The sequence below is a fragment of the Phocoena phocoena genome, chromosome 2 (genome assembly GCF_963924675.1).
Source record: "Phocoena phocoena chromosome 2, mPhoPho1.1, whole genome shotgun sequence".
Lineage (NCBI taxonomy): Eukaryota > Metazoa > Chordata > Mammalia > Artiodactyla > Phocoenidae > Phocoena > Phocoena phocoena.
The window spans coordinates 107,215,662-107,482,812 of record NC_089220.1 but is presented as its reverse complement, the minus strand read 5'-3'; the positions used below and the strand labels follow the sequence as shown (position 1 = coordinate 107,482,812).

The 267,151-nt window shown below is 41.5% G+C and overlaps 2 protein-coding genes across 2 annotated transcripts; one reads left to right on the top strand and one right to left on the bottom strand.

The window, feature by feature from the left end:
* Nucleotides 1-21,355: 21,355 nt before the first annotated feature.
* Nucleotides 21,356-34,087, top strand: OAZ2 (ornithine decarboxylase antizyme 2). The gene is given in 6 exon segments (XM_065901179.1): nt 21,356-21,375; nt 31,267-31,342; nt 31,344-31,424; nt 32,685-32,860; nt 33,631-33,716; nt 33,957-34,087. Coding segments are annotated over 6 exon segments (570 nt in total).
* Nucleotides 34,088-41,401: 7,314 nt separating this feature from the next.
* On the bottom strand, nt 41,402-263,929 carry ZNF609 (zinc finger protein 609). The gene is made up of 9 exons (XM_065872148.1): nt 263,850-263,929; nt 235,054-235,927; nt 100,622-100,847; nt 48,774-48,861; nt 45,730-48,070; nt 44,132-44,498; nt 42,414-42,589; nt 41,949-42,165; nt 41,402-41,475 (listed from the first exon to the last, which is right to left on the bottom strand). Exons 2-9 carry the CDS (start codon nt 235,798-235,800, stop codon nt 41,402-41,404), a joined length of 4,236 nt encoding a protein of 1,411 aa, XP_065728220.1. The 5' UTR covers nt 235,801-235,927; nt 263,850-263,929.
* Between the last annotated feature and the right edge of the window lie 3,222 nt (nt 263,930-267,151).

Genomic DNA, 267,151 nt, shown 5'->3' with positions numbered 1-267,151 from the left:
TATCTGTTGCCCTTTTTCTCCCGGATGCTGTCCTATTGCCTTCCCCTGCGTGAGTCCAGGCCCTACTGTGGGCCTGTGTTGTTGTGGTTCTGTGCTTGGCTTCTCAGAACAGCTATGTGGGCGGCTTAAGAGGTGAGCAGGAGATGCCCCATTTCTCACCCCCAGGGCACTCCTCAGCTTCCAGAGCAGGACATTCAGATGCAGGCCCCTGGAGAAGACAGGCTCTCACAATAGAGGCTTCTCAGCTGTGCCTGCTTCTCCAGACCCAGGTTCTGATTCCTGGAACCAACAAGAGTGTGTCCTGGAAACTAGCTCAGAAGAGATGCAGGGAGAAGCACCATAGAAGGGGAACAAGGAGCAACAGCCCCCAGAGCAATGATTTCCACTAGGATTTTCCCCGAAGACCATACTCCCAAATATTTCTTTGCTTATACTTTCCATGGACATATATATATTTAAATCTCTCTTGTCTGTAGACTGATGAACCGGATGAACCGTGCCAAAACACACTTTCACGGTTTCAAAGAGCTTTCTTTCATGGTTCTCTAGAGCCTATGGGCTGATGGCCAGAGTCAGGCATTCAGGACCCACCCCAGCCTGCCTTTGGGCCCCTTCTTCCCTGTGCATTCAAGTCAGGACATGTGCTGACCACTGCACAGGCTCTGAGATACTAACAGGGAGAGGTTTTTCCCTATGAAATTGAGCACTGCATGCATCCTCAAGCGGGGGGCCTCATTGTGACCTCACCCCAGGTCTAGACATTCTCTATGACCCCAGCAAGTCCCTTTTTCTCTCTTTGGCCCCTCGCCGGTCCTGCCTCCCCTGCATCCTCCATTGCTCTTTTGTCCTATGTCCTCCTGTTTTTACATCTCAGGCTTCTCATCTTGGCCCAGTGGTACCCAAGGGGAGGCTTCTGCTCCCTGAAGACAACCCTACACAGTTAGTTGGCCCCTGATGGGGCCTCTCTCTTCCCAGGTGCTATGTGGGTGGAGTGAGGCTCCGGCGCCCTCTTGTGGTCAAAAATGCTCACAAGCATCGCACAGATATTTTCCTCTTTTGGTCTTCCAGGGGGAACTGCCTGGCAGAGTTCTCTAGGGTCCATTTGCTCTGGGCTGTCTGGGAGCCTCTGTTCTGACCAGTGCTCTCAGAGGCAAGAGTCAGCAGTCAGTCACAGACATGTATGGAGCACCTACTCCATTCGTACCTAGTTTATATTCTAGATAGCCAGTCCCTGCACTGGCACTGGGGATAGAAAGTGAGTATGAGGTCCGAAGAAATTGGATTCACCCCCCACTTAGTTCACGGATGGAGAAACCTCAGCACTCAGAGGCAAAGCGATGTGCCCAAGTTCATTCAGTTATGCAGACCTGACATAAAACTCAGGTGTCCTGACTCAGTTTCATAGACGATACAGTCAGTTACCTGCATGCATCCCTTTCCATCTCACTGATTAAAATCCCAATATGTCCATAGTAATAAGCCAGGAGTGGCACAGAGTTTAATAACCACAGTTGATATTTTCAGAACTTTTGTATCTGAGACACTTTTTACCCACTGGAATGGCAGGGCTAGACCTCCCTGGGAGTTCTGATTTAGATGGTTTCCTTTCAGTGCGCTCTTCCCAGATGTTGCTCTATCAGTACTGCCAGGCGTTGATCTCATCTGTGTGGACCTTGCTGGTCCTTGCCCAGATGGGCTGTTTCTGTAGGGCCTAGGTCATGCCGCCTTCACTCACCAGCATAGTCTAGGGCACCTGGTGGTACCTAACACAAGCCTGCTAACTGGCTCCTTCACTTTTGGGACACATAGCAGGCAAGTCTCTTCTCTCTGGACATGTGTCCTCATGGGAATGCAGCCTCAACAAAGGTTCCCACCCTGTGAAAGCAGTCAGAGCTCTCTGAAGGTGCTGTGCGCTGCCATATACAACAGGTGATGACTTTCTTGTCTCCAAAGGTCTTTAGGCATATGCTTGCTGGTGGGGATGTTCCGGAGGCGAGTCAAGCACTGGATGGCTGGTTGGCCCACGTCCTGATATTTTTTGACTTTGTTCTCCATCGTGACGTGCCCACCTTAGGAGCTTCCAGCAGGGGGTGATGGGACTGAGGGAGGCAGCCTGGATGACTGGGTGGCCGGAGAGCTCACGCCCCACTGAAAGGGGCCGGGGCTTCCCTTCAGCTCCAGTCAGCTTCTGGTCAGCAGGATGGGGACCCCATGTGGCTTGATGTTTTGATTTTTCAAGAGAAACTGGATATTAAGACTTTAATGTGAAAATTCATGATTCTGGATGTTGGCAACTAACCAAAATTTAAAACTGTTGCATAGGCTAAACCATGGTCCATGTGCTGTCGGGTTGCAAGTCAAAGACCTTCTATACAATTGTTTTCGCTTTGCGAAGTGAGTCTAGGGACAAAAACAGCCCCCAGGTTCGCGGTTACCCATGTGTTTGGCCCCCTCCTCTCTCTCCCTTGTTCTCTTCTTTTACTACAGAAGCAGCTTTGGGCATCTTTCCCTGTACAACATCAATCCGGAATCTCCCTGTGGGGAACTAGAATTCAGCTTTGTTGTGACACTGTATCGGCAGTGCCTCCAGAGGCCACCAGGGGGCAGGGACAGGGTGCAGAAAATGATTTGTTTTGGCGGGCGAGTGAGGATTGTGATCACATTCTGCCAAGGTTGCAGGTCTGTCTTGAATCCAGGTTTGGGTGTTCAGGAAGGTATCTGGGGTCGTTCCCTGGGGATGCAGGGTAGCTCGCCATTCCCTGCCTCACCTCCCAGTGGGTGCTCTAGCCTCACCTGTGTATCATTGGAGAAATGTTCTACCTGGGCTTCCTGCCCTCAGCTCCCTGCCCAAGCTGCTTCCTGCCTCACCTCCCAGTGGGTACTATGGCCTCACCTGTGTATCATTGGAGAAATGTTCTACCTGCACCTCCTGCCCTTAGCTCTCTGCCCAAGCTGCTTCCCATGTACCACAATCCCCCCAACAATCACTGGTGTCAGATTGATGTGCCTAAACCCACTTTGCACAGGTTTTCTCAAGAGCCCTCAATGGCTCATCATCATATACAGCTTTTCAGATGTGCAGTGTCAAGATGCGGATCCTTGTTAAGTAAAGGAGAGTGGAAGGAGCTTTCCTGTCATCTTAATTGTAATCATAAGGGCAAGCCTTGGAATTCCAGTTTCACAGATGAGGAGATTGAAGCACACAGAGAAAGTGACCAATTCAGCCATCAAGCAGAACTCATATTTTCTGACCATCCTTGCTAGGTAGTATAAGGGATTAAAAACTTGAAGATATGGTCCCCATCTTCAAAGAGACTACAGCTTGTTAGGAAAACATGATACACATGTACAAAAGGTAACTCATTCTCAGAAGCTTCCAAATGGATAGTACAGGCGATAATAACAGCAAGAGCTCAGAGAGAGGTCCCTGCACCTAAAAGGTGGGAAGGCTTTGCAAAGGCAGCAGTGATCTTCACGCTTGGGCATGTGTACACCTAGAGATACAAAAAGGCTTTTCTAAGGATAGGTGGCGGGATTGTGTTGAAGGGAATCCATTTCCAGAAACACATCGTCAAGCAGTACTGTTCCACACCTGAGAATGCCTCTCCCCGTTTCCTTTTCCCGATGTCTTGCCTCCCACTTCACAGAAGAAAGGTGTGATCGTTGTGCTGTTCACCCACTTTCCCTGTTTTCCTCCTTCCGGGCCCTTTCCCACCTTTTAGAAGTTGGTTGTGGCCATGTGACTTGCTTCGGCCAGTGAAATAGGAGCAAAAGTGAGTCTCTTCTGGGTGGAAGCGTTTAAGAGCCAGTGTGTGATTCTTCTCCTTACTTTCTCTCTGCCGTGGTGACCGATGACATTTCAGATGGTGGAGTCTGGATCCCTGAGGGATGATGGCATAGATCAGAACCTCCAGCTGACCTGCAATGGACATGTATCGTGAGTTGGGGGTTGGGGTGGAGGAGAAGAGAGCCTTTATTGGTTTAAGGAACTGAGATTTTGAGGTTTGCTTAGCATAACTTCGCCTACACTACGTAAAGGACTTATCTCCCGCCCATCCTAAATCTTATTTTGGTATGTTGCCTCGGTGCGTAAAATTCTCTGAGGCTCCAAAATTTAAAATAGTGATTTCAGGACTTCCCTGGTGGTCCAGTGGTTAAGACTCTGTGCTTGCATTGCAGGGGCGTGGGTTTGATCCCTGGTCGGGGAAGTTCCACATGCCACACAGTTCAGGCAAAAAAATAAATAAAATTTAAAAATAAATAAATAACTAAATAAATAAGTGATTTCAATATTGAGAAGGTAAATGACTCAAAATGACTGGGCAATAAATCCTTTTGCAAATCAAAGATGTTGCAATATTTTGCTTTTAACAGTTGAAGGAGGTGAAACAAATTCAGTTGTCACCTGCTGGATGATTAGGTGCTATTGAGTGGCTCGGCTGGAACTTCTCCCACTCCCACGTACTTATTTATGTGAACAAGATTTCTCAGCATTTACATCTATAAAAATGAAATGTGGAAATAAAATTGGTGCTGATCACTGTCTCATCCCAGCATGTATACATCTATCTCAATATGAGTTGTATTTCCTATAAAATTCTACTTCTAATGTTTAATAATTCCCCATCAACATTTGCAATATATATTTGTTGTTTTGACAGTGAACTAATGATCATTATAATGATAAGTCAATCCAGAAGAAAACTTTAAAATCTAGAGCCTTATGGTCACAAAAAATAAGAAAAGGATACAAAATTTAATTTTTTAAGCTCTTAAAACATCATTTATTGAGGTAAAATTCACATAACTAAAAGTAACCATTTTAAAGTGAACAATTCAGTGGCATTTAGTATATTCACAGTGTTGTGCAATCACTGCTTCTATCTAGTTCCAAAGCATTTCCATCACTCCAAAGAAAAACCTCATACCCATTAAACAGTCACCCCCATTCCTTCTTCTGCTCAACTCCTGGCAACCAATAATCTGTGCTCTGTCTCTAGATTTATCTCTTCTGAACATTTCCTATAGATGGAATCATACAATAATGTGACCTTTTGTGCTTGGATTCTTACACTTAGCATAATGTTTTTGAGATTCATCCAGTCGGTATAATGTTTATAGCATGTATCAGTACTTCACTCTTTTTTATGGCTGAAAAATATACCATTGGATGTATATACCACAGTTTATTCATTCATTACAGTTTTATATTATATATATATTTATTTATGGTAGCGAAGTGTGGTTTGATGATCAATAAGAGATTTTCAAACATAAACTATATATTACATTAGGATAGCATTATATGGGGGGGAATGGAAAGAAAATATGAATTCAAGGAGAAAAATCAATGATGTAAATTTTCCTTTGTTAAAGAAGAGCTTGCTTATGTATTTTGCAAATGCTTGATGATGGGTATCAAACCACTGTGATTCCACTGGATACATTTAATACAAGTTTTATTTTTAAATGTTAATATTTCCAATATACCAGAAATCACATCCTTTGCAACTATTTAAACCCGGTTGGAAAAAAACATTTTTTTTCTTATTTAAAAATTTCAAGAGAATACACAGTTTTTTAAAAAAACATCTTTATTGTGGGGGTACATCATTTAAAATTTTGTTTAGAGTGTACGTGAGCTAAATTATTGAAAGACTACTGTCTTGAAGGATGGGCTGGATTTGGCTTCGTAGAGCAGGAGGAGGAGGAAGAGAAAGGCATTGTGGGTAGGAAGAAGAGAGAAAAGGTACACAAGCAGAAAGAGGGTGTGTTCAGGGAACTGTGACTGGAGGAGAGTAATCTGAGATAAGCTGGGAAGGTAAACTGAGGTCAGACTAACAGTTACTAGGCTAAGGCATTTCTATTTCTATTTTTTTTTTGCGGTACGTGGACCTCTCACTGTCGTGGCCTCTCCCGTTGCGGAGCACAGGCTCTGGACGCGCAGGCTCAGCGGCCATGGCTCACGGGCCCAGCCGTTCCACGGCACGTGGGATCTTCCCGGACCGGGGCACAAACCCGTGTCCCCTGCATCGGCAGGCGGACTCTCAACCACTGCGCCACCAGGGAAGCCCCATTTCTATTTCTTGTTCATTTTAATTATGCAAGTTTTGTATGATTATAATTTCCTTATACAAAAGTAAAACTTTATGGTCAGACTTGGGGCCATCTCTTCCATTTCTGGTCCCCTCCCTACCTCCCCAGAGGTGACCTTTAGCTTTCAATTTGGTGTTGGCTTTCTCAGCTGTGTTTCCATGGATTTGCACTCACATGTGGCAAGTCTCTTCATGAGACAACACCTAGACTGGGGTGTTTCATTCAGCTTTGTCATGGGATCAGCAGCAGCTGCTGTCTCGGGAGACTGTGGCTTCAATTTTCTTTTTCAAAAGGCCAGAAATGGAGGTTTTTTGGTGAAATCTCTCAGTATTGGCTCAAAACCTTCTTAAGCGCTGGGCTTACCAAACAAGGCATGTGTCTGCAGGATGCACTTGGCTTGTGGGCTGCTAGTTTGTGATCTCTGCTTTACGGCGTCTTGCTGGAAGGCAGAGCACTGGCCTGTCATATAATCTCTTAGCGTGCCACTTGGCACTAAGATCTAAGTGGTCATGAAGGGTTCTGGGCTTCTTAGGGGGATGCTGTGGGAATGGTTGACCTCACTCTCCATGTCCAGTTCCCACCCCCTTTCCAACATCCAGCTAGTAACAGAGCCCTGCCAGGAAGCTGGGAGCTTAGCAGAAGCTTCCAGAAACATCCTTGTAAATCCAGGAAGTCAGCCAATCTAGACTCACTAGAAGCCAAGACTCCTCCGGGGAGTTGGACCTAAGGCCTCCAGTGTCCTTCTCTCAGGCGCTGGGGCAGGTTCTTACACCTCTCCCAAGACACAGCCCAGTGGGAATGTAGACTGGTGACTGTTTCTCAAAGGGCTTTGTCCTGTGACTAAAGCCAAGCAAGGCAGTCAGACAAAAATGAAAACACACACACACACACACACACACACACACATGCGCACGCACACACACACTGTCCCCAGCACTTCCAAGACCTTTTCCCACGCAGCTCCAGGGCAGCCGGAAGGGCAGCTGGTCATGGGAATGGACCCGCAGTCCCCTCCCCCAGTGGAAGCTCCATCCTGCTCCATTCACTCCCGCCATGCAAGCCCCGGCCCCCTCCACCCGCTTACTACTTCCTGGGAAGGAAATAGCTGAACAATGCGGCAGATCAGAGAATGGGCACCGGGCCCAGCGCCCAGGACTGGTCCTTGGCAGGCTGTGGACTCCCACCCCTGGCTGCCCTTCTCCACCTCACACCCTGCCCCCTCAGCTGGTTTCCCTGAAGGCTGGCCTTCTGCAGACCTTTCTCCCCACCTTCTCCCCATCCCCATGGAACTTCAGGTGGCTGACAACTCTTTCTCTTCTTCCCCACTGTGTGGTAGCCACTGGTTGTCACCCTCCCACTTGGGTATAATTCCTAGTATGAGGGGCTGAAGCCAAGCTTTGAGAGAGATTTTGGCCAGCGGGGGTGGGTGGGAAGAAAAGGTCATTTTTTTTCTCAAGTTTTTCTCCAGACATGGAAGCAAGTCCTGCAAATGGAGACTGTACTGGAACCGTGCGCCCTGAGGTCTCATTCTCCCCTCCAGACAGAGCCATCTCTGCTGGGTGGAAGAGGGTGGAAGTGTTCGCAGGCCTGTGGATCGCTAGTGATTTCCAGTTTCCAGGGGCTGGGAAGTTGGTGGGAACCACGACTTTTTTTTTTCCTGTTGGTCTAAAATAATGTTCTGCCTGGGCCCGAAACCCCACGCCCCAGGCAGCCCTGCTCCTTGCTGCCTGGCTCCTGTCCTAGTGCTTTCAACTGCCTCGCCTTCCGCCAGGCATTTCCTGGCCTGGGAGCCAAGGGGAAGGGTTCCTCACAAATCTTTTGCTGCGTCTGAAAGTCAGTCTCCCCTCTCTTCCCTGGATCCTGACTCCGGGAGTGGGATGGAAGCAGCTACTGGGTAGGTGACAATAGGCTGATCTCCTGCCACACCCAGTGTGGTTCCAGAACATGGTGAGATGAGCCCTGAATCCCAGTGGCTTTCCCTTGACAGTTGGTTTCACCCTGTAAAGTGATTTCTGCCCCTGTGGAGCTCACCCAGCTACACGTGTTCTCTTGGAAACCTAAAATGTCTTGAGAGCAGGAGAGAGCCCTCAAGAGCCCACTCCCAGCCTTGAATGTTAGGTGAGAAATGGAGCCACAAAGAGCACGGGTGCCCTGCCCAAGGTCAACAACCAGCTAAAGGTGGGGATTGGGGTCCTCAGGTTTTCTGACTCTTAGGCAAAGTCTCTCTGCAAAATCTCTATGACTTTCTAAGGCAGTTTTGGCATAACCCTGGGAGGGGACGGAAGAGAAATGCCAGTCTCTCGGTATCCTGATCGTCTTGCTTGGGCTTTTCCGACCCTTTCTTTTGGTTGCATTTTTCAGTGCCTCAGGCTCTATTTCCACCTTGAAAAAGTGGTATGTGAATTGTCTTTGTTCTTAGCAGAGAACCTGATGTGAATTCTTCTGCACTCCTGCACTCACAAGCTGGGTAACTCACTCTTTTTTTTTTTTTTTATTTGCGGTACGTGGGCCTCTCACTGTTGTGGCCTCTCCCGTTGCGGAGCATAGGCTCCGGACGCGCAGGCTCAGCGGCCATGGCTCACAGGCCCAGCCGCTCTGCGGCATGTGGGATCTTCCCGGACCGGGGCACGAACCCACGTCCGCTGCATCGGCAGGCGGACTCTCAACCACTGCGCCACCAGGGAAGCCCTCACTTTTGCATTGATTATGCTGTCTGCATTTGCTTCCTAATTGTTTCATACTTATAAACCGTGTCTCTCCAATCAGACTGTAAGCTTTTGTGCTTCACAAAAAGATTCATGGAATTCTACCATGATAAAAGAAATTCATTGAGTGCCTACTATGGCCCAGGCTCCTTGCTTCTCACCCTTATGGAGTTTTCAGTTGAAAGGACACAAGACACTTTGCACAAGGAAACAACTGACTAAATGATTACAGATGTGATAGTTGCTGTGAAGGAAATGCCCAGGGTACAGTGATGCTCCCAAGGGCTCTCTGAGGAGGTTGTTTTTCAGGTGCGGTCTCAAGGTTGGGGAGCCAGCCTGGTGGAGATCTGGGGGGAGTGTGGTCCAGGCCAAGGGAGTAGTAGGAATAAATGGCCTGAGCCAAAAAGCAGTATGCCATGTTTAAGACCTTGAAAAAGAGCCAGAGTCACTCCAGGAGGGAGAGGGCATGGGATGCAGTTGGAGGGCACGAGGGCTCAGATCCTGAACGGTCTCCTGTGTAGGAGAGGTGAGGAATTTGGATTTTTATTACAAGTGAGATAGGAAGCCATTGGAGGGTTTAAAGTACAGTAGTGACACAATCTATATTTTTTATTAAGTTTTTAATTTTACAAACGATTTTTTATTATTTATTTTTGGCTGCATCGGGTTTTAGTTGCAGCACGAGGGATCTTCGCTGAGGCATGCGGGATCTTTCATTATGGCATGTGGGCTCTTCGTTGTGGTGAGCAGGCTTTTCTCTAGTTGTGGCATGCGGGTTTTCTCTAGTTGTCGTGCATGGGTTCCAGAGCACGTGGGCTCTGTAGTTTGCAACACGTGGGCTCTAGCTGAGGTGCGTGAGCTCAGTAGTTGTGGCATGCGGGCTTAGTTGCCCCACAGCATGTGGGATCTTAGTTCCCTGACCAGGGATCAAACCCACGTCCCCTGCATTGTAAGGCAGATTCTCTACCACTGGACCACCAGGGAAGTCCCTATAATTTTTAAATACTTAAAATATTAATTACGCTGGCTGTTTTGAGGGGAATGGATTGGAAGATGGCAAGAAAGGAGACAACGAGACTTTTAGGGGGCTGCAGTAATCTGCGCAAAAGATGGTGGTGAATTGGCTCAGGGTTGAAGAGATGGAGGATACATATACTCCTTTTGGAGGCAGAAATGACAGGACTTGATTTTTAAATGTTTTATTTATTTATTTTTGGCTGTGTTGGGTCTTTGTTGCTGCGCACAAGCTTTCTTCTAGTTGCGGCGAGCAGGGGCTGCTCTTCTTTGCGGTGTGTGGGCTTCTCATTGCAGTGGCTTCTCTTGTTGCGGAGCACGGACTCTAGGCGTGCGGGCTTCAGTAGTTGTGGCATGTGGGCTCAGTAGTTGTGGCTTGCAGGCTCAGTAGTTGTGGCTCATGGGCTTAGTTGCTCCCATGGGCATGTGGGATCTTCCCGGACGAGGGCTCGAACCAGTGTCCCTTGCAGTGGCAGGTGGATTCTTAACCACTGTGCCACCAGGGAAGCCTGACAGGACTTGTTATGATGAGTTGGATGACAAGAGGGGGCCAGTGAGGAAAAGAGAGGAATTGTAACAACACCTTGGTACCTGCCTGAGTAATTGGATGGTAGTGGGGTCATTTAAGGAGATGGAAATGAGGCTTCCCTGGTGGTCTGGTGGTTAAGACTCCACGCTTCCACTGCAGGGGGTGCGGGTTCAATCCCTGGTCAGGGAACTATGATCCCACATGCCGTGCTGTATGGCCAAAAAAAAAAAAAGTAGATGGAAAAGATGGGGAAGCCCTGGGAAGGACCAGGTTTGAGGTGGCAGGTAGAATTAAGGGTTTGGGTATGTAAGGTTAAAGCCATTTAAAAGAGATGTCAGGCTAGTCTTGTCATGTCATGTCATATGACCTATATGTCTGTAACTTAAAGGATGATTGTAGGCTGGAGACACGGATTTGGGAGCCAGCAGACTAGGATGATATTGAAATCCATGGGAATGAATGAGATTACCTAGGGATATAGGGAAGAGGGTCCAGAACTGGATCCTCGGGAAATTTAACCTTTAGAGGACAGGTAGAGTTGGTGAAACTGAAAAGGACATTTAGACGAATCAGCCAGAGAGCCACTTGGGAGAGTGTCATGGAAGAGAGGAGAGTGTCCCAGGAGGGAAGGAGAAGTCAACTCTTAAGCATTCCTGAAGTCCACAGGACAGAAAGCCAACTCTGGATTTGGCCTCTTAGAGATCAGAGGGGACCTACACATGAGCAGTCTTTGCGGAGTGGTGGGGTGGATGTCAGATTGGTGTGGTTTGAGATTTATTGTTGTTGTTGCTATTATTATTATTTGTTTTGTTTTTTAATTTTTTCTCAATTTTTTTTTTTTTTTTGCAGTACGCGGGCCTCTCACTGTTGTGGTCTCTCCCGTTGCGGAGCACAGGCTCTGGATGCGCAGGCTCAGTGGCCATGGCTCACAGGCCCAGCCGCTCCACGGCATGTGGGATCCTCCCAGACCGGGGCACGAACCCATGTCCCCTGCATCGGCAGGCGGACTCCCAACCACTGCACCACCGGGGAAGCCCCCAATTATTTATTTATTTATTTTTTGGCCGCACCATGCGACAATCTTAGTTCCCCGACCAGTGATTGAACCTGGGCCCTGGCAGTGAAAGCTCGGAGTCCTAACCACTGGACCACCAGGGTATTCCCCCCCTGTTTTGCTTTTTAAATTAAAAAAAAATTTATTATGGAAAATGGCAAACATTCACGTTAAAAGCATGATTCCGCAGTTACCAGGTCGTAGCTATTGGTTAGCTATGACTTGATAACTATCATAGCTATCCTCTCCCCTCATATTCTTTTGAAGCTAATCTCAGGCATATCATTTCATCCATAAATATATCAGTGTATTTCACTAAAAGACCCAGATTCTTTTAAAAATAATACAATTGGGACTTCCCTGGTGGTCCAGTGGTTAAAATTCTGTGCTTCCACTGCAGAGGGCGTGGGTTCGATTCCTTGTCGGGGAACTAAGATCCCACATGCCGCACAGCATGACCAAAAATTTTTTTTTAAAAAAAGAAGAAAGAAAAAAGAAAAATAATATGATTATCAGATCCAAAAAATATCTAATAATTATCTTTTTAATCGAGACATAATTGACATAAAATATTGTATTAGTTTTAGGTGTACAACATAATGATTTGATATATGTATATACTGGGAAATGATTATCAGAATAAGTTAACATCTATCACCACACATAGTTAAAAATGTTTTTCTTGTGATGAGAACTCTCTTAGCAACTTTCAAATATACAATACAGTATTGTTAACTGTAGTCATCGTTGCTGCTGACTGAAGAAAAAATACAACCTAAAAGTTGTGAGTTATGTTTTATTTGGGAGCCTACTGAGGACTATAGCCTGGGAGCCAGCCTCTGAGATGGCTCTGAAAAACTGTTCCAAAGGGGTGAGGGAGGAGCCAGGATATATAGGAGTTTTGCTGGCGGTCGGGGGGCAGGGAGGGACAAAAAACCAAAAACCCATGTAGGGACTTCCCTGGTGGCGCAGTGATTAAGAATCCTCCTGCCAGTGCAGGGGACATGGGTTCAAGCCCTGGTCCGGGAAGATCCCACATGCTGTGGAGCAACTAAGCCTGCGAGCTACAACTACTGAAGCCCGCGTGCCTAGAGCCCATGCTCTGCAACAAGAGAAGCCACCGCAACGAGAAGCCCATGCACCGCAACTAAGAGTGAAGAGTAGCCCCCGCTCGCCGCAACTGGAGAAAGCCTGTGCACAGCAACAAAGACCCAACGCAGCCAAACATAAATTAATTAATTAAAAAAAAACAACCCTGAACCATGTTGTTGAATGTCAAAGGATTACTGCTAATCATTTAAAAAAAAAAAAAGGGTGTCTCAAGTTAATTATTTTAATATTTTTCTGCATATGGGAAGATGTAATAGTCTGGGCTCATTGAAATTATTCTTTAGATAACGCATCTCAACTATCTAGGGCCAGTATCCTGTTTTTCGCATTCCTGAATTCCCCGCAGGGTGCACTGTCAGGGGTGTGTGTGTGTGTATGTATGTATATTTTATTTTCACTATTTTATATATTCTTTTTTTAACATATATTTAAAAAATTTTTATTTATTATTTTTGGCTGCATTGGGTCTTCATTTTTGAGCGTAGGCTTTCTCTAGTTGCAGCGAATGGGGGCTACTCTTCATTGCAGTGCATGGGCTTCTTATTGTGGTGGCTTGTTTCGTTGCAGAGCAGGGCCTCTAGGCGCATGGGCTCAGTAGTCGTGGCTCGCGGGCTCTAGAGGGCAGGCTCAGTAGTTGTGGCGTGTGGGCTTAGTTGCTCCGCAGCATGTGGGATCTTCCCGGACTAGGATCGAACCCGTGTCCCCTGCATTGGCAGGTGGCTTCTTAACCAGTGTACCACCAGGGAAGTCCCTGTATGTATATTCTAAACAGTTGGTTTGTTTGAATCACTATCTAAAAAGGGCCACTGGTTACATTTGGTGGTAAGTCTCTTCAATCTATTTTAATCTACAGGTTTCTCCTCTTTATTTTTTGGTGAAGAAATAGAGATTTCTGTCCTTTAGAAATTTCCAGCATTTGGGATTTTGCTGATTGCATTGAACATTCTTGTGATGCCATCCTTTGTCTCCTTTTACAGAACTGTAAACTGTAGTTAGATATAAAGTCTTGCTCTGATTCAGGTTCAAGTTCTTTTTCAAAAATACTTCATAGGTCTGATGTATCCTTTCATCAGGAGGCACATAACCTTTTTCATATTAACAGCTATTGGTGATCATGATCTCATTAAGGGTTTGCAAAATGGTGATGTTCTATTATTCCTTCTTCATTTATTACCTAATTGGTTGTCTTGAGGCATGTTTGTAAAGAAAATCAGATTGAATGCTTGTTTCTTACTCTTGCCAGTTTTCAGAATCATCTCCCATCAATAATTTTGTTAACCTGAAATATAGTTCAGATAAGAAAGGCAAGTTAAATGCTTGACTTGAATTCTCTCCCTTTATTTACCAGTTTTCAGAAAATGAGTTGGTTCCTTTGAATTCTCTAAAGGTGGTCGATGATGGGTTTTCTTCCTTTAACTTCTCCTTTTTCTCTCTTTCTCTTTCCTTTTGAGCATCAATAAGCACTCATGAATCTTATCATTATAAATTAGTTTTTTTGTTTGTTTGTTTGTTTTTTGCGGTACGCGGGCCTCTCACTGTTGTGGCCTCTCCTGCTGCGGAGCACAGGCTCCTGACGTGCAGGCTCAGTGGCCATGGCTCACAGGCCCAGCCGCTCTGCGGCATATGGGATCCTCCCGGATCAGGGCACGAACCCGTGTCCCCTGCATCGGCAGGCAGACTCTCAACCACTGCGCCACCAGGGAAGCCCCCTTCTGGAGAGTTTTTAAAAAAATATTTATTTATTTGGTTGTGCTGGGTCTTATTTCTGGCAGGCAGGATCCTTAGTTGTGGCTCATGGGCTCCTTAGTTGTGGCATGTGAACTCTTAGTTGTGGCATGCGTGTGGGATCTAGTTCCATAGCCAGGGATAGAACTTGGGCTCCCTGCATTGGGAGCACAGAGTCTTAACCACTGCGCCACCAGGGAATTCCCTCTGCAGAGATGTTTATTCAGAGGGAGGTAGGACTGAATTTACACTTATGGAACAACTTCTACACGCTGGGCTAGTTATTTCCACATACACTATTTTATTTAATCCCATGGTAGTCTTGGAGGGCAAGTGCCATGACCCTGTTTTTCACTGAGGAGGAGGTGGGCCTTAGTAGCCATGTGACTTGTCCAAAGTCATATTGCCAGGCAGTGGCCAAGCTCAGATTTGTCTGAGCCACATGGCATATAGCTTTCTTTCTTTAAAATTTTATTGGAGTATAATTGATTTACAATGTTGTGTTAATTTCTGCTGTACAGAAAAGTGATTCTTTTCCATATTTTCCATTATGGTTTATCACAGGATATCAAGTATAGTTCTCTGTGCTATACAGTAGGACCTTGTTGTTTATCTGCTAATCCCAAACTCCTATACTTCCCTCCCCCCACCCCTCCTCCCCCTTGGCAACCACAAGTCTCTTCTCTGTATCTGTGAGTCTGTTTCTGTTTCGTAGATATGTTCATTTGTGTCGTATTTTTAGATTCCACATATAAGTGATATCAACCATATAGCTTTCTTGAATGAGATCCTACAGACACTAAGGTCCACTGATCACCCCTCTAGCCTCCTTCTTACCTCTTGTCCTGTATTCTCCTTACTTACCTGTTTTTGTTCCCTTGAGTTTGTCACTGTCATACTTGCAGGAGCAGTTCCTAGGGACTAGAATACTCTGTCCTGTAACCTAGTTCATAGCTTTTGTTGTTCTTATTAAATACATTTTTGTTATATTTACATATATGATTTTACCTGAGTGCAAACTTATCACATTATACATATATAATATATATAGTATAATTATATATATTATTATATTATATATTAATATTATATATAATATTATATATAATATAATTTTAAAAAATTTGATCAGATAATTGTAGAGTCACATGCACTTGTAAGAAATAATATACACTGATACACTTTGTCCAGTTTGTCCCAATGGCAATATTTCGCAAAACTAACTATAGTGTAACCTCATAATCAGGATATCAACATTCATGCAATCCACCTATCTCATGCAGGTTATCCCAGTTTTTCTTGTACTCATTTGCATGTGCCTGTGTGTGTTTAGTTCTATACAATTGTAGCACCTGAGTAGGTTCATGTTTCCACCACCACTGTCAGATACTGAACAGTTCCATCACCACCAGGATCCCCCAGTGTTGTCCTTGTGTAATCACACCCACTCCCTCCCCGCCTTCCTCCACCCCATCCCAAACCCCTGGCAACCACTCATCTGTCTTCTATTTCTAAAATTTTTGTCATTTCAAGATGTTATATAAATGGAATAGTACAGTATGTGACCTTTTTAAAATCAGCCTAATTCCCAGGAGAGTCATCCTGGTTGTTACATGTATCAATCAATCGTTCAGTCCTTTTTATTGCTGAATTATATTCCACAGTTTGGATGTACCAGTTTGTTTAACTATTCACCTGCTGAAGGACATATGGGCTGATTCCAGTTTTGGGCTATTATGAATGAAGCTGCTAGGAACATACATGTACAAGTTTTTATGTGAACATGAGTTTTCATGTCTCCAGAATAAATGCCCAGGAGTGCAATTCCTGGGTCATCTGATAGTTGCATGGCTAGTTTTCTAAGAAACTGCCAAACTGTTTTCCAGAACGGCTGTGTTGTTATTTTTTAAGGATTGGAGAGCATGTTTGTGTGCTGAAGGCCGAGATTAGATTGCTTGAGCCAGGTCTTTGAAAAGGGGAGGGCTTCCCTTGTGGCGCAGTGGTTAAGAATCCGCCTGCCAATGCAGGAGACATGGGTTTGAGCCCTAGTCTGGGAAGATGCTGCAGAGCAACTAAGCCCCTGTGCCACAACTACTGAGCCTGCGCTCTAGAGCCCACAAGCCACAACTACTGAAGCCCGCATGCCTAGGGCTTGTGCTCCCCAACAAGAGAAGCCACGGCAATGAGAAGGCCGTGCACTGCAACAAAGAGTAGCCCCCGCTCGCCACAACTAGAGAAAGCCCGTGCGCAGCAACGAAGACCCAACGCAGCCAAAAATAAAATAAATAAATGAATGAATAAATAAATAGATAAATTTATTTTTTAAAACAGGGGGAGAGAGGGTGGGCTCCGTGTCTCCTGTGGAGGGGTTGTGTCTGGTCTTTTGTAAGGGAGGGGACACTTCTCAGAGTACCAGAAGGGGATACAGGTGGGTGGAGAGGCAGATTGTTTTGCAGGTTGTATCAGGAGTGAGAGGGAGTTCCTCTTTGCTTCTATTTCCTCAGTAACATGAGAGGTTAAGGGGACTTCCCTGGTGGTCCAGTGGTAAAGAATCTGCCTTCCAAAGCAGGGGAGGTGGGTTTGATCCCCGGTCGGGGAACTAAGATCCCACATGCCTCCAGGCAACTAAGCTCGCACGCCACAACTACTGAGCTTGCATGCTTCTACTGGAGAGCCACGTACCGCAAACTATGGAGCCCACATGCTCTGGAACCCACGTGCCACAACTAGAGAAGAGAAAACCCGCACGCTACAACTAGAGAGAAGCCCGTGTGCTGCTGCGAAGAGCCCACATGCCTCAGTGAAAATCCTGCATGCCGCAACTAAGACCCAACACAGACAAAAAAAATAAAAATAAAAATATTAAAAAATAAAGAGGTTAAGGAGATGTGTGTGTGTGTGTGTGTGTGTGTGTATATATATATATATATATATATATATATATAAAATACACATGTATGGTGTTATTTATTTTTGGCCATGCTGCATGGCATGTGGGATCGCCAACCAGGGATCGAACCCAAGCCCCCTGCATTAGAAGCACGGAATCTTAACCACTGGACCGTCAGGGAAGTCCCTATGTATGTATTTATACATATTCAATCACCATGTTGTACACCTAAAACTAATATAATGTTATATGTCCATTATAGCTCAACAAAACTGGGGAAAAATACCTAAGAGGCTAGTCATCAGCTAAGATGAGAGGCGTAGAGGTTTTGTAGAGAGAGAATAGGTATAAAATCCATCTTAGAGAATGGAAAAATTGGGGAAATATAGTAGGAAGTCCCAGGCAGTGTTGAGAACCATTTGAGGTTAGGATTTGTGAACAGAAGATAATCTGCCTGGCAGTGTGATTTTGCTCCAGCAAAAGCACTGAGAAGGCAAATGGTGGATTGATCCAGAGTAGGGGTTTTGCCAGCAAGCACCAAAGGAGACAGGGCGAGAGAGTGGTTATCATGATGATGGAAACAGAGCTAGAAAAGAAGGAATGTGGAAACTGGGGCTCATGAATAGTGAGAAGTTAGTGAGGTCAAGGGATCAGAGCTCATGAATTGTTGAGGAAGGCTTAAGGAAAATGTGGTCAGAGGGTCTGTATTTTGCAAGTGGTATGAGGTTTGGTGAAAAAGTTGAGGGTGTGACTGCAGGAGTGGGCAGCTGCTGTGGAGTGTGGGAAATAGTGCTGGAGATGAGGAGGTCAGGATGTTGGAGGGGCCATCACATGGACGCTGAGCTCACCAAATATAACAAAATTGAGCGGGGGAGAGAGGCAGCGAGCTAAGAGCTAAGTGAGGGGCATCGACCGGGAGGTTGATTGATGACATCAACCAAAATGGTATGTCCAGATGGTGAAGCTTCCAAGGAACAGGGGTTTTGTAGGAGGGAGGGGTTTAGAAATAGCATTGGGGGTGGAAGAGGAATAGACTTACTTCCTGACCCTGAGGTACACAAGACTGAGAAGAAAATAGCATTCATCTAAGAGGGCTGCTAAAGAAGCAGTGTCTTCAGGGGAGAGCCAGGTTTCAGGTAAGGCAAGGAGGTGAAGGCAGCATCTTGAGAAAAGCTGATGTGGAAGAATTGCTGATCACAGGTTGCCGAAGGCACGGGGGGAAAGATATGGCTGGGGGCAGGAAGCTGGGAGCCAGTATGAGGACAAGGATAGAGGTGATAATGGATGAGAGGGAGCTAGAACCTGTGGTGGTGACTGTGGTAAATAGGGATAGGGGAATGATGGGATACAGCGCTCTCTGGAACTTTCTGTGTGGATGGAAAACCTGCACTGTGCAGTACTGTAAGCGCTAGCCATATGTGGCTGTGAAGCACATGAAATGTGGCTAATGGGACTGAGGAACTGAATTTGTAACTTTATGTCTTTTTTTTTGGCTGCGTCTGGGTCTTTGTTGCTGTGCGCGGGCTTTCTCTCGTGGCGAGCGGGGGCTACTCTTTGTTGCAGTGCATGGGCTTCTCATTGCAGTGGCTTCCCTTGTTGTGGAACACGGGCTCTAGGCACGCGGGCTTCAGTAGTTGCAGCATGCCGGCTCAGTAGTTGCGGCACACCGGCCCTAGAGCGTACGGGCTTCAGTAGTTATGGTGCGTGGGCTCAGTAGTTGTGGCTCGCCAGCTCTAGAGCGCGGGCTCAATAGTTGTGGCACACGGGCTTAGTTGCTCCGTGGCATGTGGGATCTTCCCGGACCAGGGATCGAACCCATGTCCCCTGCGTTGGCAGGTGGCTTCTTAACCACTGTGCCACAAGAGAAGTCCCTAACTTTATTTCATTTTAATTAATCTAAGTTTAAATAGCCACTAGTGGCTAGTGGCTGACATATCAGACAGTACAGATTAGAGGAAGGTGGCTCCCCGTTTTTGTGAATTTTTCACTTGCTGGTCAGGCAGCCATCAGGGTGGTCACTCCTTCAAGCAGCAAGTTGTGCGAGACCCCTCCTCACTCCTCCACCACGTGAATACAGACCAAGCACAGGATCAGGCAACTCTGGGCCCAAATTCTAACGCTACCACTTACTAGCTTCAGATTAGAGCAAATAAATTAACTTGCCTGCTTTATATGAGTCCTCAAAAATATTAGCTGGCAAAAGCTCCCTGAGGTTCTCAATTCATTTCATCTGTAAAACAGGAGTGGAGAGCTGTTGTAAAAATTAGCACTTTAGCATGATGCTCAATAAATGGTGGCTATTATTGACATAGTGAGTTAATATCTGCTGGTTGTTCAAAAACTATCCTTTAGGCCAAGGGATTGATTGTCTGGCAGAAATGAACCACCCCAGCTCCCTTTGGGGAGCAGGAGGATTGCCCAGGTCTCTGGGACTATGACATGATGTAGATCAGGGGTGGGTTTAATTGTTCAATTCTGCTGTGCACTAAGGTCAGAACATACCTGGCTTGAACTTGGAAAAGCAGGTAGGCATAGTCATGGAGACAAGGTAGAGATCTAAAGTGAGCCAGAGTATGGGACCAGTCGTGCTTAATATCTAATGATAATCTGGGCAGTTCTGGTATCGTTTACCACTTCAACTTCTGCTGAAAAAGCCTTAGTTTGGCAGCTCCACGCTTTCTTCCATCCCTGAATTCCCATCATCTAAAAACCATAAGCATGTTTGTGGAGTTATAGTGTCCTGGATGGCTTTAATATGGGACATTTGTGACTTGTGGCTATTATCAACTGGGGGTCATAGTGACCTTTGATCTGGAGTGATTGTGATCATCCTTTCTGTGAAACCATCTCTAATTCCCTAGTTACTTTCTCTGTGGCCTCCCTCAGATTGAGCACTTACCTCATATTATGATGGCCTGTCTGTGTCCCTCCCTCTGATCAGAGTGTGACATCCAAGGCAGGAACTTTGCCTAGTTGATCCTTGAGTATTCCTGGACTTTTGCACATGCCTGGAGCACGGAGTAAGTAGCTGCTCAATAATTATTTGTTGAATAAATGAATGAATGGGATTTGAGGTGACAGCTACCCATTGTACTCTGAGATAACATGACCCCTCTTCTTTGCAGTCTGGGTTGACCATGAACACGGTCAGAGCTCTGACGATTGTGTTGAAGTGCCTGTCATCTGAGGGGTCTGTGCATCAGTGATTGTGACCTGTTGACACTGATCTGTGATAAGAACCAGCAGGGATAGTGACTGTTAACTAGTAACCTTGCATGATTGTGATCTGAAGCGCTTGTAAACAAGTCAGCGTTGATGCAGTCCACCACTGCTGTCAGGTGACTGTGATCCTCACTCACAGCCATTTGGCTTCAGATGACCCCAGCCAGTAGCAGGCCTTGACTGTTGCCCTGAGATATGTCTATAAGGTGCAGAGATTGTTGATCTCAGCTGATAGCTGAGGTTATTGATCTGCATATTAGCTAAGGTAACAGATCTGTTGGCCCGGGCTTAGTCTCGAGTGGCGCTAATATAATATGTATAGTACTTCTTTTTTTTTTTTTAAATATGTGTAGTACGTCTAGATTTTACGAATTTGTTTAATAAAATATCCTCCCAGGGCCTACAAATGACACAGCCCTACTCGGCCCCATGCAAACAAGGGCTAGAGACCAGGACTGTCAGGTCAATGCTCAGTAAACGGTACCTGAAAGTCAACGCATCGTTCGGGCCGCTAGGCTGCCGCCACGGCCACGACATCACCAGGGCCACGACCACGACCACCCCCACATGCCGCTTTTTATCTGGACCTCCGCCCGGCCCCCTCCCCTACGGCCCCTCGCCCCTACCGCCCCTACCGCCCCTACCGCCCCTACCGCCCCTACCGCCCCTACGGCCCCTACCGCCCCTGGTGCGCCTGCGCGGCGGTGGGGCGGTGCTTTGCCCTTTGTTGTGGGCCCCAGTTTCCCAGGACACCGCGCGGCGCTGGGGTGGGGCTATGCAGATAAGGCACTCGGGGGCGGGGCGGTTGCAGCGGCGTCGGCGGCGGCCGGGGAGGGTCAGTTGGAGGCAGGCGCTCGCTGAGGCAGGAGGAGGGCTCTGGGCCCGCTGCCTGACAGGGACTTAGCCCGCAGAGCTCGGCCCCGCGCGCGCGCGCGACCCCACACCCGCCCACTCATCCACCTACCCACTCCCTGCGCCGCCTCTTCCCACCCTGAGCAGAGCCGCCGAGGATGATAAACACCCAGGACAGGTAACGGCCCGGTTTAGGCTCCCCGCCCCCATCCTCCCCTCCTCTGCTCCAGAGGGCCTCCTCCCCACCCCCCAGCCGGTTCTCGCCCCTCCTAAGGGGCCCCATCCGGCCCCCACTGGGTCCCTTCCCTACTTCAGCCACCCCAGTCCGAGCCTCAGCCCCGCAGCTGGGCCTCCCTCCGTCCTTTAGCGCCCCTTCCTCCAGCCTGGCCCATCCCCCTCGTCCGAGCGTGCAGCCCGGTGAAGCCCCCAAAGACCGGGACCCAGTCTTCCAATCCAGTCCCCAGTTCCTTTCAGCCCCGCCGAACGGTGGCCCCTTCCCGAAACTGTGCTTTCGCTCTCATCCAGATTCCCCAAATTGTTTCCCGTCTTCCCCTAATCTTTCTTCCTGCTCGTTTAAGTCACTTAAAATTCTTCCCTTTGAATCCCTCCTCTAATTTAAACTGCACCTTCCAACCAGACGCTTCTTTTATCACTTCCCATCCCCCCCGCCCCAGGTCAGACTCCGTCCTTCAGTTCTCAACTGGACCCATTACCCCCACCTGTCACCCTCGCCCCCTCCCAGTCAGGCCTAATAGTCTTTGCCGTGACGCTCAGTGCTCCCCTTGGTCCCTCACTCCAGCTTCATCTTTCCCCTCCCGTTCCCCCCACCCCCGGCACCCCTTTCCCAATTAGGCCCCATTTTCCCGGTCTGCCAACATCATCCTTCTTATTTCTCACTTTGGGCTTGATTCCTGTCCTCCATGATGTTCCCCCCAACGCACTTCTAAACATTCCTACCCCTTTAAACACTTTCTCTCATCTATACTCTACTCCTCCCATCTTAACTGAGCCCCATCTCTAGACTATTGGATCACAGAGTTCAGCCCACTTTGCTTCTGTTGAAGACCTACCCTCTTTCCCTGCACCTCCAGTGCTTTCAAATTAGTCCCCATACTCGGCTTACCGGGCCTTTGCAAGTGTCCTTCCTCAAAACCTGAACCCAGCTTTCCCCCATTGATTGGAGAGAAAAGCTGCACATCTTTCTGAAACTGAGCACCAGTAGTTTTCTAAACTTGCTTCATATATACTTCCCCGCTGCCCAAACTAGGCAGAATTCATGATTCAATTTTCCTCTCTCCACTTCTCCTCGTTTTCTCTGAGGCAGTCCTTGTCATGCATCTTTCCCTCCAACATATCCCATATTTCTGCCCCAAACTCTTCTGTGAAACTGTTTCCTAATTTCCTGATTCCCCATAATTTTTAACCCCAGCTGCTGCTTATACATCAGAATGGCTTTTATTTAGAATTTGGGTTCTAATTCTCTTCCTCATTGTTTCCCAAGACTTGTTGCTGCTCCCTCCAAAATGAGTCTGAAGCTCATTAGTTCCCCACACCAGATCCTTTGTCTCCAGATTTGGCCTTATGGCCTCTGCCTCTCACTTGGGCTACATTGTTTTGCAAGCAGATCCATTCCCTGAAAATCCTCCTTAAATTGTGCCATGGCCTATCCAAAACTGGGTTTTGGTTCCTCTTACAAACATAGCCCTCCTAATTGCTTTTCTTCACACAGAGCTCTGAGTACCACTCAAGGTTCCTCTCAAACTTGGGCTCCCTTCTCACAAAAATGGTTTCTAACTTGCCATTTCCCATTCCTTTAACAGCACCATTCTTAAATATTCCAGCTGGGTTTTCAGCTTTTCTTGCTCAGCTTTTCTTGTTTCTCAACCCTAGGTACACATGTGAAAAATCAATCACCTGGGCCCCCCTTCACAGATCTGGTGTAATTAGCCTAGGGTAGGGCCGGTTATTAGTATACATTTTCGAAGCTCTCTCTAATGGGCAACCAGGGTTGAGAAACACTGCCTCCCCTCCCTTCCTGCCAGAAGACCCTTCCCATCATATTCCTTTAGTGGGTGTCAGCCCTTTTTCTGCGGAAAAGGGTGTTGTCTTAGTCTTTCCCAGGAACGATCCAGAAATACCCAAAATACCTGCAACAGCCTCTTCAGTTCTCCTACCTCAAGTAACTCTGTTCTCAGCCATTAACCATTTTCTTCCCTTATTTCTTAAGACTCTTATCTAGCTCCCACACCTGTTTCTTCTTTACATGCAGAAAGAAAATTCACTCCTCATTTCCTGGTTTGTTATAGTCCTGTTTGACCCGTTAACCCCACCTCCCAAGCCCTCTTTACCTGCAGCCGTATTCTGCTGCTCTCTTTTCCTTTTCCAAGACTCTCCATGTCCATCCCCCTTTGCAGTCCCCACTTATTTCATCTTCTCTAAACCAGTCCCTCTGGAGCTGAGGAGGTGGAAGTGGCTAGATACTTGGATGGTACTGGATGCAAAAGGTGTTACTTGGGGTAAAGAAGGCTGTGTGTGCTGAGGATAGAGTGCAGGTATGAGGGGGGCATAATGAAGTGCAGGGGTGGAGGGAAGCAGAGGAACCTACAGGAAATCCCAGGGCATTGTGAGAAGGATTTTTCTTTTCTAGTCTTATGTTTTTGTCTCTGCAGTGGGGTTTGGAAAGTGGTGTGGTCTCAGCAGGCCTTCTCTGGAGTCCTCCAGACTGAACTGGTCTAGGTGCCAAGTCATTTGCAGGCCGAGCCCTGAGAGTTGAGCACTTAGGACCAACACGTAAGGGTCTTTTCACCGACTGTGAGTGTGAGACCTGAATTCTAGTTCTGGCCTTGCCAGTTTGCTTACATGTGAAAAAGGGAGAGTTGGGTTCGCTTAACTATGAAGATTCCTTCCAGATTCCTAAGTGGCAAAACAGGCTTGCTTGTCTCCAGAGCCCTTGCTTTTTTTTTTTTTTTTTTTTTTCTTTCTGCTTAGGTTGTTGGTAATTTGAGGGGCTTGGCTGTATGAAAGGCAGGTGAAGGGAGGAGCCAGCTGACCTGCCAGGGCCTGGGCAGGAGCAAGGCCTGGGATCAGGCTCCTCCACTTTGGCCTGGGGGTGGGGTGGGGTGTGCAGGGTGTCTGGTTTCTTTGAGTTATGGCAATCTTGTTTCCATAGCATGTTTCCGAGCCTCCTCAGGCCTGCACCTAACTTTCTAAAAGGAATCCTGGTAGGGCCCTAACTAAGGATTTCGATTAAGAGCCGGATGTTCTTCCCAGTCAGTGTTCTTGATGTTTTGTATCCACAGAGGGGTGAGCTGGCTGGGAGTTTAGGGCCCATTCGGTGGGGGATGGGCTTTCCAGCTTCCCTGGCTCCAGTGAAATACTCAAGAGGTGGAAGCTTGGTTTCCTGGAAGAAATAGTTGCAGAGGAGCCTGCAGTATGTTTTGAAAACAAGGGTCTTCCTTTCCAGTTTTGTTCTGATTAGTACTTGCAAAATGTCAAAATTACTAATGGTGGGGGAGGGAAGAAGACACAGTACCAGAACTTTTATTATGGTTTTTGAACAACAGGTTTAAATCCAAGTAAATCAAGCTTCATGCCTTTTCTCTCCCTGGATTTGTAGGGTCAGGAAGATAGTCTCTGTCTAGGGCTTGCTTAGTACCTTGTGACAGTACAGTATGTGGAGAAGAGTTTGCTCTGGCTTGATACCCTTAATTATAATTAGTCTGTGTCTGATGGGCTTTGAGGAGAAGTATTTGGTTCCACAGGTGGTTTTCCCGGGCACAATGGCACATCATAGCTGCTCTGAGCATCTTCACTGAATGGTTCCCTGGGTAATGGAATTTCTGTCTCTCCCTCTAAGAATTTGGTTTTGGTTATTCCTTATTTACTGGCACTATGGTTTGTCGTTGTGGAGTGGTAGGGAGAACAGATTTTCCTTTGATGTGCCTTCAAGGCCATCCCATAGAGAGAGACACTCCTAGCATAGTCAGGAATCCCCCCAAATTGGAGGTATGCTTCAGAAAGCTGTGTGGACTAATAATAGTAATTCCTCACTGGCAGGAAATCCAAATTTAGCCCCAGAGCAGCTTAGAAATATAAAAAAAGGAGACTGACGAGTGGGGTAGAGGGATGTTATGTATGTTTATTTCTAGGGAAAAAAAAAGTAATTCATCCCTTTTTTGAATGGGATACACAACAATACACAGTGTTGATTCAAGTTGGCGCCATGATTTGGAAGGCTGTGAAGCCTAATTGAAATCTATAGACCAGAAACGGCCAGGTAGGTGAGCAAGAATTTTGTTACTTGAAGTGAACAAAACAAGGTAGTTTCTGGTTAGCAGCAGCATAGTAAAATGCTTTGTATAAGATAAGCCTTAAGAAAATTTTCTAGGTCTTTGATATTGTATAAACAATGAGGTAATTCTGTCCTGGGAAGAGAGGCTGGAACTGGGTGATGAGAGTACTATACAAACTAGATTGAGGTACTAGAAATGAAAAATTAAGGTCCTATTTTATTTTATTTTTTAATTAATTTATTTATGGCTGTGTTGGGTCCTCGTCGCCGCATGCGGGCTCTCTCCAGTTGCAGCGAGCGAGGGCCACTCCTCACCGCGGTGCACGGGCCTCTCATTGCAGTGGCCTGTCCTGTTGTGGAGCGTGGACTACAGGCACGTGGGCCTCAGCGGTTGTGGCTCGTGGGATCTAGAGCGCAGGCTCAGTAGTTGTGACGCACGGGCATAGCTGCTTCGCGGCATGTGGGATCCGCCCAGACCAGGGATCGAACCCGTGTCCCCTGCATTGGCAGGCAGACTCTCAACCACTGCGCCACCAGGGAAGTCCCAAGGTCCTATTTTAAAGCATGATCACCTAGGTATCTACCCATCTCTGATAGCATATGTGATTGTGCCTACCTTTGGCTGAAGATCTACCAATATCAGCTGTGTAACAAGATAAGCAAATCTCAGGGGCACAGATATTCTATCTAGCTGCCACCATGAGTGTGTTTCTTGTGGAAAATCAACCAAAACCCAATTTCGCTTTCAGTCTGTGATTCAGAGTGGTGATGTCATTTTATAATTTTACAATCATAATTTTATAATCGTGTTTAGCAAGTAGACACCCTTTGGCACACCAAACAGCCCTAGTGAAATGACTTATGCCTGGCATCTGACCAAGGCCCCCTTCTCATATGGAAGGGGAATTGGCAGCTGGAGATCAGCCTGTATGCTCACACTAGACTGAAGGTGGCCATTCACCTCCCACCTTTCTTCCTATTTCTTTTTAGCTAATTGCAATGGCAGCCCTGGATTGGTCCCTCTTTGCTGCGTAGGGATTAGTCATCAGAGACCTTCCTAGTCTCAGAGTAAAAGCAGCCCGTGTGAGGGAAGTCAGGGCACCCTAGAAAGTGTTCTGTGAGGGAGGGCTGAGACAGGAATGGGTCAGAAGAGGTTGAAAGAAGGGAATGAATATAGAATGCTTGGGAATGTGGTTTTTATGTCTTTTCACTTGATACCACAAGGTAGGTAATACTAAGGCCGCCTGATCCTCCTCTAACAGGTAATGGAAACCAGAGAGAAAGGGTGTAGGCTTGAATAATGAGCTCAGGCCACTTATTCAAGTGAAACATGATCAAAAGTATATCAAGGAGAATATGAATTCAAGTATTTGTTGAATGTAGCTGAATGGAAGTTAGCCACAGAATTACTTTTATATTAAATCTGTGTAGCAGGCTGTACTCTGCTTTGAGCAAACTAAATATAAAAATCAAAACTGACATAAAGTCAACTGGAAGTGCTTCTTTAACAGGAGATCTTTTATTTTCTCAAGAGATTTTAGGTTACCTTCTTTAAATAGTAAGCACCTAGAGATTTAAAAATGGGATTTGAATTATAAAAATATGATTTACCAGCAATGTTCCCCAGGAATACATCTGTGGCATACGCTGCCTGTCTGTAGCCAGCGTATGAAATTATAACCTGCTAAGGACATTCCAGACAGCAGTTTCACAGAACACTTTAAATTAGAGGCAGCAGGATGTGGTAAGTTGGTAGCATTCGTATGTATCCTGAGGAGTGTTTCCAAGGGCATGTCTGATAGCAACTGAGAAAATAAAAGGCACTAACACGTCGGCTCTAATCTCCCATCTATCTTCCGAATTGACTTGGATACCTGACACCCTCATTTCCAGCATGGTATTTTTTTCTTCTTCTCCAGAAGCAAGGCCAGCCCAGCTGGATGTTTGAGTTTAGTCTGATAACATTTGATTCTCCTTAATCAGCCTGATCTTTTCAGCATCCAGACTGAGCTTCTTAAATCATCCTTTGGTGGTAGAGATTAAACCATGCCTGCCCCGCAGTGAACAGGATATGAGGGAGGAATGGAAGAAGCTGGGCATTGGAGCCAGTAGAAACATGACTGAACTGAATATGAAACCTAACCTGACTTGGATCTTGTGACAGGGAGACTTGTGTTTAAAAGCCACTTTCTCTTGTGCTTAAGTTCCTCCAGGATTCACGATTCCTATTGAGGTTGGTGGCGTATTTTGCCACAATACCATTTTGAACACTAAAGCTGATACGAGAAGGCCGTTGCTGGTCAATTATATGCCCCTGAATTACTTTAACCACCACATATGTACCCATATCCCTTCCCTTTTCATGTCAGAAATGACAGCCAGGATTTTTTGAAAGAGAGCAATTTGCCATTCGCATAGCAAGTAACTAAAAACAGATTTATTATGATGGATGATTAAAGTAACTATTGATTGTGATCTACTGTCTACTAAGCTTATCCCAAACACCAGCTGTTTCTCTTGGGGAACTGGAACTGGATGCCAGGTTGGGGACCTGAAACACCCTTCCACCCCCCTCTCTCTCTCTCACACACACACACACGCACACAAATACACACACACTTGCTTTCTGTGCAGACTTTGTGGGGGAGGAAAGAGTTTCCAGGATCCTTGTGTGAGTGGGGAAGTAAATAATTTGTTACCGTGGGATAGACTACTTGCATTTTTATTTGAAGGAGGAGTGAGATCATGACATCAGAAATATCACGACCTCATAGATTAGTGCTGGACACCGGGCAGGCCCTAGGGATTATTTCTAGGAAGACAAAGGGGATTCTGGATCAAAAAGAAAAAAAAACCCCACCTCATTCTGATCTTTTCAGTGGGTTGGCCCCATTGCTTCTGCTATTTGCAAGTGAAAATTAGTTCAGAATCAAGATGGTGGTTGGAATGCAGGTCAGGAGTTGAATGTAGCTCTCCCATCTAGAGACCATTGAGGAGTAATTTCTTTGGAAGTGAGTTAGCACCAGAATTTTAGAACTGCTAGGGCCTTGGTGATCTGGTTGTTTTGTGAACCCATGCAATTCTCCTGGTATACAAGGCTACATCTCATCTATCTACCCCAGAGGTTTGCCCAGTCCTTGGGTAGCTCCACTGACCAATACAAGCAAGGCAGCTTTCTCCAGCAGTGTAGCCTTCCTGGTGCTCCTGCAGCAACCTCAACAGAGGCCTGAAGGTGGTCACTAGGGAATGGGAAGGGAACTGTCCCATGTGGGGTGTGTGTGGGTGCCTTTACTTGGGGAAACTCCCACTTTCGTTTTCCTTTTTTTCTGGCCTGGACAGTCTTATTATTCTGTCCCTTAGCACACTGGAAGGGGGGGATTTTTTTTTTTAATTTTTTAATCTTTATTTTTGGCTGTGTTGGGTCTTCATTGCTGCACGTGGGCTTTCTCTAGTTGCGGTGAGCGGGGGCTCTCTTCATTGCGGTGCTCGGGCTTCTCATTGCGGTGGCTTCTCTTGTGGAGCACGGGCTCTAGGCGTGCAGGTTTCAGTAGTTGTGGCTCGCGGGCTCTAGAGCGCAGGCTCAGTAGTTGTGGTGCACAGGCTTAGATGCTCCGTGGCCTGTGCGATCTTCCCGGACCAGGGATCGAACCCGTGTCCCCTGCATTGGCAGGCGGATTCTTATCCACTGCGCCACCAGGAAAGCCCTTCTTCTTCTTTTTTTTTTTAATTTTTTATTGGAGTATGGTTGCTTTACAATGTGTTAATAACCTCCAGTGCACAACAAAATGAATCAGCCATATACATATCCCTTCCCTTTTGGGCTTCCCCTCCCATTTAGGTTACCAGAGTACATTAGGTAGAGTTCCCTGTGTTATACAGTATGTTCCCATCAGTTGTCTGTTTTATACCTAGTATCAATAATGTGTCAATCCCAGTCTCCCAGTTCCTCCCACCCCACCCCTTGGAAGGGGTTAACAGCTCATTGCCCCCAGCAGAAAATAAGTCCTGTTCTTAAGAACAGTCTGTAGTACAGTCCTCTCTCATGCTCCTTCTGCTCTAGCTGTCGGTGAGGCGAGGCCGAGTAGGGGAGATGGGATGCCCTGAGGCTTTCCAGAGGAGGCCCAAGGCCGGGCACATGGTTAATCCCCAGGTGCTGGTGCTTCTCCGGGCCCACTGACACTGCCTGGGAATTCCATCTCCAAGTGAAATTTCCAAGTGTGATTTCAGGCCCCTGGTTGAAGTCCTTGAGAGAACAGAGGAGCTGAGCTATAGCAGTGATGGGTTTGGACTTCCTGTCTCAGGTGGAATGCTCATGTAGGTCTCTTAGTATGGAGGGTCTCAGTGGGCTGCGCCTCTGGTTACTGTACCATTGCCACATTAGGTGTGAGTTTAGTTCTGTTGTTCTGAGCCTAAGCGAAAAATCCAAATCTGGCACGCCATGCAACGTAAAGCAAAGGACAGTGTGCAGAATGGTGCCTCTCAACATTTTACAAAGGGTTTTCAGGGAAAAAAGGTCTTGATTTATAGCATTTGCTGTTTTCTGTGGTTTAAATATTCCCCCTATGGCTGGCTCAAGCTAACCAACATGCCATCACTAAATGCAACTATAGCTGGGAAGAGATGTGAACAATTAGGTGAGCTGGCCCCAGCACCCCACTGCAGCACCTTCCCATGTATGTTACCCACTACATTCCATCTGCCCTGAGGCTGGTGTGCTGGGGCCAGGCCTTGCTGCTGAGTCATGGTGTTAAATGCAGTTTTTCTCTTTCCTTGCTTCACTTGCTCTTCGCCTGTGGAGTGAGCTACATCTCAGCCTAAAGAGCCAGTAAATTGGATTCAGAGAAGGAGTGGAGTAGATTTGGAGCCCTGTTTGGTCCACCTGAAAATCCTGGTGGCCAGTAAAGGGGACACACCTGAAGGTGACAGGGAGCTCCTTTAGGAGCCTTTCACCCTCTGTGATCCATCTGATAACTGGCTTCCTTACTCAGGTCCTGGCATGTATACTTCCTCCTAGCAACCACCATGCTGGCAATATATCCATGTTGAGTGTCCATTCTAATCGCATCAGGATTACCTGAACTCCCATGCCCAGGTCAGATTCCAGCAAAGAAGGGCAACCCTGTGTCTGGTGGCACACCAGGGACTAACTCAGATGCCATCATAATACTCTGTACTATAGTGCATCTCCTCTCCAGGAGCCAAATCCCTGGATTTGATTCAGTTCTTGACCCTAGAGGTATTTGGGTAAGTGATTTCTTGTTTAGTTCCATTGTTCAGATCAGGGAGGCCATCATTGGAAAAGTGGCCTTGGGAGTTCCTCAGGGACTCCGTATCCAGCCCATGTGACTTCCTGAGGCCCATATGCCTCTCCAGCCCGAAGTGATTGTGTAGGCTTTGTGATTCTTCCACAGAGGTTGTTGAGACATTGTTAGGGTAAGGAAAGGGGCTGGTGGGGGTCTGGGCCTCTAGGCCTACTAGGCAAGCCAGCATCTGGTTCTTCCCAAGGTCTGCCGGTACCACAGAGATTTGTTTGATGTTTGACAGGGGCTCCTTTGGTCAGACCTATCCCCTTGACCCTGAGCCCTTCTGGGACTCTGTGCCTCTGTAGGATGGGTTCCTGCCTTTTGAGAGAGAAGTAGTTCTGAGAGCTGTAGCTGGAAGGACTGGGGCAGTTGTTGAGGGAGTACTTGTTTAGGGAGAGCCAGGGCAGGGGTGGGGCAGGATGCTGAGTTAAATCTTCAAGACTTTGTGTTTACTGTCTCACTTTATCTCTTGCAGTAGTATTTTGCCTTTGAGTAACTGTCCCCAGCTCCAGTGCTGCAGGCACATTGTTCCGGGGCCTCTGTGGTGCTCCTGATGCCCCTCACCCACTGTCGAAGATCCCCGGTGGGCGAGGGGGCGGCAGGGATCCTTCTCTCTCAGCTCTAATATATAAGGTAAGGACTGTGGGGTGGAAGGCTTGGAGCAGCGCTTCTCAGACACTGCTGAGCATCTGCTTAAGGGCAGTGATCACTCTCCTTAGTCTTCTGAGTCTTAGGCCAGGCCAGTAGGGGGACTGGGGAGGACTTTTTCAACTGAGGCTGCTATGAGGCTTTTGGGGAGTACCAGGAGGATATCAGCACCAAGCAAACACCCTGCCATCTTCTCAGCTTAGGTCAGCACTTTAGTGCTCGTTCTGGGCCCTGAGTGGGAGGCGGAAGAAAAGGGGGCCGGGGGGAACAGTGAGTGGAAGAATGCAAGAGCTCTCGCCTGGTGCTGCTCCTCAGTTTTCTCCTGAGAAGTACCAAGGGCCAGGAGGAGTCTTCCCATTGGCCTCGACTCCCGGGCATTCTGACTTCTGTCCCTTACCAGTCTGGGGGGCATGGGGCAGGGCAGTGGCAGGGGTGGGTGGTAAGGAGAGGGCACCTTGCATCTCAGTCATCCATCACCCTGGCAGCATAGGGCACAGCACAGGAGCTATAGAGAACCCTGGGAGTCTGTCCCGAGAGTGATCTGGGCTGGGGCAGCTAGCCCTTTGCTGCCTTTTAATCTCCTGTGAGGCCAGAAGTGGTTTAACTTCTAAGACTGGCATTGAAGGGTAGCAGGGCAGCTGAGTCCTGGTCTCTTGAGACTGTGGCAGGGGAGACATCATGGACTCTGCAGCCACCTGGAAGCCAGCTTGGGTTGACCTGTGCTCCAGCTAAGCCCTAATGAACATCCTCATTTGTTTCTAATGTTTCTCTTTCAGAGAAGGAAGGGAAAGAACGTGGTGTTGGCGGGATAAGCATGGGCTTTTAGTCAGGGAGACCTGATTTGAATCTCAGCTCTCCCATTTACTCGCTGTGGTGCCTTGAGTCAGTTGCTTGATTGTTCTGGGCCCCCAGTATCTTACGTTTAAAGTGGGGATACTGATGCCTACCTCAAGTGCTTGTTGTGGTGATTGAAAAATGGGAAAGTACTTTGTACAGGACTTGGCATCTGGTGGATGCTCGGTAAATATTCCCTTCCCATCATGCTGGCTTTTAGCTGACACCAAGTGGTCTCAGTGCCCGATGGCTCCATTTAGCCAGCATGCTGCTCTACATTTTCAGCGTGCCCTCTATCCCGTGCTACCCTGAGGTTGGCCCAAGAGGACTCCTTACACCACCTAGGTTAGGGAGCCTCTGATGTGGCCAGAAGCAGTAGTGACCTGGTCCTCTGACCTGATCTCCTCCCAGGACGAGAAGCTCACTGTGACCCAGGACCTCCCTGTGAACGATGGAAAACCTCACATCGTCCACTTCCAGTATGAGGTCACCAAGGTGAAGGTCTCTTCCTGGGATGCAGTCCTGTCCAGCCAGAGCCTGTTTGTAGAAATCCCAGATGGATTATTAGCTGATGGGAGCAAAGAAGGGTAAGGAGCAAGTGCTGGGGAAGGGCAGGAAGCCTGCTCTAGAGAAGGGCGTATGCTTACTAGAGACAACAGATGGCTAGCCTTCCCCCTAGCTCTCGGCTGCCCAAGCAGATACCATTTTGTAACAGGTTAGTTTCAGCCAGTAAAACAGGCCTGTTATAATGAAAGCGGATCATTATCACATTAACCAAATTCCTGTCATTTAATCACCCCAGTGGACATCAAATTCCCCTTGAGCCATCGTATAATGGTACAGTTCAAAGGCCAGGAGCTCAGAGATACAGTGGGATTTCACTGGATTGGGCACACCCAGCTGTGGAAGAAACAGTCCTGAGAATGGAGTTCCCTTGAGTGGCTCCGGCCTCTTGAGCAAATCCTCTTAGGAAGTGTTAGGGCCCAAAGTCCCTCTCAGCAGCAGGTGGTCACCATTATACTTGGCAACTTTGGAGGACCTCTGAGAAACTGGGTTCTCTTCCTAGGTCCCATACTTTCTTGTGAACTGCATTAGTTAAGTTGGTTAGTGTTAATTTCAGATGAAGAAACTTTATTCCAGGAAGAGAGAATTCAGTGACATTTTTCTTAGGGATTGTGGTTTATTTTTTTCTGAACTCAGGGCTCCTGAGGTCTTGAAATAGAAACCTTCTTCCTGAAGCTTCCCTATTTACAGTGCTGGCTGTAAGCCTCAGGAAAGCCTTGGGTGGGGTGTAGAGGGGTGAGGCTGAAGTTTAGAGGGGGCAGTGGGCCTGAGTTGTTTTCCTTGCTTCTTGCAGATTGTTAGCACTGCTAGAGTTTGCTGAAGAGAAGATGAAAGTGAACTACGTCTTCATCTGCTTCAGGAAGGGCCGGGAAGACAGAGGTGACGGGGCAGAGCAGCTTGAGACCTACTGCCCAGGCTGGGGAGGGGAAAAGGGGGCTCTTAGTAAGGTGGGGCTCCTGAGTTTGACATACAAACCCTGGGAGATCATGGGATTGAGAGTGTCCAAATTTAGGAAAGGCCTAGTGCTTACTTATTCCATCTTTGTTCTGGGTTTTCCCTTGATTTGAGCCTACCCTTGTTGTTTCTTACCAGAATCCTTTTTTACACTCTTTTCTGCAGCTCCACTCCTGAAGACCTTCAGCTTCTTGGGCTTTGAGATTGTGCGTCCAGGCCATCCCTGTGTCCCCTCTCGACCAGATGTGATGTTCATGGTTTACCCCCTGGACCAGAACTTGTCCGATGAGGACTAATGGTCATAGAGGATGCTTTGCCCAAGAGCCACAGTGGGGGAAGAGGGGAAGTTAGGCAGCCCTGGGACAGAGGAGGGGGCTTCTTGCTGTCTAGGGAAGGACGCTGAGGCGCTCAGGGTGAGGGTTGCCTATTGTGCTCTCAGCGTTGACTCGTTGAAATTGTTTTCCATAAAGAACAGTATAAACATATTATTCACATGTAATCACCAATAGTAAATGAAGATGTTTATGAACTGGCATTAGAAGCTTTTTAAACCGCGCTGTGTGATGTGCTCTATCTAGCCTAGGGGAGGACATTGCCTAGAGGGGGAGGGACCGTCTGGGTCCAGGGGCAAGGCCTGGAGAGCTGGTGGACAGCACTGTCAGGCTGAGGTTCCCCTGCCGTTGGGCTTTCTTTTTTGGTTTTTAAGACCGGTGTATTTTCTTTCCTTGCTTCCTGTCACCCTGGGGACTCCGGAGTATAGGCTTTTCAGCCCTTGGGCAGTGTCCTTCAGTTGTTTTTGACACTCCACCTGGGCTTCTCTCTGTGCATTTGTGTCTGGCCTGGAGAAAGCAGGTCTGACCCCCTCCTTTACAGCTTCGTGTTATTCTGGCATTTGGTTAAGCTGGCTTAATCTGTTTCATGTTCTCAGTGCATTTAAAATAGGGGCATTGAAGTTCACTCCCACCACCAGGGCTTTTTTTGGGGTGCCTGGGCCTTAAAAAACACTAGCCAAACTCCAATTCTCAGATTACGGCCAGGAGTTCTCCCTCTTGGCCGCAGGCCCAAGGTGTGTCCTTCCTAGGGTCACAGACAGCAGAGGGCAAGAGGAAGAGCAGCTCAGGGCCTGGGGGTTGTGGGAGAATCTGCTCCGAGAGACGGGACGCCTCTGCCTGGCTAAGTCTAGTGCTAACGGCGCCCCTCTCTGGCAGGTTCTGAGTAGTGCCTGAGACCCTGCTCCCCAGGGCTTGGCAGTGGCACTGAGGGTGTAGAAGTGGCCTGCCCTTTTCTGTTTTCACTGAACAGCTTGTTCTAAGGGGGGAGGAAGGGGGAGAGGTCTAGACTGGGCGAGGGGGTGGGGGTGTCAGGGAGGCAAGTGTGTTGTGTTACTGTGTCAATAAACTGATTTAAAGTTGTGGTTGGTCTGTCCTTTATTCCTGTACCAGGGCCAGCTTCCTCTACTGCTGTCTTTTGAGTCTAGAGCCCAGCCCAGCAGGGGTGTGATACATGCTTCTCAGGAAAAAAGCAGCAGTGCATCAGGACAGATGAACGGCTGAGGTCTCTGGGGCCACGTTACAACGCAAAACTCGGGGTTGCTAGGAGTCTGGGACAGAATGCTGGAGCCCCCTAGAGACAGGTATGTACACAGAGCTTCATCCAGAATAGGGGCTATACATACCAGGATCCAAGCCCTTCTTAGTTTTTGTGTAGAAGGCTGGGTCCTGAAACTGGGTTTTGGCTTTCACATGGAGCTGCCTGACATTCCCATTCCTGGGGGGTGTCTGAAGGAAGCGGAACACACCTTCCCTAGGAAGATAGTTTTCTCCTTTTGGAGCCCAGTGCCGTAAGGCATGGCTGCCCTTCCCCTGTACCACCAGCCTGATGGATAAGCTCTCAGTGGCATTGGAGGGGGCTAGAATCCTCTTCACCTATGTTTTGTTTTTTAATTTCTCGCCAGTATTTTTATTCCCTTTTGCTTTTCTGTTTTCCCAAATGAAGTGCTGGGCATGTTTTTCCACCTCCTACAGCTTTAGAACTGTATACTTACTTTTGAGCTGTGGCTGTCTTTACATCCTGAGTCTTTGGCCTATTTTCACATTGTTCTGTGTGGAGCTTACTTGTGTTTTCACCCTGGACAAGTCATTAATCTTGGACTCTACCTAATACTCATGAAAAGGAGTTCAGCACCTCTACCCCACACGGTATTAGTAGAAAGTCTGGGCCTAGGGACGTCCCCGACGGTCCAGTGGTTAGGAATCAAGCCATGCTCCACTGCGGGTGGCACAGGTTCGATCTCTGGTCGGAGATCTGATCCCACATGCCATGCATTGCGGCCAAAAAAAAAAAAAAAAAAAAAAAACTCTGGGCCTAGAGATGATTCAACTGAAATATGAAGGGCTTTGAAGATGTCTTCCACTGAGCACATAATCCTTAGAGGTATTATAAAGTCCGTGACTGAAAAGTGGTCATTACAGTGAGATATTTACAACAGAGGTCCACACGAATGCTGACAATGGCCAAGTTAATGTAGGCAGTTTAGGATTCTGATGTTAAATTCAAACCCAAGGAATCTATAAGGCAGGGAGGGATAAGGAACCAAGAAAAACAGTTCTCATCTGCAAAGCTAGCGAGTGGACAGCAAACATGCCTGAGACTTTGCTGCCATCTGCTGGTGGCTCCTCTTTAACACAGCCAGAGTTAGAAAGGCTGAATTGGAAACCCAGGCACTCAGCTAAGATTTCTCTTTCAAAAAGAAAAAACTTCTGCTAGGGTAAGACCACTGTCTGTCAGGAAAGAAATATGGTACCCAAAATCTGCAATTAAAAAAGCAACTTAGAAGGGGAAATATTTTGGGAGTGGGAGGGTGGGGTAGGATAGGGGAGATATGTGAAAGGCAAACTAAGTCTAAATTTAAGAACAGGGACATTAAAAACTTTATTCAATAAATACAACAAATAATTTAAAAATATACTTCAAGTCCAAAGCCAATTAAGAAAAGGAAGTAGAGAGATAGATAGGGGGAAAAAAGGGGGGAGGAGGAAGTCAGAGGAAAAGGAGAAAGTTCAAGAGGTGGAACAATGGTTTTGGTTGGGCTGTGTTTCCGAATGTACCACCCTTTGAAATTTGATCAAATGCTCTTGACCCATAAGCCCTTAGCCCTTGTTCTGATGGGGTAGCCACAGGAGTTCAGCGGCCAGGAATGATTCTCTGGGCTGTGGATCAGAGCAACTCTGGAGGCTGGCATCTGGGGGAGTGTTAGAGGCTAGTTTCCCACTCAGTTCTAAAAACCCTCTGATCTAACGCCCAGGCAGGTTTAAGAAGTAGTGCAAACTCTTAGGCAGAGAGCTCCCAGCTGCATAGTTTCACAGGTGAGTGTCCAAAGCCAGGGCCTCTGGGAGACAGGTCCCAGAGTACCCAGGGGTCCAAAGCCACTTTGGTGAATGGGATCTATGGGAGAAGACAGGAGAGGCCAGGGCACAGGATAAAGCTCCTGGGTAAGCCCGCGGCCAAGCTGGAAAATACTGCTGGGCAGGAAGGGGCTGCAGGGCAGGTAGTCTGGACACTGATTCAACAGCTTGCCATCAGCCAGGGAAGGTGGAGCTGAGGATGCATATGGAGCAGGAGCAGGACCAGGAAGATCGGGAAAGCTGAGGGAGAAAAGTGAGGAGGAAAGAGGAGGCAGCTCAGCAGCAAACTCCAGGAGAAATAACCAGCAGCCCTCACAGATTTGTGATTGTCTCTTAAAAAGATTTATTTTCTCTTCTTGCCTGAATGTACAAAGGCAAAAAGAGTACAGTTTGTATGTATATATATATATTTATATATATATATATAAAAAAACAAGGAACTTGGTAATGTACACTTTACAGAAGGGAAGAATCAGGAAGACTAAAATTAAATCCAACAGAGCAATGCCAGTGGAACAAAAGCTATGAACAGCAACACTGCCCCTCCAGCCCGGGCCTCCAGCTCGCCCCAACCTGCTCCCAATGGGGGGCTGAGCACCAAGGCAAGCGGGTGGGCTGGGGCAGGAGGGGCTGGGGACGGGGCCTGGGAGGGGCTTGATCCCAGGAGGGGCCCATGGCAGAGGATCATCGGAAAGCATCCTGGGATGCCCTAATAATAAAACAGATAACAAAGGCCCAGAATTATGGGGCCAGCTAGCTGCCCAGTTGAATCTTGGGGGCATCAGAGTAGACACTGAGATGGTGGTAGGGTACATGGGATAATAAGTGGCGTGGGTGACCTCAAAGCCCGTATACAGTTAACACTCTAGCCCTTCTGTAGTCTTACCCTCCCACTCCCGAGACCAAGCCCTTCCACCCCCACCTTGGAGCCTGGAGAGAAGAGGTTCAAGAAGCATCATTTCACTTCATGGGGTGCCGTCTTAACCCTTCTGCATGTGGTCCTTTGACCTTGAGATGTGTGGAGAGGGTGAGGTAAGAGAAGGAAATACACATGTATACATACATGTACAGGCAGGGAAAGGGGATGAGGGGAACTGGCACAGCTTAAATGAGGAAGAAGCAGATGTGAATCCTAAAGAGCAGCTCTCCAGGCCATGGCTGTCCTACCTGGGGACAAGGCTTCTTCCCTCCAGCTTCTCTGTGGGGCCTGGAGGAACAATGTCTGTCAAAAGAACTGGGCAGGGGTAGCTCAGAGAGAGCCTTGGCCTGGTGGTCTCGGCCCTTAGCAGCCAACACTTCCAGCCTTTGCTGGGGTAAGGTGGGTGGGAATCCTTGAGTGTCTCATCCCTATGACCAGGTCATGGGTGCCACAGGTTCCCCCTCTGTGTTCTTTCTCCCCATGGAGAGAGGTTAGGGGCGGACAGCAAACCCTTCACTCAGTACTCGTTAAGGGTCTCTATTTCATCCATCAGTGCTGCTGTTCTGTGTTACTTCAGGGAGGGAAGACTGGGCCTGGCAAGGATCGGGGACCAGGAGGATCAGGGATCAGGCGAAGGCAGTGCCATTCTGCCACTGCGCCTTTTACCTGCTTTTCTGGGCAGCTCAGCTCCTGCCTTTCAAGGGAGACTTGGATATAAGGATCAAAGAGCCAAATGTTTTTTAAGGAAAAAAAAGAAAAAACTGTTCCCTTCTGCAGAACCCAAGGATGCCCTGCTAATACAGAAGCTCTTCTTCTCTGTTACAGAACAAAGTGGAAAGGGGCCATGCCTGCCCAACAGGAAAGAAAATGACTCCAAACCGTTTCTTCACAATATGTACAGAGCACGCTGTAAAAGCCAGCGCCAGATACAAAACACACAACAATATTTAAAAACAAACAGGAACAGAGATGGGCCTTGGCTCCACCCGACAGAGTCTGGGAGGGCAAAATCAGGCTGAAATTCAGGTGGGATGAAGGTGTCCACACCAACGACCTCCATGGGTAAAAGGGAAGTCACTGCTCAGAGCACTGCCTGCTGGGGCATCAGGAGGCAGAAGGACTGAATGGGGAAGGGAGGCTGCCTGGGGCCTGTTAAGAGGTCTAAATCAGTGGGGTTTTGGGGAGGGCTCAGAACCCAACTTGAACAAAAACAAGGACATGGAAACCTAGAGGAAAGGTCTATAGGTCAGAGGGGCTCCTCTTGGGCAAAAGACCCTAAGCCTCTCTAGAACAGGGCTCTGGGGATCTTGGAACGCAGCCTCCACTGGGCATTGTGCTTACTGTCTTTCATCTCCATGCCCCAAACTGTCAGAGCCAAGTCCCTGCTCTTAAATGGTCATTTTTGGCACTCTGGTCACAAACACCCATCTCTAACCTAGGTTGGTGTCTGTCAGTCTTCATCTCTCTCTCAATCCACAAGGTCAACGAAAGACAGGAGAGGAAGAAGACAAAGGGATGACACGTCAAAAACTAAGAGCTAAAGCTCCCCACACCTTGGGGAAGAAGTGACTCCAATAAAGCTACCAAATCACTGTCACTTTCCCAGTGACACAGCATAGAGCCTGGACTGGGACTGCATTTCTAAGGAGAGCAGAGAAATGTCTCTGCCTCAAAGCACAGCTCCACTGACTACACTCTGTAGCTCCAAGGAATAATGGCTTGCATGTGTTATCCCAGGGTGTAAGGAATAGATAATCTCCCATGGTCAGTAGCCCCTAAAACAAAAAAGTGTGTTACAAAAAAACACGGCTTATATTGGCACACATGGGGTTACAGGTTGAGCTACATAAAGTCTTGTAGTTGTGTACAGAGAAATTGGGCTGTATAGACTTGTGGCCCTAGATGAGGAGGATACTCAGATGGCCGCTTGGACAGGACATCTAGAAGGGCTGGGTGCTCCCAGGGCCTGCCTCCTGGCTTGTGCTCAGGTGACCTGGCAGACTCCAAAGCTCCCCACGCTGGGGGAGACTATTTTACCTGCCTGAGCCTTAAGAGCCAAGCAGTGGAAAAGAAGAGGAGAGATCAGTGTGGGGATCCCCCTGGGAAAGGCACCAAGGGGTCGGGAGGGAGGTGAGAAAAGGGCAAGGAGTGGGGGCTAAGCAGCAGCAGGGCTTAGTGGGGTTGCAGCTTCTAGTTCACAGACTCCAATTCGTGCTCCAGCTCAAGCTCTCGCCCGGAATCCCCGGTGAGCTCTGTGCTGGTGTTGGGACCCCTGGCCCTCTGCCTGACAGGCAGCCCAAGGCCACGGTGGGGCAAATGCCTTGGTCTCCCTTTCCAGGCTGGGCTCTGAGCGTTTACATGTGCTCATGTGAGACGGGAGAAGTCTTCATGTTTGAAGACCTTGTTTTCACAACTGCAGAGAAAACAGCCCCCAATTTCTTTCCTGAGATTCTAATCCCTCCATGTGCTGCCAGTTCCCAGGGCCCAAACCACTGGGGAGATGCAGGGTCTGGTGATGGTGGTAATGATGGTGAGAGGGGTATGGCTGCTGTGCTGTCTTCAGACCTTACCCAGTGCTCGGGGGTCCCTCCCTGGGGGGCTTGGTACTGCTCCGGCAGCTGACCAGGGGCTTGGGGAACAGACCAGTGACTTCTCTGGGCTTAGGCCCTGTTCCCCTGGTTGCTCCCCGTGCCTTCACCTCCACAGAGGCCACAACAGTCACTACTGTGGCCAAGAGAATAAATATTTTTGCTAAGTACCGGCTCTCCAGCTCCTGAGGAAGAGGGAGGGTCAGGGAGTCCGGGGGTCTGGTGGAGGCGAGATAACCAAGGGTCTGCCTTCAGTCATGGTGGGAACGGCAAACAGGATGATCAATACCATTTAACTGATGTCTAAATGGCACCTCCAGCACCTCCTTGGGTGAGCCAGTCTGGGCCCGTGAAGCTGACTTTATCCGGGCACTTGGTGTTCTTTCTGCAAGGGAAACATGGACAGATAACCAGGTATTCAGCCCGCTGGTAAAAAGAACCACAGGGTGGTGCTCCAAGAAAATGAACTGTAGAGGAGGCCAGTCCTGGTCGCTAGGGAAGACGTGTTCCACAGCTCCTCTCAGAGACAGATGGCTTCATGGGAGACTTATACAAGAGGCTTGCCCAGGGTTCCGCCATTTCCAGACCACAGCCCACAGAGCTATCCTTCACCGTGGCTCTGCAGGGATTCTGTGATCCAGGTATCACCTATCCCTGCTCTCTAGGTGTTGCCCCAAATTAAAAAGTTACTTACCATTCTCACCTCCGGGGGGGTGGGTAGAGTGAAGGAGTGGAGCCTTGCTGGCTGGCAACAATGGCTGTAGAAGAAAGCCCTGAGTGAGAAGGAGGATGTGTTAGTGTGGCACTCCCAGACCCTCCCCTTAAGCACTCTCCCTTTTTGCCAGCTGAGTGGGTATTGGGAAGAGCTTCGCCTTAAATTCCTAGCTCCACTGAGTTCCGGGGTGCTGACAGAAGAAAATCTGATACTTGGATAGATACAGCGGCTCGGGATAGATAGTCAGGCTCTGTTTTTCAGTTGCTTGTTACTCTTTGGCTGTGGGAACACCTGCTCCTTATTCTGAATATCAAAGCCAATTTTCCGGAGGAGTTTGAGAATCCCCAAGCTCCAAGGGATGAAACAAATGTCATGATTTTATTGATTGTCTGCAGGAGGCTAGGACTATGGACAGATGAGACGCTCAAGGGGAAAAAGGGGGGGGGGGCGGTTCTTGCCAGGGGCCCCCTGCTGTGGGCAGTGCTACTGGGATGGAGTAGAAAGGATAGGAAGTGGGGAAGTGAGGCTTACCTGCTGCATAGGGTAAGTTGTACTGTGCTGGGAGCAATGAGTACCCCAAGTGGTGGTGGTGGTGGTGTGTGGACATCAGGCGCTGAGAAGGGGAGGTTCGGGGCCGGTCAACACTCCTTTCACCCCCGCCTGCTCCCCCGACGCTGCTACAGCTGCCACCACCCCCAACCGCCCCACAGCCTCCCCGATCTCTCTCCTGAGAAGTTTTATCACTTATCTGGAAAGGAAAGCAGACACAAAAGCTCTACTGTGAGACACATACATGAAAGCAAGATGCCCAGAGCCCACATTACAACTCCTTAAAGATGCAGGTCACCTAAGAATCAAGGAGGTGCCTGGCAGAGCTATTGTCAAGTCAGCCAAACCACACTGTGGTTAGGACTTGAACTAGTCCATCTTCTCCCAGACCCTGGATCTGGCCTTATTTGTCTCTGACAACAGTCAGTGTCACTGCACTTCCCTCACCGTGGGAGACTTGCTCTTGTAATGACTGGCATGCTGCTGCAAGAGGTCCAGGGCTTTGGACTCTGAGCTGGATTTACAACTGACACTGGGGCTGGCTCGTGCCTTGTCAGCATCTTCACCCCCTGAGACCTTGCTGCCATACGGGGAGAAAGAGTAGCTGGAAGGCAGGTAGGAACCTGGGGAAGAGAAATAAAGCAGTCAAAGAAATGGGAGAGGGAGAAGAAACTCTGCTTCAGTGAGCCTGGTGAGGCTCAGGCTGAGATATATTTTCTACCGCAGTGTCTTCAGGCTGAGACTCAGTGTGTACTTCCTTTACTGAGCTCTAGAGGCAAACAGCTAAGGGATATTAGGAACATGGCCCTCAGTTTCTGGGGAACCAACTTCCTTAGAGCCCCAATCTCAGATTCATCTTGGAGAGGTGATACAGTCATAGGATTTGAAAGATATTGGATATGGAGATGTCCTTGGGCTCAAATCCTTCCTCTACTTACCAGTTAGGTAACCCTGAACAAAATTAACAAATTAATTAGCTCAAATTAACCTTCTGAGCTTCAGTTTCTTGACCATCAAAATGAAGATACCAATACTTATTTCATAGGATGACAGAGAAGATTAAATAAGATAATGTACATAAATCACCTAGTCCAGTGCCTGGCACAGAGCAGGTACTCATCAAATAGAACAACTGTTTTTATATAGAAGGATTGGGGTAACAGGAGAAGGGAATACTACAGGATGAGACAATTTCCTATCTCAGTTTGAAAAGCTTAAGTGTCCTATTTAGTATTTGCCTTATAATGTCAATATCAAGCCTATTTCAGCTGCTCTCCTATAGGGAGGTGGGAGCTCCAAGAAGTGAAAGAGTCTTCCACCCCAGAAGCACCCCACATGGCTCTTCAGGCAACAGAGATCAGTGAGTAAAGTGAGCCTTTTCTTCTAACAAGTTAAAAAACACTTTAACTCCTACCTTGTGCCTCCCTCCCCAAGAACTCATGGATGGCAGTATAAAGAGTTTATCTTTCCCAGACTGAATCTTTCTAGCTGGACTTACCCCCAGTATGACTTCAAACTGCTCTTCCCGTCACCAACTGCCTCCTGACCTTACAGCTAAACACAATTTTGCAAATGAATACAGGCACTCTCCTGGGTTGAATTTTATTTGTTCCACGTTTCTCTCCTGCTACAATTAAGTTGTAAGCTCCTTGAGGGGATTGAGCTAGTCTTCCGCTATTTCTTTTGTATTCCCCACAGTGCCTAGAGCACATTGCAAAAGTAGAGAGTATGTGTTTTTGTTTGTTTGTTTCTCTGGCCATGCCCCGAGGCATGTGGGATCTTAGTTCCCTGACCAACGATTGAACCTGTACCCGCTGGGACCACCAGGGGAGTCCCTAGAGTATGTGTTTAGAAAATCCCAGCTGAGGGAAGACGGCTCTGGTAGAGAGGGGGTTTTGCCTTTAGTTACCCATAAAAATTGACTGTAGAGTCAACCCTCTAGCTAGTGCAAGGGAGGGAGAAGTGGTCCCACAGACTGTAAGTAGGGGTCATTCAAGGAGCTCAGGATTAGTGCCCACTTCACACAAGGCCACATTCAAATCAGAGCTGTCATCTACCTGAGCCTCAGTAAGCCTTAGAGCTGAGCAAGAAAACTCTGGATTCGAAATCGGTGCCTCATTTACCTTCCCATTGAATGGAACAGCAGCTGGAATTCGGTGCCGTACCTGGGTAGTTCTGCATCATCACGGCAGGCATACCCCGGTAGCTGGGGTGGTTGGGGTCATAGGACTGGCTGTAGGAGTAGCCGTGCATGTAGGGGATGTAGGACTGGTGCTGGGTTAGGGGAGAGGACACAGGCACGTGGACACCTGGTCGGGGCTCCTTGCTCCCGAGGCGGGATTCCTCAGACGTGGGCAGCTTGCAGTCACTACTTGTGCTTTCCTTCCCATCCTCCTTGGGCACAGAGTCCTTACTCCGACTCCTTTCCTCCTTCAGTTTGCGGTCCCGCTCCTCCTTCCACCGCTCATCCTCTGACTTGATGTCTGAGTACTTAGCAGGATAAACATATGTCCACATCCGGGGCTCTGCTTCCTACAACAATCACAGAATGAGCTCTGAGCGTTTTACAGATTTCAAGCCCAATGTCCCCGTAGAAACACCAGAGCAGATAATACTAGACATCTGGGGCACAGCAGGATCTTGGCCTCTACTGACCTTTGTTTAAAATCACCTCTGGTCCCTCCTGCTTAAATGCCTGTCTCCTCCCCCCATAAAAGGAAATAAGATGTGGTGAAAGAAAGAGAAAATCCACCAGTGGGTCTTCTCTAGGCGAGAACAAGCATTCTGGGGAAAGGACTCCTTGACTAGAAGAAGCCGTTCCCTTTCCAACGATATTTAGGTGGTTTCCCTTCTTCAGAGCAAACTCAGGGGCAGAGAGCTACAGGTGCTGCCCCGCTCAGAGGAGGGTGGTCTAACTGTGGCACAAAGAGGGAAGGGGAGACTTTCTAAGTCTGAGGAACAGAGCAAAATGTAAGACCAAGTTCTTAGTTCTAACTCTGCCTAGAAAACCTTTTTGAGAGTAACTCACTGTGAGTTGTGTACTTCTGGCCTACTTTAAAAAATGGAGAGACCACCATTAACTCATTCCATAGGAACCACACAGTGGAAGAAACACTGGACTAGGAATCACTAGATACCTGGGTTCCAGTTCTGGCTCTGCCAGTTAAGTCTCAAGTAATTCCAGACAAATCAAGCTAACTTGCCTGGGCCTCTCTTGTCAAATGCGAAAAACACCTTTTACTGGTGTAAAAAGTGCTTTTTTTAAAAAAAAATGTTAGGGCTTCCCTGGTGGCGCAGTGGTTAAGAATCCGCCTGCCAACACAGAGGACACAGGTTCGAGCCCTGGTCCGGGAAGATCCCACATGCCATGAAGCAACTAAGCCCGTGTGCCACAACTACTGAGCCTGCGCTCTACAGGCCACGTGCCACAACTACTGAAGCCCGCGCACCTAGAGCCCGTGCTCCGCAACAAGAGAAGCCACCGCAATGAGAAGCCCGCGCACTGCAACGAAGAGTAGACCCCGCTCGATGCAACTAGAGAAAGCCCGCGTGCAGCAACAGAGACCCAACGCAGCCAAAGATAAATAAGAAACAAACAAACAAAAAAAGTTAAAATGATTTACCAAAGTAAAGAATCCGTAAAATTATAGATTTATTCTGCAAATCTGTATTCTGTTGATTCCCTACAAAAGGACAGCCCTGATTTGTGAGGAAGACAGAAAAACTATCAAACGGTATTTCTATTTCCTTCCAGAACAGTTACCTGTCGGTACCAGAGTATTGGATCCACCTCTGCCTGTCGGCCACACTCGGCACCTGTCTTCGCCTCAGAGGCCTCCTTGCCTAGGTGGCTGGCCTCACTCAGCTTTACTTTAAGTCCTTCCGGGGCCTGGCTGGGGAGCTTGGAAGAGTCATCCAACTTGGGAATAATGACTGATTTGGCAGGGTCAGCCCCTTGCTCCTTGGCCTTCCCGGGTCCTGACTTCACCAGGTCTGTCAGGCTGGGGGCCTTGGTGAGACTTGGTGGAACTGACGGCTTTTGCTTCCATTCTTCCTTGAGTGCTGCCTCCCGCTCCTTCAGGCCCATCTCTGCCTTCTTATCCAGTCCCCGCTGCTGCTGCTCCAAGCTCTGCCGTTTCTGCTGTTCTTCATACTGCTGCCGGTAGGCTGTGTTAGTGCTCAGGAGGTGGGTGTGGTAGCTCTGGTCGCTGTAGCCATAGGGGGGCACATAGGCATACTGGTTGTAGTACAGGGACTGCATGTACATGTTGGGACGTTGCTGGATGACGGAGGGCTGCTGACTGGAACTGCTCAGCTCTGGTTTCTTTTCCTCACAGGCATCGTTCTTCACTTTTCCCTCTATGCTCTCAGGCTCCTCATCCTTTTTTGTCTTCAGGGCCTGGCTCTCCACTCCTGCCTGGCTGCTGGGGTTCAGAGCCCCTGGGCTGGATTGTGTGTAACTTGGAGAGTAGTAACTCTCAAAGCCTTGGTAATATGGTGAGTCTTTGCTCTGTGGCTGAGGGGGGAAAAGGGTTTTCTTGGCCCCGTCCTTAACCAACTGTTCAGGGTCCTTTGATTTGACGCTTTCCACTTTGCCCTCCCCATCCTCCCCCGCATCAGAGATGTCGGAGTATGCAGGGCTGTTGGTTTTGACTGAGCTGGCTTCAGCCCCGTTCTGGGTCACTACATGTAAGGGGGTCATGGGCTGGGTAGGGGTAGTGCTATCTAGGCGGCTACAGCCTCCAATTGAAGGGCTGGGAGCATTGTCCGTGAAGCTGTAGATCTTGTCAGCTTCCGCCTTGATGCTAGCCAGTCGGCTCTGGTGGGGGTCTGAGGAGCCATTTAGGAGCACCTCCATCTTCATCCCATCTCCTGATGATTCCCTGAATGGGCTTTTGCCTTCTTCTGCTCGACACACCTTCCCAGGGGTCAGAGGACTTTCAAGTTCCTTTGAAGATTCCTTCTTTTTTTTGTCTTTCTTTTTCTTGTCCTTGGCTGGAGTCAAGGCAGGGTTGACTGTGAAAGGTTCTCCCATCACAGTGGGCTTGGGCTGAATGGGCTTCAGCTGGGGGCTGTTGGGCATGGCCTGGACCACTGTGGTGGTCAAGCCTGAGGAGGAGCCTGGGCTTGCTGCTGTGAAGGTGGCTGTCTGGAAGGTGTAAATCTGCTGTGGGGGGATGGCAGGGGCAATGGGCCGGGCTGACTTTAAACTTTTGGAAGGAATCTTTTCAGGTTTCAAACTAGAGGGCTTTTTACATTTTTCTTTTTCCATACATTTCCTTTCCAAAGACTCAAAGGCGTCATTGCTTGTTTCATCCATTACTGAGGGTCCATCATCAGAGCCATCGTTGGATAAGGCCCCGAGATCTGGGTCCCCTTCCCCACTCAACTTTTTCTTACAGAGGCCTTTTGTGCTGAATTTGCTTGAAGGAGAAGGGCTGTGGGGCTCTGTGAGCCGAACTTTGGGGGTAGCGGAGCGGGCAGGGGACAAGGAACCTTTCTGTGACACAGATGCACCATTGCAGCTCCCGAGGTCTGCATGCAGGGGGGGCTCCTCTCCGTACTCACTGTCTCCATCTGCTTCTGGCTTGCTGTCGTCATCTGTATGGGCATGAGCTTGGTGGTACTTAAGTCCATTGATGTGCTTGTACTTTTTGTTGCAGTTTGGGTGGGGACAGTCAATCAGGACTGGGGAAGGACAATTTCTGTCTAGAACAGTGGGTTCCACTTTGGTCCCAGGGAGGGGGCCAGTGGCTGAGCCCATGGAATTAGTACGGACACGCTTGCTCCCTTTGGAGTCCTCTGAGCTAGAATTCAGCTCCATGTCTGAAAGGGGTTTGTTTTTCCGCTTAGTAGCTGAGGAAGGGCTGGCCTTGACATCCTCAGAGGTGCTGCTGGCAGCTGGGCGATGTTCCGAAGAATTCTGGCTGCCCCGACGGCCTTTGCTATTGGCTCCTGCTCGGGTTTTGCTGCTACTGCTGGTCCCTTTGCTGTCAGAGGCTGTGGCTGTCTCATTGACAGGTGTGTTACTGTTGGGACGCATGCGTTTGCCTCTACCCCGACCATTGCGCATTTCCAAGTCACTGGTGGGAGAGTCACAGAACCTTGGCAAATGACAAACACAACAGGATATTATTAAGAAAAAAAGCTATCTTCAAACCAGTGTAGCTGCAGCCTCCAGAAGAACTGTCCATATGGTAACTATCATTTTCAGTGAATATGATTTGTTAAAGGAACTTCTGAAAGCATGGTAACTGCATTAAATGGTGAGCTCCTAGAATGTTATCTACATACTAACTATAAATTATTCCCCAAGATTTGGGTTCCCCTAACCCTGACAAACTGGAAATTAATATTAGGAACAAGCCGTAAAGTGCTATTCACTGAAATATCAGTCTTACGGCCAACTGCAACTTGAAAAGGTCCTTGTGAAACCCAGACTGTCTAGTGGAGTTTATGAAACTGAAGATGTTTTCGAGTTTAAACTTCTGAGAGATAGCTGCTGTCAAAAAACATCATCAATGAATGCTTATTCACCTGTAGTCAGATTCTGGCCTTGGTCTCAAGGTGACTGTAGGTAGAAGCCAGAATTCAGTCATTCCAGATAAAGGCTTAAATAGGATCTTCTCACCATTCCTACCCACTGATTTATTCTTCTTGAATGCCAGATGAATATAATGCCTTCCCTTGTTTCTATAACGTAACTGTCCTTTAAAAGCTGTCCAATTCTAACAGGATAAAGGTATAAGGGATCACTGATGAGGGTGGTTCAGATTAACATAAGCTAAAAAGCTGTAGAGTGCTTACCTGGGGGGTGCCCAGTCATGTCGTGTGCAGTCAAGAAGTGTACCTACGTAAGTCTTGTTCCTCCATGTTACGTTCACCACCAACATCCCTGAAAGACAAGAAGACTCAGATCTATATCTGAGAAGAGAAATGCTGTTGGCCACCGAGAAGAGTATTTTCCATCTGAGTAGCATTCTGGCTCCAGTAGGAGGGTTTAGGGGGTGCTCTAGGTCCCAGTGGGCCTAACAGCATTAGGCTGGAATAGTTCCACAGGAACTGCCTACAACACTAACAGGGCCCCTTAGGATGGGCAATGGTTGCAAAGATTCCATGGTCCAGTTAAGGCACATTTTCCTAACTTTTAAAAAATTACACAGTATTTCAAATACACTAAAAAAATACAAAGGATAACTAAACAAAAACTCATGTACCCACCACCCAGCTCAATGGATTTATAAAATTTTGTGCTATACTTGCAACAGATTTATTTTTTAAAGAATAAAACATCATAGTTGAAAACCACTGTTTACTATATTTTCAAACTTGCCATTGATAGGATCATGCTGGGTATATAACTTACCTTTCTCACTTAACATTACAAATTTGAGATTTATCAATGTTGACATGAAGAGCTTAACCCATTTATTTTAATGGTGCTCAAGTATGTCACTGCATGATTTGACCACAATTTATACATACTGTTGATGGAAATTTAGATGTTTCTTGCACATTTTCACTCTTAAATGACATCACAGTGAACATTCCTGACATGTTCATTTTATTTAAAAATGGTTTTGAATAGATACCATAGTCACACTCCAAAATTTAAAAGGTAGCAAAAAAAAAAAAAAAAAAAAAATGCAGACAAACCCCAACATAAAATGAAGTGTCCCTCCTGTCACTGTTCTTCAGCTTTGCAGGTCCCATACTCAGAAACACCCATGGATATCTCCATGTACTCCTCCAGAGGTATTTTATATATTTATAAGCAAATATGTTTATACATTCTTCCTCAAATGGTAGCAATGTACACCAATGTTCCGCACATTTTCCACATAACCATATATTTTGGATCATTCCACGAGTAAACATAGAACTACTTCATTCTTTTCAATGGCTGCATATGAATGATTTCAAACCGTACCAACATTTATTTATCCAGTCCCCTGTTGATGAACATTTAGGTTGCTTCATTCTTCTGCTGTTACAAATAACGCTGAATAAATAACCTAGTACAAATGTCTTATCTTACATATCACAGAATATATCTGTAAGATAAATTCCTATAAGTAAAACTGCTAATCACAGAGCATTTGTATTTGGATTTTTCATAAATACTGCCAATTTGCCCTCAGAGAGGATGTACTAATTTATAAACCCACCAGTAGTTCATGAGAACACCTGTTGTCCCTTCCCTGTGGCAACATAGTATTCTCAAACTTTCTGGTTTTGCCAATCTGACTGGAGAAAAATGGTGTTTTATGTAGTTTTAATGTCATGTTTCTTATTATGAGTTTGTATAGCATTTCATTACAAGATACCATTATGAGACATTTGTATTTACCTTCTAATGAACTGTCTGTTCATATCCTTTTCTCATTTTTCTACTGAATTATAGTCTTTTTCTTATTTGTGACTGTTTATATACCACAGTAAGCCTTTTGACTGTACTACAAATCAGATATTTCCCTCAGTTTGTCATTTGCAACGGTGGTTAATGCTATGCAGAAATTACTTTTAGGTTGTTACATTTATCAATCTTTTATGGCTTCAGAATTTTTATCATATTTCAAAAGGCTTTCCCCATTCCATCACTTTATTAATAGTTTTTTCTCTTATGGTTTCTTCTAGTATTTTTATGGCTTGATTTTTTAATATTTTAATCTTTGATCCACCTGGAATTTAATATGGTATAAAATGTCTGACATAGACTTTTTTTTTTTTTTTTTGGAGGCGCCGCACAGCTTGTGGGATCTTAATTCCCCGACTAGAGATTGAATCTGGCCCTAGGCAGTGAGAGCACAGAGTCCTAACCACTGGAACTCCAGGGAATTCCCTGACATGGACTTTTTTTTTTTTTTTTTTTTTTTGCGGTACGCGGGCCTCTCACTGTTGTGGCCCCTCCCGTTGTGGAGCACAGGCTCCGGACGCGCAGGCTCAGCGGCCATGGCTCACGGGCCCAGCCGCTCCGCGGCATGTGGGATCTTCCCAGACCGAGGCACGAACCCGTGTCCCCTGCATCGGCAGGCGGACTCTCAACCACTGCGCCACCAGGGAAGCCCCATGGACTTTTTAATTTTTTTTTTTTTTGCCTTAATTCTAAATTATTTTTGGTTAGTTTTACATTGAATGAAGTCAAATATATTAAGCTTTTCCTTTATTTATTTTTTTTGCGGTACGCGGGCCTCTCACTGTTGTGGCCTCTCCTGTTTCGGAGCACAGGCTCTGGACGCACAGGCTCAGCGGCCATGGCTCATGGGCCCAGCCGCTCCGTGGCATGTGGGATCTTCCCGGACCGGGGCACGAAGCCGTGTCCCCTGCATCGGCAGGCGGACTTTCAACCACTGCGCCACCAGGGAAGCCCAGCTTTTCCTTTATTGTTTGTGCTTTTTATGTCTAATCACAAGGTCATAAACATTCTACCATGAAATATTTTATAAATATCTTTAACAAGCTAAGAATGATTTTTACATTTTTAGTGGTAGAAAAAAATGAAAAGGAGAATAATATTTTGTCATGTGAAATTATATGAAATTCAAATACTGCTCAGAAATAAAGTTTTATTGGAATATAGCCACATTTATTCATTTGCCCATTGCCTATGCCCAATTTCACGCCTCAAGGCAGACAGAGTTGAGTATGTGTAATAGAGGCTATATGGCCCTCAAAGCCTAAAATATTTACTATTTGGCCCTTTACAGAAAAGGTTCACCAACCCCTGTTTTAGATCTTTTTTTCTAATATAAGCATTTAAAGTATAAATTTCCCTCATAGCCCACTTTAGTTGCAGTCCACAAGTTTTGATATGTTTTCATTATCATTCAGGTCAAAACATTTAGTTTCCCTGGCTTTTTTCTGATTCTGGATTTATTTAGAAGAGTGTTGTCAAATTTTCAAATACCTGGGGATTTTCCAACTATCTTTTTGTTCCTGATTTCTAATATAATTCTATTGTGATTAGAAAACATACTATATATGATTTCAATTCTTTTAAATTTATTGAGAATTAATTTATGGTATAAAATATGGTCTATCTTGAAGAACATCCCATGTGCACCTGAAAAGAATATTTCAAAATGTATACTCTGCAGTTGTTGGGTAGTCTATAAATGATAGATCAAGTTGATTGATGTTTTTCAAATCTTCTATATCCTTATTAATTTTCTATCTTCTTATCAATTATACTTGCCACTTGTGCTTGCTTAATGGAACTCCTATTTGGACCTTCTAGACTAATCCTCTTATCTTTCTAGCCTATTTCCCATTTCTTTGTCTTCTGGTTGAATATTTAAGGGATTTCCTTCATCTTCTAGGCTACATACTGAAATTGTCATTTTTACCATTTTTAATTAAAAAAAGTATCCTTGTTTCATGGGATACAGTATTTTATCTCTGAAGATATTTCATTATATATTTTTTTCTCTCAATAGTCTTTTGCTCTCTCAGTAGTTTTTTCCCTCTAACTCCTTTTTTTGTTTGTTTTGTCCTACATTCTCTTGTTTTTCAGGTTTTCCTCAAAAAGTCTGGTGATCTTTGGATCTTGTTCATATTTAAATGAAAAGTAATAAAAATTGGACTGGAAGCACTATGTGTGGACCTTTCCATTAAGCCATGAATACTGCTAGAGATTTTTCCTCCTTTCCAGGACTTGTCAGATTCCCCCAGAGAAGAACTCTTTAATTTCTTACCTGCTTGCCAGTTTCTCTATGTTATATGGATTTTCACTTGGTCCTTGGTACAGCACCCTGCCTTCCTCTATGCCCAGTGTCCCTGCTCTGGTTGAAACTCTCCGAAGAGTGAACATCAGTTTTCTGTAATGGCAGAGGGGCTGTGTAGGATGGGGATAATAATGCACAGCCTTTGCTTCTTCTCTAGACCTTCAGCCAGTCTTCTGTTTTCAGCTTCACCCCATATTCCCTGTGTTCAAAGGTACTGATATTTCCAATTTCTGAATATTTCTAGAAATCTGTGGTGCAAACTCCTTATTCTTGGCTCTCCTTCCTCCCAACCTCAGGTAAACAAAGAAACAACCAAGCTTCTGTTTTTTCAGGTCTCTTAAATCAGCATTGTACATCTGCTTTCTAGTGTCCCAAGTTTTACTGATTTATACCTGTCTGTCTTCTTTACCTTGTGAGTTTATATATCTTAAAAACAAAATCCCTTTACTGACATTTGAATGGGTTTTAGGGGGAAGGTAGGAGGTAAACATGTACTTTCAACCTACCATATTTAACCAGAATACTGAATTTACTCTTTTTTTAAAAAATAAATAAATTATTTATTTTTGGCTGTGTTGGGTCTTCGTTGCTGCATGAGGGCTTTCTCTAGTTGCGATGAGTGGGGGCTGCTCTTCGTTGCAGGCTTCTTATTGCAGTGGCTTCTCTTGTTGAGGAGCACGGGCTCTAGGCGTGCGGGCTTCAGTAGTTGTGGCTCGTGGGCTCTAAAGCGCAGGCTCAGTAGTTGTGGCGCACGGGCTTAGTTGCTCCGCGGCACGTGGGATGTTCCTGGACCAGAGGTGGAACCCGTGTCCCCTGCATTGCCAAGCGGATTCTTAACCACTGTGCCACCGGGGAAGTCTCCCTGAATTTACTTTTATTTATCTGTTTGGTATACAGTACTTGGAGTGTACAACCTACCTAGTTAAGTTTCTAATTAGAATTTCTCTAATTCAGGAAAGTCATTACCTGTTGTATATTAATTTACTGTCTTTCTGCCATTCTTTTTTTTTTCTAGGACTCACGTTGATCTCTCATATATTTTTTCTTTGTGCTTGATTCTTCCAATTTATAATCTTTTCTTTGACTACATGCAGCCTAGAATTTATCCAATGTATTGAGGTTTTTTTTTTTTTTTTGCGGTACGCGGGCCTCTCACTGATGTGACCTCTCCCGTTGCGGAGCGTAGGCTCCGGACGCACAGGCTCAGCGGCCATGGCTCACAGGCCTAGGTGCTCTGCGGCATGTGGGATCCTCCTGGACCGGGACACGAACCCGTGTCCCCTGCATCGGCAGGCGGACTCTCAACCACTGTGCCACCAGGGAAGCCCTGTATTGAGGTTTTTAAAAAATTTCAATGACTATAATATATAATTATATTTAAATGACTTTTTCTCATTTCCAAAATTTTAAACTGGTTAATTTTTCATATCTACATGACATTATTTAATTACTGGCTGTTTGGTTCACAGTTTTATTTTTTTCATAGTTTTATTTTTTTCATAGTTTATTTTTCTGTTTCTCTTTAAGAATTCTAAACGTACTTATTACAGTCTTTGTACCATATGTTAATTTCATTAGGTGTGCATTCAATTCCTGATGGTTAAATTTTTAAAACTAATTTAAAATTTTTGAGATAATTATAGATTCACATACAGTTGTAAGAAATAATGAAGAGATCTCACATGCCCTTTCATGGTAACATTTTGCAACAAAACTATAGTATAATATCCCAACTGAGATTCTGCCATTGATATAATGAAGACACAAAATATTTCCATCAACACAAGGGTACCTCATGTTGTCCTTTCCTAGCTACACTCATTTCCCTCCCATCCCCACCCCTCCTCAATTCCTGGCAACTAGTAATCTATTTCTCATTTCTATAATTTTGTTATTTCAAAAATATTATATAAATGGAATCATATAGTATATAACCTTCTGGGACTGTTTTTTTTTTTTCTACCAGCATATAGTTCTCTGGAGATTTATCCAGGTTGTTGTATGTATCAATAGTTTAGTCCTGGGCTTCCCTGGTGGCGCGGTGGTTGAGAGTCCGCCTGCCGATGCAGGGGACACAGGTTCGTGCCCCGGTCTATAAACTATAAAAAAAGTTTATAATAGTCCTTTTTATTGGTGGTTTGGTATGGAGATACCATAGTTTGTCCTACCACTCACCTGCTGAAGGACATCTGGGTTGTTTCCAGTATTTGGCTATTATGAATAAGCTGCTATACACATTTGTGTACAGGTTTTTGTGTGAACTTAAGTTCTTTTGTTTTTTAAAAATAAATTTGTTTATTTATTGGTTTTGTTTTGGCTGTGTTGCACAGCATGGCATGTGGGATCTTAGTTCCCTGATCAGGGATCAAACCTCCACCCCCTGCAGTGGAAGCGTGAAGTCTTCACCAGTGGACCACAAAGGAAGTCCCCTGAACTTAAGTTTTTCATCTCTCCCAAATAAATACCCAAGAATGCATTTACTGGTTCATATTGTAGCTGCATTTAGTTTTTTTTTTTTTTAACTTTTAAAAAAATATTTATTTATTTTTGGCTGTGCTGGGTCTTTGTTGCTGCACGCGGGCTTTCTCTAGTTGTAGTGAGTGGGGGCTAGTCTTCGTTGCGGTGAGCGGGCTTCTCATTTTGTGGCTTCTCTTGTTGCGGAGCACGGGCTCTAGGTGGATGGGCTCAATAGTTGTGGCTCATGGGCTTAGTTGCTCCGCCGCAATATGGGATCTTCCCAGACCACAGATCGAACCCATGTCCCCTGCATTGGCAGGCGGATTCTTAACCACTGCACCACCAAGGAAGTCCCCTCTCTCTCTTTTAAATCTTAGCCATTCTAATAGTTGTATAGTAATATCTCATATTGTGATTTTTAATTTGCATTTCCCTCATGCTAATGATGTTAAACATCTTTTTCATGTGCTTATCTGCCATCTGTATATCCTCTTTGGTGAAATATCTGTTCATATTTTAGCTCATTTTCTGACTGGATTGTTTTCTACTGTTGAGCTTTGAGAGTTCTTTATGTATTCAGATACTAGTCCTCTGTTGGATATTTCTATATTTTTTATATATATATATATATATATATATATATATATGTATATAATGTAAAGGTGTTTTAGTTGTATTTGGTGGGAGAAATCAGGAAAGGTATGTCTATTCCATCTTCCTGAAAATGGAAGTCCTGGTTAATTTTTGGTGGTTATCTTTCTTAGCATTAGATTTCTATTATATATAATTTTGGTTTGCAGTCTCTTTTTTGAAAGAGATGTTTTTGTTACTAATTTCCCCCCTTCTCTGTTTAATAGTTTTGCAATTTCTTCCATCTAGCCCCCTAAGGACCTAGTCTGAAGAGGTCTTCTAATGGCCTGAGCCATTAGAAGATATCACAGTTCTAATCATTGAACCAGAAGGCAGCTTCTTCACAACTCCTTAGGCTTCCCTCCTCCTACACTCAATTAACTTTTTTTCTTTTTTAAGTAACAAATTCTTTATCAAGGGCAATTTTTTTTAAAGCTCCAACAACAGGTAGGTTCTATTATAATCAAACCTAATACAGTAGATTGATTTCATTAGTTGCTCCAATTCTTCACCTTTGTCTGAATCTACACAATTTGCCATGCAACTAACTTGCCACTTGTCACTCTGTTGTGAAGCCCTATACCTATATACCCTTTAAAAAAATCTGCTTTATAGTTATAATTTATATACAATAATATCCATTCATTTTAAAATATATAATTTGATGAGTGTGATTAATATTTACAGTTGTATAATTACTACCATGATCAATTTATAGAACATTTCCATTAGTCAAAAAGTACTCAGCCCTTGTGCAATCAATCTCATTTCACCATCCCCAGCCCCAGACAATGACTAATCTGGTTTATATTCCTATAGCTTTGCCTTTTCCAGAATTTCATATAAAATGAATCAGACAGCTTGTAGTCTTCCACATCTGGCTTCTTTCACTTACTTAACATAATGCTTTTGAGATTCACCATGTTGTTGCATGTATCAGTAAGTAGTTCATTTCTTTTTGTTGCTAAGTTCAATTAACTTTTTAAAAGTCTCCTTCCACGAGACTGGTTGGGGGGGTGGCATCCTACTCCCCTGGCCTCAAGTTCTCTCTATTTATGAACTATCTCTATAGATGTTTTCAGTACCAGGAACTCACCTCTCAGGCACCGTTCACCTGGAGGCCAGCAGGCCCACAGTTTCAGCCTCACTCAGTGACTTGCATCTCTTCTGTTTTTGGTCCATGGATAAGATTATTTTGTTTGTGAGCCCAAACATGTTCTCTGATTTTCACTTTATATATTTTACTTCTTGCTATGTGTTCAGAACAAAAGGGATGTGTTGAAAGTTTGAATACAGTAATTTAATGTGCCCAAAGGCACATTTTCTATGTAATGTATCTAGAGAATAAGACTCTAGAATTTGGACTTCCCTGGTGGCGACGTGGTTAAGAATCTGCCTGCCAATGCAAGGGACACGGGTTCGAGCCCTGGTCTGGGTGGATCCCACATGCCGCAGAGCAACTAGGCCTCTGTGCCACAACTGCTGAGCCTGCGAGCCAAAACTACTGAAGCCCACGCGCCTACAGCCCATGCTCCGCAACGAGAGAAACCACTGCAATGAGAAACCCATGCACCACAATGAAGAGTGGCCCCTTCCTGCCACAACTGGAGAAAGCCCGTGTGCAGCAACGAAGACCCAACACAGCCAAAAATAAAATATGAAAAAAAAAAAAAAAAAAAAGAACTGAGCAGAAAAGAAAAAAAAAAACAACTTAAAAGGTTCCAGAATTAGTCTTTTGTTTGTCTTTGGTCATAGACTAATAAAATACTATTTGATTAAGCACTCCCAGGGCCTATCTGTAATAACTCAACTATATTCTTCTTTGATGTAGAATGCTGTCTAAAGATCACTGAACTTGCAGTCAGAAAACCTTAGTCCAAATCCTTGCTCTGGGACTTCCCTGGTGGTCCAGTGGTTAAGCCTTAGCGCTCGCAATGCAGGGGGCCCAGGTTCGATCCCTGGTCAGGGAACTGGATCCTGCATGCCACAAACTAAGAGCCTGCATGCCACAACTAAGACCCAATGCAGCCAAAAATAAATAAATAAACACATTTTTTAAAAAAAGCTACTTTGTAAATAAGGAAATGGAAGCCCAGAGAGGTTAAGTAATTCACTCATTACTCATTATTGATGAGTGGTCAGATCTTCAAGGCATTACACAGCTATCTCTTAATGGGTTCTGATTCTTTTTACACAACTTCCTTAATATGTCCCCTTATCTTCATCTTACATAAAAGATACATAAAGGACTGTAGGGAGGCATCCAGGGGGAAAGAGGACAGGACTTCTATCCCTTTCTAGAGCCCTGGCATCTTAAGGGAAATGACAAACCTCCTAAGAAAGCAATTGGGCTAAATTCTCTCTGGCTGTTAGCAAAGTGAATTCACATGGATGTCTCCTCCCAGTGATGGGCTGCTCTGATTACTGTATAACCAATTTGAATAGGAACAGGGTACATTTATTTCTAGACAAGGTAAGACTTAGAAGTAGGCACCTCATTTACAAGGGCAGATGAGCATAGCTGTATATAGACAGCAGGTATACAATTCGAAGAGGAATGTTATTCCTACTCTTGAAACAGCTGGGTAGGAACACGTGTTTATAAATCTGTCTCCCTCCTCTGGTATAATCTGCAAACGTTAACAATAATGAATGAGCTGAAAAGATGACAGTTCAGAGTGCTGGAAATGGGAGAGGGGAAGAGGAAAAATTCTAATATGGAAAAACAAAATGGAGGCTTGTTTAAATGTCAAAGCAAACAGTTTTCTGAAGTATAACTCTCTTCCTACAAGGTTCTGAGTTGAGACAGCTGGGAGATTAAGAAGACAGGAAGGAAAAAGCAGAAAATAACACTTAACAGACCTAGTTTCTCTATTAAGGGCTAGCTTTAAGGCAGCAAGTAGGCTGAAGAGAAAGAGAAAAGTTAGTTTTCATTTTAGAAAGCTTTCTATTTTGAATAAGTGTTCACAAAATAAGGAAAGGGTTGGCATGTTTGAAGATAATAAAAATAATAACATGCTAAAAGTAGTAGTAAAAGTAGTGCTTTGTGTTTCTCTAGGTGGTTATTTTCATATTTACCAAGGGCATCACAGACATAATCTCATTAAACATTACTAAATTTTAGAGTGCTGAGTTAAGTATTCTCCCTTCTTAAAGGCGATCAACACCAGAACACGGTAAAGGGGAAATGACTTAGGTATGAGGCAGCAATCAGGTTCCTCCAGGTAACAGGAGGAGTGCAGTGTTAAGACAAAACCCAATCCCAAAGCAGCACTGCTTTGTTTCAAGGACAATTCAAAACAGTTGTGCAGGGACTTCCCTGGTGGTCCAGTGGTAAGAATCTGCCTTCCAATGCAGGGGACGCGAGTTTGACCCCTGGATGGGGAACTAAGATCCCACGTGCAGTGGGGCAGCTAAGCCCACGCACCACAACTATTGAGCCCACGTGCTCTACAGCCTGTGGGCCACAACTAAGAGAGCCCGCATGCTGCAACTACTAAGCCCATGCACTCTGCTGCCACAATGAGAAGCCCACGTGCTGCAACGAAGAACCTGCGTACCCATATATGTGGAACCTAGAAAATGGTACAGATGAACCGATTTGCAGAGGAGAAATTGAGACACAGAAGTAGAGAACAAACGTATGGACACCAAGGCGGGAAAGCGGCTGGGGGTGGGGGTGGGGGTGTGATGAATTGGGCGATTGGGATTGACATGTATACACTGATGTGTATAAAATGGATGACTAATAAGAAAATAAATAAACATTAAAAAAATAAAAAAGAACCTGCGTGCCGTGACTAAGACCCGATGCAGCCAAATAAATAAATATTGAAAAAAAAAACAGTCATGCAGTCAAGACTGATACAAGCACAATAGTGGAAAGAGTAAATTTAACCTCCAGAGCCCTCATTTTTACCATTTCCACTTAGTACATGCTTTCTCTCAGGGATCTAATAAACTAATGCTCAGTTGACCACTTTCCTTCTTGTATGCCATGTGCTTCCTTGCTTCCGAGCTTCCACTTTCCTTCTTGAAAACACTTCCTTCATTTGGCTTCCAGGACAAGGACACCACACAGGCCTGATTTTCTTCTCATTGTTCTGCTCGCTCCTTCTCAGCACCTTTTGCTGTTACTTCTTCATCTCTAACTAATGACTCAAACTTCTACCTCCAGCACCTACCTTTTCCCTGAACTCCAGATTCATATATCTAATTGCAAATTTGACATTTCCATTTGATGTCTCAAAAGAGATTTCAAACTTAACATGACCCAAACTGAGCTCCTGATACCCACCTGTCCCTTGACCACTCCCTTGCCCCCTGCTCCCAATAACAACTTGGCTCTGAGTTTTCCCTATTTCAGGTAATGGCATTTCCATCCTTTCAGGTGTTCAGGTCAAAAACCTTGGGAGTTCTGCTTGACTCCTCTCTTACTCTCACACCACCCCACATCCGACAGTCAGCAAATCTTGTTGGCTCAACCTTCAAAATATATCCAGATTTTGATCATATCTCACTATCTCCACTTCTCTGGCTCCAGGTACTCCTCTAATTATTGCAACAGCCATCCTATCCCTCTCTGACCCATTCTCAACACAGGAGCCAGAGAGATCCTGTTAAAATCCAAGTCATATCTTATCATTCCTCTACTCAAAACCTTCCAAAGGCTTCTTTCCATTTCACCCAGATTAAAGGGCAAAATTCTTATTGTGATCTTAAAGGATTCATGTGATCTCGGCCCTCATTACCTCTCTGATCAATATCATCTACTACTCTGCCCCTCACACTCTGTTCTGGCATGTGAGCTACTTGTTCCTTGAACACAAGAGGCATGTTCTCATCTTAGGGCCTTGAACTTGCCATTCCATCTATCAGTAACATCCCTTCCCCCCATCCCCCATATTCTCAAAGGTACTTTCCCTTCATTTCTTTCAAATATTTTCTCAAAAGTCATCTCAGTGAGGCCATCCCTCATTCGCACTCCCCACTTATATACTTTCTAGTTCCCTTTCCTACCTTCCTCCCCATAATATTTATCAGTATGTAACATAGCAGAAATTTTATTTATTCATCTTGCTTATTGTCTGTTAAGTCCTATTAGAATGTAAGCTCTATGAAGAGCAAGATTTTTGTCAGTTTTTTTGGACTGCTGTATCTATAAGAACTAGAAACATTTTTGGCATATAGTAGATGCTCAATAAATATATGTTGAATGAATGAATGCTCCTTGTTTCTCTCCAGAAACTCTGTTCAAGTAAGGTATAAAAAACTGATAAACAGACACCTCAATTAAATAGTGTTGAGGGACCACAAGAAGGAGCTCTCATGCCCTGTGATGGTAGCAGAGCCCAAACAGGAGGAAGAAAGACTCCTCTTCCTTCCTGGCAAGGACTCAGCCAATGAGAAGCTATGGACTCTGTTTACTATAGTGTTCCCAATTTCCCTTTCCCCTCTATAAAAGTGTTCTTCCCTTGCTGTGCAGGAACTTGCATGTGGCTCACCATGGTTGCAGACGCTGAAATGCAATTCTCTGCTGATCTCAAATAAGCCCATCTTTGCTGGAGAAATGTCTGGTCATCTATTTGATTTAGGTCAACATTTTGGTGGCCCATACGGGGACCAGAAGAGACCCCTGAAGACTCCAGGACTGGTGAGCAAACAGGTGAGGTACCCATAATTGAGCCCACTGCTTTTCTTGCTGACCGTGGAATTTGGAGGGTCTTTCTCCTGGATCCAAGCTCATGCCCTCTTTGTGTATGAAGAAATGGCTGGTGTTAGCTTGCAGGCTGTTTGAATTGAGCTGTTCGAACTGTAAGTTTTTCGAGCTGTTTGGAAATTGTTCTTTTACTCTAGAGGAAAGCCTCTGAGAAATGGGATCCCAGTTATCTGTGGCCCCCACACCCTGGGACTTTGGCCAATTTTATGTTTAAAAGCTGTGGTCCTTCCTCACGCACATTTCTAACTAAATGGACCAACCTGTCCAAAGGCAATTTAGAATATCAATGGCCTTTTTTTTTTTTTTTTTTGCGGTACGCGGGCCTCTCACTGTTGTGGCCTCTCCCGTCGTGGAGCACAGGCTCCGGACGCGCAGGCTCAGCGGCCATGGCTCACGGGCCCAGCCGCTCCGCGGCATGTGGGATCTTCCCGGACCGGGGCACGAACTCGTGTCCCCTGCATCGGCAGGCGGGCTCTCAACCACTGCGCCACCAGGGAAGCCCTCAATGGCCATTTTGGGGAACTTTTAAAATCCCCAAACTTAATTTCCTTAAAACTGAACTGGACTACAATAGCTCAGAAATAGAGCTGAATGGTATGCCTATTTCAACTGGCATTTTAAGGCTTCCAAACATTATCAGGAACCTAAAACTGCTTCTTTGCAAAATAAGATTTTAAGATTAACTGAGGCAAATAAATGATTAAAGAAAGATAAAATGGCTCCTGAAGTCTCAGGCTCTTCTTCTTGGCTTCTTTGTCTCAGGCTCCACCTCTGGCACCACCTTTCTCTCCCTTGGCTTCTTGTGGCCAGACTCTGCCTCCAGCACCATTTCAATCCTTCCTTCTATACTGCCTATGCCTCCTCTTTACCCTCAATTCCCTCATACAAATTCTCTCCCAGAACTTACTCCCTCTCTGAAACTCTCCCAGCTCCCTTTTCCTCTCAACTTGTTAGAACCTGTCCCTTAAAAATTAAGCCTTCTGGGCTTCCCTGGTGGCACAGTAGTTAAGAATCCGCTGGCCAATGCAGGGGTTCGAGCCCTGGTCTGGGAAGATCCCACATGCCACGGAGCAACTAAGCCTGTGTGCCACAACTACTGAGCCTGTGCTCTAGAGCCTGCGAGCCACAACTACTGAGCCCGTGAGTCACAACTACTGAGCCTGCGTGCTACAACTACTGAAGCACACGCACCTAGAGCCCATGCTCCACAAGAGAAGACACTGCAATGAGAAGCCTGTGCACCGCAACCAAGAGTAACCCCCGCTCGCCACAACTAGAGAAAGCCTGCGTGCAACGATGAAGAGCCAATGCAGCCAAAAAAAAACCTAAAAAAAATCCTAAAAAAAAAAAAAATTAAGCTTTCTGAGGATCCAGAGGTTAAACCCTTAATTTCTTATATTCCCTTATATTGAACTGTGAGCCATTGTCAAATATTTTCCCAAAGTAACTGAAGATCCTCACAGATTTTCTGAGGTATTTATTTGTTAAACTTTTATTGATTAATGGATTGATTGATTGATTTTTACTTGGTTGCACCAGGTCTCAGTTGTGGCTCGTGGGCTCTTCTTTTTTAATATCTTTATTGGAGTATAATTGCTTTACAATGTTGTGTTAGTTTCTGTTGTACAACAAAGTGAATCAGATATAAGTATACATATATCCCCACATCCCCTCCCTCTTGAGCCTCCCTCCCACCCTCCCTATCCCACCCTCATGGGCTCCTTAGTTGCTACATGTGAACTCTTAGTCGTGGCATGCGTGTGGGATCTAGTTCCGTGAAGGCCAGGCACAGCATTTGATGAAAACTGCTAATTGGGAAAATCCTGAAATGTCTCTAGAATTACAACTGGGAGACCAGCCCACTAACTTACTACATGATCAGGTTAGAGATATGGCTAAGCAACTTCATCAAGCAATTTTCCAAAGCCTGTTGATTGGAACAAACTTCAGGCTTGCATACAAAAATCTGATGAAACTGTTCATAACTATTATAATCGACTTCAGATTAAAAAAAAAATTCTGGTCTTCCTTCATGTGCTGATTCTACCTGGTAGTTTTTAACTCTATTTTTATTAATGGGCTGAACTGGGATCTTTCCCTTCTAGTAAAAAAGACCAGGATGGAATGGGAAACTATGTCCATCCCAGACTTAATTAATCTGACAAACCAGCTCTCTTGCACTCTAGATGAGTCACTTAAATGGGAGACCACCAAAATTCTTAATCTTCAAATCCAGCAAATGAAGGCTCCTAAACAAAACCCAAAGCCTCCTAGTTTCTGCTATTATTGCAAAGAGCCAGGACATTGGAAAAGAGACTGCTACAAATTTAAGTCCTTTAGGCATCTCCAGCTCTCTAACCAGCCTTTCCAACATCCTCCCAACTCCCAATTATGGGGCTCTGAGGAGCTACCAGGGACTTTCCCAATTCTCCCTCTTAATCAACTTGGAGAAACATTTCTCCAGATTGGGAATGGATCTCTTCGAGTCCTAAATGATGCTGGAGCTAAACTCTCAGTGCTCAACCCAACTAATATAAAGCAGCCCCTGCCTGGGAATATTAAAACATTCCAGGACTGCCCTGGCAGTCCAGTGGTTAAGACTCCACGCTTCCAATGCAGGGGGCTCGGGTTCGATCCCTGGTCAGGGAACTAAGATCCCACATGCCACGAGACGTGGCCAAAAAAACCTCCAAAATACCCCAGTTCAAATAGTGGGGATCTCTAATGAACCTCAAAAGGTTCCTATCTCTGACCAATTCCCTTTTGTTTAGGCCCTTTCAGATACATACACCCTTTTCTCCTTAGTTTCTCTGTCCCTACCCATTTATTAGGTCGAGACTTCTTAGAGAATTATCACGCCAAAATTTCTTTCTCCCAAAAGGAGGAGTTAATTCTAGAATTTGACAGTAGTCATCAAAGTAACCAGCCAGGTGAATTAAATGATCCTTTGATATCTTTTTTTTTGTTCTAGAGCTGATTCTGGAAACACTGATCATTTGCCCCTATTGAATCAGCTACCACCTTCCTTATGGGCAAAATCTCCAACTGATATTGGCAAAATTAATACTGCATCTCCCATCAAGTTTCACATAGATTCCTCAAAACCTCTTCCCGGAATTAATCAATATCATATAAAGTAAAGCAGCCCTTCAAGGCACAAAGCCCATAATAGAAGATTACAAGGCTTGAGGCCTCTTTAGAACCCCTTGTACTAGCCCTGTAACACTTCCATTTTCCCAGTGAGAAAACCTAAGGGCCAAGGGTGGAGGCCCAGGACCTCTGAGCAAAAAAACAACACTGTTGGGAGTTCCCTGGTGGTCCAGTGGTTAGGATTTGGCACTTTCACTGTTGTGGCCCAAGTTCAATCCCTGGCTGGGGAAGTAAGATCCCGTAAGCTGCGTGGCACGGCCAAAAACAAACAAACAAAAACATTGTTATCCCTCAATATCTTGTTGTTCCTAACTCTCATAGGTTACTAACATCTATTCCTATCAGAAGTAAATTCTTTACTGTAACTGATTTATGAGCTCACTCTTTAGTATTCCAGTTGATGAAGCTAGCCAACACCTGTTTGCCTTCATTTGGGAAGAAAAACAATTCACCAGGACAGTAATGTCTCAAGGGCTTTATTGAGAGCCCTTCATTTCTCACCAACCCTGAAGGCTGATCTGGATGATATAAAGTTCAGGGGTTCTACTTTGTTGCAGTATGTAGATGATTTGCTTCTTTGCTCTCCTTTTCTCTTCACAGGAAGACAGCAACCACTTGCTAAAACTTTCAGGTTTAAAACTATTATATATAGGATGGATAAACAACAAGGTCCTACTGTATAGCACAGGGAACTATATTCAATATCCTGTGAAAAACCACAATGGAAAAGAATATATATATGCATAACTGAGTCACTTTGTTGTACAACAGAAATTAAAGACAACACCGTAAATCAACTATACTTCAATAAAATTAAAAAACAAACAACATTTAGGCTTAAAGGGACACAAGATCACCAAAGAAAAACTGCAGTTTGCCCAAACCTAGTTTCAATATTTAGAGCATCTGATCTCAAAATAAGGGCTACAATCAGATCCAGATAGACTTCATGTTGTCCTAAGTTTCCCCAAACCCAAAACTAGGTGCTGAGAGGTATTCTTGAGCTACTGGTTATTGCTTAAATTGGATTCTAAATTTCTCTCTATGGCCAAACCTCTGTATGTCTTACTCAACAGTAACAATCCTGACCCAAGTTTATGGGAAGAACTGGACAACACGGCCTTTAAGGCCTTAAAGGGGAGTTTTATGAATCCACCTGCTCTTGGGCATCACAATTATCAAACTCCCCTTTTCCTTCTTTGTTTATGAAAAGGAAGGGAATGCCCTTGGGGTACTTACCCAAAAACAAGGGACCACCAACAACCCATAGGATATTATAGCCAGTAACTGGACTCTGTGGCATGGGAACACCTCCCGTCCTTGCCTTAGAGCCATTACAGCCGCTGCCATTTTAGTTAAAGCAACCAAGAAAATCACTATGGGATGCCCTTTAGCCATTTTTATACTTGACGCAGTAGAAGTTCTCCTGAATTCTCATCACACTCAACGCCAAACGAAAGCAGCCAAATCTCTGTCATGGCTCAAAGGGATATTTCCCCAAATGATGACTTAGAGAAACCGGCTAGAGAAGCCCAACAGTTGGCCTCAGAAAAGGAAAAGCAAGGTTGGAAATTCAACCATTTTTGGTTTGATAAAAAGAGAAAGCTCTGGTTTGGACCAAATAACAACCCAGTCTTACAGAGGACTCTAAAATTCCCACTCCCCACCACTGTCCATGCATTAAACTACTGGTGTACTGACAAAATGATAGCATTCATGAATCAATATGAGTGGGGAAACATTAAGAAAGCTACAAAAAGTGACTACCTCACTTGTCCCACTTGTCCAAAGTACAACCCAGAGAAGCCTGTTTGTACTGCTCCTGGACATTTTAAACTGCTTAATTTGGGACTTCCCTGGCGGTCCGGTGGTAGAGAATCTGCCTTCCAATGCAGGGGACACTGGTTCAATCCCTGGTTGGGGAACTAAGATCCCACATGCCGCAGGGCAACAAAGCCCACGTGCCACAACTACTGAGCCTGCATACCACAACTACAGAGCCCACGCACTACAACTACAGAGCCCAAGCGCTCTGGAGCCCATGCCGCAACTAGAGAAGAGAAAACCTGCATGCCACAACTAGATCCCGCATGCCGCAACGAAGACCCGATGCAGCCAAATAAATAAATAAAATTTAAAAAATGCTACTAAACTGATTAATTTGAGGTTTGGCAAATGGATGTCATACAACTCCCTCCATCTCATGGATGTGAATATATTTTAGTCACGGTCTGTATGTTTTTACAATGAAATGAAGCCTTCTCTTGCAGACAGGCTACTGCCTCTTCTGTGGCTAAGGTCTTTTTGGAAAAGATTAACCCTACCTGGGGAACTCCTCTCAAACTTTACAGTGATCGAGGAACCCATTTTACTGGCCAGGTACTTCAACGAGTCTGTGCTGTTTATCCAGTTTTACAAGTTTCACTGTGCTTACCACCCTCAATCCCCTGGTTTCCTTGTGGAACACACCAGCCGTGTTTTTAAGACTGAATTGGCAAAACTGGTAGAGGCCCTCCAAATACCTTGGCCAAAAGCATTGCTGTTGGTCCTTCCAAATCTCAGATCCACTCCTTTTAGAACTCATAAACTCTCCCCTTTGAGATAGTCATAAGATGTCCAATGCACTTGGCTTCTGCTTCTTTTGACCCACAAGTGATAAAAGGAGAGATACTCTAATACTGCAAAGGCCTAACTGCTTCTATTAAAAATAACCATGCTTTCAGCCACTATGGAGAACAGTACGGAAGTTCCTTGAAAAACTAAAAACAGAACTACCATATGACCCAGCAATCCCACTATTGGGCATATACCTTGAGAAAACCATAATTCAAGAAGAGTCATGTACCACAATGTTCATTGCAGCACTATTTACAATAGCCAGGACATGGAAGCACCTAAGTGTCCATCAGGAGATGAATGGATAAAGAAGATGTGGCACATATATACAATGGAATATTACTCAGCCATAAAAAGAAATGAAATTGAGTTGTTCGTAGTGAGGTAGATGGACCTAGAGTCTGTCATACAGAGTGAAGTAAGTCAGGAAGAGAAAAACAAATACTGTACACTAATAAATATATATGGAATCTAAAAAAAAAAAAAAGGTTCTGATTAACCTAGGGGAAGGACAGGAATAAAGACACAGACGTAGAAAATGGACTTGAGGACAAGGGGAGGGGGAAGGGTAAGCTGGGACGAAGTGAGAGAGTAGCATTGACATATATACGCTACCAAATGTAAAATAGATAGCTAGTGGGAAGCAGCCGCATAGCACAGGGAGATCAGCTCGGTGCTTTGCGACCACCTAGAGGGGTGAGATAAGGAGGGTGGGAGGGAGACGCAGAGGGAGGGGATATGGGGATATACGTATGCATATAGCTGATTCACTTTGTTATACAGCAGAAACTAACAACACTGTAAAGCAGTTATACTCCAAAAAAGATGTTAAAAAAAAAATAATCATGCTTTGGTAAAGCAGTCTTTTCACAGTATACCCTTGGGAGACGAAGACCTTAAGCATCACACCTTGTAACCTGGAGATTTCATCTATTGGGAAAGAATTCTCTTATACCCCACTGGAAAGGCCCCTATCGGGTACTGCTAGCCAACCCTTGCACCACCAAACTCCAAGAAACAGATTCTTGGCGAGTCATGTGATACAAATAACGAAAGCACCAAACCCTGACTGGACCTGCACATTATCTGGGTTACCTGAAAGTGAAGATTTCCCAGAAGAGAAGCAGCAACATCTGATGAGACACCTTTCCGAACATATCTAGACCAGCCCTGTTGGAAGTTTGTTGCCAAACCTCTGATGATGATATAACACTTCAGATGATCACAAATGTTTATGATCTTGATAACATACGGACTTCAGATAAAAAGTGCTTGAGAATTCTGCCTTCTACCCTCCCTTTTCACTCGAACGTGACCTCAATAGGTTTCCAAACTGTGCACTTTTCCTCTGCCTTGAGACATTACACCTAGGAAAGGTCCTTCCTGGCACTGAGGGACAAAAACCTGCTGAAACTAGAAAAACTAACTTTTGGTCAGTGACGTTTTCAGAGAAAGATCTTGATTAAAAGGGGGAAATGTAAAAAATAAATAAACAGAAACCTTAATTAAATAGAGCTGGGAGACCAGAAGAAGGAGCTCTCATGCCCTGTGATAACAGCAGAGCCCAACAGGAAGAAGAATGACTCCTCTTCTTTCCTGGCAAGGACTCAACCGTGGTTTCTTTGTTTATACTTTAGCACTCCCAGCTTCCCCTTCCCATCTATAAAAGTGTTTTCCTTCCCTTGCCATGTAGGGACTTGCATGTGGCTTACCATGGTTGCAGACCCCAAATTGCAATTCTCTGCCTATCCTGAATAAACCCATCTCTGCTGGAGAAATATTTGGCAGTTTTATTTGTTTTAAGTCAATTAAAGAAAAATTTCCAAGTAGTTCCATTCTTATACATAATGGGGCTTATACATAATGGGACTCTTACTAGTGTTTGAATACAGTAATATAGTTTATTTTGTGAGTTGAATAGGCATCTACTTTGCCCAACTGAGTCAGTAACCTGCTGTATGATTCTGGGCAAGCTACTTTATCCTCCTTTGTTGGACTAGACCTCTAGAATTCTGTGATTCTATGAAAGGCCATGAAACTCAAGCACTTAAAAGTATAAGTGACTAATAAAATGCTATTTCCCATGGAGTTTTAACAATGATCAAAGACTTAAGTTAAACAACATACAAGGCATGAAATATAAGGCATGTCATTTCAGATATTGTTTACCTGGTAGAAAAAATTTTTATCTGAGTGGGAGTATAAACTGGTAAAAGCACTCTGGAAAACTATTTTGTTTCTACCAAACTCACGTATTTCTAAGCAGATCTTCTAAAGCTAAACATACATCTACCCTATGACCCAGCAATTCTCAGAAACAAGAACTTACATCCAACAAAAGACATGTAAAAGAATGTTTATAGCAGCTTCACTCATAATAGTCCCAAACCAGAAACAACTCAAATGTCTGTAAAAAGTAGAATGGATAAATTGTGGTATATTCATAATGTAATATTATAATGCTCTGAAGAATGAACTACCGCTATACATTACAAAACGGATGAATCTCACAGACATAATGTTAAGTGAAAGAAGCCAAACAAGAGTACATACCATGTGATCACATTTCAAGGTAGGAAAACTCATCTATAATGATACAAATCAGAACAGTGGTTACCTTTTGGGGTGGTATTGACTGCAGAGGGCATGAGAGAATCTTCTAGGGGTACTGGTAATGTTCTAGTTCTGGATGTAGGTAGTAGTCACACAGTTATATACATATATAAAAATTCATCAAACCATGTACTTAGTATTTGTTCATTTTATTTATGTTATACTTCAATAAAACATTAAAGCAGGGACTTCCCTGGTGGCACAGTGGTTGAGAATCCACCTGCCAATGCAGGGGACACGGGTTCGACCCCTGGTCCAGGAAGATCCCACATGCCGTGGAGCAACTAAGCCCGTGTGCCACAACTACTGAGCCTGTGCTCTAGAGCCCGTGAGCCACAACTACTGAGCCCTCGTGCCACAACTGCTGAAGCCTGTGCACCTAGAGCCTGCACTCCACAACAAGAGAAGCCACTGCAATGAGAAGCCCGAGCACCGCAACAAAGAGTAGCCCCTGCTCGCCACAACTAGAGAAAGCCCGCACGCAGCCAACGAAGACCCAACACAGCCAAAAATAAATGAATAAATTTAAAAAAATAATAAAACATTAAAGCAATCTACAGCAGGCAGTAGGTTCTCTCTCAGTAGCATTCTACTCTATCAAAGAGTTAAAAAACTCTCTGGAATATAGTGACCAACTCAGTAAACTTCCACAGAGAAAGTCTATCTCCCCTGAGGTTAACCAACAATTTTTTAACACCAGAAACTAACACAACATTGCAAATCAACTATACTTCAGTTAAAAAAACCCCAAAAACAAACAAACAAAAATGAACAACTTTTTGGTATCAACATGTATCAGGGGACTGTGTTGGGCATAAAGTGTAAAATACATATAATAATTCTTTATTTACTGGCAACACTTCTAAGTGTTTCTACTGCTACTATGCCTAGAGAGGGCACAGGAAATTCATATATTGCTGGTGGGTGTATAAAGCTGGTCCAACCTCTGGTGGCAATCGGGCATTATCTTTCAAAAAGCACATTCTCTTTGACCCAACAAATCCACTTGAAGGTATTTATCCACAAATATTCTCAGTGTACAAAATGAACAAGGTACCTACTACAGCAGTGTTTATTATAGAAAAAGATGGGAAACTAACTAAATGTCCTTCAATGAAGAAGCAATCAAATACATTTCTGCATATCCACACGATGGAATACTATGCAGCTGTTAAAAAAACAACTATAAATAAACTGATATGGAACAAGTTCTGAGATATACAGGCAAATGGAAAAAAAGCACAAGGTACAGAACAGTAATTACAGTATGCTACCATCTGTGTAAATATAACCTTATAAGTATCTATTTATAAGTGCACAGAAGGTCTCTGAAAGGATAAATAAACTAGTATTAGTGGTCTTCCCTAGGGAGGGAAACTGGGTGGCTGCAATTCAGTGGAAGGAAACTTGTTTTTCATTGTATATTCATTTTACTGTTGAATTTTTACACCATATACATGTGTTACCTATTCAAAAAAAAAAAGGTAAAAATAGTAGTTAATTTTGGTAGGACAAAATGCTAATTTTTTTTTCTTTTAGGAAAGGAAAATATTATAATTGAAGAGGGCAAATAAGTGGCAGGATGAATACCATCTCTGAAACCCTGTCTCACTTCTTGTAAATGGGTAATTTCTCTTTATTCAGTTCAGAGTATCAAGGTGATTGCGGCAGTTTTAAAATATGTCCACAGATTCTTCGATATTCTTCCCTCAAAATGGAGAGGCCTAATTCCCCTCACCCTGACTGTGGGTTACAATTAGCAACTTGGTTCTAATAAACAGAATGTGGTGAAAGTAGCCTTCTCAGACTAGGTGATAAAAGGCAACATGGGTTCCTCCTAGTTTTTCCTCTTGGATTACTTCTCTTGGGGAAGTTAGCTGCTGTGTTATGAGGACACTGAAGTAGCCTACCCTATGGAGAGGTGCATGAGGCCAGAGACTGAGGCCTCCTGCTAACAAACACGTAAGTGAGCCAACTTGGAAGTGATCCTCAAATAAGCTTTCAGATGATAGCAGCCCAGTTGACATTTTGACTGCAACTTCATGAGCAATCTTGAGACAGAATCAGCTACTTAAGCCACTCTTGAATTGCTGACCCCCAGAAACTGTAAGTTTTAGAATGCTATATTTTGGGAATAATTTGTTATACAACAACAGATAACCTAGAATAGCGTTTTATCCTAAGCCGACAAAGAATTCATTCAACTTATTCCTTCCTGGAGCAAATATTTACTGAGCCTCTATTATTTGTCAGGCATTATGGTAAGTATTGAAGTTATAAAAAACAACTAAGAAGATACCAAGGTCCATTTCTGGGCTGGGAGCAAATATTTATTAAGAGCCTACGCTGGACTAGGTACTGGAGAACAAAGATAAACAAGGCCAGCTGCTTGCTCTCAACATACGGGACTGAAAAATAGGTTAGGGGCAAGAGGTCACATGTGGCTGAATATGCCAGTAGCTTTGAGTTTTCAAATGGAAACATCAGTATTTACCTATACGCTGCTTTTAAATCTTGTTTCAGTCCCAACTGCCAATCCTGGTTGATGCTGACAACTACCCCCGAATAAAGGGCAGGTTAGCATGCAAGTCTCCCTTTCCCTCTTTCCCTCCCTCCCTCCATCATACCTTTCTCCCTCCCTCCCTCCCTTCAACAAATGAATACCTACTTTGGCTCAGAGTATCTGGGATATAGCAATGCACAAAATTGACAGCTCCTGCTCTTATACAACTTATATTCAAGTGGTGGGAGACAGACAAGTAAATATATGTCAGACAGTGGTAAGCCCTATGGAGACAAACGAAGCAGGAGCAAATGAATAAAGAATGTGAGGGATGGGATGTTGCTATTTCATAAAGGGCAGTCAAGAGAAGCCTTATTGAGCAGGTGACATTTAAGCAGAGAAACCTGTGTGAGCCATGAGGAAATTAGAAGGAAGAATTTTTTTTTTTTTTTTGCGGTACGCGGGCCTCTCACTGTTGTGGCCTCTCCCGTTGCGGAGCACAGGCTCCGGACGTGCAGGCCCAGCGGCCATGGCTCACGGGCCCAGCCGCTCCACGGCACGTGGGATCCTCCCGGACTGGGGCACGAACCCGTGTCCCCTGCATTGGCAGGCAGACTCTCAACCACTGCGCCACCAGGGAAGCCCAGAAGGAAGAATATTTGAGGCAGAGGAAAAACCAGGTACAAAGGCGCTGTAGTGGGAATGTGCTTGGCATGTTCTCAGGAAACGCAAAGCGGAGTGAGACTATGGTGGAGTAAGTGAGAGGAAGCGTAGGAAGAGATGAGGTCAGAGATGAGGGCAGCCCAGATCATGCAGACCAGGGGTTTACACACTTTTAACGTAAGGAACCCACTGTAAATATTTTAGCCTTTGCAGGCCACACAATCTCTGTGGTAACTTCTCAACCCTTGTAGCACAAAGAGTCACAGACAATACATAAATGAATGGGTTATGGCTGTGTTCCAATGAAATTACAAAAACAGGCAGTGGACTGGATTTGGTACTTTGACTGTAATTTGCAGGCCCCTGATATCAACAGTGTAGCACCTTATAAGACAAATAATGGAGGCCAGAGGGGAACAGTATATGTATGCCCAGGCTTTGGCCTCAGAATGTATCCTTCACTGAAACAAAGCTATAAATGAGAGTTAACTGAAACACTTCTATTGACATTAAGCACTCAAAGGTTGTTTGTTGAATAGATAAACTGAAAAAGCAGATTGTCTGCAACCCAAAATAACAATTATTTATCTGTTTCTATAAACAAATGTGTTTCTTTTTATTTTTTTTTATTTATTTTTGGCTGCGTTGGGTCTTTTTGCTGTGGGCGGGCTTTCTCTAGTTGTGGCGAGCGGAGGCTACTCTTCGTTGCGGTGCGTGGGCTTCTCATCGCAGTGGCTTCTCTTGTCGCAGAGCACGGGCTCTAGGCGCTCGGGCTTCAGTAGCTGTGGCTCGTGGGCTCTAGGCACTAGGGCTCAGTAGGTGTGGCACATGGGCTTAGTTGCTCCACGGAACGTGGGATCTTCTCGGACCAGGGCTTGAACCCGTGTTCCCTGAGTTGGCAGGCGGATTCTTAACCACTGTGCCACCAGGGAAGCCCAATAAATGTTTCAAAAATAAAATTAACTTTGGAACACAAGCCATTCATAAATTGAGGACTCAATATACAGAGGATATTTTAATTTTTCTTCATGACTCAGGGGCATTACTCTAGATATGATTCTCCTGTGGTGTGGTAAACGAATGTCCTTTCAAAGGTTACCGAGGCCTTAAGGGTTAATGACTCTATTAACTGTGATCAGACTTCTCTGTTGAGCTTTTGTGTTTTGCTTTTCAGTCTCCTACCTGGTTGTCAGCAGTCAATTTTTGTCATTAACATGTCTACCTTTTGCAGTAGTAGTCATTTCCATATTCCCAACCTCTGTATCACATCCAACTTGCTTCTTATAAATCTACTTTAGATGAGGAAATCAGGGAGTCAATACTAACGTAGGTCTATCATCAGGCCCTATAGGTCCTCTTATCTGACTTCACGGCCATATACATTCCACGTGCATCAATTCCACGATTCTCTTAAGAGTCTGTTATATTTGGAATACAAAGTCCATGGGGAAAAATTCTATAGGTATTAGCCAAAGGAATCAGTTAGTCAGGCAAAACCATTTTTGGTAACTCCCTACAACTAATTTGTCAGTGAGCTTTGAATGCAGTGTGGGGTGTATGTGATCAATGTCCAATAAACAAATTTTTAAAAATTGAAGACTTGTTTTTATTCCTCTTTTAAGTGTGTTATTTCTACCAACAGGTAATGAGGGTCTCAGTATAGGTGCCAAGAACGCTTAGACGTGGCAATAAAATGAAACATACATCTTTAAGACTCTCTTAGACAGAGAAACTAAAAAACATTGCTTAAGGCAGTGATTCTCAAAGTATGGTTCAGGGATGTCTGGCAGTCCCAAAGACAGTTTCAAGGGGTTTTGCAAAGTCAAAACTGTTTTCATAATAATACTAAGACAAATTTGGCTTTTTATTTTCATTCTCTCATGAGTGTACATAAGAGTTTTCCAGAGGCATGACGTGATATTTCGACAAATTGGATACAGAAGTACACATGAGAATCCAGTGTCTCCTATTAAGCCGAACACTAAAAAGATTTGTAAAAATGTAAAATAATGCTACTCTTCTTACTAAATATTTTTGTTTTAGAAACTGTAGTTATTTTCATAAATATGGTAACATGTAAAACGTTTATTATTATTTTTAAATAGATTAATAAATATATGTATTTTTTAAACATCTTTATTGGAGTATAATTGCTTTACAATGTTGTGTTAGTTTCTGCTGTATAAGAAAGTGAATCAGCTATACGTATACATATATCCCCATGTTCCCTCCCTCTTGCGTCTCCCTCCCTCCCACCCTCCCTATCCCACCGTTCTAGGTGGTCACAAAGCACCAAGCTGATCTCCCTGTGCTATGCAGCTGCTTCCCACTAGCTATCTATTTTACATTTGGTAGTGTATATATGTCCATGCCACTCTCTCACTTCGTCCCAGCTTACCCTTCCCCCTCTCCATGTCCTCAAGTCTATTCTATTTTTAATAGGTTCTCAGTTATAATTTCTGTTAGGGCAAATATCAATAACTATAATATCAATAGATATAAACAAAAGCTCTTAGAGGTCCTTAATAATTTTTAAGGATGGAAAGGAGTCCTGAGTTTAAAAAGTTTTAAAACTGCTGACTTAAGGGATACAACCCAAGCATTATTTTACTTCTGCCCTTTTATAAAGATGTTAACTAAGCTGCTCCTATCTTCATTCTGGAAGACAGAAAGTTGGGGACCAGCCAGTTCTACCACTGCTGTCAGTTCTGCCTTGTGGGGATCCACTTGCCCAGTTGGAATTCTCCTAAGTTATGAGAATTTGGGACCCTGAAGAGAGGCAACTGATGATCTCTAAAGGAAACAGGGAATTTGGGGCATAACGAAAAGGGATCATGGGCTGAAAAAGGAGGAAGCAGAGCTGGCTTTCTGTGGCATCTGGATACGAGCCAGTCACCACGGCCTGTACATTCTGCCTTTGAACTCTCTCTGAATAATATCTTCTTCCCCATCCCCAACCACAACCATCAGAATCCAGGTCCTCGTTAACTCACCTCTAGATTATTCTAACAGACTTTGAATTATGCTCCTAACTCCAATCTTTAATTCTTTCTGTCAATCCAGCCAGTAAACTACTGTCAGATTAATGTACCTCAAACAGTGCTTTCATGCAATGAGCCAGCAAATATATCTTACTTATTATACTCCATCACTGTGCCAAGTGCTAGTAGAGATTCAAAACTTTCACTTAACTGAAAATCTTATTCTATTTGGGGGGAGGGAAATGAATATGTATCAAATCATTACTAAAAAAATATGCTACACATACTGTGGTATAGACATGCAGTGTGACAGATCAGAGAAAGAATAGGATTTTGGTAACTCTTAAGAGGATCTGGGATGAGCTTGGTACACATAAGGAAGAGTGAAACCATGTGATAATGAGCTGAGACTACGTGTTGGAGAGCAGGAATAAGATCTGAAGAAGATAGTCTAATACTTCATGCTAAAAAAAATACTTGTTAATTACTGATTGGTACACTAATGCATTAAAATAAATTATAGGGCTTCCCTGGTGGCATAGTGGTTAAGAATCCACCTGCCAATGCAGGGGACACGGGTTCAAGCCCTGGTCTGGGAAGATCCCACATCCTGCGGAGCAACTAAGCCTGAGAGCCACAACTACTGAGCCTGCGCTCTAGAGCCTGAGAGCCACAACTACTGTGCCCGCGTGCTGCAACTACTGACTCCCGCATGCCTAGAGCCCGTGCTCCACAATAAAAGAAGCCACTGCAATGAGAAGCCCGTGCACTGCAATGAAGAGTAGCCCCTGCTCGCTGCAACTAGAGAAAGCCTGTGCGCAGCAATGAAGACCCAATGAGCCCCCGCAAAAAACAAAAATTAATTAATTAATTAATTAAATTATAGATAGAAAACAAGATAAAAACTTTTGATTGGTGTGCTGGGTGGCTTAATTTGCCTTCCCCCAACAGCTGCTGCTCACCACTCTGTTTTCTAAATATGGTTAAGAATGAAGGTTATGGTTTTCAGGTTTTTTTAAATAAATTTATTTATTTATTTACTGGGTCTTGGTTGCTGTGCACAGGCTTTCCCTAGTTGCGGCGAGCGGGGTTACTCTTTGTTAGAGATACTACAAGTTACTACAAGCAACTCTATGCCAATAAAATGGACAACCTGGAAGAAATGGACACATTCTTAGAAATGCACAACCTGCCAAGACTGGATCAGGAAGAAATAGAAAATATGAACAGACCAATCACAAGCACTGAAATTGAAACTGTGACTAAAAATCTTCCAACAAACAAAAGCCCAGGACCAGATGGCTTCACAGGTGAATTCTATCAAACATTTAGAGAAGAGCTAACACCTATCCTTCTCAAACTCTTCCAAAATATAGCAGAGGGAGGAACACTCCCAAACTCATTCTACGAGGCCACCATCACCCTGATACCAAAACCAGACAAAGATGTCACAAAGAAAGAAAACTACAGGCCAATATCACTGATGAACATAGATGCAAAAATCCTCAACAAAATACTAGCAAACAGAATCCAACAGCACATTAAAAGGATCATACACCATGGTCAAGGGGGGGTTATTCCAGGAATGCAAGGATTCTTCAATATATGCAAATCAATGAACGTGATACACCATATTAACAAATTGAAGGAGAAAAACCATATGATCATCTCAATAGATGCAGAGAAAGCTTTTGACTAAATTCAACACCCACTTATGATAAAAACCCTGCAGAAAGTAGGCATAGAGGGAACTTTCCTCAACATAATAAAGGCCATATATGACAAACCCACAGCCAACATCGTCCTCAATGGTGAAAAACTGAAAGCATTTCCACTAAGATCAGGAACAAGACAAGGTTGTCCACTCTCACCACTCTTATTCAACATAGTTTTGGAAGTTTTAGCCACAGCAATCAGAGAAGAAAAGGAAATAAAAGGAATCCAAATCGGAAAAGAAGAAGTAAAGCTGTCACTGTTTGCAGATGACATGTTACTATACATAGAGAATCCTAAAGATGCTACCAGAAAACTACTAGAGCTAATCAATGAATTTGGTAAAGTAGCAGGACACAAAATTAATGCACAGAAATCTCTGGCATTCCTATACACTAATGATGAAAAATCTGAAAGTGAAATCAAGAAAACACTCCCATCTACCATTGCAACAAAAAGAATAAAATATCTAGGAATAAACCAACCTAAGGAGACAAAAGACCTGTATGCAGAAAATTATAATACACTGATGAAAGAAAGTAAAGATGATACAAATAGATGGAGAGATATACCATGTTCTTGGATTGTAAGAATCAACATTGTGAAAATGACTCTACTACCCAAAGCAATCTACAGATTCAATGTAATCCCTATCAAACTACCACTGGCATTTTTCACAGAACTAGAACAAAAAATTTCACAATTTGTATGGAAACACAAAAGACCCCGAATAGCCAAAGCAATCTTGAGAACGAAAAACGGAGCTGGAGGAATCAGGCTCCCTGACTTCAGACTATACTACAAAGCTACAGTAATCAAGACAGTATGGTACTGGCACAAAAACAGAAAGATAGATCAATGCAACAGGATAGAAAGCCCAGAGATAAACCCACACACCTATGGTCACCTTGTATTTGATAAAGGAGGTAGGAATGTACAGTGGAGAAAGGACAGCCTCTTCAATAAGTGGTGCTGGGAAAACTGGACAGGTACATGTAAAAGTGTGAGATTAGATCACTCCCTAACACCATACACAAAAATAAGCTCAAAATGGATTAAAGACCTAAATGTAAGGCCAGAAACTATCAAACTCTTAGAGGGAAACATAGGCAGAACACTGTATGACATAAATCACAGCAAGATCCTTTTTGACCCACCTCCTAGAGAAATGGAAATAAAAACAAAAATAAACAAATGGGACCTAATGAAACTTCAAAGCTTTTGCACAGCAAAGGAAACCATAAACAAGACCAAAAGACAACCCTCAGAATGGGAGAAAATATTTGCAAATGAAGCAACTGACAAAGGATTAATTTCCAAAATTTACAAGCAGCTCAATAACAAAAAAACAAACAACCCAATCCAACAATGGGCAGAAGACCTAAATAGACATTTCTCCAAAGAAGATATACAGACTGCCAACAAACACATGAAAGAATGCTCAACATCATTAATCATTAGAGAAATGCAAATCAAAACTACAATGAAATATCATCTCACACCAGTCAGAATGGCCATCATCAAAAAATCTAGAAACAATAAATGCTGGAGAAGGTGTGGAGAAAAGGGAACACTCTTGCACTGCTGGTGGGAATGTAGAATTGGTACAGCCACTATGGAGAACAGTATGGAGGTTCCTTAAACAACTAAAAATAGAACTACCATATGACCCAGCAATCCCACTACTGGGCACATACCCTGAGAAAACCATAATTCAAAAAGAGTCATGTACCAAAATGTTCATTGCAGCTCTATTTACAATAGCCCGGAGATGGAAACAACCTAAGTGTCCATCATCGGATGAATGGATAAAGAAGATGTGGCACATATATGCAATGGAATATTACTCAGCCATAAAAAGAAACGAAATTGAGCTATTTGTAGTGAGGTGGATGGACGTAGAGTCTGTCATACAGAGTGAAGTAAGTCAGAAAGAGAAAGGCAAATACTGTATGCTAGCACATATATATGGAATTTAAGAAAAAAAAATGTCATGAAGAACCTAGGGGTAAGACAGGAATAAAGACACAGACCTACTAGAGAATGGACTTGAGGATATGGGGAGGGGGAAGGCTAAGCTGTGACAAAGCGAGAGAGTGGCATGGACATGTATACACTACCAGACGTAAAATAGATAGCTAGTGGGAAGCAGCCGCATAGCACAGGGAGATCAGCTCTTGTGACCACCTAGAGGGGTGGGATAGGGAAGGTGGGAGGGAGGGAGACTCAAGAGGGAAGAGATATGGGAACATGTGTGTGTGTATGGCTGATTCACTTTGTTATAAAGCAGAAACTGGCACACCATTGTAGAGCAATTATACTCCAATAAAGATGTAAAAAAAAAAAAAAGAATCATCTATATTTTGCTATACTGTATCTAACCCATAAGGTTATTTGTAATATCCATACCTATCATTTGATAATCAATATTTAATGAGTTCTTATCAGTAGTTAGGAACTATGGAAATATACAGAAATAAAAGCCATGGTCCCTATCCTATCTTACCAATCCAGGTGGAACAGATAAACACACATAAAGATAACAGGCAGCAGCTGATAAAGACAGAATGAAGTTTGGTTGAATGGCCAAATGAACTATATCTTACTATATATTTAGTGAAAATATGACATATTTAGTGAAAAAGGAGAGATAGGAAGGATGTGGTATTTGGATTTAAATGAACTGATATGGTGCAGTTGTAAAATGTTGTTAATCATTTTTATGCTTTCCTCTAGATGGTGCTAGAACAACCACATTGTCTTTTATAACTCAAGTTTCCTTTAACATTATAAAGAGTAAGAGGTAATTTATGACTCATTAACAACTTGATGGCTCCTCTACTAATTTTACTGCCTTTTGGCTTACATCTTGGATAGTGGGAAATCCTGGACAATGCTAAGAAATTTAAATCACAGACAACTTAAACCCCAATGGTTTCTCATCCAATCTACAAAGAACTATTAATTCAAAGCAATGTACTATTTGTGTGTGTTTGGGGTGGAGAAGTAGGGTTGAATAATTTTCAGCCTCTGCTTCCAGAAAACTTATAATTTAGAATGAAGGGACAGAATTCCTAATATAAAGCAGAAGACATTATCACCAGCAATGTTTACCACTACTAATCTAAAAGATCACAGAAATAACAAGTGTAGGTAATGAATATTCTAACTTGCCTAAGGAAATAATGGGTTCTTTAAAGATTAGTAATAAGTTTTTAAAAATTGGCTTAAAATAAAGTTATTGTTGGATATACATATCGTAGCTCCCCAAAACTGTTACATCAGGCATCTGATATATCCAGATCGAAGCCCTGTCTAGGAACAGCCATAGTGTGCATTCCGTACAGACTTTCAGTATCTCATGTAATATGGGCTATAATGATAGAGAGATGTGAACTGAGCTCTAAGATTTCATGTTATAAGGACTTTTTGTTTGTTTTTAAAAATTTTTTTGAATAACCGTACTTCTAGTATACAGAGAGCTTGGGATGGTGGTGATGGCAGTGGTTAATCAGAGAGTAAGGTGAGAAAGCTAATATGTAACATGTGAATAGAAGTGGTTGAACAGTTTCTACTTCCTCCTTGTGAGGGCAGCATCTGTACAAAACTACAGTGTTGGTGTCTGGAGAACACTTGTGACAAACTTCTAACCAGGCCCTCTCTATCAGTTATCACTGCCAAAGCAGCTCACAAACCTTTAGGTCATCTTATATCCTTGATGTGTCAATGATGCTTTCTCCTCATATAGTCCAAGATTAAAAGCTCCTGTTACATTCTTTCCTCTCCAATGTTAGTGATTAACTGGCTGGGCACCCCCTCCCCCAAACTGAAAAGAAGCTGAGCAACGGCTCACTGCTCCTAACTAATCCTTCATAATAACAGGCACCTATTGTAGTTACCTGGTCTCCTAGTTACAAATAAGTAGGCTGAAGAAGAGCTGCTGTGGTCTGCAGAACTCTCAGTACATGCTATTTGGTGGGCTAGTTATTTGCATATTATTTATTTGAAGATACTTCAGCTACAAGATTTCCTGAAAACGAGCTGCCATATACAAAGCAAATGTGAAAAAACAACTCCACAAATTTAAGAACCAAAGCTGTCTTTTTGGCATTATATGGCAAAAATGTGTCAAGGTATAAATTTCTTTTCATTCCAGCCCATTGAAAGTAAACAGGACTAGCGTTAGGCCAAGTTGTTTAAGATGTTCTTTGACTTAGTGAAGGTTTACATTTCTGAAGTAACCAAAATCCATCAATCTTCTTTGTGATTTCTTCCATTACTTTTATGCTAAGCCTTTTTATCTAGAAATTTGGATATTTACTTATGTATTATTTTAACTGAATGGCTTTACAAAAATTTTTAAAAAACCACATACCTAAGAATCCTGAATATATGTGTGTGTGTATTTATGTACACACATATATAAAAACTTATTTTTTTCTACTTTGGAAATTATTTATTTTTAAATTCTTTTTTTAATTAACATATAATTGACAAATAAAACTGTCAGATATTTAAAGTTTACAACTTGATGATTCAAGATATGTATAGTTTTATATAAATTTATGTTAGATAGTGTAAGATGGGTCTGTAAATCAACTTTTTTCCCTCACATAGGGTTTCGCCAATAGCTATTACTAAAAAATCCTTTCCATTTCCCTTAGTTTGATTATAAATTAGGGCCTGTTTCTGGACTGTCAAATTGGTTCTACTGAGCCACTATATATGCATGTAAAAAACGAAAAGTAACCCGTGTTCCCCCCCCCCAAACCCCAATGATGCTGTGTTAGAAGAGCTAATAACATCTACATCTTTTCCTTTTCCCTACATAAATACTTAGCAGGTACTTGGTAACTACTGAACAGAATAAATAACCCCAATACTGGTTCAACCCATCAAGGCAGGGTTTGGATAGGCATCAGATCTCACCTCTGGCTGATGAGATGACAGCAGAATAGGAACTCCTCAACTACTTACTTAAACATTTCACTTCCTGATTATCTACCCAGTGTGGTTCACCAAATTTCCAGCAGCATGGGTACATGTGCATGCACATGCAGGTTAGAGTTCAGGGAAGGAGTGTTGGGAAGCCTAAGTGACAACATCCTATATAGCAATAATGAGTTTATGGTATTAAAATGTAAAGATTTAGATTTTTTTGGAACAAATACAACAAAAGGGGGTCTTATATTTCTGATGCTTCATTTCAAGTTAAAATTCTACTTTTTCAAAATCATCTAAGGGTTAAACATTGACTGTAAAAATCTGACACGTTTTATTACATTGGGCTCATATTTAGGAGCAAATATCTGAATTTGTCCAACCAAAGCTGCAGTCAGTTCAAACTCTTGCCTTTTATGTCCTGCTGTCAGACAAAATTTGTTGTAGGTTTTGCAATAAGTAACCATCTTCCCCTTCCACGTATGAGATGAACCATCAGCAGCACCCTAGACCTTAACCATCATGACACACTGAATACGCCCAGACTCCAATATAATCTCACTAAAGTTGTTGAAGAGGTTTCCCAAATCCTAATGATACAAAAAGATGCTTAGTCCCACACACAATGGGTTAAGTCCTTTGTTGCTTTCTCTGATATATTTTTCTTTTGGTTGGGGGAGTGGGGTGTACATTATTTCGGTGAAGCCTTGACGGCTTTTAAGATAATAGTTTCCATTTACTGTGTTTAAGAGTCTTCCATATATTATTTCATATTTAATCCTCTGAACAACCCCCAAAGTATTATCATTCCCATTGTACAGATGAAGAAATGGAAACTTAGAGCAATTTGTTCCAATGTTACATAGCTAAATAAGATGCAAAGCCAGGATCTGAATCCAAATCAGTCTGGCTCTAAACTAAAGCCTGTATTTTTAACTATGCTGTCTCGCAAGATGAGGATACACTTTCTTGGTTCTCAGCAGCTCACATTTCCAGGTGTAAAACACTAAATAGTCCATGTACTGTACTTGAGAATAAAATTGTGGACTAGAGTGAAAGATATCAACACCTGTAGGTTTATTTTTGGCTGAGAAGCAGGTTATTGATTTTATGTTTGCCCTCTCTCTACCAGAGAGGAAACAGAAGCAGCAATAAAACTGCATGCTGGTGGCAAAGGGGAAAATATATGGAGCAGAAGAGGCAAGAAGCAAAAAGAAAATGTCAAAGTAAGCAAAAGGCACCAAGAGGATAGAAACAGAGCAAGAGTAGGGGACGGAAACTCAAAAGTCCAAAGCTTCAAGGCTATTATGAAACACATACAGTCATCCCTCAGTATCTTCAGGGGATTGGTTCTAAAACACATCCCCACCTACCGCCCGCCCAATACTAAAATCCAAGGATGCTCAAGTTCCTTTCATAAAATGGCATAGTATTTGCATATAACCTATGTACATCCTTCCACACACCTTAAATCACCCCTAGATTACTTATAATACCTAATACAATGTAAAAGCTACATAAATAGTTGTAAATAAAATGTTCACAGTTGCCAGTGAGTGGCAAATTCAAGTTTTGCTTTTTGGAATTTTCTGGAATTTATTTTCCTGAATAGTTTTGTTCCACGCTTGGTTGAATCTGTGGATTCAGAACCCATGGATATGGAGGGCCATCTGTAACGTGTTTCCTTTGTGAGTATTTTGTTGATGATATGAGAAACAAAGCTTGGTTCTTAAAGAGCTGCAAAATTTCATAAGTATCTTTTTATAAGCCATTAAAAAAAAGAATGTAACTTAACCTAAGTCAATCATGATACATCCTTAACATAGAATAATGTGTAGTTATTTAAAATGTTATAGGAGACCATTTAATGTCATGGTAGAATGTTCATGGTATTTTCCTCTATAAACAGAGAAGATTACAAATATACAGAGACAGGTACCAATTTGTTAAAAAAAAGAAAAAGTGGGGCTTCCCTGGTGGCGCAGTGGTTGGGGGTCCGCCTGCCGATGCGGGGGACGTGGGTTCGTGCCCCGGTTCAGGAGGATCCTGCGTGCCGTGGAGCGGCTGGGCCCGTGAGCCATGGCCGCTGGGCCTGCGTGTCCGGAGCCTATGCTCCGCGGTGGAAGCAGCCGCAGCAGTGAGAGGCCCGCGTACCGGGGAAAAAAAAAAAAGAAAAAGTGTATGTATAACATAACGAAATCACAATAGGAGTTTTATCTCTGGGTGATTTATGATTTTCTTCTTTGTGATTTAGGATTTCTCCTTTTTATTCTATTCCCAAATTTCCAACAATAAAAAGCTATTACTTTTTTGGGGAACCATCACTACTGTTTCCAAAACTTTTTCATCACCTGAAACAGAAACTCTCTAACTATTCCCTCTGCCCCATAGCACCTAGTAACTCTATTCTCTCCTTTCAGTTTCTATAAATTTGTCTATTCTAGATAGCTTGATATAAATGAAATCATACAATATTTGTTCTTTTGTGTCTGGCTTATTTCACTTAGCAAAATATTTTCAAGGTTCATCCACATTGTAGCATGTATCAGAATTTCATTCCTTTCTATTGCTATTCCATTGTAAGTATATACCACATTTTGTTTATGCATTCATCTGTTGATGGACACTGGGTTGTTTCCATCTTTTGGCTATTGTGAATAATGCTGCTATGAATATTCGTGTACAAGTTTTGTTTAAACACTTGTTTTCAACTCTTTTGGGTACATACCTAGGAGCAGAATTGCTAGATCGTTTGTTAATTCTATGTTTAACTTTCTGATGAGCCACCAAACTGTTTTCCACAATGGCTGCAACATTTTACGTTCCCACCTGCAGTCCACAAAGGTTCCAATTTCTCCACACCCTCTCCAACACTTATTTCTCCATTTTTAAAATAAGGTCACCCTAGTGGGGTGTGAAGTGGTATCTCATTGTGTTTTGTTTTTTTTTTTAACATCTTTATTGGCATATAATTGCTTTACAATGTTGTGTTAGTTTCTGCTGTATAACAAAGTGAATCAGCTATACGTATACATATATTCCCATATCCCCTCCCTCTTGTGTCTCTCTCCCACCCTCCCTATCTCACCCCTCTAGGTGGTCACAAAGCACTGAGCTGATCTCCCTGTGCTATGCGGCTGTTTCCCACTAGCCATCTATTTTACATTTGGTAGTGTATATATGTCAATGTTGCTCTCTCACTTTGTCCCATCTTACACTTCCCCCTGCCCATGTCCTCAAGTCCATTCTCTACATCTATGTCTTTATTCCTGTCCTGCGCCTATGTTCATCAGAACCATTTTTTTTTAGATTCCGTATATATGTGTTAGCATACGATATTTGTTTTTCTCTTTCTGACTTACTTAACTCTGTATGACAGACTCTAGGTCCACCCACCTCACTACAAATAATTTCATTTCTTTTTATTGCTGAGTAATTGTATATATGTGCCACGTCTTCTTCTCATTGTGGTTTTGATTTGCATTTCTCTTATGATTAATGATGCTGAGCATCTTTTCATGTGCTTATTGGTCATCTGTATATCTTCTCTGGCAAAACATCTATTCAAGTCCTTTGCTCAGTTTTGAATTGGGTCGTTCTGTTTTTTTGTTGTTGAGCGGTAGGAGTTCTTTATATATTCTGGATATTAATTCACTATCGGATATATGATTTGCAAATATTTTTTCCCATTCTGTGAGTTGTCTTTTTCATTCTCTTGATACTGTCTTTTTGATGAACAAAATGTTGAATTTTAATGGAATCCAATTTATTTTTTCTTTTGTTGCCTATGCTTTTGGTGTCATATCCAAGGAACGAAGCATTACTTTTTAAATCAGTTTAAAAAAAATGTAATTTTTAAAAAACATCAGGGGGAAAAAGTAGTTGCTAGTAGTGGGGTAGAAAATGTAGGAGGTGGTATAGTTTATTGCCTCTCATTCTGAATACAAAGCACATTATAATACAGCTTAAAACAAAGATTGTTTTAAGTGTCCAAATTCCTCCTCTTACTAGAATATGACCTGGTAGAGGAGCTCTTGGTCCAAAGGTATGTATAAAAGCTTCGCTACATCATAAATCAACTATACCTGAATAAATAAAAATAATTCAAATCAACATTAAAATATGTTCTGGGGAATACTATGAAAATCACCATAAGAAGGATTACTTATGATTTTGTAAAAAAGATTACTAAAAACAGATTAAGATCATCAAGAATATAATTAATCTGTTTAACGAAAAGTTGTAGAAACAAGAATAAATCTATATGCTGTTTCTTAAAGAAAAGGCTTCTTTACTTCAAACTTTCAACTTACCAACTTTCATAATGAAAACAAAGCTACCCACTGGATAAAGAGCTCATCATTTTGGCTCACCAACTACAGATGGCATGTCAGTGTACAGTGTCTGCTTTGGATTTAAAAACTAGTACACTTGGCAACAGCCCTTTGGTATTAAATAGTTTTATACATTTTATGCAATTTACAATCGATCCCTAAGACTCACATCTTAAGAGAAGCTCTGGTAAAGAGATTTATTCCTGGGTGTGTAAACACCAGTTCTACCATCTGTTATTTTAAAAAGACCCCTGTTTCTATTCTTTGTTATTCTCTCTCTTTTTTAAAAAACTTTATTTATTCATTTATTTTTGGCTGTGTTGGGTCTTCGTTGCTGCTCATGGGCTTTCTCTTGTTGCAGCGAGCCGGGGCTACTCTTTGTTGCAGTGTGTGGGCTTCTCATTGCGGTGGCTTCTCTTGTTGTGGAGCACAGGCTCTAGGCGCATGGGCTTCAGCAGTTGTGGCACGTGGGCTCTAGAGCGCAGGCTCGGTAGTTGTGGCACACGAGCTTAGCTGCTCCATGGCATGTGGGATCTTCCCGGACCAGGGCTCGAACCTGTGTCCCCTGCACTGGCAGGCGGATTCTTAACCACTGCACCACCAGGGAAGCCCTCTCTTCTTTTTTAAAAAGCTTGTCACCTTAGAAAAAGAGCTAAGCCTAATGTCCAGTGCTAATGGGAGTGGTTAAGAATAAACACTAATGGTTGTTGCTGACACTTTTTACACTGGTGCCTAATTGTTGCTCAATTTAGTCCTGTTCTATAGAAGCTGAATATACCTTCAGCCGTGCTCTTTTCTTTGTTTTCCTGGTAGAGTCCTCTTTACTCTTCCCAAGCCTCTTTACAGGCCAAAGGTCCTTTCAGCCACCACTAAATGATCAAGAGCCTGCTAGTGGGATCTGTGTAGTTTCAAGTTCTTTCTAAAGGAGAAAGACAGACATGCTTGTTTACTGATGTTAGGGGTGAGGGCAAGAAGGAGGAGGATGCATCTGCAACGAATCTCAGCTCCCAGTCAATACTAGTTTCAGGTTTTCTAGTCCTCTCTAGAGATAGGGGTAGAGGAAGAGATCATAAGAAAATAAATAAGTCACAGTTTCTGGAAACCTGTAAGCATAGCTACAGCTTGGCCTGCAGCAATACAGTGCAGGAAACTGGCTAGGACTGAGAGAGGAGGGAGTTATAAAAGGATGTCTGTGAGGAAAGCTGGTTTGGAACTGTGGGTACTACTACCTCTGTGGAAGCCCCACCTAGGGGAATGCAGGAATTGCTCACTTCCCATAGCTGATCTCTGGTATGTTATTGTCTAATATTTAATCTTGCCAAGTGATTAGAGATTATGCAAATTTCTGAGCACTGTTTCTTCCAGGACAAAAGTTCAAATCACAGATACAGGGAGAGGGTGAACATAATCAGAAATTCACAAGAGTGGGTAGCATTCAGAGATTTTGAAAAGACTGGGGAAAATTAGGACCATCTGTGGTTCATCTACCAACTAAGATTTTTTTCCCTAAATTGGATGTTATCTGAAAACTATTTTTTTATGGGTCTGCCACGTAGTAATATCAGGAACTTTGGTAAAGAGTGCCATATTTCAAGGAAAACTCTAGTCCCAAATCTGCCTACTTCAGTGACAATTATTAGAGAGAATGTTTTGCTATGCTATAAATTCTTATGTTTTAACAAACCTCATGCAGGCAGAACCTAAAATCGGCTTAACAGCAACATTTCCAGGTTTTTATCTCACTTACCCTGGCAATCCATTCATCTACAAGTCATGGATTTGACTGTAGGGAAGGATGAAATCATGCATGGACCTTTCAAAACCAGAAACCCAAAGGCAGAAATGTAATTATTATTCCTTTAGAGAGAATACTTCCAAAGAGAATCTTAGTAAAGGGCTCCTGGTAAAGGGCTTCCCAGGAGCCCTTTACTAACATTCTAAGTAGAAATCTGTGAGGTTATCCAATAAATCAATTTGGGATAAAGTTCTCTCCAGAAATGTTTGAAACCTACGGAGCAGGGGTTCCCAACTTGCTGCACACTGGATGCACCTGGAGATCTTTAAAAACTACTGACACCTGGCTCCCACCTACAGCCACTCCGATTTCGTTTAGCTAGGTGAGACCTGAGCATCATGGCTTTTTAAATCCCCGCCCCACTTTCTAATGTGCAGCAAAAATGTTCTGGGAATGACAGGAAACAAAAATCCTAAACCCTTCTTTCTGGGATCTTTTGGGGCAGAATGAGCCAAAGAAAGCACAAAGGCAACACCCATCATCCTGGAGCCATTTTCTCATGACTATCGTCTTCTCTCTCCACAGATATTCAGGTACAAATATAATAGACGTCAGCTGAAGCCATTATTAGGCAAGTACCAATTTGGGGAGTAGGTTAGGTAGATCTGATGCTGCTAAAACTCTAAGCAGGAAAAGAAGACTATATCCTAGTACAGGTTAGAGATGTAAGGCCAAAGTGGAACGCCCACCAAATGTAAACCACTCCACCCCCAGACTGCGGGGACCAGGAGGCTGGGGAGGAAAGCTAAAGATATGATATAGCTCCTCCTCCCACCTACAAGTTCTCACACCATGGAAACTGTGTAAGTGTAACAAAGGCTGGTTTACCACACCCTGAAATCTCACATCCTCCCTTTCCTCTTGGTAAGGTAACCACACAGTGTGTACCCATAGTGAGACACAGTGGCTCAGCAGAGGCCATCATGCCTTCGCCTGTCCAGCTACAGTCCTTGTCTGAAAACCAGGAGTAAGAAGGAAGGTATCATCTCAACGGGACAGCTCTGAGGAAATACTTGCCTGGGGCTGAGATGGAATCACACTTGTCCACAGTTTTACTGCTTTATGACCTAGCAGGAAGAATCAGGATAAGAATATAGCTAGGGGCTAGCCTACAACAGGTACTTTCCCTTTCAGCCTTCTTCAGCTAGAAGCTGAGAGACGTAGGTAAATGCTGAAGCTTCTTTTTCTTTCCGGTAATCTCCACTTGGCGTTTTCAGGGTTTGTTAACAGAGTAGAACTGAACCACACTGAGGCTCTCAGTGCCAAGGAGATGGGAAATAGTAATATAGGAGAGGACCAGCTGGGATCAGAGGGTGGATCCTCTTCTGCCCAGACTGGCTTGGGAAGCAATGCCTCTCTTTATTTTGTGCAGTTCTTGATTTCCTTCCTTTCTCTAACTTGTGACAATAAGTATTCTAAAATTTTTGATGGCCTCTGTTACGGGTTGAATTGTGTCCCTCCCCAAAAAGATATATTGAAGTCCAAACTTCCAGTACTTCAGAATGCGATCTTACTTTGAAATAGGGTCCTTACAGAGACAGTCAAGTTAAAATGAGGTCATTTAAGTGGGCTCTAATCCAATATGACTGGTGTCATAATAAAAAGGATAAATTTGAACACAGTGACAGACTCACTCAGAGAGAAGAAAATGTGAAGGCACACAGGAAAAAGAAAGTCATGTGACTGGAGTGATGGCACCTACAAGCCAAGGGACACCAAGGGCTGCTGGCAAACACCAGATGCTAGAAGAGGCAAGGAAGAATTCTTCCCTCAAACCATCAGAGAGAACACAGCTCTGCCAACACCTTGATTTCTGACTTCTAGCCTGCAGAGCCATGAGACAATAAATTTGTTGTTTTAAGCCATCCAATTTTTGGTACTTTGTTATGGCGGCCCACTAATACAGCCTCAAAAGCAGACTGGTAATGATTAAACAAGTCAGATTTTACTTCAGCCTCAGTGAACTACTGCCACTAGCCAAGGAGATTACAGTCTAGGTCACTGTTTCACCAGTAGGGTGGGTGGAGAACAGTGGTGATGGAAGCAAATCATAAATCTTGGGGAGCTATTTCACAATAAACATGCCCAAGCTCCATCCTGAACCTGATGATTCAGAATATGAGTGTGGGATAGCTAACATGTATTTTAAACAAGCTCCTCAAGTGATATCACTGACTTGCTCTGATTTTGTACCACCCCACAACTGAGTAATCCTAAGCTTAAATAAAAGGATAAAACTTCAGGTCTTTCCCATATTGATCTGTAGACTCAATGTAATCAAAATCTCAGCAGGTTTTTCTTTTTTCCCCAAGTAAAAATTTACAAGCTGATCCTAAAATCTATATGGAAATGCACAAGGTCAAGAATAGCCAACGCAATCTTGAAGAAGTATGATAAAGTTGGAGGACTTCCACTATGAGATATGAAGACGTATAAAGCTATAGTTATTAAGACAGTATAGAACTGACACAAGACTAGACGGATGGATGACTGGAACAGAAGAGAGAGCCCAGAAATAAACCCATTCATATGTCACTTGATTTATGACTTATGTGACACTGAACTTCAGTGGGGGAAAGGATGGTCTTTTCAATAAAGTGCTGGGTCAATTATGTATCCATATGAAAAAAATAGAATCTTGACTCTAAATTCACATCCTAAAAAAAATCAAATTCAGATACACTACAGATCTAAATATGAAATGAAAAACAATAAAGTTCTCAGAAAAAAATATAGGAGAATATCGTCATTATTTTGCGAAAGGCAAAGTTTTCTTAAACAGGACACAAAAAAGCACTAACTATAAAAGAATAAAATGATAAACCAGACTTTATAAAAACAAAGAACTTCCATTCATGAAAAAGTAGGAAACAGAAGATATTTATGATACATATATCTGACAAAGGACTCTTAACCATACTATATAAAGAACTCCTAACAAATCAGTAAGAAGAAAACATACAACCCAATCCAAAAATAGGTAAAAGATTTGAACATGTACTTATAAAATGAGATTTCCAAATGTCCAAAAAGTACATGAAAAGATGCTTAATTTCATGACTTATCATGGAAATGCAAACTAACACCACAATGAGATACCACTACACACCAACCAGAAAGGCTAAAACGAAAAAGACATAAGGTCAAGTGTTGACAAGGATGCAGAGCAACCAGGAATCTAATTGGAAGTAGGAGTATAAATTGGTTCAGATACTTTGGGAAACTGGCAACATCTATTAAAGCTGATCATATACCTACCTTATGATCTAGGAATTCCATTCCTAAGTATACACAGAATAGAAATATATTTATATTTCTATAATAGAAATACACAGAAAAGAATATATTTCCCCAAAAGATGTGTACAAAAATTTTCACGGAGGGACTTCCCTGGTGGCGCAGTGGTTAAGAATCTGCCTGCCAATGCAGGGGACACGGGTTCGAGCCCTGGTCCAGGAAGATCCCACATGCTGCAGAGCAACTAAGCCCGTGTGCCACAACTACTGAGCCTGCGCTCTAGAGCCTGTGAGGCACAACTACTGAAGCCCGTGGGCCTAGAGCCCGTGCTCCGCAGCAAGAGGAGCCGCTGCAATGAGAAGCCCGTGCACCGCAATGAAGAGTACCCCCTGCTCCCTGCAACTAGAGAAAGCCCATGCGCAGCAATGAAGACCCAATGCAGCCAAAAGTAAATAAATAAATAATAATAATAAAATTTTTTTTCACAGCGACATTTTTCACAACAGCCCCAAACTAAAAACAACCCAAATGTCCATCAACAACTGAAAGTAAGTAGTGTTATATTCACATTATATCCATGAAATACTGTAAAATAATGAGAATAAACAAAGTACAACTACATGCAACAACACGGATGATTTTCACTGGCCTAATGTTGAATAGCTACAAGGGTACACAAACACGTGAGCAAGTACATACACTATTTTTGTTCAAAATGTGTAACACTACGCTTGAAAATTCAAGGACCTGTATGCCTACCATTTGTGCACATACTTATATTTATATTATTGTTAAATAAGACCTATTAACGAAAAACAAAAAGAAAAACTCTGGGTTTGTGACTCCTGTAGATCAGTGCCAGGAGCAGCTGAAATGCAGACTAGTTCTATACTTTAGGCAGTCTGTGCAACCTCCAGGGTGGCAGACCAGTCTAATATCTAATGCAACAGCATCTGGGGGTGGCGGGGGGGCGTTCCTACTTTCTTCATCCATTCTTTCTCCATACTGATACTCAATTCTGGGAGATTTTTAAAATGTAACAATTCTAAGGAGCAGGGTGAAAACTAAAAAGCAGAGGGGAGATTGCTTAATGGGAAGATGCACTGTATCTCAAGTGTACTGACTGATATGGGAAATTTTTCAAAAGATGGGGATAATCAGAGTCAAATAAGAAGAAAGCAGGTTGTTCACTAAATTAGTTAAGGGTTAAAAGTTTCATTTGATTATGAGTTCAATGGGGGTAGAAAATTATTTGATAGCAGTATTTCAGGCTTTTTTTAGACATCCTAAAAAGAAAATAGAGTACAATTTGTGGGAGGGGAGCTACTCAATTTCTCCCCGCAGCCTTTTTGTCATAGACCTTGTTGCTATGGAGAAGGCCATGAAGGCAAGCAACTAAGGGAAATAAAGGCTCTGGCAGGAGTAAGCATAGGGACAGTGGTTTAAACAAAAATTCCTTATGTAATTAGCAAGTAACAGGGCCTATATATCACCCACTTTCCATTTTTCCCTAACCCCTAACCCTCTAAAAGTACATGGGCCTGGTTTGCCACTATAATTTAACTCAAATACAGAGAAGCCTAAATGGGCCTAACAAAGCCTAAGGCTGGCAGACAAAACACAAGGCCATTTAGCACTGCTGCCTCATGCCAGGGGGAATCAGCTACCTACCCATCCTATCCTGGAGAAATTATCTCCAGCTGCCTAAATTATAAAGTTGATGCCCTATGATTTCTTTGTTCTGTAAAGCCTAAGGGAGATGGGATAATGAAGTAGCAGAAGAGGTAGAGAACAGCCTCTCATTTCACAGAATAGTCAGAGACACAGAGGGGGTGTGGAGAGAAAGAGAAAGAGAAAGAGAGAGAGAGAGAGAGACAGCACGCGCGAGAGAAAATCTCACTGGTATCAAGAGGCAGCAGCAGCGACCTGCAAGCAAAGCTCTCTCTGCCTGTTACTCCTGCTGTGGGAGAAAAAGGCTAGTTGCCAAGTTTGTTAACAGCTTCTGCCCATCATTGTTATAGCAGCTTTATCCATCAGGGCAGGGCCAGGACCTGTTTTCTTTTTTTAATAAATAAATTTATTTATGGCTGCGTTGGGTTTTGGTTGCTGCGCGCGGGCTTTCTCTAGTTGTGGCGAGCGGAGGCTACTCTTCTTTGCAGTGCGCAGGCTTCTCATTGCGGTGGCTTCTCTTGTGGAGCATGGGCTCTAGGTGTGCCAGCTTCAGTAGTTGTGGCACGCGGGCTCAGCAGTTGTGGCTCGCGGGCTCAAGGGCACAGGCTCAGTAGTTGTGGCGCACGGGCTTAGTTGCTCCACCGCATGTGGGATCTTCCCGTACCAGGGCTCGAACCCGTGTCCCCTGCATTGGCAGGCGGATTCTTAACCACTGTGCCACCGGGGAAGCCCCAGGACCTGTTCTTAGCAGTGTAAGCACTGAAATGGGAGGGTACAACATCTTCCAGCAGATCTCGCCACAACCAATGATTAACAAAGACAGTTCCCTCTTCTGTCCCACACAAATGATCACAGAATCACAAACATCAGAGCTGGAAGGACCACAGAGATATGCAGTCCAATCTCCTCATTTTACAAATGAGCAAACTAAATATCAGACCAGTTAAATAACCTTATTGACAGGTCAAGAAAACTCGAAGGTCTCTAATGGAGCCTTTTCCCCTTGGAATCATGTGCCAAAGCTCAATCAGCCGGGGCTAGTGATTAGATCCAGTTTATACCAGAACTATATTTATTGCCTAGGTATCACTTCCGGGGTTTATACATGAGTATCAGGAACTAAATTATTCGTTAGAGGATGGCATTAATAACAACATAGGTCTGTCTTTGAGCCCACCTGAGAGGGTTTTGTTACTGAAATACCAAAAGAATCTCATTTGAAACATCCCTTACCTATCTGGCAAGCCTGCAGCCTGGCCAACTTAACTGCCGGACAGTCCTTTGCTGGCAGGCAGGAAGGAGGTGGGTAAGAGTGCACAGAAGAATCTCTTAGTTTATTTTGCAATTTGCAAAATGAAACTCAAAAAAGGCTGTAACTGAAATTTTTCTTTAGGGCTTCGGGATTTAAATCTATGACAGTGGACAGGTAACGTAATCCACAGGGGTGTTCAGACACGTAACTGCCCTAAAGCACCCCCTGGGAGTAAACTGCTAGGTGGAAAGAATGTGTTGGCTGTTGTTCTGTGTAGAGGAGGGGCTAGGAGAAAGTAAGTGTTGATTTCCCCAATGTTTCCTTTGTGTGGCTGCCGTTGCCATGTGGTGGTCTGTTGCTATGAGATTTGTGGTGCCAGACAATGGCTGCTGGCTCTCTATGACTGTGCTATTAGGTTGAGCTGTTTCTGCAGGAGTCAGACTAGTAAGCAATTGGCTACGCAGTGGAGAAACCCTGGTCACTGTGCACCATCCCTCTCCAGGTAAGTGCTGCCTGAGGCAAGACTGAAGGTGAAGGAGTGTTAATTATAGCCAAGGAAAAAGAAAAATCAGTAGCTGAGAACCATCTTAGCTTTCCAGTACAAATACCTAAAATTAGATATTTCATAGTTCACACAAGTACTTTCCTACATCAGAACCACACAGAATAAACCAAGGGTAACTATCAAGGTTACCATTTCCATGAAAGACTAATGGATAGCCTCTTCCTGTTAGTGAGAAGGACAAAGACACCCACAGTTGGGATCTGTAATCAGATGAGGATGAAGAACCGCTGAGGCAGGTTCTCGCGGAGCTACCACAGGCTAACTAACTTCCTGCTAAGCAAAACCACTGCCTATTACTCTCATAATGAGAAAACTTTGTCCCACAGACCAAAGTACAGGGCTCAACCACAGAGTCTGAAGCAGGGCCAACTGTTCTGCTAGGTAACAGGGGCCAGAGTACACAGAAGTCACCCTGGCTCTGTGTGGATGTCAGCTATTTACCACCCTCATCCTTCTCCCATAGATTACTCTTTCCATCTCAGAGCAAATATACACTTTTAGAGTATATGTAATTTCAACTCCACCTAGCCCCTATGATATTCAATATGGTAAACCACTAGCTATATATAAATATTTAAATTTAATAAAATTTAAAATTCAGTCCCTCAGTTCCACGTGCCACATTTCAGGTGCTCAATATCATGCGTCACTAGACTATCATTTTGGAGAGTATATTTCCACCACCAAACCATCTACTGGATAGGACAGATCTAACCCAAGCCCCCATAAATTAGAAATCTAAGGCCAGGAGAAGTTTAGAGACTTATCCAAGATCACATGGGTAGCTAAATGCACAATCTGTTCTGGAATTCAACTCTCCAGACTCTAGTTCAGAGATATTTGTTCTGTATTACTATGGCTTTAGGGCACTATTATTCCTTAAAACAATTCATCTTAAACAGCTGCAGACACTCCTAGTTGTTGGACTAAAAATGTATACCCTGATGTGGAGATGGGGACGCATAGCCTTTCCATGTTTTTTTGTGCACATATATGACAAAACCTTTACCAAGTGCAAAAACTGAAAACTTTCTCCTCCTCACCAAATCATTAAACTAGAATTCAGCTGTGGAGGACAAGGCCAAGCTTATCACAGAGCTTTTCATACCCTCTGGAATACAACGTAGTTGCACTCATTTCAGCTTCAAAAATGTGGTCTTATAGCGCTACAACTTCTGTCTTTCTAATATTTTGGTAAAGAAGACCGGAGAAAAAGAATTTTAGAGATGTTGTAAGAGGGATTTCTACATGGAGTGGGATGGTGAACCTAGATAAATGATTATCAAAGCTTTTTTTTTTTTAACAGCAGAATCCTCTTCAAATATAGTTTTACAAAGGAGCTTAACATATAAATCACCCAAAAGTAGAAATGCTCTGGGTTGCATCTGGTTGGGTAGCAGAGATGCAGGCTTCAGTAGCTGTGGCACATGGGCTCAGTAGTTGTGGCTTGTGAGCTCTAGAGCTCAGGCTCAGTAGTTGTGGTGCACGGGCTTAGTTTCTCCATGGCATGTGGGATCTTCCCGGACCAGGGCTCGAACCCGTGTCCCCTGCACTGGCAGGCGGATTCTTAACCACTGCACCACCAGGGAAGCTCTGAAACGATTCATTTTCAAGATGCCATAGTCAGCTAGTATTGGATCCACGCTGACTCCAAGGTTTAAGCCATAGATTCTAATAACTTAAAAGCTGGGTATGTCCTTATTGGTCATCTAGTTCAACTATACTTAAGAGATGAGGTAACTACAGTCCAAAAAAAGTTAAGGAATTTGCCCAAGGTTACACAACAATAGTGGCAGAGATATAGAGGTCTCCTGATTTTCACTTTAGGGCTCTTTCCACTATACCACAAATTCTGTCTAGAAAGCACATTTGCTGAAGTAAAATATATCACTAGTGATGGCCTTCGACTTAGTGCTGTAGTCTAGAAAGGAGAACCTGTAGCATTTCCTGGAATTCTTATCTAATAAGTCAGCTTTGCCTTTCTTTAAAATGCCGTAGAAGCCAGTAAGCAATTTTGCCTCAACAAAAGTATGTGTTTCCAGGACCATGGGTTAAGGTAAGATCTGTGAACCAGAAATAGACTTGGAACCTGTTATTTTGATTTGAAGTGAGGTGGGACAAAGTGAAATCGGGGGAATCAGACCTCTGCATAAATGCTAAGAATATGTCTTAAAAAAGCCAAGGAAGACACTCCAGGTTATACTTGGGTCTTCTTAATAGTCCTAAGGTTGAGCCTAGTTAAGGAGGATCTTTGTAGTGCTGGCATCACAAACAGCCTAAAAAGGAGATGGGATCTGCAGGACTTTCAAAATGCCTCCAAGGCAAGGTTTACAGTGAGAGATAGGAAAGAAAGCAACGATGCAGGACAGGTAAGCAAAGAAATCAGGAAGAACTGAGGTCATGACCCCTACACCTGTTCTCAGCAAGGTGGCTCAGTTCTATAGGAACCGCAGGATCCTCCATTCCCCTCAGAGGCCAAGCATTCATAGCTTCTTTCTAAGCGGTAAGGGTTTTACAGTTTGAAGACAGTAGTTTGCCAGGCAAAGAGACAGAAAGTATAAAAAGTTGGGGTAGCAGACAAAAAAACCTACAAGGCTGGAAGGATTTTTTTAAAAAGTATCTGTATATAGTTCTTATCATTAACTTGAAAACTGGCTCAGTACACTAGATCTTATAGATCTGCAGAGGATGATCTTTGCAGGAAATCTCTGTTTAAAGATGAAAAGGAATGTGAACCAGTTCTGATCCTAATTCAGACCTTTGCCCACAGACAGTTCAGGTGAAGGCCCTCTGGGACGGCCAGAAAGCAAAGTAGAGTATATCATTGCAGAACAGTTCTCTTTCCCTTGGGATGAAAGAAAAAGAAAAGAGAGGTAATAAGCCCTGAAATACAACATGATAAGTGGGAAAAAATATGGTATTAAACGTAGAAGACTAACATCTTACAGGTTTAAATAAGTTAGAGTGATCTTAAACTTGGTGAAAGTAATATTTATTCTGAGTTTCAGAGAAGGTATAGAATTCTGGAAAGTATCTGATTTTATACTATCTATTAGATATATATTAACATAGATCCAGAAATGACAATGAGATGGTGTAAGCATCCATTCATTCAAATAAATATTTGTGAGGGCCTACTATAGATGCCAAACATTAAGTACTGGGGATATAATGGTGAGCAAAACACAGTCTCTGAGCTCATAGAACTTTTGGAACAATGGAAGAGATAGACATTAACAGAAAAATACAATTATATACAAAATTGCAAATTGTGATAAGTGCTGTGAAATAAAGTACACGGTGCATTGAAAATGTGTAACAGGGGAACTTGGTGATAGGCCGCCAGTGACAACCAGAGCAGTCTTTCAGAGCAAACGATGAAAAAAAAAAAAATCTGTGCGAACATCCCCCTGGCAGGGAGGGAGAACAGGAATCCTCAGATAAAAAGGTAACCATTGTTCTCAGGAGAGTGAAAGGGTTATTAGCCTCACTCTCAGAGTTTTTATCAGGTTCACATACGTAAAAAGCATACTGCCCTTGGAGAGAGTCACTACCATAAAGATGGGAAGAATACAGTCAATTGGCAGAAAATTGATGTTTTCTATCTTCAATATATTGAAGCAAGAGGCCCTGAAGTTTGCTTGGTGGCACAGAGCTGTGATCTGGATATGTTTGTCATTCCAACAGACTCTGGCTGTTTAGATATTTGGCCATAGGCAGATGACATTTTAAAAATCAGAGATAGCCACTTGGGATTTCCAGATTGTATATTGTACACACACATACAGAGTCAACCTCTAGGTCAACCTGTCTCTTCACTGCCTCTGCATCAGTTTCTAACACAATAGGATTGTTTTCTTTTTCTTTTTGCATTATGGTCTCAGGCACACAATAAAACCTTATCAGCAGTGTTATTCTGAAGGCTGAAACTTTACTATATTGCTAACAAGGAGAGAGCCAAGAACACAGAGTTCTTAACCTGTATCACATCAGCACCTACTGCATGGAAAACCTTAAATAAATACTGGATCACAGCAAAATATTCAGAGAGGCAGACTAGTTTTTATTGAAATGACTAGAATGAAATGCCTGAATTTCCACAGGCAGACTGATAAGATTGCTTATGATCATCAGAGATAATTAGCTGTGCTCCTCTGGGCCTCTAAACTCCTCAGAGTGGGGATGCTTTGAAAGCCTGGTCACTAATGCAGAGACATGATGCGACTCTGAGGGCCAGCCTCTCTAACCACACATTCTTTCACAAGGACTTGGATTCTTTATAAAAAGAAGGTATACTGAAATCAAATTTCCGCAGATGGTACCAAGGGATCTGAAATACCTGGTTAAGTCCCTTTGCACCCCTTATTTTTCAGGTTTACAAACTTTCAAAGCAGAAGAGATTCTGTTTTCAGGGGCAAGTAGAACATACAAGAAGTCTGGATGGTAGCCTTGGGCAGCAGCACCCTACAGTGAGCCAACTGCTTAGTGGATGCCTGAAAGCAAGACCATGTAAACAGTTCCCTGTTGCCTAGGCCTATAAAATCTGTACTCAGTGACAGATGCGTAAAGTGGCGTGGGTGGCTGGGCAATGAGGCAACCAGTGGGAAGGAGCTGGCTGCACCTCCAGGTGCTAAAAAAGGCAAGAGTTGCATATCCAATGAGCCAACACTAAGTCAACTTAGGGGTGACTGTTTTCCATTTCCTTGACTCCCACGGCTGCCCTGTTATTACTTTTTCTCTTCAAGCCTGACCCAAAAGTTCATATTCTCCCATATAAAATGAAAGGGAAATGGAGAGTATAGACACAGTCTGAATTACTGCATGGCCAGCACCTATCAAATGACTGCTTAAGTACCAGGGCCGACACCATTGAATAGCTATGAAGGGGAGATAATTAATTGAAAAAACTGGCAATCTCTAGAAGCTAGGCAATTTTACAGACAAGTTTGCTGTAATCCTCTGGGTAGGTATCACCAGCAAACTATGGTCATTTGAGACTCCTAATAAATACTAGGTATTATTTATAACAATAAGCCCCCTGTTGACAGAAGCAGGTTGAGAAGGGATGGGAAAGCCACACATAGCACTTACCATCTTCTGTTTCCTGCCACACGATGCCCTCAAGGTTGACGCTTGTCCCAGGTTCGCAGGGGCCCAGGCACTCGGGCTCTGTGGCCAGAGCCACATCACATGTGTTGACCCCAACTGATCGGGTACGAACCATGATTTGCTCACAGGGGGATGCGATGTCATTATTGACCACTGGCACCAAAAGGTGCAGTGGCAGCACTGCTGGTGTGGAGACAGGGGACTCCATCTGTGGGGGAAGAGAAAGTAGTAGCTGAGTTACAAGGAGGATATTTATAGGAAATAACTTCTCTGTATTTAATCTAGTCCTACATCCTTTCCTGCCAGAGTGCAGAGGGCTTTAAATATAAGACTTTGGTCCTCACTTCCAAGTTCTAGCTCATGACACCATTACAAATCTAAGTGGTTTAGATGAGTGCACCCTGGACTAGGAGAAGCTCTATTTCTTATTAACAACCCTCCTCATAAACTGTGCTTGGCTAAAAGTGTATTAAAAAACTTGTCTCATTTAAAAATCTCTAGTGAAAGGGAATCAGGGCCAGACTTCAACAGCAAGGGAGCACACAGATTGATGAGAAAGAAAAGGCTCAGCTTCTGAGGCATGTTCTATTGCTACCACTTTGCTTCCCTCCCATCTATCATTCAACAAATAATACATTAATCAGGTATAAAATCCAAGAATACAGGTGGGATTAAAGAAAGGGAGAAATATCCAGATCCTAGGAATGCCACTTCAGGAAGCCTGGAGCTTTAATCCATCTTTGGGTAGAAGGAAATCTACTTAAAAGTTACAGGAGGGCTGGGAGCAACCTGTCAGGGGTTTCTAACCCACAGAGACTATAACAGCGATTGGTTAATGAGAATGGCCTTTCGGAGTGTGAATCTAACATCAAGTGTACATGTAAGAAACGGGAGGTACTGTTACTATCCAGAAACCAATCTATAGCAGTCTATCATCAAACACAAGAACCAGCAATCTACCTCAAAAACTAGACCCTCCCACAAGAATGCAATTACTTAGATGCCAAGAAGAAAGCAACGCATCTAGAGTTAAAAGAAAAATTGTAATAAAAAGCAATAATCCCTTAATTCTTTAAACCCTAGCATTTATCAGGTTGACAAAGTACCAACCCTGAGTCAATACTGCCTACACCCTAACTAAACAGTGTCTGGAATATGCAAAGGCACTCAATACACACACTGACTGATCTTCCCTAAAGATTAAGTATGATACCAATCGGAAGACCTAGAAAATAAGAGTCAAGGATTGGGACCCTCTTTCCCTTGTGAAAGACCAGGTTGAACGTACTCCTTCAACAGACCCACACTGAAAGCAAGGCACACACGCACCCATAATCCAAGCTGCTGGACAGCTCTGCAACAGAACTCTGGTTCTGAAATAGTTTACTGCATGACCACCACTCTATCTATAATCCATCTCCCTCCTTTTAAACACATACACATGCGCGCACGCGCGCACACACACACACACACACCCCTACACCTTCCTGGCCTCGAACACTACCCTGGAAGCTGAGATCTGGCTACTGCATCCATTCTCTACAGGGAGCTCTCTGACTTCTTGGCTTACAAGTCAAGTGATGGTATTTGCAGACCCTCACTATCAGAGTTCACAGAGTGCTAGAACACTGATTCTGATCAATTCTGGTCCCTGAAAAGCTGCCAAAACCTTATCCTTATCTGTTTGTTGTTACACACATCCACCCTGTACTTCCCTAACTCCATCCTTTTCATAAAATGGAAGTGGCAGCCTGTCTAATGAATCTTCTGCATAATGGCAAATGCCAAAAGGCATTTTTGGTCTTTTGTACTCTTGAAAATCAGGCATTTATAATCCAATTTGGCAAACTTCTTGGGATGTGGTAGATGCCTGAAAAACTCTTTAAAATTTCTAAGCACAGATATGAAGGTGAAAACAACAGAAAAAATAAACTGGATTTCCTACTACTCCTGTGTAGTGCTGGACTCTGGCTCTATCATTAAGCCCTCTCAGGAATGCTATAAGAAGGTGGTTCATTAACTCTTTGGAAAGAAAGTTTCCTGGAGATTTTACCCGTGAGAGTTACTAGAAAGGGGAAATCAGAGACAGAGTATACAGACCATCTTTACTCTTAGCCTCACCTCTGTTTCTTGGTTCTTTCTCTTGGGGAAGAACTAAGACAGAAGCAACTTCACAGTTAGTATGTGCATTTCCTTTGCTTAAGAGTTTGTTCCCTTTTCTATACCTTTCTTCTACTAGCAAGAGAAATTCCTGCCAAGTCCTCTTTCTTGGACAAAGAAATTGGCCTGAACCTTTTAGGTCACTCCTGTGAACCTTCTGATTGCCTCGCTTGAGCAAGTCCTATTGCCAACCTGTCCTATCGTTGAGCCAGCAATCCTAATCAGAGAAGGTGGTAAGTCCCCAGGGAGTCACCTACACACTCTGCCATCAAAGACAGCCCTTTTCTGTAAGTGGTTTCATTTCCTGTTAGGTTATTCAGTGCTGCTGGGAGGCCAGGGAAAAGATAAGCTACTAACATCCAGACAAAGCTAAGCTCCCAATTCTATACTAGCAGACCCAGAAAACAACATCTAAGATATAAGTACAAAACACCACTGTTGCATTCAAGCAGCTTGCCAAATTAAACCCCGCAGTAAAACATCTGAAGAGAAGAAACTTAGCTGAACTGATCACTAAGAATAACAGAACTAATACACATGAGGAGCTGATTAATGTGTGTATGCATCAAACCACACTTACTGATCAGAGTTAAGTTACTAAGTAGAGTTCAGGATCTCTGTTTGTGTGAGGATGACTTTATTTAACTATCTGATTAGTTAAACGAGATTTCTGAGGGTGAGGAGAAGTGAGGAAATCCACCTATGGATGTGGAACTACTGTTCAGTTTCCTTCTACTTTGCAAAAGAAATCTAAGGAGCAGCACAGTAATGTTTAATTACAGACCTAGCTCTGCTAATTACTGTTAGGTCACATCTATCATCTACATTAAGCCACAGTGCATAATAAACAGCTCTGTGATATTCATCTAATAACCTAGGTGGCGGCTTTGTGGGATTTCAAATTCTACTATTCATCGGAACAAACATAGCTTCATTTAACACTCTCCAGGAGAGGAAAAAAATAAAAAAAGGACTCATTTTGCCATCTTTCCTGTATGCCTAGGATATAAGAGAAGGGATTGTCAAGAGACTGATGCCAGCAGGGAAAATAAGGAATAGAAATATGGAAAGTTACGGTCATTAAATACCTTAACAACTATGACAATGAAAAAAGCTGGGCCAATTCTCAGATTCTGAAATGCTAAGAAGTGCCACCATGGCTCCTGGGGCTCACTGAAATGGGAAGGTAAACAACAAAACAAAACAAAACCTGAAAAGAGACAGAGAATTTAAAGATGGAGATCTCTGAAGTTTCCCAATATTTCATGTCCTTTATTTTTTTTAATGATACTTCTTTTCAATTCACCTTTAGATATTAGTCTAATAGCACTCCCACACTTGAGAGGCACTAATGGAGGAAAAAAATTTCAAGGCGGCAACATAATTTTAGGGGTAGAAAATATAGCAAAGAAATATTTGGGACAGACTCTCCCCTTCACAAATATGAGTCTGACATCTTTACCTTCACAGTCAAAAGGCAGAAAAGGAGCTGGTTCGACTGATAACTGCAGTAGCTCTAAGAAACTCCCTTTTTTTTTTAGAAACTCCCTTTTATTCAAGAGTGAAAGATTACTGGGGATCATGGTTAGATGAATGTTCACATTTATCAGGAAAGACTGTGCAGAAAGTAGAATGTCATCAAATATACTAAATACTATATTAATAAGAAGTTCTCTTTCTTCAATAATTCCAGAGACCCTTCAAGATTTTATAGTGACTCGGCATCAGCAACACTAACAGTAATATACGATCTTGATTGATGGACAAAATATAAGTACTCACCCTGATGTATTATAGTAAACTTGATTTGCTCACAAAGTTTTTATTGCGGGTTATTTAAAAAAAAGGTAATTTAAAAAATCCCATTTATCAGTTTATTGTGTTATTTATATTTCTCTCAAATTAAAACACAGGGGCTAAAACCCTCAATTGTTTGAACTGCCTTCTGTTGATTGGCAATTTGAGACAAAATAAGTTCACTGTATTCTTTTTTAATAATTTAGGATTATTTTTGCTTATTCTGAAAGATCTTTATTATGAGAGGCTGGAGGGTGGAAATCATGGGATAACTGAAGATGGAGGCAGGAATCTGAATTCTTCCTCTCCATGAAGCTCTTGTCAGAAAGCAACAGAATATTCCGAGTAAATCCCCAAAGAGCTTAACATTTAGCTACTAGTGAAGGAGGAAATGAGTCTCTTTTCAAACACTAAGTACCTTTCCAAGTGCCTCTCCAAGAAACAAGGAAGGAAGGGAGGGAGGGAGGGAGGAAGGAAAGAAGGAGAGGGGAGAGGAGGAGAGAGGGGGAAAACGAGGCTTGCCGGTTTCCTGAGCTTCCAGATTTCACTTGGGCTGCTTTGAAGAAGAATTTGGTTGTAACTCTGGTTAATTTCCCAGACATTTTGTAGTAGAAGACAAGGAGGTAAAAGAGAAAAAGAAAGATGTGGTAGCTGGCACCACAGCCAAACATGAAACAGTTCTTAAAAGCTACATATTCTAGTATTCAAAGAAGATTTACTTTACCATTCAATTTTAACCAATCATCACCTGGTCAAGGTCAGCAGTGAAGGCTGTTCCAGCGTGTACTAGAAAATGCAAGTGCAGTGAACACATAATTTAAAGACTACAGATTAGCCACAGGGAGTTCTCCGAGATGATCCCTGTAGAGTCTCAGGCTCAGACCCTAAAGACTCTTCTGGTAAAGAGAAGGAGATGGCAGATCATACGATCCTAATATTCAAGCCTGTCTAAAACTCCCAATGTGTGGCACTGAGTAAATTATGCTGGAAATTGAACAAAGGAAAAAATCTCATAAGCAAAATCAATGCATAACATAAATCACATGGCAGTGTCCAATACTGTGCAAAGGTTTTTGCTGAATGAAACATCTCTTTTGCTCTTCCAAATCTTCTCACTCTACAGTCTCCTGCCTGCTTGAAATGCACCACATTTTCCTTCAGCAAAACTATTAACTTTGTAGCTGATGAGTAACCATAGGGACCTAAGTACTACCTACCTCTGAAACTGACTACATTTTTTTTCCACACAAGGTTGATGATCCCTCCTCCCATTCCTACATTCTTCCAAAGGAAGCACTAGAATTAGCTCTCAAGAATAAAGAATTTGGGAAAAATTCATTCTTTGGCTGCAACTACTTCCTCTCCTGAACACGCTTCTTACCTCCTTTTACATACTCATTTCCTAAAAACATCACGGCTGGAACGTGTCTTCTCTACTCCATCCTCTTTCCCCTTAAGGAAAGTAAACACAACCGAAAGCTAAAGCCTTTCTCTGAATCATTCAGAATCACAGATGTCAAAAGAAAAGTCTCAACGTATCCTCCAACATGGATGACTAACTGTACTTAAGAACCTAATCATCACTTATATTGATGGTCCTATGAGAAAACACAAGCATTGTAATTGTGACATCACAAACCACATCTTGCTCTGCAGCAGCTTGGGAAGGAGAAATGGGAATGATTCTCCCTGCTTTAAGCCAGCTGTTCTTCACCTTCCAGGTCTTGGGAAACCTTTACAGATTTAAAAATTGAGAACCTTACACAGCTTTTATTTATGTAGGCTATATTTGTTGATATTTACTGTGTTAGAATTAAAACTGAAAGATTTTAGTATGTACTAATTAATTTAAAACAACTAACAATTTTGAAGTGACAAAATTAGAGACACAGAGAACAGACTAGCAGTGGCCAGGGATAAGGGTTGGTGGGAGGAGGAAGGAAGGTGGGTGTAGTGAGGAAAGGGCAACACAGGGATCCCTGCAGTGATTGAACTGTATCTTGACTATGTGGTAGATACCCAGACTAGACATGTGATAACATTGATAACGAAGACCCAACGCAGCCAAAAAATAAATAAATTTAAAGAAAAGAAAAAAAAAAAAGAAAGCTGGTCTCACACAGATATGTATGTCCTTTTCAGATAATTGTGGATATTCTCCTTTGATGTGACCCCAAAATGCAAAGAGTAATAGTTCTTTTTATTTTTTAATATTTATTTTATTTACTTGGCTGCATGGGGTCTTAGTTGTGGCACGCGGGATCGTCGTTGTGGCATGTGGGATCTTTTAGTTGTGGCACACAGGATCTTTTAGTTGCGGGATGTGGGATCTAGTTCTCTGACCAGGGATCGAACCCAGGGCCCCTGCACTGGGAAGCACGGAGTCTTAGCCACTGGACCACCAGGGAAGTCCCAATGAGTGATAGTTCGTAAAGGTTACTGACAATGTGGAATCTGAAACTTTTTGTACTCTGTTAGATTACAATCCATTGGTCTAGCTTGCACTTGGAATGTTTCTTTAAGTGCATGATTTTTTTTTTTTTTAACATCATGCATTAGTCATTTGGAAAATACTGGTTCACTGAGTTAGACAGCTCTTTCAAATGTTGACATAGTCCATTAATATTGAAAAGTGTTATTTGTTAATATTGTCTCTGAGCTTATCAGAAAAGTCTTTAAAATACTGGTAAGGTGTCAAACTCATAGGGGGGTAGATACAAATTTTCCAAAATTGTAATGTTAGCTTGAAAGCTCAAATTTTATCATTAACAACAAATAACTGTCAGTTGTTGTCCTTGGAATAATAGGCTTGTTACCAACCAGGGTTCTTGGCCTTCTCTGATCAGTAGAAATTGATAAGATGCAAGACAAGGAATTCAGGCAAGGCTTCACTGGGGCTCCTGCTGCAGCAGGAAAGAGCAAAAAAAAGTAGCAAGTTCCCTGGCTTGCTCACTGAGGCAGGGTGAGCTGGTTCTTTATATGGGGTAACGGTAGGGGTGGGTCCGGGGGTTGGGCCAGAGGGGTAGTTTAGGTGGTTTGTCCACCACTTTGGTGGTGTTGTATGCAGGGGGCATGCACAATATCTTGCTTTTGCTCCTGGTACCCTGTTTTTTTCCTCTTGGCTCTTCAGAAGTGGCAGTTGAGTTTTTGGTCTTTTTGTATCTTGTTGTCCATAATTTGCCCCAACTGGGCATGCACGAAGCTATTTTTAGTCCCATATAGTTTCTTGGTATTTTGTTGCTGGAGGAGACAGGTGCAAGCACTGCAGCAAAGGGTCCCTGGTCCCAGCCTGTCTCAGGCTTATTTCATTCATTTTCAAGAAAATGTCTGCTAAATACCCAAGTCTGAATAACTGTAATTTGTTAGTTGTTCTCTCAAGTAAAAATGGCATTTCATGAAAAAACTGGCTAGTTCAGCTTGCAGCTCAATTGCACAAGTGCTGTTCCTAGAGACAAACAGGATGCAGAAGAAGTGCTTTATATGTACTTCCATTTTGCTACATAGAATATAAAATGACATGTACTCAAAGGTCAAGATTTAATAAGCTAATAATGTTACTGCTTTATTAAAGATATTTTAAAGTGAAACTAGCTATATAAAAATGTTTACCTTTTACTGTGAGGGCACAGCAGTTAAGAATGTTATTACTAGTACAATTTGGAGCCACTGATTTGACTCCTGCCAAGACGTCAGCCATTTTACCTACCATTGCTTTTGCACCATCAGTGCAAATGTCAACAGAGTGAAAAAGGCAAGTAATGCCTTAGTATTATTATGAAAATAGTTTTGACGTGGCAGGACCTCTGAAAAGGTCTGAGAGATACTTAGGGGTCTGAGTGCTATATTTTGAGAATTAATCAAGTTTCATGTTCTGGGATTGGGTAAGTGATCAGCTTCTCCAGAAGCATATGCCATCTGATTCCTATAACAAAACTGGGATTCTGGTAGCAAGGAAGTTGAGGGAGGCTGCCTGTTCAGTAGGCAAACAACAATGTCTGCCACAACAGGGCAGTTTGGAAAGACAGCGAAGGAAAAAGAGACACAAAGGCAGGGAAAATTATTAGCAAGAGTGGAGTAGGTAAGACAGCTCCTAAGATCCAGACTAAGGATTTTTTAAGTAAGGGATGTTCATAAGTTAGGTATTAATAAACTTCAGCAATTGAGTAATGAGTATTTTAAAAATATGGGAGAATAAAGCACTCAGTTAACTGTTTCTAGAACGGACAAAAGAATGATGGTCATTAACTACTAATAAAATTGATCCTTACCCTTGTGGGCAGAGGGGGAATCACTCCCCTAGTGCCTATTTGTTCTCAAATTGCTAAGTATAAGACTTCTCTGAAATTGTAATTTAGTAGTTCAGAAATTAAACATGGCTTATCTAAAAGAAATTTTAAAATGGGTCCCTTAATTAACCAGAAGCCATCATTTCCTACAGAAGTCTTCCTTGTCTTTGCTACTTAAGCTAAAGGTATAGAGATAAAACTTCAAAGTGGTATGAAGGGTGTTGTACAGTCTGAGTTAACTCCTGATTATGGACACCTTAGCACTACTGAACCAAGTGGGAAATGGCCATCTGCTTAGATATGCTTCAATGCCCAAGTGTCTCCTAGGTGACTTTGTGTTCTATAATATAAGGTCACAGAATATCAACTGATTCTCTATAACTTCCACATAAGACCTACAGATTTGACAGGAAACAATGGGTGATTCCAATGAGAGGTCATTCTGTCTAAACAAAGCACCTTAAGCAGCAAAGCTACTTGGGTTCCTAGAGAGCATGTGCAAGACAAAATTATAAAATCGCATCATAGCGTGGAAAAACCTTCAAGATCATCTAACTAACCTAACCACTCAAGGGTGAAATCTTTTCTATAATAGGTAGTCATAAAACCCCTATTTGGGGACTTTCCTGGTGGCACAGTGGTTAAGACTCTGCGCTCCCAATGCAGGGGGCCAGGGTTTGATCCCTGGTCAGGGAACTAGATCCCACATGCATGCTGCAACTAAGAGTTCACAACTAAGGAGCCCGCCTGCCACAACTAAGACCCAGCACAACCAAATAAACAAATAAATAAATATTTTTAAAAATAAATTAAAAATAGGGCTTCCTTGGTGGCACAGTGGTTAAGAATCTGCCTGCTAGTGCAGGAGACACGGGTTCGAGCCCTGGTCCAGGAGGATCTCACATGCCACGGAGCAACTAAGCCCGTGCGCCACAACTACTGAGCCTGCGCTTACAGCCTGTGGGCCACAACAACTGAGCCCGCGTGCCACAACTTCTGAAGCCCGTGCACCTGGAGGCCATGCTCTGCAACGAGAAGTCATGCTCTGCAACAAGAGAAGCCACCGCAATGAGAAGCCTGTGCACCACAATGAAGCGTAGTCCCCACTTGCCACAAGTAGAGAAAAGCTTGCGCAAGCAACGAAGACCCAATGCAACCAAAAATAAATAAATAAATACATAAGTTTTAAAAAAATAATACAATAAAAATGAAACCCCTATCTGAACTTTATCCACCCCGCCCCAACCCTGTGGTGAGAAAATAACCCTTACTTTACTGGATGGCTTAAAAGATTAAATTCTTTAACGTATGTCAAGGGCCTAGCAATATGTCTACAGTATTCTGGCAATCTCAAATGGTAGCCATTATTAGTTATTCTAAGAGTCAAGTCACTCTTGAAAGCTCATACTGAATTTCACAGCCATTAAAACTCCCTAGATCTTTTCTACCCAAACTTTGAAAACATTCTCTTCCACCTCTGACCCCCACCCACCACCACCAGTTTCCTTTCCCAGAAGCAATCAACCCAATGCATATGTATTTGCTTGTTTATATGTACCTTCCCTTCATTCTTTTTACATAAATGACAGTGTACTACATACGCTGTTCTGTACCTTATTTCTTCATGTAATGAAAATGGAGGTAACTGTTTTAAACTTTAAATGCTCATCATCCTAAAAGACAGACTGGATGAAATCCCAGCTCTGTAAAAACATCAGGGGTACCTATATTTCATACGGTCATTGTAGCAATTAACTGAATATGAAGTGCTTAGTGCATAGTGCCCAAGACACAGTAAAAGTTCAATAAATATTAGCCAGTAACAATAATGACGATAATAATAGTAATAACAACAATATCTTACAATTTAATTCTATCTTTCAGTCTTTTATGACATTGTCAATTTCTATTCAGACATTCAGTACTTGAACTGTCCATCTGCAGTGGTTCATTCTAGTATAGTTTTGACTTCATTATGTCTTCCCTTCTTCTGGTAGAGGAATTTCTCTTTCCTGTGGGAAATCCATTCCCCCAACTTCATTCCACTATAGGAGTGGGCCCAACTCTACTCAGACTACATGGAATAGGTTCTCCACAGGCTATAGAGATTCTTTCTTCCCCTGGTCCCTTAAGCTGGAAGGACTAACTAAACCTGGAACTGCTAGTGGTCATTTTCTCTAACACTTGAGAAGGCTTGTCTAAGAAAAAAGCCAATTCAGGGGAAAGTAGAATAGAAATGAGCAAAGATAGAATCCCAAAGACATTATTTGAGCCCCCGCCGGAAACTAATAGACTCCACTGGTGAGAACCTACAAATTCCTTGTTTGCTTAAACTAACTTGAGCCAGGTTTCCATCACAACTGAAAAAGTCCTGACCACTATATATCACCCACAAATTTATATGCATACTTTCTATTTAGTCACAAGTTATAATGAAAATGTTGAACAGGACTGGATCAATGGCAGAGACTTGTGGTATACTAACCTAGCTAACATCTAGTGATCAACACTCTTTAAATACAGTTCTTCAGCCAACTATAAAGTCACCCAACTGTATCACCATCCAGTCCACACTTCACTGACATGTCATCAAGAATATCATAAAAGGCTTTTTCAAATATCTTGAAGAGATCAAGGCACTCCAATCTACCCACCCAAAAACTCTATTGGGAAGAGAGAGAAAGTTTAGAGTGTCATGTTTTAGAACTTAATTTGGTTTCTAATAAGCATTATTTTTCCGGATTCCTTTCTTCATTCAGAAACATTAAATACTTACTATAATCTAAGCACTGTACTATGGCAAGTGATGAATCTTAATATGATCCCTGTCCCTAGGTCTGGGCAGGTAGACAAATGTGAACAAGTAATTAAAGAAATATCATAAAGGATGTAAAAGAAGTACAAAGGTGGCAAAATCACTTGTGTACACCTGGGAGAGAGGCAGCTGACGTTTCAGCTGAGTCTTAGAAGTAAGTTCAACAGGAAGATAAGGAAAATTAGGTTATTTTAGTCAGATGTAACACCAAATACATGGCCTGAGAGGGAACCACAATAGTCTGGCATGGAGGGAATGGTCAAGTGGTGGGAGATTACATGTCATACTAAAGAAGGTCACTGTGGAGTTTTAAGCAGGAAAGTGATATGATCCAATAAGGTTTTTAAATGATAGAAGCAAACTTCAATTACTGCTTACTGTGTGTGTGTGTGTGTGTCAAGCACTTTTCAAAGCATTTCATATGTATTCCTCAAAATGACCCTCTGAGGTAATTAACATTGTATCTCCTTTTAAAGATGAATATACTAAAACTATACGGGCTAGGTAAGTTGGCCAAGGTCATATAGCTACCAAGTGATAAAACTGGGATTCAAACTCAGGCAATTTGGCTCTAGAACCCATGCAATAATAAAGAAGTGAGAACCCAAACTAAATGGTGTCACAAGAAGTCAAGGGAAAATGAAGTTTCAAGAAGAAAATGGGCTGCCGTTGTGCAAGTTGAAATTGCAGGAAAGGGTAAGGCACAGAAGCTAAATTACACTGGGTAAGGGAAAGCATCAAGAGGTGAAGGAAAGATAATCAGAAGTTATTGTGTGTCTACTGTGCACCAGTTATCTTAGTAAATCTCCTACACTCCTGTGAAGGAGATGATGCTTTGTTTGACAGAAAATAAACAAAGCCCCATGAAGGTTAATTGATTTGTCCATAATGACCAGTTACTAAGTGGCAGGGCCAGGATTTGAACCAAGGTATGCCTAACTCTAAAGCTTGTGCTCTTTCCCATTATACATGCTACTCCGAAAAACCTTCGGCATGACCAGGAAGAAGATTGCAAGTACTTCACAAACTATCTGTTTAACATTTTGTTCTAGGACTTCGCTAAAGTTCAATGTTATGTTTGATGGTCTACAATTTTGAAAATTTGGACATTTGCCTGTCTGCAGTCTTATGGTTCTCTCCCATCTACCAGGATTCCCTAGATGAAAGGATCTCTGACTACATGTGCAAACTCTTTCAATATTTTCCAATGTGATTAATTTGGATTTAGACACGGAACTCTGTCAAAAATTGGGATGCTTTGTGAAAGAGGAAAGGAGGTGGTTGCTATTTAGAATTTGGTAAAGCAAACTCATCTTTTATAAAGAGAACAAAGGTTGTTCAAGAGTTTTTACTCTTTTTTAGATCTGAATTTGCACATTTGTTTTGGTAAATCCTTGGTTTCATACAATGATTTTTTTGCTTCAAGTGGCATCATAATATGGTTCTGATTTTCCAGTACAAATATCCCTTGAAGTGGAACTGAAACACCTATCATAATGCAGTTAAGCCTTGCTAAACTATGTTTCACTTTTCAACAATTCCTTAGCTTAGCTCTTCTAATATAGACCAACAAAAGTGAAAATACCAAATAACAACACTATATGAAATTTAGAATTTTGTACAACATACTTAACATACAGGGCTCACAAAATCTTACAGAAATTGAGAAGGGCACTTCATCTTTCAAGGGCCAGTAAAGTTAAGCTTCCAAAATAGAGTAACTTAGAAAGGCATCAGAGCATTCAATACTGGAAAAAACTCTGGCCTTAAAAATCTCTCACCAAGGTAGAGCAGTAGGCAAACCCAACAATGTAAATAAGAGTTGCTATATTCTAGGTAACAGATTTTTACAGCCTTCATTACTGAACATGGTCCTTATTGTAATACTCACAAATCCATTCAACAGTGTAATAAAATGAAGAACTCTATAAGGCTCAGAAAAAACACATATCCTGTATTTGTAGAGTCAACACAAAGTTTATATCCTAGCTTGCAAAACTTCATTTTATATTAGGAGACAACGGTTAAACAAATAATCATAACAGAGGTGAACAGAGGGCTGCAAGTACCCTGCCCAGGGAGTGACTGCCAAGAGGCAACAGGGAAGACTTCATAGTAGAGTGGACCTAAAGGAGTTCCCCAAGAAAAGAATAGAAAGCATACTCCATTTGCACAGCAAAGGAAACCATACACAAAAGGAAAAGACAATCTACAGACTGGGGGAAAAGATTTGCAAATGATGTGATGACAAGGGCTTAACTTCCAAAATATATAAATAGCTCATACAATTCAGAAACCAAACCACCCAATCAAAATATGGGCAGAAGACCTAAACAAACATTTCTCCAAAGAAGACGCACAGATGGCCAATAGGCACATGAAAAGTTGCTCAAAATCGCTAATTATTAGAGAAATGCAAATCAAAACTACAAGGTACCACCCACACTGGTCAGAATGGCCATCATTAAAAACTTTACAAATAACAAAGGCTGGACAGGGTGTGGAGAAAAGGGAACCCTCCTACACTGTTGGTGGGAATGTAAATTCGTGCAGCCACTATGGAGAACAGTATGGAGGTTCCTCAAAAACCTAAAAATAGAGTTGCCATATGATCCAGCAATCCCATTCCTGGGCATATATCCAGACAAAACTATAATTTGAAAATATACATGCACTCCTATGTTCATAGAAGCACTACTTACAATAGCCAAGACTTGGAAACAACCTAAATGTCCATCAACAGATGAATGGATGAAGAAGATGTGGTACACATATACAATGAAATATTACTCGCCCATAAAAAAGAATGAAATAATGCCATTTGCAGTGTCATGGATGGACCTAGAGATTATCATACCAAGTGAAATAAGTCAGAAAGAGAAAGACAAATACCATATGATATCACTTACATGTGGAATCTAAAATATGACACAAATGAACTTATGTATGAAACAGAAACAGACTCACAGACATAGAGAACAGACTTGTGGTTGTCAAGGGGTTGGGGAGTGGGAGAGAGTTGAATTGGGGGGTTAGGACTAGCAGATACAAACTATTATATATAGAATGGATAAACAGCAAGATCTTATTGTACAGCAACAGACAACTATATTCAATATCCTGTAACAAACCATAATAGAAAAGAATATGAAAAAGAATATCTATCTATATATATATATCTGAATCACTTTGCCACATACCAGAAAACAACACAACACTGTAAATCAACTATACTTCAATTTTTAAAAAATGAAAAGGAAAAAGAAAGCATACTCTAAGCAGAAGGAACAGCCTGTTCAAAGGTGCACAGGCATGAACAAACACAATTAGTATATTCAAAGAACCACAGGTCATTTGGTTTGGTTGGAGGAGAGAGTAGTACAGGGAGAGTAAAATTTGGACTTAACTTTGCAGGTATTAAGAAACTTCTGAGGAATTAAAGCAAAGGAGTGATATCAGGTTTGTATAATTAAAAGTAAAATTAATGGAAGAGGGCAGACTAAAAGAGACTGAAAAGGAGGGCACCTAGCTAGATGCCTGTTGCAACAAACCCAGTAAGTAAGAAGTAGGAGAAGGCCTCAAGAGACATTCAGGACATACAAGCAGTTTGACTTCACGACATATGAGACATGTAGGTAATCAGTACAGGAGTCAGGTATGACTAGAATTTCTAATTCAGATGGTTAGGAGATGATTCATTCCACAAATATTTAATAAGCACCTAATATATGCCGGGCACTATTCTAAGTGCAGAGGATATGCAATGAACAAAACAGATCAAAATCCCAGTCTCTGGAGCTTAAATCCAAGTGGAATGGTATTCTATTACTGAAAGAAAAAGAAAGAAAAAAGAGGAGGAACAGGTTTCAGTTTTGATTTGGGGAGACCGGAGAAAGAGAAGTGAGATTAGTTTTATATTGCTTTTACTTTGCTTAATTGCCAGCATTCCACGAAAAGAAGACTGGAAGTGTGTTACAAGGAAGAGGTGGGTCATCAGTGCACAATCTGGAGGGGTCTTCTGAGTATTTTTTAAGGACTTCAGAATAATACATAAATACAAATGAAAACACAATATAATTTTTCACCTATCTGACTGGTAAAGATGAAACAGTTGAACGATATCCAATCTGTCAAGAATATGGAAAAAAAACAGACACTGTTACGCAGTATTAGTTGGTGGGAATGTGAATTGGTAGAAACTCTGGAGAGGGCGATTTGGCAATAGGTATTAAGATGTAAAATGTACATGCTCTTTTGTCCAAAAATTCCACTTTTAGAATTTATATTAAGAAGATAAAAGGACAAGTGCACAAAAATGTATCACGTACAGTTTGCTTCAGTATTAGTTTTTAATAGTCAAACAAAAACCCAGAAACAATCTGAATGTCCATTATAGCATAGATCTATAACTACCATCAAGTACAGAGATCCACAGCATATTTTTGAGTGAAAAAAAGTTTACAATACAGTATGTATTAATTAGCCCATTAATGTTAAACTGATCTTTATGTAACTATATACAATTTTTTTTTTTTTTTGGCTGCACCGTGTGTCACGTGGGATGGAAGCTCAGAGTCTTAACCACTAGACTGCCAGGGAAGTCCCTATGTACAATTCTTATACACTATGCAGATCAGAAGTGAGAAACAGAAGTTGAGATTTAGAAGGATGTTCTTGCAATCATCTTTGGGTAGTGAGACTCTGGATGATATTTAGTTTCTCTTTTATATTTTCCAGTATTTGATTTCTTCATTATATTTTTAAAAATTTAGTTTTTAAAAAAGCTACTTTTAATGGAAAAGGGAGCGATGTTTACATATGTGAAGGTTTACGTTTATTGTAAGAAAAGGGACCTAGGTTAATGAGGAAATAGGCAGGCAGGTGAAAAGAGTTAAGAATACTGGGGCACATAAGTAGAAGGGGGGGAGGCAGAAGGGTAATGACAGTCAATACTTCCATTGCATAGGTCACTGGGACAACAGGCCATAGGAATGGCCCCTAACAGCTGGGTGGTACCTAAGAGCTGGGGATATGGGCAGTACTACACGAACATTTCTGAGATCTTCGTAAGGCAGATATTCATAAACCAGCCACTGCCCACATTCATTTGATTCTAATTGCCAAGAACTGAGTGGCATCTTCCATGCATGTGCAAATATGCAAACTCTTTGTTAAGAAATAAACAACAATCCCAAACCCCTCTCTGTGGCGACCAGAATCCTACCTGGAACAGGGCCAGAAAAAGCCATGTCTCCAGCACTTCTGAGAAAACTGTGGCTGCTGCTTATCAAATTAAAATGCAAAGCAGCTCATTCCAGTGTCACTGGGAAGTGTCAGAAAAGGATTATGGTGCCCACTCCAAGGATGCAGGTCAGCTAGACAATACCCATCTTCTTGTGCTGAGAAGGAGGGAGGAGGAGGAGAAAGATTAGGCCTGTTTCCAAATAGCAGTCTGGCCTGCTTGTTACTGTGGTAACCTCCCTTCCCTGAGCTGCTCTCATTTGTCTTTCTCTGTCTGACCTTTATGTTGTTCTGACAGTAACTGAGGAGGAAAAGGTGCCCGCCTGCCAGCTAAGCACTCAAGTTGAGGGCACTGAACAAGAAAAAGAGGCACTCAAAGTCCTCCTCATTCTAGACTCTAAACGGTGACCTTAGAGCAATTAGAGTCCTGAAAGAGATTTCTCGTGGCCCTCATCATTCCATCCTTCCTCCCCTGCTCTCAGGGCCACCTCACTTCTCTGATACTCCCTTTCAGTGTGAGGAATCTGAGTCAGAGTCAAGTGGGTAGGTGAGAAGTCACAGAGAAGAGAAAAAACATGGCACGAGAAGCTGAAGAACAGAGGCAATAAAATATTAACTCAAAAATGCCTGAGACAATTATCAGTACAGTGGTTAAGTACAGCTTTTAGTTTCCTCTCTATTCAGGATTCGTGCCATATGCTCAGTCAGTGGAGGTATGAGGGCAATTAAGGTACTTGGGACAGGGCTGGGGAAGGGCCCAAATACTTAGTGCTTTTTATTGTTTTTCCTTAAGCCCTGAATACCTTTAAAATTCAATCACTTAACAAATAATTATTGAGTACCCCTATGTGTAGGTCTTGTCCTAGACACTGGGTATGCAGTGGGAAATGAAAGAGACTGGTAAATAACTATAATAGAAACCTACTAAGGCACAAATAGGGCAAGTGGTAAGAGGTTCTTGGACAATGTGAGCTATCTCCGGTATAGTTGGGGATGGCCTCTTCTGAAGAGGATGGATTTAAGCTGATCCTAAAAGATGAGAAGACATGAAGAACCTAGGAATGAGCAATCAGGCAGAGGGAACAGCATATGTAAATCCCTAAGGCAGGAAAGAGCTTGGTATATATTTGAGGTCCATATTTCATTTTGTATTACTACTCAAGCCCATGGAAAAATGTTTGAGTCTGCTTATTCTAGAAGCTTAAGGAGGCCCAGGAAATGGGCAACATGAGAACAGTCAGCTGAATATTATCCACTAAGTTCACAGATGAATGAGTCATTAAGTTATCAGTCATGAAATGCTATGGTGTACAGACAGAACTCTTATCTAATAGTTTGAAAAAGTAAGAGCTACAATACTGGAGTCAGTTCTCTGCCAATAGCAGTCACTGTCATTCCAAAAGACACACTGTGTAGGGCTAATTTAGTTTTATCTTAAATGGCATCCTCAAACCCATCAAAGACTTCGCCCCAAACCTACTTAAACTGATTTATGTTGGAGTAATGAGCTTACAAAGGAGGCAGCAGGGCCAGGTTTCAGTCTCAGTTTTCCACCACTTAGCTGTATAACCTTAGACAAGTCATTTCACTTCTCCAAACTTTGACCTTATGAAATGAAGTAGTTGGACTTTATGATCTCTAAGGAGACTGTATTAGGACTTTTTCAGTTACAAGTGACAGAAGAGCACACCAGACTGGCTTAAACAAAAAGTCCAAAGTAGGCTATCATATAACTTAAAAAGTCCAAATTAGGCATGGCCTGATATAAAGGCTCACATGATGTCATGGAGGCCTAGTTTCTATCCCTTCCTCCCTTGGTGGTGTCTTTTCAGTTCTGCTTCATTTTCAGACAGGCTCTCCTCCTAGGTGGCAAGGTAGCTGAGGCAGTTCAAGCTTTACAAGCTCTTAATTCCAGGCTCAGTGGGCAGACAGGTTCTTTTCTAGCCACCTAACAAAAATCCTGAAGTTCCTTCTGATTGGACCAGCTTCTGGAATTTAAGAGTTGATGTCCCTTACAATTTTTATAATCTTTATATTTTGTAAATATTTAAGCATATTCCATCCAAGTCTCTACCTTTTCAAGTTTTAATTTTTAAAACCACAGTGTATATGTAGTTTCTGTCTGCCCAGCATCCATCTTTCATAGAAAACTGTCCCTTCCCCAGTCCTTGTGCTCTAGTAAGATAGGCAATCACAGTGTCTCTCCAGTCGCCTGTCTCTGGAGTGGGTTCGGCATCAATCTATTTATTTCTTCTAAAATAATCTGTTGATGGAATATTTATTTCATGTTTTTTAGAAGGTAGAGTCATGCTTCATCCTTAATATGCCTGTTTAAGATATAAAACCCTTCGAATCTCTCCTGCTCTTAAAAGCGTTAAATTTCTGCAACTGCCTCAAACAAAACACTTGAATGATAGTCGAGGCATTTCATCAGAAAAGTATTAATATGGCCAGACGGCAAACATCAATCCTTCTTATCCACTCAATTATACTACAGAAATGAGTTATAGTTGGATTATCAGAACATTCTGAATTATTATTAAATATGGGAACTTTCTTGAAGACCAAATGGAATTTTCAGATTGCAAAAACCATTTTATCAGAATTTCACTGTACCACAAACATTTTTGTGTCGATTAATTTAAAACATAATTTTAAACGTTTGAATAGAATCTTTTTGAACAAATAAAGCATAATTTATTTGACCAATTTACTACAGGTGGATATTTAGGTTGTCCCAATTTTCACTTGTATAAACAAGGCCGAGAGGAGTATCTTAATGGCTACATATCTTGTACCTGTTTTACGATTTTCACAGGCTAACAACCTATATATGAGATTAGTGAATAAAAGGCTATGCATATTTTACAGTTTTTTGATACACACTATTCCATCAACTTTCAGGCTCTCTAGAGCTTAAAAAAAAAAGTCTATAGTACTGCTTACATTTCCAGGGTAATTTATTTACCCTTCTCAGGACCTTCCTTAGGTATTACCAAGACTATACAAAGTATTCTACTTTTAAACTTATTTGTTGTTATTCCCAAAGGATTATAACATTTTCTGTTTGTTTTTAATGTCTTCCTGACTATAACCCTGTAAACTGACATTTATAGCCACTGTTCTTGCTTTCACTTAAGGAGGTCTACACTAATTCTTGACTCCTTTCCTAGGTTACAAATGACTACCCAAAACCCAGATGTATTTAAAATATAACACAAAACATACAACATACAATATGCATTATATATCTATCTATATATACATATCTATATCTATCTCCATTTATCTCATGCCCCCTCCTATATACATGATGTTATATTTATACATAGGCAATATTCAAACAGTTCAGGCCCAAGAGCTTGAACACTGGGCAGAGTCTGAGTCCCTCTTAAGCCAGGACAATAAAAGGCTAGATTTCGTAGAGTACAGGTTGGGGGTTGAAATTTCTAATTGGCAAGTAGCTGGCAGACAGGAAAGACTTAAGTTCATAAACGAAATGGGGGCCATGAGTAGCACATGTTTCTTCTTCCTCTCTCCAACTTCTTCTGGCAGCTCTTCAACTTTCTAGTAAACTAGGATAATGTTTTTGCTTTTACCATTACCAGTAGGATCAACCATACCATCTAATATTTTACCAGCATCTATCAGTCTCAGTTTTCTGTCACTTATCTGTGAATACAACTGAGAGCTTTTTAAAAGGATAGAGTTTTTCTTGAGAGGTCTCCATAATGCACAAACCTCTTAAGTTTCTGGGTCTGTTTCCAACATGTAAAATTTCTTAACCGCTTTATTTATTGGGTTGGCCAAAAGATTCGTTCGGTTTTTTCTGTAAGACGGCTCTAGTAGTGCTTAGCTGTCTTTAACTTCATTTGAAACAATTTTGTTAGATTGTATTGTGACAGCTTTCATATTAGCGTGCATTTAAAAAAACCTTATCAAAATTGGTGAATTTTTGTGTAGCCATTTTAATATTGAAGATGGAAGAAAAAGAGCAACATTTTTGGCATATGATGCTTCATTATTTCAAGAAAGGTAAAAATGTAACTAAAACGCAAAAAAAGATTTTTGCAGTGTATGGAGAAAGTGTTGTGACTGATCGAACGTGTCAAAAGTGGTTTGCGGACTTCCCTGGTGGCGCAGTGGTTAAGAATCCACCTGCCAATGAATGGGAGATGGGTTCAAGCCCTTGTCCGGGAAGATCCTACATGCCGCGGAGCAACTAAGCCCATGCACCACAATTACTGAATCTGCTCTCTAGAACCCGCAAGCCACAACTACTGAAGCCTGCGTGCTTAGAGCTCATACCCCGCAACAAGAGAAGCCACCACAATGAGAAGCCCGCGCACCACAACGAAGAGTAGCCCCTGCTCACCGCAACTACAGAAAGCCCACACGCAGTGGCAAAGACCCAACGCAGCCTAAACAAACAAGCAAACAAACAAATAAATAAAAAGTGGTCTGCGGAGTTTCGTTCTGGAGATGCTTCACAGGCGGGTAGACCAGTTGAACCTGATAGCGATCAAATCGAGACACTGAGAACAATCAATGTTATACCACGCATGAGACAGCCAGCATACTCAAAAGATCCAAAGCAAGCGATGAAAATCATTTGCACCAGCTTGGTCATGTTAGTTGCTTTGATGTTTAGGTTCCACATAAATTAAGTGGAAAAAAACCTTCTCGACCGTATTTCCAAATGCTATTCTCTAATTTAGCGTAACGAAAACGTTCTGTTTTTAAAACAAATTGTGACGGGTGATGAAAAGTGGATACTGTACAATAATGTGGAACAAAAGAGATTGTGGGGCAAGTGAAATGAACCACTAGCAACCACACCAAAGGCCAGTCTTCATCCAAAGAAGGTGATGTTGTGTATATGGTGGGATTGGAAGGGAGTCCTCTATTATGAGCTCCTTCCGGAAACCCAAACGATTAATTCTAACAAGTACTGCTCCCAATTAGACCAACTGAAAGCAGCACTTGATGAAAAGCGTCTGGAATTAGTCAACAGAAAACGCATAATCTTCCATCAGGATAACGCAAGACCACGTTTCTTTGACGACCAGGCAAAAACTGTTAGAGCCTGGCTGGGAAGTTCTGATTCATCTGGCATAGTCACCAGACATTGCACCTTCAGATTTCCATTTATTTCAGTCTTTACAAAATTCTCTTAATGGAAAAAATTTCAATTCCCTGGAAGACTGTAAAAGGCACCTGGAACAGTTATTTGCTCAAAAAGATAAAAAGTTTCGGGAAGATGGAATTATGAAGTTACCTGAAAAATGGCAGAACGTAGTGGAACAAAATGGTGAATACGTTGTTCAATAGAGTTCTTGGTGAAAATGAAAAATGTCTTTTATTTTTACTTAAAAACCGAAGGAACTTTTTGGCCAAACTAATATAATCTGTACCTTGTAGAATATTCTAAAAGAATATCCCTGAAAAATTACATAGATATGGCCTATGTTAGAAAGTAGTAGAGGAGGATTCTGGTTTAAGAATGAATGTGATAAGGGTTTGAAAGACTTCTTCAAACAGGAGAAAAGGGTGAAGATAAGTAAAAAGAGATGATTAAGAGAAATGGACTTTGAAGATAGTCAACTTGGGTTCAAACAGATCCTCCACTATTGGCTGTGCAACGTTAGGCAAGTCATCTAACCTTTTTTAGCCAGCTTTCCCATTAATAAAATGGAAATCATAGTAATACATGTCTCACAGAACTACAGCGAGAGTTAAATGAAATATCATATAAAAAGCATTCAGCCTTGTTGCCTGGCACATACTCTGATAAATGTTAAAAGCTGCTGCTGCAGTTTCTGTTATTATTAAATGTGTCCTAGGGATCCTCCAAAGGGGCATCATCCACTGACCTTTACTACAGAATAAAGGTTAGAAGGCTCACAAGTCAAATAGCAGCATTCTCTTTTCAGGCTAAAAGCAGGTCAGGAGCTGGCTACTAAATCAGCAATTTAAAAAATCAAATGAGCTTTTCTTTTTTTTAGCTTTTCAAGCTCATTCTTTTTTTTTTTTTTTAATTTTATTTATTTATTTTTGCTGCATTGGGTCTTTTTTGCTGCGTGCGGGCTTTCTGTAGTTGTGGCGAGCGGGGGCTACTCTTCATTGTGGTGCACAGGCTTCTCATTGTGGTGTCTACTCTTGCTGTGGAGCACGGGCTCTAGAGCGCAGGCTAAGTAGTTGTGGCACACGGGCTTAGTTGCTCCGTGGCATGTGGGATCTTCCCAGACCAGGGCTCGAACCCACGTCCCCTGCATTGGCAGGCGGATTCTTAACCACTGCGCCACCAGGGAAGCCCCAAGCTCATTCTTATTTCAGGTTGGAAGATGTGTACATAAGGTGAGTACCTCTTCCATAATTCTTGTACTACTCTACACTGGGCTCCATCAGAAGAGTTAAAATGGAACTCACTAGTATCCATCTGAGCAACCCAGGAACAAACCCAGGAGAGAAAGTCCCAAAATGACATTCTGATGTGTAGTTAAACGATTTGCCTTATATGGGTAGCTGAAACATCGTCCTTGTTGTACCACGAAGACTGAGAAAGAGGTTGCCATAATCTCCAGTAGTCTGTACATCTGTCTCCTTCTTGTAGAAGAAACTGTATAACCTACCAGCACACAGTCTCCCCAAGCAGATAAAACTGGTCAGCAGGTGACAAATGGTAATAATCTTCTAATTCTCTAAGGAGTTAGAGAGAAAGCACTTAATCTTCACTTCAATGAGGCATTTGGCTAATCACTTGCTGGAGAAGGAACCTTTGGAAAAACAAATGAGTAGGTCATCTTCTAATAAGGGAAAAATGCCTACAGCACAAATGCTTTAGCTGTCTTTACAAAGGTCAGAGAGGCCCTCCCTCATCTGCTCCTCCGAGTCCTTTATAACAAGCAGGCCTTAATTTTGCAAAGGAAGCTTTCTTGGCTTCTAGTACTGTTTTCTAGCACCCTCAAGATTTCTACAACCTAAATATCCAATATCAGATGAATGGATAAAGAAGATGCGGTAGTATATACAATGGAATATTACTCAGCCATAAAAAGGAACGAAATTGGGTCATCTGTAGAGATGTGGATGGACCTAGAGTCTGTCATACAGAGTGAAGTAAGCCAGAAAGAGAAAAACAAATATCATATACTAACGTATATATGTGGAATCTAGAAAAATGGTACAGATGAACCTATTTGCAGGGCAGGAATAGAGATGCAGACGTAGAGAATGGACATGTGGACACAGGGGGTGAAGGGAAGGGTGGGACGAATTGGGAGATTAGGATTGACATGTATACACTACCATGCGTAAAATAAGACAGGTAGCGGGAACATGCTATAGAGCACAGGAAGCTCAGCTCCTCAGCTCAGTGCTCTGTGATGACCTAGATGGGTGGGATGTGAGATGGGTGGGAGGGAGGTCCAAGAGGGAAGGGATATAGGTATACATATAGCTGATTCACTTCATTGTACAGCAGAAGCTCACACAACACTGTAAAGCAGTAATAATCCAATTAAAAAAAAAAGATTTCTAGGTAATAGCTGTGGTCATTTAAGCTTGCTTGGCCTCAGTTTCCTTATGAGATTAAAAAAAAAAAAGCTAGGATTTTATTCTCCTAAATTCTAATCTTGCTTAAATTCCAAACTGGTGTTAACTGTCAGATGGAGCTATCCTTAATACCACTGCTATTAACTTCAGCTTTCTTACAAGGGTATTCATCAAAATGAAGACCTCTACATTCAGACACACATTTTCAGTACAAAAATAAAACACTGCCAACCAGGAACCTCTTCAAAATGATATAAATGAGATAAAGGCAGCACCTAAACCACAGTGGCTTTGGACTAACATCAGGCTTAGGGTCCAAGCATGACAGGTGTTGGAAGAAACACAATTTTACAGCTCCATACAGATATGTGTATTTCAAATATAATAAACGATGAAAAAGTTGAGATGCATTTATCTCTCAGGCAATATTTTCTTTCAATCTATAAAATATTAAAATGGCCTACTTTGGTATGTTTTTCACACCTCTAGTATTCTACAGTCTAGTTCTAAACATATTTTACTTTTTTTCCTTTATAGGTTTTGCTTGGGTTGCTAGAAGAGATTCTATGGATTTCTAGCCTCAAAGCTGGGCTGATCTGATCAAGTAAAAGATTAGAGTGAGCAAGCAGGCACACACACACAAGAATTATCAAGAAATGAAATAAACCAAGTCACAACTGCCAGAAGGGAGGAAGGGAGCAGTACAGAAGAGATATATTGCATTTATATGTCTAACAAATGCACGTGGCAGAAACACACGCTTTTTAACTTTACTGTTGTTTACCTCACGTCCTTAATCAGCATCCAATTAATTCCACTGGTCTAAAGAGAAACTCCTAGTAAAATTTCACAATGGGCACCATCCTGTGCCTTAGTAGTATCACACCAACAGACCCAAAGCAGGTCTTTCTGTTCTCCCTCACACTAAGGTTTTGCCTAATAGTATACCAAAAAATTTCTAATCTCCTGGAGAAATAGGAAAAAAAGTAAAAATCAAGTCACATTCCAAGAAGCTCTCATTTCATATACAGCATATTCCAAGCCATGTGGCAAAGTACCAAGTTATTTCAATACCAACCTAGTAAGAGTCGGATGAGGAAGACAAGTAAGAATTCCATTCAGAGGGAAAGTCTATAGACACATATATTTAGAAGGATGTTATCTTAGTACATTGGCCTTGTTTCACAGCACTCAGAGGAAGCAAGACTTTTCCCCTATAAATCTAAGGGTATGCCCTGAGAATTTTAAAATTTCTCCCGCTGTATCCCTCTTTGTTTCCTTCAAAGAATGAGATTAAGGGAAAGAAAAGACAGACTTTAGTACACAACATACTGATAGATGCTCACATTGTCCTTAATCACTTACTGGCCATATTTAAAACAGTATTAGGCATCCACCGTTCTGGCAAAAAAAAAAAAAAAAATTTTTTTTTTAAAATTTATTTTTTGGCTGTGCTGGGTCTTCGCTGCTGTGTGTGGGCTTCTCATTGAGGTGGCTTCTTTTGTTGCGGAGCACAGGCTCTAGGCACGTGGCTCAAGGGATCTAGAGCACAGGCTCAGTAGCTGTGGGGCATGGACTTAGTTGCTCCACAGCATGTGGGATCTTCACAGACCAGGGCTCGAACCCGTGTCCCCTGCATTGGCAGGCGGATTCTTAACCACTGCGCCACCAGAGAAGCCCTGGCAAGAATTTTTAAAGTTGACAGTACCAAGTACTGATTAAGCAAAACTGGTGGAGGCATAAACTACTGGTACAACCACTTTCATAAACTGGCCTTACCTAGTGAGGTAGAACATGTGCACATCCAACTACCTAGCAACTCCACCCTTAGGTGTGTACACTAGAGAAACCTTGGCACTTGTGCCCCAGAGACATAACAATGTTCAAAGCAGCAGTGTTGGTAATAGCAAAAATACTGGAAAGAGCCTAAGTGCCCATCAACAGATGGATGATATATTTTCATATACTCATACAGTGGCACGCTAAAAGCAGTAAAAATAAACTAACGACACTGCATATATCAACAGAGACAAGGAAAAAGCAAGTCACAGAAAAAGGCATGACACTGTGATTCTACTTAAATCAAGAAAAGAATCAGGGACTTCCCTGGTGGCACAGTGGTTAAGAATCTGCCTGCCAGGGCTTCCCTGGTGGCGCAGTGGTTGAGAGTCCACCTGCCGATGCAGGGGACACGGGTTCTTGCCCCGGTCTGGGAAGATCCCACATGCCGCAGAGCGGCTGGGCCCATGAGCCATGGCCGCTGAGCCTGCGCGTCCAGAGCCTGTGCTCCGCAACAGGAGAGGCCACAACAGTGAGAGGCCCGCGTACCGCAAAAAAAAAAAAAGAATCGGCCTGCCAATGCAGGAGAAATGGGTTCGAGTCCTGGTCCGGGAAGATCTTACATGCCGCAGAGGAACTAAGCCGGTGCGCCACAACTACTGAGCCTGCATTCTAGAGCCCGCAAGCCACAACTACTGAAGCACGTGCGCCTAGAGCCCATGCTCTGCAATAAGAGAAGCCACCGCAATGAGAACACCGTGCACCGCAACGAAGAGTAGCCCTCACTAGACGCAACTAGAGAAAGACTGCGTGCAGCAACAAAGACCCAATTCAGCCAAAAATCAATCAATTAATTTAAAAGAATCCGGTAGGGCTTCCCTGGTGGCACAGTAGTTGAGAGTCCGCCTGCTGATGCAGGGGACACGCGTTCGTGCCCTGGTCCGGGAAGATCCCGCACGCCGCGGAGTGGCTGGGCCCGTGAGCCATGGCCACTGAGCCTGCGCTCTGCAAAGGGAGAGGCCACAACAGTGAGAGGCCTGCGTACGGCGGAAAAAAAAAAAAAAAGAATCCGGTAAAACTAAGAAGGATAGCTTAGTGATACAGACAAATGGAAAAACATAAAAGATAAGCAGGTGACTAACATAAAATGCTACATAGAGGGAAGTAAAGAGGAAGGAGAGGGTACAATGAGGAAAGGGTCACACAGAAGGTTCTAAACCTAAAGCGTTGTCATGCTTTACTTCTTAAGATGGGTAACATGTACATGTGTTCTTTTTATTGTTATTCTTTGAAACTTACAGGATATATTTCACAGTTTAAAACCAACAAAAGAAAACAAATTATACTAAGCTATTCCTTATTATCTAGTGTCTACCCTACACATTGCTACAATGAAGAAATATGACAAGCCTTCCAAAAGATGACCTTTTTAGGTAGTAAAGAGATTCGACTAACCACGTTAGTTTTCAGAAAAATTAAGCTAGAGAGTCCACTTCCATAGTACCTCAGAGGTATGTTTCCTTTGTAGCACAGTTATCGCATGCAAATTCACTTTTTATAATGCCTCCCTTCCACAATAAACTGGAAATTCCATGAAGGAAGGCCTTCCCTCCTTCAACACTCTATCCAGAGTCGAGCACTGTGCATGATCATGGGAAGTACTCAATAAAAGTTTCTGAAAGAATGAATAAACGAATGATCTTGAGAATCTAATTAGGCTGGGATAATTTACTAGTCTCTCCACAAATGTAGGAAAACACACCACAGTTTTTCAGAAACTTGATGTTTCATCCCTGTCATTCGGCTCTCTGAACCACTGTCCCAGAATTTATTAGTTATTTCAGCATTTACACAACAAAATTTACTAAGGTCCTACTATAAGTGGGCACTGTGCTAGGTGCTAAAAATATGGCACTGACAGGATGGAATAGTCTCATTTATCTATATAACAGCCACTCCATGGCATAAAGGAGATGGCAGGATAGGATTTTTCCCCTCTGACCTCTTAGGACACTGAAATGTATACAAAGGCAAGCCTGAGGTTTCACAAAGGATGTGTGACAAGATCCACTTTGGAAAACAATGGGCTGCTATTTCCTTCAGCTGCTCTGAACAAAGAACTAATTCCTTTAGTCTCTGCCATCCTTGTTGAGTTAAATTATATCATTCTTTGTTCTGCAGAGTAGCCTCTCCTAAAGTACTGAATAAACAGCAAAGGACGGGCCTTCCGGAACCTCTTCTAGAAAGCAACAGGCAGAGACATCACTCATAGGAAGAAAAGCTATAAAGGAAAGAAATTATTATCTTGAAGACAAACATCTCTATTCTGGAGATAAAAGAGAAGAGCCATAGGTTGCCACATTACAGCTGCCCCTCTGCCTGCGATTTATAGGAAAGGTTAAAATTAGAGACAACTAATGAAAAACCATCAAATGGTGGTTGTAATAAGCTTGAGAACTACTTTGTTTCACTAAACTCAAAACTTTGCTGCCTTTCATTCTGTTTCAATACAGTCATCATTCTACCCAGCATTCCTTTAAAGGCCACAGTAGAAAATGTTGCTGACACCTATTATCATCAGGTCCAGTTATTCCTGACTCCCTTCTCCTTCCTTAAGCCAACCTAAAAGTTAAGAAATGAAAGTTGGTGACAAGTAGTGTAATTAAGTAGGACATGAAGGGGACAACCAGCAGCACCCCTCAAAACGGACTGTGTTTCTATTTTCTTTTAGGCAATTAACTTCCTCCTGAAAATTTAACAAAGTCACCGCTAATTTGACTTTGCAAAGCATATTTCCCTTTTTTTTTTTTTTTTTTTTTTTTGCGGTACGCGGGCCTCTCACTGTTGTGGCCTCTCCCGTTCCGGAGCACAGGCTCCGGACACGCAGGCTCAGCGGCCACGGCTCACGGGCTCAGCCGCTCCGCGGCATGTGGGATCTTCCCGGACCGGGGCACGAACCTGTGTCCCCTGCATCGGCAGGCGGAATCTCAACCACTGCGCCGCCAGGGAAGCCCGGCATATTTCCTTTTGTACATTACTTCAATTAAAAGTATGAATTTCAAAATATCTTACATTCAGTTTTCATCTCTGTCAATCACTGTTTATGGAACAAGAATTTAGCACTCAGAATGTTGAAGTAATTCATTCATGCCTCAATCTACTTAGAATGGTTGGCACATGAGTCAATGAGGCCAAAGGCAAATGAGCATTAACTAAGGATACTGAACACTGAATTAGGTGCTAGGTAGCTGCATTGGAAACTAGTCAAGAAAATTTACAAATTGGGACTTCCCTGGCGGTCCAGTGGTTAAAATTCCGAGCTTCCACTGCAGGGGGCATGGGTTCGATCCCTGGTCGGGGAACTAACATCCCATATGCTGGGCTACGTAGCCAAAAAAAAAAAAAAAGAAAGAAAGAAAATTTATTTATTACTATATTCAAAGGGAATACATAGGGATATTTACCAAAAAACTGGGTAACTTGCTGTAGAAGTGAAAAAATAAAGCAGAACTGTATGTCAGATTCAGATTACCTAAAGACAAGAGCAACAAATAAAACACCCAGGGCTACCAACAGCATAAGACCTTTGTGAATTAGAGAGAAGCTGCCTTCAAGATATTGACCAGGTTCAAGATACTGTGAGCCAAGCTCAGGCTGGATTTCAACTCTTTATTCAACCCCTCTCAGGAGGGGACCCTCCTGAAGGGCACACCCTGTACAACTGAGGGTGAATGCCCTATATATGTGTTTTTCTTCTTCCTCTTCCAAAACCTAATTAAAATGAAAACATGTCAACAGAAGAAGAGGCACAAATCTCTGAGGACTACGAGAGCAAGAGAGAAGAGAAGAGCAGGCATGAGATATCAAAAACATTTAAGAAACTAGAAAACAGATGGACAAATGTTAACCTAGCAGACCAAAGGAAGCTGAAACATAAGCCTGTGAGAGACCTCAGCCTGTAAAGTGGAAGTGAAGGAACTATACTAGCAAACATTCAAAACCCAGGAAAAGCTCAGTGGCCTCAGGTACTTCTGAAAAGAGGACAGGGCTAAAAGCAGGAAGATCAGTTCCAAATCTTTAAAAGATACATCAGAACTCTAGACCATCTTCATCAACAATGCAGCTTTCCCATCTCCCCACCCCCTACCCCTCACAATTCTATAGAAGTCTGAAGGTTTATTCTCTGGATATGTTGAACAGACAGGCTCCATACTCACCCACGCCAAGCACAACTGAGAACAGAGATAAAGTACAACACTGACAGCAACAGTGAAACACAAAACTCCTTTCCCTTCGCTGGGCTCTGTGAAAGCAGGCAAAAGATTGGTTCATTCCTCTAAGGGAAAAATGACTTGCCTAAGTCAAAAGACCGGATGCTGGCAACTGGGTGACCCTCACCTAAATAGTCAATCACCACTAGAGTAAAGCCCACCAATTGACAAGCTCCACCAACGAAAACACAGCGTCTAAAAAAGGACTGTACTGTTTTGCTTTTAAATACAAGTGGATAATCAAGAATGGCAAGACATTTGATTTAAAAACACTCCAATATGAGTCTAAACTAAACAATGAATGAACTTGTAGCAAGTAGAGATAATGTAGGGGGCAGAAATAAACAAAATGAAAAAATTATCATATCATACATAAGACACTGCATCCATGGAACAAGAACAAGAGATTATGAAAAAGCATTCAGAGTATAAGAAGGATATTGTAGAAATTAAAAAAATATATATATATATTTATAAAGTAGGAAGTTGGAGGATAAAGTTGAAGAAATCTCCTAGAAAAAACACAAAGAGATGAAAAATTGTGAAAAAATAAAAAATTGAGACGAGCAGTATAGTAGGGCTGAAATGCAACTAGTAGAGTTGTAGAAAGAATAAGGAAGGGAAAGAAAATTTATTTAAAAGAAAAAAAGAAAAGAAACCAAAAGATGTCCACACATAAATTTCTAGATTGAAATGGCTATCTAGAACTTAGCTACTAGTAGTAGAGATGAAATGAAACCCAAACCAAAGCACATCAGGTAAAATTATTAGGTTAAACACATCAAAGTACCATTTTTGTATGCCAAAAATTATTAACTAACAGCAGTTTCTCATAGTTCAACCTAATATTTCAAATCTTGAATTTAATACTTAGACAAACTTTTTGGGCTTGTAAGGTCTTAAAATATTTACCTCCCATACTCCTTTTCTCAGAAAGCTACTCCTGAAGGATATGCTCCATCATCATAAGGAAATAGAAAGAGGAAGATGTGGCATCCAGAAAGGCAAGGATCCAACACAGAAGGAAATTCCAAGGACAAAAGCTATTGAGCTGGGCTAGAAAGCCACCAGTTCACAGTTAGAGAAAGAGCACTGAAGGAGTAATGTCTCTAAGGGGAAAAAAAAACCTAAAAAAAAAAAAAAAAATCAAATATGTTTATAACATATCAAGAAAAGATTTTCAGTTCTATTGAAGAGTTTGGAGATGACTTTTTTTTTTCTTTAATTTTTTGGCTACACTGTGTGGCATGTGGGATCTTAGTTTCCTGACCAGGCACTGAACCCAGGCCCCCTGTATTGGAAGTACAGAGCCTTAACCACTGGACTGCCAGGGAAGTCCCTGGACATGAATTATTGATGGATACATAAAACTATCAGCAAACAAACAAAAAACAAATCCAAGGAAGACAAAAGGCTGTGCAAGAAAGGAAGCATAAGAGAGGTAGTGTGCACGCAGTGAGGTGGGAAGGGTAAGAGAATTAAATTTCATCCTTCATCATAGTAAGTTAATAGATAATTTAATAAATTTGAAATATTAAAATAAATAGCAGAATAAGCATATTTTTTGAACTATGGAAGTTAATACCAGAAGAAACAAATAAAAGACTTGAAAGTGTTGCCTCTGAGGAACAAGAACCTATAGTGTGGAGAGATAGGGCATGGGACTGTTCTATTATACGCCAAGTTGCATTTTTAACTTATTTTTTTTGCGGTACGCAGGGCTCTCACGGTTGTGGCCTCTCCCGTTGTGGAGCACAGGCCATGGCTCACGGGCCCAGCCGCTCTGCGGCATGTGGGATCTTCCTGGACCGTGGCATGAACCCGTGTCCCCTGCATCGGCAGGCGGACTCTCAACCACTGTGCCACCAGGGAAGCCCTGCACTTTTAACTTTTAAAACTATATACAGGGCTTCCCTGGTGGGGTGATGGTTAAGAATCCGCCTGCCATTGCAGGGGACACGGGTTCAAGCCCTGGTCCAGGAAGATCCCACATGCTGTGGAGCAACTAAGCCGGTGTGCCACAACTACTGAGCCTGTGCTCTAGAGCCTGCAAGCCACAACTACTGAGCCCACGTGCCACAAGCCCACGTGCCTAGAGCCCGTGCTCAGCAACGAGAGAAGCCACCTCAATGAGAAGCCTGCGCACCACAACAAAGAGTAGCCCCTGCTCACCGCAACTAGAGAAAGCCAGTGGGTAGCAACGAAGACCCAATGCAGCCAAAAATAAATAAATAAAACAAATAAATTAAAAAAAGAAAAGATTTAAAAAAACTATATACAGATACTACTTTAATAACTAGATAGCTCAAGGCAGTATGCCAAATTAAATATAATCTCATTAAATAACCTGCATATAAAGCCCTTAGTTACAATAAACGAATCCTTTTAGAAAGCCATCTAAATTAATCACTTCAAAATTACACATCAAGGGCTTCCCTGGTGGCGCAGTGGTTGGGAGTCTGACTCCCGATGCAGGGGATCCCGATGCAGGGGACGCAGGTTCGTGCCCCAGTGCGGGAAGATCCCACATGCTGCGGAGCGGCTGGGCCCGTGAGCCATGGCCGCTGAGCCTGTGTGTCCGGAGCCTGTGCTCCGCAACGGGAGAGGCCACAACAGTGACAGGCCCGCGTAACACACACACACACAAATTACACATCAAGAGATTCCATATAAAACACGAATCAAATTAATTTGCATGACCTACAGAAATACACATAAGAGTATGGATGTCAAAAATTTGATGGGGTTTTTCCTTAGATGAATTTGATATGCCTAGCTGATGAGTCCATGACAAAATGCACTTTGCTGAGCCGATTTCTGGAACTATAGTATTTTATTCCCAATTCTGGGGTGTTGGGGTTTTTTTGTTTGTTTTTGAGGTGGGGGTAGACAAAGACAAAAACTAAATACCACTAGAGAATACAAAATTAAATACCGTAGCTGAATCTTTTCTTGGGAAATAGTCCCACCTAAGAATCAACTATAAAGTTGATCACCATTCAAATTAGAAAGGATTTTACATTCTGAAAACAATGTGCTTATAGGTATGCAAGGTCTTTGATAAGACTCTCTTCCTAAAAATCAACCACTTCTTCTGGGCAGTTTATGAAGCTGTAGAGTTTCTTTCTGTCCAAGAATGAAAAAAATCTCCCTTCCCACAAGGTACCTTACAGATTCTTCCAAACCATATTAGAGCCAGTATTTATTTTTAAATTTTTACTTAAAAATTTAAGGTTATATTTGCATAATAAATCCTGTTTGTGGCAAAAAATATTTTAAAATACAGGAAGGTATAAAGAAAGTAAAAGCTTCATTTCCAAAGAAAATCATTATAAATATTTTAATACTTATCTTAAAAAAAAAAAGCTGGGCATACCCAGTATACTTATTTTTAAGCATTTTTTTCACTTTCACGGGAATATTTGCCTATGCCATTGAGAATATAGTTTTTGATGGCTGCATAATGTCATATATATATATGTTGAAATTTTTCTTAACTTGCTTCCCATAATCAGAATTTTGGGTTGCTTGAATTTTTTGTTGTTGTTGTTTTTTTGTTTTTGTGGTACGCGGGCCTCTCACTGTTGTGGCCTCTCCCGTTGCGGAGCACAGGCTCTGGATGCGCAGGCTCAGTGGCCATGGCTCACGGGCCCAGCTGTTCCACGGCATGTGGGATCTTCCCGGACCGGGGCACGAACCCGTGGTCCCCTGCATCGTCAGGCGGGCTCTCAACCACTGCGCCACCAGGGAAGCCCTGAATTTGTGTTTTAAGCATACTTGTCCATAAGTTATTGCAAAATGTTTCCAGTTACTTCTTATAAGCGTAAACTGGTTACAAGTGAAATTGTAGGGTTTTCAACACATATTCTTAAACTACCTTTTAGTAAGTTTACATCAGTGAACTTTCCTAGTAACAGGACATGAGATGCTTCACATTCTGATTACAATGGGAGTCTAGTTAGTTAGTTTACCAACTTTGTTGAAGTATAACTGACAAACAATAAACCATACAAATTTCAAGTATATAATTTAATAAGTTTTGACATGTATAGCACCAAGTAGACAGTTACCAGAAGATCTATAATAGATAAATAGATTTATAATAAGAACCGAAGTCAGGTAGTGTAAGTACATTTCCATATGAATTTTAAAATCTGTTTGTCAATTTCTATTAAAAAGACTGCTGAGAATTAGGATTCACTGAATCTATCAATCAATCTGAGGACAACTGACACTGTAATACTGTTGAGTCTTTCAATCCATGAACATGGTAAATCTCTCCATTCATTTAAAGTCTTGTTAAATTCCTTTCAGCAATGTTTTGTAGTTTTCAGTGTACAGGTTTTACACATCTTTTGTCAGGTTTATCCCTCACTATTTTATATGTTAATGCCATTATAAATTATGTTTTTAAAATTTCAATGTGATTGCCAGAATATAGAAATTCAATCAATTGTCATACAATGAACTTCTGTCCTGCACTATTGCTAAACTCACATATTACTATCATTCTAATAGCTTTTTTGTAGCTTCCTTAGCAGTTTCTTTTTGTATGATTCTAATAAATATTTCTTTATTAAAGTCTCATGTTATCTGTTTTTTTTCTTAGCATTTTCCACATAGACGATCATAACATCTATTTTAAAAAGACAGTTTTATTTCTTCCTTTCCAATTTGGATGCCTTTTATTTCTTTTCCTGGACTAACTGGACTAGCTAGAACCTCCAGTGTAATGATAGATAGAAGTAGTAAGAGAGGACATCTTTACCTTGGTCTTTATCCTAAGGCAAGAGCATTCAGTTTTTCAACATTAACTATGACATTAGCTGTAGGTTTATGGTATCTATCAGGAAGAGACTGGCTTCTATTCCTTTTTCTTGAACAGGGTGAGGCAAATGAGGCATGGGAAGTATCAACCACAGGTGCAAAATTTAAGGGGGCACCAAAAACCTCAGTAATAAAGATAAATGATATTTTAATGCAGTATTTTCAAAAAGTCAAATGTAATGCAAAAATCCACAATGAACAAAATACTGAAATTTAAATAAAGATTAGATTGACCTCATTGATTTTTCCTTTTGCTTCTGGCTTCAATATGGCTCTGCATAAGTACTGTTACGGAAGCCATGAGAATAACAGAAGGGTGGGCATTGTAGACAGAAGGAACAACATGCATAAAGGTCATAAGGTAGGGATGTGCCTGGAGCATTTGAGGAATATTAAGGAAAAGAGTGAGACAGGGAGAGAAGAGAGTAAAGGAGGTCAAAATGAAAATAGGGGCTAGATGATCTAAGTGACTATAAGAACTTTGAGTTTTTTAGAATGATATGGGAAGCCACTACATGGTTTTAAGTAGAGGAGTAAAATAATCTGACATGCTTAAAAAGGATCACTCTGCTATGCTGAGGAAAAATTATAAGGCACTAAAGATAGGAAGACTAATTAAAGGTTATTACAATAATCCAGAAGAGGTTAAACAGTGGTTTAGACCAGCTGGTAGCAGTGAAAGTGTAAGAAGAGTTGGATTCTAAATATACTGAAGATAAAGCCAGTATAATTTGTTGGTGGATTGAGAAGAATGACTCCTTGGCCCAAGCAATTAGAGAAATGGAACTGCTATTTACTGAGATGATGAAGACTGAGGAAGGATCAGGTTTTGGAGAAAAAATTCAAAAGTCTGGTTTTGGACATTTTAAATTTGAAATGCCTATCAGATATCTAAGTCAAAATGTCAGGTAGGGGCTTCCCTGGTGGTGCAGTGGATAAGAATCTGCCTGCCAGTGCAGGGGACACAGGTTCAATCCCTGGTCTGGGAAGATCCCACATGACGCAGAGCAACTAAGCCTGTGTGACACAACTACTGAGGCTGTGCTCTAGAGCCTGTGACCCACAACTACTGAGCCCGCGTGCTGCAACTACTGAAGCCCGCGCGCCTAGAGCCCGTGCTCTGCAGCAAGAGAAGCCACCGCAATGAGAAGCCCGTGCACCTCAACGAAGAGTAGCCCCCGCTCTCCACAACTAAAGCCCGTGCACAGCAACGAAGACCCAGCACAGCCAAAAATAAATTAAAAAAAAAATTGTCAGGTAGGCAGATGAATATATGAGACTGATAGTAAATGTGAAGTTGTCAGCATATAAATGAGAGCAGAAGAGATAACAAAGAGTGGTGTGACAGAATAAGCAGTCTGAGGACTGAGCCCTGGGGCACTTCAATGTTTAGAGGTTGGAGAGATTAAAAATAAGCAGCAAAGGAGACAGGTGAAGAATCTAGTAAGGTGAGAAAAAAAAAATTGGGAGAATGTGGTATTCTGGAAATCAAGTAAAGAAAGTATAGGAAAGAGAAAGTAATCAAATCTGCTGAAACATAAGGATTGAGAACTGAGAACTATCAGGAAAGTGAAAAGACAACCCATTACGGAATGGGAGAAAATATTTGCAAATCACATATCTGATAAGGGACTTGGATCCAGAATACAAACACACACACACACACACTCTTATGACTCAACAATAAAAAGACAAACAACCCAATTAAAAATGGGAAAAGGATCTGAATAGACATTTTTCAAAAAAAAAAAATATATACATACACATACACATATACTTACAAATGACCAATAAGCAAATGAAAAGACTCTCAGAACCACCAATCGTTAGGGAAATGCAAATTAAAATCACAATGTGATCCCACTTCACACCCACCAAGATGGCTCAAATGAAACAGACAACAAGACAATAACAAGTGTTGATGAGGATGTGGAGAACTTGTAACCTTCTTACACTGCTGGTGGGACTGCACCCACTTTGGAAAAGTTTGGCAGTTCCTCAAAATGTTAAACAGAGTTATCATACGACTTAGCAATTCCACTCCTAGGTATAAAACCAAGTGAACTGAACACATATGTCTACACAAAATGTACACATGAATGTTCACAGCAACATTATTCACAGTATCCAGAAAGGGGAATCAACTCTAATTTGTCCATCAACTGATGAATGGATAAACAAAATGTGGTATATATATATCCATACAATGGAATATATGGCTATAAAAAAGAACAAAGTATGGGGCTTCCCTGGTGGCGCAGTGGCTAAGAATCTGCCTGCCAGTGCAGGGGACAACAGGTTCAGTCCCTGGTCCGGGAAGATCCCACATGCCGTGGAGCAACTCAGCTTATGCGCCACAACTACTGAGCCTGCGCTCTAGAGCCTGTAAGCCACAACTACTGAGCCCACGTGCCAAAACTACTGAAGCCCGCGTGCCTAGAACCCGTGCTCCACAACAAGAGAAGCCACTGCAATAAGAAGCCCACGCACCACAACAAAGAGTAGTCCCCGCTCGCCGCAACTAGAGAAAGCCTGCACGCATCAACGAAGACCCAACGCAGCCAAAAATAAATAAATAAAACAAAGTATGGATACATGCTATATAACACGGATGATCCTTAAAAACATTATTCCAAGTGAAAGAAGCCAGACACAAAGGGTCATATATTGTATGATTCCTCTGATATGAATGTCCAGAATAGGCAAATTCATACAGTCTGAAGCACAGTAATGGTTTCCAAGGGCTACAGGAAGGCAGGAATGTATAGTGACTACTAATGGGCACAGGGTTTCTTTCTGGGGCGATGTAAATGATCTAAAATTAGATAATAGTGATAGCTGCATAACTATGAATATACTAAAATCCCCTAAATTTCATACTTTCAAAATGTGAATTATATGGCATGTAAATTGTGTCTCAAGAAGACTCCTACTTAAAAAAAATACTGAGAATTGATCATTGGATTTACCAATGTACAGGTCACTGGTGACTTTGACTAGGGCAGTTTCTGTAGAATGGCAGAGGAAAAAGCCAAACTAAAGTTGGTTTAGGAGAGAAAGGAGAAGAATGGAGATGACTGTGAAGACTATAATTTGAGTCTATACTGTAACTGGAGTATAGACTGCTCTTTGAGAAGTTTTGCTAAAGGGAGCAGAGAAATAGAGCACTTTCTGGATGAGGACGTGGGATCAAGAGAGGTTGTTTTTAAAAGAGTAGAAAAAATTAGTGCATGTGTGCTGCTGATGGGAATAATCTATATACAGGAAAAAATAGTAATTCTGCAATAGAGAAAAAGGTGATATGTTGGAGTGAAGCCCTTGAGAGACAGGAGGAAGAGATCTTCTGTATGAGAGGAGCGATTAGCTCTAGATAGGTTCACAAGTAGCCCATGAGCAAACATGCAGATAAATGGGTATATGCGAGTAAAAAAATAAATGGGAAGATGTGTGTAGAATGGGTAGAAGCTCTTGCTTCTATTTTTTCAGTGAAACAGTAAGCAAGGTAAGACTGAAGATGAGAGAGGGATGCAGGAAGTTTGAAGAGAAAAGAAGGTAGGAAAGAGTGAATAGATAGGGAAATGCAGTAGGATTGCCGTGAAGTATTAAAGGCCTGCGTAAGGGTAATAACCATGAACTTAATATGAGAACAGGCAGAACAGTTGCATAGTTTTCTCTAGCCACATTTAGATGCAAAGGTGTAGGCATGGAGTAAGCCAAAAGATGGTTTTAACCATGGTTGGGGTTTTATCAATGAGCAAGTTAAGAGTGTATAGAAGGAAGTAATCAATAATGTAAGGAGGTAAGGGTAAGGAGGGAAGTAAATATGTGAAAAAAGTGAGATGCACAGTACAAAAGGTGGTGAGGTCAAAGGATTGATGGATTCTAGAGGAAGGGAACTGCAAAAATAAACAAATTTTAAGAAGCTTTTAAAAACGAGGGGCTGGATGAAGAACAGGATGCTTGAAATTGGGATAATAGAGGAGATGCAGCTCTAAATGAGTAGGTCTAGGACAGAAGCCTTGCAAACTTTTCCTGCAAAGGGTCAGACAGTAAATATTTTAGGTTTTGAGAGCCACTGGTCTCTGCTGCAATACTCAATTCTGCTACTATAGTGTGAAAGAAACTGTATTCAACACATAAATGGAGGAGCAAGGCTGTATTTAAATAAACTTTATTTACAAAAATACACAGTTTGGCAGAGGCACCGCCAGGGGCACTGGTTTAGGATATGACCTAGGATTAGTAGCTGAGACAGGATGGAGAATAAAATCACTGGGAGAGATGTGGCCAAGAACTAAGAAGCAAAGGCATTAGTAAGATCATTAGTATGAACATTGAGTTTAAGAAGAATTAAGCCAGGAGTAGCACTGGAGAGAGTGACTGTGAGCCACGAACTAAAACCTTTAAAGAATGAGGGGACACATCCTCAAAAATGGCAGAGATCTCTGAAAATTCTCTCCTCCATAAAAGAAGTAGGAAAACTAAAAAAAAAATCGTCAGGGGGCTTCCCTGGTGGCGCAGTGGTTGAGAGTCCACCTGCCGATGCAGGGGACGCGGGTTCGTGCCCCGGTCCGGGAAGATCCCACATGCCATAGAATGGCTGGGCCCGTGAGCCATGGCCGCTGAGCCTGCGTGTCCGGAGCCTGTGCTCCGCGACGGCAGAGGCCGCAACAGTGAGAGCCCCGCGTACTGCACACACACACAAAAATGGTCAGAATTAAGTTTTTCAGAATTCTGGAAATTAGCCAAAGGCTTGCAGCAATCAGGGAAGCATTTACTCAAGAAATAAGCCGAATCTCAATAAGAAAAGTGAGCTCTGTGGCATCTGAATTTACCCTATTCCCATCCTCAGCTCTGAAAATCAACTGCCTACAATCACAGTGAAAAGCAGCAGCCTGACAACTACTGGAAAGGGCAGAACAAGCTTTGTTCCTAAAGAATTGTCATTATTTGACCTTTCTAGTGGCTTCTTGGAAAACCCCACTTGCAAGGTTGTCTATATTTGACCAGATTTAGAGCTTGCCCAGTGTGAAAAGCCTTCTCCCTGGGGATGGAAACATGGCCAAAAATATCCACTGCCAAGTGTTTAACTTTGTGGCTGCCTAAGACAGTAGGTAACAGTTGGGGTAAATAATAGGCTAACCAAAAAGCTTAAAAGGAAAGATAGGAAAGCAGCTGTCCACAGAGGCTTTGAAAAGTTCTGATGTGTTCTTGGGAATCTAGAAGGCACCCACATGCCCAGGGCTGACCACTACTTGCTCAGAAAAGGCCTGAGGAGGCTCTAAGCTCTCATCTCTGGTTGACCTTGAGGCTCTGCCAAGCAGAAAGTGAAGAGCTGTCAACTGCCTGGGTGAGCATTCAATTCTACATCTACCAAAACTATTCTTAAAAAACTAGGAGCGGGCTTCCCTGGTGGCGCAGTGGTTGAGAGTCCGCCTGCCGATGCAGGGGACATGGGTTTGTGCCCCGGTCCGGGAAGATCCCACATGCCGTGGAGCAGCTGGGCCCGTGAGCCATGGCCGCTGGGCCTGCGCGTCTGGAGCCTGTGCTCTGCGACGGGAGAGGCCACAACAGTGAGAGGCCCACGTACCGCAAAAAAAAAAAAAAAAAAAAAAAAACTAGGAGAAATTAAGATATTCCCAGGTAAACAAAAATTGAGAGAATTCATTGTTAGCAGACCTGCACTATAAGAAATATTTTAAAAGGAATCCTTCAGGTTGAACTGAAAGAATACTAGGCAGTCACTTGAATTCACATGAAGAAATAAAGAACATCAGTAAAGGTAGACCAGTGATTATATTAGTTTTCTACTACTGCTGCAACATACTACCACAAATTTACAGCCGTAAAACAACACAAACTTATTATAGTTCTGGAAGTTGCAAGTCTGAAATAGGTCTCACTGGGCTAAATTCAAGATGTTGGTAGGGCTACATTTCCTTGTAGAGGCTCTAGGGGAAACTTCGTTCTCTTGCCTTTTCCAGCTTTTAGAGGCTGCCTGCATTCCTCAGCTCATGGCCCCTTCCTCCATCTTCAAAGCCAGCAGTATAACATCCTTAAATCTCTGACTCCTACTCTTCTGCATCCCACTTTCCCTTATAAAGACCCTTGTGATTACACTGGGCCCAACCTGGATAATCCAGGCTACTCTCTCCATCTCAAAATCCTTAATCACATCTAGAAAATCCCTTCTGCTACGAAAGGTAACACTCATAGGTTCTAGGAGTTATAGGATTTTTTAGGGGGTCATTATTCTGCCTATCACATACACAGTTTTTGCATACTACTGAAATTAAATTGGCATTAACCCAAACTAGATTATTATAAATTAAGATGTTAATTGTAATCCCTGGGGCAACCACTAAGAAAATAACTCTAAACACTATATTAAAAGAAACAATCAGGGAATTTAAATGGTATACTAGAATATCTCCACTTAACACAAAAGAAGACTTTGTGGAGGAATAGAGGAACAGAAAAGACATAAAACATATAGAAAATAGGGGCTTCCCTGGTGGCACAGTGGTAAAGAATCTGCCTGCAGGGGACACATGTTTGAGCCCTGGTCCAGGGAGATCCCACATGCCATGGAGCAACTGAGCCCGTGAGCCACAACTACTGAGCCTGCGCTCTAGAGCCTGTGAGCCACAACTACTGAGCCCGCATACCACAACTACTGAAGCCCACGCGCCTAGAGCCCGTGCTCCACAACAAGCCACCCACACAACGAGAAGCCTGTGCACTGCAATGAAGAGTAGGCCCTGCTCGCCACAACTAGGAAAAGCCTGCGTGCAGCAATGAAGACCCAACGCAGCCAAAAATAAATAAATTTATATTAAAAACATATAGAGAATAAACAGCAAATGGCAGACATAAATTTCATCAGTAATTATGTTAAATGTAATCAAATTAAACATTCAAATTAAAGAATGAGGGGAAGTAACCCAGTGTCTATAAAATTACTAAAACAGACAAATGACAAGACTTACAAACCTATGAGGTTTTAGAGAAAAAGGAGAGATAATGATCTGCAAGTGGCAAGAAAGAAAAAAGAGGACACCCACTTTTAAGTCCACTGATATATGGAACATGAGAGAGAGGACAGATACCACTCCAGAGGACTGCACTGTAGCAGGATCCTGTGGAGATGTTTATGATCTTTTTTGATAAAGAAATTTAAAGTTTTAAGTAAAAATTTATCAATATTTTCCTTTATGTTTCTTCCCTTAGCATTCATGCTTAAAAAGTCCATCATATCCTGAGAACAGATAAAAAATATTCATCTGTGTTTTCTCTTTTATATACAAGATTCCTAAATTAGAGCCTCCGTTCATTTTAACCTTACTGTAGACTCTGCTGTATAAAACTGTCTTATTTTTCTTTCCTAGAATCAGAAGGAAGAGTGTAAAGGAGACAACGTATTCTAGAAAAATCACTAAATTAAAAGGCAGTAGTACTGACATTTAATCCAAGCTCCACTACAAAGCCACTGGGTGGCACCTTGATCTCTGTATCTGCAGCCCTCTTCCCCCACTGCCACAGTTTAACAACACATCATCTCTGGTCTATGGCTATAGGTTATTGTAATATCTCCCAATTGGCCAAACTGACAACAGTCTCTCCTTTTTCCAATCCATCCACCACAAAGGCTAGAATTACTGTCTTAAAAAAGCCTTAAAATGAAGGACTCATATCTATAGTTCATATAAATCATTCCTACAAATCATTAGGAAAAACAATTCAACAGAAAAATGAGTAAAGGATATGAACAAGCAATACACAGAAGAAATACAAATGACCAATAGATATATTTTAAAAATTACATTCAACCACACTAATAATTAGGAAGGCACAGATTAAAACGACAAAGCATCTCCCCCATCAAATTAGCATTAATTATAAAGAATCATAAACACCCAGTTTGGTTAAAGATATGGAGAGGCAGAAACTTTTGTATTAAAATCTTATTTATATTAAGAAGTTTCATACTTAATAATAAGTAAATCCAAACTCCATAATATGACTTAAGACCTTTCACAATATGGCCTTGGCTTATTTCTCTTTTCTCTTCTCTATCCTCTACTCACCCTGGGTTTTACCTGCATGTCACCCAAAAAAGGCATGAAACGTATCAGATTTTTCATCCCTCAACAATTAGGGACATGTTCTTCCTACTGCCTGAAATGATCCTTTCCTTTCATCTCCTCAATGCAAATGCCGTATTTCCTTTCAAGATATAATTCAAACACCCTCCTCCATGATGTCCCCAAATTTAGCTGACTTCCCCTTTGTGTTCTTAGAGCATTTTAAAGCTCAAGGGCCCTTATCACGCTTCCACTTCAAGTTATCTGTTGATAATTTTTTGTCTTTCTAACAGACTGAGGAGAGAGGCTCTTGAGATTCTAGTCTTATTTATTTTTGTTTTTACAGCACGGAGCACATAGTTGGTGCTCCATAAAAACTGAATTAGTAACATTTCACCTACCACCTAAAGCTAACAATAAGGTTTCTTTCATTTCTCAAAGTCTACAAAGACCAGTATTTAATATTACCTTAAAATTACAATTCTCTAACACACCACTGTCCAAAACACCACAACCAAACTACCTTATATTGGTAATCTAGGTTTTATTATTGATGATTTACAAGGCTAAAAAAGTGAAATGTTGCTTTTGTCAATACGTGGTCTCAGTAGATTAATTAGAAAATTAAACAATCCTCTTAGATATAAGCAGTGGTGTGCAAGGCAGTTGACTCCACACTGATAGATTAAAATAGGCCAGGGTTTCATTTACACTCTGAAAATTGGTAAACACTACAAAAAGCCCTGTCCCCTTCTCCCAGCTGGTTAAACATTTACCAGCACAACACTGGACAGAAGTAGGACAGCACTGTGACTAGCTGATGAGTAAACAGTAGTTTAAGTCTTCTCTCTTCTTCAAGAAGCTTCCTGGTCTAGTTACTAAACTATTTTCATGTATTTCCCCCTAATTAAGAACTCCTAAAGCACATCTATGTCAAAAAGTTTTACTTACATTCACCTAATTCATTCAATAAATATGGACCTATGACACTGTCCATATTGATGATCAACTGTTTTATCCACTCACTTTTTACCTTTAACTAAACAGTAAAGCTTCATGAAAGAGGAGGAGGTTTCTCAAAAAGTACTTAACAGGTAATGACTGGGATAGCAGATGTGGTTGGCTTCCAACATCCATTTCACCCGAGAACATCAAAGACAATTATTGAAATCCCATTCCCCTTGTCAGCAACTAGTTTAAAAGAGAGCTTATGGCCCAGTTATGGTCAGAGATGTGAGAATAAAAGTCTGCTGGGAGCTTCTGGGAAAGACTTCCTTGCTCCTAAGAAATAGAAGGAAATTTCCCTTCTTAACCTCATGTTGTGGTATTTGAATGAAATCCTTAAAAAGCTGGAGTCATCACGTTATCCAAAGCAAACAAACAAAAAACCCAAACCTGACCTACTTCTGAAATTCTGAGCGATAAGAAATTTCCTAATGCTATTTAAAAACAGGGTTTGTGTGACTTCCCTGGTGGCACAGTGGTTAAGAATCTGCCTGCCAATGCAGGGGACACAGGTTCAAGCCCTGGTCCGGGAAGATCCCACATGCTGCAGAGCAACTAAGCCCATGAGCCACAACTACTAAGCCTGCGCTCTAGAGCCTGCGAGGCACAACTACTGAGCCCACGTGCCACAACTACTGAAGCCCATGCACCTAGAGCCAGTGCTCTGCAACGAGAGGCCACTGCAATGAGAAGCCCACGCACCGCAACAAAGAGTAGCCCCCGCTCACTGCAACTAGAGAAAGCCCGCACTAAGCAACAAAGACCCAACGCAGCCAAAATAAATTAAAAAACAAAACAAAACACACATTTAAAAAATAAAAACAGGGTTAGCAAAAGCATATTAACTGATAAATCAGAAATGTGGACAAAGATTTATGTACTGAACTAGGATTCTCACCACAGTAAAATTTATTGTTTAGAGTGTAACTAATTGTGTTTTAAATTGGTCTTTTTCCTTTAACATTTTCCTCCTAGGCACACAACTATTTTTTTAATTGAATGAAAGATTCTTTAAATTCTATAGTGCTTTACAGTTTTCAAAAGTTTCACACATGTGATTTCATATAATACTTTAATAACACCCTTCCCCCCACCTCTATCATGCCCCCCCCTTTCCCCACTGGTAACCACTGCTTTGTTCTCTATATCTGTGAGTCTTTCTTTTTTGTTTTATTCACTAGTTTGTTTTATTTTTTAGATTTCACATATAAATGATATCATAATGTATTTGTCTTTCTCTGACTTATTTCACTTAGCATAATGCTCTCCTAGTCCTTCGATGTTGCTGCAAATGGCATAATTCATTCCTTTTTATAGCTGAGTACTATTCCACTGCATATATACACAACATCTTCTTTATCCATTCCTCTCTTGATGTACACTTAGGTTGCTTCCATATCTTGGCAACTGTATATAATGCTGCTATGAACATTGGGGTGCATGTATCTTTTCGAATTAATGTTTGTGTTTTTTTGGTTAGATACCCAGTAATCGAATTGCTGGATCATATGATAGCTCTATTTTTAGTTTTTTGAGAAACTTCCATACTGTTTTCCACAGTGGCTGCACCAATTCACATTCCCAGCAACAGTGTACTAGGGTTTCCTTTTCTCCATATCCTCACCAACATTTGCTATTTGTGTTCTTTTTGATGATGGCCATTCTGACAGATGTGAGGTGCTATCTCCTGGTTTTGATTTGCATTTCCTGATGATTAGCTATACACAACTATTTTTAAAAAAAGATTTTTTGATGTGGACCATTTTTAAAGTCTTTATTGAATTTTTTACAATATTGCTTCTGTTTTGTTTTGGATTTTTTTGGCCCTGAGGCATGTGGGATCTTAGTTCCCTGACCAGGGATTGAACACGCACCCCCTGCATTGGAAGGCGAAGTCTTAAACATTGGACCTCCAGGGAAGTCCCCACAACTATTTTTCAAATATCAAAGTTAAACATACACGTTGTTTAAAGAATATGAGTTTCACAAAGTTTGTTAAAAAACAAAAAGTTGCCCTCACCCCCAATGCTGTCCCACTTCTACTCCCTAGAGTATGTTTGTTTAAAAAATAGTGGCCTAGGGGGCTTCCCTGGTGGCACGGTGGTTGAGTCCGCCTGCCGATGCAGGAAACACGGGTTCGTGCCCCGGTCTGGGAGGATCCCACATGCCTCAGAGAGGCTGGGCCCGTGAGCCATGGCCGCTGAGCCTGCGTGTCCGGAGCCTGTGCTCCGCAATGGGAGAGGCCACAGCAGTGAGAGACCCGCGTACTGCAAAAAAAAAAAAAAAAAAAAAAAAATGTACCAGGACTTCCTTGGTGGCGCAGTGGTTAAGAATCCGCCTGCCAATGCAGGGGGCACGGATTCAAGCCCTGGTCTGGGAAGATCCCACATGCCGTGGAGCAACTAAGCCCACGTGCCACAACTACTGAGCCCACACTCTAGAGCCCGCAAGCCACAACTACTGAGCCCGTGCTCCACAACAAGAAGCCACCGAAATGAGAAGCCCACGCATGGCAACGAAGAGTAGCCCCCGCTTGCCACAACTAGAGAAAGACTGCACGCAGCAACGAAGACCCAACGCAACTAAAAATAAATAAGTAAATTTATAAAAATAAATAATGGCCCCACTCCAGTAGCTAGGGGCATGACTACTGCCTAGATCTTATTTTCTAGTACCAGTCTCTAATAAAAGGAATCAGGGCTTCTTGGAGAAATGGCTCATTCTAGGGCTGGAGTATGAAATATACAAGATGAGTCTACCACATCTTATAGCACCAGAAGGCAAGGAAGTGCACCAACAGTAACAATGCACACAAGCGAGTATGCATGGGGACATACACACACATTAAGGATGCTATGCAAAGGAATGTGGAAACCAACTGAAAGGGCTCCCAATGGCCGAAGCTGGAACTATTTGAGAACCAAAATTAAGTGATATTGGAATACAACCCAAAATATAAAACAAATATCCATGAATCCATTCTGATATAAATAAATAACTGGATAAACAAGTAAATAGGGAAGAAGAATCAAAAGTTCCCATGGAGAAGATTTGAAAAAATTTATGTAGATAGTGTGTCCTCAAGGAGCGGGAGTGTAACTCCCCACTCCTCAGGCTGTAGACCATGTCTAGTGACTCTCCTCCAGAGAATACAAATGGAAAGAGGAGAAGAAAAGAGAGTAACTTTATAGTGAAGAACCTGACAAGCCACAGCCAGGTGATCAAGGTCAACATCAACAGTCATAAATCATGTTAATAGTATGTGTGCTTGATAAGATGTGATGAAAACAGTCCTTTACCTCTGTGGTTATCCTACCAATAACCCATAACCTTCGTTTTATCATGAGAAAAACCTAAGACAAATTCTTACAGTGGGACCTCCTACAAAATACCTGACCAGTACTCCTCAAAACTGCCAAAGTCATCAAAAACAAGGAAAAGTCTGAGAAACTGCTACCACCAAGAAGGGCCTAAAGAGACATGACAACTAAAAGTAATGTGTTATCCTAGATTAGACTTGAACAGAAAAAGGAATAGTTAATCTAAATAAGATCCCAGACTTAATAATAACAAATCAATACTGGTTCATTATTGTAAGGCGTAGATCATCTAATAATACAGGATGTTAACAACAAGGAAAACTGGGTGTGGGGGTATATGGGAATTGTCTAAACTAACTTTTCTGCAACTCTGTAACTGTTCTAAAACAGTAAAGGAAATTAATAAATTAGAGTACACAAGGAAACATACATTGCATACTTCCCTTACCTTAGGAAAAAATTTGGAACCTGTCATCCAGGCGCATAATATCAGATCAGATGTCTAATCATAAACACATATAAGACATTTAAGTTGCAAAGTAACTACATCTTTGCATAACAGAATCAAGCACCCTAACAGATATATAGCCAGCAACGAACACGGATGATCTGACAAGAGATCTGTGTAGGAGGATTGCTGAAAGTAAAAAACTCAGATAATTTCAACTGACTAACATTTGAAGGTAAAAGCAGATAAAAATCTTTGGAATCTATCACATCCTAAGATAGAACTACTAGAAAAATCAAATCAAATCAGCAAATACTGAGTCTTATTTATGTGTAAAGCATCATCCCTAGGCCAGTATTACTCTGTATGGTCTCCAGATTGGGAGCATGAGCATCAGCATTTCCTGGGAACTTATTAAAAATGCCAAATGGCCTCACCCCAGATTTACTCAATCAGAATCTCTGGTGGATTCAACCCAGAAATCTGTGTTTTAACATGCTCTCCATGTGATTCTCATGCATGCTGAAGTTTGAGTAGGCAGTGTGATCCCTTGGCGAATGTGGCAAATGCATACAGTGGTCTGGGGTGCAGGTAAGCAGATGGAGAATTCATGTCTCACAGCAATCCACCTGCCACATGATTACCAAGCAGCACTGGTAAAGAGCAGTCAGCCCTCCTCTACCAGAAACTGAGTAGAAACACAATGGTTAGGTCCTCTGAGCGTCTCCTGGCAATTCTGAAGACAAGCAAAAAAGGAACAGAAGTCAGAAGCAGGCTGAAAATGCTGGCCAGTAGGGAGACACATAATAGCAGGTGTAGTGTATATTCCACCCAGTGACCCAAAACAGATTAAGTGTTGCAATCCAGCCCTCTTAACATCTCCAGGTTCTTGCTTTTCATAGAAACCTGGGGATTATAGGTTTTGACTCAGAATTCTGAACTTTGAGATTGCTGTTTCCATCTTGGTCTCGCCTATTTAAAAATGAAAAGCACTTTCTATATCACCAACAAAAGCAATTCAGCAGAATTCATTTCTATATATTGTGCTGCCAAATATAAGCTCCATTAATGAACAGCACAAGGGACTAGCACTTGGTTTGGTAAAAGGATTAGAGTGTCAGGAGAAATCTAGCTCTGCAAGCTGCTGCGTTTAGAAAAATGCATTTAACTGCAGCCACAGGTCCCTCCCTCCTCTCGCTTCAACATCAGATGTTCACCCATCCCTAGCAACAAGATGAAGACCTTAGAGAGAGGGCCCTGACAGCAAACCACAGAGACTGCAGACACATCTCATTTTAATTGCATCAGCAACTGCTAAGCAATTAATGAAAGAAAGAGGGAAGAAGCATCAGGGCAAAGAGAAGAGACCTGAGCAACCATGTGGAAATACTTCATCCTCACCCCAATGAGAGGAGGTTATTTATGGCAGCTGCACAGAGCATCAAATCCTTGCATCTGATCTCTCAGGCCACTTCCCAGGCAGCAATAAAGCTACAGAGTCTAGATTTCCTCTTGCTTACAGTTTCATGTCTCCCATATTCCTCCCTGTAGCCACCAACAGAGATGAGGGAGGGAGAAACCAACAGATCGAGTAGGCTATTCAGCTATTAAGTCCTTGGGGCAGATTCTATGCTTTGCACAATACTGGGATATGAGGATCAGTAAATACTAAATACTAACAGCAGTGATTCATCAGAAGCATGCACGTACTAGGCCTAGTGCATGGTGGGGCAGGAACTCCATCAATAAACCCCTGCAGTTTCAGTTTTTCTGTTTTTTCCAAGCTGTAACCTTAACCTATCACAGAAAAGAAACGAAATAAGATAAAAACTGCCAACAAAAACCTCTCAGAGAGAAAGTGAATTCTCAAATGTGGCCTTGGGTGCCAAAAAAACATCAGCACGAAAGAGAAACAAAAGCTCAAACAAACAGTCATTTAATGCCAAGATTCCAGCTGTCATCTCCTCAGTGAACTGGGAACCCTAAATTACATCAGTGAAGGTTGGTGTTTTGGGGGGAGTGAGGGTGGGAGCTGATAAAAAATTAGAGGTTCTTGACTAATTCATACAAGAAGTTCCTAAAGAGAATAATATCCAGATGCTCTCCTCTCTCTGCTCAGTCACTATTCAAACACAAGGACCAGATGTCCTGGGTTTTCTGCAACAGCCCTCATTGAAAAATTCTACCCTACTGTGTCTGGATTTGAGGTTGCAAGAAAAATGATCATTTTATATATAGCTTATCCCAGTGCCCACACAGATCTTGATAGAACACGATAAACCAACATATGCAGGCAAAATGCAATGCCAAATCGATAAGGATAAAGTAGGCAGGAGACAGATTCCTAAAGCCAAGGTCCAAAAGTATTAAAAGTTGGACTTCAATTAACTTGGCCTATGCCTTTCTGTACTACAGAATTACTTGCATTGCTTACTAAAAATACAGAAGATTATGATTCATTGAAAAGTAGTTCTGGACTTCCCTGGTGGCTTAAGAATCCGCCTGCCAATGCAGGGGACATGGGTTCAATCCCTGGCCTGGGAAGATCCCACATGCCGCAGAGCAACTAAGCCCGTGCGCCACAACTACTGAGCCTGCGCTCTAGAGCCTGCGAGCTACAACTACTGAGTCTGTGCACCACAACTACTGAAGCCTGTGCGCCTAGAGCTCGTGCTCCACAACAAGAGAAGCCACTGCAATGAGAAGCCCGCACACCGCAACTAAGAGTAGCCCCTGCTCGCCGCAACAAGGGAAAGCCTGCACACAGCAACAAAGACCCAACGCAGCAAAAAAAAAAAAAAAAAAAAAAAGTAGTTCTTAGCTGACTGCTATTAGGGAAGAAAAAAAAAAATCAAACTCCTTACAAGTCCCTACCAGATCTGGTTTCTGCCTACCTGCTCATCTCATAACAACTCACCCGCTTCATTCTAAACTATGCTGTCATTCTATGAATATTTATTCAGTGCCTCCTACATCCTGGCGCTGCTGGAGGTACTATGGATGCATGTAGGACTCTCATGTAATGCTTGTTCAATTATGTCTTACACAAGGGCTCCTGGCTGAGGAGGCAGGAGGAAGTTGAAGTCCAGATCATGTTATGCTAGCTAAGCTGCTTGTCCTGGTGTGGGGCTGCCACCTCTTAGAATGGAGGCTTTTTTCCTAATTTGCTGAAAGAAGCCCGATGGCCTAAAAGAGGCCCTAGGTATAATGACAAAACAAATCAGACAAAGATCCCTGCCCTCATGGACCTTCTATCCCACTGTTGGGGAAGATGGACAAAACCAAAATAAATTATACAGTATGTGAGACAGTGAGAAGGGTTAGGGAGAAAATAAAACAGAGAGGAGGGGATAGAAAGTTTGTGCAGGCATGTAATTTTAGAGTATTCACTAAGAAGGTGAAAATAGGCCTTTGCACTTGCCTTACTATCTGCATAGAAGGCCTCCTGGTGTACCCTACCCTTATTTTTGAATGGCTTGCTTTTTATCTTTCAATTTCAGCCTAAATGTCACCTCCTCAAAGGGGCCTTCCCTTTGAGGGAAGGGGCTGCTCTAAGTAAAACAGCTATCCAAACTTAACTACATAGGCTAGAGTTTAAATTCTATTCTGTTTCTTGGTTTAATGTCTGATTTAGCTTCCCCATCTGAAAAATGGATAAAAATAGTACCTGCCTTACAGGGATGCTAGGAAGACTAATTACAACCACCACCACCACAATAACATGACAATAAAAATGACAATACCAATGACTACTTATATAGCTCTTACCACGTACCAGGCATTATTCTGTGTGTTCTACTTTTATTAACCCACTTTAATCCATTCGATTAATACATTTTAAATGCCTAGCATGGTATTCAGCACACAGGAAAGAAACGCTGGCTGTCATTCTCATTACCACCATCATCAGTGGCCGCATTATGAGCTACTCTACTGAAGTATTTTAAGCACTCTGCTGGACTTTCTGCTCCACTAAAGGATCTATGCTCCAAAGTTCCTTCTTTCCCTTTCAGGATTAACAGTCTAAAGAAGGAATTTATGTATCAACCTCAACACTCACTCTGTGAAAAATAATTTCTCATTCCTGGCAATGTCATTTCTCATTCCTGGCAATGTCATGGACTTAAAAAAGGGAAAAGACATAAGCCCATCCTTATGCATCATATGCTTAAAATTTTTTTTTTTTCATTTATTTATTTTTGGCTGCTTTGAGTCTTCATTGCTGTGCGCGGGCTTTCTCTAGTTGCACTGAGTGGGGGCTACTCTTTGTTGTGATGTGTGGGCTTCTCATTGTGGTGTCTTCTCTTGTTGCGGAGCATGGGCTCTAGGTGCATGGGCTTCAGTAGTTGTGGCATGTGGGCTCTAGAGCGCAGGCTCAGTAGTTGTGGCGCAGGGACTTAGTTACTCCGCGGCATGTGGGATCTTCCTGGACCAGAGCTCGAACCCGTGTCCCCCGTACTGGAAGGTGGATTCTTAACCACTGAGCCACCAGGGAAGCCCGCATCATATGCTTTAAAAGTCTCTAGAGGGCAAGTAGTAAGGTAGTGTGGAACTGGACGCCAAAATCCCTGGATTCACTGATTCACAGAATGCTAGAGGCTATCCAGTTTAATCGTTCATTTTACACACGAATGAAATGAGGTTCAGAGAAAGGAAGTTATTTGCCAACTTGCCTTGTTACTTATAGGTAGTTCAATATGAACCTGGAACCAGAATCTAAATCTCTTACTCCCAGTCCAGCACCTTTTCCATTACTCCGTAGAACCACTAGTTCAAAATGGCCATCTGGAGAACAAGGGAACTGAATTTGTTCATTATACAGGTCTCTCCTCAATCTGTTCTAATACTGTGATTCTAATAGGAATAAAACTAAGAAAGAGATAAATACAAACTTTCAATTTGGGGAAATCTTAGGCTTTTAACACTAGATTAAAGTTTAGAAGGCAAAACGATTGAATCCAGAGGAGTTAAGTACTTGAGTGTATAGGTGTGATATTTAAAAGCGGTAATGAAGACTTCCCTGGTGGTGCAGTGGTTAAGAATCTGCCTGCCGGGCTTCCCTGGTGGCACAGTGGTTGAGAGTCTGCCTGCTGATGCAGGGGACACGGGTTCGTGCCCCGGTCTGGGAAGATCCCACATGCTGCGGAACGGCTGGGCCCGTGAGCCATGGCCACTGAGCCTGCGTGTCCGGAGCCTGTGCTCCGCAACTGGAGAGGCCACAGCAGTGAGAGGCCCGCATACCTCAAAACAAAAACAAAAACAAAACCAAAACAGTAGGGTACTGGCAAAAACAGAAATATAGATCAATGGAGCAGGATAGAAAGTCTAGAGATAAACCCACACATCTATGGCCACCTAATCTACGACAAAGGAGGCAAGAATATATATAATGGAGAAAAGACAGTCTCTTCAATAAGTGGTGCTGGGAAAATTGGACAGCTACATGAAGAAGAATGAAATTAGAACACTCCCTAACACCATACACAAAAACAAACTCAAAATGGATTAAAGACCTAAATGTAAGGCCGGATACTGTAAAATTTTTAGAGGAAAATATAGGCAGAACACTCTTTGACATAAATCACAGCAAGATCTTTTTCGATCCACTGCCTAGAGTAATGAAAATAAAAACAAAAATAAACAAATGGGACCTACTTTTGCATGGCAAAGGAAACCATAAACAAAATGAAAAGACAACACTCAGAATGGGAGAAAACATTTGCAAATGAAGCAATTGACAAGGGATTAATCTCCAAAATATACAGCTTATGTAGCTCAATATCAAAAAAAAAAACAACCCAATCCAAAAATGGGCAGAAGACCTAAATAGACATTTCTCCAAAGAAGATATACAGACTGTCAACAAACACATGAAAAGATGCTCAATATCACTAATTATTAGAGAAATGCAAATCAAATCAAATCAAAATCAAAATGAGGTATCACCTCACACCTGTCAGAATGCCCATCATCAAAAATCTACCACGACTTCCCCAGTGGCACAGTGGTTAAGAATCCGCCTGCCAATGCAGGGGACGTGTGTTCGATCCCTGGTCTGGGAAGATCCCACATACCGCGGAGAAACTAAGCCCGTGTGCCAAAACTACTGAAGCCTGTGTGCTCTAGGGCCCTCATACCACAACTACTGAGCCCGCGTGCTGCAACTACTGAAGCCTGCGCACCTAGAGCCCATGCTCTGCAACAAGAGAAGCCACCGCAATGAGAAGCTGGCGTACCACAACAAAGTAGCCCCCACTAGCCACAACTAGAGAAAGCCCCCGCATAGCAACAAAGACCCAATGCAGCCAAAAGAAAACAAAATCTACAAACAATAAATGTTGGAGAGGGTGTGGAGAAAAGGTAACCCTCCTACACTGTTGGTGGGAATGTAAATTGGTACAGTCACTAAGAACAGTATGGAGGTTCCTTTAAAAACTAAAAATAGAGCTACCACATGACCCAGCAATCCCAATCCTAGGCATATATCAGAGAAAACCATAATTTGAAAGGATGCATACACTCTGATATTCAGTGCAGCACTAGGTACAATAGCCAGGACATGGAAGCAACCTAAACGTCCATCGACAGGAATGGATGAAGAAGATGTGGTACATATATACAATGGAATATTACTTAGCTATAAAAAGGAATGAAATAGCGCCATTTGCAGAGACGTGGATATACCTAGAGACCATCAGACAGAGTGAAATAAGTTAGAAAGAGAAAAACAAATATCATATAATATCGCTTATATGTGGAATCTAGAAAAATGTTACAGATGAACTTATTTGCAAAGCAGAAATAGAGCTGCAGATGTAGAGAACAAACTTATGGTTACCAAGGGGAAGGTGGGGTGGGACGAATTAGGAGATTGGGATTGACATATATACACTACTACATATAAAGTATATAACCAGGGAGAACCTACTGTATAGCACAGGGAACTCTACTCAATGATCTGTGGTGACCTAAATGGGAAGGAAATCCAAAAAAGAGGGGATATATGTATACATATAACTGAGTCACTTTGCTGTATAGCAGAAACTAACGCAACACTGTAAAGCAATTATACTCCAATAAAAAATAAATAAAGAGAATGGGAAAAGAAAAAGGAAGCAAGGAAGGAAGGAAGGAAGGGAGGAAGGGAATAAGGGAAGGGGGAAAGAAAATAAAGAATTGGCAACTCAGTTCATATGTAATGTGAATAATCAACCTGGTAAGAGAATTTGAGAAAAAGATTTCTGAAAGAAGTAAATAAAAATTGATCCTTAACAGGAGAAAAAAAAAAAATCTTGATGGAACAGAACAAGATTTCTGAGCAAGGCCCCTGGGAACTGTTTTCCTGGTATCTGTTGCTTTGAGACATAAATTCACCATAAGCCATCTCAAATGCATTTTACAGAAATCTGTAAATGATAAAGACAAGTTGAGGAAAGGATATAATGGGAGGTAGTGTAGTTAAAATTGTGGAATATAAAGTCAAACTACCTGGATTTTAATCCTGATTCCACAAATCTCCAACTAGGGCAAGTTTCTACAACTTCCTAAGATTCATGAATAAAATGAGAATAAGAAATAGTGCCTACCTCATAGAGATATTGCCAGATGGGTTCTAATCATTCAGTGCCTGGCATATAATACAAGACCATAAATTAAGGCTTAAAAAAATTACACCAGGAAGAAAGAGAAAAGTCAAGAACATTCTGTATGCATTTAACACACTTGCTTTTTAGATTGTAAAAGACAACAAAGAAAGTTAACTAGCTGACCAATGCTGCCTCCTTCTTGACTCTTAGTGATACACAAGGGAAGACTGACTTATCAACACATCCTGTTTCTCTAGCATTACCCAAAGGCTAAACAACAAATTCCTGTTCAGAGGGAGAAGTATTAAGATTAGCACAATTACTCTTGATGCCTGTTCACAAGGAGACTCACGGTGAGAGCAAGAAGAAACCCTAAAACCCCAGTCTGGGGAGGGGGCTACTGAAATGACAGAGTCAACACACTCTGTTACACATTCAGCACAAACTCCCCAGCTGCTTAGATTTTCTAAACTTTCAGCATAAGAAAAGATGCTCCTTGGGGAATGGACACGTGAGGATTGACAGGAGATTATCCCCAGGAGCTTTTCACAAGTTATCTCAAATGTAAGGTAGGATTACTGTCACCACTTTACTTATTCATTTATTCTACAAACATTTATTACGCATCCTCTTTATCTCAGGTATTTTCCTATAGTTACTGGGAATACAGGAAACAAAAAAGATGAGGTCGCAGCTCTCATGGTGTCCTTACATTACAGAAGAGGGAGAGAGTCCATAACAAACAAAACAAGAAAAGTTCAAGAAGGGTAAGTGCCAAATGAAAATTAAACATGATTATACGATATGGACTATCTGGGAGGTTACTTTAGATTAGGTGATCAGGGGAAGCCTCACTAAGGAGATGACATTTCAACTGAAACCCAGGACTTTCCTGGTGGCGCAGTGGTTAAGAATCTGCCTGCCAACGCAGGCGACACGGGTTCGAGCCCTGGTCCGGGAAGATCCCACATGCTGTGGAGCAACTAAGCCCGTGCACCACAACTACTGAGCCTGCGTTCTAGAGCCTGTGAGCCACAACTACTGAGCCCACGTGCCACAACTACTGAAGCCCGTGTGCCTAGAGCCCGTGCTCTGCAACAAGAGAAGCCACCTCAATGAGAAGCCCGCACACCGCAACGAAGAGTAGCCCCCGCTTGCTGCAACTAGAGAAAGCCCGCGCGCAGCAATGAAGACCCAACATAGACAAAAATAAATAAATTTATTTTTAAAAAAAAGATTAAAAACAAACAAACAAACAAATAAATAAATTGAAACCTAAATGACTATTAAGGGCCAAACTGTGTAACAGGCTGTGGGGTGGGTGTGGGGGAGCTAGCAAAAAGGTCCTAGAGCAGGAATGAGCTTCATATGTTTGAGGAACCGAAAGAAGGCCAGTGTGGCTGGAGCATAGAGAGAGGTGGTAGAAATGGTAGAGTTATCCTCTGAAAGAAAAGCTAGGTCATATTAAAGTCTCTTTGATGTTCAGGACTTAGCTACTAAGTTACACAACTTGTTCCCCGGTAAAGCTACAGCTGAACTCCACAGAAGTATGACCCTCAAGTCCAATATCTTTCTAGGACATCACAGTTAACATATCTTATTCTTAGCTCAGTGCTTTAAATACTGAGATGTTTAGTAAATGTTTATTGAAAGAAAAAGAAAAAGCCTAAAGACCTTCACGTACCACTCTTCATTTCTTTACTGGTTAGAAAAATGTCAACTGTCCATCCAAACACTTCTGAACAGTCTCACTGAAAATTAGTAGGATCTACATAGTTGTGATTCTCAATCTTGGCCATGCACTGGAAATTACCTGGGAAACTAACAAATACTGATGCCTGAGTCCCCTAGCCCCAGAAATTAGGACATATGTGGTCTGGGATGAAGGGGGATTCAAATTTTTTAAAGCTACCCAAGTTATTCTAATGTGCATCCCAAGTTGAGAACCACTGCTCTAGACATTCTCAAATTTAAAACCATATGAACATGCAAACAATTTCATCAACTGCTGCTGGGCATCAGGTCCACAGCAAAGTCGTAAGGAAAAATACGGCCCTGGGGCAAGTAGGGTTATATGAGCAAGGAGAAATATACTTAAGTAAGGGGTTAAATAAAATATCTTGCTACACATGGATAACAGATGATATTAAGGAATTATTGTGTAGTATAATAGTGGTATTTTGGTCACATTAGCAAATGCCCTCATTTTTTGGAAATGCGTGTTGAAGTATTTAGGAGAGAAATATCATAATGCCTCAAACTTATAAACTGTTCAGCAAAACAGATAAATGAAATACATATACATAGACAAAGCAAATATGGCAAACCTTGAACAATTATTGAATCCAGGTGGTAGGTGATCATTTTACTCCTCTGAACTCTTCTGTATATTTAAAACTGTTCATAATAAAAGGGTGGGGGAGGGAAAATCTCCTGCCACAATATTATTATGTTTGAAAAGCTATCTTGGTAATTTTTTTTAGATAGAATGCCAGTTTGCACTATCCCAATCGAAAGTATAAAATAAAAACCTGCTTTTAAAATATTTAGTCTGTTTATAAATATTTCTTCTCATTCTACTGAGCCAGATCCTTTTTAGCCCATTATTTCCTTTTAACTGCATAACAGGGGAAACTTACACACTCTTCAGAGTTTATGATGTTTACTCTTTCTGGGAATCAAGATTTCCCAAAGCTTACCAATGAAGACTTCTGTGCTATCAGCAGCTTCAGGCTGCCTGCCATGAAATAGTCCTCACCTCTGAATGACTCTCAGTGATACCACCCAGGACCTGGAAGAGGATGGTGGCCTCCAGCAGAACCGAATCACATACTACAAGGCAGTAATAGTCTCTTTCTACTAGCTCTCAAAAGCAGCTCAGAACTGGTAAACTGTAACTTGGTTCACCCAAGGTAAAACAGGAAAGTAGGCCACACTGTCTCTACCACTTCCCTCACTGACAGCTTAGGACCCTCCAATTCTAAACCTTTCCCCATCTCTTCTGTACCTGTTCCTTTACTCACGTTTAATTTTAAACTGTGAGTCAACTAAATAAATTAATCCTAATTAAATATGTTTCACTAACTGGCCTTTTAAGAAATGGCTAGAGTTTTTGGCTCTTAGAGTCTCTGCAAATCATATCATGGCCACCTATCCTGATATCTATTACATATACACATAATCTCAAGTATCCACCTATGCAGTCTTGTTTGAAGATCCTATAAAACCAGCTCCACTTTTCAGACAATTCAAATGTCAGCCATTGACTGGTCATGCTTACTTCTCTCTCCATGACTACCCCAGGAGACTCATTTAAAATACAACAATAGGGGCTTCCCTGGTGGCGCAGTGGTTAAGAATCCGCCTGCCAATGCAGGGGACATGGGTTCTAGCCCTGGCCCGGGAAGATCCCACATGCCGCGGAGTGACTAAGCCCATGAGCCACAACTACTGAGCCTACACTGTAGAGTCTGTGAGCCACAGCTACTGAAGCCTGTGCGCGCCTAGAGCCCGTGCTCCACAACAAGAAAGGCCACCGCAATGAGAAGCCCACACACTGCAATGAAGAGGAGCCCCTGCTCCCCGCAACTACAGAAGAGCCCACGCGCAGCAACGAAGACTCAACGCAGCCAAAAACAGATAAATAAATAAATAAATTTATTTAAAAAAATACGACAATAGAAAGGTACTTAAATGAATATACAGGTCAGTGTCAAGTGGATACTTACTGCCCTCCTTACTTTAACTAAAATTTGTGGTGAATTTTAAGGCACACAAAAAAGAAACTTATCTTAATATTAAGGATGCTTATTCTAGTATCCTTCCTAACTTGGTTCTCTTAAGAGATGATCAGAATCACCACAGTGATAACTTCAAATGCCTTTTTGCCAAACCTTAATTTCCTGGTTTTCCTTCTTGCATTCAGTGCTGCTAAAATTAAAGACATTAAATTCATTTACTAAAATGCTTATGTAACTTACTGGGCATTCTTAGTAGCCTAAGCAGACATTAATGGTAAATATGGCACAGTTTTATAAATTATCAACAAAGAACTTACTTTATCCTACTAAAGAAACAAGGACTTAAAAAAGCAAGGACTATTAGTGGATAAAAGGATATGTTTAGGTAGCAATAGGCGTAGCAATGGATCAGTGACAATGCTGTCATTCACTGTAATCTCAGTGGGTTGAAGGGAAGTAGCTGAGTTTGACATGCCCTTATATACAGCCAGTTTAATTAAACTTAGATCACAGATTGAAGCCATACTGAAATGGGTACTCTTCTTTTCACTTGCTCTACAACAAAACATACCTCTGGTATGACAAAATACCATGGAGGATAAATTCTAACTACGGGATTGATATCATTATGCCTGAAAACAAATCAAAATGCATTTTATTTCAAGTTCTGTAAAAGAAAAATAAACCTTCACTGTTTGCTCTCAACTTCTAAATGTTAACCTCTCCCTTATACCATGCCCCCTAAGACCAGAGAAGCTACAACACTCAGTATGCTTACATCTCCTCTCATCTGATTACCTTGCACTATACTGGATTTCATAACAAGCAACTTCCCTTACCACAACAGCTCTCTCTTCTCTGAGCCACCTGGGCGATTATTGTGGCTATCACTCATCTGGCTCATCTATTGTTTGGTATATACTTAGTTATCATCTTAATCCTTTTTATAAGTACAGGTCTCCCCCCCGCCCCGCCAATTACACTTCAGACTTCTTACTTGGCATAGTAACTACTCTCTCCCTCCTTACGCGCATGCGCGCGTGCACATACATGGAAGCACACACGAAGCTACCGCTAATATTAAGATTAAATTTTTGCTGGCTTCTGCTTCTGAACCATAAACTCAGGTTATTGTTTAATTATAACAATTATGATATTATTGCAAATAAAGCCTACTTCCTATCTGTCTAGCACCATTAGTTAAATCTAAGCAATTTAATAGAATTCAATAGAATCATCTCAACCAGGAACTCTAAGAATGTGTGTGGCTGTGATAGAGGGATTATTAGTAACATATGAACCCAGGGTGGATGTTGTATTAGTGCCTCCCTCAAATAAAACGATATAGGCAGCCAAGCATTGTGGCAAGATGACCAGCTTTAAATTTACACACAGACCTAGGTGATAAATCAACTTCTGCTCCTTTCTAGCTGTGTGACCTTGGGGAAGTAAATGTTTCTAAGCCAAAGTGCCTTCGAATGTAAAACGAGAATAGTGACCCCCTACTTGTCAAGGCTGTTGTGAGATTATCAAGATAAATTATTGCCTAGCATGGTCTACTTTGAAGGCACTCAAAATAAATGATAGCCATTATTACTAATTACAATGACTTTCAGTGAACAGACTTTTTACATTTATTTGGCAACCAACATTCATCAATATCCTTGGTATTATGCCAAACTGATAGACAGGCTTGTACTTAAAAGAATGAAAAGTGGATCTTGGAGAATGAAAAGATTGAAGTGAAATTATTAGGTTTTATACCAGGAACTGGGATTTATTCTCAGGAGTTTGCAAGAAGTTTGGTGACCTGTAAAATTCAAAAGGATAATTCAGATGCCAGATGCTACATTATTAAACATAATATCAAAGTTTTCACAGGCAGCAGTAGGTACATCCTTATCTCACTTAAATTTGAGCACGACCTCCAGTTCTTAAGGTAGCTTAACAAATGGCACGCATTAAGCCACTCTGAAAAATACTAATTGAATGACTTTCATCCTCATAATACCCCAACACAACACTGTTTAGTTCCTAGTCCTTAGAGGAGAGGAAACATAATGTTAACAGTTGATCTGTTGCCTAGCATTGGTTTTTGGCCATAAGACCTTAGTTGGTACAAGTTTCTCTCTAGAGATCAGCTCTGAAAGACATGAAAACTATTACAAGAAAATCCGTTTTGCATTATAAAAAGGAAGTTAGAATACACAAACCTTAAGTCTTAAGCAATCAAATCTCAATAAATAGCATTATTATTTTTTTGAAATTAAGATCTATTCCATTTTGGTTTGTTATGTTAAGACTGATATAGTATAAAGGTTGGGCAATGGGACTCCAGCAATCAGTGAAGAAAAGACAAGGACCAATTCCCACAAAGATTACTCTAGAATAGACAGACTGACAAACAAGAAAATAAAGTGGTAAGCGTTATTACAAAAATAAAAGAAGGTAATAGGTTAGATTAAGAATAACTGGGGAAGGAAGTGGTTCTGGAAGAACTGATGGCTGAATGGTGAGTAAATCAGCTATTAGGGAGGAGCAACCGGGTTGAGAGACCAGCAGGAGCAAAAACTCTGAGGCAAAACCAGAAACAAATCTTGTGTAACTGGTATATGAATGGGCAACAGTGATTAAGATCACATAAATAGGCAGTCATAGTCAGATATGCGGGACTTTTTGGCTTTGGTAAAAGAATTTGGATTTTATCCTAATTTGATGAGCCAGAGGATTTCTAAGCAGAGAAATTAGGGACACTGAGACTGACTGAAATCTAAAGATGCTGTTTTCTGATAAAGTTCACAGGTTCACATAAAGCCTTTCAATGTTCATGAGAAATGTACGGAGCAAGTTTAGCACTTAAATTAAAATACAAATTCTATGGATTTCAGCCATCTTTGACCTGTTTCTATTCCTTGCTTCCCTAATCCAGTCAGTTAAGTCTTGCCAATATCTCCTTCAAAATCATCATTTATTTATTCCTTCTGCCAAGCATCACACTTTAAAATCTTTTCCATCTCTGTTCTTTTCCCCCTTTTCCCAATCATGTGCTCATGTGCATGAATGCACAGAAAATGTACGAGGTAATTTTTTTTTTTTTTTTTGGGTACATGGGCCTCTCACTGTTGTGGCCTCTCCCGTTGTGGAGCACAGGCTCCGGACGCGCAGGCTCAGCGGCCATGGCTCACAGGCCTAGCCACTCCGCGGCATGTGGGATCTTCCCGGACCGGGGCACGAACCCGTGTCCCCTGCATTGACAGGCGGACTCTCAACCACTGCGCCACCAGGGAAGCCCAATGTACGAGGTAATTTTATAGGGAGGTCCCTCAGTTTACTTTGTTAGAATCTAAATGAGTATGAAACAGTATTTCATTTCCAGGAAGAGGAAATAAGGGATTCACTGGGTAAGAGAGGAATATGAACAAGGAATGTATAAACTCTATCTAGATGAAACAGCATCTGATGGGTTGTAGAAAGCCAAAAGATCCTTTGTTGATAAAGATGAAACAAAAAACTAGGGATACACCAGGAAGAGCAAATGAAATTGAAAGTATGTGGTTACTCTAGATCCAGGACAGATGTATAGCAACCCATCTGGTGTAAGATATGGCTACATAAGCTCCTATTTTCCTCTACTCTGTTTATTAAAACCTTATTCTCCTTAAAGACCTGGTAAAAAGACTGTGCCCTTTCTGTGACCCTACCAAGCCAGAATTAATTTTTTTCTCCTTTACAGCCTCATATTTGAAGTTCTATTTAACTCAAAATTATTTTGTCTTATGTTACACTACTATTCTTATGGATACTATTATCCATCTTGCTTATACCACAAAGGAGGTGAACAGGAGAGAAAGGTGGAATACTAAATGAGATATCTGTAAATTGGGAAGGATTAAACAAATTAATTTATTCAGTTAATATTTATTGAGCAGCTACTATGTGCCAGAAGTAAAATCTAAGCTGAGATCAGAAAAATGAATACGAGCCAGACAATAACAGTAATAATTATATAGTGATTTTTAAGTGCCAAGTACTGTATATATTCCATATATTTACCCATTGATTCTCTCAACTACCTCATGAAGCAGGAGTTTATATCCTTGGAAGTGGTGGGGAACGTTAGCAGTTATTAATATAATTAATTCATTGTATGTCCATCTTTCCTATCAGATTCTGAAATTCTCTAGGAGACCATGTCATTTTTTAATTCCCCCAAACAATGACTACTACAGCAGACGATAAATAAATGTCAGAACTGGGAATACTTCACACAAAAGCTTTTCTAGTGCTCAGCCACAGGGCCCCTTCTAAGAGGTCCTCACCTGGCTACCAGTGGTCAGTTTCCCTCTTATATCAGACCCCAGAGCCTCAGTGGTTGTTGTCACTCAGCCACTTTAATCTTTGAGGTTTCCTCCACCCCATCCCTGGCTGACTAACCAAGAAAGTCAGGTCAGCTTTTGGCTCTCCACTTTTTATCTCCAGGAATCGAATCTCCCCGTCATCACTTTTTTATTCCATCTTTAAGCCGAGGTATCGTTTCTTTCCAAACAGACACTGCAATTAAGGCAGAGTAACAAGCACCTCCACAATCTAAAATGAAAAATTTATATCTTTGAGGCTCCACATTAAATAGTTCACGAGGTTAGGGCCCAGCCTGGGAATTATCTTCTCTGGGCATTTCTTCATATTCCAGCCAAGGCTAAAGGGGTGAATTTAACTGCAGATGCATGAATTCCTACAGATACTAAAAAGTTCACTTAGTATAATAGCTCAGTTTCAAACTGGGGGATGGAAATGGGGTAAAATTGAAAAACCTTTACTTCTTGGGTCAAGGTCCAAATGAAAGATTTGCTGACTAAAAGAAAATGGAGTGGAAAGAAAGAGAAAGAGAGAGAGAGAGAGAGAGAGCGCGCGCGCGAGGGAGGGAGGGAGGGAGGGAGGGAGGGAGGGAGGGAGAGGAAGGAAGGAAGGAGGAAGGAAGGAAGGAAGGAAGGAAGGAAGGAAGGAAGGAAGGAAGGAATGTTTTAGACTTTCAAAGCTATACAAATGGGGCTTCCCTGGTGGTGCAGTGGTTGAGAGTCTGCCTGCCGATGCAGGGGACACGGCTTTGTGCCCCGGTCCGGGAAGATCCCACATGCCCGGGAAGATCCCACATGCCGCGGAGCGGCTGGGCCCGTGAGCCATGGCCACTGAGCCTGCATGTCTGGAGCCTGTGCTCCTAAACGGGAGAGGCCACAACAGTGAGAGGCCCACATACTGCAAAAAAAGCTATACAAATGAATCTATAAAACTCTTTGAAATAAACCTCAATAGTTTAAATACCAAAATTTCCCCACACTGTAATCAGTTTTAATTTTCTATTTGAACTGTATGTGTGTGCTAGACAACAAATTTTTATTGAGCAGTTACTATGTGCCAGTCAAGGAGGATATGATGATGTGATGGTAGCAGAAAAAGAATGTGTGGCAGTCAAACAGCTAGGCAATGATGATATAACATGGTGAGGGAAATACAGGAAACTAAGGGAACACAAAGGAGGATTTAACCCAGTTTTAGGGTCAGGAAAGACTTCCCAGAAGTAAAATCTAAGCTGAGATCAGAAAAATGAATACAAGCCAGACAACAATAACAGTATTAATTATACAGTGCTTTTTAAGCTCCAAGTACTATATAAATTCCATATATTTACCCATTGATTCTCTCAACTACCTCATGAAGTAGGAGCTATTTTTATTATCTACCTTGTATAGATGAAGAAACTGAGGCTTTGAGAGATTAAGTAATTTGCTAAGGTCACACTGCTAAGTAGGGGCAGAAACCAGGATTAGAACCAATGTACTCTAGAGGCTCTATCTCTACATCAAGATAGGAGGTGATGGGGTGAGTTGGAAAGAGATGTTAAGCAAAGGGAAAATGAAAGTGTGACAGACAGAGGAATGTATGCGTTAAAACTCAGAGAGGAGAAAAGATACAGCAAGAATTGAAGGAAGCTCAGTATGGTGGGCTGTTGGGAAAGGTTAAGAATGGAAATGTAAGAGAAACCAGATTAAGCTGGGGTTCCTCAAACCTTGGATTAAGGCAGTCAGTATCAAACCCAAGAATCATTAGTGTGTATATTACAGCAATGAGCTTATTATTTCTTGGTGTCTCTTCCTTTGGGACAATCTTCCTTATACAACCGTCAGAATTCAACTTCCCGAAACATCATTTTCATGATATCACTACCCTGCTCAAAAAGTCTTTAGTAGCACTCCATTGACTATAGGATGCATTCCAAGTTATTGAGCCTTTGTAAAACAGCCTCCATCACTCTTCTAAACTGTTTTCTACCAATCTCAATCACAAATTTCAGTCCCAGATATAATTATTTTTTTTGCCCTTGGAACAAACACTCTTTGCTGAATAAAAATTTGGAAGAAATATTTCAATTTCACACTTTGTATCATACTTCAACCTACAAACAATATATTTGTCACACTTGCACAGTTTCACAATTTTGAACGGGTGCACAGAGGAGGGAAAAGAATTTGTGCAACAGTACCTTAATATTTCTCAATGCTCCTTAAAATCATTACATGTATAAAAAATTCTTTTACCTCCAGCTAATGGAAGGTATGTAAAAAACTACATTTCAGGTTTGTTCAGTGGCAGATATTTTAGCATTCAGAGTAGCATCTGACATACAGAACACCATAATTTTAGGTGAATAAATTTGGGCTATCCTCAAGAGCCAGAATTTCATTCTTACCAGAAATGTCAGGAAAAACAATGAAATTTAATACCAAATGAGCCTAGATCTTGGGGTATAATTATCCTGTTTCCTCTTTAAGGTTTTGGATCTTTAATGTTTAAAAGTCCTATTGCATGTCTCATTTATTGTAAGTTATATTAAATCCTTTTTCAAAGCAGGTAGAATATAAATAAAAATTTAAAAATCCTTGGAAGTGGTGAATAACTTTAAATATATACTAAATCTTAGTCACGAAAAAAATCTCAAAAGACCTAGCTAATGCTACAACTGTTAAAACACAATGTATATGATAACAATTGTGTACTTGTGAATATGATATCATGAGGTTTAATCTAGTCAGATTAAACACACTGGTACAATGCCAAAGACTAGCAGTGTTATTAGTGGCTAGGAGAGAAGGACAAAGATTTCTGTGTTAAAGTTTTACTTAGGAAACTGATCACTTATTTAACTTGTCCATAAAACAATATCTGATCATCATGAGGGCTAAACAAGTTAACGTATACGAAGCATTTTGAATAATACCTGGCAATTAATAAGTGCTGTGCTTATTATCGACAGCAGATTAGTGGTTGTAACAAAGGGCTCATACAAATAATTAAAACAAACTGAGATCCACAAAGTCCCAAAGATCAAACAAACAAAAAAGAAAAAAACAAAAAAACAAAACAGAATTTACAAAAAATATATAGAAATAGGTATCACACATTTGAAAAATTATTTAACCCTATTATTTTACTTCTAAGAATTTACCCAAGAAAAAAGATGCAAATGAAAATGTATGCATGAAAATGTCCACTGTAGGAGTATTAGTATCTAAGACTCTATCCACAGAATAAATGTAGATTAAACTGTCTAGTAAAAGAATCTGAAATTTTATTTATAAGTAAAAAGCTGAAAAAGCTCTAAAAGTTTAACATTAGGGAGTGAAGGAAATTGTTCCGTAATTTATGATATACCTTGATGCTGGAGTATTTAGCAACAACTAAAAATGTTTACAGAAAATTTTAAATGAAATAAAGAAGTTGAAAAAGCAGTAGGAGTTCAGCGGTACAAAGCAAAATGTATATAATAAGAGAAATGTAGGCACTATTACAAGTGGTTATTGCTATATGTTAGGAAAACACAGAATCTTTGGGTTCCACTATGCAAAGAACTGGAAACACAATTAGAATCCCTACTAAATAATTCCAAAGCTATTACTGCAAAGTTGTGTAAAAAAAGAAAGAAAGATTGTACCAAAGTCAATTAGGACCTACAACTGTATGGCTGGCAGTAAGTAGAAGTGACAGTTTTTACTTGTTTTGCAAATCACATGCAGCACACTTCAAATAAACATATCTTTTTAAGAAGAACAAGCAGGTAACAAGGATGAGATGACAGTGGAGAGAAAACAAATACTTCATCCTGAGTTCAGATTTCATCAAAAGTCAGTAGTAAGTAAAGAGATCTTTTCTTGTTTTAGACATGTACTAAACATACTTGGGTTAGCCCCAACATTCTAGAGCGTCACCAAATAAAGAAAAAAATGACCAAGGTATAAAATGAAATTTTCACAATGACTTTTATCCCCACAAACATTGCTACCCTATGGATTTCATCATCACTCTGAACTGCCTCACCTGTAGGATATTAAATGACAAATGCCCTCTGATCTTAATTCTAATCCCTTCTCTCTAGGCCCCTGGTCCTACAGGTCTCTACAATCGGTTACTGTGAGCCACTGGAGAACTCCAGTACTTCGATTTTTTGGTCATATTCCATGTTTACCCTGATCCTCACCAACACTTCCCTTGCACTTGGCTTGACTTCAAGACCATTTAAATTAGGATCTTACTATGGTGGATTTCATAAACCACAACTAACTACGAAAAAAAAATTACGAGACTAATATACGATTGATAACTTTGTATTTAGTCGAAAAAGGATACCAAAATAAAACCCCAAACACCACCATCTACTATCATAATTTCATAAAAGGGCATTTAAATACCAAAAGTAGGAAAGGCAATTTCAAAATAAAGGACAGTGCCTTCCCAGGAAGAAAAGAAAAAAGACAAAAAGAATTAAATTTTTTCAGCTGTAAAATATTTCTAATTTTCAAATTTTTTAAATTTCCTTTATAATATTTTTTTCTGTGTAATCATTTTCTTTACATAAGGATGTCTAGTGCCACCAGAACTGAAGCATGGATGTCACTTCTGAATTTTCAGAATAGAATAGAAGGCAGTTAAGGGACATCAGTGTCTGCCCTTCAGCAGTACTTGGACTTTTCCCTGAAGGGCTGGGCATAGCAGACTAGGTCTGGAAAAGGCTGCAGGGCCACCTTCCATCACTCAACATGAAGATGACAAAATATATATGGCAAGAGAATTTAAAGACTGTTAAAAAATACGCATGGATACTTTGTTTTAGAATACATCTTTTGGAAGTTCTTCTTAGAAGATATTTTCTCCACTTCAGTATTGATTCTTCCTATCCCCTCTCCTTTAAGAAATCTGCCCCAATCCACACCAACCTCTTCCAGGGACACTTCTAATAAATAAATGCACTGTGTGGGAGTAGGAGGATAGGAGGTATTGAAGATCTAAGTCAGAGGAGAACCACTAAAAGATCAGTTAAATGTTTGAAAATTTAAAACAAGAGATGGAGAGTGAGTTAGATCAACGGCTTGCAACCTCTCTGACTGTAACATATAGTGAAAATTACATTTTATTTAATCATCTCTCTCAGACTATTACACATTTCTCTCCCAAATGGTCTCCTTGCTTCTACCCTTGACAACCCTCAGTCTATTCTCAGGACAGACTAGAGGGATCCCATTAAGAACTAAGTGGTGAGACTTTCACTTCCAATGAATAACAGAGATCAGATTTATCCTCCTGTCAAAAAACAAGGAAAAAAAAACAATAAAAATATATGAAACACTTTTCAAGACCCTGGACATCAGGAAATGAAAATAGTAATTCTTGAGAGATTAGAAACAAATGAGGTAAGCTCTCCAAATGCCCCAGCTCTGCCTGAGAGAATTTCTAAGCAGCTGTAATAGGAAGGAGGAACCCAATCATAACCCAGCAGTCACCCAGAGATGACAGAGCTGGAAGTTTGGAGAGGTCAAAAGCAGCTCAAGTTTGCAGGGCAGAGTACAACAAAGGAAAGTGCTGCCCCAATTGTGGAGATCTTCAGAAGGTCCCTTCAGGTTGTCAGCTGAGTGCCAGTGAGCACATGTCTGTGAGGAAACTACCCAAGGCTAGGAAGAGAACCACCCAAAAGAATTAGAAGGGAAAAATACCTGTAGCTCACATAGGACAGGGAAAAGTGCCTGTTCCTACCACCAGGGAGGAAAACCTCATAATTCACAGGGCATCAGATAGGATCCACATTAGGGTTCAGCTTTAGTAGTGGAGAAAATCAGCCCTTCTTGAGCACTGCTTTGGTCCTACTAAGGAAGTTTAAAAGGATAAACTATTTCTGAGAAATCTAACCACAACTCAGAATAAAGCTCAAGAATATTTAAAGTAATAATAAAATATCCAGCACAATGTCTGGCATTGAACTCCCAGGCATGCAAAGAAGCAGGAAAATATGACCTAGAATGAGAAGAAAAATTAATCTATCAAAATCAACCCAGAAATGACACAGATGATAGAACAGACAGAACACTAAAACAATCATTTTAATATTCCGTATATTCAAGAAGCTTGAGGAAAGATTAAAAATGTTAAGTGGAGGGACTTCCCTGGTGGTCCAGTGGTAAAGAAACCACCTTGCAATGCAAGGGAGGCGGGTTCGATTCCTGGTCAGGAACTAAGATCCCACATGCAGTAGGGCAACTAAGCCTGCGTGCCACAACTACTGAGCTCACCTGCCTCAACTAGAGCCCGCGTGTCACAAACAACAGAGCCCATGTGCTCTGGAACCCATGCGCCACAACTACAGAGCCCACGTGCCCTGGAGCCTGCTCACCACAACTAGAGAGAGAAAACCCTCACACCACAACTAGAGAGAAGCCTCTGCACCGCAATGAAGAGCCCGCACGCCCCCAACAAAAGATCCCGCCTGCCTCAACGAAGATCCCACATGCCGTAACTAAGACCTGAGGGAGCCAAAAATAAATTAAATAAATAAATAAAAAAGAAATCTTAAAAAAAATGTTAAGTGGAATTTTGTAAATACAACAGATCTATATGAAACTTCCAGAGATGAAACTATAATGTCTAAGATGAAACAGACACTGTTGGAGATTAATGGCAGATTAGACAATTCAAAAGATAGGCTGGTGAACTTGAAAACACAGCAACAGAAATGATCCAAAATAAAATACAATGAAAACAAGTCTGAATAAAAGAGACAACTTCAAGTAGAATAATAAGCACGTAATTCAGGTCTGCAAAGAGGGGAAGAAAAACATTTGAATAACAGCTGAAAATTTTTCAAAGTTGATGAAAACCATAAGTTCACAGCAACAAGAATCACAACAAACCCCAAGCACCAGAAGCATGAAGAAAATTAAATCAAGGCACATCAAAATCAACCTCATTAAAATGAGTGATAGAAAAAATGTTAAACCAACCAAGCCTAAAATTTTTTAATCACTAAATTTACTTAAATTTTATTTAAACTTTAAAAGCAGACTCACATAGAGAAACAAATATAAGGGTGACCACAGATTTGACAGAAACAATGCAAGCCTTGAAAGACACAAACTACCAAATCTCACTCAAGAAGAAAGATAATCTGAATAGTCCTCCCTCTGTTAAAGAAATAGAATTTTTAGTTAAAAGCATGACCACTCCTATTTTCCCAGTCCTCCACTCCCTGAAAAATTCTAGGCCCAGATGGCTTCTCTGGTAAATTCTACTAAACATTAAAGGAAGAAATAATACCAGTTCTGCACAAACTCTTCCATGAAATTCAAGAGGTGGGAATACTTGCTGACACATTCTATGAGGCCAGAATTACTCTAGTACCCAAACCAAAGACATTATATGAAAGCTTTAGATCAATATACTAATGATTATGGATGTAAAAATTCTTTAAAAATTAGCAAATCAAATCCAAGAATATATAAAAAGCTTACCACATCATGACTGAGTTTTATCCGAGGGATATATTGTTTGAACATCTGAGATTCAATCAATGTAATTCACCACTAACAGAGTAAACAGTAACAGACTAAAAATGTTTTTAAAGTATGTAAGCATCAGGACTTCCCTGGTGGCGCAGTGGATAAGAGTCACCTGCCAACGCAGGGGACATGGGTTCGATCCCTGGTCTGGGAAGATCCCACATGCCACGGAACAACTAACCCCATGCACCACAAGTACTGAAGCCCGCACGCCTAGAGCCCATGCTCCGTGACAAGAGAAGCCACCGCAAGGAGAAGCCCGTGCGCCACAGCGAAGAGTAGCCCCTGCTCGCCACAACTAGAGAAAGCCCATGCATAGCAACGATGACCCAACACAGCCAAATATAAATAAAATTAAATCTTAAAAAAAAAAAAAAAGTATGTGATCATCTCAGTAAATGCAGAAAGAGTACCTGGCAAAATCTAACAACTATTCCTGATAAAATGCTCAGCAAACCTGGAATTGAAGGGAACTTTCCAAATCTGACAAAGGGCATCTATGAGGAACCTACAGATAATATAGTTTTTAGTGGTAAAAGCAGAATGCCTTCCCCCTAAGGTCAGGAACGGAAGGATGCGTACTCTCACCACTTCTATTGAGCATTATATTAGAGGTTATAGTTAGTGCAATAAAGGCAAGAAAAAGACATAAAAGGTATTCAAAATGGAAAGGAGTAAGTAAAACTCTCTTAATTTGAAGAAGACATGTTCGCCTAGCTAGAAAATTCTACTGAACTACAAAAAAGCTACTAAGAACTGATATATGAGTTCAGCAAGGTCACAGAAAATAAGATCAATTTACAAAAATAAATTTTATTTCTATTATATATCAATGAACACTCAGAAATTGAATTTCAGAAATGTAATTTACAATAGCATCAAAATATGAAATAAGAATAAAACTGACAAAAAATGTGCAAAATCTATACACTGAAAACAAAAGACTGCTAAGAGAAATTACAGAAGACCTAAAATAAATGAGAGAGATACTGTGTTCATGGATCGGAAGACGGTATTGTTAAGATGTCAGTTGTCCCCTAATTTATCAATAGATTCAATGTAATCCCAATTAAAACCACAGAAGACTTTTTTTTTAAAAGAAATGAACAAACTGATTCTAAAATGTATAAGAAAATCAAAGGACCTGGAACAGCCACAACAACTCTAAAAGAAGAACAAAGTTGGAGGACTTATACCACCTGACTTCAAGATTTATTATAAAGTAACAGCAATTAAGACAATGTAATATTGGCATTAAGATATAAAAATTGAATCAAACAGAATCAAGTAATGAACCACACATGTATGATAAATGGTTAATTGATTTTTGAGAAAGGTGGAAATATAGTTCAGTGGAAAAAAAGAATAGTCTTTTTAACAAATGGTGCTAGAGCACTGGATTCTCAAACAAAAACAAATACTTAAAAAAAAAATTTTTAAACATCTTTATTGTAGTATAATTGTTTTACAATGGTGTGTTAGTTTCTGCTTTATAACAAAGTGAATCAGCTATACATATACATGTATCCCCATATCTCCTCTCTCTGCGTCTCCCTCCCATCCTCCCTATCCCACCCCTCTAGGTGGTCACAAAGCACCAAGCTGATCTCCCTGTGCTGTGCGGTTGCTTCCCACTAGCTATCTATTTTACATTTGGTAGTATATGTAAGTCCATACACTCTCTCACTTTGTCCCAGCTTAAAAACAAATACTGTGATCCATACCTCGCACCATATACAAAAGTTAACTTACAATGGATGAAAGATCTAAATATAAAACCTGAACTATAAAACTTCTGGAAGAAAAATATAGGAGAATATCTTTGTAATCTTGGTTTAGGCAAAGATTTTAGATATGACGCCAAAAGCATGGCCCATTAAAGAAAGTACTGATTAATTGAACTTCACCAAAATTAGAAACTTCTGTTCCCTTATCACTGATCAGAGAATGAACAGATAAACCAGACTGGGAGACAATATTTCCAAACCACATATCTAATAGAGATATATCCAGAATATATCAAGAACTCTCAAAACTCAATAATAAGAAAACAACCTAATTTAAAAATAAGCAATAGAGGTCTTCCCTGGTGGCACAGTGGTTAAGCATCTCCCTGCCAATGCAGGGGACACAGGTTTGAGCCCTGGCCCGGGAAGATCCCACATGCTGCAGAGCACCTAAGTCCACGAACCACAACTACTGAGCCTGTGCTCTAGATCCTGCGAGCCACAGCTACTGAGCCCATGTGCCACAACTACTGAAGCCCACGCTCCACAACAAGAGAAGTCACTGCAATGAGAAGCCTGCGCACCACCACGAAGAGGAGCCCCCACTCGCCACAACTAAAGAAAGCCTGCCAAAAAAAAAAAAAAAAGCCCACACACAGCAATGAAGACCCAACACAGCCAAAAGTAAATAAATAACTAAATATATAAATAAATAAAAATTTTAAAAATAAGCAATAGGTTTTTAAGAGACATTTCACTGGAGAAGCTATATAGACAGTAAATAAATTCATGAAAAGAGACCATCACTAGTCAAAAGGGAAATACAAATCAAAACCACAAAGAAATACAATTACATGTCATTAGAATGTCTTTAAAAAAAAAAAAAAAGAGAAACCACTGTCTGAAAAATAAATAACCAAAAAACAAAACAAACAAACAAAAAAAACCCAGACCATACAATGTGTTAGCAAAGTTATGGAGCAACTGGAACTCTCATAAATTGCTGGTAGGAATGTCATATGGTATAACCACCTCGCAAACCAATTTGGTAGTTACTTAGAAAGTTAAACATATACTACCAAGTAACCCAACCATTCCAATCCTAACAACTTAAGAGAAATAGAAGCATCTATCCATACAAAGGCTTGTACTTGTTCAGGGTCGCTTAACTGGTAATAGCCAAAAACTGGAAATATTTCAAATGTCCAATAACAAGCTAGATAAACAAATCGTAGTATACATTTCATACAACGCTATATTATTCTGGAATAAAAAGGAATAAATGGTATATACATGCAATCTCAAATTATTAATGCTGAAAGAAGCTAGACAAAAAAAAAAAGAATACATTCCGTTTACATAAAATACTAGAAATGCAAACTAATGTATAGTAATAAAAGATCCATGGTTACCTGGAGACTGAGATGAAGAACAGAAAGGGGTGGGAGGAAGAGATTACAAAAGGGCACAGGGAAGTTTTTCTGGGTGATGATAACGTTCATTATCTTGACGGTGGTGACTTTCACAGGTGTGTGTGTGTATATATTTGTATATCAAAGAACATCACTGTACACATTAAATATGTACAATATATTATGTCAATTGTACTGTAACAAAGCTATTAAAGTATCTTTAAATGTTTTTTTAATTCAATAAAAATGGCTTCCAATCTCAGATCAGAAACCTAAATACTTATAATGTACTCCATCCCAACCATTACTTCCTTGACTTTACCTCCTACTACTTACCTCCTCAACTCTCTTGGCTCTAAGTCACAATGACTCCTTTGTTGTTCCCTGAATATGCAGGTACCCTCTCACCTCAGTACCTTTGCACTTGCTGTTTTTAAATCCCCCTAGGACATTTTCCCTCCAGATGTCCTCTTAAGCTTGCTTCCTTACCTCCTCTAGGTCATTTATCAAATGTCATCTTCTCTGCCCTTCTCCCTCACAAATTCTTCACACTTTCTCCTTTGCTTTATATTTCTCCACAGCACTCATCACCATCTAACACACCACAGGTTTATTTTGCTTATTGTCTGTCTCTGCCCCCCAGATTATAAATGCCATAAAGTCAGAAATTTTTCCTCTAGAATCTTTACCAGTTACTTAAAAGTAACTTACTTCATGTTTCAACATCTGGACAACCTCTAGGTCTGGTTATGTTTGCACTGCTTGTCTTGCCTTTTTATGTATCTCTTAATTTTTTATTGAACTAGATACTGTGCCTAAAAGAACAGTAGACAAAAACAATATTTTACTTTGAAATAAGCACACTTGTTTCTGCCAGGCCATTAGGGTGGTGGTTTGAATCAATCTAGTGATTAGGTGAACTGGGTTTGGGTGGTTTTTTTTTTTGCGGTACGCGGGCCTCTCACCGTTGTGGCTGCTCCCGTTGCGGATCACAGGCTCCGGACGCGCAGGCTCAGCGGCCATGGCTCACGGGCCCAGCTGCTCCGTGGCATGTGGGATCTTCCCGGACCGGGGCACGAACCCGTGTCCCCTAGCATCAGCAGACGGACTCTCAATCACTGCGCCACCAGGGAAGCCCGAGGGTTTGGGTTTTATTGTTGCTTAATTAGCTTCAGTGCATCATAGGCTTCAAATTCTTCCAGTGGTGAACTGACAATTTACCTTGTGTTTTAGTACTAGGAGTAGAGTGCTAGAGAATTTTTCTCAGAATTTTTGCTCCATCAGTTTTCAGTAGAACTTGTACACCTGTGCCATAGAGCAGGTGTCTCTCCATGTTCTTGCCCCTGTCCCAGTGGTAGACTGCTAGTACTTGTTACTTGGTATAAGGCTAGTAGTGGGAACAGGATTCTCTTCCTCCAGTTTCAGTCTTAGGCAGGCCCTGTGCACCTGAACCTTAGGGATGGAGACTACCCCAGTGGCAGACAACCTCTGTTTCCTACTCAGTGCAAGATGAATATAGCATATAGCTCAGGCAGGTATCCTGAAATCCTTCCAATCCCTATTCCTTGCACTGACCCCCTTCCCTCCCCATGGGGCGACTGAACTCTGCCTTCTATTCTAAAAGGTTCTTGGGTAGGAAGGAGCACAGGGCAAGGAGTTGGGGTTATTTACTAATGTATCCCTGTGTGTTACAGAGTAGCTACTCACTAAGTGGAATGAATTAATTTTATGTTGCAATAAGTATGCATTCAAACACACATACAATTTAACCTTACTAACTGTACTGAATTTCTTTTTTAAAAAATGATGATTGCAACCAACACGATTTCACAATCCACTAATCAGTCAAATCTGCAATTCATGAGAAGGGTGGGGACTCAGGCAAAGTAAGTTCTATGTCAGTAATGTGGGGCCATGTGCAGAGTAGGCCAGTCAAGAAAGAGAGAAGAGATGCAGAGATAAATGTACTCAAGAGGTATCTAGCTGTACTTTTGCCTTTCGTTGCCCTTATCATTGTCTCCTGAAGCCTTACAATAACTCTCCCACTGACTTTTGTTAGAGAGGACTTCTCTTGCAACCCAATTATTCCTAATAACCTTAACCCAATCCCTATCATTCAATTTTTTGCTTTTATTTTGTTTTCATTCTTTTATTTTTCTCCTGGGCTACAGTGTAGTGCTAGTAAATCCACATAACTGTGGTATCTTGCCCAACAACAAATTCCTGATAACTCCATCCTTTGGTAGTCCTTTAATGCTACTCAGAAATCAATTTATTTCTTTCTATATGACTCCTTATCCTGAATCTGTCAACCATCCAACCTGGAACTCCCCAGACTATCCTAGTAATCCCACCTTATCCTCAGCAAATGACTTTGCCACTAAAATGAGACTAAGATTTATATGACCTGGACTTCTTTAAATTTCTATTCTTTTCAGTTCAAAGTTCCTTTCTATTTTCTCTGCCCCCTCCTATGTTAAAGGAAGAGCTAATCCTCCTCCTGATATAACTAAACTTTCTAGGCTTCATTCTTTTATGTTGTTTGTTTTGGATTATTTTTAATATAAAATATTTCAAACAGATAAGAATAAAGAACATAAATACCCTTGTACCCATCAATGAGTTTTGTTGAATCTTAATATTAGGTCATATTATTTCAGATATCCCCTTTTAAAAAACTTAAAACACAGAGGTACCCTTCCCTCATCCTGTTCCCCTCCATCTGCCCACACCCCAAGTAAAACCACTGTCATGAATTCAGGGGTGATCACTGCTAAGCATAGATTTTAAGCACATATTATATATTTATGCATCTATAAACATTATATATTACTGTGATCTAAGATGTTTACCTTTTTTCTTAATACTGTCTTGAACTCTCCTTTTTTCAATGAGTATGTTTTTTTAAAAAAATACTCTCTCCTTAAAAAACAGCAATCCTTTTCTTTTCCTCCCCCTTCTAACTACTAAAATTTCTAGGTGAGTAATCTATACTTGCTACTGCCACTTTTTTACCACCCACTTTTCCTAAATCTTTTATGCCAACTCTTTAAATTGAGGGGTAAGAACCCCTGGAGGTAAAAACAATGGGCCAGAAATTAAGCCATAGAATAAAGGTTGGATTTTTACATTATACCATATATAAAAATTAACCCAAAATGATCAAAGACCTAAACATAAGAGCTAAAACTATAAAGCTGTTTGATGAAAACACAGGGGATACTGGATTTGGCAATGATTTCTTGGCTAGGACACCAAAAGCACCGGCAACAAAAGATAAACTAAATTGGACTTCATCAAAATTTTAAAAATTTTCATGTATCGGGACTTCCCTGGTGGCTCAGTGGTTAAGAATCCACCCGCCAGTGCGGGGGACACGTGTTCCATCCCTGGCCCGGGAAGATCCCACGTGCCACGGAGCAACTAAGCCCGTGTGCCCCAACTATTGAGCCTGTGCTCTAGACCCCGCAAGCCACAACTACTGAACCCGTGTGCCACACTACTGAAGCCCGCGTGCCTAGAGCCTGTGCATCCGCAACAAGGGAAGCCACCACAAAGAGAAGCATGTACACTGCGACGAAGAGTAGCCCCTGCTTGCTGCAACGAGAGAAAGTCCACGCACAGTAATGAAGACGCAACACGGGCTTCCCTGGTGGCGCAGTGGTTGAGAGTCCGCCTGCCGATGCAGGGGACACGGGTTCGTGCCCCGGTCCGGGAAGATCCCACATGCCGCGGAGCGGCTGGGCCTGTGAGCCATGGCCGCTGAGCCTGCGTGTCCGGAGTCTGTGCTCCGCAACGGGAGAGGCCACAACAGTGAGAGGCCTGCGTACCGCAAAAAAAAAAAAAAAGACCCAACAGCCAATAAATAAATAAATAAATTAATTAAATTAAAAAAAAAAACAACTTTCATGTATCAAGAGTTGAATGGGAGAAAATATTTGTAGACCACAGATCTAATAATGGATTAATATCTAAAATATATAAAGAACTCCTACAACTCAACAACAAAAATCCCAACCCAATTCAAAAATGGGCAAAAGGGGCTTCCCTGGTGGTGCAGTGGTTGAGTCCGCCTGCCGATGCAGGGGACACGGGTTCGTGCCCCGGTCGGGGAAGATCCCACGTGCCCCGGAGCGGCTGGGCTCGTGAGCCATGTCTGCTGAGCCTGCGCGTCCGGAGCCTGTGTTCCGCAACTGGAGAGGCCACAGCAGCGAGAGGCCCGCGTACCGCAAAAAAAAAAAAAAAAAAAAAAAATGGGCAAAAGATTTGAATGGATAACTTCTCCAAAGAATATATATGAATAGACAATAAGCACATGAAAAGATGCTCAACATCACGAATCATTTGGGAAACACAAATCAAAACCACAATGAGATACCATTTTATGCATTAGGATAGCTATTATCAAACAAAACAAAACAAGAAACAATAACGAATGTTGGTGAGGATGTGGAGAAATTGGAACCCTCGTGCACTGTTAGTATGAATATAAAAAATGCTATAGCCAACATGGAAAACAATACAGCAATTCCTCAAAAAATTAAACACAGAATTACAATACGAGTCAGTAATTTCACTTCTGGGTATATACCCAAAAGAAGTTAAAGCAGGGACTCAAGCTAAGATCTGCACAAATACGATCATAGCAGCACTATTCACAACAGCCGAGGGTGAAAAAGCAACCCAAGTGTCCATCAAAAGATGAATGTATAAACAAAATGTGGTATATACATACAATGAAATATTATTCAGCCTTAAAGAGGAAGTAAATTCTGACACATGCTATAACACAGATGCACCTTGAGGACATTATGCTACATAAACGAAGTCAGTTACAAAAAAACAAAAAGTGTGATTTCACTTATATGACGTAGTCGAATTCATAAGAGAAAGTAGAATGGTAGTTGCCATGGGCAGCGGAAGAGAAGAATTTGGAGTTATTTACTGGATATAGTTTCAGTTTTGCAAGGTGAAAAGAGTTCTGGAGACTGGGTGCACAACAAAGTGCACTTAACACGACTGATGTGTACATTAAAAAATGGCTAAATTTTATGTTAGGTATGTTTTACCACAATGTTTTTCTTTAATTAAAAAAAATTTTAAAAGAGTATAGACTCTGGGACCACATCACCTGGCTTTGAATCTTCCCTCTGCCACTTCCTAGCTACGTGACCTTGGGCAAACTACCTAACAGCTCTGTGCCTCATTTCCTCAGCTATAGAGGGGATGACATTAATAGTACTTACATCATCAACCTGTTGTGGTGATTAAATTAGTAAATATATGTGAACTTCTCGCAACAGTCTTAGCACACAGTGAGTACTATTTTTAAATGTTTGTTATTGTTTTTAGATTCACCATTTTGAAAACATAATATAATATGGAAGTCAGGTCTACAGGCAAAATTGAGCTTCCCCTATGCAAAATTGGATAAAACAATCAAAACAAGATAAATCTTGTATTCAGGGTTTTCAGGTGAACTCTTGATATAAAGCAGACTACCATTTACACAAACTGAGGAAATATATCCATAATACCTTAGTTTTTCAAAGGTTTCATTTATAATTTTGAATATTTCATTTCAAGTAGTTTGTTTCAGTAGATATGTAGAGAACAATGTTCTAGGAATTTCTCTTTAGGGACTCTAACCAGTACTACTAACTGGGCATGCTTACTAATGTTTATTTATTCATCAATCTGTAATGAAAAGCAAGGTTTAATAGCCATCTGGTATAGTTTTGTTTCTATGGCATCTGATGTTTTACAATGTCCACAAGTAGAATTACTCAAAAGTGGCACCTTTTCTATTTTCTTTTCTTCACTGATCTCAAACATAATATTGACCATTTCTAAGCAAGATAGTAAAATGAACAATTCTGCAACTGTGTAAGGCTATGACCTTTGTTTCCTATTGTGTGTTTGTAGACACTGAAAAAATTCTTATCTTTTTCTGTGAAAATGGATGTTTTGTGGTGAGGGATTAGTGTAGTTTGCTTGGAACCGTTTCTTCTGAAAACTCCTCCTTGAAAATAAGTCAATTAGGTTGGAGAAGAAAACCATTGGGGAATACGTATCTAAACTTGAGATAATCCTCATCAAAGGATCATCATGGACTGAATAATTAATTATAAATTAACCTGTTTTCCTGCTACTTGGTTTTTGGGGTGAATCTGACTACTTTCCAGTTTTAATGAAGTAGTCTATAAGGGTCTTAAAAACAACATACTTCCCATATCCCCCCAATCCCCTTTCTCTACCTCATTTTTCTCCAAAGCTCTGTTTACTCTAAACAGACCAACAGACAGATTTTAATGCTTAATATTTTATTGTGTATTTCTCCACAAGAATGTAGTCAAAACAGGGATTTTTTTTTTTTACTGTTTTGTTCTCTAGTGTATCCCAAGTACCAGAATAGTTCCTGGTACTAGGTGGGCAGTCACTCACTAAATATTTGTCCAATGAATGAATTGGTAAACAGCTTTACACATGGCCAGAGGTAATGCCAATACCTTTCAACGTAACCTGGTTTTAGGAAGTGCTTCTTTTGGGCCAGAGCTAAATTTTATTGTTCTTTAGAATACAGGGCCTTCCTTCTAAATTTTCAAAAGCCCAAAGGGCAAAAGAGCCTTCTTTACCATCTGCCATGCCAATTCTATATATAATTATTACTGCAACTGTATTTATCCACTCATATTCATGGTTCACACTTCAATTGTGTCATCCTAACAGGCATGCAAAGGCCTATAAAGATAAGGCTTTCAAATATCCAGAAAACTAAACAAGCCAAAAATCCAGATTATGTGGATCCTATCCTTGCTGACTAAAGTTGAATAAGGTAAATGTAATAACAACACCATGGTTGTCTATGTAGAAAATCACAGGAAATCTAAAAACAAAACAAAAACAAAAGAAAAAACTGCTAGAAGAACGAAGTGACTTTGATATAAGGTCATATACAAAAATCAACTGCATTTCTATGTACTAGCAACAAGTAAATGAAAATGAAATTTTTAAAATACCATTTAGGGACTTCCCTGGTGGTCCAGTGGTTGAGACTGGGCTCACAATGCAGGGGGCCCAGGTTCGATCCCTGGTCGGGGAACTAAGATCCCACATACTGTAAGTAAGCCAGCATGCCACAACGAAGAGCCCGCACACCGCCACGAAGACCCAGCACAGCCAAACTATATATATATATATATACACCAATTAGAACAGCAACAAAAATTAAAATCACAATGAAATACTACTTCATACCCACTAGAATGCTATAATGAAAGAGAGATATCAAGTTTTGGCAAAGAGTTGCAGCAACTAGTACTCTCATACATTGTTGGCCACAATATAAAATGGTGCAACCATTCAGGAAATCATTTGCCAGTTTCTTATAAAGTTAAATATACACTTATCAGGGGCTTCTCTGGTGGCACAGTGGTTAAGAATCCACCTGCCAATGCAGGGGACACGGGTTCGAGCCCTGGTCTGGGAAGATCCCACATGTCGCGGAGCAACTAAGCCCGTGCGCCACAACTACTGAGCCTGCACTCTAGAGCTTGTGAGCCACAACTACTGAGCCCATGTGCCACAACTACTGAAGCCCGCATGCCTAGAGCTTGTGCTCTGCAACAAGAGAAGCCACTGCAATGAGAAGCCCGCACACCACAACGAAGAGTAGCCCCCGCTCACCGCAAGTAGAGAAAGCCCGCACTAAGCAACAAAGACCCAACACAGCCAAAAATAAATAAATAAATTTAAATAAATAAATATACACTTATCATATGACCCAGTTAATTCCACTCTTAGGTATTTCTCCAAGAAAAATGAAACCCACAGAAAGCAATTCACAGCTTTATATAATTATAAAAGCCCAACACTAGAAATAACTCAAATTTCTTCAATTAGTGAGAAAACAAATTGCGGTATATCCATACAATGAAATAGTATTCAACAATAAAAAAGAAAGAAACTGCTAATACATGCCAACCACAAGGACAATTTTCAAAGACTATACTGAGAGAAAGAAGCAGAACTCACAAGAATAGGTACTGTATGGTTCCTTACAGGCAAAACTAATCTATAGTGCTAGAAATCAGATTAGCAGTTGGTTGCAACAGGGCTGGGGGGAAGAGGCTGATTACAAAGGGAAACAAAGGAACTTTCTGAAGAAATTAAAATGCTCTACACCTTGGTTTGGGTGGTGGTTAAAGAGATGCATCCATTTTGTCATAGATCATCAATCTGTATCCTTAAAATGTATGTTTTTTTTGGTTTGTTTTGTGTTTTTTTGCGGTACGTGGGCCTCTCACTGTTGTGGCCTCTCCCGTTGCGGAGCATAGGCTCCGGACGCACAGGCTCAGCGGCCATGGCTCACGGGCCTAGCCGCTCCGCGGCATGTGGGATCTTCCTGGACCAGGGCACGAACCCGTGCCCCCTGCATCGGCAGGCGGACTCTCAACCACTGCGCCACCAGGGAAGCCCAAAATGTATGATTTTTATTGTATGAATATTATACTTCAACAAACTGATTTTTTAAAGTCCTGATTATCTGGATCCTCTTCTCACTATACCAACCCTTTCTCCTTCCCTTTATCAAGCAGATCTGATTGCAAAAGAAAGGGCTGAAAGTACCTCCAGGAATGACACAAAGGCTTCAAGAAAGAAGTGGATTTCTAGTCTCACACAATCCTGAAAGCAGCCCGTCAATCTCTTTTACTTGCTAATCAGAGCGGCAGAAACCACAAGTACAGAGGTCTCTCATAATAGGGAAATTGCAGCTTTCTGCAAGTGTTCAACATTTAGGGGCCAGCCTGAAACACCCAGCACAACACCTACAACTTGATGGGCCAACAGCAGAGGAGAAAGCACTGACTGGCAATCTGGAGACTGAAAAACAACTGCCCTTAAAACAGCTATGTACCTGCTCTGTATTCCTAGCTCATGGCTTTCATGCTAGATTGGTAAGAAGGGGTTTGTTTGCTGACAGCTTAGAGGATTTATGAGAAGGGATTAGTCCCGGCATTGCTGTTGAGAAAACTATGAGCAAAGTATGACAGTGACCCATGGCCTTGTAAAGGGGTTTCAGATGAGGCTGTAGAAGAAACCAGGCCTTCATTTTATCCAAAAAAGAATACTGCCTGCTGTTTCAACACAAAGGAATGCAAGCGAGCCTGAAAAGAGAACTTTCAACCTTGGCATCATTTGTCTAGTTGACAAAATTTACCTTTAATCACATTCTGTATGAATCTGGATACCAAAAATCAGTAAACATATAGAGCACATCAAATTATATTTCAACAGGCCCCAAAGTGCTTTCAAATTCTTTGATTTTGTTGGACTTTGGGTCTAATTAATATTACTCAAAATAAATGGGTTCAGAGCTCAAGTTGAAAACCTGTCTGCTCCATTGAAATTTTTTTCTTTTTAACATGAATGAGATCCAGTCAATGAGCATTTATGGAGCAAGCTACTTGGAACCAGGTGCTGTGTTAAGTAATATGGAGCCTAAGATAAAGATAACACAACACTTGCCCTCAAAAAATATCTTACAGTCTAGGTGGAAAAGAGAGAATTCGATCTTATCGTATGGTGTGATAAATGCTATGACACAAATACATATGAGGTCTTTGAAAAAAAAAAAACCCAGAGTAAAAGTTCCACTGATTAGTGAAGCAGAATCAGAAGTTATCTGATCAAAAATGGCAGAGAAAAGTATTCTAGGTAGAGGAAAAAAGTATATACAAAGGCACAATGATATGAAACAATAGGAAGTATGAAACCCCATGGCATGTCTAGAGAACTGCAAGTACTTTTATGGCTGAAATAAAGGAGTGGTAGAAGAGGAAGCTAGGAAAAAGCAGACTGGGATGGGATTCTGAAGACCTGTGTGCCTTAGAGGAAAAGAGAGGATATATTTAATAGGAATCATTCACAGGACTTCTGACCTCTGGATAAATGAAAAGGGGAGAGTCTAGGACAATTCTCGTTTTCAGCTTTAGCAATTGAGTGGATGTGCATTAAGCATCACTAAGATATGGAATATTACTAGAAAATCAAGTTTAAGTAGAAAGATAACTATTTTAGATATGTTGATTAAAACGTAAGTACTGGACTATAGTGCACAGAACCTTGAAAGGTGACAATATTTAAATTCTATTTCAGTATTACAGGGCTGACGTTCCATTTGATGATGTGAAAAAATAACAAAGAGAAATCTTAAGTCAGGAATAAAATTACAGAAAAACTGTATTACATCTCATAGTTGTACCTGAAAGGGGTTATCATTTCTTCTGCCATTTCTCACAATAACTACTTGTAAAACAATTCTAATAATATTCAGGCAAAATTATATTTTAAATTTTGTAAGGCAAGTTCAGAGTTTGAGGAAGAATGATTTTAGACCATTTTTAAGCTTCCCTACTCTCATACAGCATAGAAAATATACATTGGGGACTAAGTTCTGGGTTCACCTTTCTCAGAAGAGAAACTTAAACTGAAGAAAAGAGACAAACTGAAGAGAAGAAAAGTCTCAGTTCACCGAATAGCAGGACCCAAAAGGCAAGGGCAAAGAGAAGAGACCCCATCTGGATAACAATTCCTTTCCATGAAATCAGTTATTGTCCCAGTGTAATTCATTTACAATGTTCAATTCTGCCAAGCGTTCTCCCTTTAAAGAAATGCAACTCATTTCTGCTTTTCCATATATCCTATTTGGTAAAGAAGAGGAAGGGGACGAAAATGGATTTTGTTTTGCTGCTAGACTTGTTTTTTTAATCTACATTTAACAAACATATCTGTTTTCATAAAGATTAATGGCCTATTCTAGATTACTAAACACAAAACCATCAACAATTGACAAAAAGAAGAGGTAGTTAGCATTAGTGTTCTGTTGCTTTAAATTAGAACCTTTTTTAACCATTTTTTAAAATTGTAGTTAATTTACAATATGTTAGTTTCAGTTGTACAGCAAAGTGATTCAGCTATACACACACACACACACATACACACACCTGTTCTTTTTCAGATTCTTTTCCATTATAGGTTATTATATTATTATAAGATACTGAATATAGTTAGTTCCCTGTGCTATATAGTAAGTCCTTGTTGTTTATCTATTTTGACATATAGTAGTGTATATCTGTTAATCCTAAACTCCTACTTTATTCCCCCCTGCCTTTCCCCTTTGGTAACCATAAGTTTGTTTTCTATGTCTGTGAGTCTATTTCTGTTTTGTAAATAAGTTCATTTGTATCATTTTTTTAGATTCCACATATAAGTAATATCATATATTTGCCTTTGTCTGACTTATTTCACTCAATATGATAATCTCTAGGTCCATCCATGTTGCTGCAAATGGTATTATTTCGTTCTATTTTATGGCTGAGTAATATTCCATTGTACATTTGTACTACATCTTCTTTATCCATTCATCTGTCAATGGACATTTAGGTTGCTTCCATGTCTTGGCTATTGTAAATAGTGCTGCTATGAACATTGGGGTGCATGTATCTTTGCAAATTAGAGTTTTGTCTGGATATATGCCCAGGAGTGTGACTGCAGAATCATATGGCAACTCTATTTTTAATTTTTTGAAGAACCTCCATACTGTTCTCCATAGCAGCTGTTCCAATTTACAATGTAAATTGTGAATAGAATCTCCTCTTTTGACCAGCCCTTCCTCTCTCCAGCCTTCAAATCCTCACAAAGCTCTGCCTATTCCTACCTCCCCAAGAACATACACTCTAGGGAAGAAGAGAAGATGAGGATGAGGGAAGATAAAATAATCTTTTCTCTAATGAACTATAAGGCATAGGAGAAATGCAGACAGCTAGCATCACAAACCAGCTGGTAATAAGAAAAACCTCTCTTTACAGATAAAATTTTTTAAAATTAAACTCTCTGGCCTCTTCCTATAGCCAAATTTACTAATAAACACTGATAATCTAATAAACCAATCTATGAACTAAAGCAAAAGCCTCAAATATTTTGATGAGCAGTCATCAAAATTCCCCAAAATTTAAAAATGCCAATACGGTAATATCTTGTGTTCTATGCTGACAGTCATTTCTCTTAGCTTTGAGATCTAACAGGAGATCACAACATACTGCTTAAATACCTCAACACCAGAAATTTTTCTGGGGGAAATATAACCCATCTGAAAATAATTTTCACCTCCTAATGTAACAAAGGAAGATTAACCTAACCAGAACACTACTCTAAAGTAGTCACTCTCAATTAGGGTGATATCGTCCCTGAGGGGACAAAAAAAAAGTCGTTAAGATATTACAGTGGTTTGTGTTCCACCGAGACATCAGTACACAAAGAGATATACAGTACACCTCTGGTATTAAAATTTCATGGAGAGGAAGGCAAGTAGGGAAAAAATGTCTAAAAAGACTCCTTAGGAAACAAACATGAAGAAAAAGGTTGAGAAACAGGGGTCAGCAAACGTATTCTCCAAAGGGCCGAACAGTAAATATTCTAGGCTCTGCTGAAGGCTGTCACTATTCCACTCTCCCACTGTAGCATGAAAATAGCCACAGATGATACATAAAAGGAGTTAAGTGTGGTTGTGTGTCAACAAAACATTATTTATGGACAATAGATTTGAATTTCCTATCATTTTCACATCATAAAATATTCCTGATTTTTTTCAACCATTCAAAAATGTAAAAATCAACTCAAATGTCCATCAACTGACAAACAGATAAATGTGATACATCCATATGATGGAATATTATTTAGCAACAGAAGGAATAAAGTGCTGAGACTATAACATGAATGACCCTTGAAAACATTATGCTAAGTGGAAGAAGCTAGTCCCAGAAGACCACATATTTATGGTATAATTTCATTTATAGGAAGTGTCCAGAAGAGGTAAATTTACAGAGACAGACAATAGAATAGTGGTTACCTTGGGCTAGGGTGGTGGGGTCGGGGTGAGGGTGGGGAAGAAAGGCTCTGACTGCTAAAGGGTACTGTGTTTCTTTGTGGGGGGTGATACCATATTCTAAAATTAGATACTGGTGAATGACTGAACTCTGTGAATTTATTAAAAACCAATGATTTACATGGATGAAGTTCATGATATGTGAACTATATTTCAGTAAAGCTGCTGTTTAAAAAGGTTACAACCATTCTTAGCTCAGACTGTACAAAAACAGGAGATGGCTCTGATGTGGCCTGTAGTCTGTGGTTTGCCAACCCCTGTTGTAGATACAGCAATTCAGCAAATATGATCTTAGGGGAAAAAAAATATAAACTAACATCTCAGAAATCAGACACTCTGATTAAAAGAGGAAAGATTTTTCATGGCCCTGTAGGAAAAGCAAATGCTACTCATAGCCAATATGCCCTAAGAACTGCTCTCCATTCACACTCAGTAAACCAGACCAGATACTCAAACTTTAGAGGGTATCAGAATCATTAAGGCGTAAGGGGCTTGTCAAGACAGATGGGTTGCTGGGGCTCACTGCTAGAGTTTCCAAGATGGTAGGTCTGGGATGAAAATGGAAACTGAATTCCCCACAGGCTTCCTTCCATATGATGGTGATGCTGCTGATCTGGGGCCCACACTCTGAGAACCACTGATCTAAACGAACAGACTACACCAGTGAAATATTTACTGTAGTCATATTTGAGTCATATACCAGATATAAACATTTAAGGAAAAGTGAAGATATATCTTCAAGAACCACTCCAGTGGGTCTTGATCTTTGGTTCCTACAGCACTGTAACAAACATTGCCTTTCAATATGCAATGTGGTTGTATGTAGTCATAAAACCTCCTCTTCCTTAAAACTGAAGCTGACTCTTCAGAAACCATTAGTGTCCTAGGGTATATTTTTTTGGACACAGGTATACGGACAAAGCTCTCAGTGTTTTCCAGATGCTTACTAATGTTATTTTCAAAGAAAGTCTACGCAGCAAAAGGAGGTGAAACAGGAACTTCCCTGGTGGTGCAGTGGTTAGTGTGGTTAAGAATCCGCCTGCCAGTGCAGGGGACACGGGTTTGATCCCTGGTCCAGGATGACCCCACATGCCACACAGCAACTAACCCCGTGCGCCACAACTACTGAGGCTGCGCTCTAGAGCCCTTGAGCCACAACTACTGAGCCAAGTTCCGCAACTACTGAAGCCTGGGCACCTTAAAGCCTGTGCTCCGCAACAAGAGAAGCCACCACAAAGAGAAGCCCACGCGCCACAACAAAGAGTAGCCCCCGCTCGCCACAACTAGAGAAAACCCACATGCAGCAATGATGACCCAACACAGCCAAAATAAATAAATTTATTAAAAAAAAAAAAAAAGGAGGTGAAACAAAAACCATCTAAACCAAAGAATCATGACTTTCTACAGAAACAAGAACCTAGGGACAAGACCCTTGGAGCTAGGGAGTTCTGTTAACACCCTGCACCTTTTTACCTTCCTCCACCATCATAAATCAGTTACTAAAAAGCGTAAAAGAATAACCCATGCTGAAAAATTCCAAATAATTTATGTAGCTACTCTGTCTTCAGGGAGGGAGAGCACTTGACTTTTGACTCAAGTGTGCACTGCACAGGGTGACTTCCCTCCAAAGGCTACAGAAATGGGGCAGGGGGAGTAACTTTACAGTGGAAAAACCTGACAAACACTATCTCAGCTAGGGGAAAAAGGTCAACATCAACAGTGATAAATCATGTAAACAGTATTACCTTTGAAGTAATGGGATGAAAATGTTACTTTACCTCTCCGTCCTTCTTCTCCAAACCCATTAACTCCAGGCTAATCTTGAGAAAAAACATCAGATAAATACCAGCTGAGAAGCATTCCACAAAAATCTGACCACTATGCCTCAAAACTGTCAAGGTCATAAAAAATTAGGAAAATCTGAGAAACTTTCACAGCCAGAGGAATTAGAGGAGACATGAAAACTATATGCAATGTGGTCTCCTGAATGGGATCCTGGAACAGAAAAAGGACATCTGGCAAAAACTAATGAAATCTGAATGAAGTATGGAAGTTAGTTGATAATAACATATTAATACTGGTTCAGTAACAGTAATAAATGTACCATACAAATTAGTAAGATGGTAACAGGAGGGGAATCGGGATGTGGGATATATAGGAACCGTGTACTATCATCTCAATTTTTCTGTAAATCTAAAAATGTTCTAAAAGATAGTCTATTTAAAAAAAAAAGAATTGTTGAAATTGCTAGACCCCAAAACAAATCACATTTGACCAAGGTACATTAAATCTTTCAAACAAACAAAACAAACAAACATACCAGAACAGTTACACAATGTTAATGTCCAAGATAACTTTGAGTTAAAGAAAATCTTAATTCTTCTCATAACTCCTACCAAAGAGCACTTTAAAGGAAATAATCTATTATATCTTAAAAAATATTTATAGAGCCCAGTTAGAAGCCAGACACTGGAGCTACAGAGATAGATAAGAGTCCTGGTCCTTATCAAATAGCCAATAGACAGGGAGGGGGGAGGTTGGGGAGGGGAGGGAATCATACAAAAACAAAAATTACAATAGAATAATACAAATCAGTGCTACAATAAAGGGTGCAAAATAATCATGGGAGCAAAGAAAAAGTATACTCATTTGCAATCTATTTGCTGGAGAAGAACAGGCCTCAATTAAGCTTTACTTTCACCTGCACAAAGTCAATTATAAACTATATTTACTTAATCTCCAAAGTATACAAACAGCTCATGAAGTTCTATGTCAAAAAAACAAACAACCCAATCAAAAAATGGGCAGAAGATCAAAATACACATTTCTCTAAAAAAGACATACAGATGGCCAAAAACCAAAATCCTCAACATCACTAATTATCAGAGAAATGCAAATCAAAACTACCATGAGGTATCACCTCACACCGGTCAGAATGGCCATCATCAAAAAGTCTACAAACAATAAATGCTGGAAAGGGTGTGGAGAAAAGGGAGCCCTCTTGCACTGTTGGTGGGAATGTAAACTGGTAAAACCACTACGCAGAACAGTATGAAGGTTCCTTAAAAAACTAAAAATAGAACTACCATATGATCCAGCAATCCCACTCCTGGGATTTGAAAAGATACATGCACCCCAATGTTCACTGCAGCGCTATTTATAATAGCCAATACATGGAAGCAACCTAAATGTCCATCGACAGAGGATTGGATAAAGAAGATGTGGTACGTACATACAATGGAATATTCCTCAGCCATAAAAAAGAACAAAATAATGCCATTTGCAGCAACATGGATGGATCTAGAGATAATCATATTGAGTGAAGTCAGACAGAGAAAGACAAATATCATATGATATCACTCATATGTGGAATCTAACTTTAAGAAATGATATAAATGAACTTATTTACAAAACAGAAACAGACTCACAGATTTCGAAAACAAACCTATGGTTACCAAAGGGGAAACATGGAGGGGGGAGGGATAAATTAGGAGCTTGGGACTAACATATACACACTACTATATATAAAATAGATTAAGGAGGCTTCCCTGGTGGCACAGTGGTTGAGAGTCCGCCTGCTGATGTAGGGGACACGGGTTCGTGCCCCAGTCCGGGAAGATCCCACATGCCGCGGAGCGGCTGGGCCCGTGAGCCATGGCCGCTGAGCCTGCGCGTCCGGAGCCTGTGCTCCGCAACGGGAGAGGCCACAACAGTGAGAGGCCTGTACACCGCAAAAAAAAAAAAAAAAAAAAAAGATTAACTAACAAAGACCTACTGTATAGCACAGGAAACTCTACTCAATATTCTGTAATAACCCATATGCGAAAAGAATCTGAAAATGAATAAATATATGTATTTGCATAACTGAATCACTAAAGCTAACACAACATTGTAAATCAACTATAATCCAATAAAATTTAAATTTATTTATTTAATTTACCAAATGAAGAAAGAGAAAGTTCCAGTGTACTCCCTGAGGCTTAGGATATCTGATGAACAAATGGATTACTGGTTATCAACAGATTTTAGGGAGTCTGAACTCCAAAAGTAAATCACATATCAAACAGTTTTTTTTTAAGTTTAAGAGAAAGAGAGAGAAACAGCGAAATCTCCCTGCCCTTAAAAAAAAATTATTAATAGCCTTCAGGGAACTTTAAAACAAGAAATTCTGCAAAAATAAATGTCTACGTATTCTTCCATGGGCAGACTTGTAGCACTCCCAGTGAAACAGGGGAGTGAGAAGTACTCCCATGAGAAGTGGGAGTCATGAGAAGCACACTGAAAGCACACACTTATCTAGCTTAGTTGATGTACAATCCTAAGATTCCCCCCTTTCCTATTCCTAACATCTCCTTTCCTGTTTTCACCCAGTTTGAAGCAGAGGTATCTAAATACTATCAAAACTTCTCAGTGACAATAATTAACAATACAGCTATAAGACTTGTACCTCTCTAAACATTTATTCTTTCTATCCAAATTCTACCCACTATTTGAGTCCCACTTTCTCTATAAACCTGTTTTGTAATACTCCTCCACTGATTTTTCCTTTCTTTATATCAATAATCTGTTATATAAGCTATCATATTTCTATGTAATATAGATCTACCATCTCATGAGTTTTGTCTCTCAATAAGAGGTACACTTCTTTGATATATACTGTGGTTTCTACTCTCAAAATTCAACTTACTATATCTCTCACGGTTCATGGTTGCTTATAGAAACTAACTGTGGCTGATTAGAACAAAAGATGCAAGTGGGTGACGTGTAGAACTCCCAGGAAGTCTGAAAAATTAGGCTCAGAAAACAAGCAGGCACAGGAAGAGGCTATACAACCAGAACCACTTACAAATCATGCCACACTATCAGTCTGCAAAGGACATTGCTACCTCCACCACTGAACCAGTGATGCCACTGGAGATTGGATGGTGCTGTGACCACCACTATAAACAATTTTCCATTGTTCCTTGGCATCAGGGACTGATTGAAAATACCAGGGATGACATGTTCAGCTGGTGAGGCTTGGGTCAGGTCTCAAAACCTTGTTGCTAACAGAGCTGGGAGAGTAAGCATCTGGTATTTTCTGATTTTACAGTAGACATTGGACTTATAAGGTGAGGATATCCCCCAAAGGCCAGAGGCTCAGATAATTGGTAGCATTAAAAAAAGACAAACGGGGCTTCCCTGGTGGCGCAGTGGTTGAGAGTCTGTCTGCCAACGCAGGGGACACGGGTTTGTGCCCCGGTCCGGGAAGATCCCACATGCCGCAGAGCAGCTGGGCCCATGAGCCATGGCCACTGAGCCTGTGCGTCCAGACAGAGCCTGTGCTCCGCAATGGGAGAGGCCACAACAGTGAGAGGCCCACGTACCACAAAAAAAAAAAAAAAAAAAAAAAAAAAAAAAAAAAAAAGACAAACGGTCATTATATGTATTGAATTATTCCATCTTCCAAAGTATTACAGGCATATTTATGTAAAATACTACATTCTAAATAAAAGCATAGTATATCAGGAGAAAATAAAATTATATTTAATCAAAATAACATAAGTATTACAAAAAAAAGTAATAGCAATTATTTTTATATATGAATGGTGATATTGGACCTTTCTCAGTAACCTAAATCTAAATCCTGTCAACCAGTCAAAGTAGCAGCGTTTACACCCAAACAAAAGCATAGGGATAAACAATTCTGTACTAAAATGGAAAAGACAGGTCTGGTAAAGGAAAAAAGTCTAGCAGCTCTCTCACAATTTCATCCATCATTTTTAAAAACTTGCATCTCAGATTCTGAAGATACAGAATGAAGCTTAGAGACTAATAACAGAAAACAGACATGAAAACAACTGAATGTAATAAAATGTTGTGTATGCTAAATACTGTCATGAGGTGTTCCTGAGGAAAGATGCCAGGGTGGGGGTGTGGTGGAATGACACAAGGCTTTGTTGAAGAGGTGTTCTTAAGCATCTTGAATGAGGTGGATAGCACAGAAAAAAAAGCAGGGGAAGAAGAAGAAATAAAATTAAAATACCACTCTCAAGAATGCCCTAGTTCCACTTATCACTCCAAAGACTGTTTTAAAACAGAGGTGAAAACAAAAGTTTATATAAATGCATATCAAAAACGAAAGAGAAGCTGTCAGTCAAGTTGGAACACTGGGATTTATTTTCCTAAAAGCAAATGCAAAATATGGATATGGTAGATTGTAAAAAAAAAAAAAGTAAAAAATTATTTCCCAGGCTTCCCTGGTGGCTCAGTGGTTGAGAATCTGCCTGCCAATGCAGGAGACATGGGTTCAAGCCCTGGTCTGGGAAGATCCCACATGCTGTGGAGAAACTAAGCCCGTGTGCCACAACTACTGAGCCTGCTGCACTCTAGAGCCCACGAGTCATAACTACCAAGCCTGCACGCTTGGAGCCCATGGCTCCTCAACAAAGACAAGCCACCCCAACGAGAAGCCTGCATACCGCAATGAAGAGTAGCCCCTGGGCTTCCCTGGTGGCACAGTGGTCGAGAGTCCGCCTGCTGATGCAGGGGACACGGGTTCGTGCCCCAGTCCGAGAAGATCCCACATGCCGCGGAGCGGCTGGGCCCGTGAGTCATGGCCGCTGAGCCTGCCCATCCGGAGCCTGTGCTCCGCAACAGGAGAGGCCACAACAGTGAGAGGCCCGCGTACTGAAAAAAAAAAAAAAAAAGAGTAGCCCCTGCTAGCCACAACGAGAGAAAGCCTGCGCGCCACAATGAAGACCCAACACAGCCAAAAATGAAACAAATAAATAAATTTATAAAAAGATAAAAAAGTGTATGACTCCCCATGTATATAAAAATACACTGTTGGTGGGAATGTAAATTGGTGCAGCCACTGTGGAAAACAATACGGAGGTTCCTCAAAAAACTATAACTAGAACTATCAACCAGCAATTCCACTCCTGGGTACACATCTGAAAAAAATAAACACACTAACTTGATACATACACCCTAAAGCTCATAGCAGCATTATTTACAATAGCCAAGATATGGAAGCAACCTAAGTGTCCATCAGCAGATGAATGGGTAAAGATGAGGTATATATACACAATGGAATACAACTAAGAAGAATGAAATTTTGCTATTTGCAACAACATATATGGACTTGGAGGGTATTACACTAAGTGAAATAAGCCAGACAAAGACAAATACTGTATGATATCACTTATATGTGGAATCTAAAAAATAAAATAAACTAGGGAATATATCAAAAAAGGAATAGATTCAGGGACTTCCCTGATGGTCCAGTGGGTAAGGCTCTTAGCTCCCCATGCAGGGGGCCCGGGGTTCGATCCCTGGTTGGGGAACTAGATCCTACATGCATGCCGCAAATAAGACCCGAGCAGCCTAAATAAATAAATAAATATTATTTAAAAAAAGAAACAAACTGATTCACAGACATAGAGAACAACTAGTAGTTATAGTGGGAAGGGGGAGGGGGGAGAAGGCAAGATACGGGCAGGGGATTAAGAGGTACAAACTACTATGTATAAAATAAATAAGCTACAGTGATATATTGTACAACACAGGGAATATAGCCAATATTTTATAATAACTATAAATGGAATATAACCTTTAAAAATTTTCAGTCTCTATATGGTACAACTGAAATTTATATAATATTGTACATCACATATACCTCAATTTAAAAAAAAATCAAAAATAGGCAAAATTAATATATCCTATTAGAAGTCAGAATAGTGTTTATAGCCTTAGGGGGCTTGTAACTAGAAGGCAGCACAAGGGAAGTTTCCAGGGGCGAGCAATATTCTGTTTCTCGATCTCCAGGCTAGTTACATGAGTGTGTTCAAACTGTGAAAATTCATTGAGCTGTAAGCTTATAACTAGTGCACTTTTTGTACGTATAATAAAATGGGTTTTTTTGGCTGTGTTGGGTCTTCATTGCTGCGTGCGGGTTTTATCTAGTTGCGGCAAGCGGGGGCTTCTCATTGCAGTGGCTTCTCTTGTTGCGGAGCGCGGACTTTAGGCGCACACGCGGGCTTCAGTAGTTGCAGCACGTGGGCCCTAGAGTGTGTGGGCTTCAGCAGTTGTGGTGTGTGGGCTCAGTAGTTGTGTGGGCTCTAGAGCACAGGCTCAGTAGTTGTGGCACATGGGCTTAGCTGTTCCGCATTATGTGGGGTCTTCCTGGACCAACGATCAAACCCGAGTCCCCTGCATTGGCAGGCGGATTCTTAACCACTGCGCCAGCAGGGAAGCCCCTAAAATGTTTTTTTTAAGCATACTTTATTCTATATAATTGATAATTATTACCTTTATTTACTTACATATATTGTTGTACTCCCAAATGTTATTAAAAACTTCAAACATATACAAATATAGAAAGAACAGTATACACTGGTGAATTATGATTGGCATCTCTACTGATCTGTCCTTCAACTCAAAGTTTCTTATCAAAATATACAGCTATTTTGTTGTTTACCCCTAATCCACCACTTCCTAGTGTAAATATAACCACCTATCAAACCTAAAGAATTCTGGGAGAAAAATCAGAAAAACAGGAACAAGCATGGTTTAAGTACATGTGTATATGACATCTCCTGTAGCCCTCATTGGAATTAAAGAGTCTTTTGCTCTACTTGTTATTTTCTTGAAGCAGTTAACTGATACATGCAGGCTGGGAATTTGGTTTCAGGCATCTCATTTACACACAATCCAAAGTAGTTTCTCCTCTAAAAATGAATAATCTAAAATATAAAGAATCTAGCTAGAGTTCATTGTCAGATGATATGAAAGATTGAGGGGAAAAAAAAGGGGAAAAAATAAAATAAAAAAGATTAAAAAAAAAAAGAAGATTGAGGAAAGAAGATAGGGGTTGAGGATATAGGCATTCTCTCCTAAAGCAGGGATCTTGCGGGGCTGGTGGGGGAGGCTCTCCCTTAGGAAAATTCCAATGGTCAAATTCAAAGGAATCAATTGTATTTAAATATTTCATTTCCATATATTCACTCAATATTCACACACACACACACACATATATACATATACACACACACACATATATTTTTTCACATATTGTCTGAGTTTTAGTATCATTCCAAAGGTTATCATTCCTTGAGTTTTTCTTCTTTATTCACTCAAACACTCATTAACTTTAGGGTAAAGAAATGTGAGACAACACTGAGAAGATGTGCTTAAACCACCAACATAGGTACAAACACCTACATAGCACCTCATGATGTAGTCTATGGCATCACATTTGTCTTGTGTTGCTATTCTAGGGAAAAAGGAAGCCAATAATGTCACACTTGTGAAGTTTACATAGGTCCTGATATTTCTCTTTTTGTGTTTTAGATTGGATGAGAACAAAAAACACTCTCTCCATCTATTAAGCCAGAACTGACACAAGACTCTAGACTTGAGTAAATGAAGAGATTATGTCATGTTCTTAGGTGGTAAACAAATATTATATAATGATAATGCAGTACTTTATTACATTATTATAAAGAACATTTCTCCCTCAAACTAAATCTATAAAATCAATGTAATTCCAGTCAATAGCTGAATTGGATTTGGGGGAGAATAAAAAGCATTTTGAAAGCTATCCTGGAAAGAAGGACTACGAGAACAACTATGCAGTCTAACTCTTACATGGCCCTATGTTACACAGCATTAAAAGAGCTTTACATATATTAATGCTTTTAATCTTCACAATAACCCTCTATTGTATGTAATACTATAATCCTCATCTTACAGATGATACTGAGGTCTAGAGAATTTAAAGAACTCGCACTAAGTCATTTAGTTAGTAAACGGGGAAATACCATTCAACTAGGCAAGTCTAACCTCCAAGTTAAGCTCTTAACTATCATGCTATGCCTCCTCCTAGACACTGCATTGTCTCATAGGCCTAGAGCAGATCATTAAACTGTGATATGATGATGTAATAGATGACTGGACTGACAAGAAAGCCCAGAAACAGACCAAATACATAGATTAGATTATGATAAAGATGGCATCTCAAATCAATGAAAAACTATGAATAATAATCAGTAAATGATGAGGACAACTAACTCTTCAATTGTTTTTTTTTTTAATTTTTAATTTTATTATATTTATTTATTTTGAGCTGTGTTGGGTCTCCGTTGCTGCACGCAGTCTTTCTCTAGTTGTGGCAAGCGGGGGCTACTCTGTTGTGGTGCATGGGCTTCTCATTGCGGTGGCTTCTCTTGTTGCAGAGCACAAGTTCTAGGTGCATGGGCTTCAGTAGTTGTGGCTCGCGGGCTCTAGAGCGCAAGCTCAGTAGTTGTGGCGCACGGGCTTAGTTGCTCTGCGGCATGTGGGATCTTCCCGGGCCAGGGCTTTAACCCATGTCCCCTGCATTGGCAGGCGGATTCTTAACCACTGCGCCACCGGGGAAGCCGAACCAATTGGGTTTTAGAAAACAGAATATTAGATTCCTATAGAATACCAAAATAAATATCAGATGGCTTAACAAAGAGTCAAGAAAAAAATACAGGTTAATATTGTTATAAGCTTGGGTGAGGAAGTTGTTTTTAAATTAAACGTGAAATTCAGGAGTCATTTAAAAAAAAACCCTCAGATTTCATTAACTATAAACTTCTATTAGATCAAAAACGCATCAGTAAACAAAAAAATTGACAGATATCAATTCTCCCCTTAGTGCAGTTCCTATCAAAATACTAGCAAGGTTTTGTGTAGATACAGATAAACTAAAGGACTTGGCCTTTCCATATAAATAACTAAAACAACCCTGACAAAGAAAAATAAAATGGGAAGAATCACTCACCCTAATTTAAGGCTTATACAGTAATCAAGACAATGTGGTACTACTGGCAGAGGGGTAAACACACAAATAAATGGAACAGTGCAGAGAACCCAGAAATAGACATATACAAGTATGCTCAAATGATTTTTGCCAAAGGTGCAAAAGCAATCCAATGAAGGAAGGAGAACCTTTTCGAAAGTGGTGCTGGGGCAGCTGGACATCCTAAGCACACACACAAAATATGAACTGCAACCTAAACCTCACACTTTCTATAAGAATTAACTCAAAATGGATCACAGTTTAAGTGTAAAACATAAAACTATAAAAATTTTAGAAGAAATATTGGAGAAAATATTCAGGATCTAGGGCTAGGTAAAGAGTTCTTACGACTTGACACCAAAAACATAATCTATAAAGGGAAAAATTGATAATTAGACCTCATCAAAACTAAAAACTTTTGCTCTGTGAAAGCTCATGTAAAGAGAATAAAAATATAAGCTACAGACTGGGCGAAAATATTTCACAAAAGACTGGATCTAGAATATATAAAGAACACTAAAAACAACAGTAAACAAACAATTATAAAATGGGCAAAAGACATTCAGAGACATTTCACAGAAGAGGATATGCTGATGCCAAACAAGTATACATGAAAGAACTTCAACAATGTTAGTCATTAGGGAAATGCAATTTTTTTTTTTAAGATGTTAGGGGTAGGAGTTTATTAATTAATTTATTTATATTTGCTTTGTTGGGTCTTCGTTTCTGTGCGAGGGCTTTCTCTAGTTGTGGCAAGCGGGGGCCATTCTTCATCGCGGTGCGTGGGCCTCTCACTATCGCGGCCTCTCTTGTTGCGGAGCACAGGCTCCAGACGCGCAGGCTCAGTAGTTGTGGCTCATGGGCCTAGTTGCTCCACGGCATGTGGGACCTTCCCGGACCAGGGCTCGAATCCGTGTCCCCTGCATTAGCAGGCAGATTCTCAACCACTGCGCCACCAGGGAAGCCCCGGGAAATGCAAATTAAAACTACAATTAAATACTACCACACACTTATCAGAATGACTGAAGTAAAAACAGTGATAATGCTGAGAAGGATACAAAAAAAAAAAGATCTCATATGCATTGCTAGCAAGAATGTGAAATGGCACAGACACTCTGGAAAAAATAATTCGTCAGTTTCTTAAAACACTAAACACACAATTACCATTTATCCCAGAGAAACGAAACCTTATGTTGGCACAAAAACCTGTATATGAATGTTCACAGCAATTTTTTTCGCTAAAGCTCCAAAATGGAAACAGTCCAAATGTCCTTCAACAGGTGACTGGTTAAACTGTGGCACATACACACCCATACCATAGAAACTCAGCAATAAAGAACAGTAAACTACTACACACAACAACCTTGATGAATCTCCAGAGAATTATGCTGATTGTAGTGGAGAACTGGGTCAGAATCTTGATAGTGGTGGATAAACAAACCTACACATGTGATAAAACTGCATAGAAACAAGCAACAAGCAAAACCAAGGAAATCTGAATAAGACTGGTGGATTGTATCAATGTCCTTATCTTGGGTGATTTTATACTATAGTTTTGCAAAATGTTACTATTGGGCGAAAATGGGTAAAGTGTACAAGGGAACCTTTGTATTATTTCTTTTAACTGCATGTGACTCTAAATAACTATCTCAGTTAAAATGTCAATTAAAAACAAAAGACAAATGACAGAGAAGAAAATAGCTACAATAAATATAGTAGACAAAAACAGACTAAAACTACACTGAAGGATTTTCTAAAAGACAAACCCACAAGGAAGGGAAGAAGAAACAACAGTGAACATTTTGGAATCTAGAAAGGAAATGAAAGTATTGTAACAGGTTAAGTCAACATAAGAATGCTGAATACTAATCCTGCAATGGAGAAAACTTTCAACTGTAACAATCAACACCACAGATTCTTCCCTCCAAGAGCTCAGGAACTGCTGGTGCCAGATAACTCAAGCTGGGGGTGGGTGGGTGAGAGCCTGGTGATTTAGTTTGAATAAGAGTGACTGAAAATTGTTTCAGAAGCAATTATATCCTCAATCCCTTTTCTCATTCAGTTACCATCCCCAAATCAGAAGACTAGAGATTTATTCTCTGGAATGGGTCAAACAGAGGATCTCTGGACTAGAGTGCTCCAGGCATAGGGGAGGACCTGAGGAACCTCTAAAATAAGGGGATTAGGGACTTCCCTGGTGGTCCAGTGGTTGAGAATCCGCCTTGCAATGCAGGGGACGCGGGTCGATCCCTGGTTGGGGAACTAAGATCCCACATGCCGTGGGGCAACTAACCCCACACACCACAACTAGAGAGTCCGCGTGCTGCAACTACAGAGCCCACACGCTCTGGAGCCTGCACACAAAAACTATAGCCCATGTGCTCTGGAGCCCATATGCCACAACTAGAGAGGAGCCCACGCACCACAACATAGATCCTGTGCACTGCCATGAAAGATCCCGCGTGCCTCAACTAAGCCCTATGCAGCCAAAAAAAAAGGAATCTGCCTTCCAATGCAGGGGATGCGGGTTTGATCCCTGATCAGGGAACTAATATCCCACATGTCACGGGGCATCTAAGCCTGCACACCCTAGAGCCCGCATGCTGCAACTAAGACCTGATGCAGCCAAATAAATATTTAAAAAAATAATTAAAAACTAAAATAAGGGGATTAAATGTGGACTTAAGCATAATGAATGCTGAAGGCCAAGGCCCCAGTCCTCTTCTATTCACCTGGCCAAAGAGAGCTGGCAGCAAAATCTTACCTTCCATGAGGATTAGAAGAGGCTTTTCTAAGGAATCTGGTAAACCCATGAAGAAAGACCTAAAGATATTGAAATCTAGGGTTTGCCAACTTAACCATCTCACTGTGAAGACCATAATATGCTCTGTTGATGCACTTAGCTTCCACTCAATCATTCAGTGCCCCATCTTAAAGATGGTTAAAACATGAGCAGACAACCAAGGACTATCAGATATCTGAGGAAAGCCTCTTACATAAAGATAGACATCAAAACCAGCATTTCATAAATGAGTCAACTGAGGCTTGTATCAGCTAAAAATGAAATCAGTACTCACTACACTGCACAGCCCATCATATGTTTAACAAATATTTAATGGGCCAGGTACTCTTTTCTTTTTTGGGCGGTACGCGGGCCTCTCACTGTTGTGGCCTCTCCCGTTGCGGAGCGCAGGCTCAGCGGCCATGGCTCACGGGCCCAGCCGCTCCGCGGCATGTGGGATCTTCCTGGACCGGGGCACGAACCCGTGTCCCCTGCATCGGCAGGCGGACTCTCAACCACTGCGCCACCAGGGAAGCCCAGGCCAGGTACTCTTAAAGTTGCTTGGGAAACACGGGTGAATGGGGCTTACATTCTAGCAGACAGAGTCAGTCAATAAACAATAAACATAATAGTTAAGTACACATTTTACTAAATTAGAAGGACATACGAGCTTTGAGAGAAAATAATGCAGCAGGGTAAAGAAGTAGGGGAGAAGCAGTGCAGAGGCAGCTGCAAATTTAAAACAGGGTGACAGGGCTTCCCTGGTGGTGCAGTGGTTGAGAGTCCACCTGCCGATGCGGGGGACACGGGTTCGTGCCCCGGTCCGGGAAGATCCCACATGCCGCGGAGCGGCTGGGCCCGTGAGCCATGGCCGCTGAGCCTGCACGTCCAGAGACTGTGCTCTGCAACGGGAGAGGCCACAACAGTGAGAGGCCCGCGTACCCCCAAAAGCAAACAAACAGACAAACAAAAAAAGCAGGGTGACATCTGAGTAAAAACTTGAAGGAGATGAGGGAGTTGGCAATGCTGCTGTCTATGAATTCTAGAAGCCGAAACTTTCAGTGTGAGAGTCCTAAGGCAAGAGAAGCACACCTGAGATGTTCAAGGAACACCTGCAGAGGAGAGAGGGGGAACATAGGAGATAAGGCCATAGAGGCACGGCAGTGAGAAGCACAGATCATGTAAGGACGTACAGGCCATCAGCTTTTTCTCTGAATGAAATGAAGGGCCAATGGAGGGTTCTGAGGAAAGTCATGAGAGTGACGGACAAGTTTTAAAAGAATAACTACAGCTGATGTGTTAAGACTGCATGGAAGCAAGGGATACCAGTTAGAAGGCAAGAGAGAATGGCGTCTCCCGAATTTTAGAACTGGCAGGAGCCTTGGAAATATCTTTTTCCAAGTTTTTCATTTTAGAGATAAGGAAACTGAGGCCTAGGAAGTTAAATGAGTTTTCCAAAGACAGGTACTGTATTAAAGTCTGGAATAATACACTTTGCATTTGTGCAGCCTTTTCAGTGCTTTCAGGTTTATCATCCGATCTTGTGCTCAACAATCCTCTGGGCAGCTTATTGGGTAGGTGACAGCTGACAACCATTTACAAAACAGCTGGCCAAATTTAGGGGCTATGTCTAGAATATTCTCTCTCAATACTCAATATAAAGCTATTAACTGTCTTTACAGGGAATGAATCTGCAATCATGCTAATAACATCACAAAGTGATAACTAATTCAGACCTTCAAGTAACAGAAATGACTTACTTTTACATGGTCTAACCCTATGGTTCTACAGCAGAGCCGAGGCTACCAAATGTTGCCCCTGCATGTTAGGTGGTATGATGTGCATTACAAATTACGAGAGAGAGTCAGTAACTCTCAGGTAAATGGGAAACAGTGATTTTGTTTCCCATGCTACTGTGTGTTCAGGTCTCTTCCTCTCCCCTTTCTTCCCCACCAGTCTCATCCTGCAAGATCTTTCACAGATTAGAAAGCAGCTGATACACCACCAAACCAGCTTTACAACAAATGCTAAAGGAACTTCTCTAGGCAAGAAACACAAGAGAAGGAAAAGACCTACAATAACAAACTCAAAACAATTAAGAAAATGGGAATAGGAATACATGTATCGATAATTACCTTAAATGTAAATGGATTAAATGCTCCCACCAAAAGACACAGACGGGCTGAATGGATACAAAACAAGACCCGTATATATGCTGTCTACAAGAGACCCACTTCAGACCCAGGGACACATACAGACTAAAAGTGAGGGGATGGAAAAAGATATTCCATTCAAATGGAAATCAGAAGAAAGCTGGAGTAGCAATTCTCATATCAGACAAAATAGACTTTAAAGACTATTACAAGAGACTAAGAAGGACACTACATACTGATCAAGGGATCGATCCAAGAAGATATAACAATTGTAAATATTTATGCACCCAACATAGGAGCACCTCAATACATAAGGCAAATACTAATAGCCATAAAAGGGGAAATTGACAGTAACACAATCATAGTAGGGGACTTTAACACCCCACTTTCACCAATGGACAGATCATCCAAAATGAAAATAAGGAAACACAAGCTTTAAATGATACATTAAACAAGATGGACTTAATTGATATTTATAGAACATTGCATCCAAAAGCAACAGAATACACATTTTTCTCAAGTGCTCATGGAACATTCTCCAGGATACATCATATCATGGGTCACAAATCAAGCCTTGGTAAATTTAGGAAAATTGAAATCGTATCAAGTATCTTCTCCGACTGCAATGCTATGAGACTAGATATCAATTACAGGAAAAGATCTGTAAAAAATACAAACACATGGAGGCTAAACAATACACTACTTAATAATGAAGTGATCACTGAAGAAATCAAAGAGGAAATCAAAAAATACCTAGAAACAAATGACAATGGAGACACGACGACCCAAAAACTATGGGATGCAGCAAAAGCAGTTCTAAGAGGGAAGTTTATAGCAATAAGATCCTACCTTAAGAAAAAGGAAACATCTCAAATAAACAACCTAACCTTGCACCTAAACCAATTAGAGAAAGAAGAACAAAAAAACTCCAAAGTTAGCAGAAGGAAAGAAATCATAAAGATCAGATCAGAAAAATATGAAAAAGAAATGAAGGAAACAACAGCAAAGATCAATAAAACTAAAAGCCGGTTCTTTGAGAAGATAAACCATTAGCCAGACTCATCAAGCAACAAAGGGAGAAGACTCAAATCAACAGAATTAGAAATGAAAAAGGAAAAGTAACAACTGACACTGCAGAAATACAAAAGATCATGAGAGAGTACTACAAGCAAGCAACTCTATGCCAATAAAATGGACAACCTGGAAAAAATGGACAAATTCTTAGAAATGCACAACCTGCCAAGACTGAATCAGGAAGAAATAGAAGATATGAACAGACCAATCACAAGCACTGAAATTGAAACTGTGACTAAAAATCTTCCAACAAACAAAAGCCCAGGACCAGATGGCTTCACAGGCGCATTCTATCAAACATTTAGAGAAGAGCTAACACCTATGCTTCTCAAACTCTTCCAAAATATATCAGAGGGACAAACACTCCCAAACTCATTCTACGAGGCCACCATCACCCTGATAGCAAAACCAGACAAAGATGTCACAAAGAAAGAAAACTACAGGCCGATATCACTGATGAACATAGATGCAAAAATCCTCAACAAAATACTAGCAAACAGAATCCAACAGCACATTAAAAGGATCATACACCATGATCAAGTGGGGTTTATTCCAGGAATGCAAGGATTCTTCAATATATGCAAATCAATGAACGTGATACACCATATTAACAAATTGAAGGAGAAAAACCATATGATCATCTCAATAGATGCAGAGAAAGCTTTTGACTAAATTCAACACCCATTTATGATAAAAACCCTGCAGAAAGTAGGGATAGAGGCAACTTTTCGCAACATAATAAAGGTCATATATGACAAACCCACAGCCAACATCATCCTCAATGGTGAAAAACTGAAAGCATTCCCACTAAGATCAGGAACAAGACAAGGTTGCCCACTCTCACCACTCTTATTCAACATAGTTTTAGAAGTTTTAGCTACAGCAATCAGAGAAGAAAAAGAAATAAAAGGAATCCAAATCAGAAAAGAAGAAGTAAAGTTGTCACTGTTTGCAGATGACATGATACTATACACAGAGAATCCTAAAGACGCTACCAGAAAACTACTAGAGCTAATCAATGAATTTGATAAAGTAGCAGGATACAAAATTAATGCACAGAAATCTCTGGCATTCTTAAACATTAGTGATGAAAAATCTGAAAGTGAAATTAAGAAAACACTCCCATTTACCATTGCAACAAAAAGAATAAAATATTTAGGAATAAACCTACCTCAAGAGACAAAAGACCTGTATGCAGAAAATTATAAGACACTGATAAAAGAAATTAAAGATGATACAAATAGATGGAGAGATTATACCACGTTCTTGGACTGGAAGAACCAACACTGTGAAAATGATTCCACTACCCAAAGCAATCTACAGATTCAATGCAATCCCTATCAAACTACCAATGGCATTTATCACAGAACTAGAACAAAAAATTTCACAATTTGTATGGAAACACAAAAGACCCCGAATAGCCAAAGCAATCTTGAGAACGAAAAACGGAGCTGGAGGAATCAGGCTCCCTGACTTCAGACTATACTACAAAGCTACAGTAATCAAGACAGTACGGTAGTGGCACAAAAACAGAAAGACAGATCAATGGAACAGGATAGAAAGCCCAGGGATAAACCCACGCACATATGGTCACCTTATCTTTGATAAAGGGGGCAAGAATATACAGTGGAGAAAAGACAGCGTCTTCAGTAAGTGGTGCTGGGAAAACTGGACAGGTACATGTAAAAGTATGAAATTAGAACACTCCATAACACCATACACAAAAATAAACTCAAAATGGATTAAAGACCTAAATGTAAGGCCAGACACTATCAAACTCTTAGAGGAAAACATAGGCAGAACATCAATGACATAAATCACAGCAAGATCCTTTTTGACCCACCCCCTAGATAAATGGAAATTAAAACAAAAATAAACAAATGGGACCTAATGAAATTTAAAAGCTTTTGCACAGCAAAGGAAACCATAAACAAGACGAAAAGACAACCCTCAGAATGGGAGAAAATATTTGCAAATGAAGCAACTGACAAAGGATTAATCTCCAAAATTTACAAGCAGCTCATGCAGCTCAATAACAACAATAAAAAAACAATCCAATCCAAAAATGGGCAGAAGGCCTAAGCAGACATTTCTCCAAAGAAGATATACAGATTGCCAACAAACACATAGAAAGAATGCTTAACATCATTAATCATTAGAGAAATGCAAAACAAAACTACAATGAGGTATCATCTCACACCAGTCAGAATGGCCATCATCAAAAAATCTAGAAACAATAAATGCTGGAGAGGGTGTGGAGAAAAGGAAACCCTCTTGCACTGTTGGTGGGAATGTAAATTGATACAGCCACTATGGAGAACAGTATGGAGATTCCTTAAAAAACTAAAAATAGAATTACCATATGACCCAGCAATCCCACTACTGGGCATATACCCTGAGAAAACCATAATTCAAAACCAGTCATGTACCAAAATGTTCATTCCAGCTCTATTTACAATAGCCAGGACATGGAAGCAACCTAAATGTACATCAACAGATGAATGGATAAAGAAGATGTGGCACATATATACAATGGAATATTACTCAGCCATAAAAAGAAATGACATTGAGTTATTTGTAGTGAGGTGGATGGACCCAGAGTCTGTCATACAGAGTGAAGTAAGTCAGAAAGAGAAAAACAAATACCGTATACTAACACATATATATGGAATCTAAGAAAAAAAAAAAAAGGTCATGAAGAACCTAGGGGTAAGATGGGAATAAAGACACAGACCTACTAGAGCATGGCCTTGAGGATATGGGGAGGGGGAAGGGTAAGCTGTGACAAAGTGAGAGAGTGGCATGGACATATATACACTATGAAACACAAAACAGATAGCTAGTGGGAAGTAGCCACATAGCACAGGGAGATCAGCTACCTGGATTGTGACCACCTAGAGGGGTGGGATAGGGAAGGTGGGAGGGAGGGAGACGCAAGAGGGAAAAGATATGGGAATATATGTATAACTGATTCACTTTGCTATAAAGCAGAAACTTACACACCATTGCAAAGCAATTATACTCCAATAAAGATGTTAAAAAAAAAAAAGAAAGCAGCTGATAGACAACTAATTCCCACAGGACAGTTCTTCATAAATAGCACAAGGTATTATCTCTCTCCAGGGGTATGTATACTTTAATAGGAAACTCAAAACCTTTAAATCCCAAAGGAAGTGCAGTCAAGTTGGCAGGGAATGTTATAAAACCTCCTAACATTTCGTCAAATCACAGTAAATAAATTCAAATTCAGCAACTGTCTATTGATGATCTACCATACTGTCTTCATAAAGATAAGGCATGGTTCTTGCACAGTGGAAGAAAACAACACAGAAAATACTATTTCTATTTTTTTTAAAATAAATTTGTTTATTTATTTATTGGCCACATTGGGTCTTCGTTGTTGCGCGCGGGCTTTCTCTAGTTGCGGTGAGAAGGGGCTGCTCTTCGTTGAGGGCTTCTCATTGCGGTGGCCTCTCTTGTTGCAGAGCACGGGCTTCTGTAGTTGTGGCACGCGGGCTCAGTAGTTGTGGCTCGCGGGCTGTAGAGCTCAGGCTCAGGACCTGTGGCGCATGGGCTTTGTTGCTCCACGGTATGTGGGATCCTCCTGGACCAGGGATTGAACCCATGTCCCCTGCACTGGCAGGCGGATTGTTAACCACTGTGCCACCAAGGAAGTCCCTACCTTTTTTTAACTGAATGTCTGCTATACAATAGGCACTAAGCTGGATGCTTTTAATAAGCAATTTGTATCGAGTATTATATTTAGCTCAATGTTTAGCAAATAACAAATGTTCAATGTATCATGGCCATGATTACTATAATCATTGATTACCTCTATAACTGCATTTAATCTTTTTGTTTTTGATACCTGAGATTTTTTTGGTAATTGGAGTATAGTTGCTTTACAATGTTGTATTAGTTTCTGCTGTACAGCAAAGTGAATCAGATATACATATACATATATCCCCTCCGTTTTGGATTTCCTTCCCATTTAGGTCACCACAGAGCACTGAGCGGAGCTCCCTGTGCAGTAGGTTCTCACTGGTTATCTATACTGCATTTAATCTTCACTTCCGCTCTATGAAGTAGTTATTAGCTTTACTTTAAGATAGGAAACAGGCTTAGAGAAGCTGAGTAATATGCTCAAGGTCATACAGCTATTAATAACCAGGATCCAAACTCAAGTCTGTATGATTTTACAACATACGTTATTAATACCTATACAATATTCAAATATTCCATAACATTAATAGAAAGATGTTTAATTTCATCTTGAAGTCTGAAGACTTGGCTAACAAGAATATGCCATAAAGAAGAAGTGATGTTTAAACTGGGTCCAGAATGACAATTTACCAAGTGGGAATGAAAGAGGGTGAGAGTAGAGTCTGGTCCAGGTACAAAATGATAAGGGTCTGAACAAAAGAAGTGGCAACAAGTACAGAGAAGAGGTGACATAAAAAGAGATATACAGCATATAGTCTCTCAAAGGGCCTTTGTGATGCACTAGATCTGAGCAGAGAGGAAAAGGTAAGGATGACTCAGAAGTTTCTAGTTTGGCTAAAAGGAAGGAAATATTCCCACTACTGAAACTGTGAAAACATGAGATGGGCTTTAGGGACAATTTTGTTTTGGACATTGTGAGTTTGAAGTACATTTGGGACAACCAAGCCAGGAAATTTTAGGCAGCTGGAAACCATGGCCAAACTTTAGAAAGAGGTCAGGGCAGAGGACAAGGATTTGGGGGTCCTTGCTGTGACTACAGAAGTTTGAAAAAATGGAAGTATAAGAGATTGACATGTAAGTAGCACTAATGCTATCTACATATAAGGCCAGTCTTAACACCAAAACCATACTGAACTCTGAAAATAAGCAGGGCCTTAACACATGCCCACAAATCAGCATATACCCAACACCTCCACCTTCATATAAAAAAAAAAGACGTTCAATAAATATCTGATAGGGCTTCCCTGGTGGCGCAGTGGTTTAGAATCCGCCTGCCAATGCAGAGGACATGGGTTCGAGCCCTGGTCCAGGAAGATCCCACAGGCCACAGAGCAACTAAGCCCGTGTGTCACAACTATTGAGCCTGCGAGCCTCAACTACTGAAGCCCACGTGTCTAGAGCCCGTGCTTCACAACAAGATAAGCCACCGCAATGAGAAGCCCGCGCATCACAACAAAGAGTAGCCCCTGCTCACCACAACTAGAGAAAGCCCGTGTGCAGCAACGAAGACCCAACACAGTCAAAAATAAAATAAATAAAATAAATTTATTTATAAATAAATAAATAAATAAATATCTGATGAACGGAAAGCATGAATGAAGGAGGCACAGAGAATAAAACAGAATGTCCTAAGTTACACAATTTAAGTGGTAGAATGGACACTAGGATCCAGTTACTCTCAATCTTTTATACTTTACATTACACAGGTTTCTCCAACCCCACCCTCACACACATGCCCCTACCTCAAGGACTATTTGTTATGAAAAATAAAAATAAAGTTCCCTGGTGGCCTAATGGTTAGGATTCCAGGCTTTCACTGCTATGATCTGGGTTCAATCCCTGGTCAGGGAACTGAGATCCCGCAAGCACAGAGTGGCCAAAAATTTTTAAAAATTAAAAAATAGAAATACTCTTAAATCTCAAACAAGAGTATAAATGTTCCCTTCAAAACTCCATTTTAATAAAGGACACCTCTGAAAAAAACCACAGTTAACATCATACTTAATAGTAAAATACTAAATGTTTTCCCCTAAAATCAGGAACAAGCCAAGGATATCTGTTCTTGCCATTTCTATCCAACATTGTACCGAAGGTTATAGCCAGGGCAATTAGGCAAGGAAAAAGAAAAAAAGACAACCATGTTAGGAAGTAAAAGTATCTCTATCTGCAGATGACACGATCTGATACAGAGAAAATCCTTAAGAATGCATGAAAAAACTATTAGAGCTAGTAAATGAGTTCAGCAAGGAAGCAAGATACAAGATCAATAAATAAAAATCAACTGTATTTCTATACACAGCAATAAGTAACTCGAGTATGAAAGTGAGAAAGCAACTCCACTTACAATAGCATCTAGAAAAGATGCTCAACATCACTAATTATTAGAAAAATGCAATTCAAAACTACAATGAGATATCACCTCACAGCAGTCAGAATGGTCATCATCAAAGAATCTACAGGGCTTCCCTGGTGGCACAGTGGTTAAGAATCCACCTGGCCATGCAGGGGACAAGGGTTCGAGCCCTGGTCCAGGAAGATCCCACACGCCATGGAAAAACTAAGCCCGTGTGCCACAACTACTGAAGCCCGTGCACCTAGAGCCTGTGTTCTGCAACAAGAGAAGCCGCCACAATGATAAGCCCTCACACCGCAACGAAGAGTAGCCCCCACTGGATGCAACTAAAGACAGACCACACGCAACGAAGACCCATCACAGCCAAAAATAAATAAATAAATTTACATATATATTAAAAAAAGAATCTACAAACAATAAATGCTGGCGAGGGTGTGGAGAAAAGGAAACCCTTCTACACTGTTGGTGGGAATGTAAATTGGTACAGCCGCTATGGAGAACAGTATGGAGGTTCCTTAAGAAACTAAAAATAGAACTACCACATGATCCAGCAATCCCACTCCTGGGCATATTATCTGAAGAAAAACATGGTTCGAAAGGATACATGCACCTCAGTGTTCACTGCAGCGCTGTTTCCAATAGCCAAGACATGGAAGCAACCTCAATGTCCATCGACAGATGAATGGATAAAGAAGATATGGTACATATATACAATGGAATACTACTCAGCCATTAAAAAGAATGAAATAATGCCATTTGTAGTAACATGGATGGACCTGGAGATTACCATACTAAGTGAAGTAAGTCTGACAGAGAAAGACAAATATCATAATATTGCTTATACGTCTAAAAAGAAAAAAGATACAAACGAACTTATTTACAAAACAGAAGCAGACTTGCAACTTAGAGAATAAACTTATGGTTACCAGTGGAGGGAGGGACAGATTGGGAGTTTGGGATTGACGAGCACACACTGGTATATTTAGAATAGATAACCAACAAGTACCTACTGTATAGCACAGGGAACTCTGCCCAATATTCTGCAATAACCTAAATGGGAAAAGAATTTGAAAAAGAAAAACAAAACAACAACAAAAAATAGCATCTAAAAGAATAAAACACTTAGGAATAAATTTAACAAAAGTCCAAGCCTTGTACTCTGAAAACCACAAAACATCACTAAAAGAAACTAAAGACCTAAGTAAATGGAAAGAGATTCCATGTTCATGAATTGGAAAATTGTTAAGGCTGCAGTACTCTCTAAATTATGTGACAGATTCAACTCACTCTCTATCAAAGTCCTAGCTACCTTTTTTTTTTTTGCAGAAATTACCAACCTGATCCTAAAATTCCTATGGTAAGGCAAGGGACTCAGAATCCAAAAACTCTTGAGAAGAAGAACAAAGTCAGAAAACTCACAATTCTTGGTTTCAAAACTTACTACAAAGCTATAGTAATCAAGATGGTAAAACTGGCATAAGGATTGACATGTAGATTAGTGGAACAGAACAGAGAGCCCAGATAAAAACCCATACATTTATGGGTAATTAATTTTCTACAAGGGTGTCAAGACAATCCAATGGGGAAAGAACACCCCTTTCAATATGTGGAGATGGGAAAAACTGGATATCCACATGTAAAAGAATGAAGTTGGACCCTTACCTCACACCATGTACAAAAATTAACTCAAAATGGATCAAAGATCTAACTGTAAAAACTAAAACCAGGGACTTCCCTGGTGGCGCAGTGGTTAAGAATCCGCCTACCAAAGCAGGGGACACGTCTTTGAGCCCTGGTGTGGGAAGATCCCACAAGCCACGGAGCAACGAAGCCCACGCACCACAACTGCTGAGCCTGCGCTCTAGAGCCCAGGAGCCACAGCTACTGAGCCCGCGTGCCACAACTACTGAAGCCCACGCACCTAAAGCCTGTGCTCCGCAACAAGAGAAGCTGCTGCAATAAGAAGCCCACGGACTGCAACGAAGAGTAGCCCCAGCTCGCTGCAACTACAGAAAGCCCGCATGCAGCAACAAGGACCAAACACAGCCAATAATAAAAATAAATAAATAAATTTATTTAGAAAAACCCAACTAAAACCATGAAACTAATAAAATAAAGCATAGATGTCAACCTTCATGACAATGGTTTAAAATATGACACCTTGGGAGCTCCCTGGTGGTCCAGGGTTAGGAGTTGATGCTTTCACTGCTGTTGCCCAGGTTCAGTCCCTGGTCAGGGAACTAAGATCTCGCAAGCCCCAAGGCATGGCAATAAATAAATAAATAAACTAATTAAAAAAAAAAGACACCAAAAAGCATAAGCAACCAAAGGACAAAAAGATGAAACGAACTACCTCAAAACTTAAAACTTCTGTGCTTCAGAGAACACTATCAAGAAAGTGAAAAGACAGTCCACAGAAACAGCAGAAAATTTTGCCAACCATATATTTGTTAAGAGACTAGACTAGTATCCAGAATAAAGACTCTTACAACTCAACAATAAAAAGACAAACAACTCAATTAAAAATACGGGCAAAACAAAAACAAATTTTTTAAGAAAAAAACATATGGGCAAATAATTTGAATAGACATATCTCCAAAGAAGATATATAAATGGCCAATAAGCACATGAAATCATGCCCATTAGTCATTAGGGAAATGCCAATCAAAACCATGAGATACCACTCCACACTCACTAGGATAGTTATTATCAAAGAATGGACAATCACAAGTGTTGACGAGGATGTGGAGACACGGGAATCTTCATACATTGCTGGTGGAAATGGAAAATGGTGCAACTGATTTAGGAAAAAGTTTGACAGTTCCTCTAAAAGTTAAATATAAAGCTATCATATGACCCAGCAATTCTGCTCATAGGTATATTCCCAAAAGAATACATGTCTACACAAAAACTTATACACAAATGCACAGCAACATTATTCATAATAGCCCCAAAGTGGAAACAACCCAAATGTCTATCAATGATGGATGGATAGACAAATGTGATATATCCATATAATGGAACATTATTCAGCTATAAAAAGAAATGAAGTACTGATACGTGCTACAACACGAATGAACCTTGAAAACATTATGCTAAGTGAAAGGAGCCAGACACAAAAAGGTCACATACTGTGTGATTCCATTTACATGAAATGTCCGGAATAGGCAAATCCATAGAGACAGAAGGTAGACTAGTTGTTGGCAGGGGGTAGGAGAAAGGGAGAATGGCTGTGTGTGTGTGTGTGTGTGTGTGTGTGTGTGTGTGTGTGCGCGCGCGCGCACGCATGCACGCGTGTGTGGGGGGGGAGAGAGACTGCTAATGGGGTGATGAAAATATTCTGCAATTAAGTATTGGTGATGGTTGCAGTATATAAAACCACTGAGTTATATACACTTAAAAAAAGGAAATATGACTCTCTTAAATTTTTAAATTGTGTATGAAGGGAAAAAAATCCCCATCTATAACCTGTTTAGCTCACCTCTTGCAACCAAATTCTCCAACTATCTATTAGTCATTAATGGATTCTAGAAATAGGTTAATTTCTACCTTTTGACAATAAATAAGGAAAGGCGGGAACATTAAAGCCATCTGATAAACATGAAAAAACAGAAATTCTACCCACAGCTTGGGCTCCATAATTTCTCAACCTTCTATTCATATAAAATTTAAGTTAATAACATGGAAGATTTACAAAGATTTTCCTAGATTTCCTTAAATTCTTAAATCAATCTCATGGTCAAAACCTACTATTAGGTGTCAATCCTGATTTGATTTTTTTTTTTAACAACTTTATTGGAGTATAATTGCTTTACAGTGTTGTGTCAGCTTCTGCAGTAAAGCAGTGAATCAGCTATATGCATACATATATCCCCATATCCCCTCCCTCTTGCGGCTCCTTCCCACACTCCTTATCCCACCCCTCTAGGTGGTCGCAAAGCACAGAGCTGATTTCCCTCTGCTATGCAGCTGCTTTCCACTAGCTATCTATTTTACATTTGATAGTGTATATATGTTAATGTTGCTCTCTCACTTCATCCCAGCTTACCCTTCCCCCTCCCCTTGTCCTCAAGTCCATTCTCTATGTCTATGTCTTTATTCCGGTCCTGCCCCTAGGTTCATCAGAAACTTTTTTTTTTTTTTTAAGATTTCATATATATGTGTTAGCGTACAGTATCTGTTTTTCTCTTTCTGACTTACTCCACTCTATGATAGACTCTAGGTCCATCCACCTCACTACAAATAACTCAATTTCATTTCTTTTTATGGCTGAGTAATATTCCATTGTACATATGTGCCACATCTTCTTTATCCATTCATCTGTTGATGTACACTTAGGTTGCTTCCATGTCCTGGCTATTGTAAATAGAGCTGCAATGAACATTGTGGTACATGACTCTTTTTGAATTATGGTTTTCTCAGGGTATATGCCCAGTAGTGGGATTGCTGGGTCATATGGTAATTCTATTTTTAGTTTTTTAAGGAATCTCCATACTGTTCTCCATAGTGGCTGTATCAATTTACATTCCCACCAACAGTGCAAGAGGGTTTCCTTTTCTCCACACCCTCTCCAGCATTTATTGTTTCTAGATTTTTTGATGATGGCCATTCTGACTGGTGTGAGGTGATACCTCATTGTAGTTTTGATTTACGTTTCTCTAATGATTAGTGATGCTGAGTATCTTTTCATGTGTTTGTTGGCAATCTGTATATCTTCTTTGGAGAAATGTCTATTTAGGTCTTCTGCCCATTTTTGGTTTGGGTTGTTTGTGTTTTTGATATTGAGCTGCATGAGCTGCTTGTAAATTTTGGAGATTAATCCTTTGTCAGTTGCTTCATTAGCAAATATTTTCTCCCATTCTTTTTGTCTTGTTTATGGTTTCCTTTGCTGTGTAAAAGCTTTTAAGTTTCATTAGGTCCCATTTTGTTTATTTTTGTTTTAATTTCCATTTCTCTAGGGGGTGGGTCAAAAAGGATCTTGCTGTGATCTATGTCACAGAGTGTTCTTCCTATGTTTTCCTCTAAGAGTTTTATAGTGTCTGGCATTACACTTAGGTCTTTAATCCATTTTGAGTTAATTTTTGTGTATGGTGTTAGGGAGTGTTCTAATTTCATTCTTTTACATGTAGCTGCCCAGTTTTCCCAGCACCACTTACTGAAGAGCCTGTCTTTTCTCCATTGTATATTCTTGCCTCCTTTATCAAAGATAAGGTGACCATAGGTGTGTGGGTTTATCTCTGGACTTTCTATCCTGTTCCATTGATCTACATTTCTGTCTGATTTGATTTCTTCAAACCAAAATTTGAAAGACTGTAAAAAGATAGTTCCAAAGATTAGTCTCAGAGCTGCTAGAGTGATTATTTTGACTGGAAGCTCTCTCTCTCCTATTATATGGAGAGATTCCATGTTAAACGAAAAGAAAATCTACAATAATAACCTACCAGTATAGAATGCACACTTTCAGAGAATATAAATAAAAACAGGCCCAACTAGCATCTCTCCCCATTTCTGTCCTGTCAAAAGATCTTTAGGGTATATTAATGAAGGTCTCTTTTGGGAATGGCTATACCTGATACTGCAAATGTCAAAGAGTACTTTCAGACACCAGTGTCTTGAAGTTCCTGTCTCATTTTAATGTTAATAAGGAATAATAAACAAGACCAAAATAATTTCCCTACTAAGCCAAGATTTCCATCTTCTTTACCATAAACCTTTAAGAGTTAAACAAAAATCTATAATATCTATGTAAATATCTAATAAGCAGAAGCTCCAGACTGGTCAACATAAATCCAGATAGAAAATTATATAGAGAAAAAGGGAGGATTTGTTTCTGTGCTGTTGCCTTAACTAAAATGTTGCTCTAGGGGAAAAGAAAAAGTTCCTGTAGCTCAGTTTGTCTCAAGATTCCATGAAAAACAGCGCTTTTCTTTTATACAACAAGAAATCTCAAAAGACAAAATTGACAATGCTCATCAATGAAAGCAAATTATTATGTTAACTGATACCACAGACACCTCTTTCCAAAAAAGGGTTTGAGAAAGCAGGTCAATATTTAGCCTTTAAAAATAACAAAACCATCTCCCCCTACACATTCATTCACCACCACTAATTTAAAACAGGAACACCCAGACTTCTAAAGATAATCACAGATGAAGATAAAAACTTGGCTTAAAATAAGTTATAAAAACTTAAATATAGAAGATAGTTTCATACTCCAGGGTGAGATTTCATCAAATGTAATAAAATCTAGCCAAGCAGAGCCCGACCAGGTCAGTTCTCAAATGGTAAAATAAAAGATGCTTAAACTTAAGGGAACAGGATTGAGCTTTATGAGGTATATAGGTCATGTACAAGCCAGCCCTGAACGAAGAATCTCAGCCAGCTTCACATTAAAAAAATTCTTCCATTAAGAAAATGAATATGGTAGAATTAAACATGATTTTTCTCTTGTTCCTTTTACCTTTCTGCGTTTTCCAAATTCTTTAAAATAAAGCACTTATTACTTTTGTATTTAAAACTTTTTTTAAAAAAAGCATTAATAGTGGATTTTAATGCCTAAACGCTGAAACTTCAGGAGAAGAAAATAATCTCAAAGAAACCTAAAACCACGTGGACAGGTTGCTGTAATTCACAAGGTCAAGACTCTCCCACTTGCCAAGTAGACAGTTTGCTCTGAGGGCATCAGAGATAACAATGCTTGTACTTTGCCCCAATCTTCTCACTGACAAAATAGGCTTTTGTCTAGAGTCACCAGATGCCTCAGCAAGTGCCTTAGCCAAGTGCCAGAGGCTCAGAGCCTAGATAACACAGCTGAGGTTTGGTACTCCTTACAGGGATTAAGAAACAATCCCCAGCCCACAACTCTATTGAGCAAGCTTTGGCAGCTGCCAGGGCCAGTAAAGAATAATGAGGGGACAGGGGTCCAGAGACATAGTTACGTTTCTTTCCCATACCAACGCTCTCCTTTTGTCCTCAGACGGCTCATGTTGCTGCCAACTTCAGGTCTTATGGTCTCCTTGGTTTAGCCACCATGGCTGTCTTTTTTTCTTTGGCTGCGTTGGGTCTTTCGTTGCTGCGCACAGGCTTTCTCTAGTTGCTTCGAGCGGGGGCTACTCTTTGTTGCGGGGCTCGGGCTTCTCATTGCAGTGGCTTCTCTTGTAGCGGAGCACCAGCTCTAGGTGCAAGGGCTCAGTAGTTGTGGCACGCTGGCTCTAGAGTGCAGGCTCAGTAGTTGTAGCACATGGGCTCTAGAGCACAGGCTCAGTAGTTGTGGCCCACGGGGTTAGCTGTCCGTGGCATGTGGGATCTTCCCAGACCAGGGCTCGAACCCGTGTCCCCTGCATTGGCAGGCGGATTCTTAACCACTGCGCCCCCAAGGGAAGTCCCCATGGCTGTCTATCCTTTTTAAAAAACCATGCTGGCAATGATGGGATTTCAGTAAAACTTAAACACTTCCAAATAAACCGAAGGTACCTTGCTCAGGGTACTTTAATAAAAGTTATGAGCCTTGATTCTACCTAGTTAAATCCCTTCCGGCTTTCGTCTTGGCAGACCAATATTAATAGGCTGTGTTAGAAGAGTTATAAAACACTCAATATGCAACTATTTCCTGTACCTTGAAATGTTAAGTACTAAAGGGGGTTGGGGAGGGGAGGGAAAAAAACATTAACAACAAGAAATGGAAGCGGGGAAAAAAACCTTCTCAGGACAATGCCTAGACTCCAGAGACCAGGTCCAAGCTCCCTCCCTGCTGTTTCCAGCCACACAACAGCCAAAGCCAAGAACAATCCTTCCACTTACAGAGCCTTCCACACACTTCCCTCCTCGGCCAACTGTGGAGACAGGATGAGAAATTCCGTGGGCACATGCCAGTTCTCGTTTATGAGCCCCGTTACTACCTCAAAGGCTGCTTGGCCCAAGGCCTGCCCTCTCTTTGCAAGATCTTTCAAACTTCAAAACGCGATCTTTTCTTGGACTCCTCCTAAGACACTGAGGTGGTTTACTGGACCTCCTGTTTCCAGCCTAGGTCCTATCCAATGACTTCTCTGGGGACAGTTTTCTCAGGGAGCAGGCAATATCATCCAATATGGAAGGACAATTTACCCACCCATACATAGTGGAGAAAAACTGAAAGATTTTATATCAAAGATAAAAGCAAACACTTTCAGAAGTAACTTCAATGGGCCATCAAGAAAGAGGTCATAAGAGTGGAAATGACCCAAAATCGGGTGACCCTCTCCTTTGCTGTCACAATACAGAAGAGAGGGTGGGAAAGAAGATACCTGTTTTGCTAATAATCTGTCCTGCACCCAGAGCTTATTTCTGAAATCTTGTAATAGAAATTTTCCTACATTGAAATTCCACACCCTATTGACTAGGAGTTGAAAAGAGACATTTGGAAGCCAAATTTTTAGACTATTTTTTGCCTTTCCATCCTACCATAGACCCCTTTCCCCCCATAATTCCATCCCACCTTTTAGGGATTAAAAGAGAGTGAAAACCTAGACATAGTTAGACATAGCTATTGGTTAGAGCCTGGTTCTCTACTGCCTTTGGTAAAAAAAAAGATAAAGATTTGTATGTGTGCGTGTGTGTGTGTGTGTGTGTGTGTGTGGAAACATAACATTAACAACAGAAAACTGCATATATTATGCAACTCACTGCATTTTCATAAACATAAAATTATATAAACACAGCCGTGTAACACCCACATCAAGAAACAGTATTTTAGCAAATAGTTCTCAAATGGGATTTTGCCCTCTAGGGGACATCTGGCAATGCCTGGAGACATTTTTGTTTGTCTCAGCTTGGGGGGAATGCTATTGGCACCTAGTGGGTAAAGGCAAAGATACTGCTAAACATCCTACAATACATTGGGCTGCCCTCAGCCCCAAATGCCAATGATGCTGTTGTTGAAACTTCTGGATTACCCTCCAGAAACCCTCCTTCTACTTTCTCTCCAGTAAGGGGTTTTACCACTGAAATACAAAACTCCTTTGCTCCAGCAGAAAAGCTGCTGTTACCATGATCACAGATGAAAAAACTCACCTGCCTGGGAAAAACAGGAGAGGTTGCAAGGAAGAAAAAATAAAACGGAACAACCATTTGCTGCTGGCTTACAACTACTAGACTACCACATACTATGCACTTACAGTGTGTTTTTAATCCATAACAATTTAAGGAAAATGAGATTCAGAGAGGCAGTTTGCAAGATTCCACATATATTCAGTGGCAGTGCTGGGGTTCAAATACAGGTCTAATTACAAAGTCTATGCTTTCATTTTAATTCCATTGTGGAAGTTCAGAATGATTTGGAAGAGGCTGTGAAAGGCAGAAAAAAATAGGGAAAGTGGTTAAAGTACAAAGCAAAGATCACTTTCATTATTCACAAGTAGCATGGGGAAGGAACTTTTCCTTAAAGCATGACTCAATCCAGTAAACCAAATCTAACTACAGAGCTAATCAAGTTCTTTTTTTTTTTTTTTTTAAAGAAACTTATTTATTTTATTTTTGGATGCATTGGGTCTTCGTTGCTGCTCACGGGCTTTCTCTAGTTGCAGGGAGCGGGGGTTACTCTGTTGTGGTGCGCAGGTTTCTCATTGCGGTGGCTTCTCTTGTTGCGGAGCACAGGCTCTAGGCGCGTGGGCTTCAGTCTTTGTGGCATGCGGGCTCAGTGGTGTGGCTCGCGGGCTCTAGGGCACAGGCTCAGTAGTTGTGGCACACGGGCTTAGTTGCTCCACGGCATGTGGGATATTCCCAGACCAGGGCTCGAACCCATGTCCCCTGCATTGGCAGGCGGATTCTTAACCACTGTGCCACCAGGGAAGCCCCTAAGCAAGTTCTATAATCCCTTTCAGAGAATTTAAAAATGATTTTGTAGACATGTGTTCCCTGTTGTAGGTTTGTACACTCTCCATTACACAGGGAAGCACTGCCCAGTATGCCATCTAAGTTAGCTACATTCTTGGTGCTCCTCAGGGATCTATCCTGGGCCCCTTCCTTTTTGTCTCATTCAAGGGTCACATTCTCCCTAGGTAGCTCACCCACCTTTATGGCATCAATTACCATTTACTTGTTCACATTAGTAATCCCCATATCTTTAGATTTCCAGTTCTCTCTCATAACCTCTAGACCTTAAGGGACATTTCCACTTGGTTGTTCATTCATTTAACTCCCTTCTCCAAATTAACTACTACTCATTCTTCAGATATTTACTCAAACTTCTTCATGGATATTTTCTCTGACAGTGACCCTGATATGCATGTGATTATTTGATTCCATTCTGTCTCTCCTACTAGATTTACTACTCAGTAGCCTGCAAGTTGAACTTGGGAAATGTTTCTGAAAGATGTAGAAGAATATAAGCAGGATAAATACAATGATAAGGAACCATTTCCTAAGATAAGGTCAGTAGGAGAACATTTAAGAAAAGATAATTTTTACTAAGTGAGCACCAAATTAAAATCTAAGTTTCTGGGAGTTCCCTGGTGGTCTAGTGATTAGGATTCTGTGCTTTCACTTCCGTGGCCTGGGTTCAATCCCTGGTGGGGGAACTCCCGCAAGCCCCATGGCTTGGCCAAAAAGAAAATAATAATAAATAAATAAATAAAATCTAAGTTTCCTTTATAAGTTTGTTTCTTGGGAGGTATTATTTAGGCCAAAGATATCATCTCTTGCTATCAAGTCCTAAACTACACTGATCTCAAATTCCTACCCAAAACCATCCCTAAAGGGTGATAAACCAGCCATTTGCTATTTTTCTTGCCAGTAGCAAGTAAACAGGTGATAGCAAAAGTAGTAATATTTATTTGTTGTTGTTAAAAATAAAACTAAACCATCAAAGTTTATATTTAGGCACTCATTCCAAACCCCACCATCACAAAGCCCAACTCCACTACTTCCTCACTGTCACAATCATCCAAACATACCTCTCAGGCTGCTCCCAGTTCATTTCAACAAGCTTTCACCAGCATCAAAGCTCTATGCGGGGGCTTCCCTGGTGGTGCAGTGGTTGAGAGTCCTCCTGCTAATGCAGGGGACGCGGGTTCGTGCCCCGGTCCGGGAAGATCCCACATGCCGCGGAGCGGCTGGGCCCGTGAGCCATGGCCGCTGAGCCTGCACGTCCAGAGCCTGTGCTCCACAACGGGAGAGGCCACAACAGTGAGAGGCCCGGGTATCGCAAAAAAAAAAAAAAAAAAAAAAAGCTCTATGCGGGCAAGGGAATGGGAAGGATTAAAGTGGGATTTGCTGCCTCTTTGCTCCTGCTTTTGGTTATTAGATATGAAATGGAAGATGAAATGTGACTAGGGAATAAAAACAAATGAAAAATCTGAAAATATTAGTCAAATATGAAAATGTCGTTGGAGTATTATTTTCCAACTACCTTTCCAGACTTTTCTCTGCATTGAATGCCACTTCAGGTCACTAATCCAGAAGAAGCCAGAGACAGCCTTAACTAACTTGGTTTCTAAACAACAGTCAGTTTTTCCTCTTTGTGCGATATCTAAGGACACCTACCTGCTTAGTTCTAAAAGGGCTGATTGAAGAGTTGGAAAGTGACATTATTTTGAGCCTTTAAGTCCGCTCTATCCCATCCCTTCCCCCGCTTTGAAAAGAAGCTCCATTTCACAAAGGCTAAGGGAAAAAACCCCAAAGCTTCCTAAATCAATAAGTTCAGAATTCCATTTCCGGTAGCTTTGCTCTAGCCAAACTGCTTCCCAGGGAGTGGCAAACTGTACTTTCCTTCTTCCTCAGCGATGCATTGGCCTACAACCAAAAACATTTCACTTAGCTCTTCAACACGAAAACTTCTGTCTCTCCAGTCCTATAGGCCAACTGCAATGTTCTGGCCAAGAGCTGCCACCAGTACACAGCTAGAAGCATAGCACTGGCACCAAGCCTTCAAATAAGGTATCCTATTCACAGCAGGTAAAAACCTGTAGTCAGTAGTACAGTGGTTTTCTTGATACAACCAATGCTGTGTCCAGACTGTAATGAATACCCATGGTAGAACATATAAAAATGACTACTTTTTCCTGGCTACTTACTTTCAATTGGAGAGAAGAAAAGCCCCTCTCTAAATCTCCATAATGAAATATAATCCCATACGGTTAGGACTGGATCAATAACAAATGTAAAAGTGAGTATCATAAATAACAAAAAATAATTAAAACAACTACAGGATATTAAAGAAGCATGATATAGATTCTAAGTGTAAGTCAGAAAAGGACAGAAAATGAAGAGTAGCTGAAGGAGGTTACAAAAGGCACTGGGCCTAAGAAAGAGAGATTAGGCTCAAGGATATTTATGTTGGTAGGACGAGAACAGCTCTGTTCTTCAGTTTGCCTATAGGATGGTTTTTGTTTAACTCAAGGATAAGATATGAGGTTAGCATATACAAATGGCTTTATTTCTTCAGTGATCAAGGGAACCTAAAGAGAAGGAATTTGTGGTATTGTGAGGAACAAGAAAGTCAGAACTGGGACTTCCCTAGTGGCAGAGTGCTTAAGAATCCACCTGCCAATGCAGGGGACACGGGTTTGAGCCCTGGTCCGGGAAGATCCCACATGCCGTGGAGCAACTAACCCCGTGTGCCACAACTACTGAGCCTGAGCTCTAGAGTCCGTGAGCCACAACTACTGAGCCCGCCAGCCACAACTACTGAAGCCAGCATGCCTAGAGCCTGTGCTCTGCAACAAGAGAAGCCACCGCAATGAGAAGTCCGCGCACCACAATGAAGAGTAGCCCCCGCTCGCCCCAACTAGAGGAAGCCTGCACACAGCAATGGAGACCCGATGCAGCCATAAATAAATAAATAAATTTAAAAAAAGAAAAGAAAAGAAAGTCAGAACTGAAAAGTAAATGCTACAGAAGAATAATCATTATATTGGGCTGGATTCAATCCATCGACCCGTAAATTTCCACTATAGAGAGACTCTGGACCCCAAGATTTCTTCTGTCATAAAATACTTCTGTACACTAAATAGATAACATAACCAAATCAACTTTATGTGACTGGCAAAAAAAAGAAAGAAAGAAAAAGAAAAAACAAAGAACAATGTGAATGGTTTGGGCCTAGCAGTTATTCCATCCATTGAGTATACACTCTGGAGGGAGCCAGAGATGGGAGACTTGAACTGGCTGTTCACTTCTCTGGTTTCCATTGCAATGTGTCTCCTCATAGTGTAAGCATTTTGCCAGGGTTTGGGTAATTCTAGTGCTTACAAATACATATTTTTCATCAATACAGTCCTCAAACACAAGCCAGCTTTTACATGAGACCGCAACTGAAGAAATAATGGTTTGCTTCAATGCTAAAGAAAAAATTGTTCATGTTGAATTTATGAAGCCAGTATGGCAATCTCCAACATATGTATAAGCAAAAGGAAAAATGCCTTATGGCATATTTTATCTAAAACAGACACTCTACCAGATGTTTAGGAATCTGCATACTGATAGAATTAAGATCTAGTCTAATATGGTGTATATAAATGTGTAGTCACTTTGTATGATGACTTCTTCCCCACATTTGCCAATTTTTTCTCCTCCTTTGCAATGGTATATGCATACTCAAAAACCTAAAAAGATCCATTTAAGTATAGATTACTGTAAATTTTGACAGCATAGATAATACAATTATCAGTACTAAAAACCATGTTTTAAATTTTATTATATGGGGACTTCACTGGCGGTCCAGTGGTTAAGACTCTGTGCTTCCACTGCAGGGGGCTCAGGTTCGATCCCTGGTCAGGGAACTAAGATCCCACATGATGTGCAGTGCAGCCGAATTTTAAAAAAAATTTATTATATGAAAATTTCAGGTTATGTGATTATAATTTTGCCCCAAACATGACATTCCATAATGATTTTAACTATAAGTTTGCAGCATATTCAAGTATGTGTTCATCTCTGATAACAATTAGCATTCTAACTATAATGAGACTTAAAATCCCAGTAGGGAAATACTTTATACTCAAAAACATTTAATTTTCTTCCTGACTTCAAAGAAATAGTATGTGTTTACAAAAAGAAAGCAAAGAAAGACAGTGAACCTCTACTACTTTTGTGAAGTGATGCTGTCTCTTCTTAAAACAGCATGTTTAATTTGAATATGTCCAGAAGAAGGCTCAGGAACAGGTCTTTATTGGATAGCTGCATTATTTTATATTGGAGTGTCATGGATTTCTGGAAAATTAAGACCACCTATTGTCCAACATAAGCACAGAAATACATTCACAAATCAAAGAGAAAAGAAGCTGCTTTTGGATTAGCAATAAATTTAGATTATCTAAACCTGTCTTCTGCTCCCCTCCAATTTAAATAGAAAAAAACCACAAGTTGCCTATATATGGCAAAACATATCTAGTCATAGGAATTTTGTTCAAATTTGCTTTAAAAAATCTGAAACAATAATTTTAAAATGAATCAGTAACACTGATATGGATGCTCTACTTTTTTTTGTTTGCTTGTTTGTTTTGTTTTTGTGATACACAGGCCTATCAATGTTGTGGCCTCTCCCGCTGCGGAGCGCAGGCTCAGCGGCCATGGCTCACGGGCCTAGCCGCTCCGTGGCATGTGGGATCTTCCCGGACCGGGGCACGAACCCGTGTCCCCTGCATCGGCAGGCAGATTCTCAACCACTGTACCACCAGAGAAGCCCTGGATGCTCTACCTTAAAGGCTATAACTATCAAAAATTTATTAATTAATTCTCCTAATTAAGGGGATAATGAGAAGTCAGATTCATTATGTCTATACCTAAATGATCCCAACACAATGAGCAATGAAAAAGGAAAGCTGGAGGAAGATCTTGACCATGCTGTAAAACACCTGAGGATCACACGATATCTAAAGTGCAGTGCACAGCTCCATCTGCAAATGGCAAAAAGCAAGAACTTTAAATGTTCCCTGGCTGAGTGAGTAACAGGGATTTCCAGAGGCTGTATAGTGAAATCAAAGTCCTTTCCGCAACGACAGTGGTTTTTTTTTTTTTTTTTTCTCTGCGGTACGCGGGCCTCTCACTGCTGTGGCCTCTCCCGTGGTGGAGCACAGGCTCCAGACGCGCAGGCTCAGCGGCCATGGCTCACGGGCCCAGCCGCTCCGCGGCATGTGGGATCTTCCCGGACCGGGACACGAACCCGAATCCCCTGCATCGGCAGGCGGACTCTCAACCACTGCGCCACCAGGAAGCCCACGACAGTGGTTTTTAACCAAGAGGCACATTAAAAGTACCTGCTGAAGTTTTAAAAAAATATGTACATGCTTGGGGTCCCCAACCCTGTAGATTTTACTTCAGTAGGGCACTTTTACTTTGTAGAAGCTCCAGAAGGGATTCTGTCTGACACGCACCTCCACTTGAGAAGCCTCAGCGCCAAGAGACTCTTCATCCAGAATTTCTCTAACCTCATGCTACTTTGGTTGGTATATGATGAATATGTACACCTCCTTTCTACAATACTCTCTGTACCAGTCAGTGCAGAGTTAAGTATTTAACTTGAAAGAAACATATCAAATAGGAAATGTCAAGTCTGAGCTGAATGGGCTGGAGTACCAGTTTACAAAAAACTTTTTACAGTAAAGAGAACCCATTACTAAACAAAAACAGAGGCCAAGAGAATACAAAGAGATGGCCAACAGGTACACAAAAAGATACTCAATATCACTAATCATCAGAGAAATGCCAATCAAAACCACAATGAGATAGTACCTCACACCTGTTAAAACGGCTATTAAAAAGACAAGAAATAACATGTGTTGGCAAGGTTGTGGAGAAAAGGGAGCCCTTGTGCACTGTTGGTGGGAATGTAAATTGTGCAGCCACTATAGAAGACAGTTTGGAGGTTCCTCAAAAAATTAAAAATAGAACTACCATATGATCTAGCAATTCCATTTCTGGGTATTTATCTGAAGAAAACAAAAATACTGATTTGAAAAGACATGTTAAAAAAAAACCACATATGCACCCCCATGTTCACTGCAGCATTATTTACAATAGCCAAGACATGGAAAGAACCTCAATGTCCATCAATGGATAAATGCGTAAAGAAAACGTGGGGTGTGCATGTGTATATATATATACACATATACACAATGCAATATTATTTGACCATAAAAAGAATGAAATCTTGCCATTTGTGACTGCATGAATGGGTATTATGCTAAGTGAAATAATTCACACAGAAAAAGATAAATACCGTATGATTCCACTTATCTGTGGAATCTAAAAACAAGTAAACAAAATCCTGAGGACATGGACATAGAGAACAGATTGGTGGCTGCCTGGGGTAGGGGGTGGGGGGTGGGCGAAATGGGTGAAGGAGGTCAAAAGGTACATTTCCAGTTACAAAATGAATAAGTCGTGGGGATATCACATAAAGCATAGTGACTATATTTAATAATACTGTATTGCATATTTGAAAGTAGCTAGGAAAGTAAATCTTGAAAATTCTCATCACAAGAAAAAAATTTTTTTTTTTTGTAACAATAAGGATGTTAACTGGACTTACTGAAGTGATCATTTAGCAACATATACAAATATTATATCATTACATTGTGCACCCAAAATTAATATAATGTTATGTCAATTATACCTCAATCAAAAAAAAAAAGGCCAAGAACGGATTTAATGTAAAGGTTTGGCTCATTTAAACCAAGCTAGTATTTGCCACTAAGGCTGGAACCCAGTGGTCTCAAATTTGAAAATACTCAATTAGTGTATTTTTCACAGGCACACAGTCGAAGTGTACTCTCCCAGTGGACAATATTTCAAGTTGAAAACTGAGCACCTCCTAAAAATCTAAGAACTGCCTTTTTATTTCCTGCAGCTAGTGACAAATTCACAAAAAGAAGCATCTCAATCCTTATTCTTCTCTTGACCATTTAGACTACCTGTAGTTCTAATCCTTTCAAAAGGCTAAAGTCTGCACTCTTCAAAGATTAACAGAAGGAAAAAAAAGCTTTCCGAACTAAAACAATCATGTTGTGCTCGCTTCGGCAGCACATTTACTAAAACAATCATGTTATAGCCATTTCAATGCTTAGAAAAATAATTCAGGGGCTTCCCTGGTGGCGCAGTGGTTGAGAGTCCGCCTGCCAATGCAGGGGACACGGGTTCGTGCCCCGGTCCGGGAAGATCCCACATGCCGTGGAGCAGCTGGGCCCGTGAGCCATGGGCGCTGAGCCTGCACATCCGGAGCCTGTGCTCCACAACGGGAGAGACCACAACAGTGAGAGGCCCGCGTACCACACACACACACACACACACACACACACACACACACACAAAAGTTAAATATCCCTTTTGCTTTCAAAGTCCCAAACCCTTAGGATTGCTTCCAATTTTAGGCTCCTGTCAGTTTGCCCATAAAGAGAAAAGATATATCTGAACATCACTCAGGAAATAAAAAAAAAAAAAAAAAATCATACCTACTGTCCAGAGTTACTTTTTACCCCTTCAAGTTTTTGGTGAATTTGATCTTCACTATTAAGAGGACAATGTGCTCTACAACAGTGGAGCTCAAACTTTAGTGTGTATCATGATCAATGGGAGAGCTAACGGTAAAACATAAATTGCTGGGCCTTAAGCCTAGAGTTTCTGACTTGGGGGCCTGGGATGGGGCCTGATACTTGAATTTCTAACAAGTTCCCAGATGCTATGCTGATGTTGCTGGTATAGGGATAACAGTTTTATAAGAAGGTAAAAGGAAGTAATTCTCTCTCACCTTAGCTGTCACCTTTCTCATGTAAAAACACTTCTCTACGGAGCACTTCCAACAAGAGAGACACTTAGGATTTAAAAACATCTCCAGGTTCTGAAAGCTAAAAGACTTTTTTTTTCCCCCACTTCACAAGGGCTCCAATGTCACAAATGACATTAAAGCAGTGGAAATCCAGAAAAAGGAAAATTAAGGTCAGAATGATTGTAAACTCTGCTCAAGAACCTTACCAGGCACATATTACTTCTTCAGTCTGAAAAGTGTTTCCTTTGGGTCTCCTAAGGCAAGAGAAATGCCCAAAGGAAGAAAGAAGTAGCTTGTTTCATAACACTAAAAACACAAGGACAGGCTCTGAAAACAAGAGAATCTTGCTCCATAAGTAAAAAAAATCACAAAATGCTATGAATCCCTATCTTTCCTTTGTCATACTATTCTCCATCTCAAAAGAGCTATTCCTCTTACTGAAGACTGACCCAAACTCTATACTTTCTTAGGTAGCTTAAATATTGACTATGTCAATGTCACCTAGGATGAACAACTTCAGAGAATAGGATTTGTTAAAAATGTCTCCTCAGCCAGCCTGGGAAGCTTCGTACTCGGGTGGGTGCTCTCAACCGTGACTAAACTGTACCTAGAGAAATATATTTTAAAATATTAATATGGCCTAGCACTTTCCTGATGGTAATCCTTCCAGGCCCATCCCAATGGCACAACTGGGAAATTAAATGAAGAGAAAAGCAATCTCCTCTCTGCTCTCTACTTTCAGATGCTCCTCCTCTACAGCTTTGCCACGCACAGACTCATTTCTATACATATACACTGAGATAGAACATTCGCACACACACAAATAACTCTCAGCAGGAACCAAAAATCAAAGCCTAACCCCAACGTTTTTAAGTGAGCAAGTCCAATTTCCTTCTTTGTAGCCCTTGACACATGCTGGCTGGGAGCCGTCTGGATTTTTTTCTGCCTTGTTCCTGCACCAGAAGGCTCTGCACTGCAGGTCAGGGGATGATAAGGAAATGAATAGTGTAATTTCCAAGGCCTCTGAACACAGCCCTGTCAGCAGCTCTGGAGGTGGGTTACTCAAGCATGGCCTGAAGAGTGAAAACCACAGAGAGGAGGGCTCAGACAGCCAGCAGTGGCAGGATCTCAGCTGTGCATGTTACTGCCATCTCCAGCCTGAAAGCCCAAGCCCTGCTGCCTCCCTGGATGAGCTCTGTTGGTAAAAGCTCTTATACACAAATGGCAAAAATACAAGTTCACGCTGGGGGAGGAAGATTAAGGACTAGGACTTAGATTTTCCATGTACTCTTGTGCAGAAACAGAAACATTTAGTGCTCTTCCAGCATACATGAGATTGCACCTGCTGGCAAACCCACAGTAATATCTATCCCACATACTCAACCCCATACCAGGGATATGGCCAAAAAGGAAACTCAATTCATATGAAATCTGAAATTCAACAGGCCACTTCAATATCCTTTGAAGCCAATTTCTGGTTTCTACCTCATCAAACCCCACTATAAATATCAGGGCCCTTAGAACACATTACCAGCATTCAAGCTTCCCAATCCAGGTTTGGAACTTCTCCTGAGAACGGTGCTGCACGTCTTAGCCAACATGCTTATCTATTCATACTGGGCTTCTGGTATAGGTGGTATGTTGTTATATTTCAGCCCATTATTGCCTACAGCAAACTGAGACATATTTCAACTCAAATCATGTTATTCTTCTTTTGTAATATTTACTAAATGCTCCGTATGTGCCAAACACCGTTCTAAGTGTTTTATATGAATTAACTAATTGAATTTCACAAAAATCCTATTAAGGAACTATTGTTTCCTCATTTTGCAGATGAGAAAACTGAGGTAGCTCAGTTAAGTAATTTGTTCAATATCACTCAGTTAATAAGTGTCAAAGCTGGGATACAAACCCCGGTCGTTTGGCTCCAGACTTTATACTCTTAATCACTAAGTTATGCATAAGAGCTCATGTGCAGTTCAAGTTTACAAGACTGGTGTTTTAGGTTGGAAGTGGCTCCCAATGCCCAGCTTATGAAGTGCCCACCTTTAATGATGGTTAAAGAAAATTCACAAACATTAAAGTATATACCAATTGTCTGGAGAGTCTTCTGGAAGTACAGATTTCTGGGCCCCTACCCCTAAAACTTATTTAGCAGATCTGGGGTAAGGTCTAAGACTCTGCATTTCTGACATTCAGATGACATGATGCACATGGTTTTATGGACCACAATTTCAGGAACTCTGCTCTAGATGGTAAACTGTAAGCAAAGAGCAGCAACCATCTCTGTTCTGTTCACCAGTGTACACCCAGTACTAAGCACAATACCTGGAATGTAAAATGCACTCAGTTAATATACAGAATGAATGAAACATGACAATGGTATCTAACAGTATCATCTCTTTACAAAACAGTTAATATCCACAATACATTTACAGTCTGCCTGTTAGTGATATATCCAAGAAGCACAAGGGCAGGGTTTTTTTTTTTTTTCATACCTGCAATTGCCAAATAAAGAGGGAACTGGCAATGCCTCAATGATTACAATGAAAATTTGACTGAATGCAATACTCCAGAACACACACACACACACACACACACACACACACACACTCTCTCTCAGGAAGTCAAACTCAAAGTAGCAGTTTAAAAAGTAACTTTCCGTCTGTATGTATAACAGGGGAGGTTCAGCACCAGCTATAAATGGTTGTTCTTTGTAAACATCATCACCTTACCAAAGAAAGTGAAACTCAAAGATCCTTTGTTTACTGAGTGCCTACAATATTAAAATCGGTATAGAAAACAAATGAAAGCAGTCTTAAGAGCACCTAGGCATTTACATCCAATGTTTCTGAGGTAGTCTTTAAGTGGGAAAACAGAATCCTTCATAACAATGAAGGATTTGTTAAGAATCCCAGAGTAACAATATGCCAGAAGAACTTGGTAAACAAAAACCTGGCTTTGCCACTGACTACCTGTGACAGTCTAGGTAAGTCACATGACCTCCCTGGTCTCAGTTCCCTCTTCTATAAAGTGAGGAGATTGGACAAGATAATCTTTCTCAGGGCCCTCCTTGAATTACAACACCCGGATGGAAAACAGAGCTGCTGAAGAAAAAATAAATTAAGCTCAGACTTCGTTGTAGTTAGAGAATGCATCTCTGTCCCACATAAATATCAACTTCTTTTAATTTTTTCCAAGAAGGAAAATGCTTGAGGGCATTTGGCTTCAGGAAGCAAGGCTAACTGCTATTTCATCACTAGCTGAGAAAGAACAGCTTGTGAAGGAGGAAGGTGTTAAGAGAGCAAGCCCTGGATCAGAAGGAATAAAAGAGACCTGACCTTGGTTGAGCAATGAGGGATTGCAACACGAGAGAAATGAGATGGAAGGCATAAACTAGGGCAAGAAAACAAAATCAAGGGCAAAGGAAGATGCTCTTAGAACACAGGATATGATAGCAAACATGATCGGAAGGGGAAAGAGCAAAGAGCACACTTTAGTTTTGTCTCCTAAACTAATGGGTAAGTGGTAAATATGTGTATGCAGCATTCTGAGAGCAGCAGAAGCTAAGACACAAACATGGGGAAAGCACAGTGCAGTGTTTCTACCTTCCAAGATAAAAAGCAGCAGCTGAAGAGACAAGGAGAGCTTCTGGCTGCAAACTTCTAGATCCTTTAGCCACTAGAGCTTTACTTTATACAATCTGGAAAAAAAAGGAGTCTCACCTTAAACTCCTGGTTTAAGCCCCAACTCAGAGTCAACACAGATAGATCACTGCCTTCTGTGGTTTGTAAATTCTTTTTTCTTGCCTGTCAGAGTGGTAACGTGAGCACTAAGCTGGGGACATTCAGACAGGCACTCTCCCTCATCCTACCTCCCTTTCCATCCCTAACTCAACAACCTATCAATCAAACCAAAGACAAGGAACAGACAGGAGCTGGAAGGCTCTGTCTTGTTTATTCCTCAACATTCCCTCCCCCATCGCTTCAGCTGGCAGGAAGTATGAAGCAAGAGTGTTCAATGACAATTCAGGGCAGCAGTAGTTGCTAAGACTCTCTAGGTCTCTCCTAGAACTCTGGGAAATAGCACAGTGAAGCCTGCCAGAGAGAGGTGTGGTGGAGCAAAAGTGGGATCCCATGAAGGGAAATTCACATTCTTGGCTGACTGAAATTCGCTCAGCCATAGACTGAGATACCCACCTTGATGAGAGAGGAGGTCCTGAGGTAGAGAATTAGAATATTCAAATCTCCCTAATTAGCTAGTTGTAGACATGTGACAATTCTGTCCTACACCACAAACTCCACTTGTCTTCTCTCTCTTGTTTCCAAGGGGTTACAGGAGTGGGTATGGGTGAGGAGACTCCAGCTAAGACACTTTCCAAATTTTATGAGTTTTCCCTCTTCATGACAGCTTCCAGCTCAGAGTATGTAATTCCTAGATTATATCAAAACATCTGTTTTGTTGTTTTGGTTCTGTTGGTTGTCCCCCACGTGGAAGAAAGCATTCCAAACCAGTTAAGCCATAGGCAAGCCCATATCTCAGAGACAAAAATCTTAAGAAAGTTTTTAAAGACTTAGCTTATGAGTTATAGTGTTAATCATCAAACACCGACTCAAACACCTCTTATGCCCAACAACCTGGGATCCTTGTTTCTCAAAAGCTGCTCCACTCCGAGATTCCTAGCCTGCGTTCCCTTTTGCACCTTCCCCTCCTCCCATTCCAGAAACGCTGTCTTTCTGCACAGTGTTTTCATCTCCTAGCAACTTCCAAATATTTATTTACATAATTATTTATTTCAATGGCCAAATGCTTTAGAATGGCACCCCACAGAACCAGACTGTTCAAGAGGGTTGAGGGAACAGGGAAAAGAACTGAGAAAGCAGGTTCTTGCTTAGAGTGACATCAAACTGCACAGCAAATTTCCCCTTCTAAGAGTACTTCTCAGCAATTTTACCTTTCCTCCAAAAACAGAAGCACAGTCTCTTTCCCTTTTCTCTCCCATTCCACTGCCCCAATCTCAGTCTTTTGGGGTGACAAGGCATATAACACAGCTATATTATTAAGAAGCAAACCTCCCTGGCACCAAGGTGTATTCTTAGCTGAATATACTGCATCTTTCAGCCCAATTATAATCTGAAGGGCAGCCACCCAACCAGTCCCCGAACCTGTAAGAAGAAAAAGGGTTCCATTGCTTCTCTGTTGGAGACTCTCAAGGACATTTAGACTTAAATCCAATATGAAGATAAGCATCATTAATCCTTTCATCCACAGACCACTACTGGGCTTAGAAGATTGCAACATGAGTCAAGAGTTCTAAACAGAAAGGAAACTGAAGGCCACCCTCAGAAGTGGCCACTTTTCAGCACAGGAAGAACAAAGATTATGAACACGGATATACAGCAAGAGTTTACTGGAGCCAGATGTAGGGAACAGTCTAATGGGCCTGGAATAGAAGCAAGAACTCCTGGTACTCCTAAGCCTCTTTAAAACAGTATTATCCATCTGCACCCCAGAGAAAATGGTAAATCACAGCCAGCACACGATGCACCATGCCAGTAACCAGCTGGAACTTGACTCTGCTGAGGTGGACTGTAGCATCTGCCACCTAAACATAGGCAGACTCTCTGGCAGCTGCCACTGGTAAAAGGGAATAAACCATTGTGTTATTAGTGGAAGAAAATTCACAGTCCTGTTACCAGGGAAGCCCAGATGTTGCTAAGAGTCACAGATGTGCCAGAGGCAAGGACCAAAACACCTACAGCAAAGAAAGCGTAACCTAGCACTGAGAGGACACCACCACCCAAACATACACATCCTGCCTCTATTAACACTTACATATGGAAAGAGGTATTCCCTGCTGCAGCTGATGCAATTACAGAGAAATCAATTTATACTGCATCTTCTGGAATCAGCTGAAAGCATAGGGTGAGCAGAACACAGAGCGGAAAATCAAGAGCCAGTGAACAGCACATTACCAGGCCAGCCGCTTTGCAGGAAATTGTAAGCTGCAGAAGTTTAAGGCAGCCTGAGCTGACCCTAGATTCACACCCACTCTGGTCTAGGCCTCCAAACTCCATTTACTGAGACATGAACTAAGATCATCTTCCCAAAGGAGGAGAACCCCTTGTGGGGCTGCAGGCACCTGTCCTTCCAAGTCAAGCAGAAGGCAAGGTATCATTACACCATATGGCAGCTATTAAACCACCAGGAGACCTTGATTCCCAATAGTTGAGGGAGATACCCAGACAAGAACTATACTTTAGTGTCCAAAGAATCTCCTTCAAGGCCAAACTTTCATAGCCACTACACTAATCCATAAGACCTGATTAAGTACCTCAGTACCTCCTGCTCCACTGTTTACCTGCCCCAAACTGTGACCTTTTGCTCTTTGGCAGTCACCAACAGAACACTTGGTAGATACCATGTAATGAAACTTACTTAACCCTTTTCTCTTCCAGAGACCCAGCAGCACCATTTATCCCATTAAAAACAGCACTCAATTGAAAGCCTATTAAGTTTATCAACTTGTTAAGTTTATCAATGACTCTAAGGATGAAATGTCAATCAAGCTGGGAACCATATAAAGGTTGATGCCAGCCTCTAGTAACAAGTATCTGAGGTGGGACAAGGACAAGGCTGGAGGTTCTTGACTTACGGAAAATTCATTCTACCAAGCAGCTACCCACAACAACAGACACTCTTCTCCAAAATGTCCAGGCCTGCTGTTAATGAATCTGTAGGGAATCCCCTAATTTGGAACAAAACCACGTTATCATTACCAGCTGCTCTGACCTTGTAATTGGTCATTACCCACAAACTAATGAGGCTCCCACAGAGTGCACATAGCATTTGGCGGTTAGTCCAGGGCAGTTCTGACTGGCAGTGGGCAGCCAGATCTGGCCACCTCTTACCTTTTCAGACTTGACTTTCTTTAGCGGGCGACACTCATTCTCCCCTTCCTCTGGCTCCGGTTTAGCTCCCAAAGGGTTGAGCGCTGCCCCAGGCTCAATAGCTATACTCCCAAGTGGCTCCACAGCTCCTGGATCCACCCCTGTGCTTCCATCATACTGACCACCACGTCCTCCCAAGGGAACTGGCTGGAGGACCCCAGGATCCTTTTCTGAACAAGTCCCCACTCCTTCGCTTCTCTCCTTCTTGCTCTTAGATGAGCTGTTCTCCTTCTCCTTTTTGGAGCCGGCTACACTGCGGGATGCCTTAGCCGCCTTCTCTGAGCCCTTGGGAGCAATAGCAGCAACCAGGCTTCCTGCATTGGCACCATCTCCTGAGCGTCCCTGCACCTCTTTCTTGCTAGCTGCCCCCTCACTTGGAGTGAACAGGGACGTCCCTGGAGTGGGTTTGCTAGTGTCTTTGCCACTCTTATTCCTTTTAGATTTTGATTTGCCTTCCTTCCCTTGAGGACCTGGCACTGGGGTCACAAACTTGATGTTGTCTGGTAGTGTAGCCACAGCATTGGGAGCTGGTATCCCCACCTCCTTTGAGCCTGACATTTCCAGTTTCTGCTGGTCCTTTTCCAGATCGGCGTCCAGGTCAATGATGAGATTCCCTACTCCAATGTCCCATTCATCCCCACTGTCGTATGTCTCAACCGGGTTTGCATCCACTCCTTTCCCTCCGGAGGCTCCACTGCTCAAGGACATCTTAGAGTCAACGTCCCACCTCAAGATTCAAGGCTCTTCCTTGCCCCCAGCTTTCCTATTTTCAGCTTCAGCTATGTTCTCAGACCTGCCACATTGGTCAGTATATGCCCAGTGGACAACATCATTGCTGGAAAAAGAAAATTTAAAGAGCTGTTAAAGGAAACAATACAGGCAAAGAGGCTGAAATAAACTCCCACAAAAAACAGACCCTTCCTAGGTGGTTATCACACCACAATAGACAAGACAAACAGGTTCAGCTGTATTTCTAACCAAGTCACATTGGACCAAGGGAAAAGCTAATTCCCACTCCATCTCCACAGGGGAGAGTACAATATTTGCAATTGCCCGGAAATTCGGCAGTCTTAACTAGGAATTCTCTAGAGTTAGTTTCCCATTCCGAAGAGACTTATTTCTACTACCACTGCCAGGCGGCAATCCTCCCTCTATCAATACAGGCCCTGGCACATCCTCTAGCACAACTTTACTCATACCTCTTTTCTCCTTGCTTCTTCTTGAACTATCAGAGATTCAGAACATAGTCTAGCAAAGGCTAAATCCCTCTACTCACAGGGCCTGTCCCTACTAAAAATAATATAGATTCCTTGTCATTCTACTGCTGGGGGTGGTGGTGTCTAATTGTGGGTAAGTAAAAGAGAAAAGCAAACAGAACTGGGGAAAAATACAATATCACGATAGGGGCAAAACCTGCAATTAGAGGAGACAATCCTCAGAGAGGACTTAACCAATCAGCTTCAGTTCAGTTAAGCCAGCCTTATTAAACTCCAGGTTTCAAATTATGTCTAAATAGCAGAATCCACTGTAGTCTTTCTCACTACCCACTAAAATACCCAGGAAGACACACACACACACACACACACACACACACACACACACACACAGAAAAAATATTACCCTATCAATAACTGAACAGTACTAAAAAACCTCATGTTAGAATGTGGGAAAAGTCTCTACATTCTAATAGTATAAGACTGATGGCACTATATTGATAAATACCAGGGCCTCACCACACGGAACAGAGATAGCTAAAAAAGGGGGTGGCATGGGGTGGGTGGTAAAAAAGGCAATTTATACCTCTCCTTGGGAGTGTACCATCTAGAAAACCTGGCAGCCAACATACACCATCCAGCTATTACTTTATTTTGTTTTTATTTTTTGCTGTACGCGGGCCTCTCACTGTTGCGGCCTCTCCCTTTGCGGAGCACAGGCTCCGGACGCGCAGGCTCAGCGGCCATGGCTCACGGGCCCAGCCGCTCCGCGGCATGTGGGATCTTCCCGGACCGGGGCACGAACCCGTGTCCCCTGCATCGGCAGGCGGACTCTCAACCACTGTGCCACCAGGGAAGGCCCCAGCTATTACTTTATGATGAAACCAAAGATTTCTGTTCTTGCTCACTCCCGTTTACCATCTTTCTATATGCATATAGAACTTATAAGATGACAGAGCAGAAAGGGTAAAACAGAGGTGGCACAATGAATCCTACAAAGTAAATATCTAACAGGTAAATGCCATCAATATCTCTTAAGAGAGATAAGACACATTGTACTTTTCCACCTGCTCTCTCAAGGCAGTGTCAAAGAACCAGGGTGCAGTTCAAGAGAAGATGTCACCTAGGAGAGCAGAGCTATACCAAGTGAGTGCTTGACAGCAACTGGGATGTAAGAGAGAAATTCAGCGCATTAATAATGGCAGCACATTAACCTGCCATTTAGCCATAGATCTGAGAAGAAAATACATCCTTTACCCAAGTAGAGAGCTTAGTGCCAACAACCAATCATTGCTGACGTTGAGTCCACATAGATCTTACTTCATAAAACGATGAGCAAAAACTGTGTGTGGGGGAAAACATCACATAAGAACTATGGGGCATCCCTGGTGGCACAGTGGTTAAAGAATCCACCTGTCAATGCAGGGGACATGGGTTCGAGCCCTGGTCCGGGAAGATCCCACATGCCGCGGAGCAACTAAGCCCATACGCCACAACTACTAAGCCTGTGCTCTAGAACCTGCGAGCCACAACTACTGAGCCCATGTGCAACAGCTACTGAAGACTGTGCACCTAGAGCCCGTGCTTGGCAACAAGAGAAGCCACCGCAATGAGAAGCCCGCACACTGCAATGAGGAGTAGCCCCCGCTCACCACAACTAGAGAAAGCCCGCGCGCAGCAACAAAGACCCAATGCAGCCATAAATACATAATTTAAAAAAAAAAGAACTATGAAAAAATGCCACCCACAAGGTAAAGGCAACATAATCTCTGAAAAAATTAAAGAAATGATACCTCTGATAGTGATCTAGAATTCTGAAGACATTTTTAGTAAAATGTTTGGAATTCTCTATACTATACACTAATTCATTCAAAAAAACGTGTATTAATTGCCTACTAAGTACCAGGCACTAAACTAGGTGCTGGGAATACAGTAGCAAGTGAGAGTGTATAAGGCAGTGGAGCATGATACTGAAAATAATTCTATTATGAGGGACAAAGGCATTTCTAGAAATGGAAATGCCAACTGAATCTGCACTACAAAGGATTATTAAAGTATAGTTCTTCCCAACATCATCATTTGTCACCTCTGCAATCTCTGCAATTGTGGTGAGGCTCAGAGCATAACCCACATTCATCTAACACTTACCCACTTTCCTCTTGAGCTGCACTATCATCAGTATGTAATGTAACCATAAGAACAATTCCATGTTTGTTTATTCAATAAAACTTTCAAAAGACCTTCCTCCAAAAAACAAACAAAAACCCTTCCTCTAGAAAACAGGATGCTAATGGAAGAGAGACTCTGGAAAGGTATATAAAGGGAAGAATATAAAGTACATAAAAGTGTTTGTGCTCACTGAGAGCTCCTGACAGTTCTGCACTGGCTGACCTGTCGTATGGAGCAGGGTAAACAAAATATGACAGTAAAGAAGACACAGCATTAAGGAGATACTAGGCTGAAATGGAAAGATACGAACTTAGACAAAAGAATCTGATTTTATTTTTTAAAAAAGGAAGATGCAAGGAAATGAAAAATGCAATTAAAATTCATACAGAAATCAAAAAAGCACTGAACTAAAACTGTGGAAAATGAATCTGTAAATTACAAGAAAACCTGAGATACTGTTCCAGAAGGCAAAGGCAAAGGACAGCAAAAAGAAAACAGTGAGAGAAACTGAAAGACAGAGAAAGTATTTAACAATACTCAAAGCAAAACTGAAGAGACTAGAACAAACGGGAGAAAAGCAACCCGTCGAGGCATAATATATGAATAACACCTTGAGCTGAAAAAGATCTTGAAAAAGTTCACTACCTTTTCAGCAAAATCAATTTAAAAAAAGCCAAACTTGCAGACATCCTAACAAAATATTTGAATTACAAAGGACAAAACTTAGGCCAACCTCAGACTGCTCTGCAATATTAAATGTTAAAAGAGAATGAAAAATCTACAAAGAATTTTGAAGAGAAAAGGTTATTTTTCAAGTCTTTCACTGAGTCAAGTTGTTTGTCACGTGTAAAAACAAAAGATTTTCAGTTATGTAGGAACATATATATATCCACCTTGTTAAAAACTATCTGAAGCATTAAAATCAGTTCAGTGTAGCATAAAGTTGAATAATTCTTGTAAACAGAAATACCAAATGATTTTTGTAATCTTAAGAGTAAACTCAACGCAGACATTCCTGGAAAAGATAGGAGGCAAAATCAATGCTTGTAATAATGCTGAACCTAGAACGTTCAGCCTTAACATCAGTAAGGAAAGACACTTCCTCAAATTCCTTTTGTCCCAATTCCATATGTCATGGCAAATTGTTTTGTTTTTTCTAGTAAGCAAGAAATATTGTTATAAAGCAGAAACTAACACACCATTGTAAAGCAATTATACTCCAATAAAGATGTAAAAAAAAAAGAAATATTGCTGTTAACATGATTTTTAAATTGTGCTTCTTCTTAAAAGGGAGCTGGAGATGAAAAGAACATCTGATGCTCTGTGCTCATTTTCAAGTTCCACATCTTAAGTGAGATATTCATTAAGTGGAAGGATATCCTAGAGTATAGTAAAACACCAAAAAGCCATTTCGTAAGAGGAAAGGTCTTAGAAACTGGTATTCTTTAATCTGGAAAGGAGTTAGCTGAAGGGAGACAGGCTGGTTAGCTTCAAATATATGATGGTTGCAATGTGGAAGAGAGAAACTTATTCTGTTATGCTGAGGGTATAAAATGGACCAGTAAGTAGAAGTTACAGAAAGACAGATGTTTAACTCAGGAAAAAATGTAATACCCTGGAATTCCCAACAATGACCCACAATGCTTAATGAAGCCATATCTTTATCACTGAAAGTAGTGACCAGAAAAACCATAATCACCTGTCAAGCAAATTACAGAATTCTTCTATGTGTGACAGGGAGTAGTCTGGACATGCCCAGGGCCTTTTTCAAATCTGAAATTCTGTTAATGTACCTATCAAAAAGTGCACTCCCTGGGCTTCCCTGGTGGTGCAGTGGTTAAGGATCCGCCTGCCAACGTTCAAGCCCTGGTCCGGGAAGATCCCACATGCCGTGGAGCAACTAAGCCCATGCGCCACAATTACTGAGCCTGCGCTCTACAGCCCGTGAGCCACAACTACTGAGGCCGCGCACCTAGAGCCCATGCTCCACAACAGGAGAAGCACCGCAATAAGAAGCCTGCACACCGCAACGAAAAGTAGCCCCTGCTCGCTGCAACTGGAGAAGGCCCGCGTGCAGCAACGAAGACCCAATGCAGCCAAAAATAAAAATAAATAAATAAAAAAAATTTTTTTAAGTGCTTTCCCTACTAGAAAACTACCCAGAATTTCTGAATGACCAGGATGCAAACAAAGAAAACATATCCTGAGGACTGATATTTAGTGGTCCTGATGCTCTATAGAGAGCCACTGTCCTCTAATTTCTGAGTGAGTTAAGTAAGTACCACTTTTCAACCAGGTGACTTCTCAGAAATTCAGTTTACCAAACCCAGCAGGTTTCATAGTAACTTTGGTGGTACCTTTCCAAAGATATACTGAAAAATTGCCAAGGATTCTTTAATCAGCCTGGCTACAGCAGCCAGACCACTTTCCATCTGCTCCCTACCACATCCCTGGCTTTATACAGCCAATAATCAAACTCTCTGACAGTTCACAGCAGAGATGTTTAACCCCAGGAGGTAGGGTAACTAACATGGTAGCTGGAAATGAAAAGCACTGACCTCTTGCTTCCATGGCAGAGAAAGTGCAGAATCAGGAGAACCAATACCTTACCGAGACCAAAAAGTACTTTCAACTTGCAGGAGCTTCTGGATATATTTTCTTCTCTCTTCTTTTGTCTAATTGTACTACACTTCGCTATTTAGGACCATGATTCACCAAACTCTGGAATTACTTGCCAGTGCCATTTCTGCTTTGTTCTGCACCTGATCACTAAGAACTCTTCTCTGCGTGGATATAGCTAAGGGACCAAGATAGGTCATGACAATCACTCCTCATACCCTGTATCTATAACAATGAAAGTTCAAATTCCAGTTTCCTCTCTGGAACCCAACTCCGTCCCTCAGACTCCCAGCCCACAGGCTGGTTTGTAATCATACATTTCAGGTCATTAATTGCTTTTTACTAGGGCATATGCCATAGATTACACCACTTCCCTACCTCAGTAATGAGCAAGGCCTCTCTTCCAGACTAAGAATGAGAAAAAGAGTCTTCACGCGAGCTCTCTGCCCCTGCCCAGAGGACATAAGCAACAACTGACCCTACTTATGTCCAAACACAATATGAAGAAGAATACTTCTCCTTCTGCCCAGATAGAGCTCTGTATCCATCCTACAGGGCATCAAAGAGAAAGGATCTCTTTAACTGCCAATTACTTATAGCTAATCTGGTCTAAGTAGCAAACTGTCCAATGCTCTCCCAGTGTAAATTTATCTGTCCTCCCCTCTTGTTACAGTTTTTGGATCAATCTTCTTACAGGCTTTGGTCTGTGCAAGTGACAGTTGTGTTTGAGTGAGTACACTCTGCTTGCAACCACACAGGTCACACACATTTGGGTGTGCGGGTGATCCGTCTGGCTAGCTAGTTCTCACCGAAAGCTATATGGACAAAGAAAAATATGCTACACTCAATTTTAGGAAGGCAGCATGGTGTAGAACACAAAACTGAGCTGAGAATCAAGAGATGTGATTTCTGAAAAAAAAAAAAAAAAGAGAGATGTGATTTCTGGACTCAGATTTCCAATGACCCTAGCCAGGATGTTAGCCAAGTTGCTTCATTAAATATTAATTTTCTTATTATAAAATGGAGGGAGAATCCATCATGGTTCTAAGCATATTATGAGGATCCAAATCTGAACAATATGACAACTCAAAAGTATAAAATGACCCAAATATTCTCACAATGTTCTAGGGTCTCAACTTAAAGAGGCCTGCTTCATGGTTATACACTGTATAAAGACCTAAAGTATTTTTAAAATACAGTAAAAATAAATATTAAAAAAATTTTTACAAATTAAATTACAGGTAGTACTGATATTCATTTGAGTTCTACGAAAGAAAATGGCAATCCTTTCTTCTTTCAATTACTCAGTGGTTTTCACTTACTCTGGTTTTCCATTTAGGCTACTCCTACCTTCAGATGTGGCTCATAAAATCCTACACTATAGTGACTGACAAAAAGACTCCATCTTGCTTCAAAAACCCCTCAGGGCCAAGGTACCAACCTCAAAGCTCATGGTTTTAACATCTGGACTATCTCTTTTGCCAACTGTTCCAGTCCAGTAGGTTGTTGACCCCCCCTGACAGGCCTTCAAAACTAAATTGTGTGAGGTTCACAGGGTTTGATGCCCCAGGGAACTGTCAATAAAGCAGTGGGATAAAACAAAGTTGAGAGAAAACCAAACTATACCATCTTCCCTGAATTCCAGATGCTACCCTGAAATCACATACTCAGCCAACCTCAGGTGAGGCTAGTACAACATGTAAACCATCCGTGGTGACTCTGAGCTTACCCAGCTGGAAGAACAGGCATCTCCCTCTCCAGCTGCCACATTAGAGCTCACTAATCAACTGAATTTCCAACTGGGGCTCTAACAAGAAACAATCAACTTTCCTTTGGGTCTCTTCCTTAATTTATTACATTAATTACTGCAACAAAGGAACTGTGTCATCTCCTCAAGTACCATACCTCTCAGCTTATATCTCCAATGGGGATCAGATAAAGATAGACTAAGAGTGCCAATTTGAGAAGATGGATCCAATTCAACAGGGCTCATCTGACCATGTGTCACCTAAGGACAGAAGAGCAAAAGTGTAGCATCTTCCAGTCCCTCAGTGTTTATAACCTGCACCTCATGAATAGTTTTATGGTCCTCACAGGCTGCTATTCTCAGAGTAAGATTATGAGGCTTGACCTGTTTCATTTCACATAAGCAAATGACACTTCCACTAGACATAATTATTCAACAGGGCTCAGGTTTAGAGCCTTGGTGTTTGTCAATACTGCTCTGTGCCAGCATACATCTCACAATAGGCTAAACAGCATACTAAACATGTAAATAATTCAGTCCCAACCTTATAGGGATTCATTGGTGGAACTGGTTCACAGAGAAAACCCTTACCAAGGCCTATGTATAAGCAGAAGGCAAAGATCATCTAAAGTAAACAATAAAGCTCTACCATCTCTCCTCCCCTAAAAACTGAAGGGCTATGTAGCCCTTTATAATTTAGTTCTTTTCCCCAGAGGTAAACATTCTGTACTAAAGAGAAAGAGGTGATGTCAAATTCTCAAGAAAAAAGTGAATAGTGGAGTTAGCTTAGGAATCAGGAGATCTAAGAAATTGGCCCTCCACACAGAACTGTTGTGGCAGAGCTTTTCTCACCTCTAAAACAGGGAATAATATGGGTCAAGTTCATAGGAATGGGGGAAAGGAAAAAATCTAAGCAGGGACTTCCCTGGGGGCACAGTGGATAAGACTCTGCGCTCCCAGTGCCGGGGGCCCAGGTTTGATCCCTTGTCAGGGAACTAGATCCCACATGCATGCCGCAACTAAGCGTTCGCATGCCACAACTAAGGAGACCATGTGCCACAACTAAGGAGCCCTGGAGCTAAGGAGCCTGCCTGACGAAACTAAGGAGTCCATGTGGTGCAACTAAGACCCAGTACAACCAAATAAAATACATAAATAAATATTTTAAAACAAAACAAAAAAAACCTAAGCACTTTTCAGGAAACATGAGGAATTACCTTCATTTTTATATTCTAGACCTCACCTCCCTTCCTAAGTCTCTTACTTAACTACTATCCTATAGTAACTCTAAAAAGCACACAAAGAAAACTTCTCTATCAAAAGACAGTATCTAGGGGCTTCCCTGGCAGTCCAGTGGTTAAGGCTCCGTGCTTCCACTGCGCACAGGTTTGATCCCTGGTCAGGGAACTAAGATCCCACATGCTGCGTGGGGCGGCCAAAAGAAAAAAAGATACTATCTACACTGTTAGACTAACCATAAAAAATGGTGGAATTCACACACACATCCCTTAGGATATCTAAGCTAGATTGACTTCTCCAGCCTCATCTCATGGCCACACTCTGTCCTCTGCACCCCATTCCCACCTTACTGCCTTTTGGCATTTACCTCAGACATTCCCTGCTCACATCCTACCTCCCAGTGCGTGTGATGATTTGATTAACATTTGTTTCCTCCACTGGACTGCACGCATCCTGAGGGCAAGGGGCTGCATCCCTTTTGCTCACCATCGTATCCTAATAACAGTGTTTATGTCACAGTGCTCCCTCAATAAATATTCTGGTCAATAAATGAGTGAATGAACACTGCTTTCCTCAATGCGCAGAATCATAACACTGCCAAGGCTGCCATTTCTCATCTCCATTCTTACTTGAGTTTGATTTGTCACTAGTTATATGCTGTCTCAATTACCTAACAGTTTTCAAACTTACTAGAACAGAGTGTGGATTCCTCTTTCTTCTAAGATACAGATAAAGGATACAGATTTACCAAGAGTCTAGGGGAAAAGTAAGAAAACAATCCAGTCCCCACATTTCTTAAAAAATGCCTAACTGCTCTGGAGTATTCTCAGCCTTCAGTCTCATCCATGCATAGCTGCTACCCAAAATAGGGCTAGCCCACAAATCAGGATTTCTGGACATAAGCAATCCCTTGGAAGCCTCATACTTAAATGTATGATACATTCTATCAGACTTAAAACGTTCAGTTAGCACATTTTAAATATCTATGAATCAAAGGTGACAGAAGTCAGAAAAGTGGTCATGTCTGGGAGGAGGTGACTGAGCAGAAAGAAGCATGAGGGAACCTTGTGGGTGCTGGAAGTGTTCTATTATCTTGAGCTGGATGGTAGTTATATGGCTATATGGACATGTAAAAACTGTGTTGTAGGGGCTTCCCTGGTGGCGCAGTGGTTGAGAATCCGCCTGCCAATGCAGGGGACACGGGTTCGAGCCCTGGTCTGGGAAGATCCCACATGCTGCTGAGCCCGTGAGCCACAACTACTGAGCCTGCGCGTCTGGAGCTTGTGCTCTGCAACAAGAGAGGTCTCAACAGTGAGAGGCCCGCGCACCGCGATGAAGAGTGGCCCCTGCTCGCCGCAACTAGAGAAAGCCCACGCACAGAAACGAAGACCCAACACAGCCAAAAATAAATAAATAATTAATTTAAAAAAAAAAAAAAAACGATAAAAAAAACAAAAACAAAAAACTGTGTTGTACACTTAAGATTGGTGTACTTTATGCACGTTATCATATGCACATTATATTAAAAAAAAGGTAAAATAGTAAACACCTATGAATAAAAGGACTATATTACTGGATCATGGTCCTGGTCCTAAAATAGCATTTTATGTGATCACGGTAAAAGGGAATCATGCCATCAATCCCCACAGGATATTTAGGGGGATGGAAAGGGAGGGAGGGAGGGAGGGAAGGAGAGAAGGAAGGAAGGAAGGAAGGAAGGAAGGAGGGAAGGAAGGAAGGAAGGGAACTACATTTAAGGATTACCATGTGTTTGATGATATTGTGAGGAAATTTATAGATCTGTTGGAGAGTCTGAAAGCATTAATAACAACAAACCAAAAACAGTGAGGTACTTAATGATATTAAATCCTGGAAAAAAACATAAGTTGTATAAGAAAACATAACAGGGGACTTCCCTGGTGGTCCAATGGTAAAGAATCCGCCTTCCAGTGCAGGGGACGCGGGTTTGATCCCTGGTCTGGGAACTAAGATCCCACATGCCGTGGGGCAACTAAGCCCGTGCGCCACAACTACTGAGCTCGTGCGCCTCAACTAGAGAGCCTGCATGCCGCAAACTACAGAGCCCACACGCCCTGGAGCCTGCGCGCCACATTAGAGAAGAGAAAAAGCCCGTACGCTACAACTAGAGGAGAGAAAACCCACATGCCAGAACTAGAGAGAAGCCCGCACGCCACAACTAGAGAAATCCCGCACACCACAACAAAAGATCCAGCATGCTGCAATGAAAGATCCCACGTGCTGCAACTAAGACCCGATGCAGCCAAACTAAAATGTAAAAAACCAAACAAACATAATAGTAGTATACTAAACGGTTCAATAATAAATATTTACTTAACACAATAAATAATGGATACTGATGAAACCAAACATTTGACTTGATAAGAAGGGGAGGGCAATAGGAGTGTATATTATTTATTACTTAGAAATATGGGAGTAAATACAAGAAAAAGACTGAAAATTTTAAAGCAGGTGCCTAGTGGGAGTGAGACTTGGTGATGGGAAGGGATAAACAGTGGATTACTGATTTTCATTAAAAGCCATACTACTATTTGACTTTTAATATAAAGTTCATGGGAAGACAAAAACAAAAAAGTACATGTATTAATCTGATAAATAAAACATGTTAAAATAACTTTCTATGGTTATTATAGTTCCATAATTAATTAAAAAGAAATAGATGCAAAGTTCTAAGAGAGCATAAAGCAATTCCTATTCAGAGATTGTATATTTGATTTTATTTTTCATTTGTAACATTCAAATATTTTAGTTTCATTGTAATAGTTGTTTCCTGTCCATCAATGGACACTGATTTTTAAAGGGGTCATTACTCCATTACAATAAATACAGTAAACTGGAATGCTGAAAAAATAAATTAAAAAATAAAATAATTTTATAAAAAGTTAAGGATACACTCCCCCAAATACTCCTGGATCCCCTTGACAGATTATTATAAAATATATTAATCCAATAATTTATCAAAAATCTTATGAGATAGGAAGAGGGGTAGCAGAAGTGAGGCAGGTGTGGCTATAAAAGGGCAATGTGAGGTACCTTGGTGGTGATGGAACTGTTCTGTATCTTGACTGGTGGTAATAAAATTGCATAGGACTAAATATACACACTCATAAATGGGTACAAGTAAAACTGGGGAAATGTGAACAAGCTGGGTGGATTGTATCAATGTCAATATCTGGTTGTGACACTGTACTATACTTGCATGACATTACCACTGGGGGAAACTGGGTAAAGGGTACAAGGGATTCCTTTGTATTATGCTTACAACTGCATGAGACTCTTACAATTATCTTAAATAAGAAGTTTTAATTTAAAAAAAACAAGAAAGCCTTCTAGACCCCCTTTTTTTTTTTTTTTGCGGTATGCGGGCCTCTCACTGCTGTGGCCTCTCCCGTTGCAGAGCACAGGCTCCGGACACGCAGGCCCCAGCCGCTCTGCGGCATGTGGGATCTTCCTAGACCGGGGCACGAACCTGTGTCCCCTGCATCGGCAGGCGTACTCTCAACCACTGCACCATCAGGGAAGCCCTAAACCCTTTTTTAAATTTCTACTACCTCTAGTGTTAACAAATTTTATTTATTTACTATTGATAAGAGCAACCCAATAATTAAGCTAAATTCATTTCTAATTTGAAAAGGTGCTCTCTATCCAATACAGGATCCTAAGAACTGGTGAACAAGTCTATATGTTCTTCTCATCGCCTGATAGGGTTTGACAATACTCCCTCTGTCTTTAAAAGCTAAAGATTTTTTTTTTTTTTCATTTTACATGTCTTCATTAAAGCCTTCATCTCATTTGGCCACCAGCTCTGATACATATTTCTTAGGGATGCAAAGAACGCACAGTAACACAAAGACAAACCTTGCTTTTGTATAGAGGGAAGTTTATTTTTATCTTTCTTTAGTTCTCTTCCTAATGACGCCTAGCATTTCCCTGGCAGCACACTGAGCTAATTTTTTGAGGGATAGCTTACCAAGATTTCTAGTCTCCTTTGGGGGCTATAATTGTTAGCTAGAAGTTACTCATGCTAACAAAGTGGTTTGGACTTTCTGCCTCTTATTTATTTATTTATTTTTTGGCTGCATTAGGTCTTTGTTGCTGTGCGCAGGCTTTCTCCAGTTGCGGCGAGCGGGGGTTACTCTTCATTGTGGTGCGTGGGCTTCTCATTGTGGTGGCTTCTCTTGTTGCGGAGCACCGGCTCTAGGTGCGCAGACTCAGTACTTGTGGCTCGTGGGCTCTAGAGTGCAGGCTCAAAAGTTGTGGTGCATGGGCTTAGTTGCTCCATGGCACGTGGGATCTTCCCAGACCAGGGCTCGAACCCGTGTCCCCTGCATTGGCAAGCGGGTTGTTAACCACTGCACCACCAGGGAAGTCCCCTGGACTTTCTGCCTCTTTTAAATGTAATACTATGCACACTGAAGCTCATCTTCTAGTTTTCATTCCCCACACACAGCCAAGATATTTCAGAAGTATAATCTTGAACAATTTGGGAACCTAAGTACTTGAAAGAGTTTAATGTCATGAGAAAACCTGAATATGTCACTTTTGTAAAACATTTATTAAAATGTCAAATAAAATGAGTGTCACTACTTAAACCCTTCCACCTAGAAGAACTTATCAAGATGGTTTCTGGAGGTAAAGTCATGAGAAACCAGCACAGTACAATGGAAAACAAAACAAAGGAGGACGTAGCAACAGCTCAAGTCTACTCTTTATTCCCCCCTAGATGTGTAAGAATCTTGGGCAAGTCACTGCACTTATTTGAGCCTCAGTTATTTCACCTATAAAAAGCTGAGATAATTAGTATACCATACACAGTTTAATACTCTCAGTAGAAACTGGAACAGCACCCTGACAAGAAACTCATTAATATTCTTACAACAAAATGAATAAATATTTACTTGAAATAGAACAACCACCAAAAAAGGTTATAAATAGCCTCATTAGCTGAAGTCAGGCTTGTGCCTACCTTACAAAAAATCTTTCAGCTTTCAGAACTTTGGGGTTTTAAAACGGCAGAGAAGAGACTGTGGACCTACACAGAAGTGTTTACTGTCAGAAAGTCAGTTTGCTAAGGTACAACAGAACATTTTCTCCCTTTCCAAGACTAAAGTTTTTAAATAGCCTTTGGCCTGACTTTAACAAAAAATCTTTTAAAACTAAACAGTGTCAGGACCTCCCTGCTGGTCCAGTGGTTAAGACTCTGCGCTCCCAATGCAGGAGGCCTGGGTTCGATCCCTCTTCAGGGAACTAGATCCCGCAAGCTGCAATGAAGATCCCGCATGCCGCAACTAAGACCCGGCACAGCCAAATAAATAAATATTAAAAAAAAAAAAAAACCTAGGGCTTCCCTGGTGCAGTGGTTGGGAGTCTGCCTGCCAATGCAGGGGACACGGGTTCATGCCCCAGTCCAGGAAGATCCCACATGCCGCGGAGCGGCTGGGCCCATGAGCCATGGCCGCTGAGCCTGCGCGTCCGGAGCCTGTGCTCCGCAACGGGAGAGGCCACAACAGTGAGAGGTCCACGTACCGCAAAAAAAAACACCAAAACTAAACAATGTCCACTGGTAACAACTCTGTCCACACACAACTGTCAATGATTTGTCATTTGTGACTTCTCCTTATATAAACTAACCCATCGTCTTGGCCCCAGTAAATGATATGAATGATACCAAGTCATCTCAATCTTTAATTTACATTTTTCAATTTTCTAATATAGATTTTATTCCCTCCACCTCCAAACCCTTCTACGGACAGAACCACATATCTACACTAGTCCCTTAGTGTAATGACCATGCCACTTAAAACATGAAGTGATATACTTTCACTAAGAGTTACAGTTTATCCTTGAATTCTTTCTCAATTCTTGGGTAGATAGGTTTAATCTCATCAAATTTACTGATATGATCAAGAAAAGCCTAGGTAGCTAGGAAAAAAATGTATTGGAAAGACTAAATAAATATTACCATTTCTGGAATAACCCCAGGGACTTCTGTACATTTTTCTGTGCTTTCTATGCATTAAAGAAGATTAATTCGTGCCCTAATTTTTTTTTAAAGTTAAGCATTTATCATCATTTGACCAGAAGCTTTAAACTGCTTGGGAAGCGGGAAAAACAGAAGTGGAAATTCTCCAACGTCTTCATCCCTGAATGGATCTTTCACATCATAATCAAGCAGTCTTACAATTTTCTAGTTGCCTTTCCATTTTTAACATGTCTTCTTAAAAAAGCAAAAACAAACATAAACTCTTACCATCAGTTGAGCAAAGAGCTTAACTAATTCATCTTTTTTTCTTTCACCTAATTTCTAGGCAGCACGTGTGACTAACCACCATCACTTTGTGGGCTTCTTTGGTCTTGATTGAAAATGTTTAAAAATTTTTTTAAAAGATGCTTTTCTCCTCTCCACAACCTCTGAGACTATGCCAAGTGACCATCTGTTTTGCACAGTCCTTTTGATCCCTTGCTTTCTAATAAAATGGCTTTTAAGTCTTTAAACTTCCGGTGGGTTGTTTTTTAAAATCTTTCCACTTTTCCTACTGTACATACTTGATTGCAGCTCAATTTCTTAAAAATGAATCCTCATATGATAGATTTTATTCCTGCTCTCCCCGAAGAATGTTGAGCTTAATCAAGATTATGGTTACTATTAAATAGTGTTGACCTACAGAAAAGTTTATCAATTCTTGTTTGTTCCTCAAAGCAAAATCCAGGTTATTTCTTTGCTTTATGGGATCTAAAACTGCCAACTGTGTGAAGTGGTTTATCTTACTCAAAACCACATCTTCACATTTGCTGTCAATAAAGTATTTAACTAATCTATGTATAAGTAAATAAACCCCACATTATTATTATCTGGCCTAATTCTGCAGCTTCTCCAATCTCCTTTAACAGTTTCAACTCAGCCACATTATTGTGATTAGGGCTGTGACATTCTTATTTAAGTAAGGATTTCGATCCTTATAAAAATTTAATCCCTTGCAACCTGTATCATTCCTATGAAGTGCAGAGCCTAGTAGCACCATATTTCAACAATTAGTTTCCTTCCATCAAGTATCTGAGATGTGAATTAAACCACTGTATCATTATTTTGCCTACCAAGAAAGGAGAAGGGAAAAAAATTATATGAGGATGACAGAAATGGCACTCATGATGTTTATGTAACACTTTAAAACAAATCTAATGCTTCAGATCACAAATTCAGGTAAAATATATTATAGACTTGTTGTTGGAAGAAAATGTCACTGTTATATTACCTACCCCAATGTAATCTTGTTAAAGCTGAATTTCTTTCTTATACGAAGGCTCCATAAGAAAAAGAATATTACCAGACACTGTCCTGCATTACCCTCTTTGCCAGGTAGTGTTATGGAACTCATGTGAAATCCACACTGCCAGGATTTCTAGCTCTGTTAGGACTAGAAGGGACGACTAATACAAACCACAGAAACAATACTACTAAAAAAGCAATTATCACTAGCAAACTAAGCAACATTAAAGCATTTTTACTAATAAAGCAAACAACTTGGTCAGTTAAACTGAAACCCTTTTAACCACTAGAGGAAAAAAACAACACACACTTGAATTAACAGACACTGGTTTTAAAGTTCATAATATCGGTAATATGTTATTGTACCACTTGAGTGTATGTGGTGAGGAAGTATGACTTCAAGTCTGATATGCAGCAAATCCTGACAAAGAAAAGCAATGTGAAATCTGCCCAGAGGCTCACCTAACATTAGAACCATATCTGCCTAAAAGTTAACAGATTTTTCTTAGCATCGACCCCAAGTTCATCGAGAACCTTTACTCTAAAATTTTATATCAAAATAGCACATTTTTTCAGAATGGCAAATAGGTCTCCTTGTGCACTGCACCTGCACAAGATGATGATATAAATAACTAAAAATAGAGCGTACAGGTATCCTGCACCTCTCAGCTACCTCAAATAGCATACAACGTAACAAACGTGCTGAGAGCTTGATGTCCATAAGCTGCATTCTACACAACCCAAGGACGGAAATAAGACATCTCTCATACGTTAGGTAGGAATTTTAGCTTGGAGCCAATTACCAAAACGGCCTAAGGGATTTCTGTTTCCTATCAGCTTAATGTAAAGAAAAAGGGAAGAGGCAACAGGAAAAATAATGAAGTAGTAGAAGGGTTAGTAAAGAGCAAGCAAGGAAACTATAAGAAAATTTACAAAACACAAGTCAAACAGGAGAGCATCTAGACATCATAAGACATCTTCATCCTCAGGCTAATGAATTAGGTACTGAGACTTCCAGAACATAGCTAGCTATGCATTGAGAGGAAGTCGAAATACCACAAACCTTAAAATTCTATTTTTAGGCTGAGAGCAAAGTGTACAGTCCCTGAAAACTTATTTTTAATGAGCTACCCCAAACAAAGTTGCTGAGGTCTCACTAGAAGAGGGAAGGTCATGATAATGGGCTTTTCCCGCTGAGGAAGGAGAAAACTCAGAGGTCTCACTCACCCATTACTCTAGGCACCCAAGGGCCAATCAACAGGAGAGTAAATCCCACTCCTCAGGGAACTGGCTACAAGGCCTCCAGTTCTACCCTTGGTGTCTTCCAGACATGACTGCAGTTTTCACCATGATTAACTTCCAGGAATGCCAGCCAGGGAGGCAGCCAAGAAAAAAGAACATTTTTCCGCCTCACTGTCAGCTAGACCCTTTGGAACAACTGCAGACTGTGCCTCTATCTCTCTTCTGGGCAGAAGAGTATTTAGCACCCTCAGGCAAGTGCCTAACAAACCAGTAACACACTAGCATCACAATTCTCAAAGATGTCTACTCTGACCATCTTATTTAAAGCTGCAACCTAGGGCTTCCCTGGTGGCGCAGTGGTTGAGAGTCCGCCTGCCAATGCAGGGGACACGGGTTTGTGCCCCGGTCCGGGAAGATCCCACATGTCGCAGAGTGGCTGGGCCCGTGAGCCATGGCCGCTGAGCCTGCGTGTCCGCAAAAAAAAAAAAAAAAAAAGCAGCTGCAACCTTCCTACCTCCCCCACCTATCCTTCCTCCATACTCCTAATCTCCCTTACTCTGTTCTATTTTTTCCCACATTATTTATCACCCTCTTTACACTATATAATTATTTATTATCGTTATTTATATTTCCTTTTGTTAAAAGACAAGATCCATGGGGTTGGGATTTGTGTATTTTGTTCACTGATAGATCCTAAGCAGCTAGGACAGGACCTCACATATAGCAGGAATCCAATAAATATTTATGGAACGAAGGAAATAAATAAGAAAAACTAAAAAGACCTCTTGGAGGTCAACAATACCCAGAGGGCCCAACCATGCCTATATTCCTCTTACAGAATCAGTCTGGTTCCCGCGACTGACCTACATTGCTTCTGTCTGCCATGTACTACCTCTCCCCTTCCCCTCAAGTCTTCCATCAGCTAGGATATATGGAACCACAGTACTGCTGCAGGCACTAAAGGGCACAAATGCTTGTCCTTGAGTCTGAAGGATTTCTAAAGGCTTTCACAGTCTATGCCTTGCTCCTAGGTTATTCAGTTTGGGATAAAATGTGTTAAATGCAAGTTACCTTAACATAAAAGAAGGTCTGAAAAAAAAAATCACAAGAAGTTTCTGTTTTCAAAAATCAAATTCCAATTCAATTCAGCAAGCATTACACATAAAGTTATATTCAAAGCACTGGGGTGAAAGCCATGGGAAACAGGAGACTCAGGTCTCTTAGGAGTTTAGAATAAGGTAGGGAAAAAATATATTCACATATGATTAAAGTCAAGGTGTGATACAGTGCTATAACAGAGATCCTAGCAAAGAGTTAAAGAGATACAGAGGAATACAAAATCAATTCTGGAGATATAGGCGGGTGGGAAGACGAAAGTTAAGAAAGTCTTCAGGAAGGAGATGAAATTTTTTGGTAGGTTGAAGGAAGGGTCAGATTTAAAGCTGAATGCCTTGGAGCAGGGAAGGGCATTCCAACAAAAAAGAAAAGAAAAAAACTAAGGTGTTGAGACTGAAAAATGCAGGGTAAGCGGAAGGAATGGCTGGAAAAAGAGAAAGAAGTAAGACTGAAGGCTAGGGTTGGTCAGATCATAGAGGATCTTGAGTGCTGGCCTATATAGGCAGTAAGGAGTCCTTAAAAGTTTTCAGCAAGAAGTGAAATAATCAGAACTGTGTTTTTAAAAGTCTACACTGGGGGCTTCCCTGGTGGCGCAGTGGTTGAGAGTCTGCCTGCCAATGCGGGGGACACGGGTTCAAGCCCTGGTCTGGGAAGATCCCACATGCTGCGGAGCAACTAGGCCCGTGAGCCACAACTACTGAGCCTGCGCATCTGGATCCTGTACTCCGCAACAAGAGAGGCTGCGACAGTGAGAGGCCTGTGCACCGCGATGAAGAGGGGCCCCCACTCACCGCAACTAGAGAAAGCCCTCGCACAGAAATGAAGACCCAACACAGCCAAAAATAAATAAATTAATTAATTAATTAAAAGTCTACACTGGGGGCTTCCCTGGTGGTGCAGTGGTTGAGGGTCCGCCTGCCGATGCAGTGGGCACGGGTTCGTGCCCCGGTCCAGGAAGATCCCGCGTGCCGCGGAGTGGCTGGGCCCGTGAGCCATGGCCTCTGGGCCTGCGCTTCCGGAGCCTGTGCTCCGCAACGGGAGAGGCCATGGCAGTGAGAGGCCCACGTACCGAAAAAAAAAAAAAAAAAAAAAAAAAAGTCTACACTGGGATTCCTTGCTACATATTCTTCTAGAAACAAATTCTTTCCTTTCAAAGCACTTCAGCTCATAATCATACATTCATTAAATGATTGCTAGTTTCCTCAACTAGATGTGTAAGTCCAGAAAGGACAGAGATGATGTCTAGCCTGGCACATAAGTGCTCAATAAATACAGGCATACCTTGGGGATATTACAGGTTCGGTTCCAGACCACCACAATAAAGCAAATATCACAGTAAAGCAAGTCACACAAATTTTTTGGTTTCCCGGTGTATGTAAAAGTTATGTTTATTATATACTGTAGTCTATTAAGTGTGCAATAGCATTATGTCTTAGAAAATAATGTACATACCTTAATTTTAAAATGCTAACCATCATCTGAGCCTTCAGCAAGTCACAGTAGTAACATCAAAGATCACTGATCACAGATCACCTTAACAAATATAATAATAATGAAAAAGTTTAAAATATTGTAAGAATTAGAGAAATATTGTGACACAGAGACATGAAGTGAACAAATGTTGCTGGAAAAATGGTGCCAATAGACTTGCTCGACACAGGCTTGCCACAAACCTTTAATTTGTAAAATACACAGTATCCGCAAAGCACAGTAAGACAAGGGATGTCTGTATTCACTAAATAAATAAATAAAAACTATAATAATATTGCAGTAGTATGTAGTATGTAATACAGAAAGAAGCATTAACCATGAGGTTACTAAAATAATATACAGATGAAGGCCTGAACTAGGTCAGGTGAAAAGGTGAAGCTAAATGATAAAGTATCTAGAATGATTCAAACTTGGTGAATGATCAGATGAGGTGGTAAGGAAGAAAAAAAGAACCAAATATGAACCCAAAGTTTTGTGCCACGGCAACTGGAAGAACTGTAATGCTTAGGGGAGAAAAGGGTAAGCAAGTTTCAGAAATGATGGACTGGAGGTACATTCGAAAGCAAATACCAAGTAGAAAAAAAATTTCCCCCTTCCCACTATACCTTTCAGATTCATAGACCCCATGAGCCTCACAATTCCAATTTCTCTATAGTTCCATTTCTGATACCATTCTTGCTGAGTTTCACACCAAACCTCAGAATTTGTAACTGAAGTTACAAGGGACATTCTTGAACATTCACTTCTGCTCACATGAATAAAAGTTCATCTTAACCAAACCCAAAGTGCTTACCTAGGAATGTTACTAGGAACACTCTGATAACATACCAAAAGCCCTCTGGCTTTACTCTGTACATAGAACAGAGCAGACACTGCTGCCTTACTCTATGAATACTGAACTGCAGCCTAAGAAACTACAGGTACCAACATGCAATGTTGTATCAGCATGCAATGCAGTACCAGCAGGCAACATGGCCTAACTGCCAGACCTGGATTTCAATCATGGTGTGGTTTGATTTCCTAAGGCTGCATGGCACTGGTCACTTTCCAATTCAAAACCCTTCACTTGACACTTAAAAAAAAGAAAAAAAAATCTATCTACAAAAGCCACTTATATTTCTAATACAAATCTTTAAAAAATCTCATGCAAGTGGAACACTTCTCAAAATAACCTTTAGATTACCTGAAAATTAGTAATGTGCTACAGATGGCTGGGAATAAAGCAAAACACTCCCAGGACTTTTTATGAGTCCAGAATAAACAGTCGTTCCTCCCACTGAATTTTTCTATTACAGACAGATGGATGTTTTAAGTACAAATTTAAGAAGAGTGAATGCTTCTTCCAATGTTCAAAGGTAGATTAAACATGTGATTTTGCCATGTTAAACACATTCCCCAAAAAGAAAGACTAAAAGACCATCATCTTCTTAACATTCAATAAACAGCTGCTATTGGAAGTTCCAAATCCAAAAACTAACTGGAAAATACTGATAAAAATCCTAACTTGGGGAATTAACAACTAGGTTATACAATTTTATTCCTTTAAACTGCTTGAAAGCAAAGATTTTCTAACATCACAGTTAACCCTTGAACAACATGTGTTTGAACTGTAATTTAGGTCCACTTATATCTGGATTATTTTCAATAAATACGTACTACAGTACTACACAACCTGCAGTTGGTTGGAACCTTGGATACTGGAACGCCAACTGTAAAGTTATATGAGAATTTTTTACTTCCCTGGGGGAGGGGGGGTGCCCCAACTGCTGTGTTGTTCAAGGGTCAACTGTACTACCAATTTCAAAGTTCCTAAAGTCACCCATCAACTTTAATTTGCTCAGTCCCTTTTAGGGGGTATTTCAGAGATCCCCCTTGTTGGTCAAACTGCCAGATTTTGCATTTTGATCATTAAAAATAACACTTTTATTTTGTAAACAAAACAGTGGGCAACTCTTATTCAATCCCAAGAAGTTAATTCAAAGTAGGTTTTCCACTAACTGGACAAAAATGGAAAAATGCCCAACCCACCTCCAAAATCAGTCCCTTGGCTCAAGATTTCAGATATAAGAGATTTAAAGATCTTAGATTACTGACTGAATACACAAAATTACTTCTTAATGATATCAGGCAAATCCTTTCAGGTTTGATTTCTTTCTCCCAAGCTGAGGTTCTTTTTGTACAGCTTTCTGATCCCCACTCCTATGGCTTGAGAAGGCTAGAAAAAGGTATATTTGACAAACTGGTGAACCTGCAGAATGGAGGTACAAGACTCTCCAAAAGAAGATAACTTCATTAAAAAAAAAAGCACAGCATAAACTTTATAAACATATCAAAGAGGAGTGAGACTCAAGCCCCCAGGAACTAAGGCTGCACTTATTTGCCCTTCTGAATACTGACACAATAATAAAAAACTGCCCACTTATGTCAACCATCAACCATTTTTGTCCCATTCTTTCATCATAATCTTGATAGCATAAAATTCAACACTATATGGAACCTTTAGAGATGATCATGTCTAATATGCTCACTTTACAGATAAGGAAAATGAAAACATAGGAGTGACTAGCACAAGTCATGGCTAGTCAGAGGCAAAACAGTGATCAGGATCTGGGTTTTATGACTCGCAATTCTGTGCTTTTTCCTCTATGCTTTGAAAAGCTATATTAGCAAATAAACATTTTACACTATTAAATCAGAAAATAACTAACTGTAACTAAGCCACACAAAAATAAAATTCATCCATCTAAAAAGAACAAAGGGTTAGAATAGGAAGTACCCCAATTCAAACAGAAAGAAGGAGCATTTGTTCATACAGTACGGGGCTTTCTTAAGGGCACAACCTCGTACATATTTTCTGTGCCATTTTATTAATTACCACCTGCTCGGATTTGTGTCCTGTGCTCCATCAAATGCAACTCCTTAAGAGAATGCCACACTGACTCTTGTGGCAAAGGACTGAAAAGTGGTAACTTCTGGCATAGATAACTTGATGGTACAAAAGGAACCCACAAACGTGGTGCCAACAATCAAGAGGAGAGGACTGGGGGCTTCCCTGGGCGCAGTGGTTAAGAGTCTGCCTGCCTATGCAGGGGACACGGGTCTGAGCCCTGGTCCAGGAGGATCCCACATGCCGCGGGGCAACTAAGCGTGTGCGCCACAACTACTGAGCCTGCACTCTAGAGCCCGGGAGCCACAACTACTGAGCCCGCGTGCTGCGACTACCGAAGCCCGCGTGCCTAGAGCCCGTGCTCCGCAACGAGAAGCCACTGCAATGAGAAGCCCCGCACGGCAACAAAAACCCAACTCAGCCAAAAATAAATACATTAATTAATTTAAAAAAAAAAAAAAGAAGAGAGGACTGAAGTTGAAGAGGGTGGAGATTTTGCTGGGAGCAAGTAATCCTGAAAATGGGATAAGAATAAAAATCCAAGGGAGCAACACTGGCCTGACACTAATGACCAGAGAGCATAATAAAAAGAAGGCAGTTTCAGAGCTTGCCTGGCATCAGACAGCTCTCACCTGCAAAAGAAAGAAGGAAAAAATTCTCACAGAGACAAGAGAAAGATCGCAGGTTTGGTCCTGAGTGATGGATTAGATATGACCTAATAGGTATTTGCCATCTCTTATTTCTGGGACTCTGATCCAAGAACAAACAGCAAGAGAACCATGAAAAATCAGCCCTGTTGGATCTGGAGTTCTGCCTTGACAAGATATAAAGCTCATTCATAGATCTGACTGTGCTCATGAGACTGCAGTTCAACTCCTGCTGCTAGAGCAAGGGGAGGGGGAAGGAAGATAGAAAGGGGTGAGTGGGAAGGAGGTGGAAGATCTGGGTTGTGACTATAATAGCTACAGTAATTAGAGTGTTTCCAGGCTGCTAGGGAAGTCTTCAGAGCAGAGAATGTGGATGGGAGAAGGGGGAGGGGGAAAAACATGAGGAAGCAAACTACTGAGAATGCTAGGAAAATACATGGTGGTTTGTGAACAGTTTAAAACAAATAGCTGTTATGGCTTCATATGGGGAAATAAAGAAGTTTATATTTTTTCCCAGAAGTGAATATTATACAAATGACTGCTAGGCTCCTACTTAAAGCTAGGCTGCAAACTAGGTTTAAACAGATTCTTGCAAATGTCCCTGTCTCTGTAGTGGTCCACTGGCCCTGGCCTCAGTCACACTGTTTGCCTCCCTTTTCCCTAAATCAATCAAAAAAATCTATCTATCCATCCAGACAGCCAGCCATCTACCTAAATCTCTGTCTCAATCTCTCTGACAGATCAGAGCCTTCACTTCACTTGGAAAAGGGATTTCTGAACTCCAAAACATTTAAAGTCACTTCTTTGCTGTCAATCAACTGTTAATTAATACCCTGTGAATTCAATTAGATTGTGTGTATGTGTGTGCCTGCGTGTGTTTCAAGCACACAGCTTGTCAGCCCAACACAGAAAATCACTGGAGGACACTAAAGAAGTCACAAAATAAACACCAAGTTGCTTGTTTATAAATTTTAGGCTCTACGCCACTGCCTACTATAGTGGCATGATCATGTGAAAGAAAAATAAAATGATATTAACAGAAGATGATGATAACCTAGAAGGAAAATCTGGGAATTTGCAGAAAACCTCTTGTTTTTAAGATAAACATTTAGTTGAGATACTTCCTTAGCATGATTTGGCCCTCTGATGATGACCTGATTCTAACAGTGATGTTAATCTGAAAGCCAGAAAAAAAAGAGTTATAAAGGTGCTGGGAGAAACTAAAAATGGAATAAAACAAACAACAGAAGAGGTGCAAACTTCATGTGGAGAATTACATTCATAAAATAAAAACACATGTGAAAGTCTTGAGTAAGATGTCAGGTAGACTTAACACAAAAAGTCAATTACATCCTTTGCACCTGGGTATCCTCCCAGCAGCTAAATCCTTTTCACTACCCTAAAAGCAAAGAATTTTCTCCTTCCCTATCCCCCTAATAAACAAGCGCTAGAAACACTGAATTACTATTATTCCCTTCCCATTCATAGGGCATAAGGCCAGAACTCTCAGAAATATAATAGGGCCGTCTAGGACCATGTCTAAGGCAAGCTGCTCAGTAATTTAAAAGAAACACAGAGAAAAGGAAGAATCTCTTTTCCATTATCATCTCACTAACAAACCAGTATCAGGCATTAAGAAACGTGAAACAAAGAAGAATTTCACACATATGAACTGAACCTAAACCACAGAAGACCAAGTATTTTCTTGTCACTGTGGCATGTGATTCTTTAACCACCTGCTCAATAATCCCTCTGCAACTGCACAGCTGCTGCCAATTCCACATGCCCAGCTAGGCAGGTGCTTTGGTGAATTACCTGTTCCTTAGTGGAAACAGTCCTTCATTGACACTTAGTGGGCGCTGAACCTGCCAATCAGCATCTCCTCTCTTCGTTTTGTCTGTCATAGCCAACTTTTGTGAGATATCACAAAGGCATATTTAGTACACTACGTGATTTTGTATTTTGCAGGGTTGTTTTTTTTTAAAGGAATCTGATATTTAAAAATCAGGCAGAAGAGAGAATTCAGCTGCTTAAAAGAAAATTTGCCGCACAACATAAGGCTGCCTCATCTCAGAGTGGCCCCATCTGTCTGGCAGTATTCCCATCCATGACCAGTTTCCACAAGGGAAATAACAATTGCTTAGCTACCTATGGAGCAGGAGAAAGTGGCACTAGAAGGTTCTATAGTACCTGGCAGTGATGAGAGAGAAAACAGAGTGTGAACTTCTAGAGACCACACATCATTCCTGTACTTATTAAGTCTCCACGGCTGAGCCCAGGCAGTAGTGTTCTGAGTCAAATAAGTAAGGAGTGGCACTTCCACTTGACAGAGCAATCAGTAAACCCCTCAACAAATTATCCTGTTCCAGTCATTTAGTTGCTATATGTTAATTGCAGCATAATTACTACCAGGAGCCAAAATTATGCTTCCATATCCTCACACAAAATAAGCAATAATCTGTCCAGATATCTAGACCTCTCACAAGGAAACATTTTCTAACAAGAAGCTGGGGGAAAAAAATCCAAAGTGCTCTCTGAAATATGGTCACAGTCAGAAGACTTATAAGACTCCTTGTGGCAAGGGCCCAATTCTGAAACCACTAAATCTAATCAGGGCAAATTTAATCTGAGGCTCCTGCCTTCACTGTCACCTGACAGGATTAAGAAACGAATGCCAACAGCCCAAGAGCAAAAAGCTTTGGACTCAGTTTAGCTGAGACTTCACTCAGAGACCTAGGACATATAGTTGGAAACAGTCTAAAGACAGACAACATCTCTAGTAAGACCTTAAGACAGTTCTGTCATCAAGAAACATAAAGGTCAGAACAACCTGTTCCCTCCTAACAAAGCCCAACACCTAAGTGGCAAGCCATCATTTTTAAGAAACTCATTGAAAGAGAAAAGGGAGGCAACATGGTCAGACTTAGGGCCTCAGAAAGACCTTTACCACGACCAAAGGCTAAAGTTCCTCTTCAACAACACTCTATAGGAAATGGTTGGCTATTGTGTACAGTGTATATTGTGTACAACTGTCCTCCCACAATGAGCTTGATTTCTAATCTCTGTTCAAAGAAAAGTTTTCTTTAATGTCCTAAAGGAAAACCTCATTTCTAGCCCCCAATAATTCTTTACCCAACTAATAGTACCTAAATGCTATTTGGGCACTTCTATGAGGTAAATGCAAGGACAGGGTTCCTTCTAGCTTGTTCTCATCCTTCTCTCATTAGTAACTCCCAAGATCTCACATGATTTTTTTTTTTTTATGTTCATCTCTTTGGCAAACTTCTCCCTAACACAGAAGCACACATGGATTTTCTACACAATGGACAAGTCACCTCCTTTCATCAGAATTAAAATGAAGATAAAAAGGAAAGTTGTTTCGTTTCCCCAGCCCTTGCCCAGATAGGCAAATTCTGTGGCTTTTTTGTTGTGCAATTATTCTGACCAGGAAGTCACCATTAAAAAGGTACTTGGTCCTTGACTCCCTATCTTAACCCTGCACAGGTTTTTAGCGGTATTCCTAAACGAATAAACAATCTTTGTGTGTGTCCCATCTCTATAAAAAGGATTAAATATGCTGGCTCAAACAAGAGTAAAACCCTCCCCTTGGAGTCTTCTTCCTTAAAAGTCTGACACAAACATCAGGGTTGGGCCTCCCAGCCACTCTTCCTCCTCAACTTAGTACAGGCTAGCCAAAGAGTCAGGCACAACATGGCTGGCATTCCCTATTCTTCTGAAAAATGTGTGCCAATGAGCTCTGCATTGTTCCTCACTCAAAAAGAAGAGCCTTTCTGTCTGGCCTCCTCCAATGGCAAGCCCCAGTCTGGAAAAGGAAGAAAATGACACTGAGGAGCCTGGGAGATGGAGCATATCCAAAGCTCTCAGACAAGACTTGAACCTATGACCTTCACTGTGTACACAATAGGCGGGTGAGAGGGACCGGTTTATCTCTGCAGCAGCAGTTCTCAGCCCTGGGGTAGCAGTCCCGATAAAATGACACGACTATTGTGTGTGGCAGCAGAACAGTCATCTCCTCACAACAGCCTAAACCAGCACTCCCTCCCCCAAGACAAAGCAGCAGGGGTGAAATTAACTCAAGGCTGCAGAGCAAAGCCTCATACAGAAAAGAGAGGCCTGTAGGGGATTGAGGACTCTCCTCAACCCCTAGGGCTCTGGACACATGGCTGGAAACAGACAGGCTTTCTTCCCCGTCTTTCCCACTCTCATTTAGATTGGAAGCTGTTTCTTAGAGAATTTAATCATCTGTGATTTGTTCAGAAATATTCCCCCTGAAGGGCTCTGATCTCTCCACCCTGTGTGAGCCTAATTCCTAGAACCTGAAATGACTGTTTGCTGCTGCCTGTTTCACAAACAGACATTAATTGGTCAGATGTGTCTCCTCCTCCTCAACCCCAGAGGGAGGAAGGAGAATCTGAGCAAAGCACAGAGATGATCCAACCGTAATTACACATAAAGGGAAAAGAGGGCAGCATGGGTTTTCCAAACAGGACAGGGTCACAAACCCTCCCGGGGGTACTAGGATAGCAGTTAAGGCCAGGCCCAGGAATCCCTCCATCTTGAAGAAAAGGACAGGAGTAAATGTGACCTGAAGACTGGAAGGAGTACACACCCACAACCTACTTACTGCACACTCCCGGCCACCTTGCTCCCCCCTCCTGGGCTGCGCACACGTCCTGCTCCCAGACCCTCGCCCTGAACCCCCCTAACTCCCTGACTAGCTCCAGTCGCCCTGGGCCCCCTCAAGATACCCAGACTCGCCTTTGAAACTCTCTGGCCTGTCCCCACAACCTGGCCAGACCCTAATCCCCTCTCGGGCACCCCTACCCTCAGCCGGAACCGGCCCTGGCCGCGCTTTGAACTTCACCCCGCGCCCCTCGACGCCCCCTCCCCCACCCGCGCAACGACACCCCCACCACCCGCGCCATACACACCTTCCCCCTCGCTCCGCCCCGGCCTCGCAACCCCCACTTCCTCTGTCAGGCGCCGCTACCCCTGGCCCCCCGGCGCCGCCGCCTCTTTCCTCCCCCAACCCCGTCTCCACACAAAGCTCCGGACTCACCGCGCGGCCGGTCCCGGGAGCCGCCACCTCCGCCCGCCCGGGCCCCGGGCCGTCGAGTCGCCGCTGCTACGGGGCCCAGGCCGCCATCCGTTCCCGCGGCCCCTCCCCCCCACCCCACCCCGCCTCGTCTCCGGCTCTCCGCCCCCTCCTCGCGCCGCTCCGCCCCGCCCGCCGGTGCCGCTGTGTCCGGGGCCGCGGGTCCCTCCGCCGCCGCCACCGCCGCCGCCGCCGCGATCCGGGACAACCAGGGCCGCCCGCAAGACCCGGACACTGGACTACCGGGCCCTCGGATCCGGATCCCGGGCTGGTGTGCAGTCTGGAGCGGTAGAGCGCAGGGGAAACCCGGAACCTGGATGGACGAACCAAATCCTGGGTCTCGGAACGCGCGGTCACACGGAGCCCGGATTAGAGACTCGGGGCCCGGATTAGAGACTCGGAGCTCTGGGAATGCTGGAAAACCCGGCGAGCTGGTTAAAACAGAGATAAACTCGAAGAAACCTGGATTGGAGAGCTCGAACCTCTAACGCTCTCTCCTCGTGGAAAGAACTCTCGCTGGACCAGACTTCCTCGCAGAGAGGTCTCTGGGGAAGTATCATACCTTAAATGCGGAAGACATCAATTCTGTAGGTGTCCAACCGTGGGGAGAGGAAAGGGTCACAAGGGGTCGGAACGTGAACATCCACAAAGAACAGAAGAGCAAGCACAGCTCATCGTGTTTCACCCATTGTATCCCTTGGTTCAGCAAAGTATCAATCCCCTAATTTTTTATCCTTTGTTCTCCAATTTCTTTTGTAGGATTACCACTAGTTTTCCTCCTAAAAGTACCCATTTCTAATCCTTCTAATATCACTTTTCACCTCACCACCCCATATCACCAAATCTTGTTGCCTTTTATTATCTAAAAGTCCTACGGTTCTTTTCCAACCCACCATTCCAACTATTGTAACTTTTATCTTATCTGCTATTCATCTGATTGCCCAGCACTCTATCTAGTAGGCATCCTGTCCTTGTTTAAGTGAACCCTCCCACTCACCTCTCACTCATGAAACTTATCATACTTTTCACCACCTCTTCCCTAAAACGTCCACCCCCTTCCCTTGAGAAAAGAAATTTATCTTAATTCTCAAGTCTTAGCCTCAATTATGTCCTTGACCATCTTAGCTCTGCAGGGTTTTTTTGGCTGCGCAGCATGTGTGATCTTAGTTTCCTGACCAGGGATCAAACCTGTGCCCCCTGCAGTGGAAGTGCAGAGTCCTAACCACTGAACCGCCAGGGAATTCCCAGCTCTGCAGTTTTTATCTTTCCTTTCCCTTACCCTGAGGCATCCTTCAACAGTGCCACTCAAGAGAGTATGTGACTTGGGGATACAGCCAGGTCATATAATCCCTTTATATCTCCAAATACACATGCAAAATGTGTGCGTGTGTGTGTGTGTGTGTGTGTGTGTGTGTGTGTGTGTGTGTCAGGGGGTGATGGCTAAAGATGAACACTAAGCCTATCTGGCCTAGGAAAAATAATATCCCCTTGATCCACCCATATTCAGCTTGTTCTAGGACCATACAAGAACAAAACTGACCCCAGGTGACAGAAGACCTCTAATCTGTACTGGACGATGTTACAAGCGAGGATTCAGCTACTTGCAGGTAGACAAAGAGAAGGGTTTAGAGACTTAGGTATGAATTAAAGGTTAACACTTGAGTAGTCATCTTCTACTGAAGAGCATGACTCTACCACCGAAAAAGACTGGACTGCAAAAATGGGGAACAAAGCAAACATTCCTACAGTGAACTTCAATTTTTAGACAGAAATTTTTCAAGCCTAGAAGAACCATTAAAAATTTTCAAGCAATTGATGTCCTATACAGTAAAAGAATCTTAAGCTTTGACTTCTTATTCCTCTAGACCAGGGTTTGGCAAAATATGACCCACAGGTCAAATCAGGTGCAGTGCCTGTTTTGGTATGTCCCATGAACTAAGAATAAGAACGGCTTTTACATTTTTGGATGGCTGAAAAATAATCAAAAGAAGACTATTTTGTGATGTGAAAATTATATTAATATATTAATTCAAATTTCGGTGTCCATAAAAAAAGTTTTACTGGCTCATAGCCATGCTCATTCACCTACGTATTATCTATGGATTCATTTCACTTGCACTGCAACAGCAGAGTTAAATAGTTGTAACAGGGACCATATGGCCTGGAAAGCCTAAAATAGTTGCTGTCTGGCCCTTTACAGAAAAAGTGTGCTGACCCCTGCTCTGAACAAGCAGTGTCTGATAGAACTTTTTGCAATGATGGAAATATTCTATTCTTGAGCTGTCCAATTCAGAAGTCACTAGTTACATGTAGTTATGTGAAAACCTGAAATATGGTACTGTGACTGAAGAACTGAATCTTAATTTCACTTAATTTAAATAATCACATGTGGCTAGTAGCTACTATATTAGACAGCACAGCTCTAGATGCTCCTCAAATCTTATGTATCAACATTTTTTGCCCCTTGTCCCAACATCTCACTCCCTTCCTGTGATACATCTACACATTCTCAGTTGCCCTCTCTGCCCCACCTTATCTACCTGACCCCAAGTCAGGGTACAATATTTACTAGGGTTTCTTTCTAGACTCTTCATTGTCACAACAGAAATCTAATCAGTCTACCAGGTTTCACTGCATGAATTAACCCACATTATGTGCACACACATAAATGGACACACATTTACACAAGTTTCTTTGTGTCAGAGGATGGCACTGTGGCTATGTTCTTTCTTCTCTGCATGAGAGAATTAGAAAGCCCTCCACATGCTAGATTCCTTGATGCTGCTGGAGCCTGTGATATGGATCACCTCCCTCCAAACACATTCACAGAAGCTGAGAACAGCAGATGTGCACTTGCTATTTGAATCTCAAGGAAAAAAAATCCTTCATCACAGGACTTTCTTTCCTGCCCTCCGAGGCCTAATAAACTGAAGTTAGCTGGTTTCTCTAGTTTAATAGATGCTTGCTTTTTTACTGGCCTTGTCTAACTGGGCAAGAGAACAACCCCAATACTGTCTCTATCTTGGCTAGGAGCTCTAGCAAAAGCATTAAAAAAAAAAAAAAAACTTACCAAATGAAATGAAATCCACATAAATGGACTTCAATAAAGACAGTAGTTAAAATGGAAAGAGATTAGGGTTATAACTCATAAAAAGCCATAACTTTGTAATTATTTGTAAAAGCAATCTTTATAGTCAATTTTTTATACTTACTCCCTAGGAAAAAAACGGGTTTCTGTAAACTTCCTGCTTAAAAAGAAAAAAAGG

Coding starts and splice junctions, on each gene's coding strand:
- ZNF609 (XM_065872148.1), bottom strand. CDS start 235,800: ATGTCCTTGAGCAGTGGAGCCTCCGGAGGGAAAGGAGTGGATGCAAAC. Junction 100,848..235,053: donor AGAAAGTCAAGTCTGAAAAG/GTAAGAGGTGGC, acceptor CTTCCCCCACAG/ATGGAGTCCCCTGTCTCCAC. Junction 41,476..41,948: donor CAACTTACCCTATGCAGCAG/GTAAGCCTCACT, acceptor CTTCTCACTCAG/GGCTTTCTTCTACAGCCATT.